At 30.0% G+C, this 288,358-nt stretch overlaps 18 protein-coding genes, 1 long non-coding RNA gene and 3 pseudogenes across 53 annotated transcripts in view; 10 read left to right on the forward strand and 12 right to left on the reverse strand.

Annotated features, from left to right (window-relative positions):
• Positions 1-317, forward strand: part of LOC149885703 (uncharacterized) — a 3,765-nt gene extending 3,448 nt beyond the window's left edge. For both annotated transcript variants that reach the window (XM_090094207.1, XM_090094206.1), the window contains exon 2: positions 1-317. This exon is cut by the window's left edge and continues 808 nt beyond it. In XM_090094207.1, the coding sequence (XP_089950333.1) occupies positions 1-157 (157 nt within the window). In that variant the 3' untranslated portion in view covers positions 158-317.
• Positions 318-14,050: 13,733 nt separating this feature from the next.
• LOC149885704 (TBC1 domain family member 16-like) lies at positions 14,051-17,500 on the forward strand. 4 transcript variants are annotated; one of them, XR_016454612.1, is made up of 8 exons: positions 14,051-14,939; positions 15,316-15,464; positions 15,668-15,802; positions 15,912-16,098; positions 16,314-16,511; positions 16,663-16,902; positions 17,058-17,175; positions 17,301-17,500. XR_016454612.1 is itself a non-coding variant. In XM_090094458.1 (8 exons), coding segments are annotated over exons 1-8 (1,920 nt in total). In that variant the 5' UTR covers positions 14,051-14,108; the 3' UTR covers positions 17,302-17,500. The 4 variants fall into 4 exon arrangements, 2 of the variants coding, with proteins under 2 accessions (XP_089950584.1, XP_089950583.1); XR_016454611.1 differs by having other exon boundaries at positions 17,308-17,500; XM_090094458.1 differs by having other exon boundaries at positions 16,663-16,963.
• Positions 17,501-18,101: 601 nt separating this feature from the next.
• Positions 18,102-26,090, forward strand: LOC145184104 (uncharacterized). Of its 4 annotated transcripts, none has more exons than XM_090094454.1 (17): positions 18,102-18,122; positions 18,730-19,024; positions 19,183-19,346; positions 19,645-19,815; positions 20,091-20,176; positions 20,287-20,512; positions 22,200-22,328; positions 22,505-22,623; positions 22,747-22,873; positions 23,307-23,441; positions 23,859-24,005; positions 24,254-24,349; positions 24,682-24,764; positions 25,011-25,065; positions 25,178-25,264; positions 25,394-25,622; positions 25,852-26,090. In XM_090094454.1, exons 2-17 carry the CDS (start codon positions 18,730-18,732, stop codon positions 25,866-25,868), a joined length of 2,166 nt encoding a protein of 721 aa, XP_089950580.1. In that variant the 5' UTR covers positions 18,102-18,122; the 3' UTR covers positions 25,869-26,090. The 4 variants fall into 4 exon arrangements, with proteins under 4 accessions (XP_089950580.1, XP_089950582.1, XP_089950579.1 ...); XM_090094453.1 differs by lacking the exon at positions 18,102-18,122 and adding an exon at positions 18,312-18,467; XM_090094456.1 differs by lacking the exon at positions 24,254-24,349 and having other exon boundaries at positions 18,103-18,122.
• Positions 26,091-29,903: 3,813 nt separating this feature from the next.
• On the reverse strand, positions 29,904-36,431 carry LOC145184101 (uncharacterized). Its single transcript, XM_090094059.1, has 10 exons — positions 36,285-36,431; positions 36,013-36,061; positions 34,672-35,148; positions 33,264-33,339; positions 32,980-33,145; positions 32,548-32,776; positions 32,136-32,211; positions 31,974-32,023; positions 31,630-31,866; positions 29,904-31,363 (listed from the first exon to the last, which is right to left on the reverse strand). Exons 1-10 carry the CDS (start codon positions 36,300-36,302, stop codon positions 31,290-31,292), a joined length of 1,452 nt encoding a protein of 483 aa, XP_089950185.1. The 5' UTR covers positions 36,303-36,431; the 3' UTR covers positions 29,904-31,289.
• A 432-nt stretch (positions 36,432-36,863) lies between these two features.
• LOC145184803 (uncharacterized) lies at positions 36,864-152,167 on the reverse strand. 4 transcript variants are annotated; one of them, XM_090092113.1, is made up of 12 exons: positions 152,130-152,167; positions 50,487-50,835; positions 48,443-48,557; positions 47,879-47,927; positions 47,227-47,700; positions 46,972-47,029; positions 46,650-46,812; positions 46,239-46,464; positions 46,045-46,120; positions 45,900-45,949; positions 45,083-45,319; positions 36,864-37,541 (listed from the first exon to the last, which is right to left on the reverse strand). In XM_090092113.1, exons 3-12 carry the CDS (start codon positions 48,470-48,472, stop codon positions 37,468-37,470), a joined length of 1,437 nt encoding a protein of 478 aa, XP_089948239.1. In that variant the 5' UTR covers positions 48,473-48,557; positions 50,487-50,835; positions 152,130-152,167; the 3' UTR covers positions 36,864-37,467. The 4 variants fall into 4 exon arrangements, with proteins under 4 accessions (XP_089948239.1, XP_089948238.1, XP_089948240.1 ...); XM_090092112.1 differs by lacking the exons at positions 50,487-50,835; positions 152,130-152,167 and adding an exon at positions 50,340-50,462; XM_090092114.1 differs by lacking the exons at positions 50,487-50,835; positions 152,130-152,167 and adding an exon at positions 49,365-50,449.
• Positions 52,367-53,633, forward strand: LOC149885705 (uncharacterized). Its single transcript, XM_090093861.1, has 2 exons — positions 52,367-52,694; positions 52,801-53,633. The coding sequence occupies exon 2, from the start codon at positions 53,033-53,035 to the stop codon at positions 53,546-53,548; it is 516 nt and encodes a 171-aa protein (XP_089949987.1). The 5' UTR covers positions 52,367-52,694; positions 52,801-53,032; the 3' UTR covers positions 53,549-53,633.
• Positions 61,993-75,264, reverse strand: LOC149885706 (glucose-induced degradation protein 4 homolog). The gene is made up of 7 exons (XM_090092116.1): positions 74,266-75,264; positions 73,628-73,687; positions 65,926-66,000; positions 65,285-65,317; positions 65,054-65,155; positions 62,931-63,061; positions 61,993-62,316 (listed from the first exon to the last, which is right to left on the reverse strand). Exons 1-7 carry the CDS (start codon positions 74,407-74,409, stop codon positions 62,253-62,255), a joined length of 609 nt encoding a protein of 202 aa, XP_089948242.1. The 5' UTR covers positions 74,410-75,264; the 3' UTR covers positions 61,993-62,252.
• LOC145184864 (uncharacterized) lies at positions 75,318-85,787 on the forward strand. 3 transcript variants are annotated; one of them, XM_090093272.1, is made up of 15 exons: positions 75,318-75,456; positions 78,185-78,375; positions 78,486-78,580; positions 79,931-79,968; positions 80,082-80,131; positions 80,244-80,263; positions 82,555-82,627; positions 82,700-82,754; positions 83,194-83,341; positions 83,898-84,027; positions 84,123-84,253; positions 84,397-84,496; positions 84,584-84,652; positions 84,765-84,902; positions 85,299-85,787. In XM_090093272.1, exons 2-15 carry the CDS (start codon positions 78,186-78,188, stop codon positions 85,550-85,552), a joined length of 1,491 nt encoding a protein of 496 aa, XP_089949398.1. In that variant the 5' UTR covers positions 75,318-75,456; position 78,185; the 3' UTR covers positions 85,553-85,787. The 3 variants fall into 3 exon arrangements, with proteins under 3 accessions (XP_089949398.1, XP_089949397.1, XP_089949396.1); XM_090093271.1 differs by lacking the exon at positions 75,318-75,456 and adding an exon at positions 77,127-77,278; XM_090093270.1 differs by lacking the exon at positions 75,318-75,456 and having other exon boundaries at positions 77,964-78,375.
• LOC149885707 (protein ZBED8L-like) lies at positions 86,395-86,853 on the reverse strand. Its single transcript, XM_090094242.1, has one exon. It carries the CDS (start codon positions 86,851-86,853, stop codon positions 86,395-86,397), a length of 459 nt encoding a protein of 152 aa, XP_089950368.1.
• LOC149885708 (protein ZBED11-like) lies at positions 86,946-91,112 on the reverse strand. The gene is made up of 4 exons (XM_090094244.1): positions 91,074-91,112; positions 88,955-89,045; positions 87,723-87,850; positions 86,946-87,635 (listed from the first exon to the last, which is right to left on the reverse strand). Exons 1-4 carry the CDS (start codon positions 91,110-91,112, stop codon positions 86,946-86,948), a joined length of 948 nt encoding a protein of 315 aa, XP_089950370.1.
• LOC145199529 (adhesion G protein-coupled receptor G4-like) lies at positions 91,606-124,825 on the forward strand. 8 transcript variants are annotated; one of them, XR_016454064.1, is made up of 19 exons: positions 91,606-91,804; positions 92,151-92,205; positions 107,609-107,980; positions 108,615-109,007; positions 111,058-111,414; positions 112,963-113,307; positions 115,727-115,797; positions 116,715-116,782; positions 117,962-118,104; positions 118,281-118,516; positions 119,007-119,180; positions 119,583-119,886; positions 120,333-120,504; positions 120,598-120,805; positions 123,313-123,581; positions 123,760-123,826; positions 123,941-124,182; positions 124,295-124,471; positions 124,623-124,825. XR_016454064.1 is itself a non-coding variant. In XM_090092828.1 (19 exons), exons 1-19 carry the CDS (start codon positions 91,799-91,801, stop codon positions 124,658-124,660), a joined length of 3,834 nt encoding a protein of 1,277 aa, XP_089948954.1. In that variant the 5' UTR covers positions 91,606-91,798; the 3' UTR covers positions 124,661-124,825. The 8 variants fall into 8 exon arrangements, 7 of the variants coding, with proteins under 7 accessions (XP_089948954.1, XP_089948956.1, XP_089948958.1 ...); XM_090092828.1 differs by having other exon boundaries at positions 120,196-120,504; XM_090092829.1 differs by lacking the exon at positions 91,606-91,804 and having other exon boundaries at positions 91,885-92,205; positions 108,615-108,815; positions 108,894-109,007; positions 120,196-120,504.
• LOC145184100 (uncharacterized) lies at positions 131,261-159,562 on the forward strand. 6 transcript variants are annotated; one of them, XM_090092107.1, is made up of 21 exons: positions 131,261-131,369; positions 131,490-131,593; positions 133,555-133,626; positions 133,707-133,769; positions 142,243-142,629; positions 143,176-143,568; positions 145,416-145,772; positions 147,501-147,845; positions 150,397-150,467; positions 152,198-152,265; positions 153,350-153,492; positions 153,664-153,899; positions 154,417-154,590; positions 155,634-155,937; positions 156,242-156,550; positions 156,640-156,847; positions 157,746-158,014; positions 158,154-158,220; positions 158,335-158,576; positions 158,849-159,025; positions 159,207-159,562. In XM_090092107.1, the coding sequence occupies exons 4-21, from the start codon at positions 133,715-133,717 to the stop codon at positions 159,242-159,244; spliced, it is 3,843 nt and encodes a 1,280-aa protein (XP_089948233.1). In that variant the 5' UTR covers positions 131,261-131,369; positions 131,490-131,593; positions 133,555-133,626; positions 133,707-133,714; the 3' UTR covers positions 159,245-159,562. The 6 variants fall into 6 exon arrangements, 5 of the variants coding, with proteins under 5 accessions (XP_089948233.1, XP_089948235.1, XP_089948232.1 ...); XM_090092109.1 differs by lacking the exons at positions 131,261-131,369; positions 133,555-133,626 and having other exon boundaries at positions 131,472-131,593; XR_016453878.1 differs by lacking the exons at positions 131,261-131,369; positions 131,490-131,593 and having other exon boundaries at positions 133,351-133,626; positions 158,335-158,647.
• Positions 159,563-185,764: 26,202 nt separating this feature from the next.
• LOC149885709 (uncharacterized) lies at positions 185,765-189,718 on the reverse strand. 8 transcript variants are annotated; one of them, XR_016454467.1, is made up of 5 exons: positions 186,842-189,718; positions 186,574-186,627; positions 186,303-186,361; positions 186,077-186,145; positions 185,765-185,986 (listed from the first exon to the last, which is right to left on the reverse strand). It is a non-coding gene; the product is annotated as an uncharacterized LOC149885709 (long non-coding RNA). The 8 variants fall into 8 exon arrangements; XR_016454466.1 differs by having other exon boundaries at positions 186,574-186,630; XR_016454465.1 differs by lacking the exon at positions 186,574-186,627.
• Positions 189,719-200,415: 10,697 nt separating this feature from the next.
• Positions 200,416-201,997, reverse strand: LOC149885710 (uncharacterized; annotated as a pseudogene).
• A 104-nt stretch (positions 201,998-202,101) lies between these two features.
• LOC149885711 (uncharacterized) lies at positions 202,102-214,671 on the reverse strand. The gene is made up of 3 exons (XM_090094245.1): positions 214,609-214,671; positions 213,757-214,394; positions 202,102-202,378 (listed from the first exon to the last, which is right to left on the reverse strand). Exons 1-3 carry the CDS (start codon positions 214,669-214,671, stop codon positions 202,102-202,104), a joined length of 978 nt encoding a protein of 325 aa, XP_089950371.1.
• A 342-nt stretch (positions 214,672-215,013) lies between these two features.
• On the reverse strand, positions 215,014-216,144 carry LOC149885712 (uncharacterized; annotated as a pseudogene).
• A 9,541-nt stretch (positions 216,145-225,685) lies between these two features.
• Positions 225,686-247,303, forward strand: LOC149885713 (MAM and LDL-receptor class A domain-containing protein 1-like). Of its 4 annotated transcripts, XM_090093396.1 has the most exons (12): positions 225,686-226,065; positions 226,153-226,418; positions 226,509-226,680; positions 227,929-228,054; positions 237,442-237,524; positions 237,667-237,734; positions 238,605-238,747; positions 238,834-239,069; positions 239,597-239,770; positions 246,538-246,846; positions 246,945-247,152; positions 247,250-247,303. In XM_090093396.1, exons 2-10 carry the CDS (start codon positions 226,275-226,277, stop codon positions 246,580-246,582), a joined length of 1,191 nt encoding a protein of 396 aa, XP_089949522.1. In that variant the 5' UTR covers positions 225,686-226,065; positions 226,153-226,274; the 3' UTR covers positions 246,583-246,846; positions 246,945-247,152; positions 247,250-247,303. The 4 variants fall into 4 exon arrangements, with proteins under 4 accessions (XP_089949522.1, XP_089949521.1, XP_089949523.1 ...); XM_090093395.1 differs by having other exon boundaries at positions 246,945-247,303; XM_090093397.1 differs by lacking the exons at positions 246,945-247,152; positions 247,250-247,303 and adding an exon at positions 239,404-239,435 and having other exon boundaries at positions 246,538-246,840.
• LOC149885714 (uncharacterized) lies at positions 242,055-246,184 on the reverse strand. Its single transcript, XM_090093394.1, has one exon. The coding sequence runs from the start codon at positions 245,221-245,223 to the stop codon at positions 242,233-242,235; it is 2,991 nt and encodes a 996-aa protein (XP_089949520.1). The 5' UTR covers positions 245,224-246,184; the 3' UTR covers positions 242,055-242,232.
• A 934-nt stretch (positions 247,304-248,237) lies between the features above and the next one.
• Positions 248,238-249,489, forward strand: LOC149885715 (adhesion G protein-coupled receptor G2-like). Its single transcript, XM_090093399.1, has 3 exons — positions 248,238-248,541; positions 248,764-248,940; positions 249,072-249,489. Exons 1-3 carry the CDS (start codon positions 248,391-248,393, stop codon positions 249,164-249,166), a joined length of 423 nt encoding a protein of 140 aa, XP_089949525.1. The 5' UTR covers positions 248,238-248,390; the 3' UTR covers positions 249,167-249,489.
• A 25,678-nt stretch (positions 249,490-275,167) lies between these two features.
• LOC149885716 (uncharacterized) lies at positions 275,168-277,120 on the forward strand. Its single transcript, XM_090093711.1, has 4 exons — positions 275,168-275,257; positions 275,767-275,948; positions 276,188-276,377; positions 276,849-277,120. The coding sequence occupies exons 2-4, from the start codon at positions 275,880-275,882 to the stop codon at positions 277,013-277,015; spliced, it is 426 nt and encodes a 141-aa protein (XP_089949837.1). The 5' UTR covers positions 275,168-275,257; positions 275,767-275,879; the 3' UTR covers positions 277,016-277,120.
• Positions 277,121-280,733: 3,613 nt separating this feature from the next.
• LOC149885717 (uncharacterized) lies at positions 280,734-283,389 on the reverse strand (annotated as a pseudogene).
• A 239-nt stretch (positions 283,390-283,628) lies between these two features.
• On the reverse strand, positions 283,629-284,084 carry LOC149885718 (uncharacterized). Its single transcript, XM_090094246.1, has one exon. The coding sequence runs from the start codon at positions 284,082-284,084 to the stop codon at positions 283,629-283,631; it is 456 nt and encodes a 151-aa protein (XP_089950372.1).
• Between the last annotated feature and the right edge of the window lie 4,274 nt (positions 284,085-288,358).

The following is a 288,358-nucleotide window of genomic DNA, read 5'->3' on the forward strand; positions in this document are numbered from 1 at the left end:
TTTATTGGCTCTAGCTTTTGATGCCGAACTAGATGAAGGATTTTTCAGTGCTATTGAAAGATCTGACCAGTTAATGAAGTTAATTAGGACTATTGCTAGAACAAATTTAACTACAGATTCTTTTCAATTACTAAAAAAATTATCTGTAGACTTATAGTTCGATTCTTTAAGTTTGTAAACGACATGTTCGCTTGGTGACACTGAATTTATTTTTCATTTTGTTTTTGTGATGTAAATTTTTCTACAAACGTTTACTAAGCGAACAAATTTTTTTATTAAATCTATTTTGCAAAATTGAATTTAAGGTTGACAGCGGTTTTTCAGTCTTTTTTTTTGGCTTTTCATACGCGTAAACTATAACGTCTGCAAGTATATTGAATAAGGGTGCCATACTTTTATGCACAAAGTAATCCTATTAACGTTGCTTAGACTAAGTTGTATTTAAGGTTTGATCCGCTAACGAAATGCGAAACAAGTGATAAAGACTAGATATAAATTATGTTACGTTTTGGTTTTATAGCGTGCTGAAAAATACTGACTTAATGGAAAATTCGAAATTTATAGCATTGCGCGATTTTTTCTTTTGCATTTTACAGGAATTGAAGCAAAAATTTTTCTTCGTTTAAACCATCACGAAGATACCAAGAACTCACGAAATTGGGGAACATCAATGATGAGAAACGTACGCCCAAGCTAGAAAACATGGATTAATAGTTTATTATCACTAGAGAATTTATAAGATTTTAGTTCATTTTATTAACAAATGAAAATCTGATGTGAAAAAAAAGGGGTACAAAATCAATGTTTACTTTTAAATAATTAAAACTTGTTTAAAACAAATTCAAAATATTTTTACAAATATATAAAACCATTATTACACATTATGACAATCTTTAAAATGTCTTTTCTTTAAACTGAACATATGTTTTTACTGCTGACATGTTTTTATACAAAACATTGAAATAACTTAAACGTTTTTAATTATTTAATTATTATTTTGTTAAACTTATTTCAATTTAATTTGCTTAATCGACCTTCTTCACAATAACTTCTATTACAGGCTTAAAGACCATAAATCCTTTAATGTGAATGCGATGATATATGTAAATGTCTTATACTTTAAACCATTCATCTATTATTATAATTTGGAAAAATGTGTTTTATTCAATGAAAATCAGAAAAAATAAAATTTTAAAACTAGAATAAAAGTTTGTTAAAGCAATACAAGAAAATACAAGAAAAATATAGTTATAGAACTACATTAATATAATTTTTATTTATACAATATATTTATATAATTTATATTCATCTATTTTATTTGCAATCAATAACTTTTACTTGCAAAAGTGAGAGCTGTTTTTTTGCCAAATTGTAAATACAAATGTAAATTTTCTGAATCTAAAGTTCTTTTTTTTTTAATTGATAAGGATAGTTAAAATTATTATGATGACCATTTTCTAAAACTTTCTTCAGTTTTTGAAGGTCATTACTTGTGCGGATTTTAGTTTTAAAACGACTGCAATGTACTTTGTTCAGATGCCTTTAACACATAATCTTGGTTGAATCTTTTCTCGCATAATAATTATTTCATTCGGAGCTGGCATTTATTACGCTTAAAGTGCTAACATCAATTACCTTAAGTATAAAGTTGTGCTTGTGGCTTCTGTATATCTATCCCCCCCCCCCCTACCCATTGTGCTGGGCACCTGCTGCTGGAAGTAACATCATTTTTTCAATCAAAATTTCTTCTGCTGGCATTTGCTGATAAACATGACATTGTTATACCGTTAAAACCTAACCATTAATTCGAATTTGATGGTCTTAAAATGCATCAGGGCAGTGAGACACTATAAAAAGTAAAAGTGAGACATTATAAAAAGTAAAAAGAGGTTAGTTTGATATATATAAAAACTGCAACCGAGATGTTTCTCAGCTTATCGATCACAATTATCATTTTACGGCCAATATTATTATACTTTTGTGTGTAGTAAATTTTCATACCTCTTTCCCAAGGCATTTCATCAAATTCAGCCATCAAAATAAGGTAAGATATGTTCTATTTTTATTATAAGACCTCTTTTAGTAGTCGACAAAGACGTCCTAGGATGTTGAACAAAGACGTCCTAGGATGTTTTCATTAATTTATTACTGTTATGAATAATGACTAGCCTAAATATAGAAGAAAAGATTATAAACGCTTGTATTTTTACATTCTGTTTGTCTTCCATACGAAAACAAATTGTTAAATTATTTACAAACAGTTTTAAAAATATTTTTAACGAAATATTTTCACTCTAAAATAACTTTGTGTAAAAACCATTTTTACAGGAAAAAGTAAACTCGAGCGCTTTACCTAAAAACTTAAAAATATTTTTTGACATGGTTGTATTCGCCCTTCAGAATGCAGAATAATAATGACCCGCAGGAATTTTAACAATTTTTCTTTTTTGTAATTTACTGACATAAATTTAAAAAATTCTGCTCCCATAATAGCATATTTTAAATAAATTAGACAAAGAAAAGTTATTACTTTTTTTTTTTTTTTTTTTTATGGAAACACGACTTATCATAAAAGCAAAATTAAATATATTTAGGTTTTATTTCAGTTTTACTAAAGCTACGGGAGTTAATATTTCTTTAATAGATCTTAGTCAAGTCTATCGTTTGAGCATATGCTCAAACCTGCCTTTTTAAGCCACTTTAGGGCTCTTGGGGTTCTACAGTAAGTGGTTGATGAATTCTTGCCTTAACATTTAGTTCCCATCCTTTTCTTTGATTATATTGGAAAATGAAAAGCCACGACCTTGTCATTCATAAGTTTTATAGTGGGTAGGAAAATGCTCATTTAGGCGTTTTCCTCACACTGCATACTGTCTAGGGATCTTTTCACCTGTATGCCATCATAAGCACTAAGCCATAATTGATACCTTTCCCCTACATTTGCATAATGGTGCTAACGTTCCGACAATTTTTTCAGCGGAAACTGTTATTTCAGATACTTTAGATAAAGCAAGTGAAAACCGTCCAACGGGTTTTTCTTGTGATCAGAATAAATGGAAAAAAGTAAACCAATTTTTAAAATGGATTCCATAACTTGTTTAATGAAAATTTTCAAGGTAAACCTTATTTAAAATGGTAAACTAAAATATTAAAAAGGTATTCATTTAAATACATATTGCTCAACCGAGGCACTTTTTAAGGTGGTGTCCAATATCTTCTACTCAGTAGCAATACTTTGCCACTTGGTAGAACGTTTGATAGACCCAAGACAAAACTACCACCAATATGCAAACATATAGGTGAAGTACCGTCCTTTCAAAAAATATTTGAGCGAATCCGTTAATCGAATATCTTTGCATTTAAATCCACCACCACCGTAAGTTGGATTTCTCATCATTTTGTTCTATCCTTATTCGTAAAAAATCTTTGGCCCTTTTTTTTTTTTTTTTATCTCAACTTCAGAAAATTCCATTTTGAGATTTAACCTAAGTTATTTTCGAAAAATAGATTTTAACTTCTTTAAAATAAAAAAAATATACAGCGGTGGCCAAAAATTAAAGACCACTCATTTTTTTTTCAAAATTTATTTTTAACCTTAGTATAATTTTATTTTGGAAAAAGGTATCAAAAAAAGAAAAACATTTTTAGAAAGAATTTTTATTGTATTTTATATTTATTATAAAAGAATTTATAATTTTTTTACAAAATAATGTTAAAAAATTAAAAAACTGACTAGTAAAAAATATAAATGGGAAAAAAAATTGGACAAAATTTTAAGACCATTTTCAAAAATATTACAAAAAGCAGTAAAAAAATAATTTAGAAACGTGTTGTTCCTCCATTTGTTTTCAAGCACTCTTGTACTCGTTCTGTCATTGAATTCATTAAAGTTTTGATTACTTCATCAGGCACATTTTTCAAATGATGAGAGATAGAAGATTTCAAATCTTCCAAATTGTAAAGTTGTTCTTTACCAAGCTTTTGATCAAGCCATGACCATAAATTCTCTATTGGATTCAAGTCTGGACTATTGGCAGGCCATGGAAGCACTTGAATTTTATTAGAATTGAACCAATCGCTAACAACATGCGCTTTATGACACGACGCATTATCTTGCTGGAAAATAAATCCATCTTGCAACTGCCATAAATCAATGCTAGGAATAAGCGAGTTTTCCAAAATTTCGATGTACCTTTCTTTGTTGAGTCTACCATCGAATAAATGAAAAACGCCAACTCCATAGGCACTCATACAGGCCCAAATGCCTATTGAACCACTGCCTTGTTTTGTTCGTTTCAAAATGCATGATTCATCGAACCGTTCGCTTGGAAGTCTACGCAACATTACGCGACCTTTTCTGTTGTCTACCTCAACGTTCATTTCATCACTAAAGACCACACGGCTCCACTGATCTGTTGACCAATTTTTATGTAGTTTGCACCACTCTTTCCTGGCAAATTTTTGTTTTTTATTTAAGCGTGGTTTTTTTGCAGCAGCACGCCATAAATAATTTAAATTGTGGAGGACCCTTCGCACAGTTCTAGGGCTTGCTTTCAGACCATTTGACAGTGTCCATTTCGTAGACAAGTCTGTAGATGATGCTCGTCTGTTTTCTTTCATTAATCTCACTAACGAGCGAACATCACGGTCATTTGAAATTTTATTGCGTCCAGTCCTATGACGATCATTAATTGACTGGGTCTCTTTGTATCGTTGAATTATGTTAATAATGCAAGAGTGAGACCTTCCGAGCTTTTCTGCTATTTGTCTGATGCTATAGCCTTCTTCTTTTAATACAAGAGCCGCGTATCTGTCTTTTTCTTCGATCTTTGCACGCATTTTTGCAATATTTTTATATCCTTATTGCAATTCAAAAAATAAATGTTTATTTGATATCGAAACTCAGGTTTCGACATTTTATTTTATAGCCAACGTAGTAAGCAATTAAGACAGTTAAAAAAAAATAATGGATTATTATTTTTAATAAGTGCAAATTAAAGATTTGAAAGTGGTCGTTAAATTTTGTCCAACTTATTTAAAGAAGATTTATAAGTACTCATCAGTTTTTTAATAAGTTAAACGCTATTTAATTAAAATTAGATTAAAAAAATTATACCACTTTAATCCGTATGTTTTAATTAACAAGATATTAAAAAAAAAAATTTAATATGTCAATTAGAATCTTCTTAATTTTAATTGAAAGATTAAGAAACCAACTAAAAAATGAGTGGTCTTTAACTTTTGGCCACTACTGTATAACACTTTTCCGGGTGCATTCCCGGGTTGATGATAGAACTGGTCAGATTGCGCAAAAGCAGGTAATATTACCAATTAATGACTAGTTTCTTAATTATTCTTGATGGTGCTATATACTATTTTTCTAAAGAGTTTTAAGCTGGTTATTCAGAGAGAAATAGATAAATAAATAAATAGGAATATTGTAACTTTTTTGGAGATTTTTGGAGTGAATTGCTATCATGGAGACATTTAATTCGATGGATATTTGGTATTTCAGGAAGTTAATGACTTAAAGATGTCTTCGAAGCTTTGCAGAAAATGATTATGTGAAAAAGAGAGAAGAAAGCTTGAAAACCACCTCAATCGAACTTGAAACTCATAGACATTTTGTGGGATCATCTAGTTCAAAAAATTTATTTCAATGTGTTAATGGAAATTTTATCTTTTTTTTTAAGATTTAGAGCAATGTTAGAATTGGACTCATTGAGAAACTGACGAAAGCACCTCCAAATTTTACAAATATTTTTGAAGATTTGCTTTTAATATATGTTTTAATATATATGTTTTAAAATATATGTTTTAAATTACGTATGATTAAGTTTCTCTGTAAAAACTGAGTGATTATATTTTTTTTTTTGTCTAAAAATCATCACGTTTCTAAGGAGTTAAATATCTATTTCTGAGCGTTTCGGGAAACTTAGATGAGTATCAACAGCCATTAATATGCATAACAGATTTTAAAAATCTCTTACTCATCATCTCCTATGAATCAAAGTATCAAATTATTAAAAATCAATATTGCCCTATAAAAACTCTCCCTAAATTTATCAGCTCTATCGTTTATTAAATGCATTGAAAACGAGTTACACAATAATACACAAGATAAACTTTGGCAAAAACTCTTTAACATGAAGTGCAAAAGTACTCATGGCTGTTAAAAGTAAAACCAATAACCCGATTTTAGGGTCGAAACCCTAAAACCTATCATATAACAATGTTGAAATAACGTCGTGTGCCTTCTGGGAATAAATTTGGATCCAGTACAAATTATCAAAAAAAAAACAGAAAAAATTCCGGTTGAAAAAGAATAAAAACCAATTTGAAACAAAACTTAAAAACATTGAATCATCTACAAAAACTAGCGCTAAAAACTGATTTAAAAATCCTTCAGTTGAAATGAAAGAAGCTTTCTGTGTTCCATTGACAAATCCATGAAAAAGATGCTCTTTAAGTTTTTGAAAGTTCTCAGGATGCGTTATCTTAGATGTGCTTTTGTAGAGAACAATTAACGTTATACTTTCCGTTTTTTCATCCGATTGGCATTTTAGGTGTTAAAATTTTTAATTAGGGATGCGCTCTTCATTGATCGTTCCACTTTTGGCTTTGACTTCACCACATTTTGAACAAATGTCTGTTTTAGGACAATCGATAAGCGTTCCTTTTTATATATTTTTATCACAGTTCCCAACTTTTTCCAGTGCTAATAGTGCATTTGTATCTTCTTCCAAAAACCTTTCATTTTGACCATAAAAAGCTGCCTTTGCGAATATTTACGAGCTTTTATTCAATTTTTGACCAGTATCTCAAAGTTATTTCATCTAAACTGTATTAGCATTTTTCGTTACACTGCCATTTGCAAACGGGAAACATTATTATAGCAGCAAGCAAACTAATAACTCTAAACTTTCTTCAGGGTTATTCTCGATTTTTTAAGAAATTTGCACCAATTGAGTCAATAAGTCAATTTTTACTTAAATTTTAAATAATAAAATTTTAAACAATAAAATAAATACTTTAATATTGTAGTTTGCATTTGGACTTTTCATATCAATTTTAAGAAGTAAATTTTAAAGTACCAAAATAATTTCGTACGAAGATTATCATATTCTTTATCTCACGCCTGTAACAAACAAGATGTTTCAAAATGGAGTTAAAATCAGTGTGGATTTTTTATAGTGAAAATTTTTGGTATAAGGTGCATTTTGTTCATCTAGAAAATAGTGTAACCATTTCCAGTAGGTAAAATGAACTCTAATAAACGTCTATTCAAAAACAAGTACACATACGATTTAAGTATCCATAAAAACAACAGCATTATAAGACTGGTATAAAAAAAAAAAACATCGATATTTTACCGTGGACATCTACAAGCTCAGATCTAAACTCTGCAAAGAAATCATTTAGATAACAAATGGTAATCAATAATAAATGAGCTTAAAGTTAAAAGTTCTGAATCTTGCAAAGGACTGGATTAAATAGCACTAAAAGAAATTGATGATCAGCTTTCGAATTTCATTTTCCAATTGAATCAAAGAAAAGGATGGGAACTGAATGTTAAATTAACAGAATTAACTGTTTTTTGAATTCTTTAACGTTTCCTAGATAAGCTTTTTGCAGTTATTTACTATTATTATGAAAGAACTTATCTTTTCTCGTTGTTATTTAAGTTTTCTAATAATTTTGTAAAACCTTTTTTATACAAAAGTAATTAATTACACAAAACTTGATTGTAGTTATAGAAATAAAACAGATTGTTTACACCTGCTATCTGCTACCTGCTACCTGCTACATGCTAGGATCAGCTGTGCGTTTTAATTAGTTTTTACTTATTTCAATTTTAAATAAGAATTTGTTTTTTAACATAATTTCATACAATCTACATTGAAAGTTGATAAAAATTTACATTTACGAGTTAAATTCTTTTTAAAAAATTTCCATTTACATGTAAACGTAAGTTAGTTTTAGAAAAACACAATTTTTGAGTACGATTTTTAAAGATGTCTTCCTAACTATGGTTTCAAGCAAACGCCTACTTCACTTGTCCTTTTTTGTATTATTGAAAGCAGTTTTATGACTTTTAACTTTATCGAAGGTCAACCTGAAGATGTTCTTTTGATATGCACGACCTTTTAACTCAAAGCAAATGGGTTTTTTTGGTTTCTAAAGTATTGCAAATAGCTTTACTGTATAAATAGTTCTCCTGATTCGTTACGAAGACCAGGAGCGCAACTCCAAAGACTATTGGTTTAATATCGTCGTTTCTATGGTAAATGGGAATGTAACAAATCAACAATATGCCTTCATACGTTTTGTTAAAAAACAAACACAAGTTTTGTTTATGAAAGCATTGAACTTAACTCATAAGCAACAAGAAACCAACATGAACTGAAAATTGTGAATCCGATAATCACTGATACGTTCTGGTAATCTTTTCGTAGTTTAAAATGCGGTAATACAACTGGAGTTAATTTAAAACAAATCCCATCCAAGTTTTAACAAACCAAACAGAATTTTGTTCTCGTTATATACATATACATATATATACAATTTATATACATATACATACATACATATACATACATATACATATATATACAATTTATAAACATGAGTATAACAATTTTCTCTTTGTTTTACAGATAATAAAGCTACATATTTTCTGTTTTGTTAGTAAATGGTTTATACGAAAGTCTCCGCACAATATATATTACATATGAATTACAATACAAACAATATGGATGTTCATTCTTGTTTATATGTAAACGATTGAAGGGAAAGATATAAATAAAAAACAACTGCTTTACGTTGAGTAAAACATATTTTGTTCAAAACCATGAGGACAGGTAATTTGAATTCAAATCTAATAATTTGTCAATAACCTAACGTCCAAGGCAAAAGCGTCAAGACAAAAACGCTAAGGCAAAAGCGCCATGCCAATAGCGCCAAGTAAAAAGCGTTAAGGCAAAAGCGTTAAAATTAACTTAGGAGGAGATTTTTGGTATTAATTGTTATCAGTGTTTTTTTCTGCTATAGATTTCAAGATAAAGGAAACATGGTCTTCATTGCAGTTTTTTTTTTTGGTACACAAACTCGTCTGTTTTTCTTTATAGCCTGGTTCACAAGTTATTGGAGTGTTTTCAGGAGCTAGAATTTTTCTAGTATCAACATCCGTAATTATAGCACTATAAGGGTTTTTATTATTAAGGGTGCCCATAAGTAATCAATTATTTATAGTGTGGAATATTTGTTTCAGGCTAGCTCAGAGCTTGAATGCATACAAACGTGTTTTATTGCGTAATGCAATACCTGAGATCTTGAATTTAGTGACTGAAGTGAATTTAAACGTTTTTATTTCTATGGTGTAAAAAAGCGGACAACCAACCAACTGAAGAATATTTAGGTCACTGCATGCTTTTTCATTTTCGATCAGGTGTTAGTGCCACAAAAAGAATTTGTGATGCGTATTGACCCGTATTGTAGGTCAATAAGTGCCAATGTTGCTTTAGAAAATTTTCCATTGGTGATTTTGACTTGTCTGATGGCGATCGAAGTGGGCGCCCAGTAAGTTTTGATAATGACGCTTTAAAAAAATTGGTAGAAACGAATCCCAAACTAAGTATCCAGAAAATAGCAAACACCATTTAAACTACTTGGTCAACAGTTCGAAGACATCTTAAGGTTTACAGGGAGGGTATATGGGTCCCACGTCTATTGTCTGAGATGAATAAAGATCAACGGCGTACAACTTGCACATCTCTTTTGTGCAAACAAAGAAGTGAGCCGTTTTTACGAAAGATTGTTAATGTTGACAAGAAATGGGTCTTGCACAACACTAACAAGCGCAACAAACAATGGCTTTCTCCAAATCAACGAGCTATACCCACTCCCAAACCACCCCTTACTTTAAAAAAAGTATTGTTGTGCATTTTGTAGGACTTTGGAGGCATAATCCATTTTGAATTATTGAAACCGGGAGAAACAATTACGAATGAATTGTATTGCCAATAATTGCATAGATTGCACAAGCAATTGTTGGTAAAACGAACAGGTTTGCTTAACCGAAAAAAGGAGTAATATTACAATATTATAATGCCCGGCCGCACACAGTAAAATTAACCCAAGAAAAAATAAGGCAGCTAAACTGGGAGGTTTTACCACATCCTCCATATTCTCTAGACATAGCACTATCTGATTTTCATTTATTCCGTTCCATGGAACATTACCTGAAGAATAAAAATTTCAAAAATGTCGCTGATGTTCGAACTCACCTAGAAGAACGTTTTCCTTTAAAAGAAACTAAATTTTATGAATGGGGAATTGAAACCCTACCAACAAGATGGCAAAAGGTCATTGATAGCCATAGAAATTATATAATTGATTAAAAATCAAATCAAATTAAATTCTTTTTTTTTTTTTTTTTATTGCCACTTAAATAATTAATTTTTATTTATGTATAACTTATGGGTACTCCTAACATTTTTATATGGGTACTCCTAACAATTTATGTATAACTTATGGGTACTCCTAACATTTTTAATATTAGCCTAACTAATTTTCATAACATTTTTTGTTCCTTCTGAAGTTTACAATAATCTCAGAAAGTTGTAAAATCGAGTATCAAGTGAATTATTTTAGGTGGAGCAGATATAAAAAGTAGAAATAGGTTCTTGATTACTTGTAAAACTGTCAAACGAAGAGAGAAAATATTTTCATATTATATCCTTAAGAAGAATAAACATTTTAAAAACACACGTGTTTTGATTTTAAGACTTTTGGTTTCACAAACATTTAAAAATTTTAATTTAAACTGTTATCAAAAACTTTTTTGAAAATTTAATTTTATCAATGTGTTGATGTTAATTCTGTTCAATATTTGACATTTACGATGTTTCTTGAAATCAACTCCGTGCTTCATAATACAAAAATCAGTATTATTAATTGCATTTGTAAAAACTTGTAATCTTCCTCCTCCACTGTAATTTTTAATATTGAGTATTTGAAGATGTAATGTGTTATGTTGTCCTATGATGTCATATATTAAATTATCTGGTCATAAATAATTGCAGGGTGACGTTGAGTTTAGTAAGATACGTTATTTCTATGAACGTCAAAATGTAATTTTTTCATAAGCAACGATTTTATCTGAAACTAAAGTTCTGTTATCAGATATCCGTTCCTTTTAAAGTCAGTGCGTTTTGATATAATCTTCTTTGAAATGTTTAGAGATAGTCTACTATAAATTATTATAATACTATGTCCCCTATGAAAAATATTACAGGTTCTTCAAAGTTTGTGAAGAAATTGAAAGTTGCAACAATTATGTTTCTAAAAACTAATTAGAATCTGAATCCTTAATGAAAATACGAACAATATCTTTTGAAGAAGAATATTTTAACCTCTTCGGAAGGAAATTGAATGCTAGAAATGATAACAAAACAGAACAAGAATAACGTAACTAGTAACTTTCAATAATCAAACAGAATGCTATTTAAGCGAAGGCGGAAGTGTTTAATCGAAATCATTTAATTAAATGATATATATTCAATTTGAAAAAAAATATGTTAAATATAACTTAATTTTTTTTCAATAAGAAACGTGAGTTTTTGATAAATAATTAATAAGTTATGCTGATTGTTCGGTTCCTTCTTAAAATTTACGTTTCAAAAAATGTTTAAGAATGATGCGCTAAGAAAAAAGCTCCTATTCAAAAAATAACTTAATACTTCTACTAAATCTGCAAGAACCAAGAAACGATGAAAAAGTTGACTAATCTACCTTGTCAAAGTGTTAACACTGAATAGTTAATCGAATAGGAAAAATAAACAAGAAATTAACACGAAGACCAACAATCTCAAAGCTTAAGAACATCCAAATATGTTTTTTGGCACGACAACAGTTCTGACTCAATGAGGGAAGATAAAATTATAGTTTGATATAACTAAAATAACTTAGAAAATAACAAAAGCAATTGAACAAGAAGCAGTTTTACATAAGTATACAAAATTTTTTATATCTGGGAGAAAGTGAAGAGAACCGAGACCGGAGACCTGGGACATCCATGTAGCTGCTCATTTTTTCAGCTAATCGAAATTAAACTATTTTCCATAGCTCTTGACTCTCTCTTTAACATATGTTATTGAAGACATGAGAGTGTCTAAGTTCTCCCTTGACCCATTTCTTCCCCCTTCCCTATTAATACTTAATCGTAAACCATTAACAACTTTCCTTGGACCGTTATTCATGTTATTACTTGATTATTGCCGAGACAACATTTTTGTATGCTAATGTCAACTTATGTGATATTAGCATACAAAAAGGGTAATCTATCATTTTTTAATGTCAGTTTCAGACAATGGTTTAAAACAATTGTATTCATGAATGGATTTGCAATCATACCATGTATTGGGTATTCTTGTTCTGGTATCTGGAAATATCTGATCACTGTTTTTCAACTCCGTTTTCTAATTTACATGGTTTAATAAAAAATATTTTACAAGTTTGAGTATTAAAAAAATATGATAAAAGCATTTTTGAAAAGATAAGATAAGATATTAGGCCTGGGTTGAAATTGAACTGAAATGAGAAATGAAAAAAAAGAAGCTTGTCAAAACCTAGAAATTATTTTAAAAGTAAAACCTATTCCAAAATGGTAATTATATTTAAAAAAATATTTTTATAGTGAATACCTATTCGATGACTATATATTATATCATAAAAAGGGTGATCATTATTTTAAGTGTCTTAACTGACCATTTTGATTTACGGTGAGATACCATTTTGATTACGGTAATATTTTTGGTGATATAACAGGAACATCCTGAGTCTATGGTATTCTAAAGATCACCATTGACCAAATATAAACTAAGAAAGCTTCATTCGCAAAAGGGAAAGGAACATCCCATGATAAACCATTAACTATCTAACTAAATACTAGTTTTATCTTATCCATCCATTCCACAATTGATTGTGTTCCCTCCACTCCAAATCCAAAGATCAATTTTAAATCCTTCTGTGCAATCATTTTACCCGAATTGCTTGTTGTTTTACATTCAAAGGAATCCTTATAATATGTGTACAAATACCGATAATTTTCTTAGTGTAAATGGTCACAAGATATTTACAGTGATAACTGTAACATAATCATTGATAAATAAAAAATATTAACAATTGATAAATTGCAATACAAAGTTTATATGCAATTTCCTATAACAAAACATCCTATTGTAAAACAGCGTTTATTTTGAGGTTGCTTACAAAAACGCCTATGTAAATAATCATCAATTTACCGCTTTCTTTGTGCTTTTAACCCTAAATAAACCATAGTTTAGTTTGCCAACCCATATTTTTATGTTCGCCAAACTTTTAAGCAGGCTAATAGTAGCATCTACGCAAGCGTAACAACTTAGAAACATTCATTGCAAGTTGTTAATTACGGATGGAGTATTTTACCGAATGAAAGAGGAATGGAAGTTTTGGTTGTTATCGAGAGTTAAGTGCGAAAAGACCTAAGAATTAACTTTTATCTTACGTCGGCATTAAATCTTTCTGGTAAGATAACGACATCTGCCGACGAATTTTTTAAGTTAAATAAAAACTTAACCACACGAAGACCAATTGTAAATAAATATTCTTACAATCACAATTTTACAAATGATATATGTGTGATACTTTAAAACTAAAAGTGAATCAGTCAAAAAGTATGACTGTTTAAAAAGTTTGTTATGATATTTTGTTATAAACAGAGTTAAATCTTACGATCATAAGGAGCAAGAGCCTTAAATGATTAAAATAGGAAATTACAAATTTAATAGTCTTCAAATTTCCTTATTGGTATTAAGATAACTTTAAAAATTGATAGTTAGATCAAGCAGCAGGCAAACATACCAAGAGAAGCTTTTTACTTAAGTATTAGCTATGCATGCTTATTTATTATGCAAATGTAGTGTATGTAATAATAACATTTATAGGCATGTTTGTGTATGTCTATGTAGTCCATATTATGTAAATAAAAATTATATAATTGTTTGAATGCAGTGCAAACTTAATTATATTTAATTTTTTATGCATTTTTTAGATTATGGAATTAAAAAATGGCTAGTAAAAAAAAGAGCATGTTAGGTTATATCATAAATACCATTGATAAAGCTTTTTATCATGTGTATGATGGTGAACCAATTAAATCAAAGCAAAGAATTTCCACTCAAGAAAATATTCTTGAAGAAGAAGCTTTGTTTTGCAAAAATAATGTTTGTGTACACTCAGTTTTGAATGATGAAAATTCTGATTATGAACACACTCCTGGATATATGTGTATTAAAAAAGTTTATAGAGCTGATAGTGAGATTTCTGATTTAATGCTTAATTGGACACCAAATACCTTGTTATCTACTTGTTGCACTGAGGTGGGAGAGGTTGTAACTGATGATAGTAAGGAAGGCAGCAAATATTCTAATCAAATAAAAGATAATAATTTTGTAGAAATTAGTCGTAGTGATGAAGATTGTTTAAATTTGTCTTCGAACTCATCAATGAGTTTTGAAACGCCACTGGGAGAAGTTTTTAGTATAAACATTTTAGATGTCAAAACTCTCAAGTTATTTTTTTCAAACAACTCCAAAGATTCTGGTCAATTTGTTATAGGTACTCATGAAAATGAGTATAAAGTTTTCCACTTCCACAATACTGGTTTGCTAAAGCTTTCAGATATATTTCAGTCATGGAATGGCTGCTCAGACGATAAAGATACAAACTCAGATGAAACTATGCAACAAGTATTTAATGTACTATCTAGTAGAGAAAATTTGCTTGTTGATTATCAACTTCACCCAGAGGAAGGCCGTTATAAAGCTCTGAATTCAGTTAAGTGGGGAAGTTTTATTAATCCAGCAGGTCAACTTGAGGATGCTTACAACTTCAGAAAAGTAATTCAATTCTTCAAGCTAATTTAAAAACCATATATATATATATATATATATATATATATATATATATATATATATATATATATATATATATATATATATATATATATATATATATATATATATATATATATATATAAATTGTTATTTAAATAAGTTTGAAGAAATTTATGTATGTATGTATATATTTATGTATGTATGTATGTATGTATGTATGTATGTATGTATGTATGTATGTATGTATGTATGTATGTATGTATGTATGTATGTATGTATGTATGTATCCATACTTACATACATATCCATGCATACACACACACAAAATAGTTCTCATTAAAAATTATAATGTCATAAAATTTTTAGTTCAAATTTTTAGCATGTGTTCTTTGGTGGTCTCAGCCAAGAGGTTCGGATTGAAGCTTGGAAATTTTTACTCTATTACTATCCAATGCACTCTACATATTCTGAAAGAGAATTTTTGAAAACAGAAAAACTGAAAGCATATGAAGCTATTCATGAAAAGCGGTAGTTTTTTAAATCATATCTATTTTCTGTTACCTTGTATTATTTGGCATAGTACATCTATTTAATTTTGAATAAATATTGGAGAACTAAGTTCTGATTTCACTCAATCTATTATCAAATTCTCATAAAAAGTAAAGCTAAATACATTTTTAAAATGTTCTAACTTAAATCTTATTTCTTAAATAAGCTTGTTTATTTAAAAGTTTGGCTTTATCTCCTGAAGACTTTCAAGTATTTTGGCGTAAAGTTCAATTTACAGTTGATAAAGATGTTGTTCGAACAGACCGCTCACACCCCTATTATGTAGGCCAGGATAATCCAAACATACAGAAAATGAGGTATTCTAGTAATGAGCTTGTTTTTTTTTTGACGGTAGCTTTTCTTACAGGTTGGATTAATATTTATAAGGTGTTCAGATTTTAAAAATTAATACAAAAAATACTTTAGAAATGTTCTTCTGAACTATGCAATCTATAACCCTGATATTAGCTACACACAAGGGATGAGCGATTTAGTAGCACCATTACTTGCAACTCTCCATAGTGAAGTAGATACATTTTGGTGTTTTGTTGGTCTTATGGAAGCAAGCATGTTTATTGCAACACCAACAGACAACTCTATGGAAGTTTCTTTAGTGAGTTTTATTACCTTTGAAATAGATAATACAAATACGTTTTTTAAATCATTAGCTATAATTGTGTTATTTAAAAATCCAATCAATAAAAGAAACTATGTTGTATATCATCACAAATGCTATTTAACACTTTGAATTTGTGAAGCAGTTTGTTATTGTAAAATTAGTTTTTAAGTGTTAAATCTTATGTTAATTATTTTTTACAATTTATATAGTGCTACCTACGTGAATTGCTTCGAGTAATGTTGCCTGAATTTTACATGCATTTCTTGTGCCAAGATTATGAAATGAATTTACTATTTGCTCACCGCTGGCTAGTTTTGTGTTTCAAACGGGAATTCCTTTTCCATGAGGTGCTAAAGTTATGGGAAGCTTGTTGGTCTAGATATCAAACTGACTATTTTCATATATTTGTGAGTAATGTTTTTTTTGTAAAAATGACTCATTGCAAATATCTATTTATAGTGTGTTCTTTCCCCTATACTTGCTGTTTTTTTATATAATTTCAAACTGTGATTTTATTTGTAATTTGAATTTATAAACATATCTCCTAATTCTGTCTAGATTTGTGTTGCAATAGTCAAGCTATATGGTGCCACTTGCATTGAGCGAAAGTTAAACTCTGATGAAATTTTGCAGTATTTTACTGAAATGGCTATGAAGTTTGATGGCACAGCCACATTGAAAGAAGCCCGATTTCTACTTTATAAGTTTCGGCAATTAGCTAAATTACCTTGCTCCTTAGTGGGGTTGCTGGCCGGAAAAGGAGTCTGGGATGGTGGAATTGCTCCTGAAATTGAATGTGTGAGTCATCATTACAAATGTTGTATAAAAATACAACAAAATTTAGAAGAAGAAAAAAAAGGTTTTTTTTATTTTGATAGAGTAATTGTCTGCCCTCATGTAATTTTTTTACATGTAAATGTTAGAGTTAAAAATATATTACATGTATAATTTAGCTAGTAAAGGTAATGAGAATGCAATCAATGAAAACATAACATCTGAACCATTCATTGGAGAAATTAATGATAAAGCTGCCATGCTGGAAGAAACTTTAGTGCTCAAGAATGAGACCTAGTAAATATTTAATTTTTACAATGACTAAGCTCTTACTTTCATCATAATGTTTGTTAAAGTTTTAAGGTTCTAATTAGTATTAACTTTTAGTTATGAATTTTTTAAAATTTCTTCTATTTAAATATACATTAGATGACAAAAAAAGATCAATGGTGGAAATAAATGTAAAAAATGATTCCACAAATAGCATAAAAAGATATTCGCCTTTGCCCATGGATCAGAAGATCATACTTCTCAATAAAAAGATGAATCTTGATAAAAAGATGTACTTCAACAATGTGCCAAAGTTGTTAATAAATTATTAAAGTTCTTTGTTTATAAAAAATCTTGAATGTCTCACAATGTTTGTATGAAGTCTTTACTGTAGCTTAATTACAAATAATTTATTTAACAGCTTAGTAGGTGTGAAGTTAAAAATGTTCAGACTATTATCTTAAAAGATAAAGTTTCAAGATATTGAAACAAAAATAGAACCTTTTATTTGAATAAAAAATTTACCATTTGCATTTTTGGTTTGTTTTTTTTTTTATTATTTATTTCTAATAAATTAAACTGTTATTATATTTTTCTATTATATAATTTATTTTTGTTTTTTATTATCATTATTCTGCTTGTATATAAAATTATTGTAACAGAACACAATTGACTGTAATAAATTCTAAACAAATTTACTTAAAAGTTTGTTTTTCTTACATCAAATTTTCCCCTTATTTTTTTAACATCCTTTTAAAACCAAAACTGAACCAAACACAAAATATGAAGCCAGAAAAAAGTTTACTATACTCTTTTGTGCACTGAATTTCACATAGTTTTGGATTTCTAATCAAAACTCTATAAAATAGTATTATTTTGAAGTTAATTGATAGGTGTTGATAACTGGTTTAGAATGTTCTGCAAGCATTCAGAAAATGGATTTTTTTTTAGGAATTAATACCACATGAAAACAAGTAAGTTTTTTATTTTTTATTTTTTTAAATGCTGTTTTAAATCTTAGAAACAAGAAATGTGACATAGCACAATATTGATAAATAATAAAAATTTATTCAAAAGAATTTTTTTAAAAGTTAATTATGCATTATTTGATAAATTATTAATGTTCCAAAGGTATTTAATTGATAATGAAGTTTTTTCATAGCAACACTGTTGCTAATTTGAAGTTAAAAAGGATTTTAGAAGTTTTAACGAAAGAAGTGTTAAGGAAATAGTATTCATTATTAAATTTTTTTTTGACAAGTCTTCTTCAAAAAGTGGTTTTACTTGTTATTATTTTACTTGTTATAAATAAACTCAAAGTAAGTTTAACTGTCATATTTCTATTGGAAAATGTTTTGTTTTTTTTTATGTCAGGAAAATTTTAATCAGCTGTCTGAAAAATGTCATAAACCATAAGTTTCTGTTGAAAATGCCCTGAATAGTACATTTATAAAACACCTGGTAAATTATAATGATAATGGGATGGCAAAGTTTACATTAAGTTCTTTTTTGTCTGCAGGTTTTCAAGCCATCAAAGCCCCTAACTTTTTTTTAAAACTTTAAGTGTTGTTGTATTTTCAGATGTCAAGTACTAGTCCTCCAGTTATTAATTCAAACACCAGTTATGTTGCTCGGGTCAATGGCCATACTAATGGTAAAGAAACAATGGGATTTCCCCAAAAAAACATGAACTCACAACTAATGCAAGCTGGAAACTTTCCTAGTAAAATGATTCTGGATGACTTAATGCTTTCACAGGGTTCACTTCGAAATGAAGTTTTACGTAATGATGAAACTCTCCAAGCTGTGCGGCAGGAAAATATCATGCTTGCTGAGAAAGTTCAGCATGCAACAAATCTTTACAGACAATTGCTAAGTATGCGTATTATTGATTTGCATATAGAATATACATTTTATTTTGATTTTTTAAATATTTTTTTCAAAAATTTGACATTCTGAAAATTTTCTTAAAAAACTTTGTAAAAAAGTTTTGTGTTCAATAAAAACTTTTATCTAAAAAAAATCTAAACATAGCAAGGGTATCAAAGACAGAAGAGCGTATGGCAATAGAATCAAATTCAGTATCATCAGTTGTAAACCAAGCTAAACAAGTGGAGATCATGTTAACAACTCAACATGAACAAATGATTACTCGTGAACAAAAGCTTGCTATGCAAGTACAAAGGTTACAAGAGGAGGTAAAATGTTTGTATATAAAAGTTCATAGAACTTCAATATACTGTATGTTGCTTAGTATTTTTAACTTAAAAGCTTCAGTTTAACAAAATATTTTGCTTTTTATATTTTGATAAGTTAAAAAAAAAGTTTTAAGTTTAAATAGGCTCATTTTTATGTAAAAGTTTTTCTAAATGTTTATTTTCATAAATAAATTTTAAATTTAACAACCTAAAACATTTATAATACTAGAAATACTATCTTATATATATAAAAAGAAATTCCGAAATAAAATAATGTAAATTTTTTTGCTGTATTCAGGTGTCAGTGTTAAAGATGGAGCGTGAAGCATCCCTTAAGTCAACTCAGCATATAAGCCAAGAAATTCGAATGCTGAATGAAAAACTTTCACGTCAAAGTGCTGCTTTAGGAACTGGTTTACAAGATCTTAAAGCACATTTAGACAACCAAGAAGTTGAAAGAAAACATGAGGTATTGTTATCAAATCTTTAAATCCTTATATAATGATATGAGGATAGTTATATATATTTGTAATCTGTAGCACATGGTGTGTTGTGTTATATATCAAGTAAACTGGTAATTTTTAAAATTTTTTAAAGATTATTAAGTATACTGTAAGATTTAGGCACCTGGCTGACCTCTTGATTTAATTGCAATATGTGTGCAGGTGCCTCTTACACAATTATTGGTAATGGTTGATTTCGTTTTAAAAAATATTGTCATTGAATCATTTTTCTTCTATGCAGATTGATGTTAAGCTAAATGAGTTAAATGAGCGGTTGAATGATGAGCAAAATAAAAGAACAATGTTTCAAACACAAACTGAGGGAAGGTTTGTAAAAGATTATTTCCCCAATCTGGTCACCAGCATTTGTTTGCTTATAAATTTATTATTGGTATTTTTATAGCAGTGGATTGCATGGATATTTTTTTTTTTTTAAGATTTGAAACTACTCATCTTCAAATGAATCATAATGAAAAATCACGTAATGAAGATGTTTATAAGCTGGCAACATTAGTTCGAGAAAAAGAAGCTCTGTCAAAATCTGATATGCGGTCTTTACAAGAGAAAATTAAAGAAATGATTGAAGATTTAGGAAAAAATCAGGCACATAAAGAAAATCAATTGCGTAGTGATGTTGAAATAAAGTTGGCAGAATTAGATAGGGTAATTTTATTTAAACATTTTTATTCTAACATAAAAAAAAAACTTTGTTCATTTTGTTAAACAAACTTTTTAATTTGTAACTCATTAGTAACTATTTTTTCTGTTATCATTAATTTATGTTAATTTACTTAAGTAAATAGGAAACTAAGTGCTTTTTGTACACAAAAAGTCTCTCCTATTGAATCTTTAGGTATTTTACTTAGCAATATATAGGTTTTCTTTTGAATTTAGTTTTTACGATTGTGTATTTATCTCAAAATAGGCTCAAAATAAAAACAAAAATACTTACAGAATTTTCTTTACATTTATTTTTGGAAATACATCTTGAGTAAACTTTTATAATATAAGTTACTAATATTTGCAAAGCAGCAACAATAGATATTGCTATATCTTTGTATAGAATGAAATTACCACCTGTGCCATAATATGATTGCCTTTTTGCTAATTAATTTTTAAGGGTAGAGGTAAATTTGTAAAAATTAATTTTTATTAATGCTTTGACATATTGGTTAAACACAATGAAATTCAGCACCCTTTAATTGTTAATTACATAAAAACTTTTAAATAGATTGTTGTAAGTTTTTACATTTTAATTGGATGCTTAGATAGAAACTGAGTATTTTTGCGAGTATTGATGTCATCTGAATCTTGCTTAGAGTTATTATTTTTTAAGCAGCTATCTACTTTTTCTTAAAATCTTCTGTATCTGAAGCTAATTTTATAATTGACCAATAACTTTAAATAACTCACTGCTCAAGATAATTTAAAAGATTAACTTCCTTAGGTACCAATCTAATCCTTTTTGTTCATATCATTCTAGAGACTTCTTGTAGTAGAGTATTGGATTTAATTCAGCCATAAATATTTTGGCTATTTCATGTTTTCTAATTAAAAGCATATAGTATTTCTTTAAGCATTTTTACTTGCCATACAAGGAACTTGGGATCAAATTTTTCATTTTGAATATACTTGAATTTGTTGGTGACATCTACCTTTTGACTGATATAAATATTGTTAGTATGGCAATTGTGAAAAGTCCTTATTGCAATAGGTTTTTTCAGTTTCAATTATGTACAAGTTTTCTTGGCTTAAAAGTTTGTATAGCTTTTTTGAACGATGAATTGCTTTTATTTCTTTATCAATGGATGTTTAGGAGTTTTCTTTTTCTGATATGTCTTACATTCTTCAAATTTGAGTACTTTACCTATCAAATCTTGGCTGCATTTAAATTTCCTTGCAAAATCTCTCTGCAACTGACATGGGTTTGCTTTTATGGAGTGAAGGATTTTGCTTTATATTTATCTTTAAATCCTTTCTTTTTTCTACTTCCTGTTTTTCTTTCAATTGATCTTTTTATTGCTGCAAATTAAATCAAACTGAAGATTGGCTAGTCAATTTGGAATTGTCAATTTGTGACAACGAAGGATTTTGAAGAAAAATTTTCAAAACTTTTTTCTTAATTTATTGTTTACTCATTTTACCCTGATAATAGTGATAACCAATACTAAACACCAGTACAATCAAACAGCACATAAGTTTCTCCTCTGCAAAAAAATTTAAAAAATCTTTTAAGTAGTTTTTAAGTAATTAGCAATCAAAGGGTGTTGAAATTTCATCGTGTTTAACTTATAAATTTTGTGTTTCATTTCTTTCATGTTTTTTTGTTTTTTGTTTTTTTTTTTATTAGAGAATAAAATCTGAAGCTAAGCAAATGATTGATCAATACCAAGACTACAATGTAGAAGCTTCAAAAAAAGTTCAAGAGATGAGAGATTTTGTAAAAGAAGAAACAGAAAGAGTTGCTGCACAACTTCTGGTAGCTAACATTCTTTGATTACTTTAAACTTTTGTAGCTTAAAAATTTTTGTGGAGTTTTTTTTAATTTCAAAATATGTCTGTTTACGAAGATACTATAAATCAATTTATATTTAGTTCCTAGAATATCTTATGATTACTAAAAACATTTTTTAATTGAAGTTTTTTTTTAATTAGAATAATGGAGCTATAGATCATATAAATGAATTGAAAGCATCAGTAAAGGAGCTGGAAAGAGAAGTCAATCAAAATAAAAAAGAAATTGAAAAAGTTGTTCGTGCTGAGATATCATCTAGGTTTAGATTTAGTTTATTTCTTTAATATTTGATGTTTTATATCTATGATTTCCTTTTATTATTATTATTACTTGTATATTATATTTTGATTGTCATTTGATTATGTTTCATTGTTGTCAAAAGGCTTTCACAAGGAGAAAAACTTACCCATATGGTGACACAGATTAGGAAAGATACAAATGATGGTTTGTCTTATATGCAGCAATCTCTGAGTGAAAACAGAAAGAAACAAGATCAATCTGATGAGATAGTATGGCAGATATTTTGCATTTACTGGAAATAATTCTCTTTTTATTTTGCATATATGTGTATAAAGATAAAAAAAGAAGGAGCGTATAGGATGTCCTACTTTTTTCTATTTACCTACAAAAGATTTACAAATAATACAGCACCTAGCTTCACATAATTTAACATCTTTGATATTAAAGTTTCCACTTTAACTTTCATTTCTAAAAACACAAAAAAAAGTCTTTTTAAAATAAAAACCACCATATTTTTTTGAAAGTTGTAAATAGAGATCAATATATGCCCTCACCTTAGTATCTGCTTAACTTTGTATACTGATGGTTTTAATAGCCTGTAATCAGTTTACAAGCTATTAAAGCCATACAATTTTTATTTAATATTTTTATAATTGGTGATTTGTTTTGATATAAAATAATATTGGACACTTTTTTTTTCAGATTAGGAAAGATGTTGCACGTCTGATTAATGATACAATATCAAGCATGAAATCAAAAGCCGAACTCCATCATGTTAGTGAAATTGAGAAGAAGATTGAAGATATTGAAGATGCTTTAGATGACATTGTTAAGCAGGTGATTTATTTTTTTCATTGCTTTCTCTTCCTCATACATGTAACATTAAACCAAACATAAAGCTATAGTTATAACTTTGGGGTCTTTCATAAGTTTGCAGATTTATTATTTTATGACAGTTTTGAATAGTTTTCAATTGTGACTTAGTAAAGCAGTTGTTTTGTGCATTGGAAAACTGATTTATGTTTTATTTAGTGGCAGAACACACCAATAGAGTTGCCAATTGATTTGATTTTTGTTTTGCTCTTTTTTTTTGAAATGTTTTTGTGTGGTGAATTGAAACTTTGCCAAATAAAAAAACAAAACTTTGAAAAGATAAACGGAAAAACCTTTTTTTTTTTAAAGAAGTTTAAATTTTTTTTAAAAAAAATTTTGTGTAAAAAATTTTGATCCCTAATAATAGTTTTAATTGCTTAGGAGGAACGTATTGAAATGAATAGCGAGCGTATCAAACAGATGGAGATGGAAAATATTCTGGCGCAAGGTGATATACACTCTGCTATTGATACGAATAAACAGCAAATTGAGAATGTTGTAAAGCAAAATAATGAAATACTGGAGCAGGTAAAGTTTCTAAGTATTTATTATTCAAATTTTTAGTATCAATTTTGGTTTTAAAAACTGCTATTATCATCATCGTATTTTTTCAAAGCTGTTGTTGTTATGGTGATTGATGCTTTTATTAGTATTACAGCTAATATTTTTTAAAGTTATTTAAAGAAAAACTACATTTAATATACACCTTATCACTGCAAGTTTTCCATTTGTGCTGTTCTGTTTGACACGCATACACATTTTACGCATTTACTTAGCTTAACCTACACATACAACGTTCAAAACTTGATAATTCTGAAGAAATAGAGATGAGAAGAAAATTTAAAGATAAATTTGAAATAATCCCATCACAGGTAACGTTTTCTTTTAAGCAATGTCAGGTTTTCACACGTTTTTCTTTTAAACAATGTCAGGTTTTCACACGAACACCAATTTATTTATAAGTTAGTTTTAGCCAATAGACACGCTCCTATATATATCTTGAGTCCCAAGTTTATTGTTTTGTATTCATAATTGGATATTGAATTAATTCTTTTTTTTGTAAGCTTTCAAGCTATCTTTCAAATAATGCATATCAACAATATGTAACAATATGTCATTTCTTAATTCTAATTTTCGTTTCAGATTCTTTCTTGCACGTGATGAATAATTTTTTTTTTTTTATTTATTTCGTACTTTTTTCCAGATACGAGTGGTCGAGAAGAAGTTGCTTTACCTCGCTGAGGCCTTCCAAGATTTTAAAGAAGAACAAGAAAGACAAGGGAAAAAGTAAAAATTGATCTTTCCTCTAAGTTTTATTACTGTGTTTATGTGTTTAAACGTGTTAAATTCTCTTTAGATATTTATTAAAATTATTATCAATTTTATTATATGAAAATCATCTCATATAACAGAGTATATCTTTATTACGACCGAATAATATTACATTGTTCCGCAGTTTTAACGTCGACTGCTTATATAAGACTGTGTAATAACAACTTTCTACACTTAAGTTTAAAAAGTTTTTTCCTCTAGCCATCCAAAAAGAGTTCTGACTCCGCGACCTCCTGCTAATCAAAAGAAAGTCAAGGTCTGCTTGTCAATCTCGTTTAGTTTCAAACGACTTTTTTTTATTCTTTAACTTATAGGTTTTTTCGTTTGTTTTGTATTTTGTGCTCTAATTCATAATGGCTATTGTTTAGTTAAATGAACAGATCGATGAAATCAATAAAACAGTGGAAATACTAACCGATGTACTTTCGCAGATTATTGACGCTGAATATGAAGAAGTACGTCTGACGCCTAAATACATTCACTAAAATGAATTTAACATGCAGCTCTAATTTTGCTAAACGCGTCTATTTGCATATGTTTTTTTGGTATGTTCTTGTTCTATTTTGATATAATTTTTTTTCAAGAATAAGGATGACAAACAGCTAAAAGAGCTAAAGCTAAAACTAGATCAACTGAAAGATGGCAATGAAAATAGCGAAAATGAGCAGCCAATAATCCACGTGTGGAAGCAAAGTGACGAAGAGGAAAGCAGCAGCGGATTAGAAGTCGATGAATTCGAATTGAAACAGCCTCCAAAAAAGAAAACGGTTTCCCGTAAAAAGACTAAACCCATAGATGAAACGAATGATGACGGTAAGTAATTTTTATGCCCTGCCTAATTTATTGTGGGAGATTTCTACTCATTCTAAATCCATGTTGAAAATCTTCGTAATTCTTGACTTGAAATTAAACTGTTAATTGAAAAACGATCAGAATACGGTTTTTTTTAGATAATATTTTATTTTTTATTATGGTTTTTCTTTTTTGTTTTGATTTGTTTGAAACGGGAATGAATATATTGTTATATATTCTTTTTTCATAGACTGGTCTGACAGCTAGTAATTATATTGAATGGTACTGTAGGTAACACCTACATTCAATTATGTTGAAGATTTTACCTTCGAAGCATATCGAAACCGAAACTGACGCGGTTAAACGTGGTTTGTGTGGTTTTAACTCAGGTCACTCAAATTTATCGTTGTTAACCCAGGGTCTTAAAATTATCGTTGTTTAAATTCTTCAAAAAAAGATTTAAAGATAAAATAAAATAAAACTAAATGACATCAGGTTTATTAATTTTTAAACTCTCCACAAGCAGTAACCTCTTTCGAATTTTAAGATGCGTTTAGATAACAATAGATAAATCAACGTGAAACAATAGATGAATCAACGTTTAGATAACAATAGATGACGTGAAACAGGTTTGATAGCAAGAATGGAGCTGTTGTATAAATCATTTCATAAAGTTCCTTTGTTAAACATTAAAGATACATTTCTAGTTTTACAATCAGCCTATTTTAATTATCTTAACACTGACAGTCATATAATTTATAACTTGCTGAAAAGATATTTCAATTGGTTTGTAATACCAAAATATTCTTTTAATTGTACGGGTCGCACTGATCCATACTTTAAACAATCTTTGTGCTTGTCGCCAAATTCTAAACCATTGGTAAGTATTTCGTGTCGATATTACACAATCTTTTAATGGAAATGGTAGCAAAAAGAGAATTACTGTGTTGCACAAGGTTAGAATATTTTGATGAGCTGTGTCAAGTTCGAAAATAAGCATTTCATCTATTAACACTATTGAAAGATTATACAAAATAAGTTCATTTCACACAGAAAAATCTCATAAAAAAAGTTCATTTCACTCAGAAAAATCTTATAAAAAAGTTCATTTCACACAGAAAAATCTCATAGAATATTTGTAAAAACTTTACAAAGATAAGTAGAGCTTAGCATGTCGACGTGATCCTCTCCATTCTGAAAGTACTGTAGGGTGTGGCAGCGATTCGCGAACTAATTTTTGGCTAGGTTTCGTGTTGTAAATAAAAAAAGTTCCGAAATTTTGTTTTCGTTAGTTAATGTTTAATGAACGTTTTAGATTTAAATAAAAACTGTGAATAACAAACATTTTAGTTAAAAGATTTACAATGGAAGCCAAAAGAACTGAAGTTTTGAATTTTGTATTTCTGGAGTGTCCAGAACTACATTTTACAAAGTGAAAAAACGTGATAGTGCTAAAAGAGCCCAAATGCTTTCTCCAGTGAAGAAAAAAGTTGATGAAAAGTTCACTAAGAAAGTTTCTTGAGAAAAAAAAAGAAAAAAACATTTGAAAAGAATCCTACTATGTCCATGTTACTTGTTTCTGCTTCCAGATATATATTGGCAATCAATCACTTAGTGTTGATTGCCAATTTATATCTGGATAGTGTTGTGGAACTTTCGAAAAATAACAAGTCGCTGCTCTATTTTGAAGAACTAGTTGTTACCGTCAAGCAAGACATCAAGGACATTTGAAAGAAATATTTAATGCCACATGCTAAGATGTTAATATGGGAAGGAATATTACAAGAGTCTGTTCAGGCAAAGAGAATGATTGTTCTTAAAGAAAATTATTCCTAAATTCATCAAACCAGTCTGCATCTCTTTCAGACTTGGATCCCTTGGATTATTTTAAATAGATTTTTACGTTCAATTAATCAACATATTAAATGGCAACATTAATTGCTTTTGATTAATATTTTGAAAAAATTCCCCAAGAGTTCGAGGGTTAATATTATTGCTGCCGATAAAAAATTTCCAAAAATAACGAGATGTTTAATTAAAGAAAGAGGAATTTGATTTTAGTTAAGGTGGTAGCAGGGTAAAAAACGCCTTTTTTTGATAAAACTTTGAAAAACACCAAAATTAATGTTTTGAATTCTTAATTCTATTTATTTCAATGTGCGTTTTGCAAAAAGTCAAAAATCTTAAATTTTAATCAAACTTACCATTTTTTTAAAGAGCAGTTTGGTTCTTGCTTCATAGCAACGACCTTAGCAACGCTTTTTCTCCAATAGACGATTCTTCATCTCATCACACTGCATTCAAATGTAACTTTATTATTAACAGTGAATTATTTGAAGAGGGAGAGACATACGGTTATGGCCATTATTAAATAGTTTATATTACCGTATAATTACAATATACTACTTTTAAAAAATTGTTTTAGATTTTCAGCAACTTTTTTTCTCTCGCTAAATTTCAATTTTTCAGAAAAAATAACTTTTCATAGAAAATAGATGGGCTGAAATTTTGCAGGTTTAAAGATAAACATATTAGGAATGTTGTCTATGAAGCATAATTTTTTTTATTTTTTAAAAAAAATTCATTTTTATCATGCTTTGGTCCCAAACTTCCCTTAATTTTTATATCTTAAAGTTCGAATGTCAACCTGGTAAAATTAAAAGTGTTTTAAAAAATTCTGTTTCATAGACAACATTCCTAATATGTTCATTTTTTGTTGTTCATTAATAGAAAAGAGCTAAAGTCTGTTTAATTGTTTTCACTTTTTTTGTTAAAAAGTTGTCTTTGCCCTGGTACCACCTTAAATTATATTTTTATAATCGTAGTTGTGTTAAGACTTATAAATGAAGTTTCATTGAAATATTCAATTGTCTATTATATATAATGCTAGTGTTTTGGTATCACCAAATCTGATTGGTGCTTTATATTTCTAACTTTTAATTAGATTTTTAGTTTTTAATGATTAGGAAATAGAAATAGTTGAAGAAGATCAATAGAGGCACCACTTCGTATGTGGGCTAATTTTCAATAAGGAGAGGAAATATATTATATTCTGTTAATAACGAATAAAAATGAAATCTGTAGCAGTTTTTTTTACAAGAATCGAGTTTTCAGAAGTTTATTGAAATGGAACGTTTATAGATGCAAAATGGGGAAATATATTTGATGCCATATTTGTTTGTATAAATATCAGACAAATAAATGAAATAATTTAAATAAATTAAATAAATAAATTTCAATGTCACATCAAGTAAATAAAATAATGTTGAAAATTTACTTTACAAAAAATAACAAATCAACTTGCATATCACTTATGAAAAACAAGTTCAACGGATTTTTACTACACAAATGTTTTTAAGGGTTTGAAATAAGTGATATTTATCTCAGTTCTGAGTTGAAGACTACACGGTGTTGTGCTAATCAAATCGTGTTAAACGTTTCGTGTTTGGATTGTTTAGAATTATGTAAACAATACTCTCCTTGGGAATAGGTATAAATATCATGATTGTGAGAACATCTTATAATATATAAGAATGTAAATAAACTGTAAATATGTAAATATACTGTATATGTAAATATACTGTATATGTATATGAATATGTAAATATACTGTAACTTTCTTAAAGTCAACTATCAAACAACAATAGACTCGAGCACTTCATCTACTACTAGCTGTGATCTACAATATCTTCTTTGTGTTAAACGATATTCTATATTAATATTTACAATAATTAATTGAACTCGTTTTACAAGTCCGTTCATAAGTAAAGCAACACACGAGAAAAACTAGAGATGTCTCATTTTATAAATTTTCGCATTTATATAAGCTAAAAATCACTTTTATCATGCTTTAATCACTTTTATTCGAGTCTAAAACTATTTAACATTAAAGATTTTTTAAGCCTTCAAACACAAAATTCCATTTTTCTCAAAAGTAGAAAAAGTAGACAACTGTGAGTCTTCCCCTGAAGTTTTTAGCTTATTCCCCTGAAGTCTTTATTTATCGTAAAATGTATTGATAATTTGGAATCTTACTTATTTGTTTACACCTTAAATGCAAAATGATTTATTTGATAATGTGAAAACCTTTTTTATTCAATAAAAATGAAGAAATTTTTTTTTATTAATTTGTATATTTTCAAATAATCAGATGCAGTCAAAATGACTATATATATACGTTGCACTCCTTCTCTCTTTAGTCCTTTAAGGCTGTGCACTAGGGTTACGTAGTGGTAATTCAAGGAACATTTTGATATGGATTTCGAAGAGTAAATTTTTAAATTCAATTCCAAAAAAATGTCCAACACCAATTAATAAAATTTCTGAGACTTTCTTACATCTATACAAACAGAATGTTATGACAGTTTTTATTAACAATTAAGTACATAAAAGAAAATCAAAAGGCATTAGTTGAAATAAACTTAAGAGTCAGATATTCTTCCGTTTTACAATTCTAGCGTAGTTCTTCCAATAATTTGGCTGCTCTTTCGGCACAATTGTTAATACTTGGAATATCTTAAATAGATTTTTTCAAATTCCGATACATTGTAAAGCACCTCATAGCTCCAGAGCATTTTAACTTAGAAATTCGGTAAATCTCCTACTTGAACATTTGGTTTGGATTTGAGATGAAAGAGAATTAGTTCCAGTTCCATTCTACATTTCAAAATGAGGTAAAAAAAGAGCATATGAGACCAAATAATATGCAACTAGCATTTTTTAGAAAGGAAAATTTTGTCATTTAATAAATGGTTATGTGCTACTTCCTTTAAAGAATTAAAATGTAACTCTACACAACTCAAAAAGAAATTTAAAATCATCTCCCTATCCTAGATTTTGATTAATTTTCATTTCAGTTTCTGGTTTTAAGGATTGCAGCTAGTCATTGTAACGTTTTACCTCGTAATCTACAAATTTGTAGTTGAGAGTGGGATAAGTAGGATTGAAAAAGTCCTGTACACTTTTTAGAATTCTTTTAAGAATATTCTATTGGCAACCAATATACTGTGATTTGTTAAAACCTCTGTTGGTGATTACATTTCGTAGTTTCACAACGACACCATTCAGTCATCCAATATTCACTGCTGTTGTGCCACGTGACCGTTTAAAAGTATTTTTTCTATGAATCAAATTTGATTGTATCAAATTGAAAATATCTTGATGATCCGCTCTTACATTTTAACATTACTACCCTAAAAGGATTTATTTACTCAAGCTGTGTTGATTTAATCCGCAGCATTAGATCAACATCTATTAGAACATCATTTAAAAGATGCTCTAATTTTGCGGATCAAACCCACAGATTTGATAAATCGATCAAATCCACATAACTCTCTCTGTTCTTTGCGGGTTAATGAACTCTTCAAGCATGAAAATTTTTATACCATCAAACACCTGATTCTGATGGTTGGAGCATTAACTCTATCTTCGTCTGGTAAATAAAAATACAATTTTGTTATTTTAAAGAGAGATTTATGTCACCAACTTAGCTGCTTGTGATGTAGAAAAAAGCAAAACTGAGTTGTATTTGGTAGTATCACTTTCTTCCGCGTCAGTAACTGCTAGCAATAAAGTCATCACTTTATGCATTTTGGTTAAATAGAACTCTGTAGATGATTTTCCAATCTATTTTTTGAGTACTTCTTTAGTATAAAATGCATAGAGATTTTCTGAAAATATATGATAATTTCATGAACTCCATTTTACTCTTTGAACCCAAGAATCGTTTTGAAACTTGCGATAGAATAACCCCTCGATATTACCTAAATAAAATGTAAAATAACGCAAAGAACTCTATGTATATTATATATTATATATATATATATATATATATATACACACACACACGATAAAATAAAGTCGTACTTTTTTTGTAACAGTTTGTTTAAACATTAAGGTTAAAATTTGTTTATCAAATTAATTAAACTCATTTATAAATTTACAATCATAAGTTAATAAATGCTACAAGTGAAATCTACTCATAGCCATTAACTGCAATAGTTTAGCAATTTACAAAAGAGAACCTTACCCATCCACTGATATGGACCAAGCGTATAAATTTGATCGCCTTCACCATCTAACTTTTTCCGCATATTTTGATCAATATAGTTATTTGCATATTTAGTAAAATCTTCATAAGTTAAAGCAAACCACTTTTTGTATGCGTTACGAAACATCAAGTAGGTCTTCTGATTACGATGTATTCCATAGAGTTCTGCGGTTAATGAGTGGTGCCCAAGTATTGAACCTACGCGGACATCTAAATCTGTTGTTTTTTTTTAATTTAATTAAAATGCAGCTCATTTTTTTATTCCTTTTCCATCCTATTCCCGTATATTACATAATTACATTAAAATAATGACTGAATGTTACCTGCCCATTGCTGTCCTCTATTATTGGAGTAAAAACAAGCAGATTCCGTGCTAAAAAAAATTAATTACTTTTTTTCAAATCTAATTAATTACTTTTTCTGACATGAAAATATTGATAATTTCATACCAAATCAACAAAAAAATAACCATATATGTCCACTACCTGGTGACGTGCTGGTTCATGCAAACATAAACGAGTAAATTGGTTGAATCCCAATATATGCCACGACCGTAGCTTTCTAAATGACGGCCGTTTAAGCTCAATAAAGTATTTATTTTTGGAATACTTTAGGGATTCGATTGTTTTATTTTTACTTTTAAAAAAATTTAAAATAAAACAATCGAATCGAATTTAACTTTATACATATATATATATATATATATATATATATATATATATATATATATATATATATATATATATATATAGCTTAACTTATATATATATATATATATATATATATATATATATATATATATATATATATATATATATATATATATATATATATAAGTTAAGCTTTTCTCGTTAATTCAGCCTAACCATTATAAAATCGGTTAAGATCCTGGGTTACCTGAGAGAACACGCGAAGAGTTTATTATCTTTAAACTGGAGTAATCACGAAGATTAACCTCTATTCGAATTGACTTATACTGAAGCCAAGTTTTTCCTGCAACATTTTTAAAGGAAACGTTGACAGGTATTGTCATATTAAATTTACGAGTATTTGGTACTTTTGAAACGTCAATCATGGCTTTAAGGCTGTAAAACACTGAACCATCGGCTGCAACCAAACCAACACACTGTAAGAACAACTTAATTTTTTGTGACCACTATTAAACATATAAATAAAACAAACTGTTAAAAGTAAGACAAATACTGCTAGTTTTAGAAGAATAATCTTTGCAACTATTTGCTGAACATTTATAATAGTGTAATAGTATCACTAACAATATCTCAAAGAGAAACTGTTGTCAAGCAGAAGAAGGACTAAAATTTTAATTACTTTGAGTTTTAGGTGCAAGCTATCAATCACTTCTTCAAATCTTGTCGTAGTGTTGTTAGAAATTCTCTTTATAAACGGCGGCAGCAAATAATCAAGGGTCAAATTAAACACAGTTTCGTTTGGCTTAGAAACAGATTGAATTGATAGATTGAGTGTTAACAACGTGCTAGTTTTCAAAAGAAGTATTTTTAAAAATTTATAAAGCATAATACCACCAGTCACAGGCTCTTGGAATTATTCTTTTTTGAATATTTCTGCTTTGAAACAAAAAATAAACATGTTACCTATCTAGAAAGCCGCTGTAGCTGACATATACTTGGGGTTTGTAGAAAATTGATTGCTCAGACAGACTATTCAAATCTATAAATAAATCCTAATCTTTTACATGCGAATATATTGCTATTTATACAAATAAACATTTATTATACAATTACACTCTCCTTCACCAACATAAGCAACTTTTTTATGAATCGTATTAAATAGAGTTTACTTATTTTTCATCATTTTTCATTTTTTCTTAAAGTAATTATAAACTTAACTTTTATTTGAATTGTGTAAACAAAAAACTACATTCATTTTTATAAAAAAAAAAAAAACAAAACTAACAAAACAGAAACTATTGAAGTAAAAAACATTAGCAACTTTTTTATAACTCCTAAAACAATGCAACAATCAATGTTTTAAGGAATATTTTGGATTATAGAGCATCTTTAGACTCGATGAGTTTATCGATTTTTTCCACCATCCAAGCTTGACCGTTTCTATTGTGTGTTAAAGATCCAAACCTTTGCCTTTAGATCTTTTAGTAATAGTCCAGTGTCTATGAACATTTGTAAATTAAATTCCACCTTTTCGATTTTTTGAAAAAAATGAATGTTAAATGAAAAAGTTTTTAAAATAAAACTCGAGTATCTATAAACATTTGCAAATTTAATTCCAGCTTTTCGATTTTTTGGAGAAATGAATGTTCCGTTTCTAAAGGACTGCCTAAAGTAAATTGCTTGATTATTCAACATGTAATTGATTTGTTAATGGACTACTTGGTGACATTTTTTTTATTTGACTCTTTTTGTATTTTTCTCGATAAATGGCAGGAAACAAGTACAACTTAGCTTTAATATCTAAGTTTACTTGTTTCCTGCCATTATAAAAGACTTATATTCAAAAAAGGTGAATGGAAGATAAAAATTCTTAGTATTACAAGGTTCTCTTACAAAAGCAGCGCAAAACCGTTATCTTAAGTCAATATCTCCTAATAATACGGCACCGACTGCAAAAATGGATAATTGTTTTTTTGCAATTAGAATAGAGTCGTTTACAAAGTTGCTGATGCTTTGGAGTGCAAATACAACCAAAACAATGCAAAAGCGTTGTTTTGGTTGTATTTGCACTTTTTATTAAATATTCTTTTTCAAGTAGTCGTATTGTGTACAAATCTTTTCTTTATATGTAATAGTAACAATTTGGTTCCTTTATTTGGTTCACTAATTAAAGTTGAAAAAGCAGTATTCTTAATTTGGTTGCTAATGTTTTGGAGGAGAGTGTATATACAACCAGTATATTTGCGTTTACCTGTCTCTTATTAAATTTATAATTCATTACCTTATTTATGTGGCCTAAGCCTTTTTTTTGTTGAATATCAAAATCAAATTTTGAACGAAGGAGGGTTCAACATTAATTGGTTGTATTTACCTCTAGTTAGTTGACTAATGGTAAGATAACGAATAGTCCCTGATAGTGGCTCGTACCAGTCATCACTCGCGTACAAAATCAAATTCGTAAAGTTTTGTGCATCATAATTTAAAGTTGTATAGAATGATGTTTCGTTCACAGATATGCTGTAAATGTAATTTTCACCGAATAACAACTGCGATATTTCAACTTTAGTCCATACGTTTAAAGAAAAGGATTTGATATAACTCGTTAGCGTTGATTCGTTTACCGGCGACATTACAACCAAAATACCTCTACTATCGAAGAAGATAGCTGGATTTCTCTCTGCATATCCAATATCATCACCTGGTGTTAAATGTATTACGCTTTGCCAATCTCCTGAGTACGACGTCGGCTTCACTTCAAACGAAATAATGTATTCTTCTGGAAAACTTGGCAAAGTTGTCAAATTATTTCCTTTTACTAAGGATATTTCTTCTTTCTTTTCAAACAGCGCTTTAAAAAAAAAAGTAAAAAAAAAAAAATGGATTCACTTATTCGTGTGAATACTTAAATATCAAAAAAAAGTACTAGTTTTAAATTTATGAATATATTTATAAAACATAAAAAACTTTAGAAATGGAATTTATATTGATAGACAGTCGGATCACTCGTAATTAAATTGTTTCCGGCGAATTTATCTATAAATTTTAAAAATGAACAACTAAACTTTTGAATTGCAGGATGAATCTGGTAAAAAGTATATTGCCGGGGGAACTAAATATGTTGATAGGAAGTGCTGTAGCTTTTTGGCTTTAGAACCACAACTGGTTGGGAGGCAAACGTCCAACCCTCTTCTTAAAAGTATTAGTTGCTGTTATCGTGCCATATTGGGACTTATAAAATCCATTCAGTGGAGCCCGGTCATTTTCTCTTACCTTAGTCACCACTTCCTCTGAGACTTGGCCTGGTTACTTTTGTTATTAGTGTTTTTCTATTTTGTTTTAACCTAGTTTTTATTTGGGTTTTGTAAATCGTTTTCAAAGATTTAAGTGAGCTATACAAACACCTTATATACGATTCCAGGTGATAACAATTTTGGTATGATGAACGCTCAAAGATCATTAATGCTTATGTACTACGATATGGCAATATGGCTGTTTATGTAGGAATCAACATGAATTGATCATTTGTTATGAGGCTCTTAATGGGTTAGAGTGGTTGTTTTTTAAAGTACAGTTCTTAAGTGGAACGTGACTATAATTCTTTTTTTATTCTTTTTTTTGTCAATTTTAAACTCTGAGTATTGCTATTTAAGTTTAAGAATTTTTAAAAATATCAATGAAAATAACTAAAATAATTGCAAACAAAGTATCTTACTAACTGTAGCAGGACTCACTGCAAAACTCGCTACCAAAATTAATAAAACCTATAAAAAAATTTTTAAAGAACCATTTATTACGCATAAGTAAAAAAGAAACCCCCTAAATGGCCTAAATCTAAAGTCTAATCAAATAATGACTTGAAAAGCCATCAACAATTTAAAATTTTTGTACTCATCAGCGAGTCCTTCCCGCGAAGTCAACTCTAGTTATACTTATTTTCAATAAATAAATCGAATAAATGCAATTGCAGTAAAAGAGAGATAATACCGATGTTAAACAGTTCATTCTTATTTCAATTTGTCCTCCTCTTGTATTAGTAGCAATATTTAAATCTGTGAGCTTTTTTTCTGAACCAAAGCTCCAACGAATAGAATTAATTTTATCTAAATGCTCCAACGAATGGAACTTTTGTCGTAAGTCATGGAATTTACAATTGGTGTCTTTATTGTATTATTTGATGAAAGATTTATTCAATACAAATAAATTTTTAAAATTAAGGAGGTTCTATACGCAAACTTCGATCCAAGCTTATTTGAATCGATAACTCGACAACTTATATAATTCGACAATTTGTATAACTAACAAAATCGTCATGTCGACAAGTATTCGATAACAAATAGCTGAATAATTTAAATAATTAACGGAAAGAAACTTAAAAATCTCTTTTCATCCCAATACAATTATTTGAAATAATATGGCAACTCTGTCAAGCGCCTTTTGCGATCGCATATATTTCCTAGTAACAGAAAGATTATATTTATGTAACAGTAATGTTGTTCAAGCTTTTTTAAACGCAATAGGTTCAGAGTAAAAAAAAAAAAAAATAGAGTTAAAAGTCAGTTAAAATTTAAAATAAATAACTTCTTTCATAATTCATTGAAAAATATTTCCAAAAACTTCAGTTTTATTTGTTCGACATTAAGTTGATCTTGCTCCGCATCGAAGATTTGCAAACTTTGATGCAAATCAGGATTTTGCATTGTAAATGAGAATCCTTATTCTACAAGTTTTTATTTGGTTTTATATTTTTCTTTCTTTATTTTCGTTCTTTTTCTTGACGTGATTCTTCTTGAGAATTTTGTATCAAAACGATTTTTTTTCCCACTGTTTGCTGTAAACAACCGTTGAACCTTTCAAATTGGTTAAAGTTAATTACTAACGTTAAAAAGAAAACCGAAAAAAATATTTTTGAAACATTTAAAAGAAAGTTTTTCATCTAATTCAGCTTAAATCATAGTAGGCTACTTGATTTTTTGTAATTTTGTCAAACTTTGTCAAATACAAAGAACTCCATTTCATTGTTTAATTGATCGTAATGAGAAGAATCCGTTCCTCATTAAGATTATTTTCATTAATATTTAAATCGAGCATATTAACATCATTTTCGAAGTTTGATGCTTCCATTTTGAAATCGAAATTCCGTGGATAAAAATGATGGATATCTTCACCGTCAAATATTCCATTTTATTCTTTGAACCCACGAATCGTTGGAAACCTTTCGATAAAATATTCCATCGGCGTTTCCTAAAAATATTTACATCAACGACACTTAAAGTAAATCGTAAAAAACAAGGTTCACACAGAAAAAATACTTGAAAAACCGCGCGATATTGCTCCAGATCAGCAGAAAAAATGGGAACTTCATAGGGGACTTAAGGTCCCAAATGAAGTTTGTGCAGAGCCTTATTTTGTGCCTGTTAAAATGGGAAGTAACTTTTAGAAGGTTTAAAACTTAATCACGTAGTTTTTCGTTCAAAACGAAAATTCAAGTTTAATCCTTTGTTGTTTGCACGATTTGTTTCTCGATTATTCTAATGTTTAATTTTAATGTGAAGCAAAATGTATTCAGTCATGCTTAAAATGAACTTATGGAAATTAAAAAAACACTGCGTGTAGTGGATAAAAGTACAATTGTTCATAAACAACTTTGAAGTGCTGAATTCAAAAATATAACTTATTTTTCATGAGGGTAAGTTTTAATACTTAGCGAGTTTTTAAATAAAATTACTATTTAAAAAAAAAAAAACACATTTTAATTTGCCAACATTTAAATATACTGACAATTTAACAATCAAAAGAAATTTATAACGGAATACATTTTAACAACATTCGATATTGTTTTTCTATTGAATTAGAAAAGTGCTTTAGTAAGTGTTATAAAAGATAAACTTCGACTACAAAGATATATTGGTTTAACAAGTCGGCTATATCAATAATCCGTTTTTCCTTTCCCTATGGAATAGTTAAAAAGAAACAAAATTATACATGTGACAGTCCGCCAAGAAAAAGTTTAGATCACTGTTCTATTCTTAAGAACAAGTTTTTTTCAGTCCACAGAAAACCTTCATTCTCTCATTGCAAATAAAAGCTGCTTCTATGATAAATTTTGTTAAAGTAATTTTACAAAATTTGCCAATGTTAACGAAGCCAAGTTTTCAAAAAAAAAAGATGGCTGCTGTCAAACAATCACCAGAAACATCGAGGGAAAAAGAACAACGAAAATAGGTGTAGCATTTTAAAATGTCTGCTATCAATTACTACCTTTGGGTGAGTTGGAGCAAAATTTCTATTTTCTTGCAAATATTTAATTTCTGTATTTGTTTTGGTATTAGTTTATTTATGTACAAGTTACAATGATGCAATACAGTCACATTTTAAAAAATGTCTATGTTATCTAAAATATAAAATAAATCTCTATTGAATTTTATCTTCTCACTAGTGCAAGAAAAAGTTTTTATATTTTCACTTGTGCTGTAAACGTTTTATGAAAATCTACGTACTAAATAAGACATGAGAAGCCAATAACTTGTTGTTTTTTTTTTTTTTACTTTAAAAAAAAAAGGTTGATTTTTAGTTATCTTATTACGATTTCCAATAGTAAATAGGGGAGAAGGGGGCAGCTTTAAACATTTTTTATACTTTTTTTTATTAACCAATATTTTAATCATAGTAACCACTTTTTTCTTCTAAATAGTCAAAACAAAGATTAAGGAATAAAATTGCAGTGTTTTAATAAATTCTGAGCTAAAAATTAAGCCAAAATTCTTATTTCTTCAACATTCATGAAAATGTTCAAAACTACCCCAACCAGAAGCAGCTTTGAATACATCCGGGACAGCTTTGAATACATCCGGGACAGCTTTGAATACATCCGGGACAGCTTTGAATACATCTGGGACAGCTTTGAATACAACTGGGTGAGCTTTGAATGCACCTGGGGGAGGTTTGAGTTGTCTCTGGCAAATGGAAATATCTAGTAATTAAACTTTTTTTTTTTTTAAAAAAACCGAGTATTGTTTTATTTTTAAATTTCATTAAATTTAAGTTTCTCATAGTAAAAATCACTCTAAATCTTATAATCGCTCAAAAGAGTTGATCAAACAAAAGTTATATAAAACCATTTAAGTTGTAAATAGAAGCAAGTTTGAAAAAAAAAACAAAAACTTACAAAACAAATTAAACCTTATTCTTCGAAAAAATCGATTATACTGGTAAATGGATTATACTGGTAAATATACCGATATAATCGGTTATACTGGTAGATGGTAAATTCGATTATACCGATAAATGGAAATGGATTAAGTTTAAGTTATGTATGTCAAGCCATAATTCGTTTTAGACCTTTTTATTAGGTAGTCTCTTAACATTATCTCCTCATCTTCATTAAATAATTCTGCGACAGTATATTTAGCTGTTAAGCCTAGCTTGGTCCTAGATATTAATTTTTTATACTTCTTTATTCTGTATAAAAAGTGTTACGTTTTATATTATAAGTTGCAGCAGCTTCTAAATAACGATTCAGAGGTGCCCCATTCAATTTATTCAAAGCTGCCCCAACAGCATAATAAATAATAAACAATGATTTTTCCGAACAAAATTATCTCAATTATTGACATTTTCTGCTTAACTGTAAATGTTATGAATTATTCTATCTTATAAATAGCATTGACTGAAACATGAAACATGGTCAGGAAAATCTTACAAGTTTATATCTAAATGTTTAGGATTTGTCCTCAAAAAACAAACCAACCATATATTTTGTCCAGTTTATGCCAAATGACAGCTGCGAGAGTAAATTTTCACAAAATATTTAGTTTTATTAAGATTAAATACAAAAACGCTTCAAAAATGCATTTTTTCAAAGTTGCCTCCGTTCAAAGCTGCCCTCCTCTCACCTATTTTTATTTTACTTCTAAAATAATGTTTACTTTATGTAATAGGGCTTTATTTGCAGCATTGTTTGCAGCTAAATAAAATTTAAAAATCCATTACTGCCACATTTAACAAAACCCAGTTTAATAATTTTGTTAACAATTTTGCTAACCCTTTAATCCGCATGCATGTATAACTAAACCTACTTTAAAATTCTTTACTACCATTTAGTGCATTATATTAACATAAGATGTATGTTTTAAAAAACTTATTTTTGCCTTTTTTTTATTGTTGTAAAATGCTATTGGGATATGTTTTTTGATCTGTTACAAGAATTCCTGACTTCTAGTCATTCATTTTAGCATGCAGCGCTTTCAAAATCCAACTCTCTTCATTTTTTGTTGCTTTGTTTTCAACTTTTGTGCTCTTCAGGAAGATAGTCGGAAAATATCTATATTATGATTCTTTAGAACAATTTTTTATAACAAAATCGGTACTATCCCTATTAAATTATTTACAGCTTTATTTTTTTTTTTAGGTTTATCACAAAGTCAAACTTTACCAATAGGATCATTAGTATGGCTATATTGAAATACTTGACTAGAACCAGCAATAAATCTACTGCCCCAGTTCAAGATATAGAATCAGACTCAGCTATAGCTGTATTGCATTCCATCGAGCAGCCAGCGTCACCAACGGCTTTTGCTTCCTCCGAAAAAGCTTAAGAACGCTCTGATTCAACTGAATGTTCTTTTAATGCACCTGCCAAGCAGGCTACTAAAAAATAAACTCGTAAATTTCTTAATTCCTGGCTGACCATGTACAAATGGCTTAATTATGAAAAAGAAAAAAATAAAAAGTTCTGTTCAATGTGCCAAAGAAACGAAACTAACAAGGTTGTTTATTCAAAGTTTACCACAGAAGGATTTATTAGTTGGAAAAAAGTCATTGAAAGATTTAATATGCATGAAAAATCAGCAAATCGCTGTATAAATATATCTTTACAAATTTCGTCCTCGCACCAAGAATGTATGAAGGAATCAAGAGAAGCTCTCGATAAAATTATTTCCACTGTTGCCTTACTGGCAAAACAAGACTCAAATTTGAGTCAGTTTTTAAAAGTTGGAGCTACAGATGTTTCTTAATTGAGTTCTAGGTTACAGAGAGCGAAATATGAATGGATTTTGCATGAAATAATAAACGAGTTGCTTCAAATGATAGCATGCGAAGTAATCAGAGTTATTACTGCTAAAATTAAGAAAGTTAAATATTTTTCAATAATGTTTAACGAGACTTCAGACATATCTGTAATCAATAAGGTTTTATTGTGTGTCCGATCGGTCCACCGTCACACATTTCAAATTGAAGAATACTTTTTAAGCTTTTACGGAACAGACAAAAACTGATTGTAAAACCCTTTTCAAAGTGTTTTATGATATATTAACCACATTAGATTTACCAATAAATAACTTAAGAGGGCAATGCTTTGATGTTGCGAGTATTGTTTTGGGAGTTTGTAATGGCTTACAAGCAAAAATAAGAGCCATCGAATCTAGAACATTATTTGTACATTTTAAAGGGCATTCACTAAATCTCGTAACCCAAGACTTTATGAAGAATGTTATCAAGGTAAGAGATATTCCTTATCTTGCTAGGGAGTCAATTACGTTCATTCGCGAATCACCAAGAGACTTGCTAAGTTCAAGACATTTCAGCAAGAAAGTGACAATATGTCCTTGAGACCATTTTGTTCTACACGATGGACGTTGCGATACACATTACTTGCATCAATACTGAACAAGTATGAGGAATTACGAAAATTCTTTTCAGAACTAATACTGAAAAAAATGAACTAATACTGAAAAAAATGACGCGGGACAAAAGCAAACGGGTTCATGAAGCAACTGGATAAGGCATTTATTATGTTGAAAATTACTAGTAGTATCCTAAAACATTTGGAAGGAGCTCATACCGTTATCCAGAGTAAAAGTCTACATTTAAAAACAGGCACTGATAATATTGATACATTTAAAGACACCATTTACAACATGAGAGAAAAGTTTAATTCTGTCATGTGGAAAGAATAATGGAAAATTCTCAGTTTAAATGAACCTAAAGAACCAAGGAAAAGAAAGCTACCAGTTCGATTTGACTGTGGATTGATATAGCCACAAATTTTCTCTGCAAAAGAACATTACAATAAATTTAATAAAAGAAGTTATTGATTCTGTTCTAGCCGAGCTATTATTATTATATTAGTGGTATTTCAATTAATTTGTCCAACTCTTGCAGATATTGTCAAAAGTCGTATGTATTAGATTAGCATAAAGGTTAACCTCTGACTCCTAATTGTTGATATTGAATGCAGAATGTAGAGTTTAACTAATTTAGAAGTTTCTCCAAAAGAAATTTGTGACTTTTACAAAAATGGTCTAAATGTAGATTGACTTAAATTGCATATGGACATTTTTCATGATATAATTGAAGCCAAACATTTAAAAGCAGTATCTTTTAAGGATATTTTTAATGGTTTAAAATGTAATGAAAATAGCATGATTCATCTAACAGAGCTAAAAAAGTTCGTGCACTTAATTATGGGTTCCAATTAGCATGTACTACAGAGCGATCTTTTTCTGTTAAGAAGAAGGAAAACATATTTTAAGAAATACAATAACCCAGAGGAGGTTAAATACTTGTCCATTATCCATTGTGAAAATGAAAAACCGGATATTCTAGAAATGGGGAAGATTGGTTATGAATTAGTAAAAAAAGACAACAATTCGAAGCAATACTTTTGCTGAAAAAATTATTAGTTCATAAGTTAATAAAAAATATATATTTTTAATTATTCATGTAAGAACGTCTTCTTTTAAGCTCAATTTTTTATCACTTATATTTTTAAATAAGTATATGTGTACTATACCAAGTAGCTTTCTCAATTATTTTCAACTTGTATGAAAAATAAAATCAATTTTGTCTCTTATTTTTTGCATTTCAAATAGATCATAGCCTTTTGTATTCTTATTGAATTAGGGGTCATCCATAAATGATGTTAGTAGATTAAGGAAGGGAGGAAAGGAGGAGATTTTTGCCTCCTAGCATTTCTGTTCACCCCCGTGTTCAAAATCAAAAGTCGGCACCTATGTATATACATACATACATACATACATACATACATACATACATACATACATACATACATACATACATACATACATACATACATACATACATACATACATACATACATACATACATACATACATACATACATACATACATACATACATACATACATACATACATACATACATACATACATACATACATACATACATACATACATACATACATACATACATACATACATACATACATACATACATACATACATACATACATACATACATACATACATACATACATACATACATACATACATACATACATACATACATACATACATACATACATACATACATACATACATACATACATACATACATACATACATACATACATACATACATACATACATACATACATACATACATACATACATACATACATACATACATACATACATACATACATACATACATACATACATTAGTACATTATTGACAAATATAAATTCAAGGGTAGGTTCAAAGAACAAAGACAGATATTTACTGAAAGTTAACTTTTTCGAAAAAGATGGCAAACTTGATTTAAAATTCAAGTTTTTATTAACAACTATGTTAAGTTAGGTATTTCGGACTTCCCATACCATTCCCTGGGACATTCCCTGGGAGTAAGCTATTAAACTTGTACGGAAGCAAAAACAGCGAGGTAAATGTGCATAGTAAGCTGTAAAAAATATTCTCGCAGTTGAATATAAAATATTCTTACCATCGAACTTTCTGATATATATATATATATATATATATATATATATATATATATATATATATATATATATATATATATATATATATATATATAATTGACTTTACCCAAGCAAGTTAAGCTACAATAGTTAAAGTTAGTTAAAATTCAAACAATTTCAGGAATTTTGAATGAAGAATCAATTGCGGATTTCACTTTAAAGTTCATTGTATATTTAAAAATCTTAAGTTTAAAGTTTATTGTAAATTTTTTGCTTTCAAATGTGCTATAAGTGGAAATTAGAAAATTCAATGGTCAGAATAATTTATATTCAACTGAGAGTATATTTTTTACAGCTTTCTTTGCATATTTCTATGTCTCATTGCACATATAAAATTGTCTTTTTTACATTTGCTTTTCAGAAAGTGACCTGATACTAGATTACCTTTTTAGTGAGTTATCTTTTCAAACTCAGCACCCTGAAATTGTGCAAGAATATCTCTTACCAATTTACCAGATTTTGAACACAGGCTAGTGATAATTATGTAAACTAATATATCTCTTGAATCCTTTATCGAAGTATGAAGTTTCTAATGAACCTTTAAAAAGCAGTTACTTTTTGAATTTACCATATTGTTGGTACAAGTCTTTGGAGGCAACTAATGTTTTACTTTGTGCTTCGAAAAAATTTTAGCAACGCTTACCAATCAAATTCAACGCAATTTACAACTATTTCGTAAAAAGTTAAGTTACAAACTTTTTGGTTTTAAAAATGGTATTAGGTGATATCCGTCAATGTTATTAAAACCGCTCACGATATTTTTTCTATTATTTTTTATCTGTAGTTGTAATCATTATCTAGAAAAATATTAATTTTTGAAGTCGTAAAAAAGCGCAGGACATTTTTATTTTTAATTTCCGCAGTCATAAGTTCGTTAAACGAATTTACTGTCAACTTTCTGTAAAAGAAAATGTAAAAATAGACAAAGTTATTGTGCATTGAGGTAATTTTTACTGAATAAAATAATATATTCTGAAAAGCTTACCTTTCCACTGATTTGGACCAAGTGTAAATATTTGATCATCGTCACCTTCCAATTTATTTCGCATACTTGCATCTATGTATTTAGCCGAATTCTCAGAAAAGTCTTTGTTGGTTAAAACGAACCACTCCTTGTATGAGTTCTTAAATATCAAGTAGGTTTTCTGGTTCCTGTGTATGGCATGTAATTCAGAGGTAATCGAGTGATGTCCAAGTATAGAACCTATGCGGATGTCTAAATCTAAAAGCATAAAAAATCATGTAAAGAAGATGTGCACAACCTCTTCCCTGTTTGTTCTAAAACCTTTTTAGTAGCTGTAGTAGCAAACCATAAACGTCAATGAAAATGTATTGTAACTTTGTCAACCTATTCCAGTAAAGAGTGGTTGGGATGTTTCGAAAAGAGTTACGAGAGAAACAGGGCAAAATAATAAGTTCATTTGGTGTTTTTGTGTCTCTCTTAATAATTCAAATACACGGAAAGGGTTTTTGTACTCTCAACTTTGCAAATATTTTGACAGTCTTATCGAAAGCATTGGCATTGTTTTGGTTGGTAGGTGATAAATCTCTATTTTTTGTTTCATTACGAGAGGATCTATCGGCAAATATGGTGTCAGCATATCAAATGAATTTGTATAAGGAAAAACCCTTTCTAGATATTGCTTAAAATTTGAAAAATTCTCATATCATGATGGGGTTCAAAATAAAAAAAAAATGCTCCTCAGACCACCACTCTTTATTTTCATGATTATAGTAAGTGCTTAGTAGTAGATCTCCTTTAACTTATATGATAAATATTTAGACATAAAGTAATTGAATACCTGCCCAAAACAGCCCCAAATTATTTGAATAGTAACAAGCAGACTTCGTACTAAAAACCATTTTCTCAATAATTTATTTGCATATTGAAACAAATCTGAAGAAAAATAAAAATTAAAAAAAATAAAGAAAAAAACTATTGAGTACTTCTTGACGTGTTGATTCATGCAAACGTAGATGTGACAATTTGTTTTATCCCAATATATTCCTCGACCGTAGCTCTCTAAGTAAAAGTATCAATAATTAATGAAATTAGTCAACAAAAAATATTCTTTGTAAATTAAAAACCCAAGTGATAATAAAATGGTTGTTATTGATGAAGGATAAATGGTGCCTGAAACCTGGAAGAGTGAGAGACTCTCTTAAAATGTTCTTGTCGTGGTATTCGTAGGAATTAATTTTCTTGTGAAATTTTTTGTATTGAGTCCATCTTTTGCCAGCAAAATTTTTATAAGAAATCTCCACTGGTATCTCCATGTACATGCCATTGATAGGAACTTTTGAGAAGTCGAGCGTTGCGTTTATGCCATGCGAAATCGAGTCATTAGCTGTAAGTAATCCAATCCACTGTTTATACGTAAAAAAAAAAAGAAAAGAAATGTAAGGATTTAGAAGTTCAATTAGGATATGATAACGAACAAAAACGTTTTCTCATAAATAGTTCAAATAAAATATTCGGACTATTTATGAGAAAATATTTTTGTTCGATGTGCAAATAAAACTCGAAAAAACGTCGTCGAAAGAATGAATACCATATATTTCGAACGCAAGGAATCAATCTTTAAGAAATTGGATTCTGCTTTTGCTGAAATATTCGTGAAGAAAAGAGGCAAAAAATATTCAATCGTCAAATTAAAAACATCCAAACTCTTCTTCGATTCAGGTTTCAATGATAAATTTAGTGTCAATATTTTACTGTCCAACATAAGATAAAAAAAAAGTAAACATGCAATATAAAAAAGAAAAATATAGTTTTCTAACCTAAAGATACTTTAGCGTTATCTTTTCGTTTGTTAAAAATGTTACAATTAGTACATATGCAATTCATAATATAAAAAAGTGCTAACACTTTACCTTTTTAAAATACCAGTGTAAGTTATGTTTAGTTGCGATTCGTAGACCAGCTGTGGTTCTAAAGTATAATGAAAACCATATATTCCAATGATATAAACTTACGTATACTTTGAAAATGCAGAACGGATTATTTTAAATGAACCTTGTTTTGACTTTCAAATTTTTATACTTCATCTTAAATTCTTTAACTTGATTTAAAAAAAAGAGAACGTTTATGTGGTATTTTATAAGTAAATTATTCTTTTAAAAATGTACCTATTGGTTGACTAATAGATAAATGTCGTATCATTCCGTCCTGCACAGTATACCATAAATCTGCCGCATACAAAATAACGTTTGAAAAATTTTGAGCATCAAAGTTAATGGTTGTAAAGATAACTGTTTTGTTAACTGAGATGGTATATATGAAATTTCCTCCGACTAATATCTGAGATACATTAACCTCAGTCCACGACATCAATGGCAGAAAGGTTGTTTCTGTCGATAGAGTTGTGCCATTAACGGGTGACATTACAACAAGTTTTCCTTGCGAGTCAATAAAAAAAGCAGAGTTTTTTTCGGCGAATGCCAAGTGTGCTACCGGGATCATGTGAATGACATTTTGCCATTCTGACTTAAACGATAGCGGTTTCACTTCAAATGTGAAAACGTATTCTTTAGGAACTATTGGTAAAACTGTTAAATTTTTTCCGATTTCTAAAAAAGTTTCTTCTTGCTTGGAAAACAGCGCTATAAAAAATTGATTTGCAAAATAAAGAGTTGACTATGAATTCTTTCATTTCACTGACTTTAAATTTATTTCTTTAAACGTAGAAACATGGGAGGCAGAAAACAAAAACGAAGAAACATGGAAGACAGAAAACAAAAATTCTTACTTTGAAATTGTAATCAAATAATGACAACTTACTTAGAGATGCCACAAATGTATGAACGCTGACCGTGGTCAGAAGTAAAAGCTGAAATAATATATCAAATATATCATAATTACATAATACGTTAACAGTAGCATAAAAGCATTACACATTAGCATAAGAATATACTGAAACAAAGATCGGTTTTACATTTTTGATATTTTCTTTGCCATATGCAAATGTCTATGCTCTTTTTCAAAAAACGTTTTGTTTACAAATCTTTTTCTTCATTCTTCATCTTTTTCTAATTGAAATTTTTAATGTGCAACCCTGAGTTGTAAAACGCAATACAAGAAATGTCATTTTAAATCGGAAAATATATCTTATAAATTCATTTTTGATTAACTAAACTCGAGTCAGGGAGACTCAGATTCAAATTTGCGGCTATAATTTTATTTTGCGAATGAGAGAATTATTTTTGTGTAAAAAAAGACCAAAGTTTTACCCACGACCCTTTTTACAAACTATTTCTTGAATGTTATCACGAAGTTGAACCATTTGTCTCATTTACTCTTAAATGATACAAAAATAATCGTAACTACTTGATTTAACATACTTACATTAACTAAACATATTGCTTTGATTTCCATTTCTTTGCCACTTATTTATACCAGGTTAGATGTTCTTATATTTTTGTAGTAAATCACGCAAGTTGAATGTGTCGAACCTCCATTGCTATAAAACAATTCAATTTTTTTTGGCAAATATATTTGTATAATCGGAGTTATTTGAGGCTAATATTGGTGCTATTCACTTGAATACAAGTTGAGTAAAAAATTTATGAAACTATTGGAAACTATTGATTTCATTTATTTTTCATTTTATTTTATTTTATTTATTTTTTATTTTATTTTATTTTTTTTTCATTATAGAAACGTGATTTTCTACGCGCAGTACTGTGTCTTATTATTAGACTCACAAAAAATTTTATTTTTGATTTTTTTGATTTTTTTGTTTTTAGTTATGGCTGTTTACTTTTCGTCATCAAGGTGCAATTTTTTGTTTTAGATTTGAATTCCACAGAACAAAGTTTTTTTTTAAATCAAAATTTTCTCCAAGTAATAACTTTTATGACTTTTTATCGAGTTGGGTCACCATTAGCTTTATTGACTTCTGCGAGTTGATTTTGATTCAACGAACTTCTTTTTCGTATCTTAATCAGTTTGAATCCAGGCTTCTTGGAGCAAGATCTTTAGCTCTTCTTTCTTTTTGAGACTTCGTGCGCCAATTTTTTCATTCAGAATACCCCAAAAGTTCAAATGGGTTGAGATATGAACTTTGAGCCGACCATTCAAGTAACTCAATTTGCTTCTGGATGAAAAACTCTTTTGCTTGCTTTTACCTATGCTTGGGGTCGTTATTTTATTGAAAGATAAAATGTGTTGCCGTTTACAATTTTTCAGCTGAGGCCAGAAGATTTTTATTGAGGATATTTACAAAAGCTTCAGAGTCCTTAATTCCATTAAAAAAACTCCAGCTTACTGTTTCCACTCCAAGTCATTGATCCCAAACAATAAGATTGCCCCACCAAATTTCACATCTCCTTGAATGCAACATAAGTTTGAATGCTTTATCTTCCTTGAGCTCCATCGGATATCACAATGGGTTATTTTGAAAGAAATGGTTTCTTGCGTGGAACTCTTTCTTAAAATCTACTCTTTCAATCAGTTTCGGATAGTCAACAAGCTTATTTGAATTCCAACTGCTGTTATTCAAGTAGGTTTGACGCTTTGCTGAAAAAAAATGGTTCTTAATGTTGTTTTGTACCTTGCTCCTGATCTTAGATGATTTTTCACACATCCAAACCTTTTGTACTCTTTTTAATCAAGTCGCTAATTTTTCCTAATGTCATTCCAGTTGTTTCTTGTATCAATCCGAACATTTTACGTTGCTTAAACAATAAGTTGCTGAGCTTGCGACCATTCTTTGCTTTAAAATTCCATTCTTGATGATATCAATGGCAAATCAAGCAGCTTTGAAAAATATCAGTCAATTACTAGCTGTTGCACATTACTTTATAATAAAGTACTTGAGTTATTGCTTAAAAATCTTTTTTTTTAATTTTCACTCCAAAGACTTTTTTTCAGATAATTATCTTCCGTCAAAATTTTAACTCCGCTTCAACAATCGTTAAATTTGGAGCAAATTAAGTTAACGTAGTTATATTTTTGTTATCTGATCTCTTGATTAAATTTGCTTTCAGAAAAATCACAAAAGTTTTCATCCAAAACTTTTTATTTCTGAAGTAACTCGCCAAAGTTTATTTTTTACATTATGTTTAAAGTATAAGATGAAGCAAGTCAATCAGAAATGCTTTTAAATTAATTTTAAAACTTCAATTAAATAGTAGAAAAAGTCATTAATTTGTATTACAAAGCAATTCCATTGAGCTTTAGTCGTAAATGATGTAATATATAATTGTAGCTGATACAAACTTTAACTGTAACTGACACAAACCTTAATCGTGAATTACAGAAACTTCAATTGTTAGCTGAATATACACAACCTTATAACCTTATAAAGCAAACTTAGAATTTGCACTTTTTACATCTAATAAAAAATGTAATGGAAAGAAAAATAAAGAGGGAATTAGAATCTTTTTACCGAACGTATCAACCATCGACAGATGTTGCCAATAATATGTACGTCTTAAAAAATATTTATATAAACAATAATGAATTTAGGCAATATAAACATTCCTAGAAGCTTTTGAATTTCGAAAAAAAAATATGACGTAGAGAGAACTATAAAAAATTAATTGATTTAGAAAAAAGAAAAGTAGCTCTGTAATATATTTCGATATTCTTTTGTAGGTTGAAGCGACTGTAGGTGTATCGAACAGCGAGACAAAGAAAAACAAGACCAATAACTCGACTTACAGCTGAAACAAAGCTGTTGAATAAAATATTTAAAGGAACATTACTTTTTATTTTAATTTTTCTATACTTTTTTTCTAAAAATTCATCAGAACCAAAGTAAATTTTCTATAGTAGAACCAAAGTAAATTTTCTATAGTAGAACCAAAGTAAATTTTCTATAGTAGAACCAAAGTAAATATTCTATAGTAGAACCAAAGTAAATTTTCTATAGTAGAACCAAAGTAAATTTTCTATAGTAGAACCAAAGTAAATTTTCTATAGTAGAACCAAAGTAAATATTCTATAGTAGAACCAAAGTAAATTTTCTATAGTAGAACCAAAGTAAATATTCTATAGTAGAACCAAAGTAAATTTTCTATAGTAGAACCAAAGTAAATATTCTATAGTAGAACCAAAGTAAATTTTCTATAGTAGAACCAAAGTAAATTTTCTATAGTAGAACCAAAGTAAATTTTCTATAGTAGAACCAAAGTAAATATTCTATAGTAGAACCAAAGTAAATTTTCTATAGTAGAACCAAAGTAAATTTTCTATAGTAGAACCAAAGTAAATTTTATATTTTTCTTAGTAAATTTTTTATTCAAGAACAAACATAAAAACAAAAAGAAAAAGCGATAAATAAGAAGCCATAAACGGCTGCTTTTAATCAAGGTAAAACTACTTGTAATTCTTAATTGAATTTATCGGCAAGCATTTTTAAATAACTATCAAAATTTTTTAGGCAGGACCTTGTATTGTAAATGAATATCTTTAAAGGGTTTTTAGACACCCCGTTTTTACGGAGAAGAGCGCAATACAGAGTTTTATATAAATTTAATGGCTGTTATGCCTTTCCTCCGAAAAAGCAGGATATAAGAACTCAGAGTTTTGCTGTAAATCCTCCAATCTTGTCTTACCGAGTCATTCGACTAAGTACGCACATCCCGGATAAAGATTAGAGGCTTTATAACACAGCACTGGGTAATTAGTTCTGGAAACTAGATTTATTCAACTTAACAAATTTAACTGCATTTCTTTTAAAAAAGAAAAAATTCAGCTGCTTCATAATTTATATATTTATTGTTAATATCCCTCTGTTAAATGAAGGTCGAACAAAGGCGTTTTTTAAAAAAAGGTATATTTTATTTAAAGCCGCCTCACCATGTTGTAACTTCTAAATGATCTTGTTAAAAGAATCACAGGAAAGTTTTCTTCTTCTGGATCAAATTCCATTTATTAAGTTTAATTCAGTTTTATTCGGTCTTATTTTTAGCACACATTTTTACAACTATAATTGTCAATTAAAAACATCCCTCAACTTGTTGTTCATTCATTTTTTACTAGTAGTTAGTATTTGCAGTAAAGAAGAATTCAGTAGGAAAGTGGCTTAAAACTACTTAATATTTGGTTTCTTTTATTATACATCATCTTACATAAAATTTTTCTTATTTAAATGATATTTATTATAAATCCAACTGAATTCTTATTGTGAACTTGATTTGAACATATTATTAATGTTAATACAAACATATCACATAACACAAAAGATGACAGCTGGTTTAAAATAGGTTTCTTACCGGGAAAAAACCTTTCCAAATTTTTTTCTTTACTTACAAACAAAAGCTTGTTAAAAACTAATGAAAAATAATTTTGTTGCCTGATTTAATTTTTGATAATGAAGGCCAAAAGAAGAAGAGATAACTGCTCTGCTCCATACGAAAACACTATTTCTGTAGATAGTGAAGGAAGTTGGAATTGATCCAAACAGCAAAAGGCGAACTAACGAATCATCATCCAAGAGTTCATCACCAAGAGGAAAGCCAAGCTTAACGATTACACTGGTCAACAATGAATTTGCACCAGCTTTAATTTTAGGCTTACTAGATGTAGTTTTTCATGCTGATTCCAAATCTGTGTTTAGTTTTTCTCCAGCACGTCTGAATCTTGAGATAATGTATGTGTGTTTTTTGCACTTATATATAGTTTAAGTGTGAAATATACTAATGTTTCTTTATTTTCAGGGTAATTATTTCAATAAAATTAACTTATATAATGCCTAGAAATTGCAAAAATTTGCCAGACGCTTTTTGCTACATTTGTGGGCAATTTACATTGTCAGGGCAGCGAAAGAAAATCACTCCAGAAATCTCGAAAATTTACAAGCTGTATTTTGGTTGTCCTTTGGGAGATCAAGATAAAACTTGGGCACCACATAAGGCTTGTTATAGTTGTTGCAGTTTATTACGAGATTGGATCAACAAACGAAGGTCTTCTTTTCGATTTGCTCTACCGATGATTTGGAGGGAACCAAAAGAACATTTCAATGACTATTTTTGCACTGTTAATACTGCTGGATTTTCGTCGAAAAATAAGCACCAAATTGTGTACCCGAATTTGGATTCGGCCATGAGACCTGTTCCTCATGACAGCACCCTGCTCATTCCAGTACCACCAGCTGATGGATTAGACTCTGTTGAAGAGGAATGTGTTGTTGATGTTGAACGTCAAGATGCGACTGATGTTGACTTTGATCCAGATATTGACGGCGAAGAGCCCAAAGTTTTCACACAAGGTGAACTGAATGATTTGGTTAGAGACTTGTATCTTTCCAAGGAAAAAGCTGAACTTTTAGCGTCAAGACTGAAAGAAAAGAATTTGTTAGCAGTTGGTGTCAAAGTATCCCACTTTCGAAAGCGCAACAACGGTTTATCTTGGTTTTTCACCATTGATGGACCCTTGTGCTACTGCAATAATATCCAGAGTTGTTATCTGTCCAATATGTCCAAGACAAATTTTCTGCCGTCATAAAATATGTCCGAAATATTTTTCTGCCTACCAACTTTGACATAATTTTATGTCTAAAACATTTTCTGCCGACATAAAATATATCCGAAATGTTTTTCTGCCTACCAACTTTGACATAATTTTATGTCTAAAACATTTTCTGCCGACATAAAATATGTCCGAAATATTTTTCTGCCTACCAACTATGACATAATATTATGTCTAAAACATTTTCTGCCGACATAAAATATTTCCGAAATATTTTTCTGCGAACTTACTTTGACATAATTTTATGTCTGAGACATTTTCTGTCGACATAAATTATGTCAGAAACATTTTTCTGTCCACATATTTTGACATAATTTTATGTCAGAGACATTTTCTGTCGACATAAATTATGTCAGAAACATTTTTCTGTCCACATATTTTGACATAACTTTATATCTGAGACATTTTCTGTCGACATAAATTATGTCAGAAACATTTTTCTGTCCACATATTTTGACATAACTTTATATCTGAGACATTTTCTGCCGACATAAATTATGTCAGAAACATTTTTCTGTCCACATATTTTGACATAATTTCATGTCTGAGACATTTGCTGTTTCTTATTTTAGAAGAAAAAATCGTACAACTTTATTGCTCATTTCAGATTAATTTAACGAGTAAAACAAGTCTCGATTTCCCCTTATTAGAATGTAAAAACTTAGTCTCAAACTTAGTTTTTATTACTGAATGTGGTTTTTATTATATGGCATCCTGTGCCACATTAGAAATTATGTTAAGTAGAAAGAAAAGTAGAACTTGTAAAGGATCGAACCATTTACAGCATAAATTCTGGCCAAAATTTATCTTTTAATTTAACCGAACCGTCAGAATCGTTTTTTGAAGAGTAGTGATCTTAACCGAAAATTTATTCCAAATAAAACAAATATCAATGATAATGTTTGGTTGTTAAAATTTTTTTTTCTCTTACACGTTTTTTAAAGAGAAAATATCCCTTTTCAGATTGTAAATGATACAACTCAAACAAATTAAATGGCAATTAAATGCCTTAGAATCAAATATTTATGTGTCTGCTCTCCTCAATCAAACCACATGGCATTATAGGTTGCTAATATTTGGAAAATTGGCATTTTTTTTTTATCCAATGGTACTTTATGGCCATTTACCTTTATTTTGGCATTTTGACACAGAAAAATTTAAGTTCTCGAAAAAGTATTTATTTTGGAAAAAAAGTTGAAATTAATTTTTGCCCCTCAAGAATTTTTAAGGATAATTAAAAACAACTTTTGACTTCCGATCCGAAGATTAACTAGTTGATTTCATTGATGAAATTTGTTCAAAATAAAGTGACGGAATCATTTTGAAACAGCCGCGATATGAAAAAGGGCATTATTATGGCATTTTACATTCGCGCTTCTGGCATTTCACATGTAAAAAATGTTGGCAACACTGAATTTAATTGTCAATTAAAACGACTAAAATATGACGACTTGGAATGCTCGCTTCTACGTTTGAGACATTAAAACGATTTTCCTAGCCGCATTAAAAAACGATTATTAATCTAATTATTCATTTTTCGCGGTTTAAACGATTGTCCTGTGGTATAAATAGATCTTGGAATAACTATTTTCTTGTCACTGTTTTTGTTTTCCTTAAGATTTAAAGACAAATATGGAGAATAATTTATTGCACAAACAAGTGAAAAGTCAATTTGAAATTAGTAAAGAAGGAGGAAAGTGTAAAATGTGCAAAAAATTTTACAAAGGCAAGTTAAGTAACCTCAAAGATCAGCTTCTTTGAAAACACAAAGAAAAAGCTGGCGAAATTGACTTAGTTGAAACTACTTCGGCTACAAGGAATCGAAATAACGATGAGATTCAATTAATTAAACGAATCAAGCTGGATGTTGATGTAAATCAATTAATTAGAGAAATGATTAAGTTAATGATGAACCGTAACTTGTCTTTCGCGTCAGCTGATGAAATCGGACAATTGTCTTTAGTGAAAAATGCACTCAAAGAATTCAAAATTGTTATAAATCGTCACAGCACGAAACGCTACATTCAACTTGCGTGTGAAAATATTTTTTCGCTCATAAGAGAAGAAACTGAAAATGTTCTTGTCTCGTTGATGTTTGATAGTGCGTCGCGATATGGAAGAAACGTGTTTGGAGTTAGCTGTAGATATGTGAAGGACGGGCAAATAGCTGACAGAACCTTAGGCATACTTACTCAAGAAAGTCGACAGTTTGGCGAAATTTTAGCTGCTCAGTTAGAAAATGTAATTGGAAAAATTGGAAAATGTGCTAATGATATCTACGCAACTTGCACAGATCAAGGAAAAAACATGACGAAGGCTTCAAAAATTCTTCAAAATGCACAAGTTCAAATGAAAGTGATCCTTGAAATTTATGGTGACGAATTTATAGATTTCGAAGACGAGGAAATCGATATTGGCGCTTTAGAGAATGAAGAAGGGAATTATAGTGAAGCCCAAACTGTTTGTGTTGAAAAATCAGTTGGATCGTTCTGTTCAGCCATGTTTTGTGGCGCACATGTGTGTCAGCTAGCTGCTAAGGACGTAACATCAATGTTTGAAGACGCATTAAATAACATCAGAAAAGTTGCTATCGAATCCAAGAAAGTAGCATATATTCAAACATTTAAAAATCTAAAAAAACCTCGTGTAGACATTGAACCACGCTGGGATTCCACGTTTTTGATGATAGAAGATTTCCATACCAACGCAGAAGCATATCAAAGGCTAAGACACGACCAATTAAAATTAAATGATGCTTCATGGAGTTTAATAGATGAATATTTCGATGCATTTTTACCAATACATTCGGCTATGATGGATTTTCAATCCGCAAAATTATCAATTAGTGAATTCTACGTTCGATGGATTCAAATGAAAATAGGAATTGAGGACGTTCCAGCAGGTGATTTGGGATTAAAAATGCTATTGACCAACGCAATCAATACACGAGAACAAGTTTTTTTTAAATGTGAAGCATTTATTGCTGCTTTAGTTATGGATCCTAGATTTTGCTTTACATCGGGTCATCAACTGTTTAATACAGAAATGTTGAATAGAGGAATTATACAGCTAATCAAAATTCATCAAAAACTTTGTACTCAACGAGAACAATCAAGTTTTTCATCAACAGAAGAATCCATACAATTAAATGCGTCATATTCCTCAAATACTTCTGAAGAGATGATTCCTATGAACTCAGAAGAAATTTATGCTGAAAAAGTACGCCGTTTCATTGAATATACTGGAGGAGGAACCAGACAAGATGTTGCTAATGCAGCTTTAGAGTCAGATCAAGATATTCGTCAATTAATTTTAAAATGGACTCTTAATGAACCGTGAGTGTCATTAGACGTTGAATTCAACATTCTTGCGTACTGGAAGAAAAACCAGAAAACAAAATGGAATCGGCTTTATGAAATCTCGCAAGTAGTTTACGGTGCAGCGTTCTCCAGCGTAAAAGTTGAACGTGATTTCTCTGGATTCGCTTTGGTTTATAGCCATCTACGTACTCGCATTTCAAATGATTTCTTAGACTCCATCATGGTTGTAAAAAATAATCTAGATTTGATTGATAAAATAAAATTTGTTTAAAAAACTAAACGTTTCACATTTTCTATTAGTCAATTTTTTATGGCGCCCCAGTGCAAGAATCGAGTTCTGAAAACCTTTTTAGAGTCGAAACAAAAAAAAAAATTTTTTATAACGTAATAAAGTTCTTTTAGATTTTGTGTTAGCAAAGTACTTGACAAAATTCTAGCACAAAAAGTCAAAGTTAATTTTGAGAATAGATTAAACGGCCGTGATATAAAAATCTACAACTGAATTGCATTTGGGTCAAAAGACTCCAGCATCAAGAGTTTTTTTAATGCGGCTAGGAAAATCGTTTTAATGTCTCAAACGTGGAAGCGAGCATTCCAAGTCGTCATATTTTAGTCGTTTTAATTGACAATTAAATTCAGTGTTGCCAACATTTTTTACATGTGAAATTCCAAAATCGTGAATGTAAAATGCCATAATAATGCCCTTTTTCATATCGCGGCTGTTTCAAAACGATTCTGTCACTTTATTTTGAACAAATTTCATCAATGAAATCAACTAGTTAATCTTCGGATCGGAAGTCAAAAGTTGTTTTTTATTATCCTTAAAAATTCTTGAGGGGCAAAAATTAATTTCAACTTTTTTTCCAAAATAAATACTTTTTCGAGAACTTAAATTTTTCTGTGTCAAAATGCCAAAATAAAGGTAAAAGGCCACAAAATACAACTGGATAAAAAAAAAGCCAATTTTCCAATTATTAGCAACCTGTAATGCCATGTGGATTGTTGAGGAGAGCAGAAAAATATTTGATTCTAAGGCATTTAATTGCCATTTTAATGGCTTGCGTTGTATCATTTACAATCTGAAAAGGGATGTTTTCTCTTTAGAAAAAGTGTAAGAGAAAAAAAAAAATTTTAACAACCAAACATTATCATTGATATTTGTTTTATTTGAAGTAAATTTTCGGTTAAGATCACTACTCTTCAAAAAACGATTCTGACGGTTCGATTAAATTAAAAGATAAACGTTGGCAAGATATTTTCTTACGGCTAAAATTGTATTCTAACCGCTGCTTTAAATTGTCGTTCGTCCTGTGGTTAATCTATTTTAACCTGAAACGCCGCGCTGGTGAAAAACTATATTTTTAATAAGGTTTGCTTCGACCATAAATTATTCGACCTATCATGGAACGGATATAAATATTCTGACAAAGAATTATTTTCTATTTTTATTATGTTGCAGACGATTAGATCGTAGAATTTATGCTATAAATGGTTCGACCCTTTAAAAGTTCTACTTTCCTTTCTACTTAACATAATTTCTAGTGCGGCACAGGACGCCATATAATAAAAACCACATTCAATAATAAAAACTAAGTTTGAGACTAAGTTTTTACATTCTAACAAGGGGAAATCGAAACTTTTGTTTTACTCGTCAAATTAATCTAAAATGAGCAATAAAGTTGTACGATTTTTTCTTCTAAAATAAGAAACAGCAAATGTCTCAGACATAAAATTATGTTAAAATATGTGGATAGAAAATATTTCTGACATAATTTGTCGGGCAGAAAATGTCTCTGACATAAAATTATGTCAAAGTAAGTGGACAGAAAAATGTTTCTGACATATTTTATGTCGGCAGAAAATGTTTCAGACATAAAGTTATGTCAAAGTAAGTGGACAGAAAAATATTTCGGACATATTTTATGTCGGCAGAAAATGTTTCAGACATAAAGTTATGTCAAAGTAAGAGGACAGAAAAATAATTCTGACATATTTTATGTCTATGTAAAATATGTCTAAAAATATGTCGACAGATCTGCCAGACATATTATGCCGTAACAACTCTGATAATATCAATGATCTTTTTGAAAAGTTATCTCAAGTGCATTCGCCTCGTGATTGGCGCCACTTTATTGATTCATCAAAGAGGAGTTTGAAGGCCGTGTTGTTGCATATTGGCAATCAGAAGCCATGTATTCCAATCGCTCATTCCGTACACTTGAATGAAACTCACGAAAATATGAAAATATTACTAGACGCTATTAATTACAAAACTCACCAGTGGAACATTTGTGGTGATTTGAAAGTGATTGGTATGTTAATGGGTATGCAAACAGGGTTTACCAAGTTCTGCTGCTTTCTTTGTTTATGGGATAGTCGTGCTGTGAACGAACATTACGTAAAACGTGATCGGATGTTAAGAAATGAATACAAACCCGGTGTAAGCAGCATTCACCATATTCCGCTGGTTGATCTAGACAAAATATTTTTGCCACCGCTTCACATCAAGCTTGGTTTGATGAAAAGCTTTGTAAAAGCATTGGGTAAAACTGAATCAGCGGGTTTTCAATACTTGGTTGAAAAATTTCCCAAAATTAGTGCAGCGAAACTCAAAGAAGGCGTTTTTGTCGGACCCCAAATTCGAGAGGTTTTGAAAGACCATGGATTTGAAGAGTCACTTACTTCCGACGAAAAAGAAGCGTGGAAAGCGTTTGTATGGGTTTGTAAGAACTTCTTGGGGAATCACAAATCGTGTAAATATGAAAATTGTATTCAAAAGCTACTCGATTCGTTCCAAAAAGTGGGCTGTCGTATGTCATTGAAAATGCATTTTCTGCATTCGCATTTGGCAATTTTTCCTGAAAATTTGGGCTCTGTGAGTGATGAACAAGGTGAACGATTCCACCAAGATATTCAAGTGATGGAAAAGCGTTACCAAGGATTCTGGAACGAAAGCATGTTAGCTGACTACTGTTGTATGCTTTATCGTGATGAACCAGAAAAAGTCTACAAAAGGAAGTCATACTCACAGAGGTTTTAAGTGATTTATATGCTTTAGTCAACAGTCTTTAAACTATTAAATGTGTATAAATGTTTACGAATAAACCTAGTCACAGAGACTTTGAATTATTTGTATAGAAACTTAAGTGGTGCTTGAAATATTGAATGTTTATCAATGTTTATGTATTGGGATAAAGTACAGAATGTCCGAAAATTAAAATTCCAAATATCTCAAGAACTAGACGTGCTGGAAGAAAACTGAAAACAGATTTGAAATCAGCGCAAAAAACTGGTTTAGAAAAAGCTATTTAGATTCATGGTGCATTTAAAAAGTATTTTTTTGTTGACCAGTGTTATTTATCTCAATTATGATTTGCTTCGCAACGTTTGTTTAACCAAAAGTTTGAGTACTCCATGCGTACCTTTTCTCGTTCATAAACATGTAACTAGAATTAACATTAGCAACTTAATTTTGCATCATTGAAGCTGTGAAGCAATTTACGGATTCAAATTAAAAACACATCCTGACTACTAAGACGTTAAAGCGAAGGAAAAGAAGAAAAGTTTCTAGGTAAATAACTTATTGTAATCAGTGAAGATAAGCTTTTATATGACCACACAGTGCCACACACTGTCAGCAGGTCTTTGTTTTAAAAAAGTATATCGAAATAAGATTTTATTTTGTTTTGACTTTTTAAAGCAAGATCCAATCTACAATCAACGGTTCAACACGCACGTTCAATAAAATTACAACTTATGTTCATACACGCATGTTCAATAATCTTATAACATGTTCTTACACGCATGTTCAATAATCTTACAACTTATGCTCTTAAACGTATATTCAATAAACTTACAACTTAGTTTTGAACAATTGAAGATCTTAATTGAAAATCAACTAAGAACTTCCAATTAAAGCTCATAATAGTTCCACACAAGGTTGTGTGTGCCAAGTTCAATTTAGCAAAATAAATAAACTTGATATCAGTAAAAAAAACTCGATAAAAAAGATTTAACTATAAGGTTTATCAGGTTTAGATTGTTGGATCCAGAAACTTGAGTATATATTCATATTGCTTATAACATTTTATTTAAAAAAAGTTTCTTTTACTCAGGGCCCCGCAGCTTTTGATGAAAAGATCTCTGCGAGTCTTCTGCGAACTTCTTGACTTAGCAAATTATCTCTTTTATAACTAAAAAACTTTGATTTTTAGATGAAAATAAGCCTCTACGATTGACGTTCCAACAGGACAATAATCCCTAAAATACATGGTTTGATAAAAAGTAAAACCGCTGTGGCGCAATGGCCCGCGCAATATCTTGATCTAAATCCTATTGACAATTTGAGAATAACTCGATGATAAAGTAAATAATGAAGAGTTGTATCACGAACTTCAAACTACTTGGTTACAAATAAAACAAGTTCATATTAACTAACTTATTGAGTCTTGATGTACTAAGTTTATGAAAAACAATATGCCATCAATTACTGATCTGATATGCTTTTGATGATATACTTTTAAAAGTTTTTTTTTAGTTTTGGAATTAAAAATAACGATATTGTTTTTCTTTCTTACCGTTATACTATACTTTGCCTAGATATTTTTTCCATTGAAATCAAAATAGGTAGCGTTCAATGTTTGTATAAATTTCAGTGTGTTCCCTCAATTTTGCTCATTAGCTAATTTGCGCTAACTGCTAGGATTTCAATATAAAGTAATATTTTGGTTTGGAGAGCAATATGTTATGGTTCAATGCTGTCGAATGATTTAAATATGTAAAAACTGCTCACTTTTTATATTCTGAAATCTCTTGAAATAATTGCACTATTAAAAAAAAAACATTTAAATATAACATGTTCAATTTATTTCCGTTATATACACAAATAGTCCTAAACTATTAGCATTAATAAATTAATAATAAATAAATTAAGGGACCAGCCTTTTATGTTATGCAGCAAGGTACCGAAATGCGAAAAAAAAAAACCCAACGCGCAAATGAACTTCTTTTTTTTTTTAAAAAAAAAAAAAAAAAAGTAAAGTTTTGCGTCCACTTTTTAAACTGTTTTTTAAAATATTAAGTCATGATGTTATTCCTACCATTTTATAAAACCGTAAAATATTTCGAGCCTATTTTTTGGTGTCCATAATATTGTTCTCATACTTAAATTGTACTTCGTCATTTGTATAAATAACATGCTTTTCACATTGAGCATAAAAACTCTCGACCAGTGGTATTCATATTAGTAAAAAAAAACTCAAATAATTGAATGTAAATGGATGCAAATAAAAACACTTTAAAAACACAAAGCAACAGTAAAATGTTGAAATTATTGCGAACACATTCGTTATCAACATCCGTCACCTAAACTCAAATGTTGAAGGCGCATTATCTGTGATATGAACAAGTGTAAGAGATTGAAACCTATTAAAATAAAAATTCAATAAATACCACAGAATATGAGTAATACACAGAATACCACTAATTCAATAAATACCACTGAATATAAACACTACAAATAATCTAAATACTAAGAAAGTTTAAAAAAAAATTCTTTCTTTTAGAGAGAGAAACTGACTACTATAAATAAACAATTTATTAGATATCTTGGTGATTATTTAAATAATTAAAAAAAGAATATTTGTAAAAAATTTCGAACTTAACTTCAGGTTAACCTAAAGTTAGTAATATAAAAGATCACTTTTTGAAAAATTAATCATATTAAAATACAAAAATCAAATAAAATATATCTTTTTTTAAAAAAAAAAACAAAAAAAACGCGGCTTTTTTTTTTTTTTAAGTCAAGAAGATTAAATGGAAAATTTTTAAATGTGCTTGGTTATAAAAATAAAACAAAAAATGTGAAAATTTAAATTTTGCCTGATAACTAAAATTTAAACTGCAGCTACTTTTTTATACATTTACCATCATAAATAATAATTTATATTGTCAAACAGGTTTTGTTTATCGCAGCTATTTTCCTATTTTTATACAAAAATATCAAGGGAAAAACTCTACATGGTGCTTTAACTACCTACATTTCAGAGTTTCTGTGGTAATAAAAACCTTCAATAGTTGCAGTTGATTTTTGAAAGCAAATGTAATAAAATCCAGCAAATGATGCACCATTGATATCTGTTATCCTGTGATCTGGTAAAAGAAATCGCTCCTAAAAATGACATTTACAATCCCAAAAGCTTAACAGTTTAAATATGATAAAAGCTATAAGATAAGAGCAAGATTATAATAAATTAGAGTAAGATTAGAAAGATTAAAGTAAGAAAATAACTAATATGTAATCTTCAATTTACACACATTTTCCTTAGTTAACAATTAACTTTTTAAACAGCAATAATTATCACTAGAAGCAATATTTTTTATCAATCAATTAAAGTTTATTAGTTCTGGTATTGTTGGTTTAATCTGCAAATCAGCCAACTCTGTTTTACACAATTTTAAAGGAAGGCCAAAAAACTCAATAAAAATAAAATATTTACAATATCCATATCCATATTTTGAGAGCTAGAAGTTTTTTAGTTTTGCATACAGTGAGGTAATGACCCTATGTATTTGACAAACATGATTTTGGGTCAATAATGGAGTTAGCCAATTTCTAGGCTGAGCCTTTGAAATGTTGGATTAAGATAAAATATAATAAGTAGACAAAATGTCTGGAGAGCACTGTGGATGAAGGTAGATTTCATATTCCTATTCTTTAACTTTTGAAAGGTAAATTGGGCAAAATATAAAGAACCTTTCTGATTAACCAGTGCAACCATCCATATTCACAACTTCTGCTGCATTTTATTGATGGTTTTAGTTCTTTCTCTTGTTCAAGAAATCTTTCCTTTGATCAAGAAATCAAGAAATGAATCATTAATGCTGCATAAATAAAGAATTAAAGAATGTAAACAAGGAAAAATGTGAATTTTTCTTTTTTCAGCAACTGTATAAACAAGTATTTAATTGTATTTGTAACATGCTATGGTTTCAAAAAAAAATTTTATTTTTCTTACTAAATCAGGATTAATTTTAAAAAAAGACATTAGAGAAAAAATTATGCACAAATATTTGGGAAATCCTTATAGAAGCAATAACTCAATAGCAACGGAGTTGAAAAGACATCCCTACAGTGTTAGCTGTGTTATTCAAGGTTTTTTCAAACAAAATCAATTAGTTGCATATCTCATAGTGGAATATAGAAGAGTTTTCAACAGGCCAGAAATCTTGTTAACTATATCAATATTAACCTGGGCCTCTTACTTAGTGAACATACAAAAAGATTGTTTCAAATCTTAAAAGGTGGCAAACTGTTCTGGAATTTAAGAAAAAAGCTGCAGAAAGTTAACTTCTAAAACTTCTGTATTATTGAATGCAATAAAACTTACATTAAATACAATCATCAAATAGCTATGATTGTAATGCTATGCACAAGCTTATGGGAACCACCAAAGCAAAAGTTCAAAATTTTATTGAATTTCTGCAGGAAGAAAATTAATTTCTTTGAAATATTTCATCATATATATTGATGTATTAGAAATATTATTTAGTTTTAAATAAAATTTATAATACTGTTTTTAGCAGTTTTTCTAACTTCATATTTATTTTGTTTACATGCTTTAAAGTTAATTGTTTTAGGCATTTATTACAGCAGCCCTTTATCAAGCATTTTTGGTTTTCCTACCTTATTTAATTGGTTGAAAGTGCTAGAGTAATAATGTCTAACTAGCCTCTAACTTGTGTGCAAGTTCTTGAATTAATTTATATGGTTTTGAATAAATTTAAACATCAGTTACTACTTAGCATATGCATGATGCCTATGAATCTTTAAGGTTTTGTTAAACCACACTAATTTAAAAGCACTCGCTGTACATAAAAAAATATGAAGAGTATAAAAAAAATAACTTTGCGTTTTTTCAAAAGCTAAATTAAATGCAAATTTGATATTTCCAAAATATCGACCAAAAAATGCACTTTACACAGTACAATTAAATTTTATCATTATTTAAAAATATTTAGAATCCAGAAAATCAAAACAACAAATATTCTTCTACCAACTTAGAAACAAACTTAAAAAGATCACAAAAACTTTAATGATCTTAGAAACATACAAAATAAACAAGATAATATGATAGTATCTAACAAAAGTCACAAATATTACCTTCCAGCGCATAAAAACAACATCTGATGTCCTTAAATATTCATAATCAAAACTGTCAGTATTAAACTTCTTTGCAAACTGATAAAATGGAACAAACTTTCCCTGGAAAACATATGGATGGTAAAGAAAATCCTTTTTAATGCTTTTATATGTAGACTTTAAAAAAAAGAGTAGGTATTATATCTATAAAGCAAATGAGATTTTTAAAGAACAATGCTATCAAGCACCTACCCAATGCTTTCGATCAACATCCTCATCTGCATCCTGGAAGAAAATACAAAGTCTTTTTAGATTGTTCACATTTTAGTTTTTAAAGTAATTGCACCATTTCTTAAGGTTAATTTCCAATAATTAAATATTTGAAAATCCCAAAAAATAAATTAAATTTAGGATATTACGTTAACAAAAAACCCAATTAAATATTTGATAAGTTTATAGAGAATTTAATGTACTTTTACAAGTACAGTTGCAAAATTAAATTTGACAAATTAAACTTATGTATAACACCATTCTACTTAATTTGACACACATGTCCACATATGAAAAAAATTTCATAATAATTTCAAGCATTGTAGTATTATATAACTAGCATTATGTTCAAAAACACGGAAAGAAGCTGATTGAAGAGGTAAAAGATGATTGAACTTAAATGACATAATTTTTGGTGAATGGAAAACAAGATAAAATCATTAAACTGATGAAATTTAAATGAGTTTGCCAATTTATTCTAAACGATTATTAAGTCTACTATATTTTTTTTAAAGTTATTTGTGATAAAATATTTGACGGATTTATCCACAACAGCTTATCAACTTCATTTTTTCTTTTTTTATCATAATTTTTTATTAAGCAGTATTATATAAATAACTTACCCATTTTCTTGTTAGGAATGGATACTTTTCACTAATTATTTCACCATCAAAATATGTAACTAAGGTAGGATACTCCTATTAAAAAAGACAATCCATGAGATTTTCAATATTACATATTTCTTATGGACAGTAGAATCCTACTTAATTTTTACCTCCTGATATGACATCAACTTTGATGCCTTTTTTATTTGAAAAAATTCCCTTACATAAAATCTTTTAAGATATGCAAAATGTGATAAATAAAAGGAACAGATTTACTTCTCACATTAAAACAGATCTTTGACTTTTGCAAAATAAGCACAAAGTGTAAATGTCCTAAAAACATTTCTGCTATTTAAAATCTTGATCATTGAGAACATAAGACACTAATCTTATGTTCTCAGTGTAAACAATGTAAGTTTATGTAAACATGATTTTTTGAAAACTCTCTTTAAAAGATATTTTTTTATTAAAATTAGGAAACTTACTTTAATGTTAAACAATTAAAATAAAGAAATTTTTAAAATAAACAGTTAACATTAAATGCTAATAATAATTTTATCATTTTATAAAATATTAAAATTAATATTAACATACTAAAATCATATCATGTTAAATTCCCCAAATTTTCTGAAAACTGAACTGTAATTTTATGAATTCTAAAAAACTTTGGGTATGGATTTTATTTATTTCCAATCAAAACATCAAACTGCTTGTGAGATACTTCGATTAGAATTTTGCCCTGATTTCCCAAAAAGATCCATGTACTTGATATCATTTAAAAATTCTTTGTAACCTAATTGCAAGAGAAATATTAAACTTAAAACTATAAAGAAATTTTATAATATTTAGGATAGGGAACTCAGATTTTACATTTGAAAAGAATTTATTTAAAAACAAGTAAATCTATTTTTATATTGTACAAACTGTGCTAATAAAACTGCTTGACATCATAAACATTCAAAAATTTACTTTTACAATCCAAAACATTACTTTTAAAACTATGAGCTTTTCAGGTATCTGATTGAAATAAAGAATTTCAAAAATCTTTTTTTAAAACAGTTTAAAAAGAGTTACACACAGTAGTTAAATATGGACAATATTATTTTATAATTTAAGGACAAATTTACTTAAAGTTTGGATTAGGATAAAGTTAAGATCTGACACTATTTTCATCCAGATCTATAAAACTGTTAAAACAACTCATCATATCTTTTACACTGCACTTCACATGCACTTGCAAAATTGAGCCTACACTGGTACTTAAATGCAATAATAAATTGTCAACAGAAAGATTGATATTAACAATAAACATTAAATTATTTCAATTTTTTCAGAATTATGGTAAAATGTTTTAAAATTTTTATATATGATGGGATTGATAGCAATGAGAAGCAGTGATTGTGATGTAAGTCCCAAATTCTGGCTATACTGTCTGTTGAAGGAAACATAGTTTCAAATATCAGGTAAAATTGTTAAAAACATATATTATAGAAATCTTTTTAACATCCTATTACACTGATCGACACACATCATGGTGCCAGAAATGTAAAAACCTTTTTTTTGGGACACTAAATCAGAAAATCATACTCCTTGATTAGCTCTACTTTTTTCTTTATGCAATGTCTTAATTGTAAAAAGTTAATTTATTTCTTTGTTCGTGGCTAAGCCTAAAGGTGTCTTTAGTTATGATATATATAAGTTTGCATGCACAAAGTGTTTACAAACTTTATACATGACTGTTAAGTAAAATACACTCCATTGGTATAAAGTAATGATACTTTAAATATAAGAAATATGTAAATATCATACATCAAGCTTTACAGATTCTTGTAAAAGAAAAAATTCCATGCTTTTTTTACTTATGTTGCTGATGTAAAAAGTTGAAAGAAGTGCAAAATAGAGAAGATAAATAAAATGCATATTAAAATATTCCAGGTTGTTGTTATACAGCCTTATTAGTTACTTTTGATACACACCAGTCTAATTTTACATGGTGCTTAATAATGAAAGTTTACTTGATAATTAATTAAAATTAAAACAATGTTTTACATATTTCTATTTTTAGTAAAAACATCTACTAGATTGTGTAAGAATTACCCTGACTCTTTTTGTTACATGTGGCGAATGCAAAATAGGAAACAACAGAAAACCAATTACAGATTTTGATAAAAAAAGTCTATTTCGTGTATGTTGAAGTTAAACATGGAGATCAAAACAAGTCATGCGTCTCTCTTGTAATTTGTAAAACATGTGTCAAATATTTGTGACAATGGAAACACTTTTCCAGAAATTTTCTCTATTGTAAAGATTTTTGTGTTGTCTTTGTAAAATAGGGTATTGGAGAGTATGTCCCTGATAACTGGAGGGTAATCATTGATAGCTCTAAATGAAGCTTAAAATGTATTCTGCAGCACAACACTAGTGTTTATGTGGTGGTACTCATCAGCCATTTCATAACTCTAAAAGAGAAGTATAATCCTATTAAATATATACTACAGTATATCTATAACGACCATTAGTGGGTTATATTTATGGATCTATTGATGGTAAACTTCTTGCTAGAACTACAAGGTGGCTTTTCCAAATATCCATGCTTCCTTTGTTACTGGAATAGTTAATTATTGGATTAGAAAAGATTGGCTGATGTGAACTGATTTGAAAGAAGGAGAACAGAGCATTTTAGCTACACAATTGGTCCAATGTGATTGGATAATATTCTCTCTTCTTAAAATTAGGTAACCAAATAAATGACTTCATCAAAGTTTTTTTTTTTCATTATTAGTATCATTGCTGGCCTGCTTTGAGCACATTTTGTCATGAAATTCAAATTACCTTTCTAGCTCAACATCTAGTCTATTTAAATTCTTTTCATAAACATCATGACCTTTGTTGATTGCAGTCATGCTGTTGCAAGGTTCTTCTTAGAAGCTTGCAAAAACAAAACTGCAATCAAATAATTTTTTAAATGCACTATGTCCTACAAATAGTTCATTTTAAAAATTATTTCAAAGTAACATTTTGTATGTCACTAATTTTTTGCAGCTGAGAATTTGTAAATCATGCAACAATTTTAGTAATTTAAAACAAAAACTTTCTAGAGGGGTATTTTGAAAGAACTGGTCTTGATGTTAAGTGATGTTAAAGAATATATTGTAATAATAGCTGATCGTTATGAAACTTTATTATTACGTTTATAAAATTCTTGTCATTAAAGTTAATTGATGTAAGTTATGAGTCAAGTCATACGCTATTTTTGTAGTTGTCGTATTTACATTTTATGACTTGACTAATAACTTAGTCAAGTCGTACGCTATTTTTGTACATAATTACGCCCTCGAGAATTTTTTGTTTCTGTATAAAAGTTGTAAAAGAATTGAATAAAAAACAGTAGAAAATAAAAGTAAACAAAGTTGTTGTATTTACAAGCTATTTCGGCAGTATGGCATCCATGGCAAAAATGATTGGAAAATTTGATGGATCTGGAGATGTTGTAGTGTGGTTGAAAAAGATCAAGCTGGTGGGAGAGCTGCAAAAGTTGGGCGATCTTTCATTGATCATTCCGTTGTTTCTTGAAGGCAGTGCGTTCGCATTATATGAGCAACTTGGGGAGAGCCAAAAAACTTCCGCTAAGGACATTGAAAAAGCCCTACTAGATGCATTTGCAGTTGATGGTTTCCAAGCTTACGAGCAGTTCAGAGATCGGAGATGGAATGACGGTGAATCTGTCGATGTGTATTTGGCCAGTTTGCGTCAACTTATGAATTTGGCCGATATTGAAAGCGAAGAATTATTGCTAAGAGCGTTCATAACTGGATTGCCGGGTGAAATTTCGAAGCAGCTACGAGCACAAGTGAAAATATTTGGGATCAGTTTACAGGATGCATTGAACCATGCAAGAGTACTCATGACGGAAAAAACAAAAGAAGAGTATGTTTCAACAACTATCTCTGAGTTCCATAAAAATGTTAAGAAACCATCCGCTACTGATGTTATCTGCTACAACTGTGGCAAATCTGGACATGTTGCTCGAATCTGTTTTTTGAAGAAACAAAATGTCAGTGATGGGATAAAATGTTTCAGGTGTGGAAAATCTGGACACATTGCAAGATTTTGTTTGTTGCATCAGGGAAACTCAAATGGGGAATCGCCAGCGCCAGCTGTTTCCCTAAACAACTAACGGCGCTTCCAATATGCACTGTGCAGGTGAACACCTTTGCTGGGAAAGCACTGGTCGACACTGGATGTACCCGAACTATTATCTCAAACAACATGGCTCGGAAAGCTGGTGTTCGTATTAGAAGACATGATATAATGGTGTTGGCTGTTAATGGAGAAGTTGTGAAAACGGAGGGAGAAGCTACAGTAACATTAATCATTGAAGGAAAAAAGCTCAAAGCATTAGTAATGATTCTAAAAAGTGTTGTCAACGGTATTGATGCTATTATTGGTATGGATGTCATTAATCGCTGTGGAGGAGTGCACTTGTACAATGGAAAAATTGAATTTGGTTTTGTTTCAATTTATACAGAGAAACAAATTGTTGGTATAAATGACAAGAATTTTGATGCTTACTTTGGTGGTACAAAGTGGACTGCTAAATATAAATGGAAACAAGGTCAACCACAAGTAAGAAATTCTGTCGCGCAGTACAAGGTAAAACCCCAGTTGATACCTCAATTTAATAATGTGATGGACTTATGGGTGAAAAATGGCTGGTTGAAACCATGCAACAAAGAAGAAAAAAGTACAGAAGGGATTGTCCCGTTAATGGCTGTTGAGCAGGAAAATAAAGGAAAGGTACGACCTGTTCTGGACTTTCGCGAATTGAATCAGTACATTAATTCGCATAATGCCACAAGTGATGCATGTGATGAAAAAGTTAGAAAATGGAGAACTCTTGGTGACAAATTTGCAACACTCGATCTTAGATGCGCGTATATGCAAGTACAAATCGATCCGAGTTTGTGGGAGCATCAGAGGGTAATCTACAAAGAAGAAAAATACTATCTTACACGTCTTGGTTTTGGGTTAAATTCTGCTCCAAAAATAATGTCTTCAATCTTAGGCAGCGTGTTGAATCTAGATGCAGATATTAGTGAAGCAACTGACCACTACATTGACGATATAATTGTTAATTTGGAAAAAACATCAGTTGAAAAGGTCGTAAATCATTTGGCGCGTTATGGATTGGTAACCAAAGAGCCAGAGCAATGTGATACTGCACGAGTATTGGGTTTGCAACTATTTAGAAATGAAAAAAAGGAGCTTTGTTGGAAACGAGGAAACACCATTCCAAAGTCACAAGATATCAAAACTGAAAAAGTAACACGACGGAAACTTTTTTCGATATGTGGACACTTGTTAGGTCACTATCCTGTTGGAGGTTGGCTCAGAATTGCCTGCAGTTTTATAAAACGACATAGTCAAGGAGATGCTTGGGATGATCTAATCGGAGATCAAGCTCAGTCATGGTTGATTGAAATATTGCGCCAATTGGAAGTTAGCGATTCTGTGAGAGGAAAATGGAATGCTGAAGGAATTCAAAATGGAGCGACATTGTGGTGTGATGCAAGCAGCATGGCAATGGGGGTTGCTATAGAATACAATGGCGTAATAATTGAGGATGCAGCCTGGCTTCGAAGTATAAATGATGTCATGCATATTAATATTGCTGAATTAGATGCTGTGGTGCGTGGGATAAACCTAGCTGCTAAGTGGCATATAAAGAATTTGTCAGTATTCACTGATTCAGTAACAGTTCATGGATGGTTAAAAAGTATGCTGACTGAAAGTCATAGGGTTCGATCAAATGGATTATCAGAAATGCTTATTAAAAGAAGACTTTCTCTATTGCAAGACTTAATAAAAGAATATAGTATAAACATCACATTGAAATGGGTTCCGTCCTCCAAAAACAAAGCTGACGTGTTGACAAGAGTTCCAAAAACTTGGATAAATGAACTTTCAAAAAAAAATACTAAAGAACTAGCTGGGGTAAGTATTGCTGAGGAAATTCGTAATTGTCACTCAAAGCATCATTTTGGCGTTAATCGGACAATGTTTACAGTGCAACGAAGACTTCCGCACGTATTAAGAAAAGACGTTGAAGAATGTGTTCGCAATTGTTGCCAATGTAATTCAATTGATCCAGCACCAGTAAAATGGGAAAATGGAGTGCTAGATGTACCAGACACATGGTATAGAATTGCTTGTGATGTGACTCACTATAAAGGGTCGCCATATTTAACAATGATTGACTGTGGACCAAGTCGGTTTGCAGTTTGGAGAAAGTTGCCGTGCGAAGATACCAAAAGTGTAGTAAATCAATTGGAATCCGTATTTAGGGAGCATGGCCCACCGCAAGAACTGTTGATGGATAATGGAGCGGTGTTTAAATCCAAAGTATTTTCAAACATATGTGAAAAATGGTGTGTAAAAAGGAAGTATAGATGCGCATATAGACCTTCAGGGAATGGGATAGTGGAGCATAACCACCGCACAGTAAAACGAACAGCTGCGAGGGCACAAATATGTCCGTTACTAGCGGTATTTTGGTACAATGCAACACCAACGGTGGGAACGAATGAGAAATCTGCACCTGCTTCTCAGAAAAATATGTACGTCTGGCGTCTACCAATTCAAGAGGAGAAAAACACTGAAACTCAGGAAAGATCACAACGAGTTATGGAAACTTATGGAATTGGAGAAAAAGTTTACGTTCGCCCTGCTGATGCAAAGTGCACTTCAGTTTGGAAAATTGGTACTGTAACTGACATACTCACAAACACAAATATTGAAATTGATGGTGTACCAAGACATGTGCGAGATGTGAGAATAGCTCCTGCCTCAAATGTTTCAAACGCTTCAAGAGAAACTATTATCAGTGAAAAGATCGACAGCGATGAAAGTGATTTTGAAGATTTAGACATTTTTGCTGCACAAGAGGAAGAAACCGAAGAAACAGTTGTTGACGATGAGGAGGAAGCTGGTGGCAGAGAAATCGTCGAAAATTTATTACCAGCGATCAGACGATCAACCAGAGAAAGGACAAAGCCGACATATTTAAATGACTATGTTACTTAAGAACTTTAGTTCTTGGGGTGATGTGATAATAGCTGATCGTTATGAAACTTTATTATTACGTTTATAAAATTCTTGTCATTAAAGTTAATTGATGTAAGTTATGAGTCAAGTCATACGCTATTTTTGTAGTTGTCGTATTTACATTTTATGACTTGACTAATAACTTAGTCAAGTCGTACGCTATTTTTGTACATAATTACGCCCTCAAGAATTTTTTGTTTCTGTATAAAAGTTGTAAAAGAATTGAATAAAAAACAGTAGAAAATAAAAGTAAACAAAGTTGTTGTATTTACATATATAAATTTATTTTTTCAGACTTTTCATCATTTTTAGATGTTTTTAACACAATTTCATAATTTTAAGTTACTTTAAGCCCAATTTCTGGAACCTATATTCTACAAATTTAAAATGATGTAAACATTGAGTTGTTTTCAGAAACCAGGTCAAAATTTAAACTTCAATGTTTTAATAACCATTTGATGTTTTGATCTGAAATTTCAAGTAATTTAGATTAAATTTTATTATAGAACAGATCAATAGCAGAAATTTCAAGAAAATCTGAAGAGCATAATTCAAATCTTCGGGTGATTTCATGTAGAATGATGAAAAATCTAATTGTAAACAAACAAATACATACAACTGTGAGCCCTCTGATTTTAAGATATCCACACAGAAATGAATTTGCTTGATCCACATGCTTAAAAAAGAGAATTAAACTAACTAAATTAAAATACATTAACATCTTTAAACATTGATTAGAATATATATTTACAAGTAAAGAACCAATTAATTGGATATATCAAATGAACTATTTATATGTTAAATATACTTTATGAGAAATAATACATACATACATACATACATACATACATACATACATACATACATACATACATACATACATACATACATACATACATACATACATACATACATACATATATACATACACACACATATGTATATAAACTTTTTACTCTCATTATTTACATGTCAAATAGATTACCAAAAAGTACTGAAAAAGACAATACTTTTAAGCTAGAAACTGATTCTGCATTCTAATAATAACTTTAAAATTATAGGTAAAGTATAGAAAAAATTACATGTTAAAGAAAAATTGTATCTAATGACTTATAAATTGGCTTAGAAATTTTCAGCTTAGAACTCACCTATGTCATTGAAAAAAACCAGTGAGTAATGGGCAAAATCTGTTGAAATATTTTGAAACAACAGAATAGGCATTTCAATAAAAAAATTGACAAAAAATTTACTAACCTGCAGTACTACTTCAACATCATAGCAATTTCCTTTACTTTTCTGATTACCTTGGAAACGACTGCCGCTATAGAGTAATGTATTAGGAATACCAACTTGTTTACTATATTTAGGAATTACAGGAACTAACAACTTGCCAGGCATCACTTTTATAATTACTGTATAAAAATATACTGTTTAAAATATAATAAATTATGTGTGTTAGGATGTTAGAGTATAATACCTATAAACTATAGGGATACAATAACTATGGCGAAAACTTTAATCAGCAGAATATTGTTGAACTATTTAGAAATAGATTAAACATCAACTTATTATTTTATATTCACCAAATTACTAATTGATTACTATTGTAATTGTGAGAAATATATGTAATTGCTGATGAAAACTGTTACTTGTTTAGTTGTTGTATCTTTAAATTGTATAGTAGCAAATTTTATGTCAAATTATTGATATAAAATTTTCTAACATACAACTTAAAGATATAACAATATTACAAGTAACTCAACTAACTAAATGTATTACTATTATCTCTAATTCAATTAGGAGTGTATTTCATAAAAATTATCAATGAGATATTTATCTGTGAATGGCATTAACCAGAAAGAAACAAAATACAAATAAAAAAAAGACAAATAAAAAAAAGGAATTGAGGGAGATCAACAAAGTGTAAGTCTTGAATCCGTGAAACTATGTAATTGAGCTAAAGGGGGATGCTATAATTGACAATAATCTATTCCCTTTAATATGTCATACTGATTTACTTTACAGAGAACTTCAAATTGAATTATACCGCTTAATTAAAAGCAGACAATTTAATTTAAAAAAAGCGTTTTGTTGAAGTGATAAGGACAAAGTTTAACCTAACAAGTCGAAATCTCTACCAAAATATATAGATCCATGCTTTCTTATCGACTTTCATTTCATTTAAAGTTTTCGTTTTTTTTAAACTTCGTCTTTTTTTTTGAACTTCCGTCTTCAAGAAAGACCTCTTCATTTGTGATGCACCGGATTTATAACTGGTGATGCACCGGATATGACTTGATAATTTTGTTTTTTCCGTTTATCATTCCTCGAATAGTAAATCAAAAAACCACCCGGAGCATCACAAGTCTTCCTGATAAGAATTCTGTTATAAGGCATGATTTAAATTGAATTTTTTTAGGTTATCAAAGTTTCAGGGTAAAAACGGTAAGAAAATAATAATCAAATATTTTGTCATGGTTTTATTAATAGTTTTCAGAAGAAATTTTTAGTCTAAATTTCTAGCTAAATGTTTTAAATTTTCTGTCAGAAAGAAAAAACTTCTTTTTTGATTTTACCTCTACGAGTACTTTAACCACCTAGTAGCAGCTTAAACTTTTTTCTAAGATGGTGTTAATAAAATAGTTTAACATTGGATATACTATTATCCTTATTTAAAATATGTTCTTCTTTACTCAAGACGGTTCCAAAGCTTATAACTTTAAAAGTGGACTGCTCCAGTAGAAGTGGAACCTAAAAGACTTTTCTTGATGGTTATGTGTTTTTTATGCAAATAGATAAACATGTATAACTTTATTAAAATAGTTAAGTGAATTTTTAAAAACATCGCATTTTTAAAAACATACGCAAAAAACAAAACAAACATACAAAAAATATGCCTAAAAACCGTTTCAAGAGGGTGGTCTTTTCAAAAAGTCAATATATATATATATATATATATATATATATATATATATATATATATATATATATATATATATATATATATATATATATATATATATATATATATATATATATATATATATATATATATATATATATATATATATGACTTGATTGTTGACATCTTGTATAAGTAATACTAGTTCTCTAAATACAAATAGTTTATTATAAGAAATTTTCTCTGGATCATGGTTACCAGCATCATCAGCTCGTAAATTAATTTAAGTTAAAATAAGTTTAAAATTAACTGACATCAGCAGTTGAACGACTTCTTTCTTTTTTATTTCTACGTAAATACGTGGAAAATGGTGTCCATAGGTTAGTTTTAACAAATTGGGCATTATTCAGATTAATACCTCCATTTAGAGGAGAACATTAGTGCCTCTGTACCTCAAGAGCCTCACGGACCTTCCGATCAAGTTTTTTTGTCTCTACTTTAAGAGTTTTAGTTTTCTTCCAGCTTATTTCTTCTGAACATGACTTACTATGTGTAGCTATTGCAGACTGATGATGTTTGCCCTCGTTTAAGCTTTTTTGAAGTTGTTGAGTTTGAGCTCTATTTTATAACTTCGTTTCGCTATCGCATTTTTTAAAGCAGTTACTTTCAATTAAATAAGTTCCAAGCTATTGCGTGGTAAATTAGATTTGTTTTTATATGTTAGCAGTGATCTTAAATTAGGATTTAATTTAAAAACTACTCTATATGAAACTTTTCTAAGTATTTTTCCTTATTTTGGAGACAGTGATGGTACCCACGGTAATGATACTGAATGGAGGGTGCCATACTCGGGATTGAGTTTTATTCTTCTTTATGGACCATTTTTTACTAATTTGGTTTGCAATACTTACCAGTTCACATTTACAAAATGAGATAACTTTTCTAATTAAAATATTCAATGAAAATGGATATAACTAAATCCAACACAATTTTTTTAATTTTTTTTTTTTTATTATTTATTTTTTTAAATCTCTTTTAATGTCGTTTAAGTGATATTCAAGTATCTCTAAGAAACAAAGTTTATTCGAAATTATAAATTTTAGAATCGACATAACATGACGATTCTAAAATTTATAATTTCGTTTACAGACCGTTGTTATAATATAACAACGGTCTGTGAACTTTTCTAACATTTTGCGGCAAGCAAAATTTTAATCTTTAAAACTTTAAAAGAAAATCGCTGAACTTTTACGGTGAAGCCTGATTTAAAAAGTGCGGAAAATGACTCAGAAATTCCTTGTTCTTGAACCTTGCACTACCAAATAACTGGGTCAACTTAGCAACTTAAATTAACATAAATATCTTGTAAATTTGCTTTTCATCTCTGCACTTTAATGTTTCATTTACAGTGTCGGTTATAGATTTTTATGATATACTATATAAGTTCTTAAAATTAATCAAGCTGCCAAACTCAGCAATAGTTAAAACTCAAATATTTAAAAAGAATCATTTAGCAAATTGAAAATATTTGTTTTTAAAATGTTATTCATTCATAAGGGAAATTAGTATAAATTGAACTAAATAACATATCAGAACTTTTTTTTTTTATTTGGTTCGATTTGTAGTTCCAACTTATCGATTTCAGGCAACTAAACCTTTTTCTAAAGAGCCAAAATATTTAAAACATTAAATATAAAATGAACATTAAATATAGAATGAAATGTAAAACGCCAAGAGTGATTTAGTTTTCCAACTTTAAAACTATTCCTGGAAACCATGGAAAAACCACATTCTCCTTCTTTGTTCCACCATTTATTCTATCACAATTTTCTTAGCTTATTTACATAGTGCCATTAGCATAATAAATAGCTTTAATAAAAAATTTATAGTTTGCAGGTATTGGATCAGGCAGTAAAGTAATTGTTATGATTTAAGATATTAAGTAATACTAATAACAGTAATGATAATAATTAACAACAAGAACAACAACAGTAGTAGTAGTAGTAGTAGTAGTAGTAATAATAATAATAATAATAATAATAATAATAATAATAATAATAATAATAACAATAATAATAATGATGATAATAATGATAATAATAATGATGATGATAGGACCTAATATAACAATAATACTGAAAAGAAAATATTGTTTTATTTACTGAATAATTTATTTATCCACTTAATTTAGCAAATCCAGGTTTATCTGATTTAAGTAAATATATAATTTTGTTGCAATAAATACTTATAAAAGTTCCAAATTAATCCTAGAATGGGTCGGCGGTCAACTAATACCACCAAAAGTGGTAAGTTTATGAATCCTACAGATCAAGCTCGAAAAGAAGCACGCAAACGTGAACTAAAAAAGAATAAAAAGCAAAGGAAGTTGGTTAGAGAAACAGTTTTAAAACTTAAAGATCCAACTCAAATCATTGATGAAATGCTTAGGCTGGATTTACTAGGTAACTTGAATTTTAGCTAATTACATTCAATGTTTTTTTATGTTCTTGTTCTTTTTTATTCTTACTGTTAAGCTTATTTAAATTTATACTGTTTTTAAATATTTGTTTAGAAATTGAACTTATGTCTGATGCAGTAAATGAAAAAGTGATTGCTGACAAAAAGAAGAAGCTTCAAGAGACACTGTCAAGAATAATGACTCTGTATGTAAGTTTATTTGGGTTTCTATTTTTTCTTTTGTTCATACTGCTTATTAAAACAATGGGAGTTTTCAAAGGTAAATATGTTTTTATGAGTTGCTCTGAATAGAACTCAAGAATAGACCTTCAAGAAAATAAATATAACTTATTTTTTTAGCTTTTAACATTAGGCTGATGATTTTGTTATGTCAAATATCTCCTGGTCAGAATAATTTTTTTGAAAATCAATTTAAAAGAAGTAAATTTAACTTCTAAAAGTCATTAATAAGTTGCAAAAATGAATTTTTTTATCAAGCAAAAAATAGAAAAAATTATGTCTATATATTTGTTTGTTTAAAAATATAAGCAATTGATTTCTTTTGTGAAGCTGATTTTTGAATTATTTTTAATTGTTAATAAGTGTTTATTTACAAGAAATTCATAAGTAAATATAAAGAAATATTTTTGAAAATTTCATCATCTTTCTTTCCAGTTTTATCAATAATGGTTTAAAACAGATTGAAGCTAATAAAGCAGCTTGTGATTTGCGATCTTCTTCTATAGTTAAATTGCCATGTTTAATACTTAAAATAAACATTTAAGTAACTGAAATACCAACATGGGCAATTAAACAGGAAGCTTTTAATATTTTACAACACCATTCTTAGTGATAGTTGGATTACAGAAAAGTAGTTGTATTATTATCAATGTTACCATTAAAAAGTGATAATAGTCTCAAAAAATGTGACAATGAGGGGAAAAAAAATTATAAGATTTTGCAATCTTATTACTGAAATTTTTAATGAGATTAACATTCAATCCCATAATCTCAGCTCTTGACTCCAGCTTAAAGAACCTACAAGCTGTGTTCCCCATTATTTGTATTCTTAAAACCAGGTTTTAGTTTGTCTATAATAAGCCCCAAATGGTTAATAATTTTTTGCTTGATTTCTCCTGAATAGTTTCAGATTCTTCTTTTAAAATGTTAATAAAAAATCTTTTGCTCACAGCTGAAAGTTTTTACAATTATTATGAGTTGAAATGTTTCAAAATATATAGATCCATGCTTTGTTTTTGACTTTGTTTCTTACTATCTGTACTAATTTGTCCAGTTATTTACAGCTGTAAGTCAATAGTGAATTTTCTTAAAAACCAGCATAATACAAAGTAATAATTATTTTTTGTAAAAGAGCTTTTTTTTGATTTAAATGCCATGAATTCAAATAATAAAATCAGATTTTATAATACTGATTTTATCAACATAGATAACATTTAAACGATTTGAGCTTTTCGCTTCCTTTCTTTGTTAACTTTTTGCAGCAAAAATTTAAGAGTTATTTTGTAATTTTATTTAAACTAATTTCTTTTGTTTTAATAGGAAAAAACAGACAAAGACAAATATGCAGAAATAAAAAAGTAATTTTTAAAACTTGTTGCTATGCTGATTTTTTTTACATATTCATTTTTCAATGTAAATTTTTATACCCACTGTATGCCTTGTTTGACAAAGATTTTTCTTATAAATTCAGATATCAAGTAGAATGTGACAGAAAAAGGCATAAAGCTTATCTTGCATATCGTGAGTTTAATAACATGTATTTTTTAAATTTTAAATTAGTTAAATTATAACTTTACATAATATAATTTATTTCTATAACACTATAGTTTTCACTATAATTTCTTAATTTTAGAATCACAAAAGATGAAAGAGGTATAGTTCATCATAGTTATGACATCGAAAAGTTTGACTGTTTTGAGAAAAGTTTAATATGAATTGAAAGATCTATTTTTCAAATTTTGTTTTTTTTCCAATTGTTTGTTATAAAATAATGTTTTTCACAAGAATGGATTCAATACCTACATAACAAAATGATTTAGGTTTCTCAAATTTCAGTGCAAGTGTTGTCATTTTTATTTAGTCTTCTAAACCTTTATTAGCCAAGCTGTTTAAAAATTATTGAACTTTGAGTTTTGATGAAAGACTTCAAGCAGGTTTTTTTCTTTTTTGGCATCAAAAAACTTAACAAGAAAAATGCCACCAGACTAAAATTTAGAAACCTTAAAGTTCTTCACCCAAATATGCCATTTTAACCAGCAGTTTTCATTGAAATTCATTAGTTTAAAAGTTAGAACTTCTCAATTATGGAAATAATAACTATTTAGGAGAACTGCTAGTAAATTTGGACGGATGATCATGTTATACTCTTCTTGATACTTTTTATAAATGATATTTTTTATCGATGATTTATCTTGATATAAATTATCAATGATAATTTTGTAAAAGATAGCTTGAATATTTTCTTTGATGATATTTCGCAAGTTTTGTAGAGCTTTCTAAACCCAAGTTTATTAACCAAATTTTGCAAACAACTTGAGTCTTATTTTATCAACCCAAATATATCATTTGAGTCTAATTGTGTAGAACTTTCTAAACTCAACTTTATCAACTAATATTCCTTTTGAACTCAGTTTAAAACTCTGTTAATGAGATGTCTTTACTCATAAATTTTTTTTGCAATTTGAAAATATGCCATCCCCATGAGAAAGTCACCATAAAATGCAGACTTTTATTGTTGATGGCATAATGTTCAAAATATTACATAATGTCCTTTTTTCCTAAAATTTACCTCTTCCCTGGTTGATCTCACTTAAGTTTAATAGTCCTTTTAATTTGCCATTAGTAGTTTAATTAAATATTTCTTCCAAGCATTCTCAGATATATAAATTTTCATGTGGAGTAATAATTGATTACAAACCAGTATGATAGTTAGCTACAGTAGTAAATTTCACTCATTTTGTATGTCACTTCTTTAGATCATAGCAGCTGTAAATGTGGTTTATTTAATTTCTTAGGTTACTATTTAACAATTTCATATAGGTCAAATACTCAGTCCTAAGAGTTGGGTTTTTTCTAATTTTTCTGAATAAATTTTTAGTTCACAATTTTAGTTTTAGTTCAAAAATTTTAGTTGATTACTATGAAAGCATGCTCTGCTCTTTTCCCCCATTAGTAGTTTATGAGTTTGAAAGCAATTTCAAATAACTATCCCTTAAATATATTAGATAAAATGAGGTATTCTCTTTAGAAGTGTTGCTATTTTTAATTAGGTATGTTTCTATACTGGTGTAATAACCCTAAAATGCCATCTATCTTACTATATATACAATATAAATCTATTATACTTACAAGTGTTTATATAGTGGCTTGAGGTTGTTTAGATTTTATTGAATCTTCCATCATGTCAAATTTAATGGAAGCATGGTAATATTATTTGCAATTTTTGAAAGTACTTTCACCCCTCAAATGGCTTCCATTTAATGTTTAAGAAGAATTAACATTAAGAAAACTTCAGATTTTCTTTAAAATGAAGTCAATTTAACCTCGACTATATCTGTTTTGTATTTTATAGTATACTTAAAACATTTATTTATTACATTTTTTAACTATAAATTATATTTTTCATTAGCAATAAAATTTGAGAAAGTTTGCTTTCAAAGTTTATTTCAGTAAACTGATGATAAGTGAACAAAGGTGCTGAAAAAGGTTTTTTAAAATAATTTCTTTAAGTTTTTGAAATTGATATTAAAAATATTTTTATCAAAAAAAAGTTGTAACATTCTTCTAAAATGCTTGTTGTATTACAAAACTGGAATTTCTTTCAAATTGCTGAAATATTTATGCTAAGGTAAAATGATTTTTATTTGGATAAAGTTATTTAGAAAAAAGATACATAACCATAAAACTAAATTTCTATCAATTAAAGTCAATTGTTAAAAATTTAACTCTTGATCAATTAATGTCATTTGTCAAAAATTTTTTACTTGATAAGATATGGTTTATAAAAATTAAAGTAGAAATTAAAAAAAAAATTAAACTCATTTTTTCTAACTTTTTAGAGAATGTGCTATTTGGTTGGAGAATACTTATTCTCCAATGAAGTAACACATTCTTTAAAAAGCTTTCTATAAGTAACACATTCTCTAAAAAGCTTTATATTTTAGCAAGATGAAGAAAATCGTAAAAAAGAAGCTGAAGAAGCAAAATTCTCACTTGCTGAAGTAACACTTCCACAAGGTAAAAATAAAAATAAATGTGATAGATCTTAAAACTTTCTGAATGGCTACTTTTTAACTTACTTCTTTTTAGGTGCTCTTGCTCCTCATGACATCCCGATGCCAGCCATGATGCCTTCTGTATCTAAGTAAAATTATTCCTAACTGTATTTTTTAAAACTTTGAAATTTGCTTTTATAATAACTGTTGAAGTGAATGAAGAAGTTACACTAATACTTTTTGCTGCTTAAGTCTGAGAATTGGCATTATGACCAAAAGAATTTAACTTGTTAAGAAAAGCACATGCTGTTTTACAGAATAAATGTGTAAGACTGTGAAGCTGTGGATATTATTTTTTCAATATAATTATTTTTTTAATCACTGTAAAAAATTTGTTTTCTGAACAGTCCTTGAAACAATTGAATAAATTTTACTTTAAAAATAATTTATAGGAAACTAACATTAACTGTTTAAAGTTTTCCACTTTAGAAATGATATGATTTTCTAGTTTTTTAAATATTTCATTTCTTTATTTTAGTTAAAATCTTTATTTTATGTTTAAATGGTCCATTTTTAAAAATTATTTAGCTTTCAACCACCAACCTATTCAACATCAAAATATGGCATAGCTCATATACCAGGTTTACCACCTGGACTCATACCACCAGGACCTCCTCCTGGTAATCCGCCTCCTCCTAGTCCAGAATATCAAGATAGTGATAATGAAGAAGAAATGGTAAATTCTTGGATAACTTTTTTTTATTTATTTATCAAGGAGCTATTGTTAAATTCGATTCTGTTTTAAATAAGTTTTTCTGTGCTCAAAGGAAACTGGGTTCACCTTTTCAAAATGTAATTCAGTTTATAACTCGATTTTGTAAGCCACACATAAACACGATTTTCTATCTTTTTTTTTCCTACTGTTTTCAATCTTAAACTAATAGTAACCAAAGATATTATAAAAGATGTTTAAAAAAGCTACTTTAGTTGTTAAGCTTTGTTTTGGTAAGAAAATGTGCTACAAAGAGTAATTCGGTGTAAAAAATAATCAGATGACACATATGACACCATTAATTTAATTTTGTAAATAACTTTAGTTAAAGTATTATCATACAATCAAGTTTTTTATTTTAAGATAATGCATTAAATATTACTTTTTTTCAATTGCTGAAAAAAAATATCTATGTTTAAATTTTTTATTTATGAATAAATTTCTATTTATATTTAAATTTTTATTTTTTGCTTTTTAAAAATATGTTTTATGTATTCAGTTTTGATTAAACTTATTTTAGACTCGACGCAAGGCACAAGTTGAAAGCGATGTTATTGCAGAGTTGGAGAAATTAGAACATGAATTTCAAGACATGGAACATGAAGTTCATGAGGATGAATATGAAGATGATGGGTCTGATTTTGATGAACGTTAGTACTTTGCTTCTAGAATATTTTTATATATTTTTTTTTTACTGCATATTTCATTTCTAATTCATTTTGATTCTTTTTACAATACATTTTAGATGAAGCTAGTGAATTTCGGAAACGAAAAGTCCGTTTTGAAGATGAAACTTTAGAAGAGGATGAAATGTATGTACGAGATGAGTCCTTATCAACAAGGCAACGGCTATTAAAAATGGCTGGTCATGATCCAGTGAGTGAAAAAAATTTTTTTCCACAATTATGGTTCAATTTCATTCACAAGGATTTTTCTGTTTTTCTTTTTAAACATCTTTCCACCGAGTTGCGTTTTATAGATTTCAAGCGTCACAACAGGTTTTATTGCTTTCATTATAGAATCAACTCCAAAACAATGTTCGGGCTCTTATGCCACCTGGACCACCTCCTGGGAATCCTAGAATGATGCCTCCTGGTCCACCACCAGGAAGGCCTCCAGGTAGATACTTTTGTTTGATCTTTACCTTTAACGAAATAAAAAAAAAATTAATCTTCAAGATTAAATTTAAAAATATTACTTGTATAGGTCCACCACCTGGGTTACCTAGACCTCCACCAGGTCTTCCCCCTATTGGTATTGGAAATCGTATGCCAGGTAAGTATATTGAGGGAAACTTTTACAATAATTTTAAACATGTTGTTGAACTTTGTTTTCTTTCAAAATAATACTAACCTTAGGCATATTTACATGATAATTTGTAACATAGGAATGCCCCCACCTCCTCCTGGAGTTCGTCCGCCGTTCATGGCTAACATGGCAACAAATGTTTACACAGCTCGATCTCAGATTGGTCCACAAACTGTATTTGAAAAAGGGCCGGAGATCAAAAGAGTCGAGAGAGAAGGTAAAATAATCGATTTCGATTTACAAAGCTTTATACTTTTGTTTCTTTTTTCTCGGCGTATTTTTATAACATAAAAATTTTTAAAAATTTTCTCTTTTTTGAAACTTTTTAGTCGTATTTTTGAGTTTTTGAAGTTATTCCCCCATGCATTGTTTTTTTAACGATTTGCTCTGAGACATTTTCTTAGTTTAAAAAATGATAACGTCACAAGAAAAAATGATTGAAAAAATTAATGTTTTTAAATAAAACTCATTAGCCGAAAATAATTGGTAAAAAAGGTTTTAAATATCAAACATTAAAAGTGAAAAATTTAAGTCTCGTTTATTCATCTTCTCGGATGGCACTTTACATAGTTGCAGTTTAAATATTGTACATAATTATGTATAATGTATTTAGAAACACAACGTACTATAATGGCTGCTCCAAAGTTGCGTAATATTCGAGCTGAAGTCACTAAGTTCGTTCCAACAGCAGTTAAACTTCGTAGAAACCCTGTGCCCAGTAAAAACAAAGCAAAATTAAAATCTCAAGCAGGAATAAATACCGATATTACCAACAGTATGGAAAGACAGGTGCATAAACACACTGATGGGCCAACGAAAGATGATGTTTATGCGCAGTTTATGGATGAAATGACGGGTTTCTTGTAAACTTTGTTTGATATGAGCATTTTATTCTGGTCACTATGGCAGTTTAAAAAAAGAGGACATAGTTTAGAACTACACTAGATAAAAACATCTTGAGATATTCTCATACATAAGCAAGTAATCCAGAACACGAAGTTAACATTAAACAGATATGGTTTATTTTCTTTCTTGTTGGTTGATGACATGAACACTGTATGCTACATGAAAAAAGTTTCAGCAAATAAATAAATTAGAATTTCTTTTTGTTTTAACTCTTTTTATCCCTATCGTTTGAGTCTTGATTTTTATTGTTATAGTTATTGTTGTTGATAATTTTGTTTTTACCGTTATTATTATCGTTTGTTGACGTTACATTATTTTACCTAAGTTCGGTTTTCTCCAATAAGATTAAAAATTGCGATAAATTTCTTACAAAAAAGTATTAACTTGATTATGGTGCTTTTTAAAGACTTTCTGTTAATGTAGTTAAAAGTAGAGACTTTTTAATAAGTTTACTCCTCATGATTAGAAAGGAGATCAGTTATTATCCTAGAGAACGCTGGGAAATTAGAACTTAAAATCCCACTTTTAACATGACTTTAGGACTTTACAATGTAAGTTTTCTCGGATATTAGTTCTTAAATTCATTTAAAGCAGTGGTTCCCAACCTTTTCTAACCCGTTCCCCAAATTATATATCATAAGATCTACATGGACCCCTTTACTTTTAAAAATTATTACAAGACGAACATTTTAATAATGTAATTTTTATTCATCAGGACAACATTTTATTCAAGGTATTTTTTAATAGAATAGACTATGACCCAAAAATATTTTATCTTAGTTGATATATGATACAAAAACTGGTCAATGTGAATTCTGGCACTGCTTACCAGCAATTAATATCTGAAAATCTGGTTTAGTTTTTGATAGAGCACATCTAATATCTGCATCAATTTCAAGTCTATTTCTTTTTTTGGTTTTTATAGATAACATGGCTGAAAACCCTGCTTCACACAAATATGATGTTGAAAAAGGAATGAGGGCTTTAAGTGCAATTGTTGAACACAATTGATATGAATTCCTCATTTTCAACCAGAAGTTATTTAATGGTGTTATTTTGAAGTGATCCTTAGCAGTGGTATCATTCTTTAACTCTATAAATTCTTCTTGTGCTTCCTCATTCACATTTTTCACATCACAAGAAAATGGTGATATAATTACTTCACTGCTCAAAAGGTTCACATCTGGAAAATAGTTACCAAATTCATTAATCAAATTGTCTAGGTGACTAAGTATTTCTATCTTTAGAACTTCGGGAAGCATGTTATTTCCAATTACGCTATTTAAATTTTGAAACATCAAATTTCCATTATTGATTCTAGTCTTATACAGTTTGAGCTTTTCAATAAATGCCTTCAGTTATCCGAGTGTGTAATGACATTAGCATTTTTGCCTTGAAGTTGCAAATTTAACTTGTTAAAATGACCCACAATGTCCACAAGATAAGCAGTTGTTATTTCAAATTTGTCAAATTCAAAATATTCTACCAGTCCACTTTTCATTTGACATAAAAATTCTTTCACTTCGTTTCTAAGCTTGAAAAATCTTTCCAAAAAATTTCCAGCAGAAAGCCATCGCACTGAAGTATAAAAAAATAACTTATTGTGTTCAGCATCTAGGTCAGAACAAAATTTTGTAAAAAGTCGAGTGTTAAAAGCAGAAGATTTTATATGATTCACTAATTTGACCAATTGATTAAATGCAGTTTTCAAACTACCTGGCAATGTTTTGGTTGCCAAAGCCTGTCTATGAATAAAACAGTGTACACCAACTACATTTGGAGCAATCTCTTTTACCCTAGTCTGCAATCCAGACTTACAACCCATCATGGCAGGAGCTCCATCAGTAGTAATTCCTAACAAATATTTCCATTGTAATTTATTGTCATTGAAAAACTGTTTCATAATTTCCATAATATCAGCTGCTTTTGTTGTTGTTTCAAGGAAAGAAGAGAACAAAAATTCTTCTTTGAATTTATTATTGTGAATATACCTACAAAATACAATTAATTGTGCCATTGAACTTACATCTGTGGACTCATCCAACTTAACAGAAAAATATGGTGATTCTTTAATTTCATTAATAACATTTTCTTTAATATTTGATGAAATGTCAGTTATCCTTCGTTTGACTGTAGTATTTGATAAAGGTATATTATCTATCTTCTTTACAGCTTCTTCTCCAAATAATAATCTAACAATTTCTTTTGTACATGGAAGTATAACTTCTTCAGCCAATGTGTGAGCTTTTTTCTTCTGTGCTATAATATATGAAACCTTATAAGATGCTTCTACTATATTCTGCTGAGTTTGGTGAATAATCCCAGTTTTATCCAACTTACACCTCTTCAGTGATTCAAATTTTGGCGCTACTGCAGTTTCTCCCCCCCCCCCCCCTTTTTTTTTATTTTTGATTATGATAGAGAATTTTATGCTGATTCAGAAAAATATAAAAACATGGACCTGAAAATCAACGGAAAGTACTCTAATTCGAAGTCAAAGTTGAAAAAAATCCCACTAAAAACCCTAATATTCGCCATTTTTTTTCAAAACGCTTTCATTTTTAACGAAAATTAGTTACCGTTACATTGCGCAATAAAAAGACCTGGTTACCATCAGCCTTTGCACTATTATTTTAAAGTATTATAACGAAAGTGTAATAAACGAAATGAAATTAATGGAAGAGTTCAAATAAAAGTTGAACGTAGAATGTGGAAATGTAGACAAATTGATGAATAATTATTATTGTATTGTACGCTGGTTTTTTTTATTAAAAAAACGGTTTTATGGTGACATTTTCTAAATTTTACATGTGATAAAACAACTATGAACTTAGTTTCAAAAGTTCTTCTTTTAGGAAACAAAACTGTTGAATTCTTTTTTAAAATTCATTACAAAAGTACATTACTTGCAATATAGTTTATTCCCTGATAAATCAAAAAACGGTTATTTTCATCGCCACAAAAAATTGCGCAAGATAAACATACTTTAACGACTTTTTTTAACGTAAAAACCATGCTATAAATTCATTGCTTTTGTCAGCTAAAAAATCATTAACTTAATATTCTCAAAATGGCGAATATTAGGGTTTTTAGTGGGATTTTTTTCAACTTTGACTTCGAATTAGAGTACTTTCCGTTAATTTTCAGGTCCATGTTTTTATATTTTTCTGAATCAGCATAAAATTCTCTATCATAATCAAAAATAAAAAAAGGGGGGGGGGGAGAAACTGCAGTAGCGCCCAAATTTTCTTTTGAAAAAATCAGAATCTTTTGTTTGAAGATCAGGATGGCACTTATTCAAGTGAATAGCAAGCTTTGAGGGTTTCATAGAGTCATTTCCTAGTACTTTATAACAAATAACACACTGTGGGTAACAAATGGTTTCTTTTAGCATGTAGGTAAAACCATATTTCATATATTCATCTGAATATGACCTTTTTTTACTTTTAGACATCTAAAGAATTTAAAAAATAATATAAAATAATGTAATATATTAATTCGAGATTTGTATAATTCATTTGAGAGAAGTATATTCTCGACTATTCAAAAAAAATAATACAAATTACTTTCTTTCAAGCCAATTAGTTAGGAAAAATATTTTTACCATAAGATAAGATAATTTAAAATTTACGGATGTAAGAATAATATAAAGTATTTATTGTTTCATAGTGGTCCGCAAGTCATTGACGGTTAACGTCGAATTGGCTTACACAGATTTTGTGTAACATGTTGCCTAGCATGAATTACATTTTGAATTTAAGAATTATTTTTTTCTTTAAGACAGAGAAAAATATCAAAATTAAAATTCAATAACTCAAATTTATTTTGAATTTACGTTTACCTTGTGGTCCGTTTCAAAAGTTCATATGGACCCCCAGGGGTCCATGGACCACCGGTTGGGAACCACTGATTTAAAGCTAAATATACCGGTATTTTGTGTGTTTTGCATTGTAAATGTCTTGATTAGCGTTTTTTCGTTATTGTCATGAAAATACAGGTAAGAGTATAATTTGGTTTGAAAGAGATTGTGGAGATTATCTTTTTACCAAAAACGAGTTGGCTTTTGGTTTGAGCCTGGTTCATTGTTAGTCTTATACGTGCCAAGGTAACGTTTTGTTTTTAAAGGAAAATCCTTAAACAACATTTAACTCCATAGTAATAGTTTTCTCAACGTTTTTTATACAATCTTAGATTTTTTTTTCAATTGATCAATTATTTGACTCCCAGCTGTTTTCATGGACTATTCTTTCATGGACATATAAGAGATGGACTTGCAACGATACTGTTTTTTTTTTTTTTGCGAACCTCGTAGCGCATTGTTACAAATCTTTTGTTTTAAACAATAGAAATTAAATTATATTAAAGTCTGTCGGATTCATCGAAAATTTTTGGACTCGACTAGATAGATAACAGCAATTTTAAGCTTAATTTTATATAGATAGACATTCTTAATATTTTAAGAAGTCCCGCGGACGATGAAAAGAAATGATATCATTTGCTTGACTACTTTAGTTCATGTATAACTTGAGATATAATAAATAATTCAAAAATCAACTAGTATTGTAGCTACCTAGAGCACAATGGTTTCATATCCAGGGAACTACTCCATCTTTTATATTGCTGTAGACTTCCAGTTTATGAATATTCTAGAATTTTCTATTTTTTATGTTTCACAACAGAAATATATACAATTAAGGATAAATAACTTACACATAAAATGAATGTAAATACAATAAAGAAAAAAATAATTTGTCACAGTTTTAAAGAATTTTGCGAAACCAATTTATGACAAACCGTAAGTATTTAATTTTAACATAACATGATTTACCAGCTAAAAACCAGATTTACCAGCCAAACTAATTTTTATTTGACAAAAACAAATGGGTCATTATGTGCCTTTTATGACAAATGAAATAATATATGAAATATGAAAAGCGAAAACTTGAAATATCTGTCCGCGTTTTGCAAGATAATTAAAAACTTGAATAACTTTTTAAAAGGTTTTGCTTTATCAAATGAATTATTAAAAAGCCTATAAGGAAATACACCTACTAAAAAAGTAATGCATAAAGGAATATATATTATGGAGTTTATAAAGTAGTCGAGGCAAAAAACGGCGACATGTAGGAAAAAATACTAAAAAAATACACAAAATTAAGGCTGGTGAATGAAGGACCAAGATGTTGAATGAAACCAGATCTTGATAAAAAATTTTATTTAAGCTATTTTATATTTCGCTATACTTTTTTTAGTCATTTTAAAGTTATTCTTACAGGTCAATTTTATCACTGACAGACTTTGTTTACACGAAAAAAGTTCCCAAATTTACAAATGTTTATCTTGAAAAAATGATGAAAATCTGTTCGTGCCGACAACTAATTTCCTTTACCTTGGTGTAATTTGTTTAGTAATTTGTCAACGCGTGAATTTGTTACTTTATCCAGTCTTTTTAAATAAATGCTATAAAACTTTTGATTTATACCACGTGATCAGAGTTTCTGTTTAAAACTGCGGCAGCCATTTTGATAGGTTTTTTTGGTGACGGGTGAAAATTTATAGTTTATTGGAGACTCGCATGGCTCGCTGATTTCTGCGGCCTCTTTGATGTAAAACAATGAGTTGCACGTCCATTTCTTTTACGTCCATGATACTACTTCAATAACGGATTGAGTCAAGTAAATGAGTCAAGTAAATGACGGTTGGCAAAAGAGAAAATATTAGGATGAAAACTGAGTATAAATCTTAGGAAAAGCAAAGGTGCACAATTTAGATTACTTTAAAAAGTCTCAGGTTCTACTTTAAGACATTTACGAATTAACGTTTATTTCTATTTGGTCTCTACTCATTCGTTAAAATCATAGAATAGTCACAGTATTGTCGCGAACCTTATGTTCAATTTGTAATCTTCGATTATCATTTTATCAGTGTAGATACAATTGAATATCTAGTCGTTTTTAAAAAAAAAATTTTAAACTTTTATGCATTTAAACATGTGTCCACCTTATGTTTTGACTATCTCTAACTTTTCCACAATCAACGAGTAAAGTATGAGCCAAGTGGAAATAAAAGTTTATGTTTCTTATTTCCTTCGTTTTCTTTCTTCACAAGTCAACAGTTTTTCAAAAAGAGTTGTTCTGATATAGAAGTTTGAGTTAACACCTGTTATAAAAAAATCTTCAACCTTCAATTGATTAGCTTTTTGTTGGAATGCAAGTCAGTAAAATACATTATATTACCATTCATTTAAGCTTCAAGTCATTCAAAAATATTCTTAACCTTTTTATAAGCAAATCAATTTAAACTTTTGTTCTATAGTATAAAAGTCATTCATAGAAAAAACAAAGATTTTATTTTGCTGTGATGAAGTCTTCGAATGTAGAAGTTTAAAAATTGTTTTCTCAAGTGATTTTAAGCGAGTAAAAGTTGATCAAGCCTGAACTATAATAATAAGCTAACTCTATTTTTTTATTAATTTTAACCTATTTGTTATGTTGAAAACTTAGTTTTTACTAATTGTGCAAACAATTATTGATTGTGTGAATGATATTTACAACTTCAGATGTGGAAACTTAAAATTTGCTGTATCTTGACCATGGTCAGCGCTTTAACAGCTGGTAAGTTACACTATTTTCTGTTACAAAAGTATATTTATCAAAAATCTTAAAAAAAATATTGACCCAATGTTGTGTCAGTATTCCTTGGTACTTAAGATGGTTTTCATTAATGACTTGACAGAAAAATGTTAACTTACTATTACTTAAAGTTGCCCAGAAAAATCAAATCTTTAATGCTTAAGATTGATAAGATTATTTAAAGTTTAGGCAGCTTACTTATAATTGGATGGTTTCTACGAACTTTGCCAAAAAAAAGTTCTCATTCAGACAAAGTTATAAAGGATGTACAGCGGTAGAAATCTTGAAAAATCTGGCTAAAAGTCAAAAAGTCAGTAAAATTAGGTAAAAGTTTATGCTTAATATTTTTTTTTAACCACGAAATCCGCAGTCCAAATATAACATGATTGAAGATTAACTGTTCAATAATATATTCATTCCATTCAACAAATTATAGTCCCTGGTTGGCGTAAACAAAAAAAAAATAAAACAAAACTTCCTCTTTTTTTTTTTTATAGATCTTCCTCTTTTTTAAAATGATTACAAGCTCCCTTTATTTGATCTATTTACAAGTTTAAATCACCGATAAATTTCCTTCCTTCAACCTTCAATGGTTTAAATTTACTGGTTTTCATGTATTTTTAAGATGTTCTTATGAGAGATAATTATTATCATTAAAAAGAGAAATTTTTAAAAATCTTTTTAGCCACAGCTTCATACATTGCTCACAGCCTTTGGACCAAATACTTTCGCAATAAATAAAAATGCAAATCCCAAATTACTTCTCATATCATTATGTTTTAATAACTGTAGTTGTACTCAAAGTTGTGGGAGATAAAAACTTTTGTATTTTTTTGTTATTATTGTATTTTTTGTCTTAAAATATGTCATCATCAAACATTTTCTTGCAATATTCATATGGAATATATTTATGTCATTTCATTGGTTAGATGTCATTTCAAAGTGTTAATTAAAAGATTTTTTTTAACTTAATACATAAGGGCTATTGCATAAATGCAGTTCTGCAGAATTTAAATTTTCTTCAATCAAATCAACAAGTTACATATTCAAAAAGTTTTTCTTCAAAATGTCAGTCAGAATTATGAAAACAAGAAGCCAACTAGTTCCTTTTTGGTATGTGTAAATCACGTGGGTATTTGTATTGGAGCACTCCTCAAGTTGGATGTTGTTTATAACTGAGTCTTGAAAAGTAAAAACTGGTATTTAGTAGGAACACAACTTTTATTTTATTGAAATATTGATCTACAATATTGAGCTACAAAACTTCGCAATAAAGCTAACTATTTCCAATACTGGAACAAAATGGAAATAGTTCAGTAATAACTATGTGAAATGAAAAGTTATGCAAATAGCATTATAAATATTAGCTAATAAAATTACTCACAAAATAACTAATAAGTAATCACCAAACTAAAAATAACTTTTTTGTTAAAAATACTTATGTATACGTCCTTCATGACTTGTCAAAGTGAATAAGTCGGTTATTCGTCTTTTATATAAATTAATATTTATAAAAGTTCTGACATCTTTTAAAGTAAAGATTTTGTAGATCGTCAATCATATAGAGCTATATACTTTAATATAAAGTTGATAAAAATTCCTTTTTTTTATGCAATAAGTCCTATTAAATTTGCATGGCAGTTTGGAGAAGTTACATAGGAATATCGAATACGGTGACATTAGGAGGTTACTTTCACCGAGCAATTGTATTTAATTAACTCTTTTAAGTAACTATGAAAGCTCTCATCAAGGTGTACGAGACTTATAATGCATATTTCAGCAAGTCTGCTGGGGATCAAAATATGACCTGGGTATTACATATTTCTCGTGTGAAATTTGAAATTGAACTGCTAAAGCTAAACTGATAAATGCAATTGTTAGGTGCAAGTATTTTACTTTATAAACTTAAGCACTGAATTTAAAATGGTTGGGTTTAGGAACGTTTTTGCAAGTTCCGAAGTTTTCAGAAAAGTTTTTTATGCTTTGTTAAAATACTGCATAATGTTTAAGAAAGCATCAGTATCAGAAACCTTGCTGTGACCAATACTGAGCTTCTAAAATCTAGATACAAACAGAAAAGTTTATTCAATGATTGATTGCAGATCGCTAATTAACTAAAGCGTTATCAAACTTGTTCAATCTTCTGCTGTCAGCAAGATGGGCTGTGCTTTTGGAACAGCTTTTTATAAACCAAATAAATTAAATTAAATAATTTACAAAATATGATAATATATAAAACATAATATATATATAAAATAAAAAAATGAGATTAAAAAAATAAAGAAAATTTTTCAAAGAGATTTTTAAAGTGCTGACCTCTTCGAAAAATTTTTGAAGTGTAATATATTATAGTGTTCAAAATTTAGAAGCTGTTGCTTTAAAAAATACTGGCTCCAATACAGGTGCACGCAGAGTTTGAAATCAGCCTTAAAAATAATATAAGATTAGGCTAATAAAGTGAAAGGAGTTAAAAGAAGTAACCCTTTGTTGAAGAGTGTAACTAATAGAAACGAGAATTTTGAAAGAAGCCGAGCTGAGCAGAATAAACTCGCGTAAATTCAATTATTCTTTATTTTCAAACACTTGTTTTTTGTGGGTTGGTTTTTTGTGGTGAACAAAGAAATGATAAGATCAAGTTAATAGATGAATTTCGAAGAAACTAATTCACAGATGACAGCTTCATATTTAAAAGGATTTTCCCATAAATATTAATCAAATATATTAAATATAAATAAAAATTGAATATAATGGAAAATGGTATTAACTGACAACTAACTCTTTACTTCTTATGAAGCTGTTTCACTCGAGTCTAAATGTCTTTAGGACAACATTGAAAATATTAACGATGAAATCAAACAAATTTTCTGCATCAAAATGAGTTTAAAAAACTACTACGTATTGTAAAAACTTTTGCATAGTTGTTTCGAAATGTTCATTTAGTTTTCAAACAATAGTTTATTCATATATATTGGAGTTTTCTATACATTTTCAAATGGCGATATGTACAAAATGTATAAACGTTTGATGTTTTTTAAATTTTGACCTCAATCACTGCATTTTCAAATGATTTAGAAATAAAACATTTATGTCAACAGGAGCAACATTTTTAAATACAGTTTTATATGTGTACGGCAGTTTTTTTTAACTTAGGAATAAGTTTGTATAGCAGTGTCTTCATAAGATATGTATTCTAGAAACGTTATACAAATGATGGCGTTTTAGATAACATTTAAATTCTTTACTTCGAGCATCTTGAGCTTCTTCACTTAGAAGATATGTAGACGCATACTTAGAAATTTCCGGAAAAAGTTTGCAATCATCAATTTCAAAGATTATATACAAAATAGGATTATACGTAATATTACAACTTGTTATATGTTTGTTCCTGTAACTTTTGTTTAATTCAAAAGAAAGTTTGAGTTAAAATCTAAAACAAGAAAAAATCTTAAAACTGCTAGAAAAAAACAAAGATCAAATAGTATACTCTTAGCCAAACAAAACCCCAAAATTATTGCTGTGAGAATAAGAGGGTGACATTTGATATAATCAAACCTGAAAGCTAAGACCCCTAAATTTACAGTTTCAGCAAATTCATCTTCATTTAAAAAGGCTTGTTGAAAACTATTATCGTCACATCGAATTTTTGCTGAAATAAATTTTTGCTGATTGTATCGCACGTTGTGTTTAACTGCAACTTATTTAGTGGCTCCTCTTGTTATTTATTTAATGACAATCAATCTTTTCTATTATAAATGATGCTCTCCAAAAGTAATATCCATGCTCAAATTGTAAATAATCAGAGAATACTAATCATCAGCTGATTGAGGAAGTTTTTTCGTTATGTCAATGTTGTTCATATCGTTTGATTAGGCTATTGTGCTCCTAATCATTTTTCGCAAAATAAGCACAACAACCTAGTCATTTAATCCCAAAGAATTGTTCTGTACATTTCTTGGATTATTATCTGGTAATATTCTTAAGGTGTCCTTTAAAATTAAATCAAATTTTGCAGCAAATTCCTAATGATTTCCATATTGGAAGTAGACACATGAAAATTATAAGCAACATCATTCATGGACACATGATGATGAAATAAAGTGACCAGCTGAATTAAGAAAGTTATTGACATTTATTGATCAAAAGCGATGTTAGGTGTGGAGAGAAGCTTTTTTGGAAGTTATCATGGAAATTATCACCATATCACCTTATTGTTAAGATAAAGTTTTAATTTGTGATGAATGATATTACCCTTCATTGAGTACCAAACTTAACTTGCCAGATCCAGAAGCTGTCTCAAATGGTCTTCCATATTCATTGATGAATCTTAACAATGCACAAATATTTTTTCTTTCATTAGCTGTATCCTTTTGGGAGTCAAATACAAAAATGTCGAACAAACAAGCTGTCAATGGTTTTCGACCTCTCATCTTTGTAGCAAATGCGCTGATAATAGCAACTTCTCTATTTAATTTTCTATAGTCTTGTTTTTAAACGATTTCATAGGTGAGATTTTTTTGTTGAAGTGTTTTTGTTTGCTTGGCCGAAACGATATACTGTTTTCAAAGTGTTTTATAACTGCTGATTTTGGAAGTCAGTTGTTATCATCTTGAATTCACATAGCATTTGATTTTAAAGTTACTATATTTCTCAATGAATATATTTTACAAATCATCTAGGCAATAAAAGAATGGCATGTTCATACTACTACTAAAAGGCTATAAATCAAAATGCAAATATAATGGATTATTTAAAATCACAAATGTGCATAGATGTCAAAATTGCAAAGCCAGAAAGTGGAACAACATATGAACAATTAACTTAATGTAACAAGAGCACAAAATAAAACACAAATTAAAATTTATTCTTTCTTGCTATCCTATTAATTTTTAAAATAAGTTTTCCGTTAAAAAAAAAAAATTCAATTGTTTAATTTTGAATGCATATCGGGATAGCTTCATATCAATTTATGATTTCTCTAAGTGATGGTTGTTAAAGACTGGCTACGTAAAATTTGAGCACTAAAATTTCGGTTTATGTGTTAAATTATGTGTGTCTTAGATATTGAAAAACTAGAACATCGTAAATGAAATTTTTTATAAATTTTTAAAATTTCGTCGAAACAAGAAAAACCTCATGAAAAAGTTCTGCACAAATTTATTTCGACTCCAAGCGCTTTACATTATTCAATCGCAAAGGCAGCCAAAATACCTCGATTAACAAGTACAACGTGTGATTTCCAGATTCCGGGAGTCTGGAACTATTCAACGGAAGAAAGGTGCAGGAAGAAAACAAAGATTCCTTGATAAGAAATTAGTTGAGAACATAAAGCGATTATTCAAGCAAAATATCAGCCTATTGGACAGATTTCGAGCTCAGCGATACGGAAATTCAAGATCATTCGTGATGAAAGTGCGTAAATTCTGTTATTTGAAGTCTTTTAAATTCATGAAAGTACCTAATTGCAATGAAAAACAGAATTTGGCTACCAAAAAGCGAGCTAGAAAACTATTTGATTTGTTGATAACAAATCAAATAGTTTTCTAGCTCGCTTATTGACGATGATACTTTCATCAAAACTGACTTAAAACAAATCACAAGTCGCCAATTTTATGTTTCAACAAGTGATTTGTTGTTCACAACAAGTTTAAGTTACAAAAATACGATAAGCTTTTTAAAAAGTTTATGATATGGTAAGCGATATGCAGTTAAGGCCGTAAATCAAAGGCTTTAACCACTTCTCAGACAATGACCGAGGAGCTTTACATCTCTGAGTGCTGGAAAAACCGTCTGCTAACTTTTATCAAGTTCCATAATGGTCTAACTACCTTCTGGCCAGATGTCATTACGCTAAACATTCAGTTGATTAGATGAATGCCAAATTATTAGCTTTCGTCCCGAAAGAGCTGAATCCTCCAAACTACCCCCAATGGCGACCGATTGAGAATTTCTGAGCGATTAGCCAGGGATACATGTCCAAAAAGTCACAGGTAATTGAAACTGCCTATGCTAAATTAAAATCATGGGACAAAGAGTGTGAAAAAGTTCCACAATCTGTTGTGCGCAAGATGATGAACAGTATCAAGGCAAAGATTCGTGCGTACCTCCGAGGAAACCTCCAATTGTAATTTTTTTGTTATATAGTTAACAAATGAGGTATCGGCCAGAATTAACTTTTAATGGACAAAATTTGTAACTAATTTAATATTAGAGCTATATTCACTAAAATTAGTATGAGTACAAATATGATGTCTGCGCTTTTTATGAAGGTAATATTTTTTTATTTCGGTGCTATGGATACCTATATTTTGCTTAGCAACAATCTATTTTTGTTATTTGCAGATATAAGTGCTATATTCACTAAATTTGGCATGAGTACCAATATGAGATCACACATCTACAAAAGTGATAATTGTTTAAATTAAGTTACTATGGATACTTATATTGCTTAGTTACCGGATACTTTCCTTAGTAACAAAGTGGTAAATTGATATTTGAATATTTTATCGGATTTCTGACCCACCTGTGTTGAATAACAATTGAGTATTTAGGTATATAATGTTTTAGGAATAAAAAAACAAAAAGTAGTGCAAGAAAACATTGTCAATTTTAAATTACATCAAAAAATTGTAAAACAATAATATCGTTTGAACCTTTAAATTATTGCAAGTTCAATAATACAACTTACTTCAATAGAAGATCCGCAAACCTCTAATAAAATCATACCCAAGCTTTCTATCTCACTTTTAATGTACTGATCTTCTTCAATCACAGATTCCTTGTATTCCATTTTGTATGCAAATCTTATGGGTATACAATAGGCTGTGGAGGACGACTTTTAAATTCTCCAAATAGGCACCTTTTCGTTGCTGTTGTTAAATCCAGTCAAATCCAATTGGACTAGACAAGTAATAAATAATGATTCTTCACGCTTTAAATCTCTGTTAATGTCAGGTTCTGATAAAACTTGTTTATAAATGCTTTGGCCAGTAGCACTATCAAAACCAGCCCTACACGTTAGTTTCATTGTTTTTATTGCTTTGTTGTTCAATATCAAGTGCCTTTGCACAGGTTCCTGAACTGCACAGATTATTTGCAAAGTATGAATCATTAAATCTTTTAAAGGAACTGAAGCTGAGCAGTCCTCCACTGTTATGTTAGCAGGATAATAATTCAATTTTGTGTATCTCTGACATCACTGTAAGCGGGATAGATGTTATATTCTTTCTCCAAGGCTTCGCTTCTAATCAATTGATAGGAAGCTTTTGTCAGATTTGCATCAATTATTAAAGCCAGTGCTTCGTCTGCTGAATATTTAGTTGCTTTATCTGTATTTGAAATATTTAAGGTTCTTGGCAGCAATAAGGTTCTTGGCAGCAATATAATAGATTCATCTCTAAATTTTTTATTAGAAGAAAAAAATAATTCATTGAATGAATGAGATTCAATTAAACAAGATGCACGCTGTTTTTTAGTTTTATTAGAACTATTATCAAATGCAACTGGTTTTCGACCACGTCTACTTGCAGTTGGTTCATTGTCTTTTTTTCTGACAATTAAATATTCATTAAGCCAGCCACAAATTTCTTTTCAAAACTTTTGACAGAATAGATTTCCACTTTTTTTTATACAAGTAAACAAATCATTGAACAGCATGTCTAAAATCAACGTCTTTAAAATCAGCAAATTTTGCCTGAATAAATTTCAATATATCTTCAGTAATATTTTGTTTTGAAATACTAAAATTGTTCTTTTGAAGATAATTATGCATAAAAATTTTTATTTACAACATTTCGCGGGTTTTTAAAAAATATATAACGGAGCATAAATCACAAACAGCAGCCGTTATATTTAATAACATTTAAAATGCCAAAGTCAGATGCTGAAAGATCGAAAGCTTATAGAGCAAGAAATAGAAAAGCTTTGTTAGAAAAAGAAAGAAAGAGAAGTTATCTAAGGCGGCAGTTATTGACATCAAGAAAAGAAAACAAACAAAAAAATCAAGCGAGGGTTCGCAACCAAAGGCTAAGAATGAAAAAAAAACTTGAATTCAATACTAAAGTCAGTCTAAATTCCACGCAAGACAACTCTTATAACTGCAAATCGTCAATGAGAAAGGCATTAAACAAGTATTTATTATACTAACATAACTTTTTTAATACAATTGCTTACTTATAATTTGGGTTCTTTTATATCAAATAACATTTTTAGGACAAAACAGGCTCTTCCAAAGTCTCCAAATAAGAGACGAACTATTGTAGAGCAGTTGGGCGCTGAATATGGCCTGTGCACTGCTAAAGAAATACATCGAGTTCACTTCACATCAGAAGAAATTGAAAAAGTAAAAGTATTTTATGAAAGAGAAGATATATCAGTTATGTCTCCTGGAAGAAAAGGTTGTATGAAAATCGACGGAGAAAAAGTTCAAAAGCGCTATTTAGTTATGAACTTAAAGGAGCTGCATCAACTGTATTGTGTGGAGAGTGCTGGCAAAACAATTAAGTTGAGTAAGTTTTGTGAATTAAGGCCTCCATACATTCTTACGTGCAAAAATACACCACTTGAAACATGTGGTTGTGTTTATCACAGTAATTTTACTTATTTGTGTGCTGCTTTGGCAAGTAAAATACCTTTTCCATTGTATTGCAATAAATGGTTAGAAAATTATGTATTGTGCAAGCCCCCAACGTACCAATGTTGGATAATGAAATATTCATCGTGTTGTGATAGTAAATTATTGAAAGTTTCTTTGCCCGAAAACGGAGACATGGATACCTTAATCACCTATAATTGGTGGATTAAAGAAGATCATCGCTGTGTACTCAGTCAACATAAAAAAAAACATAAAAGGTATTTTTAAGCATTTCCGCGACTATTTACTAGAGTTTACTGAGCATCATCTCACTAAAAAGCACCAGTCTGAGCAATACCGTAGTCAAAAAGAAAATCTCGAACCGGACCAAATTTTGATGCACTTTAATTATTCACAAAACTATACATGTGGTTATCAAGATGCTGTTCAAGCTGCTTATTGGTCACAGTCAACTATTACCTTGTTTACAGTTGTAATCTATCGTTACCAATTAGAGCCAAAATCAGTTGTAATAATATCCGACGATAATGATAAATCAAAACGCGCCACTAGTACATATTTAAGTGAAATATTTGACCTCTATTGCATTGATTATATAAAAAAAGTTGTTTTATGGAGTGATGGTCCATGCACTCAATTCAAAAATAGATACATGGCCAAATTCATACAACATTGCTCTGTGAAATATCATTTTTAAAGTATAGAATGGAACTTATTTGCTACCTCTCACGGTAAAGGAGCAGTTGATGGAGTTGGAGGGTCATTAAAGCGATTTGTTTGGAACAGCGTAAAATCTCGTGAAGTGGTCGTCTTAAACACTAAAGACTTTCTCTTAGCATCAAATGGGTGCAAAACATATGTTAGACTTATCAACACATATGATATTAATCTAAGGTGGGCCTTGATAGCTGATAAAATAGAAGAAGCGAAAGCCGTTAAAAATATTACCAAAATGCATTTCTGGCAAGTAAAAAATGGAAAGTTTTTAGTTTCAAAATTCTCCAATATTTTGTAATGGGGTTGTGGAACAATTTTAAAATTTATATATAAGTAAAAAAAATTTACTTATCTAAGATATTTTTTTCCTATATTGGATTCCTGGCTCCGCAAAACATTTGCCAAGCGTATGAAAGTACATACTCCTAGGTATTGAGTTGTATTAAATAGAGTTAATAAAACAAAAAAAAACAGGAAGCATAAATAGCATTAAGCATTTGTTGCCTACTCCAAATAAAACGATCCCAGTATTGAAGAAACATCATGGATAACCTTGATAATGTTATAAAATTCATATTTTTTAACATAATTTAATTGGTTTTTATAATCATTCATCTTTTATTATGTCATTCATTGCGTTATTTGTTGTTTTTCATTTTTGGCTTTTTCGTTACGACCGTCACAGTTACGACCGTCACGACATAAAACTTAACAAAATTTTCGGAAAACTTCAAGCAAAAGCTATGAAACTCACCATATAGTAAGTTCAATCTGTAGTTAAAGAACACAGCAAAGGATTTTTTTTTCACTGTGTAGATGGCTGCATAAAGATTGACAAAGTTTATTTGTTTAGATTTGTCAAAAAGTAAGCGTTACGACCGTCACGCTACGTTAAGTTGATTTTTCAAATAAGTTGAATGATTTAACTTTTGCATACTAAATTATATAATAGTATTTAACATTTCTGGAAATTTTCATGTAAGTACCATTCTTGGTTATTTTTTAATGGCTAAAAAAGCGTCAAATGATTACGACGCTTTTTTAGCCATTAAAAAAATTTTATTTTATTTACAAATATTTTTTGGGAATTTCTTGAAAAAGTAATAGATCATTGAAATTAAAGTTCCATATGTTTCAGTTGTTTTTCTAGTTAGATTTTTTGTGCCTAGTAAGATTATAAGCAGTTGAAAATATTAACAGCAAAAAGAAAAAAAATTTGACAGGGGTGTTTTGAGATATTGGGTTTATAGAAACTAGTTGTTTTATTAACTTTTAAGCATGTTCCTTTTATATTTGAGCATTTTAAGTACTTTTATTGAATCCAGCATCAAAAAAACATTATATATGTTTATTTTCATATTTTTGCCATTTTTATTTCTTATTTTTTTAAGAAAAATGTTTTTTCAGAATGTTATGAAAACCGGGTCATTTTGGGAAACCAGGTCAATATTAAAATTGCAGTATCTTGTCAACCGCTCAACATTTTTAGCTGAAATTTTGCATGTAATATTTTTTTATAATAAGGAATAATGTGTCAAAATATAACACAAAAGGAAGACACATGGTTCAATGGACTGGGTGATTTGATGTGGAATTACCCTTAGCCTTGTTGTTGTGACTAATAACTTTAGATCAAATTAAATTCTTGTTATGTTATGTTGCAATGCTGCTAAGTGGTCTTTATACGCAAGATCTGCATATAAATATATACAGGATGTCTGCCAAATCAGGGAAATGCCAGGGAATTCGGATATCTTCAAAAAAATTAGGGGAATATCAGAGAAATTAGGTTAAATTTTAGAAAAATCAGGAAAGATGAGTCTTTATCAAACTTATATAACTTAAATAAGTTGTATATAGTTCACGTAATCTAAAAGTTTATTTGGCAGATAGTTTTATGAACTTCTCTTTATATATTTAATGTGGGTTGTATTATTGTTTATATTTTTGCAGTTGAAGAGCATTTTTCTAAACGATAAATAGGTAAATATCAGGGAAAAACTAGGGAAATCCAACTTAAAATATTGGCAGACACCCTGTATATATATATATATATATATATATATATATATATATATATATATATATATATATATATATATATATATATATATATATATATATATAGTAACCTAGATCGTAACTAACAAAATTATTGTTATTAACCTATTTTTGTTCATTAAGCAATCAAACTATGTGGAGTTTTCTTTGTTGTCTACATAAAACCATTCTTTTTTGGAGATGCTACTTAACTGAACACAAACTAGTTAAAAACTCATGCATAAGTATTAAACATTATGGTTTCCAACTTTTCTTAAACTTGGTTTATCAATAATTAGGATCAAAATCAAACTGAGCCTAAGGTTCAGTTGGATTTGAGCTCTAAACCATTAAACATTGGTTTAATCAGATGTCACCTCAACTGAAGTGATGATCAAACAATTTTGGTCCAATTATATTTGATAATTTTTACATATCCAAGACTTTGGGATGTAATGATATATAAAAAAGGGTTGTAATTTTTTTACTATGATAGTAATAACTATGATACAATCGAAAATAGCTGTATTTTTTCTATAAAAGAATAATTACAAAATAACAAAAAACTGCTGTCTTAAATAAACATATCCTTAACTTGCACATTGATCTGAATATCAGGTTTTTATTACTTTTACAGTATACCCAATATAATAAATCATCACATTTGTAATAGACAATATTAATTACTTGAATTTAAATTATAGTCACATTTAGGTAACTTTTAACTTTAGAAATTATAATTTAACATACAAACACAACTTATCTAAAAACATCTATAATTTTGTAGTCCTAACATATTTTTAAGATCTAACATATTTTATTTGACAATAGCAATAAAACGCTTGAATTAATTGATTTTTGAAGCTAAACAAACCAACTTGTTATTTTCACATTTAACCAAAACATGACTGACTGCTATATGCTATATAGTATACCTATATAATATAGATAACACAGTAACACTACTTTTTTTTTTCTGTTGAAAATAGACAAACTTGAAAAACACCAAACAATGTTTCGAAAAAGCCTCGTAAAACTGTAAAACGTTTTCTTAATCCAGCAGCATTTTAATTTCAAAATAAATTTGAATACATAAAATTGGTTTTGCGATCAGCCACACTTTGACCAATTCATGATGTGTATACGCTTACTAAGTTCAGACTTGAGATTAAAGTAGATGCAGACTGTTCTTATTTTAGCTGCTAAAATGATGTTCTAAAAATATTGTAAATTTTTCATTTGCATTAACATACCATATGTCATATAACTATTTAAAATAATTACTTTTAAACAAAATCAAATGTGGCAAGTGAAACTTTGTGTTAAAACTTAAACAGATATATATCTCAGGAATAGATGGAAAATAATGCAATTACTGTCTTCTTATTAACAACTTTTATCATCAGATCTGCCATTTGTAGTGAAATCACATTTTGACAAGGCGCATAATTTCATGCAATAAAAACTTTGAACGCCCGGAGAATGCAGATATTTCAAAAATAAAGCTGGCGGAAAATGCAGATAGTCCAATTTTGTTTTACGCGGAGATTGCAGATATGCCAATTTTGTTTTTGGCGGAGATTGCAGATAGTCCGATTTTGCGCGGAGCCATCGTTTTACTCTTTATAAATAAATTACTCTTCTAGACTACTTTTCTTAACGTCTTTTTTTTTTTAAATAAAAAGTATATATCAGTATATATCAGCCAAGGCGAACCAAGCGAGATATATGTGTGTATATATGCACGGAGGAGGTAGACCTGGTCACACTGAATGCTGAGCCTGATAAAAATAAGAAAAATTTTTTTTAAGAAACTGGAGAAATCATTAATGAAAATTTATCCTAATTACTGAAAAGGTTTGCTTTCTCAGACAGAGACGCAGTTTGAATAATATCTGCTGCAATAGAATCTCTAGAAATGACCCTTAGCAACTTAATGTGAGTAGGAGTATCATCGGTTACGCCGGAAATTATTTAGAAAAGAAAGAATAAAACTCATTCAATAAAGATTTATAAATTCAGATTTAAAATGAGCTTTGGTACACTAAGTTAAGAAATTACCAATTAAATAAAGAAAATATTGAGAGAGTTGCAGTTGTAATTAGCTGTGGAGAAGAGCAGTTAATTCGAGTTAGTTAAAAAATAGTTCAGGGAGTACTGTATCAAAGTCTGTGTATTTTGTACTTGAACAGTGGTGTGCATTGGGCAAGGTTAAAGCGACATTCAACTGCTATAAATACTGGCTGCATTAAGGGGGTTTTTGTATTGTTGAAACAGTTGGTGGAGAAAAAGTTATTGGACCTTCCATGTCGTCACTACAATTTGGAGAGAGTGTAGAGATTAGATTTTGATGGTGCAATTGGAAAGACTACAGGCCCTCAACCGAATATTTTCAAAAAATTTCAAAATGTATGGGCCCAACATTGATAAAAAAAAATTTAAGCCAGAAATTAAAAATAAGGCTGCAGCAAGCAAGTTAATTAACCCAGATCCAATTTTTAGTTCTCATCTGGAGCAACTAACAATTCAGCATCCTTTGGATGACATCAAAGAATTGATAAATCTTTGTTTAGTAATTTTGGGATGCTTCCCTTTAGAAAACATCATGTTTGCAACTCCTGGTGCTTTTCATCACACAAGGTGGATTGTGAAGGCGGATATATTCATTGAAAATATACCTTTTTAAATGAGAATTTAAATGAACACATTTAGAGAAAAAGAGTTTCACCATATTTGTTTATTAATTAGAATTATTTGTGTGAAAGTTTGGTTGAATGCCCCGAAACCTGCAATTGCTCCAAAACAGGCAAAGATGAAGAACTTGATGATTACTGCAACATTAAGTCGAATTAAATGAAGTACCTAAATATTATAAAATGTTATCGGTCATTTTATTTCATCTCAATCAGTTAATTTTTTAAGAGATTCAAAACTAGTACAGAATTTTTCCATACTAATCCAGAGTTATGAAGTAACAAAGACAAATTAAAAAGTAAAAAAGAGTTGTAAATCATAGAGCTGAGAGACGTCTTAAATTAATAACCAATTATAATTCCTGTATAACAAAAGACAAAAAGCAGCAGCAATATCTTTTACAAGTTGTTTTTGAATGTTGGGCGAAATTTCTTGGTTGCTCAAAAGCCTCTGTATCCAAGCCTCTGCTTTCTCAACAATAATTTCAAGTGTAAATTAGCTTTGTTAAAATGTTTTTATGCATAAAAAACTATATGTAGTATAATATGATTAAAAAATCTGTTCATTTACAAAAAATAATATTGTATATTGTTTTATAATTTTTTCACCAACTAAAAACACGATACAAAGAGAATTTAAAAATGTTACTTAATTATTACTATTGTTATTCTTTATTGGTTGAAGACCTTATAAATAAGGATATAGCAAGTCAATAATTATAAACAGTTCAAGCAAATATTTAAGTAATTAGATAACTACTCATTAAAATTAGTTGATGAAATAAATTTAATAATAGCAGTCAAGTTGCTTAAGCTTACCTAATTTAATTACCTTGTCAACAATAATTTACAAAGAATACAATTAATTTTAATTTAAAGGTGCCTCTTCAATAGTATTTAAGTTGTTTATTTTTGCATGATAGGAGAATTCAACCTTTTTCTAATGTACATATGTAAAAACGTAACTATCTCAGAAACAATGTTGCAGCTAAATGATGGAGGTAACAAATTTTGAAGAGAACAACATAGTGAACAAATTAAGACCCAAATCATGTTTCTAATCTGAACCATTTTAAGTTTACAAACAGAAATCATGTTTTTTCTAAAATTCCCTAACTTTTTAAGACTTTAAACTCAATAAGGCACAGTTTAGCATTGTCCAATTTAGCTTAAACTTCACAAATCTTTTTATAGTCCAGTGGTACAATTAAAGGCTAACCATGTTAAGATTTTAAAGATTTCAATATATGTTTTAAACATTTCTTATATAGTTGTTTTAAAGGATTTCCTTTTTAACCAAAACCGTTTCTAAGCTGACTTAAGTAAAAATTTGTTTTCTCTTTAGTTTCATCAATTAAGGCTTCAGTAAGCAATAAGGATTTATATGAAGGGAATTCAGTATCGATAACTGGACATGTGACTCTTGGTAAACACTCCAATGATTTAATTGAAGATGTTATTTTCACACAAAATTCTGTTCAAAATGTTATTGCTCAGTTTATTGATGGAAGCTTTTCAGTTATATCAGAGGCTGCAATAAATTTCAATAACAGGTTACTTGCAAAAGAATTTACAGACAAATGGAATAGAAAAAGTTTCAGTATACATATTTTCAACTTAACAGTATATGATTCAATGAAAGTTACCATGCGTTTGCGTTATCAATCTAATTCTACATATTATGATGCAGTTACCTGTATATCTATCCTTATCAAAAGTAAATATATTTGTAATCCTTTTTTATAGTCTTTTTAAACATTCAATAGTCATTTATGTTGTACATAAAATAGCTAAAACTTGTTTTTAGCTATTTATGTACAACAAATGATTACTTTTTATTTATTTTTCAACAGAATTATAAAACAAATTGCTGCATTTTAAAAAAAGTTAACATAATTTTGTTTTTTTATGAACAGAACCTTTTTTTTTCTTCATAAAATTTAACATAATTTGATAAATATGGTTCAATATTTCTGTGAAGGCCAGTATTTTAAATTTTATATTAAAAAGTTTTTTTTTATGGACTTTAAAATGCAGCCACTGGCTTTTTCTTTAATAACAACAAAATTTAGTGTAAATTTAAGGTTAGACAATTAAATGCTACTGATGTGAAATCTTTGATTGTGTTTTATCTATTCCCAAGTTGTAAATCTCAAATCATATGAGGTTTTTGTATTACAAATAAGTTTAGAAACAAATAATTTGTTATGGCATATTTATGTAAGAAGGTTTGTGCTTAATACCAATTAATGGTTTAATATTTAATCATAAAAAGTGAAATAAGTAGACTATTAGTTGAATTTGGTCATTATCTTACGCTACAATATTATTTTTCTATATATTAATCATAGTGCATTCACTCCGAGCTTCTTCAAATCAAAACTATTACATTACTGGAAGTTCAGTTGAAGTGATTGGAGAAATAACTTTACATGAGTCAGAAAATTGCAAAATGTGTTCTGTTAGTATTTATAAAAATGGCTTTATTGGCTTTCCAGACCTTGCAGAGACAGTTGATGAAAATGAGTTGCTCTTTTATATTACTAAATTAGGTAAAAGAATGTTCAAAAACAGACTGTTAGTTATGTCTACAAAGCAAAGATTCATTATTACTATTTTGAATTTAACAGCATCTGACTCCATGGTTATTAACATGCAGTTGCGATACTCTTGTTATGATTGCAATGAGCATCATTTTGATGCAGTGGCAAGTATACCTGTCATTATGGAAAGCGAAAAGAAGGGTAAGTAGTATCAGCATTTTTTTTTGTAATTGAAATTAAACAGCAAAAGGAAATAAATTTGCAAGTTTGCTTTCAATATTTTTAATTCAATTATTCATGTTTTTTGGTTTGGCCATGAGATCTTCTGTAAGAGGTTTGGATGTGCTTACTCAATTTCAGATATTACAGAAGCATGATAAAACTATAGTAGTTTAAAGTTTTTAAAACTTTCATCATTAATGCTATCCTCAGGTACAAATCTCTCAGAAATCAAATTATAGTATTTCCTTGATATACACTTCCAGCCAAAATTTTGAAACTGCTTGAGAAATAAGCATAATTATGTGGTCATTTACAAGTATTGATAGTATTTTCATGAAAGCAAGTCTAATTTGGCATAACAATAATATTGTTTATGAGTAATAGTTGCTAATATGCTATTATATCTGGTTCAGGAGAAAACTTTAATCTGACCACTGGATGTTAACTCCACTTTATTGCTGCTTATTGCTGAATTAAACTACTTTCAAGCATATATCTAAATTTTTTTTTGTTCTTAAGTATCACATCTATAATTTAGTTATTGACACTTAAGAATGCGCATGTGAAAATAAGTAGAGATTGCTTAAAAGAGATGGCTTAAAAGTAAATGTATCATAAAATGGGGCATGGTTGTGAAAATATTGTCGAAAAATCTTTTTTGCTTTTTCTGCTATTTCTGCTATTTTGAAATTGTTTAATGAAATAATTAAAAAAAAACAAAAAAACAACTGAACCAGGTTATTACTGAAAATAGAATAAAATGAAAGTAAAGTAACTGAAAGAATTGTGTTGATCATGCAAAATAGAAAAAATAGAATACAGGAATACAGAAAAAGTGGAAATCATCAAGCTTTTCCTCAGTCAGGAAGGACAAATCTACAACAAATAAATAAGAGCAGTTTGTTGCTATAACCAGGAAAACAAAATAGACAACTAATAGCATCAAAAATTTGCAAAGTCACATAATATTTTGTGTTAAAAGAAGCATTCACCAAAGCGACTAAGTGGTTCCTCCAGTGAAACATGGTTGAGCTACAAAATGCCTTGGGATTGTTTCTCCAACTCTGGAGCAGAAGATTTGAATAATGTCTTCAACTCCAGACATGGTGTAATGAAAAAAAAAAAAAAAAAAAATGCAGTTCTATATTGATATTTCCACTTGATTTGCAAAATCAATGCTGCTGGATTCATTTTCCAGCAGCACAAGTACTCCAAAATGCAATTCCATACTATGAAGAGATTAATTAGAAAAAGAAGTTGGCGGAAATCTTTTGAAGAACATGACTTGGCCTCCATAAAAGTTTGATCTTAACCCTGTTAAACTGTTATGGTACATGTTAGTCAGAAAAGTTATTATCAAAGGATATATGAAATTAGATATTGCCATACTAAATTATTCAATAATTTTATTTTTATAATGGCCTTAAATATTTTGCCGGTACTTTTCTAAACAACCCTAGGAACAAAATTTTAATGTGTTTTTACAAAGGCTGAATGGTCTTTGCTCAGTGCTTTTCAATTCTTCCACTTTGTTCACTTCGCCAATTAAATGAATCATCTTTTTGAAGAAGCTAGGATGTTCAGTTTTCTTTTAATAAACTGATGCTAACTTGCTGAACTTATGTTTTTTCTATTATCAATATAAAACTGAATGAGCAATTTTCCAGCTTGCAAAAAAATATAAATTTGAAGTGTTATGATATTTCTTAAAAATGTTTAAAGTAAATGGAGGGTTTTCCTTGAATGGAGGTTTGCTAAACAATCAAATCTGAATTAGTACTTTTGGCCATGATATCAGCTATTAACCTTGAGGTTATCTCTGTAAGATAACACCATTTTTACTGCTGCATTTTGAGGAATAACATTAGTTGGGGTTGTCTTATTATATACTTATGAATGATGTAATAATATCATACTTGTTCATTTTAGGTAATTTTTTTTAGTAACAGGGTTAAATGTTGAAGAAGATTTTTATTTATAAAATTTCTTTATGAATGTTTTAAGTTTAACCAATAACTTTTTTTTTTAGTTTTTTCAATGAAGGCAACAATAAACAAAGACAAAATATACATTGGAGATTCAGTTAGTATAACAGTATATATCAGTCAATGTGATTCAATTAAACGGCTGTTATTTAGTGATTCATTACATACTAGCTTTTCAGGTTATGAATATTTTGCTATGCTTAACTCAACATTTTCGGATATTTCATATGATAGATCTCCTTTTGGAAAGAGAGTGTCCTTCAGGTCTGATAATAACAGTTTGTTTGTAATGTCTATTTCAAAGTTGAAGTTGTCAGATTCTATGACTTTATACATATGTCTCAGATGTAGCCACTTTCTAGATGGACAATTTTGCACCACTACGCCTATAAATGTTCAAGGTAAGCAGAGTGTTTTTGGTTGCCTTTTTTAAGTTGGTCATAAATCTTTTTTGTTATTGGATTATTTCTCATGAGCATGTTAGGTAGGGTTTAATTACATACTAGTGAAACTGAAATTTCAGCCAAAACTGAAAGTACTGAAATTTCGATTCAACAAAACTGAAATCCAAATTGAAATTTAAGTGAAACCAAAACAGGCCAAAACTTGAAAGCCAAATCAGTACCAAAACAACATGAAATGACTATTTCATATATGCAGTGTGTCCCATAACTCACTACAAATACTATACCTATGTAATATGCAAAAATATATATTTCTGAAAAACCAATCATATTTTATCTTCATTATTATTGATTATGGTTTTTATGTAAACTGCTAAATTTTGCATATCAATGTGCCATCAATTGAATCCAGACAATTACACAAAATGGAAGGAAAAAAGTTGGTTTTTGGAAAACTGGTTGAATAATCTAGACAGTGTTCTGTGGAAAAATGAGGTGTGTTTCCATTTAGATGGGACTGCTTACACCATGATGGAACTGTTTACCACCACTTTCATTTGGAGTGATGCAAGTCTTCTCTATTTTGCCAAAAAAAGACCTAACTCACCAAAGTTGTGCTTTTGGAAGGGTTATTTGGGAAAATTATAGTTCCACCATTTTCAATTAAAACCAGGACTATTGATGGTGACAGTTATCTGTCTATGTTACAGAACCACATGGTTCCATATTTGGAAGCATTGAAATGTGCATCAGCAATATTTGAACAAGATAGCAATCTGCTGTATATAAAGACTTTTACTTATCATTCAAATCTGTTTGATTAAATTTTTGGAAAAATGAAATAGATTTATTTTTGTAGTGACTTATGGCACATATGATCATTAAATGATCAGTAGGTAACATATTTGAATAAAAAGTGGAACATGTGAAGATGATTTGATAGTTGAAGTTTGCTTAAACATAGATTTGAGAATAAAAGTTGAACCAGTTATCAAATGTGGTTTTAATTAAAATTACTACAACTGTTTTGATTAAAAACTAATTATGCCCCAAAAAATTAAAACACCAATATAATTAGGAAATCATCATTATCCCACACTAAACTAAAAGTCATCTAACTTAAAAAAATCTTGTAATAAAAGTATTTATTCATTATGGTAATGGTTTGAACCAAAATTTTAGCTGAAACCAAATAATTAATAGGTTGATGAAATAGAAACTTCATTCTGGTTTAAGCCTAAACTAATACCAAAGCTAAAAGTTTCTGTTTCCAACAAACTTAATTCTGAAATAATTAAGTTAAATAACAAATTAATTTTTAGCTAAATACAACTTAGTAATTGGTACAGTACAACTTAGTAAGTGTTTAAATCTAAATTCAAGATACTCAAAACATGAAAAATTTGGGAATTTCTAGAAGTAAGGGAGAGCGTGGCTAGTTGGCTGCAGGGGTAAGTAGCCAGGAACATTTTTTAACAAAGCTTATTCAACGTAAGTTTTTTTTTCTAGATTTCAAAGTGTTTTTTATAAACTGTTTTTCTTTAGCACCTTGGATTAAAGTATCTTTAAGCAATTACAACTTGTTTGTTGGAGAGTCAGTTGAGATAATTGTTGATGTCTCAGATAATTCTGCTAAAACTATTACTTTCTTGCACAATGTTTTTAATGTGTCAGATAAGGTGTTTGCTCGGTTTGCCAATGGCTTATTTTCTGCTACATCATATGGAAAAATGCTGTTTGGAGAAAGGTTGACATTTATCTCAAAGGATTTGGGTTTTAGTCTTTTCATTTCAAATTTAACAGTAGCAGACTCTATGACTGTTATTACGCAATTGGAGAATGAAAATCAATATGGAGATGCTCTTGACAGTATATCTATAAATGTAAAAGGTAAATAGAAGCTAAGTTATTTAGGTTCTGTACATTTTCTTTTAATGAGCAAATTCAGGCTTGTGAAAGCTCTTGTCTAAAACAACTTCTTATGAGTTGATTAAAGAAAAAATGCATAGACTAATTGAATCGATGTATACAAAAACGTTCTAAGTCATTAAATAGTTTTTATGACTTAGAACGTTTTTGTATACATCGATTCAATTAGCTGCAAGTAAACTCCATTAGCAAATATCACTAAAAACATAAATGATTGTCATATTCAAAGTTGTAATGGGATTTGGGTGAAGCAACCCATTTAGGTGAAGTTTCACACCAGAAAACTGCTGCATAATGAAAGTTGTCATCTTTACCTCCTAATTCTTGAGGGATGGTAACTTCAAAACAATCTGTTAACCAATTGTTGGTAATAAATCACTTCTCTCATCTTATATTAATGTTCATAATATTTTTTTAAATGCAGCTTCAGTGGTTTGAATTATTTTTAATTTAATATTGTCTATTGTAGGATTTTTTGGTACTAGTTGTTGCAGCACTGCTTGTCCATTTTTCTCTATTCTTTTTCCTTTTTTTTACATTCTATTGATCCATGTTTTTGGGCTACTTAAGGTTTTTTTAGAGGGGTCTTTTTGAGTTATTGTTGTTTATGGTAGCAAACCATAAACATCTTCCATGGTAATAGGAAGTCAGTAAAATTGTGGAAAACTTGATTTGCATTCTCAGGTTTTTTTTCCTGTAATAATCACTTTGAAAAGATGAAACTATTGGAACTTTTTGTGAAGATTATCTTTTTGGGATCTCAGAAGATTAAATAGTTGCTATTCATATATCTGTTCAAATTTATTGTTTTGCATTGAGTTGACATTTAGACCAGACACTGCAATACAAACAACTTTGCTGTCCTCACTAAAACCTACTTTTGTTTTACATGAGGAGTAAATCTCTCTTGATATTTCCATAAACCACGAAGTATTAATTAGTCAACAAATTCTAAAATAAGAATGATTTAATTTGATAATGATAGTGTAAACTATAATTTAAAAATAAAATTGATCCAACAATTGTGATGCACCTGTTGCATCTGGCAGTCTGACAAAGAGAAAGTTTTATTTTTCACATAAAACCTTAAAGAGGCAGGCCTCTCAATATTCTGCTCATTAACTTAATATCAAAGAATTTATATAAATGGAGTAGAGAACTGTGATGTTTTACTCCATGTTTCTGTAGTTGATAGAAGCATACATGGGATCTTTTCCATGATTGAGTTTGGTGCCTTTTGTTGGTTGTTCCTTTTCCTGATCTTATGGCAATTAATACAATCTTTATTCTCGCAGATCAATTGATTACAGCTGTCACTCTTTCCAGCAAGCACCAACCTACTTGCAATTGTTTCTACTCAATATTTCAAGAACTGTGGAGTTTCATTGTGGTTAAACATGTGTTTAATACCTATTATTTCATACCTCACCCCTTCTGAAGATATTTCACAGTTCTTTGTTACATCTGTAAGTTGAAGTTCTTCAGCTAGTTCATCTATTTGACTTTCACCGATTTCTTTAGAACAGTTTAGAGCATGGTTCATAGAAACTTAAGATTTCTGTTTTTCTTTTTGTAACCAATATTGTCATAACATAAAGAAGTTCCCATAATAAGATTTCATGTCTATATCTTACTTTAAATAAGATTGTAAATTTTTAAAAATGTAAATGTTAATATAATTTTTATAAAAAGCAAATAATAAAACCCTTAGTTTACTTTAGCCTTTAAAAAGTGTATAAGTTTTCAATTCTTATACATATTTGTTTTAGAAATTATGGGGCTCTATTAGCTTTGGTGGGATATTTCCATCTTACCAAAGAATACCAAGTGTATAGTCAATAAAAATAGTAAACTAATGCAAAGTTCAAAAGGCCATAACTTTTGAAGTACTTTACTTTGATAAAAGATTAAGAAAAATGAGATATTGTAATTGGTTTAAAATGATATTATTTCGAGGGTTAAAACTTAAATGAGTTTGATAATTTGACATAGAATAACAAGATGCAAGTGAAACAAGGAATGGCTTTATAAGGGAATTGAATTTTTTACTTAAGTTAATACCTTTTTTATTTTACTTATGGTAATTAATTTTTACAATATAAGCCACAACAACAACATTGATATTCTCATAATGATAATCATGTAGTTTACTTTTACTCACAATAGTTTAGCTTTATCAAAACTTATTGAAAATTTTGATAAAGTTTTAAAAAAATTGGCATTTAAAACTTACAAATCAGTCAACAGATTCATATTTTACAAATTTTCTTGTATTCTATGAGTATTTTTTTTAATTGAACTATAACCAGTTTTATGTCATGCAGTTAATTTAAAAAGTCTTAGTTTTAATTGAAATTCTTTATTTTTTCACTTTTTCCAGCCTACTCAGAGTTAAAGCTACAGCTCACCATGAAGCAACCCTTTTTTATTCTGGAATCACTAAGCATTATGGTATGATTACTTTCATATAATTGTAGTTTTAACTTTTTTACTTAAAAACACTGATCTTACAAACAAATCAACCAAATTATGACAAGAAAACAGAATCTTATAAAATGTAATATGTTGTATTAATTTCATTAAATATTTTGTAAAATAGATATATAAAGTAGCTTGTAAATATAAAAGATGTATAAAATTTAACTACAATGTTTTTCACCATCAGAAGTTTTTTGGCTGCTAATCTGTATTATCTCTTTGCTGACACTTAATATTCTTGGTTTGTGTATTTTGATATTATTTATTGTGTGTAATTGTTTTTTTGAGACTTAGCTCTTAAGATGTTTTCTGAAAAGCTCATGGCTTTTAGCACATAATCCAGATGCTGGGTAATGTCTCACAAAATATGTATTTGTGGTGATGTCAGACACTGCCATTTTTATTAAGAGTGGAAAGCAATTGCCTTTGCAAAATAGTTTATCTGGTTTCAACATGAGTTGGCAAAGGTTCAAAATGAGTTAAACCATTAGTTTTGGATGTTTAAATGGCTGTTAAACAAGTATTTTTCCTATATATGCATTTAAATTTTTTTTGTGCAAATTTCTTTTTATTCTAAAATATGTTATAAATATGCAAAACTTGCATATTACGTGTTTGTTATTTTTTTTGCTATAATTTGTTACAATATGACAACAACATAAAGTTAATGTAACAGTAAAAACCCTATGTATATATATAATATATATATATAACAATAGTAACAATAGAAACCCTATATATATAATACTAATACAATGTATCCACCTTTTAGCTTCTTTTTATACATTACACATTTTTTAGCTTCTTTTTATATATTACACAAGTATATTTTCTGCAATTATGTAGTACATTAAGCTAAACCTATTGAGTGTGAATTTTGTATGTTTTAGGTTTCTGATTACTTAAATGATTCAAAAATGTTGCTAGATAATCCAAAGATTAATTTATCAAATATAAGGTAAGGCTATTCAATAGGGTTTTTTTGATTGATGATTGTATAGAGATTGCATATGCAACTAGTAGATTTGGTATGGGTGTTTGTTTAAATGAAAGAATGCATTTAAACTAGAGCAAAATCCAAAAAGAATAAAGTATCTTCAAATTATTCTGTATTTTTGATCTGAAAAAAATGCTAATATACTATGAGTACGGGTATTTATTTTTTGATTATTTTTTGAGTGTCATATTTGCTTTCATTGCTTCATTTGGATTTTTTTTCTTAAAGTAAGACTTTTTTTCTTAAAATGAAGCATATTTTTTTTTATATTTTCATTTCTTAATATGCTTTTAAGTTATAGCTGGTTTAGAGTTGCAGAGATAAACTTTAAAATTGTTAAGATTTTTGACTATTCAAAAAATTCATTCACAAACAAGTGTTTAAAACTTAAGCTTAACATTTATTTATGACAGATGTTAATAGGCAAGGTCAAAATAGATAAAACCAAATTATATTTAGGGAAAAAAGTATCTTTACAACAATCTGCATTTTGATCTGATAAAATGAAAATATAAAATGAGCATCAGTAATTTTTTGGAATTACACCATTTGCACCTCTTTTGCTTCTATTTTTTTGATAGTTATTTAAAATAACATGTAAATCCTTATTACAAAATTCATCATTCAACACATGAAGCATCTCTAGAAATTTTATTTGTAAAGAGTTCTTTATAATCTAATACCTACTTTTGTTAAATTTTTAGTTTTCTGTAAAAGAATTAAAATACCTTCCACAAAATCTTATTTTGAAATAATATTTCTCACTTCTCTCTTTGTGTAGATGTTTAAAATAAAATGCTATTCTTTTTTTAATTGCATAAATATTCTCTCTCAGTAAGAAAATATGTTTTTTGCAATTTTATGGAATATGTAAAAAAGATCAAAAATTTACTTACAGCTATTTTATATGTTTTCATATAAAGTGATATGAAGAAGACAGAGCATTTTTGTGCCAGCTTATTTTTATTTTCATTAAATTATCTTATCTTGAAATTATCTTATAATATGTAAAAATAAATAGAATATTAAACTTGTTAAATATTCTACCTTGTCTGTTTTTAATTTTTCTGAAAATTTAAAAGCACAAAGGTTTTTAACTTCATTCTTTCTTTCTTGATAATTTTGCTTGATGCTCTTTAGTGCTGGCATTACATATGCAACTATTAGATTCAGTAAGATGAGTGATGACAATCTGATAGAGTTCTGCAAATACATGGAAAACATTTATCCTGCAGCTCTTCATAAAAATATTAACATTACAAATGTGATGGTATTGAGTAACGGTATACATTTAGTTTGTTAAATAAAATGTTCTACACAAAAGAAGTGCTTATCTAAAGCCTGTATCTTCTCTAAATCTTTCAAAGCTGTACAATTACATGCCAAACAAAAAGAACTGCTTTTTTTTGTTATAAATGATCAGTAAAAAAATAACTTTGGTTGTGTTTTAAATATTTAGATTGCTGTATGACTGATGTAACTGGAGAAGAGGATTACAAAGGAAAGTACACATTTAACACAACAATAGTCAACAGAAAAACTTTAGTTTTATGCAGATATAATGGTGATCAAAACAAATATGTTACACGGGTTTGCAGTTGGAGTTCTTTAAAAGGGGCATATTGGGAAGATGCTGATTTTAGTGACTGTCTTCAAAGATCTAATGCCACTAAAAAGCTGATCACTTTAAGTGAAGTACGACATTTCATTCATGTTTCAGCTCCTAGAGCAGACATGTGTCTGCTCTAGGAGCTGAAACATGAATAAGAGTTACCTATTTTTTTTTTTTTTAATGTAGCTTTGTCACCAATATTCATACATTTTTAAAATATACTTCTGAAGAGTTAAGAGTAATCTTTTCCTGTAGATGTATTTTTTTAAATAATCCATTGATTTAGTTCATCCCATAATATCACTTTTATGTTAATATGTCAGAAACTATCAATCTTTCACTTTCCATACATGATTGCATTGTTTATTTTACTTTGGAGGTAGAGTAATGATCTCAACTTTTAAAAGTATTTCCTTATGCAAAAATGTTGACAAAATCTTTTAACTTTAAATGTTGTTTTAGTTTTAGAGAAATTCTAATGTTGTTAAATGTGGAGCCATATTACTTTGTATTTTTCTATATTTTTTTATTATTACATCTATAGGTAACATTTGCATTTTCATTTAAAATAAGGTTCCCATATGTATTGGTGCAGAAACAAATGAGAGCTGCTTATCACCTGAAGTTAAAATCCAAAAACTCAATGAGGTTAAGAATTCTCAATCTTTATTCACAACACATGAAGATATTGTTTTAGTATCAAATGTTCTTGAGGATGTTTTTATAAAGTCGTCTGCCAAATTAAATGTAAGTTTTTGCATATTTTACTAATGACTTTTTGAATATTTGTTTACAAAAGTTTTAATATTTTATGTTAGTTTTTTTTTTTTTTTTTTTTTTTTTTATAGAATAAGGGATAAGTGATAATATTAGTTATTGAAGGTTATCAGTACAAAAACGTCTTACTTTTCTTTTATCTTAAAAATTTTATTAAGATAAAAGAAAAGTAAACTTTTATCGAAACTGTAAAAAAGTGGGATGTTTGTTTTTCTTTAATTCACGATATTTCCTGATTTCTTATGTTTTAGGTTTTGATGCTTGTAATTTCTAGAAAACCCATAAATTTTCTGTTATTCTTTAGGAGAAATATTTGCAAATATTTGTTTTGATAAGAGCCTCTGTGCTTTATCTTTGTGTTATATTTAATAGGTTACAGCTGACATTTTTGATATGGTCAACATGATTTTATCAATAGATAATTCTTTGATTATCCAAGCTCAAAATTCTAATAACTGTTCTAGAAAAATCTTTGCAGTTCTACAGTTATTAGCTAATCAATCTGTTAAAGAACTTAAAGAATTGAATTTACTGTATAAATCATATTCATATAAACATTTTGCCCTTACTCTTTCTCCTGCAAAATCGACAGATACTTTAATTGAAACTTACAGCCAGACTGAGAAAGATGCTAATGTAATCATAATGGATGCAGCTGTAACATGCAAGCAAAAAAGTAAATTTCTTAAATAATTTCTATTATCCTTGTTTTATATTTTTTCTGTTCAAATTTTTATTGTAACTGTTATCTTCTTTACTGACTGATTTTATTTTTTGAAAAATAAGTAGCTATTATAGCTGTATGTTTTTTAATTTTATGTGCATTTAACTATAGATAATTGGACTATACTTTAAATGGCTTGTTTATCTATTATAATTTTTTTAAAACTTGCAATATTTTGTAATCCTGATGTTCATATAACTTAGAAAGGTTCTTGTTGTTCCTCAGATTTAGAATCCAAGTTTGTTTTCTTTACTTTGTTAGGAGTTGACTGGAATGCCTCTGTGCTCATTCCCAAAAGTGCACTAAGCCTTCAAGATAATATTCTTTTCTCATTTGTATTTGAGAGCCCTTCCTTTTTCTTATCAAGTAACAAATCTGTGTCTTTGCATTTTGATCAGGGAGAAAACAGACAGAATGGTACTGGAGTTATAGTGAGCTCAATTATTTCTGCAAGTGTTTTCAATCATTCAGTTAAAAGCCTCAAGAAACCTATCCAATTGAGCTTCAAAAACATTGATCGTAAGAACTTGAAAGGATATTTGGATTGCTATTTTTGGAACACGACTTTAGGTAAGATAGAAAATGTTCTTGATTTGCTTTTCAAGTTATTGACAACTTAGCATTATTTATTTATATAGTAACTTTCTTGGTTGAATAATTCAGATAGCTGGTCTAATGCTGGTTGTCGCAAAACCTTTGAAAATAGTTTTGAAGTAAGGTGTGAATGTGACCATCTCACAAATTTTGCACTTGTCCTTGATACATCACAGCGTGGTTATAATCCTTTAGCGCTGCAGATTGTGAGTTGGGTTGGAAGCACGATTTCTTTAGGATCATTGTTTTTATCAATATTGGCTTTGGTGTTGTTTAGGTCAGTATTTGTTTTTAATAGCTTTAGTTTTCATCAGTTGAAGAAGCTATTTCATTTTAAGTCTTTAAAGGACAATTTAGATAAGAAGTAGGAAAAAATTTCTCAAATTTTTTGCTGTTGTTTTTTGACTTTTTTTAAAAAATGAAGCAGTTTGCTGATTTGTTGTGTAAGGTTTCATTCAGCAATTGAAACTCAACAAATATACATTTGTATTCACCTACGTGCAAAATTTGTCACTAAAGTCTTCAAAATGTTTTTCAACTCTAGGCAGAGTTTTAAAAGATGTTTGTAACTCATGTTAGAAATGATGCTGAAGTTACAACAAAGTTAGAAACAAAAAGAATAAGGAAATAAAGCTTCTTAAATACTATTATTGATAGTAGAGCTAATAGTTCTCAATGTAAAAATCGTAAATGTAAAACGTTTCGCAGCTTTGAATGTCCTCATCTTTAAAAGGAAATCTGAAAATTCTATCTTTATATCCTTAATTTAAGTCCTTTTTTCTGGAGAAGTTAGTTTATTAAAAAAATTTATAAATTTTCTTACTAGTTTATTACGAACATGCTTCAAATTTTTTGTAAATTTTTTATAATTTATACATATTTGCATTGAGTTTCTGACATATTTACATTACATATTTTACAGATTTGCTATAAGTTTGTTTTAATTTTATCAAATTACTATAAATATATTGAAAATTTATGAACAAATTTATTGTAAACTTTTTAATAGTTTAATTTTAATTTTACTACGACTGTTATAAATTAAGAAAGCTGTTATAAATTTATTACGAAATCATTTATAAATTATTGCCAAATTTATTCCTTAATTTAAATTAACTACTTTTTATTATCATATATTAATTTTAGTTAAATTTTATTTTATTTATTATTATATTTAATTTTATTTATTTTATTTTAATTATATTTTGTTTTATAGTTTAATGAAATAAATTATGATTATGAGATCTTTTAATTTTTTAATTATATAAAATTTCTCTTAAGGATTTAGAACATATGGGCCGATTCATTATCCTAAAAAAAGCAAGAAAATGAGTTATTTCCTATCCACAAACCTATGGAATTAGACATTTAAGGGTTAAATTTTTAAATAGCTGAAAATTGGTTCTGGAATTTGAAACACCAGTATATTGGCTTGTAATACCATTTTGAAAATGTTGAATCTATTAAATTGCAACAGATGTCTAAACACATGTAAATAAACCGGTGGTTTTAGTACTGTTTACATTATATGCAGTTTTTGATTGACGAATAAAAAGGGCTTTCAACAAAAAGATCTGATAGTGAAATGTCACAAACGTTACGGGTGTTAATTAAGAATTTTCACAAAATAAAAAGGCGTAGTTCCTTTTGTATATAAGATAAAAATTAAAACTATGTATTTATATAGAGTATTAGGTCCTTCATTTCAATATTAATTGTCTTTATAAGTCAAGTTTATAAGTCGCTCTGGTGTTTTTTTGTTCTTGTGGCAAACGATGCTTGTTTTAGTTTTCAGCGTATAATTGATCTTTGCTGGACTGCATTTGAATTTCCGAGCCGTTAAATTTCCTGCCGTTGTGAAACTCCGTCATGGTAGTCGAACATGTCCTTAAGCCGCTTGATATTCTTTCCGTTCGTTTTTATTGCTTTACGGCTACTTCCTTTGACTCTTTCATCGTTTTCAGCACATTTGATTATGCTATAGATAGTCTGTCTTTGAATTTTTTCGGCTTCAAAATGATCTAGTGTGAATATTTTGCCACAAGATCGATTCGCTAGAGAATTCGTAAATTCTCTTTCGTAGGTCTTCTTGCTTCAATCTCATTTTTGAAATAAGTTCTGAAAATCATAAAAAGTGTCATAAATTTAAAAAAAATAAAACTTTTATAACAGAAAATATTGCAAATAAAACGTTTACTTTGTCTTAAAACGTTACGGAAACTTTTACTGAGTACGCGTTATTATGCAAGCACACGGTTTTCCTAAAGTGTGTAATTTACATCAAATAAAAATGAAGATTCTTTCTAGAGATTATCTAAATTCGAAGACGGCTTCTTTGCATATGATTTCAAAGATGAAGTAAAGTGGCTTTTAATTTTCTGTATTTGTGAAAATGCGTCAATCAATCACTTTATGAGTTAATCAAAGGTAAATGAAATTTTGCCATCAGATTTATGTTCTTATGAAGTGTTTGCTTCTGGAGAGCGCTTGAACATCGATATCAAAAGTTTTAGTTTTGAAAAGATTTAAAGGGCAATTAAGATATGCTGCCTTGAACAATTGTTAGACTCAAAGGTGTTAAATACGTTACTGACGACTTTAAATTTTGGATGTATTTAATGAGTGCAGTATTTTTACGCTGTGCACTTTTTTTTTCTTTTCTTTTTTTTAGCGATAGATAAAGCTGGTGATTAAAGATGAGTTTAAAATTTAAATTTTGAGAAAGATAAGTTGATGAAATATATCTTTTGAGTATATTAAGCGATGTTTAGAACTTTCTTTTAGAAAATGGTCTCAAAAACTTTCTCTAAAAATTCTTCTTCGACTGTGCATTTCATTAATGATGCTGGTTGCAATATTTCTTACTGGAGCAGAGCGTAGGTCGATGCATCTGATCAGCTGTCGTGTTATTGCTGGATTGCTGCAGTATTTTATCCTAACAACGTTTTTTTGGACTGCTATTGAAGCTGTGAACTTATATAAAAACTTTTTTACTGTGTTTAACAATGTGGATCCCGTTAAGTTCATGCGCATATCGTCATATCTTGTTTGGGGTTAGTTTTTGCTATTCAGTTCATTAAGCTAGTAATTCGAGTAGTAGAGTTTTTACAGCTTAAAAGAAAATGAATGCACAGGCAAAAATACACTCAAAAGTCTCTAATGCGTGTGTGCACTTTTCTGCTAATGTATCGAATGGCATATTATCTGATATTTAGTTTTCTATCACTCCAGGTGTTCCTCTATTCATTGTTGCACTTTCTGCTGTTACTGCAAGAGACTCGTTTGGCGATTGCAATTTGTATGTAAAGTCTGCGTCTTTGTTTTTCCTTATCTGCGTGTTTAGGGAATGCAAATTACAATTAGAACTCCTTTAAACTATAATTTTTAGCGTTAAATCATATTTCTCTTTTAGATGCATGCTACGTGGAAAAGCATTTTATTTTGGTGTGTTAACTCCAGTATCCGTAATACTTCTTTCAAATTTTATTGTTCTCGTTTTGGTTATGAAATCAATAAGTAATCGAAGAGTAGAAAGGTTGATTGCGAAAGAGGAAGAAACACAAATATTTCGGCGCATACTTAGGTCTTCCCGCATTGCTTTCGCATTTAGTACATTATTGGGTTTAACTTGGCTTTTTGGTATTGTTGCTATTGGTATGTTTTGGTTTGAAGTAGTTTTTGAAGCTCTAGTCATACTTAACAACATTTATGTGATAACGCATCAAGTAAGCAGTAAAGGAAAATATTAAAAGCATTGTTCTTTTAGGAGATGCAATTGAGTTTTTTCAATGGTTATTCTGTATTTTCAACAGCTTACAGGGTTTATCTTTGTTTGTTCTATACATTATACGTAATAAGGACCTGCAGGTACTGGTCCGTACTTTATGGAGATCAGTGCCGTTAAGACATTGGAAAAACGGAGCATATTTTGATTTAAAAACAGGTGAATTATAATTTTTTTGTATTTTTCTTTTTCATCATTGGAAAAAGATCAGTTTTTTTTTTAAATTTCTGAATCCTTCAATTAAAAAAGCATAAGTAGGTATTTTAAGAGATTGTTTGCTTTTTAAATTCGACTCGATTGTTTACTTTAGATTCTTCAAACATTTACCTTAATCGTTTGTCAAATTAACGAGCAATCTAAACTGTACTTGTTTTGGACCTAGCTTTATATCCAGCAGGTGCTTTTCAGAAACAATAAGCAAGTTAACTACAATTTTGTGACAACTATATTGTAAATATACAAATTAAAAAATGTTGTAAATATAGAGATTATGGTTAATTAGATAGCCAGTGAGTTCTTGTCTTCACTTATTACATAGGTAAAAAAATCAAACAACTTGAGAAATGAATAAAGAACCTTTAACGGAACAGTTTTGTTGATAACAAATGTTAAGTCATGGCGTTCACACTTTTTGAGTAGATTTGCCACTGTTCCAAAAGCTGACACAATTACTCTAACATAAATGCGAGGAAACTATCTAAAGTTTTCCCATCACCTAAATATATTACTTTCTTTTTAGTAACTTGACGAGTTTATTTTCTATTTTGTATATTATAATATTTTAAAATCGAGTTAGATGCTATTTTAAATTGCAAGTAATTATGTAATAGTAAGAAATCTTTTGTTAGATATTTTAAATCTTTCTTTGGTTTTAAAGTTTTAGTTTGCGGGAAAATTGTAGAAATATTTTCAAATTCTTTAAACGAACCAATTTACTTCGGCTGTTTTTTGCAAGTCTAGTTCAAGTTTTTTGGCTAACTCAAGCTAAAGAACAACTACGTTTCTTGCTCAGTTGATGTATGTCACAATAAAGTCTTAATTCAACACTATACCCATAACCGCCGAGAGAAATTTCGGGCCCTGGGTAAGTTTTCTTAACGGGCCCTCATTATGATCAATTATATACCCAAGACCACAAGAAGCGTGCTCTGGTCATTGAAAATTAAAAATGAAAATTAATTAAATCTTTTAAAATTCAAAGGTATTTAAATCATTTAAAAGTTATTTTTAAAAAATTATTGTACACACACGTGATACCGAGAATCTTCCCCGTCCATCCCCCCTCCTTCTCGGCGGCCATGACTATACCTGGAATAGTCATCAACCTCTTCTTTTACTTCGCTAGTTATGTGAAGAGCTCTAGTTTATTAAGATCATCTAAGCTGCAACTTCAACTTTTAAGTGCTCAACGTAAGTAAGATTGATCATGATAGTCACCAGATAATTAACAAAATTGTTTATGAGTAAAATCAACTATGATCTGATTGCTTGCACTATCAAAAAATCAAACTATTCTTTATGATCTGCATTTCGATATAACTTTTGTTACTTTTAAGTTACCAATATGAAATTTGTATTTTTTTAATTTTACTCTGAAGTAGTGCAAAAAAGTTTATGCTCACTCGTTAATTTTTAACGTTCGGTAGAGATAAAGTCGCATAAAATAATAGCTATAAAAGATTTTACAAAACTTTCATTTGAAATGTATACTAATCATATTAAGCTAAAATTTTAAAAGAAGTTATCAAAGAGCGATAACCGGAACAGAAAAAATATAGAGTTTTACGAAGTCATATAAAAAGTAATGCAAAAGAAAGTGACAAAAAAGTTTGAGCGCATGTATATTTGAACTTATTTCTAAATAAACTTCCGGTCAGTCTTTTTTTGAATTATCTTTATGCCTGTATTTGTTATAATCACTTAGCTATATAAAAAAAGCCTGGAAAAATTACGTTAAAATAAAATTGGTCAAATTTTGAACTGATCTCTCAATATTGTGGGAAAATGGAAAGAAAAAGCGTCAGTGAAGCCATCAAGTAGCAAATCATAGATAGAAACTTATGTAGCTGTTAGAAAACCTCTTTTCTTCTAATTAGTCGGTCTTTAACCAAACAGTTAAAGACCGACTAATTAGAAGAAAATGGTGCAAGGAACGCTTGTCTTGGTCAGTTGAAGATTAGGCTAGTGTCATTTTTAGCGATGAATTTAATTTTGAGGTCTTTATCATGAAAAGAAGAGTGTTCGTTATGAGCTTGAGGTCAGAAAAATACAACATTTACACAGGTTGATTTTGTCAGTTAACTTATATTAAGACCTTGATAGACTGTTTTTCTCATCAGCAGCAAAAGTTTATGAAGGTGGCAAATACATTTTTCAACAAGATGAATCTTCAGCGCACACTGCGACTTCTGTAAAAGAATGGCTCACAAAAAAAAGAAGATAAACGTGATGCCCTGGTGTGCCAAATCACTGGATCTTAATACAATCGAAAACATTTAAGCTTGGATGGATGCTCAAATGATCTAAAATAAAATAACCTCTGTGGAGCATTTAAAAGTGGTTTTATTGAAAGTCTGAAAGTCAGTACCAATGAACTTTTGCATGAAGTTAGTTGAGTCATTGGCCAAATAGAGTGAGATCATGTTTAAAAGGGAGGATATTTTGGCTACTAATTTACTTTTTTTAATCTTTGAAAATATAGCGCGCTTAAAATTATTTGTTGTTTGTAATTTCTTTTATTTGCGATATTGTACTAGTTTATTATTATTATAACCATTATTGTTGTATTCTAAATTTTTTTTTTTTTTTTGCGCCTTCAGTCTAAAACCATTTAAATAAACAATAACAATAAAAAAAAAAAATTAAAAAAAAAACTTATTTAGTTTTTATTTTAAACGACTTCATCTTCTACAAAAGAATGATGAATGTTGTGTAAGTATTATTTTCATAGCAAGTTTGTTGTTTTTTAATTTATTTATCATCAGAACATTTCACTCAAATGTGTTAAAATGGTATTTTACGAATATCGAAAATACAATGCAAAACTAGAAATACGATCCTTTATTGAGCTGAATGTTGACCATTTTTTCGGTTATGTGAGTGTTGATCAAAAAGAAACATGATTTTAAGAAAACAAGAAAGAAGAAAATTTTCAAAGTGATTCATTTTGGAGCTGTTAACATTAGTTGCAGCAGCAACATGATAAATGAGATTTGACTTAAATTAATTTCAAGAAAAAATGCCAATTTACTACGTGGGTTAAAGCTTAAAATAATTTGTCTCTAGTTGCTCGGCTGGGTTTAGTGTGTCAGGTAGTGATCCTTTTTTGATAATATTCACTGATACTGCAATATATTCAACTCCAAGAAAATCGTTTGTAACAAAACTTTGCAAGTTTCGATTTCTTATTTCAGCAGAGGATCTCTTGTTACAGAAGAGGATATCTTGTTACAGAAGAGGATATCAAAGCACTTTTGTTCCGTTTTTTGAATGGCAAATGCTCTTGAGTTTGATGATGAGAATGTAACTTTTCTTTCAGATCGATTTTCTATCTTACAAATTGGGGGGCTCAAAGAAAGTAAATTTTTTGTGATGCTTTCGGGGTATTTTTATATTGTTTTTAAAATATTTTTTAAGCGTCACACAAGGCTACGTTTGAAGCCGCACGGACAATATGTTCTGTTTTGGCAAAGTGTCTGAAATTACCCCAAAATCGACAAATCCACTGTTTTTTCATTATTTAACTAAAATTTATAAAACATATATTTGAACTGATATACACTTACGTACTATTATAAGAATTAAAAAATAAGTATATAAAATTAAAATTACGAAATTGGGTGTTTTGTAGGGTCTTTAGGTTTTTCACTGTCTCTTGTACCTAAATTCAGGCATGGCTTTTCTCAATTTTAGAGTGAAGCGAATAAATCCGTCTCGTTTGTTATTACCAGACACTTTCTTTAAGGCCTCCGTAACCAATTTTACTGTTCTTTCTCCAGCTTGTGTGTGCCATGGGAACTTTGTAAAAGTCTAGTCAATTGGTTCTTCCAGCATTTTTTTCCAATCTTCTGTAGTGTTATTATTTAGTATTGGTGGTGAAGTAACTTTGCTGGATGACCAGTTGATAAGATCGATGTAGTCGTTCGCTTTAAACTTTATTTTTGGAATATAGAACTTTTTAAATCCAACGTTTCCAACCATCTCATTTGATTCTCGTGGTTTTATGACTCTTCTAATGCCGAGGGCTCGGATATGTGTTCTCTTATCAGTTAGGATTGCGAGCAGAATGTTTTCTGAAGATGCAAAGTAAGCATTCTAAGAAATTACTAGCTCAATGACGTTGTGGTCAATTTGATCCTGACCCTGAGAACAAACTCTACTATGATACGTAAGTTATCTGATGGTTCTGTGGCGGAACATACAATCTTTATATCCTGTTGGGTATTGTCAATCACCAGGCCATGTTTAGGGGACCTGGACCTCGCTTAGCAAGACCTGGAGGACATATGCCTGAGCTAATAGCGAAACTCCTCAGATACCTCTGGTCCTCACTCAAATTTGATATATCAGCTGATGGTAAGGTGCAGTTAACTGGTTCATATGTTACCACTGGAAGTAGCTCACAGGCCTTCAAAGATTTTCTAATGCAACCAGTCTAGGAAGTAGGTCCGGAGGTAGGACCATCGAAGAACTCGAATAAGCGGAGAAGAGGCAATTTGTTGAAATGCAGTTGACAAATCGCCAATTGCACTGATCTCCCGATCTTCATTACAAGACAACGCAGTACCCCATTGTGAACTCCAGTATTTACAACCGTTCCATCACACTCTAGATTAAGAACATATATTAAACCCTCGGGCACTTCTGTTGTGATATAGTTGTAAATACTTTTAGCAATGGCTAGACTTATTCTTGAAGCTGGTGTAAAATGGCCAACGTAGCTAGATCCTGGTTCTTTCACCAAGGAATAGTGTTCCTCTACAATTTCTCTTTGGTAGTATTTATCCTCCTCTTTTTCTGTTGGCAATGCTTTGTCACGTCGGCCGTCGAAATGAAGACCTACTAAATGATCATTATCAATGTTCGAACTTTAACTATTCAGCTCTTGCATAGTTCGATAAGTCTCTCTTATCAATCTTATCAATCACAAAAGATGCATCCAATTTAGTGACTAGGCCTACGTTGTGTAATAATTTATTATTTGTAAATAATTAATGGAGTTAATTAATAATGATAATCTGGAAAATAATCTGCTAAAATAATAGTTAATACCGTATATGCTTGTGTATAAGTCGAGAAAATTTCAAATCAAAGTAGTAACTTTGACTTGTGCACGGATCATAAAAAATATAAGTTAGTTTTTAAACTTTAATTTTATAATGTTAACGTACTGCATATAGTCGCGTATAAGTCAAAAGTCACTGTCTCAAGAGATTAAAAATATTAGAATAAAAGAAATCGGAAAAAGAATAGAAACAGCTGCACTTAATCTAATCGTTTTTGGTTTTGAAATCACTTTAAAAGAGTTAACTTTAAAAAAGTCAAAAGAATAATAAAGAACAGTTTGACGTTTTTGGGGTAATTTTAGGCTCTTTTCCAGAACAAAACATATTGTCCTTGGGAAATCAAAGTTTGCACAGTAATTAACCATAAAAAAGTGCAACTTTTGTACGCTACCGCAAAATGCTGTGACGCTTAAAAATATTTCCAAAAAAATATAAAAATATGGCAATTTTACTAAATTTTTGAAATTTCAAGTCCTTTGCCAGAACAGAAGACATTATTCTGGGGTATTGAAATTTCGAACAGAAGTTACTTATCTATAGAGATAACTTTTCCGCTCTACCATAAAAGCATTAAAAAAAGTTTGCTTTTTTCGAGCCCCCCTATCATGCAAATCAAACATTCGGTGTTTTTTACTTGAAGTTTATGTTATCATAAAAGTTGGAAGCTCCAGATCGGCTGAATTCATCTAAAACTATGAAAATGGAAGAAATCGCAAATGATTTATAATTTCATCTAGTCGCAAAAATTAAAGAGAATATAAAATCATTAATTATTGTTTGCAAATATTTCTGCTATAAGAACAGTTGTGTTATCAGCCTTCTAGCACACAGCATTGGGTAATTGGTAACAAAAGGTTTAAAGTTACAAAAGTTATATATAACAATTAAGTAATTTTTTTTTACAGAAATAAATTAAATTACACCGTAAATTGCACTGAAGTAATGTCTACTCAGCTAATTTGATATGCAACGTTCAAATGAACAATCTACTTCATAAAAACCCTGCACCCAGTAAAAACAAAGCAAAATTAAAGTTTCAAGGAGGAATAAATACCGATATTACCAATAGTATTAAGACAGTAGTATTAAGACAGGTAACAATAGTATTAAGACAGGTGCGTAAACACACTGAGGGGCCTACGAAAGATGATGTTTATGCGCAGCTTATGGATGAAATGACGGGTTTCTTGTAAACTTTGTTTGATATGAGCACTTTGTTCTGGTCACTGAGGCAGTTTAAAAAAAGAGGACTTAGTTTAGTATTGCAGTAGATAAAAACATCTTGAGATATTCTCATACATAAGCAAGTAATCCAGAACACGAAGTTAACATTAAACAGATATGGTTTATTTTCTTGTTGGTTGGTGACATGAACACTTTATGCTACATTAAAAAAAGTTTTAGCAAATAAATAAATTCGAATTTCTTTTTGTTTTACCTCTTTTTATCCCCATCGTTTGAGTCTTGATTTTTATTGTTATAGCTGTGAATAACTTTGCTTTTACCGTTATTATCATCGTTTGTAGAAGTTACGTTATTTTAATGTGTTCATTTTTTTCAATAAGATTAAAAATTGCGATGAATTTCTTACAAAAAAGTTTTAACTTGATTATGGTGCTTTCTAAAGACTTTCTGTTAATGTAGTTAAACGTAGAGACTTTTTGATAAGTTTACTCCTCATGATTAGAAAGGAGATCAGTTATTATCCTAGAAAATGCTGGGAAATTAGAACTTAAAATTCCACTTTTAACATGACATTAATATTTTACAATGTAAGTTTTCTCGGATATTAGTTCTTAAATTTATTTAAAGCTAAATGTACCGTTATTTTGTGTGTTCTGCATTATAAATGTCTTGATTAGCGTTTCTTCGTTATTGTCATGAAAATACAGGTAAGAGCATAATTTGGTTTGAAACCATGGAGATTATCTTTTTACCCAAAACGAGTTGGCTTTTGGTTTGAGCATGGTTCATTGTTAGTCTTATACGTGTCAAGGTAAAGTTTTATTTTTAAAAAACTATCCTTGTCCAATATTTAACTCCATAGTATTAGTTTTCTCGATGTTTTTCATACAACTTTTGATTTTTTTATTTCTTTATTTCAATCGATCAATTATTTGTGATTCCCAGTTGCTTTCATGGACTAGTCCTTTCAAAATAGACTAACAATCTTCTATTGGACGAAGCTCTGCAGCGTGTGAATAAATATGGAATTTTATGATATTGTTATGAATTTAGGGGAGCTGTTTTTCACCAAAGTATGTAAAAAAAACAAACAAGCCTTTCACAATTTAAGATATCTTTGTAAAAAAGGTTAAGAAAACAAACCTATTTAAAAGTTTTTTTCAAAATATTTATACTTAACGAAAATTATACTTTTCATCCCTTGAATTTCTTCTTAACATGCTAAAAAATCCTAAATGTTTTAAACGTCAATTTTATTCAAGCTTGTAAGAGATAAGTCTTCAACCGCACCAAACCAAACTATTACTGTTAAAATTGTTGACAATATGGTAAGAAAAATGACATTGTTATTGACAATGAACTTTTTAAGGATAATCGCTATTTTATGGTTTGGGTGACTCGGCATTTACCCTTAGGACTAGTCTAATGGTTTTTGAAATTATAAAATAAGAAAGAGCATAATCATGTTTAGTAATTGAAGACTAAAATTATCATTTTCTAATTATCGTTGCGCCAAATTTATTGGAAAAATGAGGCTCTTTCTTTAACTCAACCCAATCCAACTGCGATGGCGATGAATCGCTTGAAGCTTTAAATCTTATCGGAAAATTTTAAAGACCGAGCACGTGAAGATTTGTTGGAAAAGAGTTTTGTTTTTTCATTTTCTAACCACGCAAAATCCTATTCGATAAAAAATTATCTATTCCAGAATAATTGGAATTGATGAAGAAACTAACAAATACGATTTGGAACGCGTTCGAGTGCTCAACAACCAATCTCCCATAACTAATTAAAGTAATTAAGAATTAAGAATCGAATAAAATTAGAATATATGATAGGAAAAGTTTGTTGCGAAAATTTCGTTTTACTAAATAGTTACCGTAAAATAAGAAACCTACTCAAATTGCATGATTATTCCAAAAGTGATTTATGTCTAACAGTAGATTAGTACAGTAAAAAATTGATTAAACAAGTTTGTTTTATCCGTGTAATTCTTGTACGCAATTTTAAAAATACTTTTTTTTTCTAAGTAGCCAAAGATGTTTCTTAAATCATGTTTTCTAGTACAGGCGATGATTTTAACTTCATATTTTTTTTTAGTGTTTTTAATTCGACCTCTGGATCATGGAACAAGTTTCGGCTGTAACCTTTTGATTAACGTTTATCTCTCTTAAGTCTCGACTTATTTAGTTAAAGTCATAGAATAGTTACAGAATTGTCGCGAACCTTATGTTCAATTTGTAATGTTCGATTATCATTTTATCTGTGTAGATGTAATTGAATTTCTAGTCGTTCTTGAGAAAACAATTTTAAATTTTAATTGTGTAGCTGTTTTATTTTTCATGTATTTAAAAATGTGTGTCCACCTTGTGTTTTAACCGTCTGTAACTCTTCATCAATCAATGACCAAAATATTTGAGTCGAGTGGAAATTAAAATTTCTGTATGTTATTCCCTTTGTTTCCTTTCTTTACAAGTCAACAATTTTTCAAAAACAGTAGTTCTGATATAGAGGTTTAAGTTAACAACTATTATAAAAATCTTCAAACTTTAAATTGATAGGCTTTTATTTGAATTTGAGCCAATAAAATACATTTAATTAACATTCATTTAAGTTTCAAATCATTCAAAAATGTTCTTAACATTTTTATAAACAAATCAATATAAACTTTGTTATATAATATAAAAAATCGTTTATAAAAATAACAAAGATTTATTTTCTGTTGTTATTGTGTGAGCCTTGGAACGTAGCAGTTTGGAAATTATTTTACAGGTGACTTTCAGCGTGCAAAAGTTGATCAAATCTGAACTATATTAATAAAGATAACTCCGTTTTTTTAGTTGTGTAAGCTTAATTATTATTTAGAAAACTTAGTTCTTACTTATTGTGTAAAACAAATTAATAATTGTGTGAATGATATTTAGAACTTCAGATGTGGAAACTTAAAATTTGGTGTATCTTGACCATGGTCAGCGCTTCAACAGCTGGTAAATTATACTATTTTCTAAATGGATCAATATTGTTTCAAGATATTCGATAAAGTATATTTATCGAATATCTTGAAACAATATTGATCCAATATTGAGTTATTATTCCTTACCACTTAAGATGGTTTGAATTTATGACTAGACAGAAAAATTTTTACTTCATATAATTTGAAATAATCCAGAAAAAAAAAACAATCTTTTGATGTTAAAATATTGGTTGCTATTGGGATGCAAAATGATAATAACTAAGTTTACCCTACAAAATTTTAAAATATGGCATAGTATTTCTTGCAGATAAGTTCTATTAATTTATTAATCATAATCAATACTTTCAAAATATTGGATCTGAAATTTATAAAGATTATGTCGATAAAATTAATTGAAGCTATTAAGAGTTCCCACACCACACTGGTTTGTACAGATTTCCTCTCTCATAATGTCTGCATCAGTTTCACTTGCATTGAAAGGCATGAAAATGTCTGTGCAAATCAAACCCTATCTGAAGCGGGTATGATCTTGTTGATTGTCTTCTCTTTGCTGAAGGACTTGTTTTTTTAACAGACAGACATACTCAAGCATGTTTGGTTAAATTACTGGCTAGTTTTCCAGCTTTACTCATACTGTTACCAATTTGTGATTAAAACTGATATTTTGTGAGAAAACTGATTTTTCTGTGCTTATATTTTGTTGCTCCATTGATAAATTAATCAACTTTTATTTATAGTTATGCAAATACAGTAATTAAACAAGCATTTTATGTTTTATTGTTCAGCCTGTATGACTCCTAAAGAATTTTGCGTAAATCCACCCGTCCCTAATGAGTATTAGAATTTTTAATAACATTTTGTTAACAAATTTTCAATTAAAGCAATTTGTTTTTATACCGCCTGCACCCGTTAGATTCATGTTCAAATTCAAAATGATTGGGGAATAATGCTAGTACCATTTCATTTAACAAAGTATAGTCCCTAGTTAGTGTAAACAAAAAGAAAAAAGAAAAAAACAAAACAAAACGCTATCTTTCTTATTTCAGATTTTCCCTATTTTTTTAAATGATTACAAGTTCCCCCTTTTTAATCTTTTTAGAAGTAGTTTAAATCACCAATAAATAATCTTCCTTTCAGCATTAAATTCACTGATGAAAAATAAAATTCACTAATCAAAAAGCAACCTGTGATTTACACTTCTCGGTAAATTTTGTGTAAGATTACACTTCGTTTAGTTAAAGTTATATTTCGTTTTCACTCAACAATATGCTAGGAATTTCATTGGTTTTTCACTTGTCGCCCTTAAGAATATTTCAAAACTATACACTATACCAAAAGTAGAAAGTATTGCACAAACGTTTTTCCCAGATTTATTTGGTTAGTTTAGGGGGTAATCTGCCTCAATAATGATCAACCTTTAATAGTTTAAATTTACTCATCAGTAGAATTATTTTCTATGTTTAAGATGCACTTAAAAAAGATAATTATTTCAACTAAAATCACAAGGGCCATAGAATAAGTACAACTCTGCAGAATTTAAACTTTTTTCTATCAAAATTGTAAGCCACATGTTCAAAAAACAATTCTTCAAAATGTCAGCCAGAGTTAAAAAAAACAAAAGGTAAATAATTCTTTTTGGTATTCGTAAATCACGTGGGTATTTTTAGATACGTACTCCTCGAGGTGTATGTTTATACCTGAACGATGACTAGTAAAAACGAACAAAATTAGGAATATGGTAAAACGTTAGAAAAAAAAAAAAAAAAGAAAAAGGAAATTGTAAAAAATAGAAATTGCATTTAAATTTACCTTTATCAGTAATTGATTTATTGCTTTCAAAGCATACAAAAATATCTTTTTAGTTTTTTAAATCCGTTTTAGCACTGTTTAACAATATAACCCTAACATCTCTTTGAGCCGCCAGCAACTCGTAATATTTTTGTTTTAATTTTTGCAAAAGATATACATTTAAATAAAATCTAATATAATTAGTTTTTAGTCATTTTTTTTTTTTTTGAAAAGTATTTTTTTTCCGAAACTTATATACCAACTTTTTAGCTGATAAATGCAGCTGATAAACTCAATACGTCCTTTTTGTTTCGTACAACAACATACTTTAAAAGTTATTTAAAGCATCATATATATTAGCAAATAAAATTACCCACCAATTAATTTTCAAAGTGAACAAAGTGGGCTATACGTCCTTTATAAAAAATCATTTTTATTAAAATTCTGAAATATTTCAAGTTAAGATTTTGCAGATTATTATTCTATATTCATATGCAACCGCTCGTTACCTTACAGCCGTGCAAATTTAAAAGGGCTTATAACAAGAAAAGTTAAATTTTTTACTTACAAGTCTTTTTTAGTTTGCACGGCAGTTTAGTGAGGAGCGATTGCATAAGACTACTGAATAAGATAGCATCTTTTTTCACCCAGCAAATTAGATGATACTTCGTCTGACTTTTTTTTCCCATGAACTTTGGGAAGTCAGACGAGAAAACTTTGGTTTTTGCGCTAATGCAATTTCTCATCTACCGGAACAAATATGTTCCTGCGGCTTTTCTTTGATCTTAATGAAATATTGTAAAGTTTCGGGGAGTTAATCGTAGGTTGCGCCGAAATTTAGTTAATTTAATTATCAGTGCTATTCAGAAGCAGTATAACAAAAGAAAAAGATAATTTTAACTATGCTTTTAAAATAGTTTGTGATTTATTTTTTTTTTAATTTTTGAAGGATTACGAAAAAGAAGCTTTAAAAGCTCTTAGCAATGGCATATTAGTCCCGTCATTAAACCTGCAAAACGTAATTATATTTCGCCATTATTCATTTTTTTAAATAACCAAAGTTTTCTCGTCTGACTTCCCAAAGTTCACGGGAAAAAATAGTCAGACAAATTATCGTCTACCAGCAAATGTACAAAGCTTATAAAATATAGTTCCCCAACTCTGCCGGGGATTAAAATATAACCTTGGCATAACATTTCTCGGGTGAAATTTGCAGTTTAACTGTTACAGCTGAGTTGATAAATGCGGTTGTTAGATGCCAGTTTTTACTTTGTAGAACTTGAGCACTGAATTTAAAATGGTTGGGTCTTAAGAAACATTTACAATTTCCGCAGTTTTTAGAAAAGTTTTTTATGCTTGGTTAAAATACTGCAAAATATTTAAAAATGCTTCAATATCAGAAACCTTCCTCTAAACACAAACAAAAAAGTTTATTTGATGATTGTTTGCTGTTCGCAGGCCAACTTAAGCCTAATCAAACTTGTTCAATCTTCTGCTGTCAGCAAGATGAGCTGTACTTTTGGAACAATGTGTTGTTATCCGGAAATAAATTGAATAAAATGATTAATAAAATATCATTACATATAAAATATAACGATTTATAAATAATAAAAATAAATGAATAAAATTAAAAAATATAAAGAAAAATTCGTAAAAAATTGTGAGAACATTTTTATATCAATGAGTTAATTAAATAGTAGCCTCGCTTAAAATTCTGCCAAAAAGAACACAAGAACTTGCCTAAAATTATTTTTAACGAATACTTTTTTCTTAATTACCGTATTGTTATATAACCCACTTTTTGGAACATAAAGTTCAATGAGTTTCTAGGAGAAAGGGCTGTTGCATACACTTGTAAACATGAAGCTAATGATCGACATCCATCACAATCTCTACATGTGTAAGTTTTATGGAAAAGTATTATGCGCCACTGCCTGGACTAACATTTTATGATACAAGATGTTCCAGGTTGACTGAGAGTCAACCCAGAACATTCTCTATCATAAAAATATGAAAATAAAAAAAATGGGAGAGGGTTCATTAACACTTTGGGGTTTTCGCTCTTCTACAAAATGGCTCTGATACCTCCGTGTAGCAATGTATTTTTAAATATTCAAAAACTGAATCAGAGAATCCATTCGATTAACTTAAAATCTAGCTCCAATATGGAGTGTAATCTCTGTTATTCTGTAGCAGAGATTTCTCTTACATTATGGAAACATTTTCTCTTACATCAATGTGTAATTGCAAAGAAGCATTATTTTTTACAACCAAATGATGAAGTTTTTATTTGATCAATCAGGTATGAAAATAAATTTTTTTTGTCTGAAATTTTATTGCAAAAGTAAAATGTTTGTTTTAATTTCAAAATAGATTCTGTCTCTATTTTCTGTTTACTTATCCTCATTTTCAAAACATTTTAATTTCTTTATGCATTTTTCATGTTGTAAAAAGGTAACTTATAACTTGGAAATCTTTAAAAAAGTGAAAAATAAAGTCGCTTTTTTTTTAAACAAAAACCATTTATTTACTAAATAAGTTACTAGAAAAGTTTTTCGAAGAGATTAACAAGGTGCCTACCTCTTCGAAAAATTTTTCAACTTAAATATGTAACAGTGTTCAAAATCTAGAAGCTGTTGTTTTAAATAATACTGGCTCCAGCACAGGTGCACGCAAGCAAAATTTGAAATCAGCCTTAAAAGTTATGTAAGAATTGGCTAATACAGTAAAAGGAGTTCAAAGAAGTAACCCTTTGTTAACGAGTGTAACTAATGGAAACGAGAATTTTGAAAGAAGCCGAGCTAAGCAGAATGAACTCGCGCAAGCTCAATTATTCTTTATTATCACGCACTTGTTTTTTGTGGATTGGTGATGGTGAAAAAAACAAAGAAATCATAGCAAAGATCCTTTAAAGAAAGATAAGATCATATTCGTAGATAAATTTCAAAGATATTTACAGATGGTAGTTATATATTTAAAAGAATTTTTCCAGCAATTTGCTTTACATGTTATAAAGATTTTTTTACAATGTATATTTTTACACAATAAAATATATCATAATACTGAGAACGATGATTTGTAGGGTTTTTAAAAGTTAAAAAAATGCTATAAACTGACAACTAACTCTTTACTTATTATGAAGTTGTTTCACTCGAATCTAAATGTCTTTAGGATATAATTTAAGTTATTAACGATGAAATCAAACAGATTTCTCGCATCAGAATGAGTTTAAGAAACTGCTGCGTATTGCAAAAACTTATGCATGAGCCATAGTTGTTTCCAAAATGTTCATTTAATTTTCAAACAATAGTTAAAACACACATATTGGAATTTTCTATACATTTTCAAATGGCGATAAGTACAAAAAGTACAAATGTTTAATGTTTTTTTAAATTTTGATCTCAATTGCAACGTTTTCAAATGATTGGAGTAGCGTCAAACAGTAAACTAATTCACTCAAAAAATTAGCTTAAAATGGCTACATAAATAAAGTGTTCATTTTAATGATGATAGTTGAAAATATCGAATTTATAGCTCTAATTACCTCCTATATTGAGGAACAGTGCAAAAAATTTTCTTTTTAAAAATCAATTTCTGAACATCATAAAAAAATTTGAAATATGTCCATATCAGCAAATAGCCGAATAGCTCACTGCCACATATTGAATCAAACACACACAATGCTTGATATCTTTCAAATTCAACTTCTCTATAATTTGCTTCAATTTACAATTAAATTCAGGAATATCTAAACAGACTGTTCAGATAATAATTATCAACTATTCTTTGCTTCACCAATAAAAAAATTGGTGTTTACTTTAAAGAATGAACCTTGAATTTCTAACAAAGTTTATAATCTTAACCACTTACCTTCCAAATCAAGTTATATAATCATCAAATGGTTTCGTTCAATACTCGGTGTTCATAGAACCAAAACTAATATAAAAACACACGATGCAGTGTTTTTTTGAATATTTACCTCTTGAATGGAAATAAAACGTTTATATCAATAGGAGGAATTTTTTTAATGCAGTTTTTCTTTTAGATGATATAAAAGAATTACATTTGTATAGCAGTCTCTTCATAAGATCTTCCATTTTTTAAATTCGGACGATGCTTAAGATAAAATTTATGCTCTTTACTTCGAGCATCTTGATCTTCTTCACTTAGAAAATAATTTGGTTAAGTTTCCTGACAAATTTCTTAAAGCTTGCAAACATCAATTTCAAAGATCAGATACGTAATTGGATTATGAGTAACTTTACAATTAGTTCAAAGTTTATTTAAGTAATTTTGGGAAATTCATCTTCATTTGAAAAAGCTCGTTGAAAACTATTGCCTTCATACGATGAACTTGATCCTTTTTGGGAAATGAATTTTTGCTTAAAGGCCGATTGTTTCGCAGTTTGTCTTTAATTGAAATTTTTTTGGTGACTCCAAAATAGTTTCAATTAAACACAAACTGAGATACAAATGCTTGCCATTTATTGATTGCAATCTGCTTGGAATTTACTGATTGGCAATCTGTATCCATTATGAATAATACACTCCAAAAGTAATATCCATGCTCAAATTGTAAATAACCACATAATGCAAATCATTAGTTAATTGAGGAAGTTTTTTCACTATACCAATTGTGTACGTGTCATTTGGTACACGTTTATTTTATTTTTATAAGAAACTTGTTTATAAGAAACTAGTGCTAGAAGCCCCAAAATCTTAAGAAGCTATTAGTAAAAAGTTACTTTTCGATAAGAAACCTATTTTATTTAGAATTCAAGGAATATTTCCTTATTTGTGTTCTGTTCACAAACCTGAGGATTATATTACATTGAATTATATTGACAGAATTCAAATAATTTAAATTGACAGTAAAACATTTTATCTTACTTGTTAACATGTTTTCAAATTGCATTTTATGTACTTTTTCTACTCTTCTGATACTTAAGAAACTAGGAAGAAACTTTTAGTACTAGATTTATAATAAAGTACTGTTAAAAGATCCTACAATATCTGAAATCCAAATTCATTTTTTTTTTTTATTTAATCGTAAAGGCGGGTAATAATTGTTGAGAGTAAAATATAAAGTGTACAAGAATATTTGACAAAAAATGTTATTAAACGATTCACGTTTTTTAAGATAATCTTAAATGAAAGCGCTAATTCTTATAACGAATTCTAAGTAATTAAATTTTGAGGGTCAACAATTTTCAATTTCGAATCAAATGACGAATCGAAACTACTTGTTTAGCAAATTAAATTGATTTTCGAATCCCAGAAAGTTTTTAGTGCTGCTGAAGCATGTTTCCCCAAACATTGTTGGTTTTAATTCAAAATTTCCTTGAACAATTTTATGCTCTTTAAGACTTGGTTGTCCTACTAATAGTGACTGAGAGAAATCCTATTTTATGAATTTTTATACTTTATGAATTTTCCGAAATGGAAGTAGATGCCTGGATGTCATTTATTAGTTCAAGATTTACAACTGGCTAGCAGCATCATTCTAAAACCCATAATGATGAAATAAAGTGACAGGCTGAACTAAAAAAATTATTGACATTTTCTGCCTTAATGTGATCGAAAGTGATGCTAGGTTTTAGAGAAGCTTCATTTCAATACTCATTTGGAAGTTATTGTGGAGATTACCTATTATATCACCTAATTTTTAAGATAAATTATTAAGGTGTAGTGGATGATATTGCCCTATATTGAGTACCAAACGCTATTTGCCAGATCTAGAAGTTGTTTTAAATAGTCATCCATCTTCAATGATCAATTTTAACAATGCACAATTTTTTTTAACTGTATCATTTTGGAAGTTGAATTATTTAAAATATAATACATATAAAAGCAAATGTTTTTGTCAAACTGTCATGGACTTTCAATCTCTCATTTTTGAAGCAAATGAGCAGTTAAGAACAGCTTCCCCATGTCATTTTCTATAGTCTTTTTTTAAACAATTTAATAGAGGAGATTAAGTTCTACTTATCTGAATTGAATGTTTTCTATTAAAATTTTTTCGTTTGTATTGCCAAAATGATTTACTATTTTCAAAGTATTTCATAACTGCTGACTTTGGAAGACAATTGTTATCATTTTGCATTCACATGGTATTTAATTTTTTCAGTTACTATATTTTTAATCAATATGTTGCAAAAATCATCAAGGTAATAAAAGAATAGCAAGTTCATACTACTATTAAAGAGCCATAATTCAACCTGAAAATATATTGGATAATTTAAGATTCAAACTGTAAAAATTGTGAGGCTGGAAGAAAAACAAATGAAAAATTAACTTAAGATATGCAATTCAAAAAATGAAAATATAATAATTATGTATAAATACACAAACTATAACTTAATCTTAAAAAAAGTATTAAAGTTTTGGGACTTCAATTTTTACATGCAATTCTATATTTAGCACATATAGGAGGTACCAATAATATTAGACCTATATATATATATAAATATATATGTATATATACATCTATCTATCTATCTATCTATCTATCTATCTATCTATCTATCTATCTATCTATCTATCTATCTATCTATCTATCTATATATATATATATATATATATATATATATATATATATATATATATATATATATATATATATATATATATATATATATATATATATATAGCCAAAACCATTCCTAAGCATGCTTATATAAAAATTGTTTTCTCTTTAGTGTCATCAATTAAGGCTTCAGTAAGCAATGAAGATTTATATGAAGGGAGTTCAGTATTAATAACTGGACAAGTGACTCTTAGTAATCATTCCAATGATTTAATTGAAGATGTTATTTTCACACAAAACTCTATTCAAAATGTTATTGCTCAGTTTGTTGATGGAAGCTTCTCAGTTACATCAGAGGCTGTGATAAATTTCAACAACAGGATACTTGCAAAAGAATTTACAGACCAATGGAATAGAATAAGTTTCAGTATATATATTTCCAATTTAACAGTATATGACTCAATGAAAGTTACCATGCATTTACGTTATCAATCTAAAGTGATAGAACCTTTTACTTCATACCATGATGCAGTTACCAGTATATCTATCCTTATCAAAAGTAAATTATTTTGTGATCTTTTTGAGCAATTTGTAGTCATTTAGATGACTACTAATTGCTCAAAAAGAAATTTTCTTCATATGCTATTACTTAATTCTTTTTATTTTTCATAAAAACAATAAAACATATTGTTACTTTTTAAAAATAGTTGTTGGTGTGGTTCTGATTCCAACAAATTATGGTAATTATGGTTAAATATTTTCCATGGCAACTAGTATTTAGGATTTTATATTAAAAAAAAATTCTTCAAAAATTTTAAAATACAACTAATGACTTTTTCCTTAATAAAAACAAAATTCAGTGTCAACTTTAAGTTAGGCTGGTAAATCCTATTACTGTAAAATCTAGAATATAATCTATTTCCAAGTAATCTTTAATCACATAATACATACTAATAATTAATTTACAAATACATACTAATAATTAATTTACAAATGAATGTTTTTGCCTATTATCAATTAATTTTTGATTATGTAAGTAGACCACTAGTTAGATTTGCTCATTTTATTATGCTACAACATTAATTTTCTAAACATTTAATCATAGGACATTCACTCCGAGCTTCATCAAATCAAAACTATTTAATTATCGGAAGTTCAATTGAAATGATTGGAGAAATAACTTTACATGAGTCAGAAAATTGCAAAATTTGCTCTATTGAGATTTACAAAAATGGTTTTAATCCCTTTCCAGCACTTGCAGAGACAACTAGAAAAAATGAGCTAGTCTTTTCTATTACAGATTTTGGTAAAAAAACTTTCAAAAACAGACTCTTAGTAAATTCTACAAAGCAAAGATTCATTATTACTATTTTGAATTTAACAGCATCTGACTCCATGGTTGTTAACATGCTTATGCAATACACTTGTTATGATTGCAATGATCATCATTTTGGTGCAGTGGCAAGTATACCTGTCATTATGGAAAGTGAAAAGAAAGGTAAATAGTTTCAGTATTTTTTTTTTGTAATTGAATGTAAGCAACAAAAGGAATTAAAATTACAAGTTTGCTTTCAATATTTTTAATTCAATCTATCATGTTTTTTGGTTTGGCCATGAAATCTGTAAGAGGTTTTGGATGTGATTTCAGATATTACAGAAGCATGATAAAACTATAGTAGTTTAAAGTTTTTAAAACTTTCATCATTAATGCTATCCTCAGGTACAAATCTCTCAGAAATCAAATTATAGTATTTCCTTGATATGCACTTCCAGCCAAAATTTTGAAACTGCTTGAGAGATAAGCTTGATTATGTGGTCATTTACAAGTATTGATAGTATTTTTATGAAAGCAAGTCTAATATGGCATGCCAGTACTATTGTTTTTGAGTAATAGTTGTTAATATGCTATTATATCTGGTTCAGGAGAAAACTTTAACAAAATATGCAAATGTGATTAGAGGCATCAATTTGACCACTGGATGTTAACTCCACTTTATTGCTGTTTATTGCTGAATTAAATAAACTACTTTCAAGTATAAATTTAAATTATTTTTTATTTCTATGCTAGATCTCTAATTTATTTATTTTTAATTTCTATACTCACATCTCTAATTTATTTATTAATGCTTAGGTATGCACATGTGAAAATAAGTAGTACTTTTAAAAGATAGCACTCTTTAATTGACTTGTGAAAATATTGTCAAGACCAACTATTTTAAGATTTAAGTAAAAAAAAAAAAAAAATCTGAACAAGGTATTATTTAAAATAAAATTAAGTGAAAATAATATAACTGAATAAATTGTGTTCATCATGCAATACAGCAAAACAGAAAAAGTGGAAGTCATCAAGCCCTTCCTCAGTCAGGAAGGACAAACCTTCATTTAAAGGGAGTAGAAGTTTATTGTTATAACTAGGAAAACAAAATAGACAATTCGTAGATCAGAAATTTGCAAAGTTGGATAGTATTTTGTTTAAAAAGAAGAGTACACCAAAGCAATTAAAAGAAAATGTTACCAAAATCTGTGGTGCCTGCATTGAAGCATGGTGGGTCTATATCATGGCTTGTGATTGTTTCTCTAACTCTGGAGATATAATAGATATATGGTATAATGCAAGTAGACAAATTCAAAAGAATTCTTAAACAAGTTGCAGATTCATTTTCCAGCAGCACAAATATCCCAAAAAAATTTATTAAATGCAATATTTTTCCATTGAAAACTATGTTTAAAAATTGGTGTTTAAATCTTAGATATTTGGTGTCCAATTCTATTTTGTGTTTTTATGTTTGAATGACTCATTACCATGCTAATTACCTTTTATTTTTTCAAAGGCCTCACACCTTTGGTTGGGATTGCATAAGCCACCTTTGTATTAAAATATTGTGTATTGATAAATGGTGGATTTATTATAATGGTGGATTATTTCTTTAGTGCTTTTCAATCCTTCCACTTTGTTAACTTAAGCACTTTGTTCTAATTTCAATATAAAAACAATAAAGCTAAAAATACTAAAACTGCCAATTGTATCAGCTATTAACCTTGAGATTAGTACTGTTAGATTGCACCATTTTTACTGCTGAAATTTGAAGAATGACATTATTTGAGTAACCTTATCAAATGAATCATATCATTATGTCATGTTAATCATATCTTATCATAATAATCATATTATGTTAATCATATCTTATCATAGTAATCATATCATTATGAATGATGTAGCAATACTTATTCCTCTTAGGTAAAGTATTTTCAAGTAATTAATCATGGTAAAATGTTGAAGAAGATATTAATATTTACAAAATTTCTTCCTGAATGTTTTAAATTTAGTCATTAACTTATTTTTAGTTTTTTCAATGAAGGCAACTATGAACAAAGACAAAATATACATTGGAGATTCAGTTAATATAACAGTATATATCAGTCAGTGTGATTCAATTAAACGGCTGTTATTTGGTGATTCATTTAGTAGTAGTCATTCAGGTTCTAAATATTTTGCTATGTTTAACTCAACATTTTCGGATATTTCATATGATAGATCTCCTTTTGGAAAGAGAATGTCCTTCAGGTCTGATAATAACAATTTGTTTGTAATGTCTATTTCAAATTTGAAGTTGTCAGATTCTATGACTTTATACATATGTCTCAGATGTAGCCACTTTCTAGATGGACAATTTTGCACCACTACACCTATTTATGTTCAAGGTGAGCAGAGTTTTTTTTGGTTGCCTTTTTTAAGTTGGTTATAAATTTTTTTTATTATAAGAATATTTTTCCTGAGTGTGATAAGTAGGATTTAACTATAAAACTCAACACCAAAATCAATAAGTCAAATGACAAATTATTTATAGCTTAATGCAACTTAGTAAGTGTTACTTAGTGTTAAAACCTTTATTCAAGATACTTAAAAAATGAAATGTTAAGGAAATTTTTGTGCTTTAATTGTTTGAAATGAAACAAACAAATTCTTTTATTTTCCTCAACATTTTTTTTTTTTTTTGCATAAAGTCATACTTTATTATTATTCCTTACTTTTAAACCATTATTACAAAGAATTTTTTTTTTTCTCAGGAAAAGTGTGAAGCACAATGTTTCTAACTGCGTAAAGTTAATCACAAAAATTATATCACAAAGAAAAGAATATTAAAAAAAATGTAATAAAGTTGTTACACACTAAATTATGCAGACCATAACATCCTTATGTGTCAAACATTTTTGACACATAAGGATGTTATGTGTAATATTGAATTGAAAATATGCAGTAGTTCTTAACATACTGGCAATTGAATTTTTGCTGATTTAGCATTTTTGCTTTTATTGAAATAGCCAGTAGAGCAGCTTTAATCTTTAGTATCTTGAGAAAGGCATAGATTAATATAATAATTCTAAAATTTCTTAGCTCTGCAGATTATTTCTCATGAGATTTAAAAATTTTATTTTTTTTAAAGCATAAATGAAGATTGTCAACCAAAAATCTTGAAGAAAAGGTTATTTGTAAAATTTTATACATCATTTCATTGATACATAATACAAAAAAGTCAAATTCCCCATGAACTTAAATATTTGATGAAAATATTTACATTAAACGTTTCTTTTGGAAAAAAAGAGAGGTAGTCAGTATAGGGTGCTCATTACTAAAGTTGTATGCTTCCATTCCACAAACATAACAGAATCAGGTTGCATCTGTGTATTTCTATTTTCTTTATGTAAGAATTGTTTTTTTTTATTTCATTGCTTTTCAATATCAATATTGTAAAGCATTAAAGTTATAAAATATTAATAACAATCAAGTTCTTGATACTGAGTTTTTATATTCCTTATAATAGCATTTTTCCACTCTTGATCAAGTATTAGACAAAGTATGAATGCAGTTTTTGTAAGTAGACATAAAATAATGATATAAAAATAAATATTTTTTCAAGGTTTTTGTGTAACAGCTTTCATTTTAGAATTCAAAAATCATAAGGTCAATATTTTTTAATATTTATATTTTAAAAAGAACATTTCTACTAACTGTTTAGTCTATTCTAAGTAGTCTTTAAATCCTGTAAGAAAAAAGTTTATTTGTGGGCCCATATTTTAGCAGGACACACCCTACACCTTTCCAAAGGTATTAAAATTCTAGGTTACATTATTGTTACAAAAATGATAAAAAAAAAGTGGTGAATCATAAATACAACTGCCAATACCTCAAGAACCATTGTGCACTTTTATTTAAAATTTTTTCAGCAAGGTTTTATTGAGAAATAAAGACATTTGAGGCATGAAGATGTCAAAAAATATTTTTATTTTAGAAGAAATATTCATATGGAATTACCTAACATTTAATAGATATAATACTTTATGTGCATGTTCTTTTTTATACATTAGTCAATGCAAAAGTTTTGTTTTTTTCAGATTTCAAAGTTTTACAAAAACAATGATTTTATTTAGCACCTTGGATAAAAGCATCTTTAAGCAATGACAACTTGTTTGTTGGAGATTCAGTTGAGATAATTGGTGATATCTCAGATGGTTCTGTGAAAACTATTACTTTCTTATGCAATGTTTTTAATGTGCCAAGTAATGTGTTTGCTCAGTTTGCCAATGGCTTGTTTACTACTACATCATATGGAAAAATGCTGTTTGGAGAAAGGTTGACATTTATTTCAAAAGATTTGGGTTTTAGTGTTTTCATTTCAAATTTAACAGTAGCAGACTCTATGACTGTTATTACGCAATTGGAGAATGAAAATCAAGATGGAGATGCTCTTGACAGTATATCTATAAATGTAAAAGGTAAATAGAAGCTAAGTTATTTAGGTTCTGTACATTTTCTTTTAATGAGCAAATTCAGGCTTGAATTTAGATTAGTATTAGGTATATAACTTCATAAACCTTGTGGATAAAATTTGTGAAAGCTCTTGTCAAAGAAATTTTAGTATTATATAAAGTTATATGTGTATTTGTAGCCTTACCCATCAACAATCTATTTAGGTGAAGCTTCACACTGGTAATATTGCATAATGAAAGTTTTCATCTTTACCTTCCAAGTCTTGAGGGATGGTAATGCCAAAACCATATATTAGGCAACTTGCTCCTACTGCTTGTTCCCTCTATTTCCTCTTTTTAGTTGCCTTTCCTATAAATACTTTGTCTTTAAAAACCTTTTACCATTTTTGGTAATTTAACTTCAATGTTGGGATGGCAATAAGATTTAGATGGATAACTGATTTGACTTTTTTCCTCTCATGCTACATGATATTCAGAATCAATATTGGGTTGAGAAAAATTCTGGAATCATTAATAAATCACTTCTCTCATCTTTTGTTTATTTCAGTCTACTGCAGGATTTTTTTCTTGGTACAAACCGACTTCAAAAAATCATTGCAAAAAGAGCACTGCTTTTAACCAGATACTGAACACTTTCCCTTACAATCTTAATGATTTTTACATTTGAGAAATTGTTCTTTTATCCTTGTCTGTATTTCTTTATTTCTTTCCCTTTTTTTAACATTCTATTGATCCATGTTTTTGGGCTACTTAAGGTTTTTTTAGAGGGGTCTTTTTGAGTTATTGTTGTTTATGGTAGCAAACCATAAACATCTTCCATGGTAATAGGAAGTCAGTAAAATTGTGGAAAACTTGATTTGCATTCTCAGGTTTTTTTTCCTGTAATAATCACTTTGAAAAGATGAAACTATTGGAACTTTTTGTGAAGATTATCTTTTTGGGATCTCAGAAGATTAAATAGTTGCTATTCATATATCTGTTCAAATTTATTGTTTTGCATTGAGTTGACATTTAGACCAGACACTGCAATACAAACAACTTTGCTGTCCTGACTAAAACCTACTTTTGTTTTACATGAGGAGTATATCTCTCTTGATATTTCCATAAACCATGAAGTATTAATTAGTCATCAAATTCAAAAATAAGTATGATTTAATTTGATAATGATAGTGTAAACTATAATTTAAAAATAAAATTGATCCAACAATTGTGATGCACCTGTTGCATCTGGCAGTCTGACAAAGAGAAAGTTTTATTTTTCACATAAAACCTTAAAGAGGCAGGCCTCTCAATATTCTGCTCATTAACTTAATATCAAAGAATTTATATAAATGGAGTAGAGAACTGTGATGTTTTACTCCATGTTTCTGTAGTTGATAGAAGCATACATGGGATCTTTTCCATGATTGAGTTTGGTGCCTTTTGTTGGTTGTTCCTTTTCCTGATCTTATGGCAATTAATACAATCTTTATTCTCGCAGATCAATTGATTACAGCTGTCACTCTTTCCAGCAAGCACCAACCCACTTGCAATCTTTTCTACTCAATATTTCAAGAACTGTGGAGTTTCATTGTGGTTAAACATGTGTTTAATACCTATTATTTCATACCTCACCCCTTCTGAAGATATTTCACAGTTCTTTGTTACATCTGTAAGTTGAAGTTCTTCAGCTAGTTCATCTATTTGACTTTCACCGATTTCTTTAGAACAGTTTAGAGCATGGTTCATAGATACTTTGCTATAAATCATGACCAAAAAGATTTTGAAAGTATATTTGTGTTAATTTTCTCACTGTATTAGTTGGCAGTTTTCAGTATAAACAATGGCTCCTAATTTTTTATTATCATGCAAATGAAAATTTACTTTTTACAGACAGTACTATTGAGTTCTTCTAATCCTTTGTCAAAATTTAGAGATGGATTTTATTTCAACCAATTTTCTCACCAAGGAGTGCCCAATGCGTAGTGCAATCTAATAGCAAATTTTAAAGGCCATTACCTTTAAGTACTTTACTTTGATGGTCCATATTTTCATAAAGATTGAGGAAAATGAAATATTTTAACTGTTTGAAAATGTTGTTATTCTGAGAACAAGTGTTAAATGTTTAAACGAATTTGATAATTTGACATTTGAAAGGCATGATGCAAGTATAATAGGGGATAAATGTAAAAACAAATTAAGTTTTTTTCTCTAAATTATTAACTTTTTTTAATACTGGTTATGTTAAGTGATTTTTACAATATTAGCATTAGCAACACCATTGCTGTGCTCATAATTATCTTCATGTAGTTTACTTTGAATCACAATAGTTTGAATTTTTAAAACTTCGTCAAAATATATTCAAAAAAACTTTCGATGAAAAAGTTTAAAAAAAATTAATTTAAAACTAATGCATTAGTTAGTAGATTCATATTTTACAAAAATGCATTATAAAGTATTCTAATAGCAGTTTTTATAACTGAACCATAGCCAGTTTTTTTGTCATTCAGTGAACATAAAAAGGCTTTGTTTTAATTGAAATTATTTTTTAATTGAAATATTTTTTCACTTTTATTAGCCTACTCGGAGTTAAAACTACAGCTCACCATGAAACAGTTGATTTTTATTCCGGAATCACTAAAGATTATGGTATGGTTCTCACATGTTTGCTATTAATTTTAACTTTTTTACTTGAAAAATGCTAATCTTACAACAAATCAATCAAATGATGACAAGAAAACAGAATCTTACAAATTATAAAATGTTGTATTAATGTTAGTAAATATTATATTAAATGAGAAATTAGAATCTTGTTTGTAATCCAAAGCTGCTAATATTTTTAATAGCTTGGGAATCACTATAATTTTGAGTAAATAAATGTATCAAGTAGCTAATACATATAAAAAGTATAAAAAAAAGTATATAAAAAAAGTATATAGAAAACCATATAAAAAAAAGTGTATAAAAAACTATATAAAAAGGAATATAAAAAAATAAACAAGGGGTGAACCATTAAGCTAAAATATATCTTTTGCAACAAGAAGTTTTTTTTTGTCTGAAAATATGTATTATCCTTTTATTGACACTTGATATGCTTAATTTGCATATTGTTCTTTTGAGATTCTAAACTGTTAAGATGTCTTCTTAAAAGCTCTTGGGTGTTTGCAAAAAATTCAGATGGTGGGTAAAGTTTCACAAAATATCTTTTAGTGGTGATGTCAGACACCACCATATTTGTTAAGAAATGAAAGCAATAATCTACATAAATTAGCTTCTCTGGTTTTAACAAGAGTTAACAAAGGTTCAATATAAGCTAGACCATTAGTTTTGGATTGCCTGTTTATATGGCAGTTTTACCAGTATGTTTATATACCTGTTAAAACTTTCTTTTAACTCAAAAATGTTTTACATATATGGTAAGAGTTGGATAATGCATATTTGTTATTTTATAATTTATTACAATATTATTACAATATATAATAAATGTAACAAAAAAAAATCCAATTAATATATGCAAAGTTGAGTTAAAATATAAACAATTTAATGCGTTTACTAAATTCTTTCTATTTGTTTAGTATTGATGCTTCATATTTAAGTTTGACAACTTTATTGCCATGTATTCCATATCATGAGGGTGAATCTGTAGCTTATTTACTTTTTAATTCATTTCTTTTTCTTCTGAGCTCGTAGTCTTATGTTCTTTCAGCTTCAGTCTTTTCAGGACATGTATATATCTTTTCAAAACCATTCTTCAAATTCATTGATGCAAATAAAAATGGATTTCTCAAAAAGTAATCTTTCAAGTCAACTAAAATAGAACCTGGTTTAAAAACTTTTTTGATCTTAACCTTGAAATATATGTGGAATCATTATCTGTATTTTCAAACTGCTCTCAACCAACTTTCAACTTTTTCCTAAACTATTTTCTTAGTTAGAGCTACTTTGCTTCATTCAGCTATCACATTTTTTTCTCTTTTTTTCTTTCATTTTGCTCATTAACAGCAGCATTGACCACTATCAATTTTTCTTGAATTTTTTTAATTTTTCTCTAAAATGGTGACCAAACTTTTAATGTTGCTGGAAGCTGAAACATTGTTTTTGTTATCACCCTAGAATTTTGCAAACTGACTTTACAACTATCAAATTTTTATTTTTCTTGATCATTGCTTTGATGTTTTCCAAACTTTAATTTTCTCAACCGTTTCTTTGACCATTTTGTTGTTCAGTTTTGTTCTAAGCCATCCAGTTTATCCTCTTTTTTAGGCAGTATTCTTTCAAGCAATTATTATATCAGTTTAATATCATATAAACCTTAATGCACAATGACTAAATTGTAGTATGTTTTTTTCTGTTTTAAGTGTAAGTTTTGCTTGCTTTAGATTTCTGATTACTTAAATAAATCTAAAATGTTTCAAGATAAACCAAGGATTAGTTTATCAAGTTTAAGGTAAAGCTTTTCAATTGAGTATTTTTATTAATGGTTTTATTAGGGTTTTATTCAAATGAAAGAATGTATTTTAAACTAGAGCAAAATCCAGAGAAAAAATCTTTTTAGTATTCTGTATTTTGAAATAAATGCAAATCACGAACATCAGTTTTTCTTTTTTTTTGAACACTATTGTTTTAACTACTTCAATTGAATTTTTTAAAATGTATTCAACGTTTGAATTACCTCTAGATATTTTATTTGTGAAAATTTAAAAAATTTAACAAAAAAAATTATTAGATCATATAAATTCTTTAACAAGAAAATAAAAAAAGTAATAAAATGAAGTTAAATAATAACAGTGTAACTAAACTAATAAATAGATCTAATACTAATTGATTATTTAATCAATTTAATTATCACACTTGTTTTTGTTAAAATTTTTAATTAACTAATAAAAGAATAAAAATACCTTTGTCAAAGTCTTAAAGATAATTGTTCACTAATTATAATCCTTGGCAAATAATAAATAATTAATACTTGCTCTTGTTAACTTTTAAGTTAAATTAAATTTAGTTAACTTTTGTTAAATTTTTGTTTATATTATTTTAGTTACCTTTTTCTTTAAGTAAGATTTTTATTCTTTAAGAATGTAAATTAAGTATTTAGTTGTTGATAAAGGAATAAAAATACCTTCATCAAATTTTTTTTTTGTAATAGTAAATCTCACTGCTCTCTCTGTGTGGGTGTTTAAAATAAAATGGTATTCTTTTTTTTAATTATGTAATATATTCTCAAGCAGTGAGAATATTTCTTTTTGTAATTCTATGGAAAACGTAAAACGATTATCAAATACTTACTTATAGCCATTTTTTATTTTTCCATATGAAGTGTAATGAAGGAGATAAATCATTTTTGTACTAGCTTATTTTTATCTTTGTTAAATTATTTTTATTTAAATTCTGAATTATATAAAAACAAATAGAATATTAAACTTGTTAAAAATTCTATTTGGTCAATTTTTCAATTTTTCTGAAAGTTTAAAACCACAAAAGTTTTTAACTTCATTCTTTCTTTCTTGATGATTTTGCTTGATGCTCTTTAGTGCTGGCATTACATATGCAACTATTAGATTTAATAAGATGAGTGATGACAATCTGATAGAGTTCTGCAGATACATGGAAAACATTTATCCTGCAGCTCTTCATAAAAATGGTAACATTGCAAATGTGATGGTACTGAGTAATGGTATACATTTTAGTTTATTTAGTAAAATGTTCTATTCAAGAAAAGAACTTATCTAAAACCTGTATTTTCTCTAAGCCTATTGAAGCTGTATAATTACATGCCAAACAAGAAGAACAGCTTTTTTTGGTATAAATGACCAGTTAAAAATTATTTTTGGTTTTAAATGTTTAGACTGCTGTATGACTGATGCTAATGGAGAAGATGCTTACAAAGGAAAGTACACATTTAACACAACAATAGTTAACAGAAAAACTTCTGTTTTATGTAGACATAGTACTGATCAAAATAAATATGTTACACGGTTTTGCAGTTGGAGTTCTTTAAAAGGGGCATATTGGCAAGATGCTGATTTTAGTGACTGTGATCCAAAATCTAATGCCACTAAAAAGCTGATCTCTTTAAGCAAAGTACGACTTAATGTGTAGAGCTGTAGTAGTGTGCTCAAAAAGGAATTGTCTAGTTTGTCATAACTGTAGTTTTATTGTAACTTTAAAAAAAAGTCCTATTTTCTTTAATTGTAAATAAAAGATTAAATAGTGACATTTAAATATTCATACATTTTTAAAAATATACTTCCAAAGAATTAAGAGTGATCATGTGCCTGTAGATGTACTTTTTTAAAAAATCCACTAATTTAGTAAATCTCATAATATCATTTTGATGTTATTATGTCAGAACCTGTCAGTCTTTCACAGCCATCGAATTTTCTCACCCTATACATTATTGCATTAATTTTTTTACTTTGTAAGTAGAGTAATGATCTCAACTTTCAAAAGTTGATATTAGCTCTTAATGTTGTTTTATTTTTGGAGTCTTCTAATGAAGATCTTAAATGTGGAACAAGTATTACTTTGTATTTTTATACATTTGTATTTATTTATTATTACATGTACAGTTAACAGTTGTATTTTCTTTTAAAATAAGGTTCCCACATGTATTGGTGCAGAAACAAGCAAGAGCTGTTTAACTCCTGAAGTAAAAATCCGAAAACTAAATGAGGTTAAGAATTGCGACTCTTTATTTGCAACACATGAAGATATTGTTTTAGTTTCAAATATTCTTGAGGATGTTTTTATAAAGTCGTCTGCCAAATTAAATGTAAGTTTTTGTATTTTTTTTTAATAAATTTCTTCACAAAATTTTTTTACAAAATTTCATTATTTTTGAATTTGGTGTAAAACTAGGTTTCATCCATTTTTACTATGCATCCACTTTAACAATCCAAAAAAATGCACTTTGAACTTTATATTTTATTAAACTGTTTTCATTCTGTTGTTGTTTTAACAGATTTATTTGAAGGAAACCATGTTCAAACTACATGAGTGTATGTTCAATTACTTCAAAACGAAATTTCATTTAAATTCCAGAAGATATTATCTCAGTATAAAGTTAAAGGCTGCTAGTAGCCTGTTTTATACGTTTTGGCTTTGTTACATCGAATAATTTTGCTCATATTTTTAAGCAGTTAATTCATCATGAAAAATTAGTAAATTGATTCTTGATATATTTAAATTTAGCGCTAACATCAGGATCCTATTTACATTGATTTATATTGATAAGTAGGATGTTCTTTTAACTAATAATGGGTTTTTGTGAATAATAACTGTTATCATTTTAAACTTTTAAATGATTTTTTAAGTTCAATTTCAAAATTGTAACATTATAAACTCAAGGTAGCAATATAAACTTTCTTTGAACTTCAGAGATCTAACTCCAAAATATGTGCAATTAATAAAATTAAAGTTTTTCCAATTTATATGTCAAATTTTTTTGTAACTCATTAAATTGCATTGAGAATTTGCAGTTTTATTATAAGTAGCATTCAAACTGTTAGACTACAGCTTCTTTTAAAGAAGACTTATTCACTGAATTAAATTAGATTTATTCACAGAATAAGTGATGATAAGTGGTTTTCAGCACAAAAAATTCTTACTTTTTTTTGTCTTCAAAATACATTGAATCTGTAAGGAAGTGGAATGTTTATTGTTGAACAGTTTTTCCTGCATTTTTATGTTCTAATATTTGTAATTTTTTGAAAACCCATAAAAAAGTTTCTGTTATCTGTAATGTGCCATACTTACAAACATTTGTTTTGATTATTAACCTCTGTGCTTTTATTTTGTGTGTGTTGAATTTACTAGGTTACAGCTGACATTTTTGATATGGTCAACATGGTTTTATCAATTGATAGCTCTTTGATCATTTTAGCCCAAAATTCTAACAACTCTTCTAGAAAAATCTTGGCAGTTCTACAGTTATTAGCTAATCAATCTGTTGAAGAACTTAAGGAATTGAATTTATTGTGTAAATCATATTCATACAAACATTTTGCTCTAGCTCTTTCTCCTGCAAAATTGACAGACACTTTAATTCAAACGTACAGCCGGACAAAGAAAGATGCCAACGTAATCATAATGGATGCAGCTGTAACATGCAAGCAAAAAAGTAAATTTCTTAAGCATTTTCTTTTGTTCTTGTTATTTTTAGTTAGTGTTCAAATTTTTACTGTAACTATGTGGTTGAGTATAATTTTTCAAAAATAAGTTGCTGTTTGTAATTTCTTTGATGAAGATGGATTTGTTATAAACACCTGTGTGTTTTTTAATGTTATGTGTATCAAGGAATGGCTTTTTTACTATATTTTTTGTAAGACTTGCCATATTTTATTATCCTGATCTTAATATAACTTAGAAAGGTTCTTATTGTTCCTCAGAATTAAAATTCAAGTATGTTTTCTTTACTTTGTTAGGAATTGACTGGAATGCCTCTGTGCTCATTCCCAAAAGTGCACTAAGCCTTCAAAATAATGTTCTGTTTTCATTTGTATTTGAGAGCCCTTCCTTTTTCTTATCAAATCACAAGTCTGTATCTTTGCATTTTGATCATGGAGAAAACAGACAGAATGGTACTGGAGTTATAGTGAGCTCAATTATTTCTGCAAGTGTTTTCAATCATTCAGTTAAAAGCCTCAAGAAACCTATCCAATTAAGCTTCAAGAACATTGATCATAAGAACTTGAAAGGATATTTGGATTGCTATTTTTGGAACGCAACTTTAGGTAAAGTAGGAACTGCTCTTGATATGCTTTTCAAGCTATTGACAAATTAGTGTTATTTAACGAATAACTTTCTTGGTTGAATAATTCAGATAGCTGGTCTAATGCTGGTTGTCGCAAAACCTTTGAAAATAGTTTTGAAGTAAGATGTGAATGTGACCATCTCACAAATTTTGCACTTGTCCTTGATACATCACAGCGTGGTTATAATCCTTTAGCGCTGCAGATTGTGAGTTGGGTTGGAAGCACGATTTCTTTAGGATCATTGTTTTTATCAATATTGGCTTTGGTGTTGTTTAGGTCAGTATTTATTTTTAATGAGTTTAGTTTTCATCAATTGAAGAAACTATTACATTTTACATTTGCATTTTATTTTCAATTTAGATAATTTTAGAAAATAAAAAAAAATTTTTAAGGACAACTTAAATAAGAAGTAGGAAAAAATATATCAAACTTTTTGCTGGTATTTTATGACTTTTTTAAAAACAAAGTTTAATGCTAGTTCGGTGTGTAAAGTTTCATTCAGCAGTTGAAACTCAACAAATATACATTCACCTGCGTGTAAAGGTTGTCACGAGTGTCTTTAAAATGTTTTTCAACTCTAGGCAAACTTTTAAAAGGTGTTTGTGCTTCATGTTAGAAATAATGTTGAAATAACAACGAAAGTAGAAATAAAAAAAATTTTTATAAATTTTTTTAGTTTACTATGGGCATGCTTCAAATTTCTTGCTGTAATATATTACATATTTGCAATAAATTTCTTTAATATTTGCCTCAACTTTTTTACAGTTTGGCTATAAATTTGTTCTAATTTTGTTACTTTACTATAAATATATTAAAAACTTATTTACAAATTTATTTAAAATTTTTTAACAACTTAATTTTATCACACACTTTATAATAAATCAACACAGCTGTTATAATTTGATTATTAGTTATTCTATAATTTACGGCCCAATTTTTTTTTTGACTTGAATTAACTACTTTACATTATCATATATTTTCTTCACAGCGTTTCAGTATTTAGATGTAGTTTTTAAGTGCAGTATTTTTATGCTGTGCACTTGTTTTTGTTTTTTTTTAGCGCTAGATGAAGCTGTTTGTTAAAGATGAATTTAAAATTTAAAGTTTGAGAAAAATAAGTTGAAGAAATATAGCTTTTGAGTATATTAAAGCGATGTTTAGAACTTTCTTTTAGAAAATGGTCTCAAAAACTTTCCCTAAAAATTCTTCTTCAGTTGTGCATTTCATTAATGATGCTGGTTGCAATATTTATTGCTGGAGCAGAGCGTAGGTCGATGCATCTGATCAGCTGTCGTGTTATTGCTGGATTGCTGCAGTATTTTATCCTAACAACGTTTCTTTGGACTGCTGTTGAAGCTGTGAACTTATACAAAAGCTTTTTTACTGTGTTTAAAAATGTGGATCCCGATAAGTTCATGCGCATATCGTCATATCTTGTTTGGGGTTAGTAGTTCAAGTAGTAAGGAATTTAAAGCTGTAAAGAAATATAAGTAATAACAAAAGTCTCTGATATGTTTGTGAACTTATTTGGAAATAGTATTCAATGGCATGTTATCTTAAGTTTAGTTTTCTATTATTCTAGGTGTTCCTCTGTTAATTGTAGCAATTTCTGCTGTTACTGCAAGAGACTCGTTTGGTGATTGCAATTTGTATGTAAAGTCTGCGTCTTTGTTTTTCTTTATCTGCGTGTTAAGTAATTGCAAGCTATAATTGCAACTTCTTTAAACTACAATTAATGTCGTTAAAATACATTTCTCTTTTAGATGCATTCTACGTGGAAAAGCATTTTATTTAGGTGTGTTAACTCCAGTATCCGTAATACTTTTTTCAAATTTTATCGTTCTTGTTTTGGTTATGATATCAATTAGTAATCGAAGATTAGAAAATATTGTTGCGAAAGAGGAAGAAACACAAATATTTCGGCGCATACTTAGGTCTTCCCGCATTGCTTTCGCATTTAGTACATTATTGGGTTTAACTTGGCTTTTTGGTATTGTTGCTATTGGTATGTTTTGGTTTGAAGTAGTTTTTGAAGCTCTAATCATACTTAACAACATTTATGTGATAGCTTATCAAGTAAGCAAGAAAGGAAAACGTATTCAGTACAAATATTGTGTTTAATGCGTTTTGTTTGTCATTATTTAGTAAGAAATATTTAGTAAGAAATATTAAATAACACTAATGCTGAACTAAGTTAGCCCCTATGACATAGCAGTTACTGATATCTTTATCGTGTTTTTAAATGTATGAGATTTGTTAAAAGTATTGTTCTTTTAGGAGATGCAATGGAACTCTTTCAATGGTTATTCTGCATTTTTAATAGCTTGCAGGGTTTGTTTTTGTTTGTTCAATACATTGTGCGTAATCAGGACCTGCAGGTGCTGATCCGTACTTTATGGAAATCTCTGTCATTAAAAGATCGGAAAAAAGGAGCATATCTAGGATTAAATAAGGGTGAATTTTTTATTAATTATGTGTTTTTTTCTTTTTCATCATTAAAAAAAATCAATTCATTTGTAATTTCTTTAAGAAGTTTTTTTAAAGTTTTCGAATCTTTTATTTAAAAAATGACCTTCGAACTTTTATTTAAAAAATGACCTTCTAACTTTGTAAATAACTCGATTGTTTACTTTAGATTCTTCAAACGTTTTGCTTAATCATTTGTCAAATTAAAGTATGTACTTGCTTAATATGCTTTGGAGCTTTATATCCAGCAGGTACTTTTCAGGAACCACGAGCAAGTTAACTACAGTTTCTTGTAACAATTATGTTCTAATAATTACGTTGTAACAATAATGTTGTAACAATAATGTTGTAATAATTATGTTGTAATAATTATGTTGTAATAATTATGTTGTAATAATTATGTTGTAATAATTATGTTGTAAAAATTATGTTTTAATAATTATGTTGTAAATATACAAACTATGCTGTATGTGAGCAAATTATCTAAATTTTACCATCTTTAATTTACGACGCTTTTTTTAGTAACCTGACGAGTTTATTTTCTATTTTATGTATAATTGTGTTGAAATAATTCTCTTTTCGATTTTTTAAAAAATATTGTTTGATGCTATTTTAAGTTGCAAATGATCATGTGATAATAAGATATCTTTTGTTAGATATTTTAAATCTTTCTTTGGTTTTAAATTTTTAAGTTGCTAGAAATTTAATGAAATATTTTCAAAAAACTAAACCAAACCAGCTTCAGCTGTTTTTTTGTAAATCTTGTATTATGTTGGTTATCACAAACTATTAGAAGAGCATTCCGTTTCTTGCTCAGTTGTTCTCATTTGATCTCATAATCTCATAATCTCATTCTTCATATATAATTTCATTCTTCATATGTAATCTCATTCTTCAATTGATCACATTATAAAGTCTTAATTCAGCACTACACTTGGAACAGCCATCAACCACTTCTTTTGCTTAGCTATTTATGTGATGTGCTCCAGTTTATCAAAGTTTATTAACAACTGTTATCTGATCGATGATTAACGTTAATTACCGACGGGTTTCTGATCATTATCAGCAATCGATCCAATACTCTTACCTGTGTTCAAAAAATTCAGCTCGACAGTGGCATCGCAAATTAAAAAGAGTTGTGATTATGGTTCTTAAATTCCATTTCTTTGTGCATTATCTACGTTTAATAACAGAACATGGTTCTTTATTTTTAGTGAGGTACGTGTTATTTGAAGCGCGTCATCTGCATCTAAAAGATGTGCGGGTAGTTTTAATATTAGTAATCACAGATTAGCAAAGAGGAGTTAAAATAAAGTATCGCTGAGAGATACTCAATTGCTCAAATCCTTTTTCAGTTGCTTGGATGAACGTGATCAACTTGTTTTATGAGCTCTAAGTACTAGGTTTAAAAATGTTAATGTGATTTTACATAGACATACCTGTTTTTGTAGAAATTAAGCACATTTATCTGCGGATAGCATTTGGTGCAAAGTAATGGGACAGTTTAAAGCTTCGTTTTAATAAGGTGTGTTATGATTACAGATATTACATCAGTGACTATTAATGGCAGGTTAAACTATGATGCTAGATTTCCTGCCTCAATCAATCCGCTAATGGATTCGTATTAAGATGTTCCCAGTTCATCCTCGAACGTAGTTGTTGAGCATTCTTCTAGCAGAATATCCAACTAATTATACAGCAATCTTATATCCGTAAGAGTGTATCGCTTTCTAGGCTGTTGATATTCGTAAGAATTTTGTTTGAGGATTTGCGGAAGAAAGTTCGCTGGTATGAATGTCAGCTAGACACTCATACCTAGACATTTGTTTAGTTACTTATCATCAGAACATTTCACTCACAGTGTGTTTAAATGGTATTTTACGAATATCGAAAATACACTGCAAAATTAAAAATACGATCATATATTCAGCTGAATGTTAACCATTTTTTCGGTCATGTGAGTGTTAATCAAAGAGATCCGTGATTTTACGTCCTAAAGAAAACAAAAAAAGAAGTAAATTTTCAAAGTGATTTATTTTGGAAAAGTAAACATGAGTTGCAGCAACAACATAATAAATTAGATTTGATTTAAATTAATTTCAAGAAAAAATGTTAATTTACTACGTGGGTTAAAACTCAAAATAATTTGCCTCCAGTTGCTTGGCTGAATTAAGTGTTTTAGGAGGTGATCCTTGTTTGATGATATTCACTGATGTTGCAATCTGTTCAACTCCGATTAAATCGTTTGAAACAAAGGTTTTCAAGTTTCAATTTCTTGTTTCAGCAGAAGAGGATGTTAAAGGACTTTTGTTCCATTTTCTGAATGGTGAATGCTCTTGAATTTTGATGATAAGGATGCACTTTTTGTTTTAGGTTTTCTTCAGATGGAGGATTTTTAGTAAGCTTTTGTTTCTCTATCTTGCTAATCAAACGTTCGGTGTTAAAACAGGTTCGAGTAAATGGAAATGCAATGGTATTAATAACTTGATCAAATTTTCGGAACTTCCCAAGATCACGATCACCGCTTCCCTTGGAACACTTCGATTGTTTAAAACGAAGTCTTTTACTTGCAGTTTGTTTTATCATACAAGCTGTAAGCTCCAGATTGACTGAGTTAGTCAAAGGTTAAGCAAATTGAAAGTATCGCAAATAGGTGATATAAAAAAGTTTCTATATTTAAGTAACAAAACAGATATAAGTTTTTGCCGTAGATTCTTTATAATAGTTAATTCTACACAATGGTTATACGTCTTCGTTTAAGTAATAGTTTTCAAAAGGTGTTTAGATAAACTAGCAACTAAAAGACCACGATTCTAAGAAATGAAAACTTTGCTTCTAAATAATGAGCACCTCTTTTTAACCCACTTCGATTTGTACTTTCATTTGTGCCGCGATTTGGCAAAGTAATAACGTAATATAAAATCGTGAAACACGTGCATATAATCCTAGAAGTTAACTCTGAGTTGCGTGTCTAAGCACTGAGTGCTCAATTAATAGATCATGGAGCTTTTGTACATTTTTGGTATCTATCTGCAAAAGTCAAAAAAAAAAAAAAGGAAAATCCTTAAATATTATTTGTAAACATTGCTGCTTGCAGAACTCTTATGTTATTGGCCTTCTAACCACTAGAAAATAAAAAACGATCAGGGTTAATAAAAAACGATCAGGTACAAAAGGTGCATAAAACAAGCAATGAATCTATACAGAAAGGTAGACCAAGATTTTAAAATTTCTTGCTACTATTTTTTTTACGCAAAACAGTCGAGTACATTACCAATTATAATATGAGATATGCGCAAAAAATTTTTCAAGATTTTGGTTGCAAAATCTGGTCTGAAATTTGGTTGCAAAATCTGGTAAACCTGATTGAGTTTAGGAATTTTTTTGCACTTATTTAAAAGTATAAGACTTGAATTCTTAAGTTACTATAATGATTAAAACGTTATTCAACCTACGTAATTATCACAAAAAGTGATTTCGTACTTTCTTGAAATTTATTTACTCATTCAACCCTGATTGAAACCAAATCAGAGTTTTACAACTGAATCAGCCCAACGCTTAGCCAGTATTGATTTTAGAAAATTAGAAGTTGGTCATTTTGGGGTTCCCTACGAAATTAATTTTATCCCGATAGAATAAAAAGGAATGCATGCTTCCACATGAAAGATCACAAATTTACCGATTAGAGTTCTTAAATACTGAAGTACTGATACGTAAAATCAGATTGAACTTAAAATTGGTATTAAGTAAAAATATCTGTTTCGAAAGAAAAAGTCGAGAATTTGTCTAACTCGTCTAATCGGAATTATCACAGTGGTTCTGCAAAGAGGAAAAAGCGTCCAATTCAAAAGAAAACGTGTCAAAAACTTCCTACATTGACATCATTTTTTGTTAGAACAAAAGTTAAAGCCTGTTTCATTTAGAGATTTAGTTCGACTACAAGTTTTATGTGATCATTGGTGCCTAATTGTGAAATAAATTTCTAGTAACTTAAGAGAGATCACTTCGAATGAAATTTTCCAAACATGGTAATTTCCTTTAATGATGTTCTCAAATTCTTGTGGCCAATGATCATTTTCATAACTAAAGCTTATCAGGAATGAGCTCCGCTGTAACATGCTAAAAGAAAGATTGTCTATCTTAAATGTCAGTTGAGTCTGATGTTTTTTTCAAAATTGATTTTGATTATTTTTATTATTAAAAATGTCTTCAATAAAATAAAGTACGAAAAACGTTTCATGTGAATTAAACAATTCTTTTAATAAATATTTACTATTTAACTTGTTTATTTCATTTTTAAAAACTTTGAAAATTAAGTCAAGCCTCGGTCTCCCGGTAGCTTTGTCATATTAACAAATAATAAGCAACTTCTTAACCAGCCTTGTTAAAATAAACTAAATTTTCCGAAGTTTGTTTAAATAGAACTCTTCGTGTGTTTAAAACATTAGGTAAAGTTTTTCATGTGACATGTATATATTGAAATATTAATTTGTTATTTAAAATTTGTTGTTATAATAATTTTAATGGTTTTAACTGAATCGTAATTCTGCGTAATGTCTTGAATAGCTGAAATAAAATAACATAAGGAACATGAGGTGTCGCTTTTTTTTTCCTTCTAGAATCTTAAAGCTCACTAAGTCTAAGTTTTATAATATTGTCGAACCCTGTATATACTATCGCTGGAAATTTTACCAAAATTTCGGATGTTAAAATGTTTTTGAATGATTGGTCTTTAATAACAAAAGAATACGTTGACCAAGAAGTCCTCAGTTTGGAATGACTTTACAAAATGTGGTCAAGAATCTGCCATGTGTAGTTTATGTAAAAATAAAATATTTGTGGAAATGAAAAAAGAAGTAGCTCACGATTTACAATCAATCAACATAATCAATATCAATACATATCCGTATAAATCAACATTAGTTATAGACACATCTTTATCATGCAGGTTAGATTCAGTTATCCCAATAACATCAGGTATATTATTAAAAGATGCTAATAGTATTTTAAAACCGTCAATATGATATCGTAGTGAAGATATATTTATATGGAGATAACTTACAGAATTTCGGGGTAACTCATTGTACCTAGGAATATCTACATATTTGAAGTTGATTTAAGTGTAGGATAGTCATTGAGGTCCCCAAAAAAGTTATTTTTAATTTGGGTTATCAGATTTTTAACGAGGTTAAATTTCAATAGCTTTCCTGTAAGTGTGGTAGATAACTCAAGATCAGAATTATTAGAGAAAGGAAGAAATGTTTTTGTACATATTAGGCAGTACCAGCTATTTAAAGTTTTGATTTTTTCATATCTCAGTTTGTCAACTCGATTACATTTTATGTGTATCCACTTGTCACATAGATCACTTTGGATAGCTGAGTGATTTTTAGCTACCGCTTTAAGGCACATGCTACAAGGTTGTTTCACTAGCATCATTAAAAAGTTAGAGAAAAAAGAGGGTAAAAAAAATCAAAACAAAAGTTTAAGAAGTGAAAAAACCTAAGTGAGTTGCATGAAAACGAAAATCATTACATGGAAAACACATCAGCTTGACTGCTGATGAATATACATGTGTGAATAATCAAAGGTTACTAAATGTTAATATCTATCTGGAAGGAAAATCTTATAATTTTGGTTGATAAAAGTAGATGTTAGTAACTTTTTAGCTCTTCCATTCGAAGAGCTAAAAAGTTACTTTTAGTGAAGGTAGATGAACTTTGTCTAAATTGGGAACAAGAGGCTGGTCTCACAACAAATGGGGCATCAAATTTGGGATGATGTTATCTTGTTGCCATTAACTTTATTTATGTTTTTTCTATGAGCCAATTGTTACCATCAATTGGCACATGGATTGCATTTGCCAGTTAATGATGTATTTTATATGAAACATGTAGATGAAACAATAGAAGGTGAAGAGAACAAGAAAATGGAGGTAGAAGTGGATATGGATATAGGGGAGGAAGAAGAAAATGATGTAGATTTAAATGTCCTAGAAGAGACTAAATTGAATCCTAGAATTTTGGCTCCTGATAATCAAGTTCTTATATCCAAAGTCATATATATTGTAAGAAAATTTAAAAAATCGCCTGTAAATAGCGAATTAGTTTTCTCACTATAGCTCATAAATCCTGGGGGTCAACTAAAGCTATCACTTGAAAAAGAAATAGAACAGACCATTAATCAGTCTCTTGCAGGAAAGGATAGCAGTAATTAAAATTCATGTCATTGTCCAAAGAGTTCAACCTATATAAAAATAATGGGGAAAGAGCAAAAACTTTAAAGACTTAAATGTCGTCACTTTAAACAATTCCTCTAACTTCTGTTGAAAGTGAAGGAGCATTTAGTGCTGCAGGTTGCTTTGCTACCAAGAGATTATCACGAATGAGTGCTAAATTAATTGATAGTCTTTGCTTTCTGAAAGTTTATTTCTTATATATGAATAAATAAAGAGATAAAAAAAAAAAAAAAGAAATAATCATTATAAAAAATAGTACAATTTCCACTTCTTTTGTTTAATTTTTAAGATGTAAAAAACCGTTAATTATGTAGAAAACCGGAAAGTTTTTACCGGTAATTTACCGGTTCCCAATTATTATTAGCATTCAGGACCCAATGATCACTCAATCAAGTTTCTCCATTGGGCACCAGTTTACATTACTGTCCACATTTACTTAATTTCTTTGTTTGTTTTTTTAATATTAAAGATTTAAAAAGCTACTTTCATTTTTACTAGAATAAGTTTAATTCATAACTTTTAATTCTCATATCGACTGTATAGAGCACAAACGTAGTATGTCCAAAAACCAAAATATGGAGAAAAACGGATTTCAATTTTCAAAACCATTTGTAAAATATAGCAAAGTATTATGTGGGGACATTTTATCAATGATTACATACTATCATATATCTAATGTAGGATAGTGAACATCTTAAGTGGTGTTGTTCATTCCAAATGACTTTAAACGTTGAAATTTGTTAAGAGGATGAACAAAAATGGACATGCAACATTTGTGCTCTATAAAAAAGTAAAGAAAAGTCTTATTACATTTGTGCAATATAAATAATTCGAACACAATTGTTGATCAATGTAATTTAATCCTTAATAAAAATACATTTGATAATCCTTAAATTATCATAGTAATAAATTTAATAATCATGGAACAGGGAAAATTATGAATACTGATTATAAATAATAAAAAAAAAAATAATTGAATTAAATGAAATCAATTTGATAATCTTGAATTTATCATGAAATAATCATAGAACAGATAACATTAAAATGTATGAATACTTTAGCACAATACTTCATGATTACTGTAACCCTAACCCTTATTAAACAAAATAATTTAGTTTTAACTTTTAAACGTCATCATCAGTCTCTTCAGTGCCATCTGGTTGTGGAAGGCGGTCTCTGCATATTGCATTGCTTGGCAGATCATGGTAGAAGGGTGCATGTTCCTGAGGGATGATGCCTGATTCTATTAGTGACATCAGGTCATTCTTTTTTGGCACCGAGATTGACAGGCGGCGATTGTAGGCAAGCGCCAATGACAGATTTGCAAGCAAAGTTGGTCGACCGCGTGCTATTAGAGTGTTAAGTTCCATAAATGAAACACTTTTTATGGAGTATTTGTATTGAATAATGTATGGGCGACTCTTTTCAAATCGCATCCATTTTATTTTCATACACTGCACTGCTTCATTAAGAGTATTTTTTGATCGATTTTTGACGAATCTTGATAAGGCTTTCAGATCATGTATATCATTATGGTACCTTCTTTTGACAATAAAAGTGGATTCTGCTTTCTAGCAAAACCAATTACGAGCTCCCACTCTCGGGTTGTGTAGACTTTTTTGTGCCGGAATGCTTTCTCAATAGTCGCATGCATGGAGTCTGCCTCCAGATAACTATGACCTGATTCCATAAACTTCAAGTCAATAATTTCAATATTTTTTAAGTTCTGGACAGCATACAGCATTGCTGATGCAACGTAGAGATTCCTGTTTTGACCGCTACAGGTATCTGAAAATGTAGTAACGTGTTTCACAGTAGAAGGAAGATTCCCTAAATAATTTAGAAGAGCAGATCCTATTTCATTGGCGCCTCTTCCACCTTCGGTTTCATCCCACAAGTAGCAGTACCCTTGGTGTGATGCTGTCTCAAACAATGTTAAATTGTACACAGCCAGCTTTCTTTTGTAGTATATCTGAGCATCCCCCACATGCGGTGTCAATAAAACAGCTTCCAGGTCAAAGGTAGCTACAAGAAAAGATTTGTAATCATGAGCACGTTGTTTATCAATGTATTTTTCTTCCATTGATTCCTTTTCTCTTTGTTTATGTTGATCCCATGCAACTTTCAATGTCAACTTCCTTGCTTCATCTGCATCACTGTAAGCATTGGAAACAGAGCACTGATCTTTTTTTGACTTGAAACATCTGAGATTGAAATCATTGGTAAAGATCTGTCTATATTTGTGCTATTTTACCGGTGGTAAGTTCAGGCGCACGCAGTAGTCATCTCTGTAAAGTCTGTACATTTGTTTTATGTTCAGGTCAGGTGACAAGTACTGTTTGTTAGAATTTTTTCTACAATAATGTGGGAGAACTTTTGAAATAGTGTTTATATGATTGTGGACGTGTTTAACAATGTCCTCCGAAATTTTGGTGTGTGCTGCTCCTCCTTTTCTTTTATCAGTTCCCACATATGCCCCAGAATCACCTTTTCCCGCTAATGCCGAATCAACACATCTGAAAGAAAATGAAAAGGTTTTGCAGAAAAAATCCTGACAAACTTTTTTCTTTAAACCATCATTTGAGAATAAGTAATATGCACGACTTTTTGTTTTCTTTTTCTTAGGATCTGGCGCCGCACACCTGGAACGCTGTCGATTGATAGGCTCTTCATTAACAAGGTGCACAAAAACTGTTTTTTAACATTATAATCTTGAAGACTATAATATTCCTGGCAATTGTTGACTCGATCTTCCTCAGATATTACAGAGTTGCATGTAAGTCTGCATTTGTTACAATCAACTGGTTTGGGATTTTTAGCAGGAACTGTTTTGCCTTTACTGGTAACATACAACAAACCATTATTGCGTGCCTTTTGCCTAATAATCTTTATCCATTTTTCAGGTTCTCTTTTTCTTTTTCTCCCTTGTTTGTCTTTTTTAAGATCAGGAACATGCACATGTTGGTCCAAGATTGGTGAAGAGAAATTAAAAGTATTCCCAATTTGATGATCATTATAGTCAAACTCATAGCCATCCGTATCACTATCAGAATTAAGCAAGTTGAGTTCATTAGAACTAGCGATAATATGTTGATTTGTACTAGTCGAAGTCACTTCAATTTGTTTTTCTACTTGATTATCCAAGCTAGCCACATGGAGGATTTGATTAGAGCTACTGGCAACAACATAAGATAAGCCTGTTGCTAAATCATATAAACTATTAGTCGCATTAACCTTTAAAAACACTTGGACAAGTTGATCCGAACTAACCGTTTCAACTAGTTGATCAGAGTCTGAGCTAACTGTTTGGACAAATTGATCAGAGCTAACTGTAGGCCTATCAATGAGTTGATCCAAAGTAAATGTTTCATTGAATTGATCTGGACTAACTGTTTGGATGAGTTGATCAGAGCTACCTAAAACACAAACAATAATGTGACAGTTAATAATTTTGGCTTTAATATTTAAATAATAAAATCAAAATATAAAATTGTCAAAAAGGAATAATAATATAATTATCTATAAAAATGGTTAGTTGGTTTTACTTTCTAAAGATGTAATTTATATTTCACAGTTTAACATCTAGATTATTATTATTACTATTATTATTATTATTATTATTTTTATTATTATTATTACTATTATTATTATTATTATTATTACTATTATTATTATTATTATTATTATTATTATTATTATTATTATTATTATTATTATTATTATTATTATTATTATTATTATTATTATTATATTATTATTATTATTATTATATAGACATTCTAGATTTAGTTAAATAATGCCTCCAAGTCCAAAGTGGCTAAAGTACATGCTATGTATACTTTAGACTAAGGGCCTAATTCAGCACCTGCCTTTTAATACTTTTAATTTCAATCATGGCCTGATAATAATCAATTATATAGAGGCTATGAGTATGACGCCTATGAGTCAAGTATGAGTATGATTATTGCAGTTTGGTACTACTAGTCTAGTAATGATGTGCCAGTACACTATTAATAAGTAGTAGTCCACTTACTACTAAGTCTACTAGATCTAGTACGTGTACTACTACTGTTAGTGAACAGTTATAACTGTAATAATAGAACTAGACTCTACTCCTCTAGTCTACTCTGACTCTACTAAAGTGCTATCTAGCCTCCTCACTAGACTAGGTCTAGGGAACTAGAACGGCTAGATTATGTTGTAGGACATATAATTTAATATTGTGATAATTATTAATCAAGTTGATATAATAATATTCTTCAACATACCTTCTTCAAAATCATCCTCTCCATCAAGGAGCTTTAATACTTCTTGAGCATTGCGAAAAAATTTAATGTTTTTTTTGGTGGCCATCTTGTTTCGTAATATGTCCGGCAAAAACGAAACAAACCAAATAGTTGTCAGGGAACAAATGTTGCATGTCCAATACTACATTTGTGCTTTGTTTATTTTGCTAAAATCAAGATATTACACTTGTGTTTTGTTTTATATCTAATGATGGATATCACTTGTGGACATATTACAAATGTCCTCTGCAAGCTTATGTTACTGCCAATAAGAATATAGTAAAACATTGATTTCATAAAAATGTGGACATACTACGTTTGTGCTCTATACAGTCGATATTATCACTTACAACGCGGCCACAATAAGTACTATTACACCATATCTTAGTAATTCAACGGTATCAATAATGCTGGCCTGCTATTTGAACATTACAATGAATAAATTTATTTCAAACTGCTTAGTAAAAACCAACAATCCATTATAAGTGTAAGTATTGAATAATAAACAAGAAGTGCAAAAGTCACATGCTAAAAATAGAATAAAAATCAAGAACTTGAAATCATGAAAAAATCACTAATACATAGAAAATATGCAACCATTATGCAGTTCATGTAAACAAAAATTTACAGTAGAACATCATAGACTAAACGAAAGGCTGTAAAAAGCAAAAGTCTCGTATACCACACAAACTAATATCACAAGACCATATGGGCCAGGAACCATCATAGTGAAATAAATCTTAACAAAAAATCATTACCAAACAATTACCTAATTATAAAAGTCCATGAACGCAACTTACTGAATGACCGTGGCAAAATTAGGTGATGGCTGTAAACGTTCCTGTTGCAGACACTGCAGTTGCAGTGTTTTTCTATTGCTGTTGCTCCTCCCTCATGCATAGTTGAACCAACTTTGAAGTTTTGACTCAAGTGCGTCTGATGTACAAAAATTTATTGCCACATTTAGCTTAGCTGAAGCTGAAAAATGTCACGCAACCTTAATACATTGTAGAACTTTAATGACTTCTACATGATATGGTAATTCATTAATAATTGTTTACCAACAGTAAATCAATTTACCTACAGTAAATAAGTTACGCACTAAATAGAGTCTGATATAATGTCTTTAAATCCATAAAACCATATTTTCATTTTGAAGACATCCCAGTAAGGTTATAAATTCTTGCTAAATTAGGATCAAACAATAGTTTTATGTTGCGTTTGACAAAATCTGAAAGATCGCTGCCTCCATTGCCAAGAAACACATGCATCTACAAGTAATATGAAAAAAGAAAAAAAGTAGAAAGACTATTTAACTGTGTTGCTAACAATAGCATTCATATATTTAATGTTTTCTTGAACAACAAAATATTACAATAAAATTTTATAGGCACAAGTGAGGATTTTGTAAAAGATGTAGCATACCATGGTACATCTGTTGACTTATCACAAAGATAAAAGTTCAATTTAATACAATTGACATTCATAAAAAAAAATCTATAATATATGCATGTGGAATTTAATACCAAAATAGCAAACACTAAAACACATTCAATCATTAAAGTGCAGGACTGCTGGCTTAAAAATAGTTTGTTTTATGTCAGCTTCTCTGGTCTAATCGAACACTAACACCACCAGTACTGCTATTACATCTTGGTGTTTCCTCTCTAATAAAGATTTTAATTTTGTACCATACAAATTTGTTTAGACAATTGATAAATGTTATTTAAATTTAATTAAACCAGTTTTACGTTGTTCTTGTTTATTTGTTACTAAAAACCTAAAGCAAATTAAATAAAAAAAATACATGGTACCTAATTTAGTAAATTACTAATGGATTTCTCGTAGTACTTAGCTTGAATCGAACCTAAACACAGATCCATCATGTAAGTTCAGTTTATAACAAGCGTCATTCATAAAAAATTCATAAAAAATGCTGCATAAAAACGTTCTTAACTTATCGTCAATAAGATAGAATATTTTACACTTGTAAACACTGCATATACCAAATAAAATCAAACATTTAAAATGAGTTATACTGTTTGATAACTAAGTTTGTTATCTATTACTTTTATTTTTAACAAAAAAGTTATTTTAGATTAAAAGTTGTTAAGTTGTAAAGTTCAAATAATGCACCAACAAGTAAAATATGCAGAAAGTATATAAATAGTCTAGCCAAAAGATACATGTAATGCATTGTAGTATAGTATTATGCTAATGTCTTGAGTTCAACAACATATTAGAGACATGTGCAAATCTATTCACTCGCTAATTAAAAAGTGTATTGTGTCCAACTATTAACCCTTTTGTTTTATTATAATAACTTTTTTTAGGTGCGTCTATCAGTGAAATGTGTTAATAATGCTATAATCATACAATCAATAGCTTCTGAAGCAGCAAGAGATGGTGGTTGCAGCTTTAACTTATTTGTACTAGACACACAGCTTTTCTTTTGTTTTTTTAAACTTTTAATGCTCTAAACTAATTTTCCAATTGGTTTAACAAGTTCCCACCATAGTCTTCATAATGCTGCACTAAAACTGGACTTAAAAGAAATGTCTGAACTTCGTAGCATTCCATTGTTAAAAATCTCTCAAAAGAAGTTTACAACAAAGTTCTCTCGGTGAGAACAGCTTCATGGCAACAAATTCTTCAGAAATTGCAGTTACAATCACTTGAGATAGTTTGCATAGTGGTGGCCGATATAACAAAAGATTAACTAAGTGTCTCACCACACCAAATAAGAGTAAATGTAGTCTAATGGGAGCCCACTGACTAGACCAAAATTAAATTTTGTTAATGGAGGAATACCAATCTGATGCTCTTCATCACTTCTATTTAAAAAACTCCTATCTGCTTTCATAGAAGCTAGCAAACCACTCACCATGCTAAAAGTAGCGCTTAAAACAATCATATCCATTGTGATATTTGATGCACTTTACAAAAGCTCGCACAGGAGCATCATAAATAGCTGCTCCTAACCTAGTCTTGTATGCATATTGGCTCTCCCTATCTACATGATCTCTTAATTAAAACTCTATCATTTCAGTTACAAAGTCATTTAGGCACTCTTCAATTGAACTTGGTTTATGATTGCAACAGTATTTAGCAATAGAAAAAAAGAACTGCAAAATACTGAAATGCAACTTAGGATTGGCTGCAGTAAATGTGTAATAGGCGTTTTAGATAGGGCTCGGGCATAAGGGGTTTGCCTCTGACGAAGCCCTAGCTCAGCACATAGCCCTCGGTCAGGCTTTTTAGACCATCTAAGGTATGTCCAGCCCTCATAGGTAAACCTCTGAGGTTGGTCCATTGCTCTGAGATAATAGATTTAAAACCCAAATTTTAGCTAAGCTAGGCTAGGCTGTTCTTAATAAACCCTGCTGAAATAGAGCTAGCCATAGTTCAGGATAGAGCCCTAATTAGGCTTTTTTAGACCTCTGAGGTAGGCCTATCGGTTAGGAGCTGAGACTTATGGCTTGGCAAATCTTCCACTATATCCTTAGGTCAACGCTGTGTCCTACAGTGTCTAGCGCGGCTTGCAACAGGGTATATGGTGAGTAGACTCTGGTTGTCGAAACCTTGGTAGCACTGAGAGAAAATCCGTTATAGTAAGCGGCAAGGCAGACGATGAGACGGCGACTGAGATTATCGAGGGTTATCCCCAATGACGGATGAGGCTAGATGTGCAGGAGTCTCTGAGACGGTGTTCAATAGCAGTGACTAAAGCAATTGCAATAGCGATACTGATACCTGCGTAACAGAACAAGTCAGCTCGATAATTATTTGAGAGAGCATCGTTATCTATCTATCGGGAGTTCGCCAAAGCACGTTTTTACCATACGAGCTCTGCGCACCTCCTTATTCTTGAGTATTGTAACCCCCATCGCCTTCTTCTAGTTGGAGCCTCACCTGGCTCATAGTATGCTATTAATGGATAAGAGACTATCTTCAGTATAGTATAGCCTAAAGGGGTACTGGCGCGGGATGCCTGCAATCAGGAAATTCGTAGCAGCCACGAAAGTTTCTGAGAAGGTTGCAGGCGAATTATTAAGGAAGATCTACTTGCAAGTTCCTCACTACATGCCTAAGCCTATGGTTGGTGAGAGTAAACCTAATGCGGTCCACTAAGCAAGCTTGCTGTACCTGCCACATTGCAGGGTGGGTCGACGCACGTATAAATATGCTCTGGTGGTTGTCTGATGGACCTGCCAAACGCTCGGTCCGTGAAGAGCTATACATAGTTCCAAATTGGATTAAGTTACCACCGGATAAGATTGTTCGACGCACAACGGGTGGCCGTAGAAATGGGTTATGATCCGGTTTGACTCCATCTATCTTTTTGTGCCGTTTTAGTTAAGAGAGGTCTTCACTTGCTCGTAGACGCCAATCTGGTGCCGAATTTACCGGATTATGACTTGCGTGTATCTCATCACCTTTTGGTCTTCTTGGCACTGTTTATAGGCCTCATGCCGCAGTTTCTTGACAACCACAGTCCGGCTAATCTCTTAAAGTTTTCTTTAATTTTCAATCCGATTCTACTCTCATAGAGGTTCAAGTACATCTTACGTCTCAGCCCGAAGAACTCATGGATGTGGCGGCCGTTACACTTTTCTTTGAACTTGCCCACAGCCTTTTTTTTTTCTCGTTGAAGCATGGATGCTTATCCGGGTACTTACTTAAGTTATACAGATTGGATTTCTCCCACATATCTTTATAGAGATCGTTAGTCTTAACCTCAAATATTAAGCTATCAGTATCTTTGTACAGAAGCTGTGCCTTTAGACCATACTTGGCCTTGATCTTACCATACCAGAAGTCATACATCAAGTGTTTCGACAACTCAAATACAGCTTGCCCAACATAAATTGGCCTGTTTAACATCAGGCTTGTTTTAGTACTGTTGACGGCCATCAGGTCATCATCAAATACCCTGTGCAACAGGTATGCAGGGTTGGCAACGAGCTTTTGCAAAAGGTCCGTCTATCTCATTTGAACAAGATTGACGCGTATCCTCTTTTGCAGATTTTCAATCGTGTTGTCAAAGACGCTGCTATTTATCAGCTTAAAGACTTCTATTTCAAATTTTCTCGTGGATTTTTTCCTCAGTTCTAAATTCATCTGTATGTTGGGTTTTATCAACGGTTCTTGCGTGAATTTTACGGCCCTATGGAATCTTATCACCACCATCCTAAGCAATAGGTAGAGCTTGAGGTTGCAATAGTGCACGACATGCCGCCTCTTACGCTGAAGTTTAGGGACAATATGGGGACACCCCTTGTATCCGCACTGAAACCTCTCAAGCTGATTTTTCTGTATATCGTTGAGCCAGTCTTTGGGGACTATCAGGGCCTCGAGGACTAAAGGATACTCATCATGTATATCGTGTAGCTTTTCGGGGAACTCGATAATACCTTGAGGACATAGCTTTCTGGAGCATCATCAGGCGTTCCTAAAACATCGACCAACTCCGACTGGGTCCACTCGAACCCGCCAACAAACAGTAGCTGCATAATAGCCCAGCCATTGAGGTTATTAGCGTCCAGATACAATTTGTAGGTATTGAGCTTAGTGGCATCGTAGTTGGGACACTCTGGGTTGTTTGCCTCGGCGTTGTTTGCCTTCCTGCTTGTTTAGGTAGATTGTGTACTACTCTTTTCTCCCATGCGAAGACACTCACCGAGGGTTCCGCGTTCAGACGATCAAATTTTCTGACGTCCGTAGCCTTCACCGAGAAATTGATCTCCGTTAAGTTTAGCTCGTCTGGATGTTGTCGGTACATAACTATTTGGTAAGTGTTATGTTCGGCCGGATATTTCGCAGATAGGATGGCTAACTCGAAACATCTATTTGTCCTATTCTTCACCTTGATGATAGAGCGTTTGGGGATGTAAAGAGCTGTCTTTACGTAGCAAGAACCGCGAATGGGTGATACCCGACAGTACTAATGTCCAGCAATTCACAGTGGATGAGTCTCCAGCCAGATCCCTCATTCACAAACTCTTCAAACCGTTTTATGATCCTTTCCCTCGATCTCACGAGCATATCCTCGATATCATTTTTATTTATGATTAACATCGTGTTTCTCCTCAAGTAAACGATTTTCCTAACAGTTTCTGCCCCATCATCACCATAGACACCGTTGACATTAAAGCAATGATAGGGCTGCAGGCTGTGTGGCTTGTTGAGGTATGAGAGACTTGGCGATTTTCTCAAACTCATCGACAGTTATTGCTTTCTCTCTAAGCAAACCGATGAGGTCCTGCTTAGTGATTGCCTCTATGATTGTTGGTTGATATATACGCATTTATTCCCTAAATGGAAAAAAGCATATAGCGAGTCTTGACCACCAACCAACCGTCAACCCTGTCATAACCCGCGCGAGACGCTATAGGACACAGAGGGTTGACTTAAGGATATAGCGGAAAGTTTGCCAAGCCGCAGGTCTCAGCCCCTAACCAATAGGGTTACCTCAGACGGTCTAAAAAAGCCTAACCAGGGCTCTATGCTGAACTATGGCTACCCCTATTTCTGTGAGGTTTATTAAGACCAGCCTAGCGTAGTCTAGCTAAAACTAAGGTTTTACATCTACTATCTCAGTGGGCTGGACCTACCTCAAATGGTCAAAAAACCCTTACTAAGGGCTCTCTACTGAGCTAGGGCTACGTCAGAGGCTAACCCCTTAAGTTCGAGCCCAATCTGAAACGCCTATTATACATCTACTGCTTAAATAATGGTGTACCATCTATATTGATACATAGTGTTAATTGAGTGGTTCATAATTTAGGTTTTGATTTTAAAGATATAATAGGCAGCCAATAGCTTAAGCCAAAACAATGTTCACCACCTGCTGCAGTCTTAGTCTCAATTTATTTCTTTGAATACAACAGCGTTCTAGCATCGTTTGGTACGTTTAAGTCATTCATTTTGTGGTAAGGAAACTATAAGCAAACGTGGTGAATTAAGGTAGGAATGTAAAAACTGGAAGATGTCAGCTTGGTAATATAAGATGGAAATGATGTTGTTGTACTAAAAAGGTGTTGCAGTAAACTTTAAATGAGTTTCATTATTCATCATCATGATAAGATATACTATTTTTAGATAACACATAATCCTGATTTTTAAAAAACATTTAGCATTTTTGTAAAAATTAAAGTTTTAAAAATTTTAGAAACTTTAGAAATTTTGACAACCACGTTAGATTTTTTATGTTGTATTTTATCTATTTATGTCAAGTAAATCTTATTACTTATCTATGAATTGAAGGAACCAGGGTAACCAACCCATTTTTTAAAGATATCGTTTTTATTTTCTACAAAATTTCTTTTATTTTAAAAAAAAACCTTGTTCTGTCTTTTACATTTCTATTTCGCAAAAGGTTCCAGCTATTTCTTCAACATTATAATCTTTAGTCTTATACGTAACTGCAGTTGTATATTGTATTATATATACTTCTTCAGTCCATCTAGTTGTTTCGCCCTTTTCAAATATTGACTTTTTCTTGCTTATTCTTATCTTATCACTAACTGTAAACTTTGATTTAGATTTGGTTTTGGTATTTCGAATATAGATTTCTTCACACCGTGTTTTCCCTTTTCTTAATAATAGCTTCAACTGGTATTATTTTTATCGAAGATTAAATAGTATTAATTTATTCTTTGACTAAGTCATTTAAAACGTTTATAAACAAATTAGTTAAATTGGAAATAAAGTATTTCCAAATTATTTCTTTCATTGTACGGATCCAACTTTCTACCACACTCGACTTTCTTCATCTTCTATAGAAAATAGTTCTACCAAATTTTTTACATCTTTAATATAAAATTCTTTACATTAATGAAACAAAATTTTAGTTGGCTTTCTTTTATTAAAATTTTAAATGTTTTTCCTACATTCTCACCAGTTTTATCTTTTAGAGGAATTAACTAGCCACAATTGGAAAAATATCGATAACGGCTTGAAGGCATTTTATACTAGTGTTAAATTTGGAGAACCCGTACATGTCAATTAGATATTTCATCTCCACCATTAGCAACGACTTTTCTTTTAACATATTTTCTTTTCATTTGCCTATGAAATCCATTTGCTAAATGAGAATGCATTAAATGGTTGACATTTTTTTTTGTTGTTGTTTTTTTTATGATGAAATATAATGACCTAAACGGTCATTATATTTCATCATAAAAAAAAAAAGATTTCATCTTTGTTACGATAATCTTTTTAATGATAGATTTATCCAATTTTTCTCTAAACGTAGGGTTATCAATACCATCCATTACTTCCAACGTTTGTTTATCGCATAAGTTATTGAGAATTGATGTATCCTTGTTCAATATATATCATACATCATGATGTAATGCAGCATTGTCAACTTTATTTACAGGTTCGTTCTATTCTTCTGTTCTAAGATCTTCATTTAATCTTCATTTTAATTTGTACCAGGACCAATTAAATTATGAACAATTAAGTGCAACTCAAACAGTAACTTATTAATGATAGTAGAGTTCAATATTGAGCCATCTTCCGATCTTGGACCCTCAACTCATTTTGCAAATTGAGTTTTTATAGCACCTCACACTTAGCAATTTTTTTCGTTCAATGTTACAACCATTTTCAGAAAGAGTTAGCTCTTTACCATCAGATTCTGTAACTTTTTTGCATATATGAGGAAAAGGAAGAAAAAATGGAGTACTCCGCTGAACGCTCAAGCATTCCTTTTTTTCATTTCTTCAGTGTAGTTATAATGGTCTTTTACTTTTTCATCCTTTTTTGTGAACTCACTCTGATAAATCCAACACTTTTTCACACTTTATGTCTTTTTCTTCTGCACTGTTTATAATTTTTTACAAATTGGTCAAACATATTAACAAACTTCATCTTTATTAGTCATTGCAGCTCGTAATCTTTATCACTTATATGTAAAAGGTTTGCTAAAGTATGCACTATCATCAAAGCACTTTATGTAATAACAAAAGCTAGATGGTACATGCATTTGATATTGTTTTGTATAACTTTTTTCTGGATTTGGCAGACATAAATCAACAGATTTTATAACGGATTCAAAACCAGCTCATACAATATAAGGTACCAAAGCATCATTTTAAAATGTTTAAAGTGTAACATAAATCATGCAAAACTTGTGATCAATTCAATATTAAAATAGAATCAGCAGGAATAGTTGCCAACAATCAAGAGTTGATTGCAAAATAAACTAAAGTTACATAATGCAAAGGCCCTTATAATGCAAAGGCCCTTATATTGCAAGAAAATTTAAAATTAGAAAGCTTCAAAAAACAACAATATGAAATTAATTATAACTTTCGATTTACAAAGGGTTTCGTCATTCCCGAAATTTACAACTGGTCTAGCATAGTAGAAAAATATGGATGTATAACTTGGGCATACATGATTGCAGCAGGGGGAAAGGTTCGCATATTTTTTTGGACAGAAAATATAGCAAAATAAGGAAGTGATGAAGTAGTATCCATTCTTTCAATGATTTTAAGCGTATTAACTGAAGTAGATGATATAATAATCTTTGCTGATAATTGTCCCAGACAAAACAAAAAATGGCTACTAATGGCTCTCTGGTTGCAGTTGGTAAAAGAGAAAAAATATAAAAGTATAACTCACAATTCTATTTTAAGTGGCCAAACTCATCTCCTTTGGACGGAGACTTTGCTCTTATAGAATAGCGCCTTGAAAATTTGTTATGCATGTATAAAAAATATAATGAATAATAAAAAATATAAAATAATAAAAAATATAAAAATAAATCGCAAATTTATTCTCCAGGAGAATAGCACGATATCATCACGATATATCATCGTTTAAAGTAACAGATTTAAGACAAATAGAATTTTTGAATTTTGCCCCTATTCTTTTAAATTTTAAATGGACCACACATACAAATGATGGTAAAGGATTAGATATCGCTAACTCAGTTTCCTATCACTTTAACCCAAAAGTTTAAAAAAAAATTAAAATTTAACAAAAAAATTCTAAGGTATTCTGTATCAAATACTACGTTGATGAAGATGAGTACAAACGAGTAAATATTGCAAAGGAAGGAAGACTGCTACAGACATCACGAACTGAATTAGAGCAAAAATGTGTAACATTATTAAAAATGTGTAAGATTTGACAGTATTTAAACTCTATTACCTTATATACCGCCAATACATCACCAACTTTTCATCAGTTTACGAGCCATAATAAGAGAGACTGAAAAAGAACCTGAAATCCTTTTAGATCAAAGTGTTTTTTATTGTTATATAGATTTTTGTAATAGTATTACCAGTAGTGTTGTTACGACTAAATCGATTAATTTCAAAGTCGACCAAAATCGACTGACACATTTTTAAAATCGACAAAGTGGACTTAAAGTCGATTTTGTCGAAATATTTAAATAAAAATTTTATTATATCATATACTTTAATCCTGCTTGACAATTTTTTTTTTAGATGATAAGAAACAAATAGAACATTAGGATAGTAAACAAAAAAACTAGGTGGTATGTAATACTGTTATAATAACACATGAAGACTTCACTGGAAGAAACGGCAGGGTCACATTTTTTCATTTTGAGATTTCATTTTGAAATTCATTAATAAACTTTTAAACCTATTTAAGTTTTTCATTTTTAGGAAAAAGGCGTACATTTTTAAAATATATTACAAAAAGAACCATTTTTGTATGCAATTAAAATTATATTTTTAATTTAAATGCAACAATTTTTATCTTTTTTAAGTGAAGTTTTTTTTGGACTCTGCCGCTTTTTCCCCGGTATTACGTCTTTTTTAGTTTTTAGATCATGTAAAAAGTTAAATTTTTATTTACCTTATACTAGCTTATAAATAAAATCAGGCAGGAGCCTGATTTTATCTATAAGCTAATACAAGATAATTTTATCTTATATTATCTTTATCTTATATTTCTTTTATCAACCGACTTCCCCACTGAAATCTAATATAGACCTTAAAACAGTTTTGGGGCCGGTATAAATTAAAAGTACTTTTTTGTTGTTGATGACAAAATGCAATTTTTCTTTTTAATTCTAAGGTTTAAAACTTTGCCCATACAGATGTCACAAAACTGCATGTACAAACAGGTATTTATTGCATGGAGTCTTTCCTAATTATAAAGGACCTTTATACTTTTATGGGTAAATACAATGTAACTAAAAAGTTAGTATTTATGTGTATTCTCAATATTTATCTTAATATCAATATTTCAATATCTTGTGATTGTTAATTCTACAACTTGAAATGGAGTTGGTCTTTTACAAGCATTTCTGAATATTTTAATCCAATCTGATGGAATACATGTGGGTGCTTTGCAATTATTAGCCCCATATTTTTATCACATTCCATGTAAGAATGTCCGCGTTCTGGAAACATAACTTTGATGAAGTCAAGCCTTTTTTTTTCATGTATAAGAAAATCCATAAAAGTAGCTAATGTATAGTTTTTGTTTTAGACAGCACATGAATCACAAAATAGTTCTACAGATCGAATTTGTTTGTCTAAATGTTTTTTTAAAAAAATCATATAACATTGAAGTTAACTCATCAGCTCCTTTTCTAGCTATAGTTTCATCATAACAATACAAAAAAACTTCATTGCTTGAAAGCACCTGAATATTAAATGCTAAATGCCAATTTTTTTGTAGTAAAAGACATTGGCTGATAGATTTTGTAAATTGAGATTTTTTCAAGCCGAAAGCAATTTGCTTAAATCTTTGTTTCGTTTATGCTTTAAACCGTGCATTTCAATTTCTAACATAAAATGTTTCTGCAACTTTGTAGTGTTGTTCTTTCTGTAATTCTATCTCATCTAATTGTTGTTTAAGCGTTTTGCATTCTGAATTAAAAGATTGTTCAATTTTTATTGCTTCAATTTTAATTTTAAACTAATCACATTTTGAACAAATGTCAGTCCTAGTACCCAAAAGAAATGTTAAAATTAGTTTTAAATATGTTGTGAAAAGATTCATATGACAGTTTATCAATACTTGATTTTAATACTTGATTTTAAACAGGTTAAACATCTTAGTTATATTCAGGTATTTAGGAAGATATAGTCGCCCAGTTTTTTTTGAGAATAGTCGGACTCTCGACCACTGAAAGAAGAAATGTGATCACATATCTTATTCTTTAGTTCAGGAGTAAAATTTTCATAATGATTTTTGTGTTTTCATCTTCGATCGTGAGGTGAGTGACATATTTAATGAAAAAAAACGTAATATTTATACATGATTAATGTTATTGAAATCTTGCATTAAGAATAAAGATTTTATAACTATTAATGCATTCAATAAAAAATTATAATTTGCCTATGGTTTAAAGACTTCTTTTTATTGTCTCCAATCTTCCTTTCTTTATCCCAAAGATTTAAGTAAATGCAAAAAAGCAAACAAGAACAAACGAACTCTTACTCGTAATTACCTCTTGATTTGTAATAAAAAGTTTACATTTGTAACTGCTATTATAACCTTTTGAATCGATATTTCGTGGTCTTCTTCCTGAAACATTATTTAAAGTTATTAAACTAGCAAGATACGAAACTTGCATCCTTGCTGGCTAGAGAGTTAAGAAAACTGAATAAAAAAATTCTATCTTCTCTTTTAACTATTTCGAAGCATCCCAGCTAGCACACATACGTTGGGCCAACGTCGGGCCGACGTCGAAAAAGTGGTTGGCCGATGGTCGGTAACTGACGTTGGCTTAACGTCGATTTAGTAGTCGGCGCGACGTCCAAATCAACCGTTGGCCCAACGTCGGATTTCGACGTTGGGCGAGCGTCGCATGCTGACGTTGGCCCAACGTAATATTTTAATAATAATAATTATTAAAATATTACGTTAAATATTACTATTAATAGTTTTAATTTGTTTGCAAAATCATTGCTTTTGATTCAAAAGATGCGCATACCTTTTGAATCAATACGATGGCTCCGCGCAAAATCGGACTATCTGCAATCTCCGCCAAAAACAAAATTGGCATATCTGCAATCTCCGCGTAAAACAAAATTGGACTATCTGCATTTTCCGCCAGCTTTATTTTTGAACTATCTGCATTCTCCGGGCGTTCAAAGTTTTTATTGCATGAAATTATGCGCCTTGTCAAAATGTGATTTCACTACAAATGGCAGATCTCATGAAATAAGTTGTTAATAAGAAGACAGTAATTGCATTATTTTCCATCTATTCCTGAGATATAAACCTGTTTAAGTTTTAACACAAAGTTTCACTTGCCACATTTGATTTTGTTTAGAAGTAATTATTTTAAATAGTTATATGACATATGGTATGTTAATGCAAATGAAAAATTTACAATATTTTTAGAACATCATTTTAGCGGCTAAAATAAGAACAGTCTGCATCTACTTTAATCTCAAGTCTGAACTTAGTAAGCGTATACACATCATGAATTGATCAAAGTGTAGCTGATCGCAAAACCAATTTTATGTATTCAAATTTAATTTGAAATTAAAATGCTGCTGGATTAAGAAAACGTTTTACAGTTTTACGAGGCTTATTCGAAACATTGTTTGGTGTTTTTCAAGTTTGTCTATTTTCAACAGAAAAAAAAAAAGTAGTGTTACTGTGTTATCTATACTATATAGGTATACTATATAGCATATAGCAGTCAGTCATGTTTTGGTTAAATGTGAAAATAACAAGTTGGTTTGTTTAGCTTACAAAATTAATTAATTCAAGTGTATAATTGCTATCGTCAAATAAAATATGTTAGATCTTAAAAATATGTTAGGACTACAAAATTATAGATGTTTTTAGATAAGTTGTGTTTGTATGTTAAATTATAATTTCTAAAGTTAAAAGTTACCTAAATGTGACTATAATTTAAATTCAAGTAATTAATATTGTCTATTACAAATGTGATAATTTATTATATTTATTATAATTTATTATATATAATTTATTATATTTAATTTATTATACTGTAAAAGTAATAAAAGCCTGATATTCAGATCAATGTACAAGTTAAGGATATGTTTATTTAAAACAGCAGTTTTTTGTTATTTTGTAATTATTCTTTTATAGAAAAAATACAGCTATTTTTGATTGTATCATAGTTATTACTATCATAGTAAAAAAATTACAACCCTTTTTTATATATCATTACATCCCAAAGTCTTGGATATAAAAAAATTATCAAATATAATTGGACCAAAATTGTTTGATCATCACTGCAGTTGAGGTGACATCTGATTAAACCAATGTTTAATGGTTTAGAGCTCAAATCCAACTGAACCTTAGGTTCAGTTTGATTTTGATCCTAATTATTGATAAACCAAGTTTAAGAAAAGTTGGAAACCATTATGTTTAATACTCATGCATGAGTTTTTAACTAGTTTGTGTTCAGTTAAGTGGCATCTCCAAAAAAGAATGGTTTTAAGTAGACAACAAAGAAAACTCCACATAGTTTGATTGCTTAATGAACAAAAATAGGTTAATAACAATAATTTTGTTAGTTACGATCTAGGTTACAATATATATATATATATATATATATATATATATATATATATATATATATATATATATATATATATATATATATATATATATATATATATATATATATATATATATTTATAAATGCGTGTGTGTATATATATGTGTATATATAAATATATGTATGTATATATATATATATATAATTTATATATATATATATATATATAATATATATATATATATATATATATATATATATATATATATATATATATATATATATATATATATATATATATATATATATATAAATGAGCAAAAATACTTATCTAATTTTTTCTTTGACAGCTTGTTTTACCATCAGTAGGTTCATCAGGAAGTCTGATGAACCTAGTGATGGTGAAAGATAAGTTTATAAATATATAAGGTTAATATATAACATGTTAACTAATGATTAATTTGTTAACCTTCCTGATAACTTATTGATGGTGAAACAAGTTGTGGAAGAAAAAATTAGATTATTATATATATATATATATATATATATACACACACACAGGGTGTCTGCCAATATTATAAGTTGGATTTCCCTAGCTTTTCCCTGATATTTACCTATTTCTCGTTTAGAAAAATGCTCTTCAACTGCAAAAATATAAACAATAATACAACCCACATTAAATATATCAAGAGAAGTTCATAAAACTATCTGCCAAGTAAACTTTTAGATTACGTGAACTATATACAACTTATTTAAGTTATATAAGTTTGATAAAGACTCATCTTTCCTGATTTTTCTAAAATTTAACCTAATTTCTCTGATAATCCCCTGATTATTTTGAAGATATCCGAATTCCCTGGCATTTCCCTGATTTCGCAGACATCCTGTATATATTTATATGCAGATCTTGTGTATAAAGACCACTTAACAACATTGCAACATAACATAACAAGAATTTAGTTTGATCTAAAGTTATTAGTCACAACAACAAGGCTAAATAAAATTGACAAAGTATGTATGATGAATTTAGCAATTAGTATGTAACATAACAATGTTTTGTTACTATGTTATTATTAACAATAACTTAAGTTATTTTTAACATATTTATCTTAACTAAAACTACTTGATTACTCACAAACTTAATCAAGTTATGATCAAGGTTTTGTGTTTAAATAATCGCTATTAATAAATGTTTAAATAATCGCTATTATTTAAAAAATTGTAGAATTTTATAAAAAACTTCAAATATTTAAAGAAACACCACCAAAAATTTATGCACCCGAAAAACGCAGATAGTCCAAAAATGTATCTGGCAAAAATGCAGATAGTCCAATTTTGTTTTACGCGGAGATTGCAGATATGCCAATTTTGTTTTTGGCGGAGATTGCAGATATGCCAAATTTGTTTTCCGCGGAGATTGCAGATAGTCCGATTTTGCGCGGAGCCATCGAATAGTAAAGTTTTTGGAAACAAATAAAAACTAATTCTTTAATTAGTAAACTATTTCTTTAACTAAGGTGGAACTATTTCTTTAGAGAAAACGCAGCTATTTCTTTAAATAAAGTGCAACTATTAATTTAAATAAACCGCAAATATTTCTTTGTAATGTTTATTAAAATGTCCAAATAAGTTAAAATAAAATTTGGCGCTAAGAAACAAAAGTAAACATTGATGCTGATTAATGAACCAACTTTAATTTAATAATTACACAGAGAAAATCAAAATTTCTTATAATAATCATTATAATTAAGTTAAAATAATCGTATAAATTATACACATATCTAAACATAATAATGTTCTTTCTAACTGCTTGGCATCCTAACGAATCTTGCATCTTTACTTCGCTTGAGAGCAACTACAACATTCGAATGCTCTTTAAATCTTTAATTTGATAATTGTTGATTTTGTATCTTTCATTTGATGAGCTTTAGGCATTGCCATAACTACTGTTAAAATTATAAGTATTATGTTATATATATTTTTGTGAGTGCAAAATGCACATAAATCAAAGCATAATAATTTTTTTTATGTATTACCTGCACAAAAATGGTGAAAAAATGATAAGTTCATTTGTTGATATTGCATTAATTTTTTCAAGTCATGGTCTATATAGAAAATTTTCGAATAATAGTATCAGTATTTCACTGCAATAATTAGAGGCAACAAGCTTCAAAACTCTACTATAAAATTACTAAAAGAATTCCAATTACCATTAAAATGCCACAAATATATATAATTAATACACTCCCAAATAATTGTTACCTTCTTCCTCTTTAACAGCTGCCAAATGAATTAAAAAATAAACGCCCCTTTAAACATAACTGAAAAAAAAGAACAATTTAAACAAAAGCTTCATTCAGTAAATTATTATAAATGTCAATAAATAATATGGAAACAATAAATAATAAAAACATACAATACAAAAACTATAGAGTTATATAATATATTATAACTTTAGGACATTTTAACAATATACAATTATAATGCAGATAAGAATTATAATACAGGAATGAGGTACACGTATATTTACTACCGATATCTTATCTTTGTAAAACACATGCATTTAATCTTTGTAAAACAAAACCATCTACTAAAAATATGTTATCTTTGTTAAACACATGGATTTACTAATAAATAAATATTTAGCATTAATGCTGATCAAAGAAGCATCTTTAACTTTGTAACACAGAGAAAAATCAAAATTTGTTGTAACAATAATTATAATTATATTAAAATATTTGTACAAATTATACACATATTCAAACATAATAATGCTCTTTCTAACAGCTTAGCATTCTTACAAATCTTGCATATTGATTTCGCTTGAGAGCAACTTTAACGTTTGAATGCTCCTCATTATACAACTTTATATGAACATTTGAACTTGCATCTTTCATTTGATGAGCTTTAGACATAACTACTGTTAGAATTATAGGTAATAGGTTATATATATTTGTGTTTGTAGATAACAGTAACATAATTTACATATTTTTATATTCAATAAATGATCTATATCAAAATAAAAATCTATATTTGAAGTAAAAAAATAGTTAATGACAAACAAATGCAAAAAATATTTAGTTTACACAAATAAAATGCATATAAAACATAATAAAATAATTATTTCGATCTACCTGCATAAACATGGCAAAAAAATATGATTTAAAAAAATACTAATCAGTACATTTGTTGGCATTGCATTCATTTTGTAGAATACCACAAATGCATATAACAAAATGCAACACTAAATTGGTAATACCTATTAAGTATTCCCAAATGATGAACTACTAAAGACTTAAGTGGTTAATAACTATTTAGACTGTATAGTTATTAACTACTTAAGTCTTTAGTAATTAATAACTTTTTAATTGTATGTATCATACTATATGATACTGACTGTATCATACTATATGATACTGACTGTATCATATTTTATGATTCAGACTGTATCATACAGTGTTTGACATGCAGTGGTTGTCTAAATAGTATAGACAGTATTATGCTTTTTATACATTATGTTTATGTACTATATACACTATTATTTATGTGTGTACTACATGCATTAGTACTGTATGTGGTACATACATTATTAATTAGATATTGTTTAACTAGATAAATTAACTAGATAAAACTGAGGGATGATACAATTAATTACATTGTAGTTGATTGTATCATACATCAGTTATAAAAATCCTACAGTTTGTATCAATAACATTATGTCATAATGTTATTGATACAAACTACATGATTTTTAAAACTAATGCATGATATCATGCAAATTAATCGTATATACGATTAATTTATGTGTATGTACATACATACATTATTAATGTATGTAGTACATAAAAGAGTAAAACAAGAGTTTATTAAACTTTAGTTTATAATGTCATTAAAAACTAAAAACATTATAAATACCATAATTTATGTAGTATGACATTATAAACATTATAATTATACATAATGACATTAAAAACATTATAATTTAAATAAACAAACTCTTGTTTTAAAGAAAAATTAAAAACTGCATCTTAATAGATATAAAAGTTAGCATGTTTGTATTTATTTTTTTAATGATTTGATATTAAATTCGAAATTACTCAATACTCAATTACTACGAAACTATTATAAAATCATGAAATTCAAAGCAATAAAATACTCTAATAAAAAGTTGCGCCACAACAGATTTTAAAAATGGACGTAAACTTTTTTAACGCTAAACCCAATGATATATTAAAAATAACTAGATGTCTAACTTCCGCGTATTTTTTGAAGCAAAAATCGGCCATTATGGGGGGCAAAATTAACAAATCATAAGCTTCGTATTTGTTTTGTTTTGATAAATAGCGTAAAGATTTTGCCCCCCATAATGGCCGATTTTTGCTTCACTTTTTCTTATGCCGATTTACGGCAGTTAGACCACTGATCTCAAAATATAACTGGATAGCGTATACGAAAAAATTTTTTTGAAGCCAGTTTTGGCCTCCCAAGATGGCGGCGGAATTAAGGAATGGTGATATGAAAATTAAGAAACTGATGATAATTAAGTTTTATATCTTGAGTTCAAATATTGATAAATATATAAATTTCTAATAAAAATCTAGTTTTTTTGTTTAACATAAGATTTTTTTCATAAAAATAACGGAATATTACATATTTACATAAATTTCAAATATAAATAATTTTTTATTTAACAAAACATATTCTTACAATAAGTTGCTCTATATTAACTTTCTGTTTTTCGTTTTTTAGAATAAATATGTGTTGTTTTCTCGCAGCGAACACAACGTTTCAGCTCTACATTTTCTCTTCTCCTTAAAATTCCCTTTACAAAAAGTTTTCCTTCAATTTATACTATACAAAGAATCTCAAATATGCTCATAAAATAAACCGCTTAAACTATATTTACAACATATCAAATAAACTACGTCAATCAAATCCGCCGTAAATAGTTTCTTCACGCAATTCAATTACACTCCTCCTTGATCCTTCGGGATCACATTTAATTCAAAGCAACTCTTGCTTTGCGGAACATCACATCAATTGTTTCTTTTGCGGATCCAAATCTCAAATACCGCTTCTGGCAATCCAACTGCAACGCCAGTCGCATCCTCTCGTCAGGCTACTCTGCCAAACACGAGAAACGTTTTAGATCAGCAAAAGAGACATCCATTTGTTCCTCATCTCTCATCTTCTGCTTCGTACACAAATCATGCCACGTAGGCATCCGAAGGAAAAACTCGATAAATAAAGACATCTTCGATTCTCTTCACATCCTTCTTATCTTCTACTCACAAACAATCGAAGACTAAGTATTACTTCGCAACAAAACTGGAAAGAGCACTGTCAACTCAACGCGTTGCTTCTCTGCAACAACTTTGGTTCGCTGCGACCAAATTGCGGCATCGGATATACCATCGTATTTTTCAAAGATGTTCTAATTATTCGAAGATGGCTCCATCATGTGCCCGGTTAGCTTGTTGTTTTCTCGCAGCGAACACAACGTTTCAGCTCTACATTTTCTCTTCTCCTTAAAATTCCCTTTACAAAAAGTTTTCCTTCAATTTATACTATACAAAGAATCTCAAATATGCTCATAAAATAAACCGCTTAAACTATATTTACAACATATCAAATAAACTACGTCAATCAAATCCGCCGTAAATAGTTTCTTCACGCAATTCAATTACAATATGATAAAATAAAAATTCTCAGTAAAACTAAGTACAAATTTTATTTTTAATTTGCTTAAATTTGGTTTGTTTAATAAAAGTAAAGAAAAAGTATTTGTTTGCTTGTGCAGAAATCTCAAGTTTCAAATAGTTAGCATTTGTTATATAATTTATGTACCTTTTAGTTCTTAACTACCCAATGCTGTGTGCTAGAAGGTTAATAACACAACAGCATGGTAGGCAGCTGATTTTATTTTTAAGATAAAATGTTTTCTAGGCATTAGTTCATCAGATAGGCACTAAAAAATTATAAATGCTGCATGAACTATTAACTTAGCGCTGTGATTACACACAACTCAGAGGTTCCTTCTAGAGTTATTATATATATATATATATATATATATATATATATATATATATATATATATATATATATATATATATATCATATATCATAAAAATATTTTGGATTGGTTTTTGAATAGGATAAGTTTTGTTAATTGCTTCCTAAGCTTTTTTCCAGTTATTTTGGCAGTTTGCTTTTTACCCAGGTGATAAAGATATATTTTTGCATAGTTTTCTGAAATATGTTTAATCAGTGCAAATAAATGGTTATTAGTTATAGCTGAGTCAAACATATGAGAAGTTTGTTCATTAAATAGTTTTGAGTAATCAACTGATCTCAAAACAGCACTAGAAATGGCATTTTGAATTCCTATTTCATTTGGAAGGTTGCCATTTATTGAGGCAAGCAACCTATGGAAACATCTTTCAGTTTCTTCGCATATGATAGCAACACTTTTGGTTGGTTTAATTAAACCTCCTCTGTCTTTGAATTTTAAAAAACTGGTTTGTTCGAAATGATAAGAAAGCACTAATGCATTTCAACATTTAATGCAGATGGTTTATTGTAAATTTACATAGCATAAGTTTTTTGATAAGATACATAATGTTGATAATGTTTGATAACATACAAAACATATGTTATCAAAACATTCCCTTAATGATTTGTTTTGAATAATAAGTTAAAAACAATTGACTCAATTATTGAGAGCTGAAATATTACAAAGAATAATATAAAAGTAAAATAATATATATTAAAAAATAACATTTTGTACTTAATATTTTTATTAAATACTATATCCATTAATTACATATATGTATTAAATAATCCTAGAAGGAACCCCTGAGTTGTGTGTACTCACAGCCTCAGCTAATAGTTCATGCAGCATGTACATATCTGGTATCTTGCTACAAAAATTGAAAATATAAAATTTGTCAAAATTGTAAATAGACACCACTGCCGCTTACCATACAGTCATGTTATCAACCTTCTTGCACACTGCATTGGGTAACTAAGAACTAAAAGGTACATAGATTATGCATAAATATTATTTAATTGTAAAGTAAATATTTAATCGAAAGTATTGAATATTTTGTACCTTAGTATCAAAATAATTACTTTAATTGTCTGATTTTTTTTAGAAATCATTTCATTTCTTTAAAGTCATTAAAACTTTGTTTCATAGTCTAATTTTTCTTTCAAAACTCTATTTATTTTCTTTAATATTTCTGTAAAAAGCCTTATAAAATGTACATCGATCATCGCTAGGAGCTCCGATCGCCGCCATCTTGGAAGGCCAATTTTGGCTTCAATTTTTTTTGAAAAAGGCAATTTAATACGCTATCCAGTTATATTTTGAGATCAGTGAGTTAGACATCTAGTTATTCTTAATATATCATTGGCTAAACCCGATATCACACTGTACGCATTTAAAAATGGTCGTATTTCGACGATGGCCAGACGTTGGTTCAACGTCAGCGCAAAGTTAATAAAATTGGCCAACGCTTCTGACGTTGGTCCGACGTCGGCCCAACGTATGTGTGCTAGCTGGGATTTCAACCTTTTACAGTTACATTCAGGTCCTGTTTTATGCGATGCTTGTCTTTGTTTGTTTTTTTATTTTCACGCAAACTTTCTTCAATTTTTCTTTTTTTGAATATTTTTTTGGCATTTTTAATGGTTTTATGTGCCTCAATTTTTATTAAATTTACATCAACCAATTCATCTGTGACTATTTAGAAAAACAAGGACTTAGAGCTATCAATATAAGTCTTCGTAACTAAAAAAATAAGGAAAATAAACTCGGTTGATGTCTATTAGTAAGTCCCGAACATTAGGGGAAGGTGCCTATGATGGCATAGCGCCCTTGATGGCATACTAGTCATATTTCCAAAAATATTACCTTTGGTGCATAAGTGATTAGACCAACATGTGTATAATAGTAATTCATTTCTTTTGGTAAAAATTTATCCCTCCGTCATAAATAATGATTTTGTAATCAACAAACATAAATTTTCGCATGTGGTTTTGTAGTTTTAATGTCCTCATATATTTAGGATTACAATTTTATTATACATCATACAGAAGTGAAACTTTCATGCATTTCATCTGAAAGCTTTGTACATTTATTAGAATACTTATTTTAATGCTATGTGTAGAATAAGGTAGACACAGCTTGTTTTAATAAATATGGTGGCTCTTTCCTATGATGGCATACCGAGGAGTTGCCATCATAGGAAAGTCTGCAAAATGAATTGTAAAATATGCCTGAAATAAATTTTAATGCTCATAAAAAGGTGATCAGGCTAAGAACAAAGATAAAATACAAGAGTTTGAGTAACCAACACATTTGGAAATGAGATCTCCACTATCAGAAGCTTCCATATGCATTGGATCTTCTGTTTCTACGAAAGGATAAGATCTAGTATACAAAACTTGTGTCCGGTGCCTTTAGCACCCTCTAAAATTGAATTAAAAACGTGGAAAAACTGAACCTCTGCATACCACACCAGATATCCAAGTATTAAAGGATAAGGCAAAAGAAGAAGATAACAAAGAAAAAGGAAAAATTTGTTAGAAAAACAAAAAGAAAGACAACTGTTGAAGAAAAATGCTGCAGTGAGGAGATTAAAAGAAGTGGTAATGAAATGGATTTCGAACCTGATGCAGCATTTTTGATTTGTTATGAACTTTATTCGCTGTCTTGCTCTAAAGAACCATGGATTTGTTGTCAAAAATGCGGATCTTAGTGTCATTGTTTATCTGCAAGCATAAAGAGAAGTAGAAAAAAATTTATATGTGAACTATGCTTATAGAACAAATAAGGTAAGTATGGGTATTAAGGCCCGGCGGGTAATAAGGCCCACTAATCCAAAGTTAGGGAAAAAATAAATTGTGAAGCTTTTTTTCGACATTAAAATATTAGAGTTATCTGGTTTTATCACTGGCAGCAAAAAAAAATCAGCATTTCTTTACCGCGCATTCGACAAAGGTGGGCCTTAATACCCATACTTACCTTATTTATTTTTAATTTTGTTTTTTTGATAAGTTGTGTTTCCATTAATGAAAAAAAAAAAAACAACTCTTGTTTGTCTCTTTTCTTTAAAGTGTGCCATCATAGGAGCAGTTAGTTGCCTATGATGACATACTTGTATTTTTTTTTTAGTGGTATAAACTTATAAAAATGCAAAATAGTAAAAATTCTGAGGTTCATTATTATTCTGCATGCTAGAGGGAATACACCCATGTCAAAAATTATTTTTTAAGTTTTCAGGTAATGACTGAGAGAAACATTAAAGTTAAGTATGCCATCACAGGCACCTTTCCCCTATTTACACTGTTAAAGACTTGTTTTTCTTGTTTTTTTTATTTTTGTTTCCTCTTTTTTTAGTTTTGGATATTAATTCCTATATTAGGATGACATATGCAGTGTCATTGTTACTTTTATTTTTCTTTTGAGATTAACGACGTTTACCCTTTACCAAAAGTTTACCCTTACAAATGTAATTATAGATTATTGGTTAAGGACATATATTGGAAATAGTTAAACTGTTAGATAAGGATTGTTCGGTCATGATGATGGAGGATTTGATAACTTTGTTTGTTTTAGTTCACATGAAGATTTGGTAATTTCAGGAACTACTGGTAACTCAGAAAGTCGTCCTGGATTTAATACTATACCTATAGTTAGATTTAAAACTAAAGCAGACGCATTAAATAAATGGATATGTTTGTGGATAAGGTGTAATGGAAAATAGTTAGCAAGCTCTACTGCTAATTCATCTACTTGTAGTGCTCAATTGAGATTTGGAGATTTAAACCTAACAGTTCTTGCACTATAAGACGTAGATGTGCCATTATTTTAACTTCAAGAGAGATTTGCTACTGCCGCAAGTAAAATATAAGCACATTGTAAATCGTTTTGTGCAGGCATTTAGTGGATTGTGATCCAATTATTAAATAGCGATAAGTGCGCCGTTGTGTAAAGGAATAAAAATATCAATAATATGTTATATTTATTACGGAATATATCAGTTTTATACCTCTTTAATCTTCACTAAGTTCACTTAGAGTTCTAAAGGAAAAATAAGTAAGGCATTTAATAAGTAAGGCAGCTTCTAAGACATTTGGAAGTAAGGTAAAGCTTTTAGAAAAGAACCGTTGGGCATTAACACCTATTGTGGACGGAATCATTGAACTGTAGCTCTCAAAAATGCAGCAGAATCTTGAAAGTTCAGTGTCTACCAAAAAGCATCAAAATTGGAGGAATGGAAAAATATCAACGTCACTGATGAATTGTCCTTTACATTATTTTCACAGCCTCATGACCTAAACATAATTGAACAATTATGGTGAATTTTAGAAAAAACAAGAAGACGATTTCTATACTCAACTTATTCAATACTAATCGCTGACCAACCCCCTTTTAAAATTGATTTATTGAAAACTTTCAGCCGCTCCAATTACTTTGTACCGCCCCTGTGAATATTTTTAAACCGTTTTTTTCAAACGATTAAAAAGTGTGCATTTATTCGTTTAAAACCTTAGAAACCAAACTTTGCACTAAAAATAAAAATGAGGTGCATCGCACTGGAAAAAAAAAAGGGAATAGCTTGATAACCAGAGAACTGCTCAACATTTTGAAGTAGATTTTTTACAAGACATTAAATATAAGATATTGTTCGTATATATATATATATATATATATATATATATATATATATATATATATATATATATATATATATATATATATAATAGTGAATTAAAGAGACTTACGCCAGTATAAAAGAATTTATTCTGAAAATTAAATATATATAAACCAAAATACAGTCATATTAACTAACACAAGAAATACTTAACAGTAACAGTACAAAGCAGCAGTTATTAGAAATAGAAATCAGCAAAAAATATGTAAAGATTTATATTTAAGTTACTTTAATTAAAGCATTTTGTTTATTTAAACGGATTTTTAAATCTTGAAAAATCTTTCTTTATATATCAGAGAAAGTATGTATATAAAAATTATTTAAAAAATTATTAACATTAAATCTGAAAAACAATTTTAAGTTCAGAATTACAAGGAAAATAATGTTAAATGAAGTTTTATCTTTTTCTGCACCTTTATCGGGTCATTAAAACGAGTTTCAGCATAAAGTGGTTGAATAATAGAAACAACCTTTGTATGCAGACTATATATACTTGTGACTATGATCCAATGATATATATTTACTAGATATCTAATTTCACAAAAATGTCGTAAGAAAAAGTGAAGCAAATTTTTAGAGCTTTAAATGCCGGTGGCCTTTTTATTTAAACTGACAATACTTCATTTTTGTTTTGCTTTTAGTTATAATCGCGTCATTTCAGGCTGGCAAAAATTTCAGCTTGGCAAAAAATTTGCTTCACTGCGTAGGCGCAAGTTAGATATCTAATAAATATAGATAATTGGTACGTTCTTTATAGACGTTCCCTTTAAAAATTATCAAAATGGTAATTTCACTCTCCTTCAACTTTTAATTAAGGTATATTTTCTTAAGAGTGTTTGAGTATATTTTGAAGGTTAAAGATAATTTTATTAAATGTTTAGTACAACAGGAACGTGATAATATACATATTATTTTTAAGATGCAAGGTGATGGTCAAAGTAATCATTCTAAGTTTCAGAATGCATCTACTATTAAGAGAGCTCTGAATGATCAAATTGTGTATATTATAGTGTTTGTGCTGTTGAAGATTCGAAGTGGAAAATAAATATTATGGAAAACTGTAATACAAACAGTGCAAATGCAACCCGTTATCTTTTGTTTTGCAAAAGAGACTCCTTTTATTCTAAGAGAACTTTAAACATTTACAAAAGAAGAACAAAGTGTGTGAAGTATAGAACCCACAAAATGATAATTAAGCTGATAACTGATCTTAAGGTAAATATTGCAGAAGACTGTGTACCTTTAAATTTTGATATTTAATGGTAGTGTTTAACTCTGTTAGTAATACATTTTAGGAAAAACGCTGGTGTTGGCTGATCTGATATTTCGAGATCTTTTCACATAATCAATACGGTATGTTTTTTTTTGTTTTTTTTTTGCAAAAATAAAAAAATAATCTATTGTCAGAAAATTTGAAAGCATAGGATCTCAAACTTTTATGTTTGAAAAAGAATTGCATCAATTAGCCTCAAATTGTCTCCATTTTGCCTCAGGTTTTTGTTAGCCTCAAAAATGTGTCTAAAATCCTTTTTCTGCTTAGTAATGCATGGTATAATGTCTTGAAGGCCTTTTCTAAATATAAAATGTTGTTCTACATAAAGAAGGCTGAGACTGTTTAGAAAATTAATTTTAATTCCATTTCAATTATATCTATCTATTACAGTGAATACAGTTCTTTCTTGGATGCGTAATTATCAGCAATAGTATTTTTATATTAGGTTTCTAAAATATATAGTTTGTCTTAATCTAAACTATTTTTTGTAATAATCAAACTTTTTAACTTTTTTAATTTTAACGTTTGTTATTAAATATATTAGGAAGTCAAAGAGTAATGGTTCATATTAAGAAAAAAAGTCAAGAAAGTATCATTAAATAATGTTGACCAGCTCTTAGTGATACGAAAATTTTGACAAACGGTTATTTTTTAGCCATATATTGTTAAAAATGTTTTTTAGAATAAAAACCTTCATTCTGCAATCAAAGGGCATGGAACTCCAAGAGTTCTTTTACATTTATAATTCAAATTCTTACAATTTTATATTTAAAAAAATAGGAAATAACATGCGTAGAAGAATAAAATATCTGCAACCCCAAAGATATATTAGATCATAGCAATGATATATATTTATTAGATATCTAATTCGCGCTTCCACAGTGAAGCAAATTTTATGCCAGCCTGAAATTTTTGCAAGCCTGAAATGACGCGAAACAAAAATGAAGTATTGTCAGTTTAAATAAAACGGCCACTGGCATTTAAGGCTTTAAAAGCTTGCTTCACTATTTCTTACAAAATATTTGTGAAGTTAGACATCTAGTAAATATATATCATTGGTACGTACGCAGTAAACCAATGATTTTGGAACCCCCCTCCTCCCTTCTACGACTTGTACGCTTTTAGCCACCCCTTCCCCCTCCGCGGACGTAAGCGTTATTAATAAAAAAAGTATGACCTCCCCCCCCCACCAAAAAAAAAAATTTTCAAAACATTAAATACAAAAAAAAAATCAACATTTTTAGTTAGAAATTTTTCTGTACTTAACTAAAAAAACGGGCAGTTATTAACAAAAGGAAAGAAAAATAATTTAGAAAGGATTCGTGCAGCGAGTATTTTATAGTTAGCCTTTTATATTTCTACAAATAGTGACAAATAAATTGAATATATTATGGAAAACAGGCAAGAACTCTGCTTCTTATCTTTCATTGGTAATCTCCTCACTGACTTCTTCACTTTCACTTAAATCACTCTCTATTTCAATCTTTATCTTTTGTTATTTGTGTGCTTTCTTGTGTCGTTTGATTGCAGCCTCGCTCGGCCAGTATTTATTGCATTTGTTGCAAATTCCGTTTAAAAGCTTTTTTTCCAATGAAGGGCAATACAGATCAAATGGTATAATTTTGTACTTTAAGCCTCCTGTAGGTATATCTTGTAGCAAAAGCCTATGCGCCAGAGGTGCAAAGTTTGAATGGTTTGATACGTTATTAAAATATTAAGACGGTTCCATCGCTTTGTAACAATTCTTGCAGTACTCGTAAATGGCCGGAAATGGAATGAAACGTTGGAGGATGGTATTAAGCTAGTATGTTTCAAACGATGAACAACATAACTTGTCCTGGCATTTCACAATTTGTAGAGAGTATTGCGATTGCTGGCAATGTTTCTCTGGATCAGGATTCTGTGGTTTTTTTGCTTTCCCAACTGGTACAGCCCGGCAATTAACAAGATAACCGTCGATCACGGTTTTCTCCCAAGCTTGGGATAAACCGTCAGTCGCTTTTTGGAATTTTTCTACCTCCAGTTCTTGGTTGATTGTCTTCCCAAAAGAATCAAGGTGATTGCCAAAATAGTCAAGGGAAAAAACTGTTCCAGCCGAATCACGAGAAAGAGGTGCCATTCTTCTTTCAATGGGGTTGGAGGTTGAAAGCCACGCTGCATTCACACCATGAAGCAAGATATCTAAATCCAGCAAGCGGAAGAGATCAACAGCAGTTGCTAACATCTCAAGAGAGCGTGGTGCCTCATCTTGAGCTCCATCAGTCTCCATTAACATAATTGGTTTACGTCTAAGCAACTTGGTTTCAAAAAGCTCCTAAAATCAAAAGCATGTGTAAAAGCAATCGATGTATCGTGATTCCCACTTCTTATGCGTATGAAAGTGTCTCAAATGTAGGGTACACTTTCATCATTGTTAACTTTGCATATGCCATACAATGATGAGATTAACTTATGCTGTGGACCAACAACAAAGTTATGATCCGTAAATTTGACCTTGTATTCCATATACATCACCAGCGGCGCTTGAAGGCTTGCAGCAGTAAGACCCAACGGTACCTGGCTTTATCATAATTAGACATGAAAAGCACAGCTTTTGATCCAAACAACTTTCAAACTTCTAACATGTCATCAATAAAAGATTTGGCAAACATTCTATCATCATTTCTTTTTCGTAGTCGATTTTCTGGACGCAGTAGCTTCACTGGAACTGTGCTGACATTCTTTTTTCCTTCAGAAGTGTTTCCACGTCGTGATAAAAGACAAAGGTACAAACCACTTCTACAGAAGTTGAAGTCTATCTTCGTCAGCTCTTTCTGAAGAGCATCCAAAGTGGAGACACTACGAAAACATTCTATATCTCGACGCTAGTCTACTGCTGATGAATTTGGCACATTTTTTATGGTTGTTGATAAAAGCTCTAGTTGATCAATTTCGAGGCGCGGTTTTCCGGGATGGTTTTGCATAAACTGTTTCAAAGCACTTGATACTTCAGGGTTCTCTTGACAAACTGTTTTGATGCTCTCTTTAAGTTTTTGTCTCCATTTTCTTTGCCGTGCCGATTCACGAATCAATCTGAAATTAAAATATTACACAAATCTTAGATTTCGTTATAAAACCTTCTATACTTAAGGTTTTCTGTATTCTGTGAACTTTGGAAATCCTCACTTCAAATTAGAAAATCTTATTGCAAATAGCATTTTGAAAGTTTCTGCCTGTTTAAAAGTTTGGTTTTTATCACCAAGACGTCTTTCTATACTCTTAAATAAGCTCTATTTGATATATATATCTTAACAATTACCTGTCCAACTTTGTTTTTTCTTTTCTTATGCTTTCTTTCACAGTGTTTCCTCGTTACAGTAGACAAACCAAAATCGCATGCGATTATCAAGGATGAACGCTGTGATTCAAGATCTGAGATTTTCTTTGACTTTTAACTGGTGCTGGATTTTGCTCTTTCCTTCTCGTTTCATGTTAAATCTGAATTTAGGAAACACCCAAAAATGAACTATTATAAATTCTCGACAGTTATAGAGATTGGATATAGTTGTCCAATTATGATGAATAAAACTATGCGATTGTACTATAGTCGTAGAATGTAGTATGATTACCAATTCGGTTGAATTCAATATATGGAAAATTACGAGAGAAAAAGTTTGTAAACTATTTCAAAATATTGCTTACAAAGTTCAATCCTTTCAGGCTCTGTCGTAGTTGCGTTCGGAAAACTTTGTTTATTATTTGACGAAGACGGTGTCACAAGAAACTTTGCTGCTAGGAAATTTTGCGGCAGCGACATTATTTCCTAGGAAAATCTGCTGCTCAGCTGCATTATTTCCTGGGAAAAATTGCCGCTCGCAGGAAAATTTGCTGCTGAAAAAAGCTAATTAATTAGTTTCAATCTTTCCTCAGATTATTTCTTCGAAATTTCAATTTTTTTGCCTGAACGAACAAGCTAAATTGAAGGAGCACACTATAATGTTCAAATTAAAATTAACTTAAAGTTATTAGTCATTGTTCTTTTCCATCTTTTTAAATCAATTTACTTTTTATGTACGCTACATAATAAAAACCTTTGCCTTAGTAAAAGTAACCTTTAAAAGTAATCGTCCTTAACCAATTAAAGTAATTATAAAAAAAAAATCTTTTTAATTGATAATTTTACTTTTATTAACATTAAATATAAAATATCTGGTTTTGCTAATATTTTTATAAATTTAATTTATGTCAATATTTCTAGCTTTCAATGAACTTTTTCGAAGTATTTTATTGATTGCCACACAATATATTAAGCTGAATTGAATAATTATAACAAAGTAAAACTCTAAGACAAGAGTTGATAATATATTTAAAAAAATACAGAAATATTTTATAGAAAAAATATTTATGGCATATTTCGTATGCATATTTCACATATCCACTCCTGCACTGAATTGTCTTTTTTATATTGGACACTTGTAATATGGAACCAATTTAGGCAATTGCTGCAAGTAACCATAAAATCATAAATGTAAGGCATTAAGCAAGTGCAATGCAGTTGAACATTTATAGTTGAGGGATTGTTACGTGTAATACTCAATTTACTTCGCTTATTAAGTAATGGGAAGGGTTTAAACTGTCCAGCATGAAACATTTTTTCAAGATGTTGTCTCATAAACTTTTGATTATATGATATAGTTTCGGGTTGTTTACTGAAAGCCAAATGCACAGCATTAGCTATAGCAAATAATCCATAATCCAAACTTCCAGTCTATTAATTGGACACTTAATATTTACAACAATACTTGGTGGAAATTCACAATTATAATCGGCAAAATTCTTGTAACATCTGGCTAACTAATTAATTAGATGTGAATCTAGTTTGTAATACATACTGTCATAAAGTGAAATTGATCAATTTATTGAACTGAAAGTGACCCAATGAAAATTAATAAAGTGGATCTGAACAGAAATTTTATCTGTACTTACTGCCTTAAATGCATCAGTCTGTGACAACAAGGTATCCTGTAAACCAATAATATCTGGAAACTGTTTCTTTATTATCAACTGAGCTAAATTTATATGTTTGCCTGTCAAATCTTTGCCGTCTAGCATAACTTTTTTCATTGTCAGTGTAAAAATAGAAAGTTCCTTAGATATAGGTTTTGACTTTTCTTCAGAATTATTTAGGACTTTTTCAACAATATTATTTAGAACCATATTTTCAGAAATAGGATAATAAATCTTTAAACGAGTCATATTGTATACTTGTTTTAATTTCTTATTGTAATCATTTACATTACATAAACGAAAAGTATTCTTTTTCAAAATTTGACAAACTTTGTAAGGACCAGTCCAATTTGGCTCCATCTTTGAACCTTTTCTGGAAAGTTTTTTACTATTTCTTATTAACACTTGAATGCCAACTTTAAACAATTGGTTTTCTGAACAATGTTTGGCATCATATGCTTTTTTTTAGCGTTCCTGAGCTTTCTGAATATTTTGCAGTGCATTTTTTTGCATTTCTATTACATTTTCTAATAGACTTTTTCTATTTTTTAAGCTGTCATCAATCGTAGGTTTATTTTCAAAATCGTTTTTTATAGATTTTATTTGTAAATCAACAGGAAGCCTAGCTTGTATTCTGTAAACTAGATAAAATGGGGTTTGTTTTGTAGAGTCTTGAACAGAGGCACGGTATGAAAACAATATACTTTCAATGTATTGATCCCATGTGTTTTGCTTTTCATTAAGATATTTTAAAAGTTGACGCTGAAGAGTTTGATTGAACCTTTCGTCTTGACCGTTACTCTGTGGGTGGTAGGCACTTGTTATGTTGCACTTTGTTCCCACCATTTTATTTAATTCATGGTTTACCTAAACAAAACAAAACAAAAAAAATTCTTTATCTGAGTAGAAATATTATAAGGAAATAGGTCTATTATAAAATGGCCTGTAAAAAATGCCTGTATAGGGTTTGTATTAAATAATAAACAAGTTTATCATAACCAAATAAATAAAAATTAATTTATAAAAGAAAAAAAAAAGTTTTTGCAAGTTTTGGCATAAAACATTATAGTTATGCAAAATATTAACAAAGAAACTCTCTTCCTTGGTCACTTATCTGAACTTCACAACAACCATGTCTTGTAAAGCATGTATACAAGAACTCTGTTGCACTTGTAGCTGTTTTATCAGATAAGGAAGCAGCTTCAGGCCACTTGGAGAATAAACAGGTGGCTGTTCTGATATATTTATTTCCCCTTTCTGTTAAAGGAAGAGGTCCAATTAAATCAATTCTAACAGTACTTCTTATTTCATCTTTAACTTTAATAGGATATAGTTCAGCTGAGTATTTCTCAAATGCTCTATAAAGTATATTATGAAGGAAATAATATAAATTATGCATTTTTAAAGACTTTATATTATTTAAAAAAAAAAATACAATTGTGTTTAATTTTTGTTATAAGTTAAGATAACAATACCTGCAGTATTATAAATTAAAATTGTCATTGTTATTATTGTTTTAAATAAACAATAAAAAATAAACTTTAGTGTATAAACCTGTTTGCTATTTGACACTTATCACAATATTTACAAATATTACTTACATTATCTACCATCCCTTTCCAGTAATACCTCTCGGAGAGTTTTTCTAACGTTTTACCTCGACCAAAGTATCCACCACAAAGAATTGCATTGAATGACAGCCTTTGAGAATCATAGTTTTTTGACTTGTTAGAACTACAAGCAGATCCATGTTTCTTTTTTTATCGTAGTAAAAAAGTGAGCCATCCTTTACGAAAAATCATTTAGGCTTTCTTCTTAATCCATCTTTTCTAATCTTATCCATGCCATGAGGGTATAATCCTCTGACAATTAAATCAACAAGATTGTTGAATTCTTTGTCGTTCATATTTTAAATATGGACGCATGATTAATTTCTGTTTATCACGCATTCAACAGCAAATTTTCTTGCAAGCGGCAATTTTTCCTAGCGAATAATGCAGCTGAGCAGCAAATTTTCCTAAGAAATTATGCCGCAGCCGCAAAATTTCCTAGCAGCAAAATTTCCTGTGACAACCGCACTGAATGGATATCTTTTTTCTTTTTGCTAGGCAGTGACAAAGCATTTCCCCAGAATGACAGAATTGATCCATTTGACTTAGTTGCTTTCACTTTTAATTTGTTTACTTTTTTTTCATACAAAGACTGATCATATTTTACTATTTTCCACAACTCCTGTGCGTGCTGATACTGCTTTTGTTTTTCAAGTGTTGAATATGCTTTCTTATATAACTCAAGAAGTTGACGATACTTGTCCTCGTTTTAATTGAATAGATAAAAACCAGATTGCGTAATTAAAAAAAAAAAAAAAAATTCGTAAAAAATTTGCTTTTAACGTCCAATTAAACGACATAACTGAAGATAAGGAATAATTTGAACAACGATCGCTCGCTTTCTACTTTCTTTCAGTGACCGAAGTCAGAAAAAAACAAGATATAGATTTTTTATATTCGAGAAGTTCATTGCTTTTTGTTAATACAGATCAAGTTTTAGGAATAATTCTTGAGAAAGATAGTAAAACCGCGTACGTACTCGCTGTTTTGAATATGACCTCCCCTTGTACGCATTTGTACGTTTTTTGGTAACCCTCTCTCTCCCCGTACCTGTGTACGAACTTTATGGATGCCCCCAAAGTCCTTTGCAAGGTGAAACTTGGTCAATTGCAAGCTTAAAGCAGAGAGTCCAGAGATCGAATCTTCATATAAGTATTTTATTGAGCTGCGGAATTTCCTTTCACTACACAGAATTTTGCCAGTTTTTAAATTAAACTAACAGAAGTAAATAAATGATTCTAAAACAGGCGGTCACAGAAGTCGCCCGAATATTTTTGCATGGCAATAAAGGCAATTCAAATTTGCAAAATTTTATTTAAAAATACGAGGTGATCTCTGTTACCACATGCTCAAATCTATCAATGATTAAGAAATCAAATAAGCAAGAAAAAAATACTATGCATAAACTATTTTTTTGTATTTCTAGTTTTACATTCATTTAAATATATGATTATTTTAATTTCGCATAAAAGTATTATAGAAATTTAATACTTATTATATACTTTGAAAAGATTTTAACGAAAATGTGATTTTTTATAAACCTTGAAAAACCCTTTAAATATCAAGTTTAAAAAAAAAGATTTATTTTTCATAGTGAATTAAAAACTGAATGTCGAAAGAAAAAAAAAAACTTAAAAAGTTTAAATCTGAAAAGTCAATTAAAAAAATGTACAAATCTTATTTCCGCATAACAATGCATGGAGCAGTGATGTGAAAAATATAAGTGCCACTTTAAAATTTTATTTATTTCTTAGGTGGGGCCATTGACTTCTTAGTTTTTCATCTAAAATGAGTAATATTTTTTATTTTGCAACATTTCATATATTGAAATATGAGAAGTGTGTCAACCTAAGTTGTTTTTTTCTATAGAAAGCTTAGCCATTCCTTAACTCAGAATTGATATGCCTTTTGAAAAGATTCAATTAAAAAGCTGTTATTGAGCTCTTTCAAGGATTTTTTAAAGAGATTCAGCTGATTTAGGAGGTTTGATTGGCTTTTGGTTCAGTACTCGAATGTTGAGAGTAATAAACGCTTCAATACATGAAGAGCCTTAAGGAAATGTTTTATTTCTGACTAATGGGGCAACCTTCTTAGTAAAATAAGGGATAATGTGTGAATAGTAATAAAAAGACCCAATGTTCGTTTTAGGGATTTTGTATCTACAGGTACAAGTAGTTCCCAGAGTGGGCAAAGTCGCTTAGTGATTGCCTGATATTTTAGTGAACATTTTTGTAACCAAGAAGGTTCGGAAATGTTGTAGAGAAAGCACATTTTTTGTTTTTGCAGGTTTAATTCTTCATTTTAGCAGCTAAAAAGAGGCTTTAGTAATGTTTCACTTGTGTCATACCACAGATTGTCAAATTGTTAAAAAAAAAAGCAAAGTGTCCGTTATATTCTCTTTGGCACTTTTTCTATCATTCGTTTATTATTTCAATAACTTGATATCTATTGGGTGATGTTGAAGGTTCAATAATTACTTCTTCGTATAAACGTTGTACTTAGGAGCTAATAAACATTGTCTTTACCACTGTAAAGGCGGGATTTTGAAGCTATGAGTTTTCAGTCGGGAGTAAAGTTTTCGAACAAGTTCAGAGATTCTACACTTAATGTAGCAAATCCAACTACAAAAAGATCTCTCACACCACCAAAATTAGGTGTTTCAGTTTGGTGCTGAAGCCGAAAGCTATTGCCAAGAATAATATCAGCGCAGTAATTGCCTATAACTTGGAGTCTTACGTCAAGTACAACTTCTGACCTCATGTCTCTATTTTTAAGCAAACATTGACGGATTGAAGCTATACCACTGATAAAGGAGTCGCAAATTGCTTCTTTTTGGTATTATAATGCAATGGCTGCTTTAATATTAAAATCTTGACAAGTATTTTAAGTGCTGAGATGTATTTATCAAATGATTTACCTGGTTTTTTTGTCCACATGTTGCTAAACAATGTCGATCGAACATTGTATTAGATGATTTAATGTAGAGGTTACTCAATGTTTCTATAGCCAAACTCATATTTGTTAGATTCACTCATGTATTCGAAAATCTGAGGAAAAAGAAATATAATGTTTTAAGTTTTTGATACTTTCTTGGGGTTATACGTTTAGAATGCTTTCAAAAATTCTAAACAGTTGGTAGGGCTTGGTCCATTATTGTAATATAACACAATGATTATTAAGTATATAATAAAACTGTTATAAACTCGAAACGTAGATAAAATAGGACAGTGCTTTTTAACTTTTTATTTACTAAGTAATATCCAAGCTCAAATTGTAAATAATCACATAATGCAAATCTTCAGTTGATTAAGGAAGGTTTATCACTGTCAAAGTTGTTCATGTTGTTTAGTGTAATAACAACTTATTGTGCACAAATGACTAAATATTGTCACATATGATATTGCAGCATGGACCTTCCCACCTATCTTTTTACTTAGAAATATTTAGCCTCATATATATGCTATACATTTTTGCTCATTAGATCCAATAATAAAGATAAACATGTAAACTTCAACTTTGGTTAACGTGGAATGTCAAACAAATCTTTATTATCTACCCATGAGTTAAATGAGCCTGGATAACCAACCCATTTTACTAAAGACTTTATTTTGGTTTTTCTTAACATCTTTTCAATTCTAATACATATTGTTTCGTCTTTTGCAGTTGTTCTTCATAAAATGTTTCTGCTATGTCTCCACCATTATAATTTTTAATCTTATATGTGACTGGAATAGTATTTTGCACTACAGGTACCGTAAAAACTTCTTCAGCCCCTATGGTTGTTTAATCCTTTTTGAAGATTATTTTTACTTTATCACCAACTAAAAAACTTTGGCTTCGGTTTTGGGTCTGTTATTTCAAATTTTTCTTGATAAAAATTTTTCCACACTATACATTCAATCTTCTTTAAGCATAGCTTTAACTAGAGTCATTTTGATCGAAGAGTGAAGTCTATTACTATTGTTTGGACTTTGTCATCCAAACCGTATTTCCTTTGAGGCATGAAGATTTACTTTCTCAAAGATGGCAGAATTTTGCTGTTGATCAGTATCTTTAGCAGTTTAAAATTCAACCAAAGTAAATCTAGATATCTCAGGTGATGGTTTTACAGAGAGTTTCCAAAGTTAGTTGAAGCAGGTGCATTCAACTGGTTACACAGTCTCATTCAATAAGCGGTAGCAATTTTAGCGCCACGGAGTGGAGCTCTAAAAATGTCAATCATTGTATCTCCTATATATAAATTGCCATCTCTGTATATATATCACCATCCCCTTTATACAAATTATCATCATTAAGTTATATCAATATCACTTGTTGCAATTTTTCTAAAGTATTCTCTTACTAAATTACTGATTCGATCAGTTTTTTGAAGTTTTTTAACGTATTCCTGTCGAGCTCGATTATTGTACTCTTTCATGGTCCCGTTGAAGCAACTCTGGCTATAAATTAAAGTTTATACTGTTTGGTGAAAAAGTCTAGAGCATTCTGTTGACCAAGTTTTTTATCCATAAATATATTTTTAACATATCGCTTTACTTTAAGATATTCTGAGACAAAATGAGCTCTTTTTTCAACATTGTTAATCAATTTTGCCTCTCACACTTGACAAGAATCTATTCACTAATCAAGTCACTATTGATTCACATAATGTCATTTTAACTGCTCATAGTTTCTTCTTTTCCTTTATTAATGAGTGAACTTTTCTCATCTTCATCTATCGTATTACGTGCATTATGTCTTATCTCTTCCCTCCTCTCTATACTTTGTCAATTCACTTAGAAAAGTAGTAAACTCTTCTTGTGAAATAAAGTTTTCAATTAGTGTGTTTAAAACAATATCACTAATCGTACTTCAAGTAAAGTCTTACATTGTAAAGTTGCTTTTCATTTTAAAACATATTTCAAAGAATTTATCATCATTCCTTTTTGTAATGGACACATCAAAACAAAACAAAAAGTCCTTTGTTTTTACAGCTAGTATTGTAATTTATTCTTGAGTATATAACTCCTTAGAAATGATGATGTCTTAAAGCAGGTTTTCGAAAATAATTTGAGTATTTTGCTAAATTGACAGAAGTGTCTGTGTATTTGATGTTGGTCGTAGGATTTCCAGAAGTTTTACTATCAAGATGATGGGCCCGATTAATATTATATTGCTCAAAGAAAGAGCTGCTTTGAACCGTGCAGATGTGATTTACAATGAATCCGATGACGCTGTGTCTCGACACCATAATGAAAAATTTTGTAGTGTGTTACAATTACAAATGTTTAAACGAATTTGTAAAGAACTGTTCAGTTGTTAAGAATTTGTCTCCGAAGACAATTTCCAACAGGATAGAAGACAGCCTCACCAGAAAGAGTACAATGAACCAAATAAGGAGGAACTTTCACGCCGAACAATATTGAATTTTCATCCTCTTTCTGCTTAAGTTGCCCAGGTCTCATAATGGCGAGCCCAATTTGTGAATCTGGTACTAACGGAACGTTTTATGATAAAATGGATCCTTGTTGGCAAAAGAAAAGATACAAGTCCGGCTAGCAAACCTTAAAATCTACCTTTATTCTTCGTATTACAAGCTAATTTTGCTCATTTTAGTAGTAATTTCTTTACTATTTTCAAATAATATCACAATCTTTTTAATTTGTGTATCTGTAAAGGCAAGCACAACTATTCTCTCATCTGGATTCTTATCTTCATAATTTAAACAAATAGTTACAGATCTATTTTATTTGAGTGTATAATTTTTGCTTTTATGCTTCAGATACTCTAACATTTACATTTATTTGTATACCACATTTTATTATGATATAAAAATACTGTTATAAATTGTAATAAAATATTTAATAAAATAAAATAAAATAAAATTGTTGTAATAAAAAGTTAATTTGTCTATTTCAGAGCCTGCCAATAATATAAATCTTCACTAATATAGCTTAAATTTATAGTTTGAGCATCAGACTTAGCTATATCATTAACATTTTAGTTTTTTATTTTAATTTTATATATTTTATGTTTATATTCCAAAAAAAGCCTATTCGAGACTCAATTCATCTAAAAAAAAAATTTTAATACCGTTCTATATAATTGGAGACTTTAAAACACAAAAACTCACAACTAAATGAAACTCATTATTGAATATTTCAATATTTTTAGTATAAAGGTACTAAAAGTTATCAGCTAAAAAAAATTTAAAGTTTTTTTTTCTTCAAAATAAAGAACTGAACTTTTTTCTTTTTTCTTTCACTAGATGGCAGCAAAAGTATTTAATATGATTGATATCATGTTATCAACTAAAAGATCTTCGGTTACCCAATTTCAAATTGGTAACAACGCTTCTGACAAAATTCTAAATTTTCTTGCTTTAGTAGCTTACACAAATATTGAGGAACTTAAAATATCAAATGAATCGTATGTAAATTATTCATTCAAAAATTTGGGGCTAACTCTTACTTATGTAAATACGGTAGATACTCAAGCTATAAATCACATGGAGATAAATGCAAGCGTAGATATAATGGATGCAGTTTCAGCATGCTATCAAAACCGTATAACTTTAAAATATACGACTTTTTGATAATGATTTATATTTTGATAATAGCTATAATTTGTATTTAATTTTGTGAGTCTTTCATTTACTCAGCTTGTTCTTTAAAAATGTGTTACAAATAAAAGTTGTAATAAAAGTGGACGGTTAAAATTTGCATTCTTTCATGAAAGTTGCTCTCTTTTAGAATCCCAATATCAGTTGAAGAAATAGTTTGAACTTAAAGAGGTTCAATAAGTTCCGGAGAGAACTCAATTGCTTTTCTTTGCTTTTTTGTTGACTTTAACGCCTCCATTTTAATTCCTGGTGCTATACTTAATTCAAGCGAAATTTTGTTCTCAATGGTATTTAAGAACCCTGCACTTTTTTTGTCTATTAACGATAGTGTTACTTTACAAATTAATCAAGAAGGCAATAGAACGAATGGTTCCTGGGTTATTGTCTCCTCCATTATTTCTGCTGTTTTACAACATCCGATTAAAGACCTCAAAACTCCTATTACACAATAAGCTACAAGAATCTTAAATACCGTTCTATATAATTGGAGACTTTAAAACAACAAAACTCACAACTAAATGAAACTAATTATTCAATATTGCAATATTTTCACAGTAATTTTCCTCAGAACATTTGATGTTTTAGCCAGCGAATGAGTTGGAGCATTAAAAATTTTAACCCTACTTACCGAAAATTTTCTCACTTCTACTTTTTATGCCTAAATATATCAATTATATTAAATTCGATTTTTTTGAATTCGAAGTTTGCACTTTATTTATCATTTTTGGTCAGCGAAAAACAAAAGGACTATCTTCTTTGCAAATATTCACAATACCTCTCCTTCTGCGATTTATCTAAAAAGGGTGTAATTCCAGCATAATTATTTTATATTCCAAGCTGACAGTATCTGAAAATGAATGTTATTAATATAGCAACATCAACTTCTTGGTAAATTATTTGAGCAAATTGGTGGAGAGTTTCAAATGATATTTTAAGGTTATTTCCTCGAACTAACTTGCGGCTAAGAATTAAGTTTGTGGCTAAAAAGACTTGCTGCAGCAAGTATTCTTAGCTACAAAATTAGCTTCGTCTGAAAATACGTTACAAGAAAATCATTGCTTTTCAATAATGAACAAATTTATGTAACAAAGAAAAGTGGTTTGTTTGATATTACTTTGGATGATTTGAACTGCGCAGAGGCTTGTGAACTCTTATATTACTAGGTGAGCAACTTGTGCTACAAATGAACCCGAATGGAACACCATTGGCAGCAGTACATTTTGCATTAAAATTTTGTTTATAAACAGTTGAAAGTTTCCCGGTATTGAAGAACACTTTAATTGTACTTAAAACTAGTTTTTATAAATGTCAGAGGCATTTAAATAAATAAATATTTTTCTATTTTTCTAAGTAGATAAAATTTGTTTTAAAATTAAATTCTCTTCTACTTATAAAGAAATACTAGTAGAAATAATACTTTCTTTGTTATGAGGATGTTGTTGTGAAAATTTTAAATAAACTACGTATTGAGAAGCGTTATTTATTTATTTATATGTTGAAAAAATGCTCTATCATAATAACTGTTCGTTGAGCGCCATGGGCCATGAATATCATGTTGTAACAGGCTTAAGGTAATAGAATACTTCTTTGGCCACAAACTGAAAAACTCTGCAATGGGGCAACCGTTAAATTTACTTTTGAATTTACGAACAAGTGGTGTTCCACACATATAAAATGTTCTTTAGAAGACCATCTCCTATGTGTAGACCACCTCATTTAGATAAAAACCTTTTATCTTTTGTGTTTCTTGATCTTGATGTGCTTTAAATGCAGGGCTCGAACATCGTGAAAGCACATGGCATGGCATTAATACTTACCGGTCAGGATACGTAACCCAATACAGTCATGGTTTGTTGCAGGCATTCCTTTGCATTAACTCTCATTCTTGATAATATCAATAACAAATCACATTGCTTTGAAAAATATATGGGGCTTGTAATGAAAAAAATATCTGCCGATTATTAGCGATTACTCATTATTTGATAATAATTTATCTTAAACTATTGCTTAAATTATTTTTTTTAAACAACCTCTCTAAAAAGTTTCTTAATGTTCGGATAATTATTTTTCGTCGAGATTATAACACGCCTTTATGAATCATTAAATTTTGGGCAAAGAAAGTTAATTAACATAATTTTGTTTCCACTATTTGAAATTATCATTAAATTTGCTTTCAGAATAATCATAAACGTTTCCATCAAAAACTTTACTTTTCTGAAAAAACTCGCCCTAGTTTACTTTTTGAAATAAAATTATTAATTCGAAACTCTCTCTTTAAAATCAACTGAAAATATTCCGAAAGCTGTAGATTAAATTAACCTGTCAAAATGATAAGAATAGCTTAAAGTTTAGTGTTGCGTTAATCGTAGAGCTAGTGAAAAACAATTCAGTGTCAATAATTTCTTTGATTGAAAATTGGGAGCCAAAATTGAATACAAAACAGCTTATCTGCGAACTAAAACAATGTGTATAGGAAACGCTGATTTGAAGAGATGTTGTATGATGCGAGAGTATCTTTAATTTAATAGAAGAGCTCACACCAAAGTCAAGTTAGTTTTTAAACCGCTGTGAATTGCTTGATATATGGACCGCATAATATCAACCCATCCGCGGAAACTCATATAAAAGATACTGTCCGATACCGAGGGTTTATGAAATTAAAAAAATTAGGGCAAACTGTTTTCAGAATCGGCGATACCATGTCCGATATATTCAGTAATATACTAGTAACATCCAAGACGCCTAATGAATTATCGGGAATATTTAGGTAAGCTTAGTTTTAAAATGTTGAACTTTAAGCAAAAGTTACTGTGCTTCAAAGTTCGAAGAGCATAATGCAGAGCTCTCATTTAAGGTCCTTTGTTAGAGTTAGGGGACAAATCCGTTTTATATCTGGAATCAAATTGACCGCGTAATAGATCTACTAGCCATAACATACCAAAATGATCCTTGAAAGACATTATTTGTGGAACAAGTACCTGGCACGTATAATAAACAAAAAGAGGCATCTACAGAGATAAAAACATCCGAGCCGACAAGATCTGCATATGTTCTCAAATCAAAGCTTGCTAGATGGCCACTTGGTAGACTGTCAACGTATAAGCAAAAAGCTGTAAAGCACTTAAATACCTTAAGTGCGCAAAAACATTTTAATGTTTGTGAATCATTACAAGCCCCAGATAGCACATAGACATTGGATCACCGTCAAAAAATTTGTTGGCCTATGGTCGGCAACCGACATCGAGCCAACGTGGATTTGATAGCCTGCGCGAAGTCGCAACCAACCTTTGCACAGTGGAATATTTGTATGACAAAACCGCTCAAAAAAATTTTATGGATTTTTTTTCACTTTATTAGTTTAAAACACAGAATTTTATTAAAATTCAATGTTTTTTTAAAAATATATATATTTTTAAAGAGTAATTTATTATTAATAAAAAGACATATTCGCTTATCAAAGCATCATGCTGAGATCATCATACTGACTGCTTATTTGGAAAAAGGCAACGATTTTTTGTACCGTTTTGATCTAGAAATGCTTATGTATGGGTCTGAACTCAATAGCAGCCTATTTAATACGTCTGTATTGCAGTTGATACGAGAAAACTTTCGAATAAAATGTTGTCTGTACTACCGAAAGTGTTTATTTCGGGGTTGAGCTGTCTTCTCGGATAACTGTGAAGATAATTCCGGGTTTGAAAAAAATCTTCTTGACGTATTGCCATCATTGGTATTTCCAAACCCTGCTTTGGTATACCTAATTTTTTTTTCCTCGTTTGATCGAACTTTCTACTTTTTTAAAGGTATTTTACAAGCTAAATGAAGAAGCGATTCAAAAAAGCGGATCCTTGCATGAAGAATTGAGAGCCCAAATGAGATGGTTTCCGTATTGATTGGCTCTTTTTTAATCAATTTATAAAAATCTTTCAATGTTTGTCCAGAAATGTAGCACTTCATAGTTGATGTAGTATCAGTTACAGTGTTGCACACTTTACCATCTACCATTGTAAAAAGGTATGCTTTATTTTTCCAATTTCATTGGGCAACCTCGTTTCCCTGAGATTCCATATGTGGTTTTTTACGTGCTTTATCTCGTCCATTGTAATGTCTTTAGATTCACTAATGAAACGTATTCGAATGGGCATGCAGAGCCTTGGAGATGAGGTTACTGGGTTTTCCCATATAATTTTTTCCTGCTGGCCATCAACTTTAAAAATCATTCTCAGAGGTACTAAAGAACTTTGAAAAATATTTGCTTAAATTTTGCTTGTTGCGATCCATTGCAACCCCAATTTGATATTAAAACCATATTTTTCTGTTCTTCAATTGAACACTTTTCTACAACCTCTGAGACATATTTATATAAGGGTAATGTGGTGTGGTCAAGAAATGCTTTTAGTTGAATTTCAGCTGTTGTTTCGGTTACTTGTATCAATTCCTTATTAGGGTAACATTCTTTTTTTCTTGTTGTATTATTGAGTAGCAGGGGTAGACATTTTTGTTTCTACTTTGAATAAGTTCTCACTGTTTTCTGGGGTAATCGCCTTCAACAAACAGTCCCAGTGCCTCTTGAGGTGTTAATTTATTGACAGTTACTTTTTTAAAAGAAGAGCTAAATGCTTTTCGGTATTTCTTTGCTCTGATAGGCGTGGCAGTAATTTCTTTAATAAGTTTTGAAACATTAGTATTTCCTGAAGTGTGCTGGCTCATTCTGGCTGCATACGTCAACTCATCAACAGAGACCTGTTTGCGCAAATCCATAGTTTTTCGACGCTTGCTGCAATCACTTAGTTCTATAAATGATTTTGATGGTCGTCCAGGTTTCTGTCGAATGTTTATTGACCAATAAGGTAGCTCGATGTTTGATTTGAGCCATTGTTTATTGTTTTTTATAAAACTTTCTTGTTTATAACTTGCAGCTATCCATCTTTTCTTGAAATCACTCTTAAAGAATTTTAAAATTCTTGTTATGGTACTTTTTTGATCTATTGGATATTTCATGACTGTTATAAGGTGTTCTTCTAACAACGAAAACTTTTCATCAAATTTTTTACCTTTACAATCTTTCATTATTTCATATAACTCTCTTCTAGTGAACAACTTTTTGACTTCTGTCGAATCTACATGATAAATAATAAAATAAGTAATACATAGTGGTGTGTCCTTAATGAACGACAAATAAAATATACTTTTCCCCACGAAATTTCAAATACAAACGCCACGTTGTGAACAAAAATGCGACAAAGGGAAAATTCGAGAAGAATTTTCTGTTAGATAATCTAATGAAACAAATATCTAGCTTGAAAATAATAAAGTTAATAAGATTTTTATGCAAACTTGATTTTTTGACTTTAGAGCGATTTTGTCATACAAATACTCCACTGTGCGTTGGGCAAGCGTTGGCCCAACGTCGAATTTCGACTTTGGGTGAGCGTGGCATTCTGACGTTGGTCCAACGTATAATTCATATAATATTAGTTTTACTTGTTTGTAAAAACTTTGATTTTGATTCAAAAGGTGTGCTTATCTTTTCAATCAAAAACAAAGCTTTTGCAATCGAATTAAAACTATTTATTTGACTAAACTGTAACTTTTTCCAACTAAAGGGTAACTATTTCTTTAAATAAAGCGCAACTATTTCTGTTGAATAATATGTAATGTCCAAATATGTTTGAATAAAATTTGACGCTGATGAATGAAAATAAAACATTGATTAATGAACCAACTTAAATTAAACATTCACTCAGAGAAAATCAACATTTGCTGTAATAAACATAATTATGTTAAAATATTTGTACACATGTTCAAACAAAATAATGTTCTTCTCGACTGCTAAGCATCCTGACGAATCTTGCATCTTTACTTCACTTGAGACTAGCAACAACGTTCGAATGCTCCTCGTTATACAATTTGATAGAAATCTTTGAACTAGCATCATTCTTTTGATGAGCTTTAGTCATTGCCATAACTATTGCTAAAGTTATAAGTATTCATATACTTTTGTGTTTATATATACTATTAGCAAGCACTTATCAGTTTCAATTTTTTTACACAAAGTTTCGTCAATAAAGACTATTCAAAAGTCTGGAGAGGAGGGGAGGACTAATCGCTAATCGGATTTTTGAAAAGTCTTTATTGACAAAACAATGTATAAAAAAATTGACATTGATAAGTGATTTCTAATAATTTATCGTTGCTTTGATTTTGAAGGAATAGAGGGGGTGCAATCACTTCAAGTTATCCTTTTTTTTTTCATTCAAGTTTTAAAATTATATTTTCAAACAGTATTAGTATTTTACTGCAAAAACTAAAAGTAATATGCTTCAAAATACTCTTATACAAATAATATATGAATTTTAATCACCATTAAAATGCTGCAAATGCATATAAAATACATTACCACATACCTCTTTAACAGCTGTTAATAAGGGATATGGTAACAAATGACGCATTACAATACAAATGTTTCAATAACTGAAAAAAAAAATAACTGAAAAAAAAAAAATTTAAACAAAAGTTTCATTCAGGAAATAATGACATGTGCTTATAAATAAGAATGAAATAAAAAAATTTTAAAATTAACACACCACTCAGCTAAAAATGTGATAATACCTTTTTCATCAGGATTGCAATCCAGATCATTTTCATTTACTGGGTCTGATGTGAAATGGCATTCACCCTGATCATCGTCATATTGATTATTAAAAATTTGAAAAAGAAAATTATCTTCATCATTGTCAATATCAATCTCACATTTATTGTCATCATAACAAACATTTTCACAATCATTAGAAATACTGCAGGTAGACACATTACTTTTCTCATAGTAACTTTCACCATAAATTTCTTCCATATCTTTATCAACTTGCTCTCTCACTGTTCTTCTTCTACTTGTTGCATATGAAGCAACCATCCAAACTATTAGTATCAGTTAAATTATAACGTATAATATAAGTAGCCTAATATTATTAATCATTATTCATACAAAAAAACAAAATTTTAAAAAGATTTAACTTGAATACATTAAATATAAGAAGAGCAAGAGGTGTTTTGATTCAATTTTATGAAATTAGTAAAAATACGGGTAAAGTTAAATGGAATCATCCTCCTCAAATAATTAAATATGCAATAACAAGAGGTCAAACTCGGAAAATGCAAAAGCAGTTCACACATTCTACCACAAGATTTAAGTTCTTCACAAACAGAACAGTTAACAATTGAAATAATTATACAGGAGAGATAATCAACTCTAATAATGTGAATGTCTTTAAAAACAAGTTTGATTGTTTTGAAAATAATCCTATCATAAATATATATAAACAGTAAATAACTTAACACTTGTGTGCACAACTGGGTACCCGGGTGCCCACTACAGCACATTTTTTACTGTAAATAAATTTGTAGATAATATTTTACTTTGGGCATTTAGATATGCATTATATGACTCAAATTTAACATAGTTGTGCATAAAAAATACCAGAAACAAAAAAGTTTTTTAAAATAATTAAGTTTGAAGTGAACATGCTTTGTGGACGCAACCGAGTACCCTAGTACCCGCAATAAGAAATCTCAAGTCAAAATAAGAAATCAAAACTCAGTTATCAATTTGCTACATTTTTCTAAATAAAATATAAAGTTTATAAAAAAAGTTAACAAAAAAACACTCATATATTACATTAACACATTTAACAAACCCAAATGAATGTTCGTCACACACAGGATTATTGCATTGAGAGCAACTCTTTCTTGTTTTTCTTCTCTTCTTCGTTGGCTGTTGGTAACAAATATGGCAAGCACCAGTAATTTTTTTTCTTCCAGATGAATCTCTTTCAAATGATGGAATTAAAACTTGATCCACTAAAACACTTTGCTGTCCAATCACACTTTCAATAGCAATCTTAGTATTGTAATGCCTTCTTACCTGCAAGTTTTGATACCGAATATTTACCATAGGTTTAGCAAGCTCTTCACTTAATCAGCGCATAAACAACCTTCGCTGATTATTTTTTTTTTTAAATCATCTTATTATTTTCTTAATAAATCAAATGCGATGCAAGTGTACTGATGTCTAACATGTTAAAGAACATTACCAGTGGCCATCTCAAAGTGCGACGTTAAGTAGTGTACCTACTTATCATTTGGTCCATGGTATCAACTCCTGTTTTGCATTTGTTATAATAAGTAATAGTGTGTGGCTTTTTTTTTAGATCCTCATTTACAGCAATATCAGAGTGAATTGTTGATAAAAGAGTTACTGATTTATTTTTTTTTGGTACGTAAGAGCACATTGTTATGTTTTCATGGAAGGCAAATATAGATGAGTATAATTCTCTTGATTTATTTGGACCCATTATCGGTGGAATATATGGTTTGTTTTTCTTTAATGTGCCAACTATAGTCAAGTTCCATGAGAGCAATTGTTGAGCAAGAGATAAACTAGTAAAAAAATTATCCATGCAAATGTGTCTCCCACTGCCTTTGTACGCAACTGCGAGTTCTTTAACAACTCTTTCACCTTGGTTTTTTTCTCGTATCTGACCAGTTTTCCCAGTGTAAATGATACCTTAAGAGGAAAAGCATTTTCAGCATCACAAACCCACCATATTTTAATGCCATATTTGGCTGGTTTTGAGGGAATGTACTGAGTAAACTTTGTGTGACCACGAAAAGGATAAAGTTGTTCAAAAGGATAAAGTTGTTCCATTTCATTTTGACTATCGGTTTCAATTTCACACTGACTTTTTAAATGACGTTCTATACTGCTTTTAAGCACATTCCAGTCAGCTGTTTCCATTTGTTTATAAACTAGACATTTACAGATGGTTGTTAGTTTAGTAGTTTGTTAATAGATGTTGTTTGTTATCTTTGTTTTGAATATATTCACTTACACACTTCACACGGTATTTTGCTATACCGTATGAAGTGTGAACTCGTTTGAATATTTTTGTTTTCAGTGCCAGATTGTCAATAAAATGTCTTATAGAAATTCCAGCAACAGTGTAAAGTCAAACAGGTTTATTTGGGTGAAGAATCTACCCTCTTTTTCTAAACCGAAAAAAGATCCAAGTATTCCATCTGTTGAAAAGCTAACCAATCTCACACGGATGCCGACAAACCGTCAAATTCTTGGAAACTTCACTTTTCTGTTCAACAGCAAAAACGGCGACTGAATCGAATCAAAATTATGGATATAGAATTGCTCTGGAGGGATGTTCTAGACTTTCCACTATTATCCAGCGCACTCATCAGAAAGAAGCTCAATAGTCTGATTGATCTATATGACAAAAACAAAAAGAAACCGTCTGATAAATTCACTGCAACACTTTCTCAGTTATTAGATGTCACTAACGTTAATGGAGAATGGAAAAGCACGGAGGATAAAGAGCTCTATCAGAGGCAAGTTGAGAGTGGAGGAAAGGTTGGTTATTCAATGATCAAACAAGCCCCTTTGGAGTCAATCCACCCAAGAAAACGAATCCGACTATCAACAACTCAACCTCAAGCCAGCTCTTCTCAATCCCAACCCACACAAACACATGAAAGTGACTCAGAATCTTCGGATTCTGAAACCTCTAATTCTTCACCCGAGTCGCCAACCTCTTCTTCCACGTCATCTTCTCCTGAATGCAAACCAAAATACCAAAGATCAAGCACTACAGCAGCGGGTTTACTAGTACTGAAAAACAACATTTCTACACATAAAGCACATGACGTTCTTGCAACCATTGCTGAACATGGTCATGATGTGTCGGTTCCAAGTCAGGCGGGTGTCTGGAAACGAGTAATCTCTGAAGGACAGAAAATGAAAACCAAAATTGTTCAAAAACTTCAAAGCTATGATCCCTATTGTCTCCAGTTTGATGGTAAAAGAATGCAAGGGGAAGAGTATCAAGTTGTTCTGCTGAAAAATTTGACAACCGAAATCAAACTCGGTATTCTTAAATGTGAGAGTGGTTCTGCCGCGGCCATTCACAAGGAACTTCATCAGCTAATTGATGAAAACGATACATGGGAAAATATTCGCATGATAATCTGCGACACGACCGCAGTAAATACTGGTCGTTTGCACGGGATTGTAAAGCTCATGCAGGATGATGTCTTGAGCAAGGGGTTTCAGAAGCCACAATATATTGGCTGTCAGCACCATGTGCTCGACCTCCTTCTGAAGCATGTCATGGATTTTCTTATTCAAGAGCCAACAACCAAACCAGAACTCAGCTATTCCTTCATTAACAAAATTAACAGAAAACTATGTCTCTCTTCAGGCTGAATACCACCTCGTTGCTACAGATGATGTTAACACAGGCGAGAACCCTGGATGGCGAGATGATTTTAAGTTCTTATTTGAACTATGTCAGGCATATCGTCATTACAAAACAACTTCACGTTGGCCTATAATCAGCTGGAAGAAACTCCCAAATTTACACCAGGCAAGGTGGAACTCACGTGCGATATATAGCATTATTTCTGATACCACGTGTTATAGCATTATTTCTGATACCAGAGTGGCGCGATATCCTCACTCCAGCATGCGACTTCATCTGCTACGAATGGGAAAATGCTTGGTTCCATTCGCAACACTACAATGAAGCGTCCTTCAATGAACTATTTACCTCACTCATGAAGATAAAATGCAAGAAAGCAGTTAAGTGTTTGGAGACGCATTGGTCAGTCGAAGAGTCATTAATTGACATTCCCAGATCTAACCAAATTGCTGAACGTGCTGTAAAACAGATGGAGGAACTTCATGCGAAATCAAGAAAAATTGAATTTTTTGTACATTTTGGACAAATTGCTAGCTGTTCTGTATTTTATTTGTTAATAAAAGTTGCTTAGTTATTACTAATACTCTTTTGAATAAAGCAAAAAACACATGTCGTTTTTTTAAAAAAAAATTATTTAGTCACTTTTTTCTTCCGAAGAGGGGGGGGGGGGGAACTTTTTTAAAAAAAATCAAAAATGAAATTTATATTCTTTAATTACCCATAAACTTTCCTCGATTGCAAGTGGTTTCATAAAAAAAGTTTTTTTGTTATCACAGTAATGCCCATGCATTTGCTGTCATTGATTTATAATGTATTTCGAATAATAATATTTTACTACAAAAGAATTTAATAAATCGATTTCTATTTCTTCCAAACAAGTCGGTTAAATTCGTTGTGTCAACAGTCTACTAAAGACTACTGCTGATTTTATTAATTTATATATTTTAAACCTAAATCTTTTTCTTTCTCGCAATATTTTCATTCTTGTTAAATAAATATTTTCTTTTTCTTTATTTTCTCCAGTTTTATTTATCTTTACTATACAAATTAAACATGCTATCAGTCAAATTTCAATGTGATGTATTTAAGCAGGATCCATCCTCCTATAGTAAAATAAATCACATTTCTATGTAATTATAAAATATACTTGTAAATAATTTTTTTTTAGTTATATAGTAAGAATTGTAAAATAGTAATTGATTTCTTTGACCAGGAAGTTCCATCAACTACATTAAAAAAATTTAAAAAAATCATGAAAAGTACCCAAAAGAGACTATGCTGTCAAAATATATTTGGCAACTAAAAGAAAAAAATATTAACTTTAAATTAAACTGGTCTATTCTAAAACTGCGCCTAGCTATAATAACATATCTCAAAAATGTATATTTTGTTAACAAAAAATGTTTTAAATTATTACTTATTTAGATCAAGAAAATTTACTAATTAAAAAAAACTGAACTTATTTCTAAATGCAAACATGAAAATAAGTACCTTTTAAAAAATTATAAAAACAAATGACCAAACTTGTTAATCAAATTTATTTAATTCTAATTACCAATTAACAATAATAAATATATATATATATATATATATATATATATATATATATATATATATATATATATATATATATATATATATATATATATATATATACCAAAACCAAAAGCCATTCAAAACTATTTTTCGCTAAGTATTACCGAGTTCTCGACACTTTAGTGTGCGTTGTTGAAAGAAATAATTAAACGTCAGATTTTCTACCCTACCTTCTGAATCAAAGTATGAAAAAACAACATAATTCAATATCGATGTCTTTTATCTTGTAGATGACTAGAAAAGTTGTGCTTAACATTTTAAACTCTTATTATTTGAAACATTCATCTTTAAGTTTAAGGACAAAATGCGTCATCCGCCAAATTTTTGTCAATAATATTTTTTTCAACTTAGCCCAACTTTTGCTAAGTATTATTCAGCTTAGACAATAAATTTTCAAAAACAGTTTTTTTTAAAAAAGAAGTTATAGAAGCTAGGACGAATTACCATAAAAATTTAGACTGGCTTTAAATCACCTGAGTCGTATTCCGACGATGGCCTGACTTTGATTCGACCTTATTACTTGAGTGATAAAATAAATTAACGCTTCCGACGTTATGCCAACGTCGGCCCAATGCATTTTAAATTAGAAGTATTATTTCTGTAAAATCCTTCAATTGAATCGTTTTGAATGATTAAAATTACTTTATTCAAATTTACTGTATTAATATAATTTGTTTTAATAATTTCAAATATTTAGAGTTTTATTATAATTAATAATTTTGATCTAAAATGAATAAAATCATTAATTATTTTAATAAAAACTATCGGATAGTAGTCTTACTACAATCCGATAGCTTTACCGAAGTCACGATCCCGTCCTGATCGTTTTTTTAAACCCAAGTTTCTAGAAGAACGTGAAAAGAAAAGATTACTTTAGGAAGAAGAGTAAAAATCAAAACTTCATATCTTTACTGACGGTCTGATTTCATCAGAATATTAGATTACTGAAAAAGTATTTCAACTGTATATTTTTTTTTGCTGAAATAATGTTTCGACAAGTGTGTTTGGATTCCGTCTAAAAAAAGTTAGTTCGTAACTCTGACGACGCTTCATGTTTTTTATTAAGTTTGTATTTACTTAAGGAGTTACAAATAAGTTTCGGTGACGAAACTGTATGAAAATTTAAATCAGTATTTGAAATATTTCATTAAAAGCCAATCGATTTATTTCATAAAATTCCAATCGATTCTATGGTAATTTTAACATTTTCCCATTGATAGTTAGAAAATTTAGCTACAGACTTGGTCATATTTCATCGCACAAAACTCTCTGAAATTAACAAATTTACAAACAAACAGCTTAATACTAAACCAGATGATGCCATCAGTAATTCTAAACAAAAGAAATTCTATGGTAAAGCTATACAACAGAGATATACATTGACCTAGCAATATAACAAAAAGAGTTACAGAAAGAAAAAAATTTTAATGAAATATTTAAAATATTCTTTGATTGGGTGGGCTGTATGAGCTGAAGCCCCGTCTTGTTAAAAGATGAACTGCTTGCTTCTGCCATACAAGTGTCTGATTGATGGAACTAAACACGTTTCCAATGTGTTCTTGTAGGTCTATTGATTAATTCGGCCTTCATGCAGCTCACAGAAGCCTATACCATTGTGAGAAAAACATCCCCAGATGCCAACCGAACCTCCACCGCCTTGTCGACGATGTTGCAAAAACCTGTCTGAATACTTCTTAGTTGCAAATCTTTTGACATAGATTCTTCCCTTGCGGTTTACAACTTGAAAGTTAGCTTCATCACTCCAAATAACTTTTGCCCTCTGTTCTACATACCAGTCCAGCCTTTTTTTGGACCACACTGGTTGTTTACGTTTTTCCGTGATTGAAAGAATAGGTTTTTTAGCAGCTATGTACGTTCCAATACCTTTGTCCGACAATGTTCGTCTCACGAGCTCTCTGCTAACTTTTTGATTATTTTTTGATTCATAGAAGATTTTTGCTAGCTTTTTGTAGCTGAGTCTGGGGTTTTCTCTGCTCATTCTGAATATACCATTTTTGTCACGGTTGCTGAGTTTGGATCGTCTCCCAGTACGCGGCATGTCGGAGACGTCCTTGGTAAGTTCCCAGGTTTTGATGGTTTTTCTAGCGCAATATTCAGAAATGTTAAGTATTTTGCCTATTTGAACGTTTGTGTGATTTTTTGTCCGCGCCATACCAATAACTTGCCATTTGATGTCACTAGAAACTGATTTTCGACCCATTTGCTCGCAATTGAAATTAATTTGAAATTCACAATATTTTAAGTTGATTTTTAATGAATTAAAAGCTGCCTGATGATGTTGTGATGAATTTTTTGATTGAAAAACTACTCAATTATTTGCTAATTAATTGATAAATTTGCTGCGAAAAAAAATTTCGCAGCGGATTTATCAATTAATTAGCAATTAATTGATTCTAAATAAAATCGTTTAAACTTTTGTGAAATCTCTTAATTTGTATCACCTACCTTTTAATGAAATTTCTGAGTAAACGGTAATGAGTCAAAACCTACTTTATTTTTATTCTATTAACAAATAACCTATTTACCAACTTGGAAAAATATCTATTTTGATATCTAATTCCGTTAGATTTTTATTCAAGAAAAACCGAAGATTAGATTTGAAAATTCTGCAATCGTTTAAACTTTCGTGAATGGCTGTATTTATGTCACAGATTAGAATCAAGACATGTAAATCAGACATTTGAAGATTTTAACAGATATAATTGTAAAACTAATATGTTCATTTTCCATTTGCAAAGATTTTGATAAAACTTCTAACACATAAGTGTATTTCAATAGTTTTAAATATTCTCCAGCTTTAAATTGACCACAGTGCAGCTTAGGCCTCAGAAAATCTAAATTTTTTTTCCAAAAGTTTGCAGATAAATTTGTAACAATAAGCATTAAATAATTTTCAATGCTATTTTAAGTTATATCTGTGTTTCCATTAAGTAGATGAAGTTCCTATTGAGCAAAAATTTAACAACTTCTGTGTAAACAGGCAAATCAATTTGCGGAAGATTTTCACAATTAAGATAAGGTGCAGCTGAAGGATTTGATTTTTTAAATTTTTTACAGATCGTTTTGTCAGCTTTTGCAGCTGACACTTCCAAATACTGAACTCTCAGTGAATATAAAATTGTTGCATTTCAGTATAAATAAAAAAAAGGTATTCATCATCTTAAAATTTCTTTCAGCACCTAAAACCCTGGACCCGTTTGTTTAAAACCATTTTGTTTTTTAGGACGTCAACAAGGGTTTTTTTTAGGGATTCGAATCCGGTATCCGTTAAATGTATCCGATATCCGTTAATTAATTTTTTAAAACTTTAAATTTCTTGAGTATTCAAAATTTAAATTTCTAATCATATATTCGGAAAATGTAAATGATATTGTAGTTTTAAAAAAAGATTCTCCCTAATTATGCGTAAACTCCGGCATCTCTAAGTGAAAATAAAGAATTTATATACAAAATATATTCCCAAGATATTTACACTTGTCTCTATTCATATATACAATTATTTACCCGTAAATACATCGTGACACTAATTGGTCATTTGTTATAAAAATGTCATGAGTAACTACTCACAATCACCTTCTATGTAAACAAAGTTTAAGCATGAAACAAAATGATTTATACAGTGATGATAATAATCATGTAATATTGAATGAAGATGATATTGATTGAGAAGATAGTTTTGAAGATAAAGATGAAGCCAATAATGTTGGTCCGTCAAAAATGGAACTTGAGAAAATATTAAATATTCAAGAAAACATCAAAAACATGCGTAAAGTTGTTTGTTTTTTTAGAAAATCAACAGTTAAAAATCATATTTTGCAAGACAAGATTAAACATGGGAGAGGAGAAGGACATTATTTAGAGCTCAAATTAGACGTAAAAGCTAGATAGAACTCATTAATTGGTTTGGTTGAGCGTTTTATAAAAGTTTGGGAATATATTATTGAATTTCTTCTTGACTTAAACAAAATGGATATGCTAGCAGAAGTAAATTTCAACCTTATATGTGATTTGATTAATACTCAGAAACCAATGAAATTAGCTGTAGAATCTTTTAGTAGGCAAAATGCTTCTTTGTCATCAGCGGATGCCATATTTGACTTTATGATGAATAAATTTCGGAATGCTGACATTGAAATAAGTAAAACATTTATAGAAAACTTGCAAAGAAGAGTTCCTGAACGCAAAAGTAAGAATTTAATGAATCTAATGAAATCATTGAACCATTCATGGCATGTTCCATCAAAACATGAATTTCATAGGGCAATCAAAATAATGCAAGTGATGTTTTACAATAATATTTATGAAACAAAAAATAACAGTAAAACTGTTTCTGTTGAAGAAAAAGAAATGACTACGGACGAAGAACTAGAAAAAAATATACAAAGCGCAGTATCAAGAGAATCACAAATCAGGGAAAACTAATTCAGTATTAAGAAACAAGAATTTACATTATTTCTCAATACTGGAAAAGGAACCGCAAATTCGGAAAAACCGTTTGGTGCCATTTGTACTATCAACATCTACCGATTCTTTAGCGAGTGTTTTCAATATCAGCTAATTTCTACAACAAAATCGGATTACGGTTATCTGATAAATAGTTTAATGCGCTTGTATTTCTAAAATCTTTTTCTTTTTAAATTGAATAAAGATTTACAAAAATTAAATTAAACATTATTTGCGATATGGTTTTTGGATTTTTGAAAACCGATTCCGGCAGATTTCTATTTCAGAAGTCTAGCTTTACTTTCTATTTCAAATTGTTCCACAGTACGTTTTCAATCATAAGTTATCAATTAAAATTTAGAATTCTGTGGCTTTGAAAAAAGGTTTTTGTACATGGTATAATATTCAAGATGCTGAATTGACAGATGACTTTGATTGGATCATTGCTTCAGGATTAAATTCAAGTTCATTTACTGGACCCACTGCTGATTATAAAGGAAATGTTGCAGGTTTCCTTTTCTTACAACTTTCAATTTTCGCTAAGTGTTAATTGCTAAAAAAACTAGTTTTTTAAATTGTTAAACAACTTTTTGTAGGAAAGTTTATTTTAATCAAATCATCATTTCCAAATAAACCCAACCAAAATGCTCGTTTGGCTAGCCAGCTTTTTAATCATAGCTCAAGCAATGTTAGTCAGTGCTTTCTGTTTCGTTATCATATGTATGGTACATCAGTTGGTAAGTTAAACATTTATGTGAACTCAAGTAACTCTGAAAAACTTGTCTGGATGCAGTCTGGAAACAAGGGAAATGATTGGTTGAAAGGTCGAGTAAATGTTGGTATAGCAACAACAGCATATAGGGTAAAAGTTCTAAAATGAAATGCTGTAAAAGTTTATGTAAAACTTATTAAAAACCTGCCATCAGTACTTTAAAGTTAATGATTTTTTAAGATCATTGTTGAAGAAGTTGTTGGAGATGGTTCTCAAGGAGGTATTGCTGTTGATAACATTTTCATCGAATCTCTGTACAATTGTGCTACTTATCCTGTTGATGCTGATCCTGCAGTTAGCCAATCAGTAACTGTAATACCAACAACAACAAGGGTGACTAAACCTACATCAGGTGCATAAAAGTTACTTTGTAATAACTAATCTTAAATAATCAGCTTCCGTGCGTATGTGTATAAATGTATGGATAGTTTTATTTTCTCTTGCCTATGCTTTTTCAAAGTAAATTTATTTCACAAAAATTTTTTCAAAGCAGCAATTTTACATATTAGAATGCATTTTCTATCATTAAAACCCAGAATACCATCATGGAAAGCATTCTTGATCAAAGTTTTAGCTTGCTGTGGATCGAACATTAAAACTGATTGCATAAGTTTTTGCCCAGTTGGCGTGAAGCATAATGCAATAGTTGGGCAATAATATTGCATCCGATTATATATTTTAGTAAATATATATCATTGATTGCATCAGTTTAGCTGTGGCATATGTACTTTCAGTTTACAGTTTTATTAGCATATTTACAGTTAAATTATCTTACTTTGGAAATTAAAATAACACATTTTCAAAGTTAAGTTTGCTTATTGACAATTAACAATATTAAGTTTTAAACTTATAAAGTTACGTCAGTATATATATAAACTTAAATAAGAATATTTGTAAAGTTAATTCAGTATATTATACAAGAACTGATATTGCTTCTTTATGTACTTAATAATTTTTTTACAAAAAATTATCAAGTGCATAAAGAAGCAATATCAGTTCTTCAATATCAGTTTTTTCTCCAATTCTCCTGTTAAGACATTGACGAATGTACCCAGCGGGCACACGACGTTGAAATAACGTTGATCGACGTTGATCAACGTTAGTTCCACGTTGTTTCAATGTAGTGTGCCTACTGAGTAGTTCTGGAGAATCCAGTTGTGATTTGAAAACTACTTCTTGTGAAAACAAACTGGGTACCTTTGTGTGTAGCTGCAAAACTGGATAGATGCCTTGAATCAAAACTTCATGCACAGGTTAATAGAAATTTAGAAATTCATTTTAAGTTGTAAAACTACTCTGTTTTAAAGCATATTAGGTTTAATGGTGTTCAGATTATATTTTTGTTTTGATTTTTTCCTTTTTTTTAGTTATATTTATGTTTCTTTTTACATACAAACATAACTTTCATTTGTCTATCTTTAATTTTTAGTTATAAATGAGTTACCTTTGGGCTTAAAACTTGTAAAACACAAATAAAATGTATGATGGTAATGTAACTTACCTAATGTTATTAAAAAAACACTAACAATTAAAAAATGTTATTTGTTATTTGTTTACTCATCACATTTACATCTCATTATTTTTATTTTAACCTTTTTAGACGTTGCTGCGTGTAGTGATCCGAAGTTAAATAATTGTGTGCGAAATTGCTATGAAACATATGGTAGCTACTATTGTGGATGTAAGAAAGAGTTCTACTTGAATAGTGACCAAAAATCATGCCAAGGTTCATTTGATGTTCTTTTAATTAAACTTTTGTGCTAAATATACCAGATATTCTTTAACTTATATGTGTATTGTAACTTATAATTCAGCTAGTACTGGATTTATTTTAACTTATGATCTAGCAAGTAGTGGATTTCCACAAAGAAATAATTTTATTTAAAATTTTTTAATTAATTAACTTTTTGGCTTTTTACGTAAAAAAAAAGCTTTATGTGCTTCATCATATCATGTGGTCTAAATAGTTGATAAGATATTTGGCATTTGTATTTATTACATAAAAAGTATTTTTGACAGAACAACACTTTAAAATTTAAAAAATTCCACTTTATGAGGGTGTGGGGAAAATTTTATAAAGATATTCATGCAAAAAACTGTTTTCTAAACTCATGGTTTTGAATAATATTCATTAATATATGAATAGTAAATTTTGAATCAATTTAACAAGTTTTGAATCTATATGAACAAAGCATATTAGTGTCAGAGGATAAATTAATATTCTTTCTCAAATTGTAGAAACTATCACTAGTTTCACTGTTAAAACTTGTCTTCAATCGTTTGTACATTTAGTGATAAATTTTAAACTATAAGTTATAATCACCAAGTTCTTCATTAAAAAATAAAATATTTTCTTAAGGAAGTTTGATAAGCTATTGATAAATTGCCAAAAATGATCTTTTAATGAATTTGGAGTTGCATCTTAAAATATTTTAATGGTGTATTTTCACATTTTTGCTTAAAAAGATAATATCTAACAACCTGACTTTAAAATATCGCTTATTTTAGCAAATGTGCTAATTTTTGTAAAAAAGCAACATAAATTGTTGTTTGAAAATGCAATTGGAAAAAATTAGATATTTTTCCAGATATTTTAAAAAAAAGATTTAATGATAGGTAATTACAAAACTGTGACTCTTTTTACTTCATTATTTATAAAATACCTTTTTGCATTATGAATTACTGTATATATTCAAAAAGTTTTTTGTTTTCATTTTACATTACTAAATAAATATTATTGATTTCACAAAAGTTTTTCTTATTTTCTTAAATTAAAAAATGATTTTCCCAAATAAATAAACTTTTTATATAAAAATTCTAAATGCAGATAATATATTTAAAAATGGATTTCTCATTATTTTCTATTTTCTTTAAAGTTAATCCAACTATCTTCAGTTGCAACTTTGAGATGGATTTTTCTTACTTGTTAAAGATTCCCTTCAATTGCACAGGGAAGCAAAACTGATACCCTAGATACTGACTATTTATGTTTTAAACCAATAAATTAAGAGTTTTCTTTCAGCCATCAATTCTAAAAACTCAACTATTTTTACATTTTTTTGACAAATGATTAAATTCAAGTATTTAAGGTATAATATTTGCTTTAAAGTAGTCTCTGAACGTTGTATTGTTTGTGTACGTTAAACTTTCAGCATTTCAAAGTTTCCAATTTCAGGTCACTTTTCTTTATTTAGTTATTTTTCTCCAAAGAACCAATTCTCCTTTGATTGCTTTTATTTATTATCAATGCTCCTTTGTTTATTATTAATGCTCCTTAAATTATGGCCCGGGGCTGGCTAGCCATTGTAGGCTCTGGCGTTTCAACGGGCCACCACTGGCTAAAAGGTCCTATGCAAGCTCATAGATTCACCAGAGCCGAAACGGTGACGGGCCAAAAACAGTAAATCGCTATTATTATAACGTTCCTCTTCATAAGTTTTAAATATTGCATGTACATATCACTCAAATGTGAAAACAAAGTTTTAAATTATTAACTTATTTTAATTAAATTATTAAAGCCTGCTATTTAAATGTTCCTCATTAATGGAATAGAGAAAATAACATAAAGTTAAATCACTCTTTTCGATTTGTAAATTCAAAACAAAATGAATATAAATTGCTTCATCAAAATAAAACCAAATTCAACAATCAAGTTCTATTTTAAATCTTATAAAGAAGAATTTGTTAACAAAATCAAACTATTTTTGACTTAGTTATTATATTATATATAGAGTAAATTGTTAACAATATATATATGATATTAAATATGATATTTCTATAATATATAATATAAATTATTATATAAAAATATCAAAAAGATGTGAATTATATACATTTAAATTTCTTCAGAAATGTTTTATAAGGGGTTACCTATTTTACAATTTTTTTTATTATCATTGATAAATTATTTGTGCCATCATCATAATCCCTTTAAGAAACATTTAGAACTAAAATGTAAAATCAATCCTTGTATATAATTTATGCCAGGTTGCAATTATAGCAACCATACCCCCAACGATTGGTATTTAACAATGATTAAAGCTATTTATGTCAGCAGATTTTCTTATAGCTCTTTGTTTTCTGCCACCGTTATGATCAGTAGCTCCTGCCAAATAGTGAACAACGGCTTTTTGGATGTCACTTTTGGATGAATCTTTGGTTGGACCATTTTTTCTTTATGCTCCTGTGAATATACATCATTCTTTGTAGTTGAATACAACATATTACTTGTTACTAAACATAATATTAAGAATAAAATATATATTACGTATGTTATCAAAAAATGTATGATACATATAAGTTTATATCTTTAAATGTTAATAATTTTCCCTTAAAGTTTAGGAATAATCCCTTTTAATTTAAGATATAAATGCATAAAAGAAGACCTTAAATTTTTTCATAATGTGTTATATAATAAATTTTTGAATAAAGAAATATTTAAATCATCTACTATACTTTTTTATTAATAATACTGTTATACTTACTATTATTTGAAATTTAAGATTTCTGCACAAGCATATAATAAATTACTATGTTGGCAGCTTCCAACAGTTGTAAGTTGGTTAGCAATTATCATTTTAGACCTATATAATAACTAGGTTTCTTTGGTCTAAATTTAAAACTTAGATACTTTTTTTTCACTACTATTTAACAAAATAATTTTAAACAAACTAAAAATAAAAGATATACTTAGTCTTATTGAGAACTTGTACCTTATTTTATCATATTTATTCTACAAAACAAAAAAAAGAAAAGGTAACATGCAACAAATTATTGTAGGAATATGTTTTGTTAACCAAAAAATATATATTCATATTTGAAATTTATGTAAATATTTTTGCAAAAAAAATGTTATGTTAAACAAACAAAAAAGTTTTTTTATTTGAAACTTATATATTTATCAATATTTGAACTCAAGATGTAAAACTTCATTATAATCAGTTTTACAATTTTTACATAAGCGTTTGTCGATTCCGTCGCAATCTTGAGAATACAAAACTTGCTTCCAAAAAATTGTCGTAAACGCAATTCAGTTATGTTTTAGAGCAGTGGTCCAGTTCTGTCTAGCCAGCTCTGGCATGCTATCTGTGTAAATATATCTGCTCGTTATTGGATAACCAGCACTGGCATGCCTCAAACGGACCACATGGCAGTTGCTATCTGGCAAACCAGCTCTGGTGAATCTTTCACGGTACAACATTGGTTCATATCGGCTCCGGCATCCTATTCATAGAACTTTAATAACCCATAAATGGATCGCGTACCCAGCACTGGCCCATACGAGCGCTGCTCCTTGGATCTACTGTTGCTACTAGAAACTTTGCCTCTTCAATACTGATTTTTTGAAGTGCTTCAACTTTTTCATTTATTCATTTTTCATATACCTAATGAGTGTAATGTATTAAAATCGTTTTTGGAACCATATTTCAATTAACCGCAAAAAAAAAACAAAAACAAATTGAAATACCAACGCCATTGTTAAAATGTATCTTTTTTTGGATGAAAAAATTAAACCAATTCAAAATACTCCATCGCTTGTGCAATAGCATTGCAAAATGAATTTGTGACATGCTAACTTGTTACTTTAAAAAATTTGAATATTTTTTTAGAGCTCTTTTGAACCAAATTTAATGATGTACTGACAGTAATTAGCTCAGGAACAAGTTAAATGTATAATTAACTAAACGTTTCATGTAAAAAAGCAAAAATGATATATTGTGAGAAAAAATTTTGATACTAATTGTTTGAGAAAAGATTGTATCAATGAGCCTCAAATAGGCTCAATTCTACCTCAAGTTTTGTGTCTCTTAAAAATGTGTCTAAGGCTCTTTTTCTGCTTAGCAATGCAGCCTAATATTTCTTGAAGACTTGTTAATAATAATTATTGCTCCAAATAAGAATTTCTGAAACGCTTTTAAAGCGTTTAAAATTGTATTTTTCATGGCCTACTTTGAAAAGTATAAAGTAGGCCATGTATCTATTTAGAAAGAAATTGAATCCATTTTTTACTATGCGATGTAATATGATAAGAATGATATAATTTCATTAGAACTGCCAGAAGTAGTTACAACATCAATTAAATGAAAAAGGGAAAGTTTAGACATCTTTCAAAAAAAAAATCTTGAATAATTTCCCGGAGAATTTTTTCAGAATCACTTGAGACTGTTTCTCTGGAAATTCAATGAGAAAGTGGATTACTCTTGGAGTTGTCAAATTGATGTCTGCGTGTAAAAATGATAAAAAGTTGAGTTTTTAACATTCATGTGTTCATATCTCTTTTGTTTTAACATGAGTCTTTCTTTTTCTTTTTTCTTTTTTTAGTTTTTTAACCTTTGTTGAAAGCTGCAGAATCAGCTGAGTGAATAACTTTTGCAGCATTTGTTGATTTAAAGTTTTTTCAAAACAAAATTCAGTTTCACATATCGAAACGTCAACTAAACACTTTTAAAGTGATTTAAAAATATAAAGCTGGAAGAATTTACTTTCAAGGAAAACTGACTTTAAATTCAACTTCATAAACAACGTGATTATATTATTATAGTTCTTTGTTAGGTATAAACCCAGCAAGCACACAACGTTGAAACAACATTGTTTGCTTGCTGGGTCAGGGGTGAAAATAATATTTACTAACCTCATACCAAAGACAAATTTACTTACCAAGTATACTTTTACATAATTGAATTGCTTATGTTACTTCTTCATAGTTGTAGTTCTCTTGACTTCTTTCCTCCTAGGAAATAATTTTTTATCTTTTGTTCCTCACAGTTAGTATATATAAATACACTTTTTTAAAATCACAATCCTCCTCAACAAATGCATTAGTTAAAATATTCTTGTAGTGTAATTAATTCAGTAGTCTATTAAAAATTCTAAGCCAAAATAGAGGGCTTTATTCTTCATATAATAATATGTAACTAAAATATACAAACAGGTTAGTTTTAGTATACACATAATTAAACTCAACTAGAATAATGATAATAAGAATCAGCATATTCTACCGTACTAAGTAAACAACATAAGTAAATAAGTTCAAATAGTTCAAATATCGTCATTTAAATATTTAGGAGGATTCCGGGATCTTCATGAACAACGAGGGATTGATTCTTCAATAGAAATTCCTTTAAGATTTGTTGGAGAGGAAGTAGAAAAGTTCTGAGATCTTTTCGGATGGTGAGGCTCAGATGAAGGGATTATATCAGATTCATTGGAGTTATCTTTGTAGTTTTGAGATCTTTTGGAATGGAGAGGCTTTGGTGAAGGGATTTTATCAGATTTATTGGAGTTATCTTTGTAGTTATTATTTCCATCATTTTCACTGATTTCCTCAGCCATTGGTGCGAGATGTCTTGTAGCAACAGTGGTCTCACGCCCATCAGGCATTCTTACATAAGAATATTTACTATTAGCCTCTTAGAGCTCAATCTTTTCAACAAGAGGTTCATATTTGCAGTGTCGAGCATGCCTTTTAAGCAATGCAGGACCCGAGTTAGTTAACCATGTAGGAACAGAGTGCCCAATAGAAGAACGTTGACTGAATCTGAATAATCGTTCGTGAGGTGTAGCATTAGTAGAAGTGCAAAGGAAGGAACGCATTGAATGAAGGACATCGGGTAAAACATGTTCCAGTTCATGGTAGGTAAATTCTTTGATTTGAGAGCAAGTGAAATTCCTTTCCAAATTATGCCATTGTATCTTTCACACTGACTATTGCCCTAAGGATTATAAGGAGTAGTTCTACTTAGGTTGACACCTCGAGAGTTAAGAAAATTGCGGAGCTCTGTAGACATGAAGCAAGTGCCTCAATCTAAATGTATGTAAGCTGGCATACCAAATAAAGTGAAAAATTGAGTTAAACATTTAATTACAGTTAAAATAGAGATATCATGACAAGGTAATACAAAGGGAAATCTTAAATACTCATCAACAACTGTTAAAAAATATTTATTGCTAGATGAAGACGGAATAGGTCCTTTAAAATCCATACTTAGTCGCTCAAAAGGTTGAGTAGCTTTTATTAAAGTGTGGTTAGAATTGCTTACATAGTATTTAGGTTTTATTTCAGCACAAGTTTGACAAGAAGAAATGGTTTTTTTTACATTATCAATTGAAAAAGGCAGATTTTTAGATTTTATAAAATGATAACTGGTCTTACAGCCTGATTAAGGGAAGCAGCTATGGCAAAATTGGAGGCATCTGTTTCCACCTCAAATGGTATACTTTCATCAATAGCTTGTAGAGCTGATTGAGAGATTAATTCTTTCATTTCATTGAAACATTTAATAGCTTCAGAAGACAGTGGAAAGGGAGACGCTAGAGATAAAGGATGAATCTTGTCAGAAAAATGTTTGATATATTGAGAGTTGTATGAGAACATACCAAGGACTCGACGGAGAGAAGCACCATCAGTGGGAGCAGACATATCAATTAATGGCTTTGAGCGATATGGATCAGGAGAAAAAGAGCCATTTTTTATAATAAAACCTAGGAAGGTTATACTTGAAGTAGACAATAGAGACTTTTCTTAATTGAAGGTAAACATTGCTTTCTTAGAAACTTCAAGAAATTTTTCTAAATTGGAATCATGTTTGTTTTTAGGTGTACCACATACGAGCAAGTTATCTAGATATACAAAGGTGTCTTCTAACTTGTTTTCTTAAATAAACTTATCCATGATTCTTTGAAATTGTGCAACAGCATTAGTGAGGCCAAAAGGAATTCTCTTAAATTGGAAAAGATGTCCATTGGACTCAAAGGCAGTATAATACATGCCACTTTCTAGGAGAAGTATTTGGTGATAAGCACTTTTTTAGTCGAATGTGCTAAACAATGTATATTTTTCAACAGAGTTAACTAATTCATTGATGTTAGGTAAAGGATAAGCCTCAAGTAGTGTAAAGCGATTTATTGTTTGTGAGTAATCAATGACCATGCGTTTTTTGTCTCTCATTCCTGGTAACAACTTTTTGTGATCGCCAAGGAGAGTTACTGGGTTCAAATATATCTAGTTCCAAAAATGTTTTAGTTTCTTGCTCAATGAATGCTTTGTCCTCTGAGTTATATTGTCTAGAAGGTAAAGCAATCGGTTTACATTCTGGAGATAGAAAAGGGAAAAGAGTGCTAGCTTTCATTGTAATACTATTCAGAGAACAGATTTTTAAAGAATCTTTTTTTCCACCATAATTGATATTAAGACTTTTGTGTAACTGCAGGAAATCTCTACCAAGTATGATTTGTTTACAAGAGTTGAGTATAACCAAAAAAGTTAATATTAGAGTACTTCATACCAAATAAAGTAAAGTTAGTTGAAACTTTACCTATAACTTAACAAGATAAGGAAGAATCAGCCATGGAAACTCTTTTATTAGAAGGGAGTATATTAAGTTTTAAACGGTCACATAATGATTTGCTTATAAATGTGTCAGAGCTTCCAGTGTTAAGATGAGCTCTTACCTTGACCCTAGCAATAAAGATATGAGCAATAGAGTTGAGTGAGTTGATAGAAGAGCAAGTAATAGAGGCTAAATTTGGTGCATGGAAGTTAGCAGCAGCAGATGTGACAAAGTTCTTTGATGATTTGCATACTTTCTTGAAATGTCTTTTCTTACCACATTTGTTACATTCTGCGTCATTGGCAGGACATGATTGTCGAGGGTGACGTTTACTTCCACAGAAATAAAAAAGTCCACTAGGCTTAGTAGAAACTGAAGCAAGCTCAGTAATACATTCAGAATGTTTATTAATTGTAGCAATATTACTACACTCTGTATGTGAATATATTTTGTTATTTCTTTGGGGATTTTCCAATGATCGAGCTACATTACAAGCCTCAGTAAGCTTAAGAGTAGAGTTTTCTAGTAGTCGTTGGCGAATATGATGAGAGCTTAGACCATTTATAAATGAATCACGAATGTATTCTTCACAATGTTCTGAAGCAGAAACCTGTTGCAATCTTTACTGGGTGTACGTAAGGCCTGCAAAAACTCATCAATAGATTCTCCAGATAATTATTTTTGTGAAGCTAACTGATGTCTAGAAAATAATTCATTTTTAGGTTTTACGAATAAGTTTTTCAAGATTTCTATAGCGTCATCAAACGATTCAATGTCAGCAATATAGTCAAACACAGTAGGAGATAAATAGTTAATGAGGACATCTAATTTATATTTTGTTTGTATAGTTTTCATGAAGTTTGTAAAAGTTCTAAACCAGTGTAACCATTCTTTGGAAGCTGATGCAGAATTTGGATTGCTGTCAAATCGTTCGGGTCTTAGATATTTATCCATAAAAATATGAAGAATAAATTGTAGTGTAATTAATTCAATAGTCTATTAATAATTCTAAACCAACGTTGAGGGCTTTACTCTTCATATAATAATATCTAACTAAAATACACAAACAGATTAGTTTTAGTATACACGTAATAAAACTCAACAAGAATAATGATAATAATAAGAAGAAGAATAAGCCTAGTTCTCTTATGAATGATAGCTTAAAACAGTTCAGAATTAGTTTACTTTAGTTTACATTTAAGTTTACTAAAGCTATTTAATGCTTATGACTTGATTAATGAAATGCTGTAACATCTAATTTTGGTTTCTTGAACTTAAATATAAATATTTTTTTTTGTTGTATATGAACAAATGTTGCTTTTGGATTTAAAATATTTTAATGTCAAAATAACACTTTCAGCTCTCATACATAGCTCTCATTTATAACTCTCAAAACATTCCAAATTATCCTTAAAATACATTATTAAGCATATCCTGTTTGTTAAATATAGAGCTGTATGTTAAATTCCTCAAAATGGAAACGTGGAGTGAGAAAAATCACAAAAGTTACTAAAAATTCCATATTTTTGAACTATTTGATTTTGATCACTTTACTTTAATCTATGATTAAAATCATTATTTTGTTTTTGAAAGTTTTGTTTGTCTTCATATTAATCATTTCAATGCAAAAGTTTGTAAAGTTTACATTTTAAATAGTGAAAACCTTCCTACAAAATTATTTTTAAAAGTAATTGGAGAATATTTTGTAACTGAGCCTTTTATGTTAACTTAATAGGTTTGTGTTTATTGGATTTTGAGTTAACTGAAATTATTTATTTTTTTAGTTTTATCAAGCTATTATTCAGAGTTAAAACTGCAAATTATCATGAACTCCCCAAATTTTAACTCAGAACTGCTACACATTATGGTATGGGTTTTTTATGCAGTCTTCTGCTCAAAATTAGTTATCATAAATGCAAAAAAAACTACATGCTATGTATTTCTTTTCGGTTTCTGTTCATTTTTTTTTCTTGTTTTTTCTACATTTTAATATATTTATTTTGTTTTAGATTTCTGGTTACTTAAATGATTCTAAAATGTTGCTAGATTATCCAAACATTAGTATATCAAATATACGGTAAAGATTTTGTAATTAACGTTTTGTAATTGATAATTCTATAAAGCTTTTGCTTAAATGAAAAACAAATAATGTTTGTTTTAATTAGAACATAAACCTAATAAAAAAAACAAAACAAAACAAGTAATTTTACAAACTTCTGTATTCTAATCTGAAAATAATAAAAACAGACCATTAGCACTAGTTCTATTTTCATTACGCTGGTTACATAGCATTATCAACTAATATTTACTAGCTAATAATTTAAAAGATAGTTAGATAATAATTTATAAATAATTAGTTAATGAATTAATAATAAATATATATAATAATCATTAAATGCAACAGTAATATATGCAGTAATATTTGTATTTTATAACTTTGTGAATAATATTTTATAATGTATTAATGATATTTTATAAAATGATATATATAATAACTAATATGCAATAATCATGTAATAGTTGATATGTAATAGTTTGGAATAGCAAAACACTTTTTAAATAAAATATTACTTTTTTTTTATATTAAAAACAAATTAAAAAGTCTGTAAATGGGGCATTCAAAGAGGTTCTCAATTGTTTTATGGTCTGTAGATGAATAAGATAGCAATTTTATGTTGATCTTTAGTTAAGCCTTTTGTTTAGAGACTTTAGTAAGTTAGCCTTTTTTTAAAGAGGTTTTGTTTTAGTTTTTAAAACTCTCATGTTTTATAAAATCATTTATGAGTGATGATTTTTAATCAATTTTTAATTTTAACTTTTATATGTTTATAGGGTAACTCTATGTTACATAAAAATAAACTAGAACATTTTTGATTTTTAGTGAATTAAAAACCATAAGTCTTCAAGCTTCATTCTTTTTATGTTTGATATGATTGATCTACTTTAGTGCTGGAGTTGTAAATGTTACTGTTAGGTATGCAAAGATGAGTGATGACAACCATTTGAAGTTTTATCAATACATGGAAAATATTTATTGCCCAGCCCTTTGTAAAAATGCTAGCATTAAAAAAGTGTTGCTCTTATGTAATGGTAAATATATCAATTTATTAAAAGTTACTTATTCAAACCTGTTAAATTTTTTAATTCACATAATTGCTTATGTTTTTAAAAATTAGACTGCTGCATGACTGAATCAACTGAAGAAGATACTTACAAAGAGAAATACACATTTAACACAACACTAGTCAACTCAACATCTTTTGTCTTATGTAAATATAATGCTGCCCTAAATAAATTTGCTACACGTTTTTGTAGCTGGAATTCTTTAAATGGAGCTTATTGGGAAGATGCTAATTTTAGTGACTGCAATCCGAAATTTAATGCCACTATAGAGTTGATTTCTCTAAGTGAAGTATGATTTTTTGTGCAGAGTATTAGTTCTTTACTCTGACTGTTTCAATGTTTTAGAAAGGAGAAATGGAATCAATCGATACATAAGATATCATTATGTCTAATTGTATCAATATCCATCTTGATAAAAAAAACCTTTTTTTTTTTTTGATTGTGAATAAGACTTTATGCAGTGCTCCTTGAATACTCACACAATAATAAGATATGTAATAATTTGTAACTAAATTCTTATCTGGAGGCGCTCCATTTTTATACAATCAGCATATTCATTTTACAATATTCATTAAGTGTTGAATAGAATCTATCATTTCATTACATTTCTGGAACATTTTTAGGCTGGGCAAGGTTTGATTGATTCTTTGACATTGTAAGGAAAGTTATGATCCTCATGTTTTTTAAATTTTGTTTTATCTCTTACCTTAGTTACAGACAGTTATCTTAGAGAAGTTTATTGAGCTGTATATTATCTTAGACTTTGTAGTTATGCTTTTTAGGTATAAAAGTCTGTGTATTTTCCTTTAAATTAAGATTCCTACATGTTTTGGTGCAGAAACAAATATTAGCTGCTTATCTCCAGAAGTCAAAATTCAAAAACTTAACAAGATTAAGACTTCCAAATCAATATTCTCTACTCATGAAGATATAGTTTTAGCATCAAATATTCTTGAAGATGTTTTTATGAAATCGTCAGCCAAGTTAAATGTAAGTAGGTTTTTTTTTTTTTTTTTTAATAATACTTTTTTAAGTTGGATTGTGGTTTAAAAGAGTTTCATCAATAAAAATTTTCTTTTGATCTTTTTAACTTTAATTTTGAATTTGTTTTAACAATAAATCTGAAATAAAAATGATTTTTGACCTTATGATCTTGTTGATTTGCTTAATTATCATAAAATTTAATAGTTCATTTAAATAGATCACAAGATGAAAATACATGTGCTTGATTTTTTAGAATGGAAAACTTAAATTACAGAAAAAATTTCTTTGTTTAAACTGCACTCTATATTAGTTTATTTGGTACTAACTGATTTCCGTAAACTTTTTAAAATTTTTTAAAGTTTGAGATTAAGATTTACTAAAGAGGTCCAAAATATGCATTGTGATTTTTAACAGTACATAGAGTTTTTAAGGGATTTGCAACAGGTGGCATAACTGTCATTAAAAAGTATTAGATCATCTTGAAACTATACTTATGTTTAGGCTACATCATTTCCCACCAAAAATTATTCATTATTTTGCTGAAAAGCTAGCAACGTACTTTCTTTCAGCTCTAAAGAGCTAAAAGCTAGCAACGTACTTTCTTTCAGCTCTCCATATGCTTCACAGAGCAATTTTGCTGAAAAGCTAGCAACGTACTTTCTTTCAGCTCTCCATATGCTTCACAGAGCAATTGATAGTGACAGCTGGTCACTATCAATTGCTCTGTGAAGCATATGGAGAATATGCTCTAAAAATTAAAGCAGTTTAGAAATATTTTTGGAGTTGTAAAAGTTACAATTTTGACACCAAAAATTAAAAATACAAATGGAGGTCAGTAAAGTTTGAATGCATTGAGTTGGAGGTGTTATTGGACCAAGATTCATTTCAAACCTAAAAGAAGCTTGCTGAAACCTGGGAAGTGACTCCATAAGCAGTTTCAAACCATCTCAAAATCATGTGTACGATGCATATGTAGGAAATTAAGTTCTGTATGAACTCAAGTCAAGAAACTAAAAAACCCTGTTTTTTCATATGCAAACATTTACCCCAAAAGCAAAATTAGACAAGTTTTTTAGTTAAATCATGACGATGAATAAAAAATGGATCCAATTTGTAACTAAAATACAAAAATTTTAGATAAAACCTATTCATGCTTTACTTTTAATGGAAAAACAACATAGTCATGACAAGAAGCTTACAATGTTCATCTATCATGAGTGAATCCATTCTAACAAACTATAATTGTTTAATTTAACAAATAGCAATTAATGTAATTGAGTTGAATATTGAAGCTCAAACACTCCCCATATACCAAATAACAAGACAAAGTGATTTGTCAGCATAATTTTTATGCTCAGTCACATGTCTTGCTATTTCAGCATTAATGCTCAGTCACATGTTGAAAAGTTGTCAAAGTCATTTTTGAGGTACTTTAATGGGATATTCTCTTCAACTTGCTGCATTTCCCAGATGATGTTCCATCTGACTACTGGTCAATTATTTCAATAACTAATCTTTGATGCCTGAATGACAGGGATACGTTGTAGTCAACAATTGACAATCATTTGAATAAAACACTTTGTACCAATTTCTCTGAATAAAGGTTCAAAGTTACAAAAAAGAAAAAATGCAAAATACGATCGTACACTCAACATAACTTTTTTCTTGCTTTTTAAGTGAGATGTTCATAAGAGTAAGTTATTTTACTATTAGCTTAAATCTTTAACTTTTTCTTTAAAATAAACTGAAAGAAGTAAACTCATTGTAAATTTTTTTTTTAATTAGTTTTTTTTTTTCTTTCAGATTTTTATGATGATTATTTTGATATTTTTAAAAGAATACCTGAAAGTATTCTGTTATTTCTTTTGTGCAAACATATGTGTTAACAAAAACACAAGTGTTAACAAAAAGGCTGTTGCTTTTTTCTTCTATTAGGTTACAGCTGACATTTTTGATATGGTTAACATGATTTTATCAACTGATAGCTCTTTGGTTGTTTTAGCCCAAAACACTTACAACTCTTCTAGAAAAATCTTAGAGGTTCTTCGTGTATTAGCCAATGAAAGCACTGAGGAATTTAAAGAATTTAAATTACCTTTTAAAAAATACTCATATAAATATATTTTGCCTTAACTCTTGCTCCTGCAAAATATACTGAATTTTTCATTCAAGTTAACAGCCAGGGACAGCAAGATCCCAGTGTAAATATAATGGATGCATGTAGTTTTTTCTCGCAATCAACAAGTCACTAAATAGCAATAATTTTCTCTTCTAACTAACTCTGCCTTTTTACAAATTTTCTCCTTTATATATACCCCATGCTTTTCCCAAAATATCCTTCCACAAACCGTCATAAATCACCACAAACACATATTTACAATTCTTATTGGTAAATCTATTAAAGCTATTAAATCCCTAACGTCATCAAATGTTCTAGAACTTTCCGAAATTACACTCCTCCTTGATCCTTACGGATCATCCAAATAGTAATCAAGGTATTTCGAAGGCATGCGCCGTTCCCGACCACTCCGTCGCAAAAGCATGTCGATTTCTTGGGGTCTATCTTCAGCGTCGATATTTTCCTCGTTCGTCTCTAATACATCTTTAATTGGATCTCCTTGGTTTTCAGCGTCCACTTGATCAGTTTCAACATTCATCTCTACTTCCTCATCAGGGATAATGTAGGGCTGAGTATCAGTTCGAGGTCTAACATGTTTCACATGACGCGGAATGCCGTTCACTTCTACGGTTTGGTTTAACGCATTCCGAGTTACCGTAGCTGGTTGCCACTTTGTATGGCACCTCGCATTTGGTGGTTTCAGCCAGACTTTATCGCCAATTCGAAATCTCTCGTTCAGGACATTTCGTGCAGGAAGATTCTCTTTTTTCAATCCTTTCACACCAATGGGGTAGCTGTATATTTTGCCCATCGGGCTTGCACCATTTTTGTCGGCTGAGACATTGTACCAATATAGTGCTTCCGGTATCGACATTTTTGATCGTTCTGCTATTCTCTTGATCGTACGGTGGTTTCTTTCCACAATTCCATTTCCTTCAGGATAATAAGCGGCTCTATATCTAATTTGCACTCCCCAACTATCAAGGAAACTCCTTATCTCTTTAGTCTTAAATGTTGGCTCATTGTCAGTTAATATCTCAGACGGTGCTCCACGTTCACAAAAAACAAGACGGAGTATTCGGACTATGGCAACACTTCCGTATGAGCTCGATAATTGTCGCCACAACGCGTATTTTGAAGGTCCACAATCAATTAGACTCAAAAACTTGTCAGTGCCATAATGCGTGATATCCATGGCCAATCTCTCCCAGTTTCCTTTAACATCCAATTTTCCTTTTTCCCACCGTATTGGCGCTGGATCTATTGACTGACATGGTTCGCAATTTTTTATCACACTTCGAACATCGTTTTCAGTAGCAGTCGGAATTGTTTTACGAACAAAGTTTAACGTTCGATTCACTCCAAAATGTCCAGTTCTTTTGTGTATATTGGAAATAGCTTCAGCCTTCGTAGCTGCGACTCCCATGCAACTATTCCGACACTCTGGCACAGTCAGTTTGTTGAGCCATCTGCTGCGAACTCTAGTTAATGCGTCGGCCAAATTATCTTTAGAAGGAATGAGTTTCACCTCGACGCTAACATCGTATTCTTCAATTAGTTGTTGCAACACGCTCAGTCTTCTTCGAATCAGCATTTCCCCCGTCGCTTTTGATCTCAACCTTGATTTTCCCGTAAGGGCGTCAGAAACCCAGTGGTACACAGTCACGGAATCGGTAAAAACAGTCACTTTCTTCAGCTTCCACATCAGAGCCATATTCATTCCCCGTATCACAGCGTCTAGTTCTGCCATGTTTATATGAACATCAGACGTTTCTTTTCGCAGCCATGTTGCATCCTCCACAGTAGTCTCCCCAACTTGAATAAGAGCACCAATCGCTAAAGAACTGGCATCAACCCACACTTTTCCCTCATCACCACGCACAGCCCAATCACCACAAGCAGGCTCGCAGCGTTCCACCTCAGCAAATACTTCCTGAAGCACCCACTTAACGTTCTCATCACAAACATTATCGTCCCAACCCGTCGTCAGACTGACAGCTTTCCTCTTCAAGAGACTACAAATCACTCGCAACCAACCACACACGGGTAAATGTCCTACCAACTGTCCACAGATTGAAAACACAACTCTCCTGGTTAACTTTTGCGAGATAGCATCAACTCGATTCCCTCTGGACCACATCAGTTTGTTACCAACCTTGCGCACACACAATCCTAACACACGAACTCCATTATCATCAATCTGCTCACCATCTTTACTCTCTAAACCATATTTCAAAAAATGCCTCTTGACATAATCAAGACTCACCACACTTTCGTCTACGAAAATGTCGTCTACATAAGCGGACGTTCCCCTCTTCACTAATTCGTCTTGATCAATGACGGCACTCACAACGGATTTCATGATCATTGGCGCAATATTCAATCCGAAACCAAGTCGTGTCAAGCAATACCTTTTATTTCGAAACACCACTGTTTGGAACGGCCAAAGAGATTTATCAGTTTTTAGTTGAAGATAAGCCTTGCGTAAATCGATGATTGCTGGTTTGTTACCCATCCTTCTCCATTCTCTAAGCTTTTCGACACACACATCTGCATCTCTCGTGTATGCCTCAATTAAATCGTTAGCTTCTCTCCAGTCTAGAACAGGTCGGATTTTGTTGTCTTTGTTTCTCTGAATGACAGCCATTAACGGAATCTGCCCTTTGGGCGGCCCCAATTTATTTTCGTTGTACTCTAACAGCCATTTCCGATCAATCCATTCCTGTAGTTCGTTTTCATAGTCTGCTCTAGCGTATTGTGGAATTCCGTACTGTGCCACTTTATTATACAATCGGTTGGGGCCTTCTCCATCTCTCCATTTCCATTTGACTCTCCATTCAGCACCATTAAAAACTGCTTCATGATCTTTCTTTTTTATTTCGATTTTCTTGACTTTGTTCTTGTTCAAAGCCGTTGCTCCACAGTAACTTAATCCGAACTTCGCTTTTCCCAAAGGAGAGATGGATACTCCTCCTAGTAACTTAATGGAACTCATTCCAAGCATCATATCGACTCCAAACGGTTGGAAATCCACTAAAATAACCTGATCACGTGCTTTAATGCCATCAACCTCAAGAATCACGACCGCTGACCCAGTGCACTGATGAACCTTTCCTTCAAACGTTACTACCTTTTGAGAGTTTGAGTACCTACATTGACTTCTGGGCAGGAATTTTTTATTCAAAATTGTCTTCGAACACCCTGTGTCTACTAACGCTGTCGCAACCATACCGTTAACTTTCAAACGAATAACAGATAATGCGCTCATTCCACCGATGTTCAGGAGCGAGGTAGCGCAGATACCTCGCTCCTGCAATCGTTTCCCTGCAGCTTCCAGCATTTCGATGCAATGTGTCCTTCCTCACCACATTTAAAACATCTAACAGTCTTCGGAGACAAGCTCTTCGCAAGCGAACAGTTCTTTGCAATGTGATTCAAACCTTTACAGTTGTAACACACTAACGCAGTTTTTGTAGCATGGCGTCTAGACACAGCGCCAACAGCATCACTGTCAATCACATTTGCACAGTTCATAGCAGCTCTCACTCTGGGTAACATTTTATCAATCGGGTCCATTACGGCTCGAAATCTTGATGATAAGACTTCTGGCAAACCCACAACAAACGCCAAACGCACAGACTCCTCTGGTAATTTAGCTAGATAGGCTAATCGTCTTAAATCAGCTAAAAACACGTCAACTTTTTCTTCGTCACATAATTTTCGTTTTGTGAATAGTTCATATGCAGTGTAGGCATCTATAGAAAACGCCGCTAATAACACACGCTCGACTTCCACTACATCTTTTTTGACTTCCGCGGTTAAAGCATCGTACACTGCATAAGCAGCTTCTCTGAGAAGAATCGGAAAAAGTAGTTCAAGCTTTAAGTTCTGAATTTCAGCAATCACTTTTGTTCGTTGAATCCAAACAGCAGCATCCGAAGTGCCATCATACGTTTCAAACATATCAAACAATCTCATACTTGGTTCCATGGCCCGGTTAGCTTGTAGTTTTTTCTCGCAATCAACAAGTCACTAAATAGCAATAATTTTCTCTTCTAACTAACTCTGCCTTTTTACAAATTTTCTCCTTTATATATACCCCATGCTTTTCCCAAAATATCCTTCCACAAACCGTCATAAATCACCACAAACACATATTTACAATTCTTATTGGTAAATCTATTAAAGCTATTAAATCCCTAACGTCATCAAATGTTCTAGAACTTTCCAAAATTACAATGCAGTTTCAACATGCAATCAAAAAAGTAAAATGTTTTAATGTATTTCTTTTTCCCTGATGAATATTTCTGATTATTGGTCTAAGTTTAATTATAATATAACTTGAGATTAATTTACTCTAATTTGTTCCAAAATAAATAGCAAATACTGTTTCTTCTTATGAAAGTGCATTCTCTAATAAATATTTATTTTTTCAGATTTATTTTAATCTTTTATTTGAAGTATATTTGTGGTTTTTCACATTTCTTATTTTTCCTTTTTATAAAATCTTTTGAATTCCAATCAAAATATAAGTTTGATTTATTAAGGCTTTTAGTATTTATCACAAACTTTTTTACTATTTTGTTAAATTTTATTATTTATAAAGGATTTTTCCAGTGTTTTCGCATCTAGTTTGCTGACTTTACTTTGTTAGGAATTGACTGGGATGCATCTGTACTTATTCCCAGAAGTGCACTAAGCCTTCAAGATAATATTCTGATCTCATTTGTATTTGAGAAACCTTCCTTTTTCTTATTGAGTAACAACTCTGCCTCTTTACATTTTAATCAAGGAGAAAAAAGGCAGAATGGTACTGGAGTTATTGTGAGCTCCATCATATCTGCAAGTGTTTTTAATCATTCAGTTAAAAGCCTCAAGAAACCTATAAAATTAAGCTTCAAGAAAGTTGATCACAAGAACCTAAATGGATATTTGGATTGCTATTTTTGGAACACAACTTTAGGTAAGATAGGAAATGCTTTTGGTATATTTTCCAAGTTGTCAACAACTTAATATAAAAAGATTTATTTTTATAGTAAGTTTATTGGTTATATATTTTAGAAAGCTGGTCTAATGCTGGTTGTCGAAAAGTTTTTGAGAATAGTTTCAAAGTAATGTGTGAATGCAACCATCTCACAAATTATGCACTAATCCTTGATACATCACAGCGTGGTTATAATCCTTTAGCACTGCAAATCGTGAGTTGGATTGGAAACGTCATTTCTATAGGAGCATTGTTAATATCAATATTGGCTTTGTTGTTGCTTAGGTCAGCATTAGTTTTTAACGCTTTTAACTTTCATCAAGTGAAGAAGTTTTTATATTTTATATTATAGCTTGCATTACCCTCTTAATATATGTTTTAGGCAATAAATGTTTAATGAGCTATTTAAAGTGGTATTTAAAAAGAAAGAAAGAAAGAAGACAAAGATTTTGAGCCAATGGTGAAATTAAACAAAGTTTTATGAAGTTTTTTCATGGCTGCATCAAAACGCACAAAAAAATCTAAATGTTCCGCAGTTTCATTTTTCAAAATCTGGTATGAACCATCGGGTGGCGAAATAGAAATATTTTACTCAACAGTATATTTAATTAGCCTGGTGTTGTTCTAAGCACCATTCCAGAATTAACAATTTTGAAGTTAATTGTACTTTTGACGGTAAATCTATAAATGGAGGCGAAGTAGTTAATTGGTGGAACTAGTTATGCAAACGAATTTGGGCGTATTTCTATATAAAGAAATAAAATTTTTTTTTTACTTTAAAAAATGATCTTTCGTATAACGTTAAGACGTTCATCCCAACATTAGAATTTTTTTTTTTTTTTCTTTATAGAAAACGGTGTCGACAACTTTCCCTAAAAATTCATCTTCAACTGTGCATTTCATTAGTGGCACTGATTGTGATATTTCTTGCTGGAGCAGAGCGTAGGTCGAAGCACCTAATTAGCTGTCGTGTTATTGCTGGATTACTGCAGTATTTTATCCTAACAACGTTTCTTTGGACTGCAGTTGAAGCTGTGAGCTTATATAAAAACTTTGTAGCAGCGTTTCACACGGTAGATCCTATTGAGTTCTTGCGCATAGCGTCACTACTTGCTTGGGGTTAGTTTTTGTTTTTCATTTGTAAGATTTTGTGTAAAGGAAGTAGTTGAACAAACAAAAATAAACCCAACAGTTGTCCTAATCATGATCCCTTTTCCGTAGCCCAATTCGGTTAATTTTCTCTTACTTTCCAGGTGTTCCATTATTGATCGTTGCAATTTCTGCAGGTGTTGCAAGTGGCTCATTTGGCGATTGTGATTTGTATGCGAAACCTTTTTTTTTTGTTTTTATCTCTGCGTTTACTGATTGAAAGCAGTAACAGTAATTCATTTTAATGATGGTCTATAACATTAAAAGTATATTTCGCATATAAATGCCTTTTACGTGGAAACGCGTTCTATTTTGGTGTGTTAACTCCAGTATCAGTAATACTAGTTTCAAACTTTATTGTTCTCGTTTTGGTTATGGTATCATTAAGTACTCGAAGAGTAGAAAAGTTGGTAGTGAATCAGGAAAAAATAGGACTTTACAGGCGCATACTTAGGTCTTCTCGCAACGCCTTTGCATTTAGCACTTTGCTGGGTTTAAGCTGGTTTTTTGCCATGTTCGCTGTAGGTATGTTTTGGATAAAAATAGTTTTTGCAGCTTTATTCATGCTTACTTGCTAACATTTATAGGAGATAGCGTGTCATGCATACAAAAGCGGAAAACGTTTTTTTTTTTGTTTGCTGTTTTATTGTAAGTTAGCATCTCCAAAATGTCAGGTGATAACTGATATTTTATATTGTGTTTATAAATTTATAAACTTTTTTAGTATATTGTAGTTTTTTCACTTAGGAGATGTGATGGAATTGTTTCAATGGCTATTCTGTATATTCAACAGCTTGCAGGGTTTGTTTTTGTTTGCTCAATACATTCTACGTAATGGTGACCTGCAGGAACAGGTGCTTACTTTATGGAGATTACTGTTTTTAAGTTCTCGAAATAAAAGTTCATCTTCTACTTTTAACAATGGTAAGTTTTTTTTGTTTTTCTTTTGTTTTTTTTTCACCATTAGAAGAAAATTTGTTTTTCTAAACTATGTTGTAGATGCTATTTCCAAATCTTGTGTTTTTTTTTTGTTTTTTTTTTTACTCATAATATAGAAGCATTCACTGACTCATCAAATGACGCAAGTGTTCGGGCTATCAAGTCTTCAAACGTTGAGCTGAAGAATTTCTCAAACTCTAAGTCAACTTAAGTATCATATATTCAACTGTCACATTTTCAACTTTCACAACTTTTTTTATATCCGAGATAACTATTGTTGATGTTTTGTAAGATTCATGTTATAAATATTATGCAAATTGTAGTACAGCATGTTGATTATGTAATTTACAGTGTAGCGTACTATGTATATAATAGTATAGTGCGTTAAATATTTGATCATAAATGTTACCTTTTAATTTCTTTTTAATTAGCTTATTCTTTTTTTTTTTTGTAACTTGACGAGTTTACTACTTTTTTTATTTTGTTTAATATAATTTCAATGTAACTCTCTCTTTTTTCAAATTTCAAGTTTTAAAATCTGGTCAATGTTTTTTTATGTTGTAGTTTACAATATAATAAGAAAATTTATAACAGGAAATTTTTTTAATTTTTTGCCGTTCTTACCTTAGTTAAAGTAACAAAAAAATTTATGAAGCATCTTCAAACTACGAAAAAAAGTCTTTTTTCTTTTATTTCGTTTTCAGAGCCACGAGAAAATCTTTCCGTTTTATGCTCTCTTGTTGTGTGTCGCAGAAAATTCTTGGTTCAGTAGAACCAAATAAATAACCAACTGTAGTAGAATGAAAATATCACTCTTCGCTATCAGTTTCAAACAAGCTTATTAAAGATTAACAGCCAATACCTTGTAACCCACGAAAATATTGAAAATTAGTTCAGCGTGTAGGAACTTAGAGAGTTCGAATCTTTGTCAGCCACTGATATCGATGGATGGGTCAAATTGAAAAAAACGAACATCACAATGAGATAAGTAGTGCTGCTTGACAATCAAAAAAAGTTTTCCTTATGTTTGTGATTAAAAGATTCTTGTCCATTTTATGGTTTCTAGAAATTATTATCAGCAAATATATACCATTATTCCTTAATCGTTCGTGACCAGTATTTATCAGATAATAATTTGACCTGCTCGGTATAAACCGTTGCCAGTTATCTGGTCATTAGAATTACCGCGAATGAGCCTAAACAATTAGCTCTTGATTAACAAATTAATGATTTACTGTCTAACTAAAGTCTGAAAACTAAAACACTCTAATTTTGAACTAGATTAGTCAGCTTTGAATATTATGCTGTGACTGGCGTTTCCACTTTGACTTACAAAAATTCCATAAGATGTTTGTGTGCCATGAACTTTCTAAGTATAATTTTTAAGTGAAAACTTAAAACATATTTCATGTTAAAATTTTCAATGACTCATTGTCTTGTCGAAAAAATCTAGATACGTTCCCTTTTTTCAAATTCACTCAAACTATATTACAGCTTGGATTTAAGCGTGGCAGTGTGAAACTTGATATCAACTCTGCATCTTGTACTTGAAGCACTTATATTTATTCATGGAGACTTAGTTCAAAATGATCCTTGAACTTTCTTTTAGACAACCTAGTCATCATAAAATGAAACTGTAATTTTGTCCTGTTTATTTTAGACCTATTCCAGCCATGTGACCAATTAATTTTTTAGTTTAGCGAACGCTAACTTACACTTTAACTTTCAAGATTTTTTTTCAATACACTGAAACCATTTTTTTATATTTTCAACTAATTATCAAACTTATCCCAAAGACTCTCAAGGAAATATTCTAACGTAAAAACAGCTCCAATGTAAAGTTGCAGCATTCATAAGATATTCTGTAACTAAAATATTATGGAATTCTTCATAGATCGAAGATCATATTTGTTCAGAAACAAAGGGCATATTTGCTAATTCGCGGGGCTTCAAATCATGTCAGCACTGGGGAATTCAGAATCGGCGGGCGAAAAAATAAGCGGTATCCCAAACAACATATTAATTAGATTATCATTGGAAGCTCTAGATCCTTGATAGTTAGCAATTTATGAACTTTTTACTTGTCCGGTTTGCAGTACACGAGCAGCTGGATAATTTAACTATAACTTGTGATGATCTCACGGATGATAAGTTGAAAATTGTTGCATCAAAAATGTGCACATCCCTATGAGTACGTCAACAGCCATGAACACTTAAAAGAGACAAGAGTTAAACGAGAATGCAGTGAATAAATTAGTTTGGCATTTCATCGAATGAATGAAGCTAGTCCCTGATTTGAGGGTGAAGACAACTGAAAAAATTTAAGAGGAATTTTTAAAGCTAATAAGCATCTCAGATTTTGGGAAAATCTCCGCAAGCGCATTAGGGTTGATTTGTTCTGCAGCTTTAAAAAAGATAGAATACAACGCCTGGTACTACTAGAGATTACCGATTCTAGACCATTGACCTACCACGAATTTTTTTTTTTGGTTTTTGAACCATAATATGAGAACGACTTTTTTTTGTGTGTGCATCGTGTGCATTTCGTGTGTGTAAGATCTTCGTGCAGTTTTTCGCAATTGAAATTACTTCCCAGATCATGTCTTCATTAATCGGTAATTCCATCTTTAAATATAAAAAAAAAATTTATTCAAGTCTTTTTTTTTATTTTTGCTAACTGATTAGTTCTATATTATCAACCCACGAGTTGAATGAATCCGGATAGCCATACCACTTAACTAATGATTTGTTCTTTTGTTTGCGAATCACTTTTTCAATTCTAAATATGTCTTGATGAGTTTTTTGCATTTCCTGTTCGTAAAAAGTACCCTGTATTTCTTCATTATTATTGTCTGTTATTTTATACATGGGAGAGTTTGTGTATTGAATTTTTGACACAGTGAAAACCTCTTCAGTCCATCTCGGCGTGTATCATTTTTCAAAATTGGACTTTTTTTTAGTGATCCTCACTTAATCACCCATGGAAAATTTTGGTTCTGGTCTTTCTCTTTGCACCTTTCCATTGAGATTTAGCCATGTTTTTATTCTTTTTATCGCTAGCTTCAACAGGAGTCATTTTAATGGAAGAGTGTTAATTGTAGTTGTTTACCATTTCATCTAAAACGTCAATGTATTTTTTAGTATTTTTAGCTGAAAAGTATTTGAACATATTTTCTTTAATCGTTCTATTCCAGCGTTCGACAACGCAGCTATATTCTTTATTTTCAGTGAAGTATAACTGCACGCCCAACACTTTCACATGCTTGTTTTAAAATTCTTTTCCTTTATCCACCCACATTTTAGTGCACCTTCATTCTTTAGATCCTTTGGATCCGTGATGGGTTGATGAGTTTTGGGTCCATGATGGGTCCGATGATGGGTTTGATGAGTTTTCTTTCGTTTATTTCTTTTTGTGTTGGTTTTGGTATGGAGTCCATTTCTTTAAGCATCATTTGATCAGCTAAATTTCTATTTTGCCGGTTGCTAAAATATTAGTAGGCGAGATCGTAATGGTAATCGGCGTTATCTACCCTGTCAACGGGTTTGCTCTAATCTTTATAGGCGTTTGTGGAAGTGAGTCTTTCATCCAAGTTTGTACCGGGACCGGCAAAATTTATGCCAGGAATGTGCATTTCTCCAGGTAACTTTGCGCACGGAAGTTTGATTTTGCTGGATAGTTTGTTGATGGAGTTGACCAAGTCGCGTCCTCTTTTAGATCCGTGCGAAGAAACAAATTTGTTTTTTATTGTTCCGCAAACGGCGAAGCTCCATTAAGCATATTTCTGTTGTTTTTGCTTATATCATTTCTCAAGTTGAGCGTGTCTGTTTCTCTTTTGCATTTGATACAGTACATTTTATTTAGAATATTTAAAAAAAACTTTCCAGAGATAGGCAAGCGAATTTAAAAAAAAATTGTTTTAAATTTAAAAAAATGGAAGTTACCGATTTGTCGTGGAATATTGGTAGGAGCAAAAGGAATAATAACAAGTTGTTGCCAAAAAGTTACGGGAAATAATTGTTGGAAAGTCTGGTTGTTGAAAAACGACTTTGTTGCTGAATCTGTTGTTAAGACCAGGATGGTTGGATTACAACAACTTGCATGTTTTTGGAAAATCTCTTTTCCAGCCAGAGTATAAAATACTGAAAAGTTCTTAAGAGAGGATATTGCCAAAAGATGTCATTCTTAAACTGTTCAATACTCAAAGTGAGATAGAGAGAATAAACGCAAGCCCTGAAATAGTTACTGAGGACATTTAAAAACTGGAGCGACGAAACAGACATGGAGTGTAAGTTTTTTGAAACAGCCGACGACGTGCCAGTTCCTGAAGAACTTGATGCAGCTAAAAATAATTTGATGATATTTGATGATTTGCAGCTAACAAAGCAAAATAAGTGTGAGAAATATTATATCAGAGGAAGACATTCTAACATGAATTGTTTCTATTTAGCGCAAAATTATTTTACGTTTCCGAGACAGGCGATCAGAGAAAATACAAACTTCATTTGCTTGTTTCCGCAGGATGACAAAAATGTAGATCATATTTATAGACAATGTTTCTAGCGATATGAAAAAAGAAGAGTTTAAAAAGTTTTGCAGGCATTGTTGGTTTTAGCCTCATGGGTTTGCAGTGATTGTTTTATCGTCTAAAAAGAATTATGGCAAATCTAGAAGTCGGTTTGATGATTTTCATTTTCCATACTTGTAAAATTTTTTTTTTCTTACGCTATAAAAGTGTTGGGATTTTATTTCATAGTAAAGTCGAAAAAAGAAAATCCAACTGTAAAAAACAGTATAATCAAAACATACTTTGAAAAGCAAATCGAGTTTGATATGGACAAAAAGTATGAGATGGCGTTAGTGGGGCTGGATACCCATCATGGCTATACAAACGTCAACTCTAAAAATAATGTTTTTAGGAATAGCCCAAACGGTGGTTCAAATAGTTATACCATTTACATACCAGAAGGGGCTTATGAATTGAGTGAGATTAATGATTACCTTTAAATTGAAATGAAATAGCAAGTTGGATAATTGTACAGAGCAGACGGAGTGGTTATTGGAGTAAGCCTAACTACGTTGAGATCCACATTGAAATTTGGAAAGCCAGGAGCTACAACAAGATATTGGGTGGATTTTACCGTGAATAACAGTTTAGCGTCAGTTCTTAGATTTTATAAAAAAGAATATACATACGTGGAGAAAAAAAGAAGATCCAGCAAATCCTGATAAAGTGACGAGTTTTATCGACTACTACTAGTCTGAGAATATTGTGAGAATAGACGACGTGTCAACGATCAGAGTGACGAAAGACATTATCGGTTCGTCTTATTCGGATGGAAAAATACAAACGACATTTATTCTTTTCATCCAGATGATCCTCCAGGGTACAAAGTTAGTGAAAAACCTTTTCACTTGATATACTTGCCCGTAATTGTGAGTAAAATTTCAAGAATGTAGTCACAAATTGTGGATCAAAATGGACATTTGATAGACTTTAGAGGGGAAAATATTCGCATAAGATTTCACGTCAGAGAAAGAATATCCGCAGTGTTGTACGACGTTTATACGAGTAGTGCTGTTTCGCGATAAGTTTTTTTTCTTTTGTTTAAAATAATGAGCAATTATTAAAATGTAAGATTGAAGATTTCACAGGGTCAATCTGATAAATAACAAAAGGGATTCAAGAAGGGAGCAACACCAGTATAAGGCCGTCTCATCAACATCTAGATGGCAATCACGTCATAGCATTGACAAAGTCTCAATTGAATAAATTTGCAAAAGCGTACAATAATTGCACAGGTGTCACACTTAAGCTGAGCCAAAGACAGTTAGCACACAACTCAAAAATAGAAGGAGGATTTATAGGAGCTCTTTTGCCTTTATTAGGAATGCTTGGAAGTACACTTGCAACAAGAGTCGTCCCAGCTCTGGCATCAGAATTTTTGGCAGGAGTTGGTTCGTCCGCCGGTTCTGCGATGGTTGATATAATTGCCGGTAGAGGAGTTGTTTATTTGAAAAAGAATGGAAGAGGAATGAAATTGATGGCAGCAGGATCAGGATTGTTTTTAAGACCTTAGGTGAAAAGTGATTTTTTAGGTGCAGATGGATTGTTCGTTAGAAGCGGAAGAGGATGTAAATCAGTTGGGTCCGCTTTGTTGGTAGGGCTAAACTCACCATTTTCTAGCATTCCGTTTTTGAATTTAATACTTTAATTCTAAAGACCCATGAAATATCATCATGATTTATTAAAATTTTTTATTTATAAAAAGATGAGCAGCGAGCCACAGCGAGTGAAAAATATGATTCATTTTGATAGAAAGTCATATGGGTCTTGCAGACCTAATAAATGGAATAAATCTACCATTTTTTTATGATAAAAATTTAGGGCACCCTCCAGTGAAAGTAAATTGCAGATATGAGATATTCGCACAAAACGACATTAAACTAAATCGTCTAGCTCATCAGAAAATAACTTTAATGTTTGGAATTAACCTTAAAAGTGGATTAGCATTGGTGAATTTAAGGGAAAGTATAAAATTCATACTGGATTATTACAAATCAAAACCTGGTGATTTCAGAGTCTGTTGATAGTGTCATCATGGAAATTCACAATATCAGCAAGTCACACGTGATTATCAAAAAAGGAGAAAGTTTATGCTTTGTGAAGTTCATGATGATTTTAATGTTTCTTTACTGAATAAAACGGAATATAAATGCAATTCATCTAATCTGCATTTTATTTTGCAAAACGCTCCAGTAGATGAAGGGCATAATTACCGCCTTCAAAAAATAAGCGATATACAAAAGAGATTGAGAACGAGAACGAGAATAGGATGATGCTGAGCAAAAAGTATCACCGGGCTGTAAAATTATCTCTCACGCGGATAGCTCGATGCAGATATTGTGCATAGCTCTTGGAATTGTAGGAATTGCACTTTTAACCACCATTATTGCAGCTCCAGCGGCGATTACGTGCGAGAGTGTTGCTATCGGAGCAGGGTTTTTGTCGGTTGTTGGAGGACACGTAAACAAAAAGCTGAGCTTAAAAGCGGAAAAGCACGAGAAAGTGAAAATTTTTGCTGAGTCTACATTGAACACCATAAGTGATTATATTTCAAAGGGCGCTAAAAGACGGAAACATAAGCGACAGCGAGTATGAGCTGATTCTTGGCGAGCTTCAAAAGTTTAAATCCATAATGAATGAAATAAGAACGAAAACTAAAATCAGCATTGATGAAATGACTAAAGAATTTTTAATACAAAAGGGCAGGGAGGATGCGATAAATGCATTTAAAAACATGTTTAAAAAATCATCATGATTTTTCAGGGAATCGCTAGCGAATCTAAAATAAAATTAATATTTTTTCCATGGATCCAAAGGATATAAAAAAAATTAACATGAAAGCAATCTCATTGTGTTAAGTCCAGGGATCAATTTTTATCTGCATTATAAAAAAATGTCTTTTTTTAAAATACAAGACCCGAACAAGAGGGATGAGATTGTTAGAGAAATGATTGAGAAAAGAAATAGAATTTATCAGGAAAACCTAAATAACAATATTTCAGATGAAATTTTCAGACTGATTTGAATAAGCTATACAAACCTCTTATTGAAAGCAATGAAAAGGTTAAAAACGAGATAAAGAGCTTGGCGGACAGAGTTGCTGATGGCAATCAAATTTACAATGAAAATCCTGTAAAGGAGTCTACCATGAATTTAGGTGATATTTCATCCTACTATTAAAACAAGTAAAAGGCGCGTTGTTAATTCAATACGGAAAGAAATTTTGAAATGATTAAAAAAAAAAGTAAAATGTATTTTGGAAAAATTGAGATGTCTGTAGACGAAAATGATACTATTATTGATGAAGACAGGTACGATGGAACAAAAGGTCTTTGGGAGCTTGTGTCAAAATCTACACCTCCTGATAGAAACGACTTTACAGAGGAAGATTATCAAATTTATGGAAAAATGCTTATAGACACTGACGCTATATTTTCTGAAGCTAATCCAAACAGATCTAAAGCCTCAAAGAGTGAAAAATATAGAAAAATTATAAAACCAATTTGGGATAAATTTAAAAGTGAAACTATGGGTAAAAAAGGCAATGGATACATTGTGCTTCTAATTGATCCTAATGCTCTTGTGCAAAGGCTTAACTTGAGCTTAACTGCTTGGCATGCTGGAAAAACAGAGTCGAGAAATGAAGCTGTGACTATATGCCACGAGTTGTTGAGGCAAAATGTTGTTAATAAAGATGAGTATAAATCGATTTTGAAATATATCGATACAAAATTAAAAAAAAGTTGCTTTACAAAAAATGATCATTTACAGAAATAGATATGATAAGAAACATGTTGTCAGTGGAAGTGGAGCAATTGATACGTTGAAGAATTTCTTAAGGAGAGCAGCAACGTCGAGTGCCTCTAAAGCAACATCAACTTTGGCCGATAAAATCGCAGTTAGCGATTTGGGTAAAGAGGCTATTACTGCAGCAAAATCAGCAGGAAAAGAGCAGGCTTCTTCCGCCATATCCACCGTCAAAGACGTAGCCATTGATAAGGGTAAAAAGACCATAGAAAAATTGTACGCAAAGACTGGAACGCCAAATCCAAAAGATTTTTCCACGGGTCCAAAAGACCTAGCTCAGAAAAGTAAAGACCATTTCATGAATGGTTAACACGCCTAGCGTTAATAACCTTAGATTATATGAGTCAATGTTTGGAGAGTCGTTGAAAAAGTTGTCAAAGAAAAATGCAATTAGAATACAAGATCTTGTAAAAATGGGAAATGGGATGATGATTATATGAACCGTGGAAAATTATTTTTCTTTTGTATATAAAAAAATGGCAAATTCCGATGTTTTAAATTTTACAGAAGAACCGATTGTTGATAAGGGAATCGAGAGATTTGAATTTCACGAATACGAGCCAGTTAGTATAAATTTAAATACTCCTAGAAAAATAAGAATCAACATCGAGCAGCAAGACTTGTTCAAGCTTCCATCTGAAGCGTACATTTTGGTCGAAGAAAGACTTTTAAAAGCGGGTGGAACATCCTGCCCAGATACGGATGTCGTTACTTTAGTAAATAATGGCGTCATGCACTTGTTCAGCCAGATATCCTATCAATTTTCGAATCAAGAAGTGGAAACAATATATAGCCCAGGGCAAGCCACCACAATGCTTGGTTATCTTAAATATCCAGTGGAGTTCCAATTATCAGAAGGTATGAATCAGCTGTGGCAAAGAGATACATTAGATGATGCAGATATTGTTAACACTACTGGATATCAGGCAAGACATAGATATATCATCAAGCAGCCTACCGATAAAGGTACATTTTCATTCTGCATTGCGTTAAAGCACATTTTTGGATTCTGCGATGATTACGATAAAGTTATTTACGGATTTAAATACTCGTTAACTTTTGCTAGAAAGAACGATGTTGATGCAATTTTTAGAGCAGCTGCAACAGCCGCAAGAAGAGTGGATCTTAGCAAATTGTCCTTGTTTATGCCGCATGTCATTCTATCTATTTAGGCAGATAACAAAATTTTCAAGATCATTAGATGTAAAGTGTGACAGTGTGATACTGCCGTTGTACCTGTATCCAATACATTCAGTTGGAGACTAACTGCTAGATCCACAAGTGAAAGACCGAGGTACATCATTGTTGGATTCCAAAGAAAAAAAGATGGTAATCAAGAGCTGAATCCTTCAGTATTTAACCACTGCGACTTGAAAAACATATACGTCTCTTTAAACAGTGAAAGATATCCTGCAATCGATTACAACTTGTCCTTCCCAAACAACAAATATTCAAAAGCCAACAGAGATGCTTCTAAGTTTGATAAAAGGCTTTATGTAGTTATTGAGATAATGGCACAACTTAGCTTGATGCATTAAACTACAGATATATTTGTCCACTTATGGTGTTTAATGTGAGCAAGCAGTCGGAGAGATTAAAATCTTCAATAGTAGATGTGCAAATTAGAGCCACATTTAATGCAAACGTTCCTGCAGACACTCATGCCTTTGCCATTGTCATCTCTGATAAATCGATGGAGTTTCAATCGACGGAAGTAGAATGACCATCAGACGGAAGTAGAATGACCATCGTAACAAAATAACTCTTCGAATCCGTGAAAATTCTTCAAATTTTTATAATTTAATTCACGTTAAAAAAAATGAATTAAGCAAAATTTTTTTCCTTACATAATAAAAATGAGATAAACGAAAAAGGATTGAAAAAAATTGCTGAAAAAGAATGGAATTTCTAAAACGTCAAACAGTTTAGTGACGCTGTTAACGATTGCGATTGAAAATAATTTGATTGAAAAAATAAGTTGTTGGCGGATAGGAAAGAAGAGAGACCTGTTGGAAGACCAAAAAAAGATAACGTAAAACAAGAAAAATCGATTGAACCAAATTATGATAGGTTAAAGTTTATTAGAAAAAAGCCTGTGACTGTGAGACTGACCAATATTGAAACTGACACGGTTGGCAGTACTTTGAGAGTAGAAATGGAAAGGTGGATAAGAAAAAGCATCTTGAGCTTCTTGCGTTTAGAGAAGGAGGTGATTTTATTAATAATTCTGTTTACGCCGCCGAAAACGGAAGTTTTCAAACCCCAAAAAAAACTCACTGAGGATGACAATGACTAGCTTTAAAAACTCGTATGGAATGATTAGACTGAACTTTCACGAACTGAGAAAGAGATTAAAGTGCATATCAAAGATTGGAACAACTTGAAGAAAAGAGATAAACTAAGAGCAATTGAGAAGTATGTGCTTCATTTTGATTGCGATTTTAAAAAAATCAAAGGTTTTTAAATTTTTTAACAAGAAAATTTAAAAAATTAAAAATGATATATAAAAAAAAATCTTTCCTAATAAAAAATGGAAAACAAAACTATGATGCGAAAGGATGATCTTTTTAGAGCGTTAAACACCACGCGTCCGAATAAATCAAGTCCGCAACCCGCTCCGAGTCCGGTTCCGCAAATGACACGATACATCCTTGACGAGCTTGTTTCGTCGTCAGTTTCATCGCCTGTGTTGTCTCCAGGTTTATTTTCAAGAATAACATTTTTTGTGAAAAATGCTGTTTCGGAATAATTTAACGAGAATTCGTCCAGAAGAATTCGTCCATGATGTTCTGCCATAAAGATAGATCGATGAGAGTTGGTGGTGTATGCTGATTTTGAGAACTTTATTACTCCAGTCTTACACCAAGTAGTACCAAAAGCACACGCCAAGTTCTTTCTGTTACTTCATCAAATGCTTTGACGAAAAAATTCATGAAAGAAAGCCAGATGAATGAAGATGAGCTCTCCCATAGAAAATCTATGTCGTGTATATTAGAAGTGGATTTGGATTACCCTGAAAGTCTTCATGACGAACACAAAGATTACCCGATGGTGCCTGAAAGAATGACGATTAACAAAGTGGAAAAACTCGTTCCAAACTTGAACGACAAGAAAAATTTTGTCGTTCATTATGAGATTCTCAAATTGTATGAGAGATTGGGATTAAAAATTGAAAAGGTACACAGAGGCATAAAATTTGAGGAGCGAGATCGGCCGAAAGAGTACATCGATCTCAACACAAATTTAAAAACTCAAGCCACGAACGACTTTGAGAAGGATTTTTTCAAGCTGATAAACAAATCGGTGTTTGGAAAAACCATGAAAAACATTGAAAATTGTGCGGACGTGAGACTGGTCACAAAAAGGGCAGAAGCCATGAATTTGTTTTCTGACCAAATTACGACAGTCACACAATATTTGATGAAAACTTGATCGCCGTGCACATGAAAAGCTGGTTTACAACAAACCGATCTATATGGAAATGTGCATCTTGGATTAAAGCAAAACTTTGATGTTTGAATTTCACTACGATTACATTAGGAAAATGTGCTCTGATCGGGCGAAGTTAATGATGACTGAGACGGACTCATTGATTTAGGAAATCAAGACGTACGATTTTTACAAAGACATTTCGAAAGATGTTGAAGGTAAATTTGACTTGAGCGAATTTGATAAAGACCATCCAGCCATTAAGAGCGTCGGGCTCAAGGTAGGTTTAAACAAAAAGGTCATTGGAATGTTTAAGGACGAAACTTCAGGTAAGCAGATTCAGGAACTTGTCGGACTCTGGTCCAAATTGTATTCATACAAACTGCATGAAAAAGGTTACAAAAAATGCAAAGGGCTAAAGAAAAATGTGGTTAAAAAATACATCACACACGACGATTACAAAAACTGTCTGGTAAGTAAAAAAGAATAGGTAAGGAGCATCAGCGTCATCAGATCCAATTTACACGAAGTTTACACAGAAGAAATAAACAAAGTAGCACTCAGCGCCGATGACGATAAAAGAGTCATATTGGAAGATTGAATACACACGTTGGATTACGGCCATTGCAAATTGAGAATTTAAAAAATTCACAAGTGAAATTTAAAAAAACAACAAAATAAAAAATGATCAATGTCGAAGGAAATGTCTAGCCGAACGAGCCTCTTACAAACTTTCAGCTGGTAGAGTCAGCAAAAAAACTAAAAATAAAAAACTTTGGAGGTGTTTTTTGTCAGAGATGAATTGCCAATGATTGGAATAGCTAATACAGGAGACTCTAGCACGAATGGGTTTCATTGGGTCTGTTAATATAAGGACAGGGATAAAAAAACACAGCTTTGACTCTTACGCCCAACCACCTCTCGTTGAGCTCGTAAACTACTTGAAAAGTCCAGTTTACAACAACAGCGAAAGGGTTTAGCTTGGTGACACTTCCTATTGCGGCCACTTGTGCCTCTACGTCTTGAAAAAATTAGATGAGGGAAATGACTTTCAAAACGTCCTCAACACGCTTTGGTGGAAATAAAATCGAGCGCACATAAAAAATGATTGACTAATTCGGTAGAACAGAATTAGAGAGGTATTTTTATAATCCTCTTTCAACAGACCTTACCAAAAACGCTTTTATAAGAGCGGATGGATCCAGTACGATCACCTCAGACCTGGATTTCAACTATCACAAAATAATAAATTTGGCAAAGCCGACAAACTCGCATGACGCTGCCACAAAAAACTATGTGGACACTCATTCGTCAGGAGGAACTGGAGCGGGAACTGTAGATCTCGATTAAACTTTTACAAATTGATTTTAAACTTTTACAAATTGATCAATGTGAACGAACCTTCAGGCTTGCACGACGCTGCCACAAACAATTAAGTAGACGTAAGCTCAATCATGCGCATAAAAACAGACGGATTAAGCACAATCACGGGAGAATGAGATTTAAAATTCCCATAAATTGCTCAACGTCTCTGAGCCAACCACTTCTTACGACGCCGCCACAAAAGGGTATGTGGACACTCGAGTGGCGTACTCAAACATCATTTACTCAGACATTACCATGACATTGCACAAACTCACAAATCTTGTCGAACCAACATTACCCATAGACTCTGCCACAAAAAACTACGTGGATACCCATTCGTCAGGTGGAACCATCACGTCCAATTTAGACTTGAACAGTCACAAACTCGTCAATGTGGTGGATCCTACAAACGCGCAAAACGCTGAAACAAAAATCTATTCTAATTTTTCGTCACAAAAAACCAAACTTTAAGGACTCGTTCCAAATTCAAGATTTTCATCCTTAGGACTAGAGTCTCAAATTGTAGCATCTGGGTTACCTAATGCAGTTACAGTTTACAACTAAGCAGACGGTCCTGGAGTTCTAAGAAGGTTATGGTTAGCTTTTTATGGGACAGTCACATTCGAATAAAAACATTTCCAGGACTAATCGTTCCTGGAAATGTTTTTATTCGAATATTTGCCGGTAGAGAGATTGGTGTTGGAAATTAGAAGGAGCCGGAACAGACAGCACTGCTCTTGCTTGTGATTTATTATTCTCCCCTCTCGGAGGACCGTTTTATGTAAACTCTTTGAAAGGGTGCAAGGTATATAGCACTACTTCCTTGGGATGATATCTTACACTCGACTTGTTGTTTAGAACAAGCTTGGCCATACAATTGTACAACAAAACAGCTTCACCAATAACCGACTGGATTTAGCCCTTCATTTCCATATTTACCACAATCCCACCCTCCTTGGCATTTTTTAAGCTTTACTCAAGGATGTTCAGGTATTTAAACACGACTTACGGAAACGAATATGTGCATCTAAACTCTGCAGGTAGAGGAAATGGCGTTTTTCTAAAATATATCAGGGTGCACTTCATCGGTGCCTCTGGAAACTGGTGGGAATCCAGAGTAAGAATTTACAACGGAAATTTACCTCCTGGTAATGGAACTGTACTCAGTCCTTAGACACCCTATAACACAAACAACTACACTTAACTTCCTGAGTACGATAACGACAGCAAACGCATCTTCTCCTCGTCTGGATCGGAAGATTTTTACTTGTCCTCGTGGAGCGGATCAAACATAACCTCTTTCAACAACAAGTCGACTGGATTGTTGTACCAATCCACCGCCTCCATCGGCTCAACCACCACGATCTCGTTTTACAGAAATTTTACAGAAGCTGACTCCGTGCCCAGCGTTTCTACTGGCAGAAGGCTAGTTGTCACACTCAACTCCGGAGGCGCGCAAGTCAGTTCAGAAGCTTTTATGTACTTCTTGGACAGATGTACTTTTACGCGTAGGCTCTCCGAACCCACATAAATTAGGCCTAGCGCTAAAAGCACACGCATGATCGTAAATAAATTTTTTTTCTTGCTAAATAAAAAATGAGTTATTCCCCCCTTCGAAAAACATTCTCCATTGAAAAGTTTAACAAAGAAACAGGAAGAATGGAAATACATGTCTTCCGCACTAAAGAAAATAAAATTTTAAGTGAACTGAAATGGAGAGAAAAAAAAATATATTAAAGCTTGCTCGAAAAACGAAAAGAAGACGAAGAATAAAAGGCCAAAAGAAATCCAAGATTAAACAGACAGCACGCATGATGAAAATTAAACATTTAAAAATTCAAAAATTTTATAAAGGATCTTAAAAATATATGATGGCGCCAAAAATTAAAAAAAAAATCTTTTTTTAATTTTGTTTGCGAAATACTGCACAAAGATCATGCACACACGAAATGCACACGATGCACACGCACACAAAAAAAAGTCGTACTCATATTATGGTTCAAAAACCAAAAAAAAATTCGTGGTTGGCGAATGGTCAATGGTCTAGAATCGGTAATATCTATAGTCCTGGTTGCTGACTCAACTTAAATATCACACATTTGACGATAATTTAGTAGTAATACTACCTTAAAGCAAACTCAAGCTGACAAGACCAATATATCGCGAAAATAGAAACATTTTTATTTAATTATCACCCATATTTAAACGTTGAGAGAATGTTTTTGATACCTTTCTACAAGTAAAAATTGTTTAAAATATTAGCTTTAATTTTTAAAAAGATAATAAAGATGCTTTAAATAATTTCTGCTTAAACAAATTATTAAAAAAAAGGTTAATAAATAATTATGCTTCAATGGGACAAAATTTCTGCTGTAAAGCCATCGATGTTTGTTTCTGAACAAAAATGTCCATTATTAATACGCGAGGTTAGATTTATTTTGTTCTATATCTACTTTTAAACTTTGGAAGAAAGTTTTTGATTTTTTTCTAAAAGTAAAAATTGCTTAAAGTTTTAGCTTTAATTTTTAAAGAAATAATATTTTATGGTTTAAATAACCTGTTTAAAGAAATAATAACAACGAAGAGGGAGAACTAGGTTAAAAACAATGATCGGATAAGACGCACAAAAGATGACTCGTCCACTCTTTATATAAATAAATGATAAAGCAAAAAGAATTAAATTAAAAACAACAATTGAGAAAAGACACAGAGACTTATTCAAGCTGTCATTTCAACAAACGATAAAGCGGTAAGAAGAAAAGTTAATAAAAAAAAAAATGGGAAAAGACGTAAACGCGCAGACATGTAAATGATAAAGCGAAAAGAAGACAAGTTAAAAACAACGACCGGGAAAAAACTTACACACGATGACTCATCTATCTATCACGTAAGTAAACGATAAAACGGAAAAAAAAAAGTTAAAAATAAATGAGAAAAGACTTAAACACGAAGACTCATCAATCTGCCATATAAATAAATGAAAAGGAATCGCAACTGAAAAATAAACAAAAACTATAAAAGCTCAAAAAAAAAAAAAAAAAAAGAGTCTGACGGTTTGGAGAAGAAGATTTTAATATTGATTAAAGGAGACCAGAAGATTCAAATAAAGAAGAGATTTTTGTAATAAAAAGAAAATATAAAAAAAAAGGGAGTAATTGATATAAGCAGCATTGAACACTACAAGAAGCGTAAGAGAATATTATTTGTATTATATAAAAGTCATGAAGATAAGGGTGCTAACCATTATACACTAATAAAACATTTGTTGAGTTTTATTACATTAAAGAATATACTGAGGACGGCAAACCTTGCCCTTTTCTAACCAAATAAGTCACGCGCCATCAACCTTGTTCTCATCCTCCATATACCTTTCCACACAACTCTACAACCCATACCTCCCCTTAACCCTTGCATTAAACAACTAACAAAAAATATAAATAATAAAAAAAACCGCCGCCCTCACATAACTTATGGCTAAAATAATGTTTAAAGAAGTTATTTAAAAAAAAAAATTAAAAAATTAAAGTATATTTTAAAAGTAATTATTACTTACTAATGTTATAACCCATTTTCTCAAACATTAAAAGTGGGAGATGGAACAAAATAGTTCTAGCCCATCATAGCCTTAAAGGATGTAGAAGCCCGCCGGTAACTTATCTTTATAAGATTAGATGCGTAGCTGAAGATTGCATCAAAGCTCTGCGGCCTATTTGTATTTTCTGATGCTGTGGCAATTTAAAATGGATTTTAAGAATGGTTCTTGCAACAAGCTCCTCAACATATGAAATAGTTTATTTCATTATGAAATGCTTTTATTTGATGCTTAGTTTATTGCATTATCAAACGCTTCTCGGCCTAATAGCTAAGATCAAGTGTTGCGAGCAGGCTAGGCCGGCGTGCTTGTATTAAACTGATACTTTTATTTTTTTTTCGCCCATTCCTTAAAGGGGAGGCAAGCTCAGGGTCGACCTGCTACTGGGTCTTCCCAGGAGAGTTTTGGGCAGTCCACAAGGCAGTTGCTGGTGGACTCAAAACACACAATATCTCAAATGCTTTTTTTTAGCTCCATGTCCAGCTTACATGGCTGTCAACGAATCTCTCTAAGTCATACTTAATTGGCTGTGATACACAGCGTCTTCGCCACTGCAAAATGTTGGTTTTTTACCTTACCATCAGTGCGGATAAGTACTGCATAAAACCCAGTTTAGGATCTGCGATTGATCTCGAAGAAGTTTTGGTTACTGTTGATTTAACGTTTAAAGTCAGCATAGATTATGTTGGGAATTAGCATCTGCTTGTAATGATTAACAAACTTTATGATGTTTTTAAACCCTTTAGGTATTTTAGTGCTTTACGGTTTTTCACTTATACACCGAAAGTCTACTGATTAGCCATCTAGCAAGCTTTGACCTCGTCGGCAGTGATGTTTTTATCTCTGTGAGTAACTTTTTTGTTTTTTATACGTGCCCGGTACTTGTTCTGCATGTAATGTCTTTCAAAGATCGGTTTGGTATGTAGTGGGTAGTAGATCTATTGCGAGGTCAATTTGGTTCCAGATATAAAACGGATTTGACCCCTAACTCTAACAAAGGATCTTAAATGAGAGCTCTGCATTATGCTCTTCGAACTTTGAAGCACAGTAACTTTTGCGTAAAGTTCAACATTTTAAAACTAAGCTTACCTAAATATTCCCGATAATTCATTAGGCGTCTTGGATGTTACTAGTATATTACTGAATATATCGGACATGGTATCGCCGATTCTGAAAACAGTTTGTCCTAATTTTTTTAATTTCATAAACCCTCGGTATCGGACAGTATCTTTTATATGAGTTTCCGCGGATGGGTTGATATTATGCGGTCCATATATCAAGCGATTCACAGCGGTTTAAAAACTAACTTGACTTTGGTGTGAGCTCTTCCATCAAATTAAAGATACTCTCGCATCATACAACATCTCTTCAAATCAGCGTCTCCTATACACATTGTTTTAGTTCGCAGATAAGCTGTTTTGTATTCAATTTTGGTTCCCAATTTTTAATCAAAGAAATTATTGACACTGAAAGTGTTTTTCACAAGCTCTACGACTAACACAACACTAAACTTTAAGCTATCCTTATCATTTTGTTTTGAAAGGTTGATTTAATCTACAGCTTTCGGAATCATTTAAGTTAAAGAGATTTCGAAAAAAGAATTTTAATTTAAAAAGTAAACTTTTTCGAGTTTTCAGAAAAGAAAAGTTTTTGATAAAAAATTTTTATGATTATTCTGAAAGCAAACTTAATGCTTCAGATAACAAAAGCTAACTTTCGTTAATTATCTTTCTTTTGTCTAAAATTTAACGATTTCTATAGGCGTGTTAAAATCTCGACGAAAAATTATCCGTGCATAAAAATAATTTTCAGTGATAATTGAAAAAAGATTTTTAAGCAATAACTTAAGGTATTTTGTTATCAAACAATGAGTAACCGCTAATAATCGGCTGATATTTTTAAAAGCTATTTGATTTGTCAATAATGGGAGTTATTGCAAAGGAATGCTTGCAAACTTAACGCAACTTAGTTTTTGACTTACTCAAACAAAATAAAACATTCAGGCTAATAGAAAAAGCAACTTAAATGGTGTTAGGATCCATCAGCGTCTTGATTAAAAAGTAAAAAGGTTTGCATATGTGAAAAATCATTGAATATCAAGGGTAAAACGAAACGCATAAACCTCATGATGGCGCAAGAAAACCCAAAATTGAACTGTTTCGACATATTGTCTAGATGCTGTACACTCTAAAAACAATTCATTAGAAAAAGAAACGGATTGCGTGTCTCTGTTAAATTAACGAAGTAATTCGTTTCCAAAAACAACAAAATTAATAGAATTAAGTTAACTAATTACGGAATCTTCAAAATTTCTTTAATTGTCTTTACCATCATCTTTAATTTACGACGTTTTTCTTAGTAACCTAACGAGTTTGTTTTCTATTTTATGTATAACTGTGTTAAAATAATTCTATTTTTGATTTTTTAAAAAATATTGTTTGATGCTCTTTTAAGTTGCAAATGATCATGTGATAATAAGATATCTTTTGTTAGATATTTTAAATCTTTCATTGGTTTTAAATCTTTAAGTTGCTGGAAATTTAATAAAATATTTTCAAAATACTAAAGCGAACCAGCTTACTTCAGCTGTTTTTTTTTGTAAATCTTGTATTAAGTTGGTTATCACAAACTATTAGAACAGCATTCCGTTTCTTGTTCAGTTGTTCTCATTTGATTTCATAATCTCATTCTTCATATATAATTTCATTCTTATATATATAATCTCATTCTTCAATTGATCTAATTATAATGTCTTAACTTAGAACTGCATTTGGAACAGCCATCAATCACTTCTTTTGCTTAGCTAATTATGTAATGTGTTCCAGTTTATCAAAGTTTACTAACAACTTTTTTCTGATCGATGATTAACGTTAATTACCAACGGATTTCTGATCGTTTGCATTATCAGCAATCGATCCAATACTCTTACCTGTGTTCAAAAAATTCAGCTCGAAAGTGGTATCACAAATTAAAAAGAGTTGTGATTATGGTTCTTAAATTCCATTTCTTGGTGCATTATCTACGTTTAATAACAGAATATGGTTCTTTATTTTTAGTGAAGTACATGTTGTTTGATGCGCGTCATCTGCATCTAAAAGGTGTGCGGGTAGTTTTATTGTTAGTAATAACAGATTAGCAAAGAGGAGTTAAAATAAAGTATCACTGAGAGATACTCAATTTCTCAAATCCTTTTTCAGTGGCTTGGATGAACGTGATCAACTTGTTTTATAAGCGCTAAGTACTAAATTTAAAAGTGTTGATGTAATTTGGCAGACATACCTGTTTTTGTAGAAATTAAGCACATTTATCTGCGGATAGCATTTGGTGCAAAGTAATGGGACAGTTAAAAGCTTTGTTTTAACAAGGTGTGTTATGATTACAGATATAACATCAGTGACTATTAATGACAGGTTAAGCGATGGTGCTAGATTTCCTTCCCCAATCAATCCGCTAATGGATTCGTATTAAGATGTTCCCAGTTCATCCTCAAACGTAGTTATTGAGCATTCTTCTAGCAAAATATCCGACTAATTATACAGCAATCTTATATCCGTAAGAGTGTATCGCTTTCCTAAATTTGCCCCTGGCATTCAGCATAAACTGGTCAACAAGGACCCTGATCTTTTACATTCAAGATCTTGACTGTTAATAACCGTAAGAATTCTGTTTGAGGATTTGCGGGAGAAAGTTCGCTGGTATGAATGTCAGCTAGACATACAATATTGTTTACGATGTGCATGCCATTATAACTTTTGTTACTTTTGAGTTAGAAATATGAAATAGTATTTTTTATTTTCTCTAAAATTGACTTTTTTCTTAAATACTTGATAACGAATTCATTTCTGAGCATTTTAGATAAATAGGTTTCAAGACCACAATGAATGTGGCAGTTTACGGAGCAAATTTTTATGTTTGATTTTATTCATTTCTAGAATACTGATTTAAGTTTTATCAAAAGAATGATAAATGTTGCATAAGTAAATATTATTTTTATAACTAATTAAGTTAGTTGTTTGTTTAGTTATTTATTATCAGAACATTTCGTTTAAATGTGTTTAAATAGAATTTTAAGAATATCAAAAATACAATGCAAAATTAGAAATACGATCATATATTGAGCTGAATGTTGACCATTTTTTCGGTTATGTGAGTGTTAATCAAAGAGATCAGTGATTTTAATATTCCTAAAGAAAATGAAAAAGAAGAAAATTTTCAAAGTGATTTATTTTGGAAAATTTAACATGATTTGCAGCAGCAACATGATAAATAAGATTTGACATAAATCAATTTCAAGAAGAAATGCCAATTTACTACGTGGGTTAAAGCTCATAATAATTTGCCTCCAGTTATTTTGCTGAGTCAAGTGTCTCAGATGATGATCCTTGTTTGATGATATTCACTGATGTTGCAATCTGTTCAACTCCAATCAAATCGTTTGTAACAAAACTTTGCAAGTTTCGATTTCTTGTTTCAGCTATACAGAGGAGGATGTTAAAGAACTTTTGTTCCGTTTTCTGAATGGTGAATGCTCTTGAGTTTGATGAAAAGGATGCACTTTTTGTCTTCGTTAGGTTTTCTTCAAATGGAGGATTTTCAATAAGCTTTTATTTCTCTATCTTGCTAATCAAACGTTCGGTGTTAAAACAGGATCAATAAATGGAAATGAAACTGTGTTGATAACTTCATCTAATTTTCGGAATTTCCTAAGACTACAATCACAGCTCCCCTTAGAACACTTTGATTTTTGAAAACGAAGTCTTTTACTTCCAGTTTGTTTTATCATACAAGCTATTATCTCTAGATCGGCTGAGTTAGTCAAAGGTTAAGGAAATTGAAAGTATCGCAAATAAGTGGTGTAAAAAAAGTTTCTACATTTAAGTAACAAAACAGATATCAGTTTTTGCCGTAGATTCTTTATAATTGTTAATTCAATACAATTGTTATACGTTTTCGTTTAAGTAATAGTTTTAAAAGGTGTTTAGATAAATTAGCAACTAAAGAACACGATTCTATGAAATGAAAACCTTGCTTCTAAATAATGAGCACCACTTTTTAACCCACTTCGATTTGTACATCCATTTGTGCCGCGATTTGGCAAAGTAATAACGTAATGTAAAATCGTGAAACACATGCATATAATCCTAAAAGTTAACTCTGAGTTGCGTGTCTAAGCTTTAAGAGCTTATTTAATAGTTCATGGAGCTTTAGTACCTTTTTGTTATCTATCTGCAAAAGTCAAAAAAAAAAATTAAAAATTCTTAATTATTATTTTTTTATATTTAAGTTTCTCATTTGGGAACAAGTTTATATTGCTGTCCACATTTACTTATTTTCTTTTTTTTTTTTTTTTTTAATATTAAAGATTAAAAAGCTACTGTCATTTTTACTAGAATAAGTTTAATTCATAACTTTTAATTTTCATATTATTGTGAGGCAGGTCTTTTTTTGAGTAAATTTATTATTTATCGTGTAAATATTGTGAGTCGGGGTTTCTTTACGAGGAATGGGGTTTAATGGTTTTTATTTATGGAGGATAGGGGTATGGATGTTGGGATGCCTCTTTTGGTTCTGTGTAATGGTAGCACTCTGACTTGTGTTATAATGCGCGCGTACTTCTCTTGGCGCGCGATATATTTCTTCTCTATTTTCTTTATGAATAACAAATCTTTTTTTCGTTATTAACAAATAATATATTCTCCACTTTAAACTATATAAAAAATTGTTTCTTACTAATTCTTCTGTTCCTTCTTTTATCGTTTATCATGTAACCAACTATAAATTTCCCTACCCTAAATGCCCACCCGTATATCCCTTATGACTATAACTTGTCTTCCCTTATTTAAACAATTTTCGTAACTTTCTCAAAACCTTCTCGTAACCTATCTCTTAGGTTCTTTCTCCACTTCTCTCTACTTATTTCCGTTCCTTGCCAACTCTCTTGCCCTCCTTGCCAACTCCCCTTCACTCTTTTCGGGTTTCTCGTTTTTATATTTGTTGCTTTGTTTTTGGGCGTTGGCGTCTTTTCATTTTCGTTAGATAGCGTGTAAAATATTAATGGTTGATTTTGGGTGTTTTGATTGTTATGAATAGCATCTTGGTTAATTAGGTTTAGCTTCCTCACATTATCACATACAACGCGGCAACAATAAGTACTATTACACCATATCTTAGTAATTCAACGGTATCAATAATGCTGGCCTGCTATTTGAACATTACAATGAATAAATTTATTTCAAACTGCTTAGTAAAAACCAACAATCCATTATAAGTGTAAGTATTGAATAATAAACAAGAAGTGCAAAAGTCACATGCTAAAAATAGAATAAAAATCAAGAATTTGAAATCATGAAAAAATCACCAATACATAGAAAATATGCAACCAACATGCAGTTAATGTAAACAAAAATTTACAGTAGAACATCATTGGCTAAACTAAAGGCTTTAACAAGCAAAAGTCTAGTTTTCCACACAATCTAATACCAGAAGACCATATTGGCCAGGAACCATCATTATGTAATAAATCTTAACAAAAAATCATTAGCAAACAATTACCTAATTAAAAAAGTGGCTGAACGCAACTTACTGAATGACCGTGGCAAAATCAGGTGATGGCTGTAAACATTCCTGTTGCAGACACTGCAGTTGCAGTGTTTTTCTATTACTGTTGCTCCTGCCTCATGCATAGTTGAACCAACTTTAAAGTTTTGACTCAAGTGCGTCTAATGATCAAAAATTTATTGTTACATTTAGCCCAGCTGAAGCTGAAAAATGTCACGTAACCTTATTACATTGTAAAGCTTTAATGACTTCTTCATAATATGTTAATTCATTAATAACTGTTTACCTACAGTAAATCAATTTACCTACAGTAAATAAGTTACGCACTAAATAGAGTCTTATATAATGTCTTTAAGTCCATAAAACCATATTTTCCTTTTGAAGACATCCCAGTAAGGTTATAAATTCTTGCTAAATTAGGATCAAACAATAGTTTTTTGTTGCGTTTGACAAAATCTGAAAGATCGCTGCCTCCATTGCCAAGAAACACATGCATCTACAAGTAATATGAAAAAGAAAAAAAGTAGAAAGACTATTTAACTTTGTTGCTGACAATAACATTCATATATTTAATGTTTTCTTGAACAAAAAAATATTACAATAAAATTATATAGACACAAGTGAGGATTTTATAAAAGATGTAACATACCATGGTGCATCTGTTGACTTATCACAAAGATGTACATTATAAAAGCTCAATTTAATAAAATTGACACTCATAAAAAAAAACTATAATATATGCCTGTGGAATTTAATACCAAAAGAGCAAACACAAAAACATATTTAATAATTAAAGTGCAGAACTGCTGGCTCAAAAATAACTTGCATTATGTCAGCTTCTCTGGTCTAATCGAACACTGACTACTGCTATTGCATCTTGGTGTCTCCTCTCCAATAAAGATTTTAATTTTGTACCATACAATTTTGTTTAGAAAATTGATAAATGTTATTTAAATTTAATTAAACCAGTTTTACTTTGTTTTTGTACCAGTTTTACGTTGTTCTTGTCTATTTGTGACTGAAAACCTAAAGCAAATGAAATAAAAATCTACATGGTATCTAATTATTAATGGATTTCTCGTAGTACTTAGTTTAAATCGAACCTAAACACAGATCCATCATGTAAGTTCAGTTTAAAACAAGCATCATTCATAAAAAATTCATAAAGTATGCTGCATAAAAACGTTGTTAACTTATCTTCAAAAAGATAGAATATTTTACACTTGTAAACACTGCATATATCAAATAAAATCAAACATTTAAAATAGCTTATATTTCATATAAAAAGTTATTTAGTTGTAAAGTTCTAATCATGCTCCAAAAAGTAAAATATGCAGAAAGTATATAAACAGTTTAGACAAAAGATGCATGTAATGCATTGTAGTATAAAATTATGCTAATCTCTTGAGTTCAACAACATATTAGAGACATGTACAAATCTATTTACTCGCTAATTAAAAAGTGCATTGTGTCCAACTATAAACCCTTATATTTTATTGTAATAACTTTTTTCAGGTGCGTCTGTCAGTGAAATGTAATGGAGGAATACCAATATGATGCTCTTCATCACTTCTATTTAAAAAACTCCTATTTGTTTTCATAGGAGCTAGCAAACTACTCACCATACTGTAAGTAGCGCTTAAAACAATCATATCCATTGTGATATTTGATGCTCTTTAGAAAAGCTCGCACAGAAGCATCATAAATAACTGCTCCTAACCTAGTCTTGTATGCATATTGGCTCTCCCTATCTACATAATCTCTTAATTAAAGCTCTATCATTTCAGTTACAAAGTCATTTAGGCACTCTTCAATTGAACTTGGTTTATGATTACTACAGTATAAAGCAATAGAAAAAACAGAACAGTAAAATAATGAAATGCAACCTAGAATTGCCTGCAGTAGATGTGTAATAAGCGCTTTAGATTGAGCTCTAGCATAAAGGGTTAGCCTCTGACGAAGCCCTAGCTCTGCACATAGCCCTCGGTCTGGCTTTTTAGACCATCTAAGGTATGTCCAGCCCTCATAGGTAAACCTCTGAGAAAGGTCCATTGCTCTGAGATAGTAGATTTAAAACCCCATTTTAGCTAAGCTAGGCTAGGCTGTTCTTAATAAACCCCGCTAAAGTAGGGCTAGCCATAGTTCAGGAGAGAGCCCTAATTAGGCTTTTTTAGACCTTTAAGGTAGGCCTAGCGGTTTGGGGCTAAGACCTATGGCTTGGCAAATCTTCCGCTATATCCTTAGGTCAACATTCTGTGTTCTAAAGTTTCTTGCGCGGCTTGCAACAGGGTATATGTTGAATAGATCCTGGTTGTTGTATTATTGTTTACATTTTTGCAGTTGAAGAGCATTTTTCTAAATGAATCTAGGTCAATTTTTGTGAAGTTGAATTTGGGTAACTTTAAATTAAATCAAGGAAAACAGGTAGAAGATCAGAAAAATATCAGGGAAAAGTCAGAGAAATCCACCTTAAAATATTGGCAGACATCCTTTACATAACATGCATGCATAAAAGTTGTTATATTCTAATATAAATGTTGTATATAATAATTTATATGTATGTATTTTGTATATATTGCATATAATATATGCCATATATACAATATTGACATAATATATGCAGTATATAAATAAATGGTATATGCAATTGCATATACAGTATGACATATACATTTCATATTAAGCATATATGACATTTATATTATATTATATGTGTGTGTATGTGTGTGTGTGTGTGTATATATATATGTGTGTGTGTGTGTGTGTGTGTGTGTATATATATATATATTTACATAAATATATACATATATATATATATATATATATATATATATATATATATATATATATATATATATATATATATGTATGTATGTATATATATATATATATTCATATACTGCATATAATTATAGCATTTTATTAAAAGGAACATCAACTTCTAAAAACTATAAGAAAACTATTCAAAATTTTGGCGATCAGGAAAGTAAGGTTTTGGATAAACTATTTGTTTGTTGTTTTTTTTTGTTTTACTACTTGTTATACATTGTATATGTGTTACACATACATACATTGATTATGATGCTGACATATATTGACAAAAGAAAACTAATTTTCTTTTTTGGTAAAAAAAAAAATTTGTGTTTTAATTAAAGTCATAAATGGATGAAGGCTTTAAAAAAATACATATTTCATGTTACAAAATTACACATTTCTATTTTTTTATGCAGATAAATGTTTTAATTAACGCTCTTTTCCGTGACCTTAATAACACAGCACAAAAATGTGCTAGAATACCATTTTTACAGCAATCAATTCACCTAGAGGGATAAATAACATGAATGTTTAAAACTTTAACTCCAAATATTTGAGTTCCATAACACCTTCATCCGTGTATGTCTTCAATTTAATAATTAGATTGTGTTTTTGAAACCAGTTTTCCAATAAGATTCAAATGCAATGAAATATTATTTGATTATTTATGTATGTTTATAGAGAAGTTGGCAGCTTTGGAGTTAAGATTAACAGAACTGGAGCAAAAAAATAATTTTTTAGAAGTTCAAAGTTTTTTGGATAATGAAGACATTGTTGTTCCCTCTGGCCTTCCAATGGAAAGTAAGGAAGATTTGGAGAGGCTTAACCTTATGCTACAGGTGAAATCTGAGATGGCTCTCTATGTATTTTGAAATTATTTTTTATATTATAATGTTTCTAGCAGTCTACAGGTTGCGTTTAAACTAGTAACTATTATTTTATAAGATCAAAGATAAGTTTTTTTATAAGTCTTATAATTGTAATTTATCAAAGGTAATTTATTAATACCTTAGTTATATTACACCGCATTACATTTTCATTTACCTTTGAAAAAATAATTTAAATGAAAAAAGTTGTAATATGTAGCATTATTTGTTTTTAGGTCGAATATCTGTGTTCTATTGGCAGTAAAGTTGAGCGTCCAAAATACATACGATGTGTGTTGGGAGCCATGTTTTCCAAAAATTTTAGCGTTTTATGTCATCTAAACGGATCTTCAAGTAAGATGATAGCTACTGGAGTGGGCAAGATTAAGTTGCGATGTTATCATTTTGTGTTAAAGTGCTTACTATGTAAGTATTACTAGTTATGTAAATTTTTAGTCTATTAAAGTCAACCATATTTTTGTATTTACAAAAATATGTTTACAACACTAAGAAAGAATACAATATGTTAGTACTTATGACAATTACCAGTGTTGTCATTAGTTGTGAATTTGTAAGATATTATGTTCTCCCTTGGTGACTTGAACTTATTAATGCCATATTTTATTGTTAACTAGAGACATTAATTGCCAATGTAAACCATGATTTATTAGTATTCAACTGTATGATTCTTAAAGAGCATATAGAAGTTTGTCTTGAACCGATAAGCTAATTGCTCTCGGTTATCATATGCACATATTTTTAAAACTGCTAACCAGTTAATGTAATTCTTAATTTGCAAAGTATATGTATAAGAGCTTAAAAATAACTTAAAAATAATTTATATTTAAACAAAAAATAAATTGAGTTTTTAAATTTATTTTCATTTTATTCTTTTAGCAACAGTAAGAATTCAGTATCTTAATTCCAAGGATAAAGATATTTACCCGATCGTTTCAAGATGGTTTCAGGGCGCAATTGATCAAGGAGATGGGCGAATAAATAGACAGATGAAAAGCAACTTTATAAAAAATCAGTTGCAGTTAATCAATGAAAAGAATATTTAGTTATTATTTTATTTTGCAAATTTATAAAAGCTTATTTATCTTGATTTTATATATAATTCTAATTTTTCTTAATTATTATTGATAATTATCTAATAAATCGCCACGTTTTTAAATACTAGCGTTTTAAAATATTGTTTTTAATTAAAGCTGCCAATATTAATTTCAAACCTTTAATAATATTAACTACAATAATAGAATATTTTTAGTTCTTTATTTGTAAATATTTTTCTTTAATGGTCTGGAAATAAAAGTGTAATGAAAAAAAATTTTTTTTTTTTTTTTGTATTCAACTAAGTTATCTATAAATAATACAATATTTTGTGTGGACAATAGTACTGTTTGGTAAAATCTGATATACAAACAGTCACTATTAGAAAATTAAATATTAAAAAGCAAAGCTATACTTTGTTATTAAGCAATATTCAAAACATGATTTATAACTTTTGCACTTTCAATTTAAGCGCAAAAGTGAATTTAAAAAATCGCGAAAAAAAATCATATAGTTGGGCCGGTAATGGTACCAACTGTTAGCCAACTGTTTTATTACTGTTGGGCCGTTAATGGCAAACAATTGTTTAAAAACAGTTGGCTAAGTGTTGGTAAAAGCGTTACGTTTTTTTCACGGTACCAACTAAATAGCCGACTGTTGGCCCAACTGTAGCTAATAGTTGGTTATTAGGATCGGGCCAACTACTTACCAACTGTTCGATGTTTACTGGGAAGCTGCTTACTTATTTGTGAAATATGTATTATAACACTATTATGTAAAATAAATTTAAGAAAAAGAATTTTTTATTAAATTGTGTCACTTAGGCGATACTGCCTTATCTTTATATCACATAGGTGTTTCTGCCTTGAATCAAATTTCTATGTAAATTACTTTTCTTGATTAGTTGCTGGTACCAATAACAAAATAAACTATTTCCTACGAACCTCAAGGAAAAGTAGGCCTATTTTCTGTCAAAACTGTAATATTTGCAAGTAGTAAAAGACTCAGCAAGAAATAAATGTGTTGATAAGCGTTTAAATTTATTCTTCGAAAAAAAACAAGATAAATCAATTTGTTAATCAATCGTTCAGTTCCTCATTTTTATATTCTTTAAAGCAAAATTATAAAAAAGTTTTTACCATTAAAAGCAAATTTGTTTTATTGGCATGTCAGTACGCTTTGTGAATGGAAAATGCCAGTTCTTAACGGAACTTCCTAGCTTACCTTTTATAACACTATTATGCTAAAATAAGAACTAAAAGTATTTTGGCTTTTGAAAAAACGCTATCACAAACAATTCACATTACAATATCATGTTAAAAAGAAAGCTCCTATACAATTGAAATACGTTTATAGAGACTCAGTGAGGTAAGTTATCATAGAAAGCGTGACAGTCACTCGATAGAACGACTTTGAGCTCTTGAAGTTGCTGATATAACTTTTGCTTTGTTTTTAGTCTTTTCTTTAGTCTTCTTAGTATTAGTTTCCAATCTTTATCAAAGCACAGTTTGTAGAACATTTTTCCATCGGGCTTGTGCCATAGACATCGAAGGTCTGTCACCGTTGGATCGCCGGCAGAAAGTCCAGGACGTGTTGATGAGTATACCATTGTCGATATTACAGAATACTTCTTTACAAAAGTGTGATCCACTTCAAGAACATTGCATGGTGAAGATTTTTTTCGGGCATCCCTAGTGCACTTAATGTAATCAGTCGGAAGATAAATTTCTTTCTTTTTTAAGCTCTGTTCAATTGTGCTATGCACTGAATCGCACTTCATTTGGGTGTGCTCCTTTTCCATGATAGTCTGGTAGATGTCAATATTTAGCTGTATACTTAAATGAATCAGGGCATTTGACATAATGCTATTGCGGTTCTGATACGTACATCCATCTGAGTATAAAATCATCCATCTGAGTATAAAATCATCCATCTGAGTATAAAATCCTTTTTTCTTACTTCTCTTGTTGCGTGAACGGCGCAACTCGCAAACGTGTCAGCAGACAAATCATCTTCCGATTCTTTAAACCAGTAACAAGTGCCATCATGAGTGGAAAGATTGTTAACAGTGAAACTGTGGCAGTTCAACTTGGTTTTGTAGTATAGGGCACTGGCGTAAAGACAAGGGCTGACTTTAACCACTTGAACGTCCATAGTAAACACATGATGTCAATTCTTTATTTAGATTGTCTTTGTCGTTATTTTTTCTTCTCAAGCTCGGTTCTTTTTTACAATGTGCCTGTCATAAGTTTTTTTGTCAATTTGATTAACCTCAAACGAGCAACAGACATCGCATTTGTCCTTTTCAGGTGCATACAAAGCAAGATTCAGTTCCTGAAAAATTTTCATGAATAGTTTTCTTCCTACTGGTTTGATATTATTTTCATTACTAAACTCCTTATATACCTGGAACAGCCCAGAATGAGAAGTGTGATATTGTTCTAAGTACGTTTTAGTCGATGAACTTCAGCAACAGTGAGAGGGGAGAGTTGGCAAGGGCTGCAAGAACTCGTATCCAAAGTCTTTTGAAGATTTCCTCCTTTGAGGATTTTTTTTCACCTGCTTCTATTTTGAGCCTCCTTGCATTTGTGGATACCACTTCCACTAGAATTATACTTCTTCACTGTCCAAGCTTTGATTCTATATATATTTGGATTCTATATAAAGGATATATATATAATACACACACATAATTTATATGTAGTGGCCATGGGGAATGCTTCCCTTAACTTTTAGTAAAAAATGAACTACTAAAAATCAAAAGGAAAAATTCCTAAATTTTGGGTTTATACAGCTGCACTATTATTTATTTAAAAAGATGAGATTATGTATATATATTAAAATATTTATGTATATATATTAAAATATCATTTATTTAAAACATTATTGTAACATTTTGTTACAACAATTTTTTGTATAAAAACCCACAATATAAAATTCAATAAACTCTATTTTCTCAAGACACATGTTCTTTTGTAGAGTATTTCTATGATCTAATATTCGATCAATTCTATAGACAAAGTTTCTAGTATCCAGGACAAAAAGTTCTATAAATTTTCTATAAAACTGTTTCATTTCTATGGGGGTTCAATTTCTTGAAGTCTATAGAATATTGAAGTCTGAAGACCATATCTTGAAGTCTATAGAATAGTTACTTAATTTATTAAGATGGTACTTCAATAAACTTTTTGTTGTAAATTTCATAGTAAATTCAGGGTTATGATCAATTGCGTACATATATATATATATATATATATATATATATATATATATATATATATATATATATATATATATATATATATATATATATATATATATATATATATATATGCATCACACTGATTTAGAGATAGATGAGGGTACATGCATAGACTGGTTTAGGAAGAACCTGGAAGTAAGTTGATAACACATTGAAAAGTTTGGGTTAGGGCAGGGATCAGCATTTTTTCATTATACTTCCTTTTCCTAAAAAAACACACTTAAAGTTTAACTTAGTTATACTTGATGGATGCCCGCCTATTTATTTTATTAAAATGCGCCAATTGTATTTTGTTTAGAAATATTTTTTGAAGAAAAACGATGCCTTTATGCTGATTCATTTATAGATACTCTTAACATTGTAAATGACAAATATTGCTTTTAAAACTTTGTTGTAATGAAATAACCTTTTTTTTTTCAATTAATAAATGTGAAAAAGCAGAACTTAATGTTGGTTTTTAATTTGAATTAACATTGAACTATTTTTTTTCTTTTCGAAAATTGTGACTTGATTGTATTGTCATTGTAGCCAAAATCTTTGATAGATGGATTATCTTTTCTGCGACAAATTGCACATTGTCTTACAAAATAGTTTTCAAAGTCATCTTGGCAGAATCTTTCAGAAAATACAAATGGAACACCATTTTCAAGTAAAAAATTAACAACTTCTTTGAATAAATGCTCTTCTTGTTGTTAAATGCTCAACATTGTTCTTTACATTCAAACAATCAAAAAACCTATCCATCATTAAACAAATTTCTGCAGTTCCAGCAACTTCTGGTGGTCCAAACTTCTTTAAAACATTTCCTACCGTTTCACTCAATACTTGGGAGCCAAGACTTACCCTTATCACAGAATATAGTGTTCAGTTTACATGATTGCTTGTTAGTTTAGGAACAAGTTTTAAACTTCTTTCTAAATCAGAATTGTAAAATGTTGAAATATGATTCCAAAGAAGAAAAAATCCACTATTCCACATGTAGCGTGATTTACATCCAGAGCCAGAATTACATAGGCAGTTTCGAGAAGTTTTTGATTAGATGAGGAACATTTTTGCAAAGAAAAAGATGAACCTATTATCATCACTAAATAAGTTTTTAGTGCGATACATGTTTTTGCTCTGAGCCACCATCTAATTTCTTATGCATTTTAAAAAACTTCCTATTTGGAGATGCACCATCTGCAGTTGCAGCTATGACTTTCAAATTTATACTCTCCAGATAACGCACTGCTTTCCAAAATATTGACATAAGTTGTGTTGATATTACTCCAGTTGTAGCAAATGTTGCTAGACTATAGGAAAGTGAGTTTGCTAGACTATAGGAAAGTGAGTTTGCTAGACTATAGGAAAGTGAGTTTGCTAGACTATAGGAAAGTGAGTTTGCTAGACTATAGGAAAGTGAGTTTGCTAGACTATAGGAAAGTGAGTTTGCTAGACTATAGGAAAGTGAGTTTGCTAGACTATAGGAAAGTGAGTTTGCTAGACTATAGGAAAGTGAGTTTGCTAGACTATAGGAAAGTGAGTTTATTATACTTTTAACATGAAAAACTAAAACAAAAGAGGCTAGCTCTCTCGCATTTTTAAGTGTTGCATAGCTAGTTTGAATATCTCCTAAATCTACAAATCTAATTAACTCACCAGAGTATTTATCCCAAACCAAATTTTCATGAACTTTCATTTCATCAAATAGAATTGTAACAAATCGTTCAGAACTAGAGAAGTTAGACGTTTTATTTGCAAGATCATTAATGACTTGAGGATTAAAACCTCTTGAAGGATGTATATAATTTTTGTAGTCTCTCAACGTGCGTAAACTTGGAAGAACTAAAAATCCTGAACCAGTCTTACTATCAAAGCGCAAATCAGAAAATGCTGACGAAGATTTAGGTGTTAAATTGAGACAAAATTTTATTATCGTTGGATGATATTTAACACTTCAGGGACAAGAAGTTTTAATATAATTTTGCTGCTCATTCCAAAATATTTTCATGAAGTCTGGAATATTTTTTTGACTAAAACCAGAGTACAAGGTTTTAAGGTCTTGATCAAGTTCTAAATTAACTTTTTCACTTTCCATATTCAAAACTGTTTTTATATGTTCAATCTGATTTTCCAACTGTTTGCATTTTAAACGATGTTGTTGCAAACTTAATTTAATTCGTTCGGTAGAGGTAAATTTAAGTGGAGCATTCAGCTTTGCAGGTTGGTTTAAAGTGCTTTCTTTTTATTATCTACTTCATAATTAGTTTTAAGTTGCAAAGAATGGTATGAATAACAACAATTCTGGGATTTTATTAAAATATTACAGTTAAGTGAACGATAAAACTCATCCTGATTTAATCTAGGTTTAAGAGGAAGTTGCTTAAAAAGTAAGTAGCGAAATTTTTTAGTTATAACATGTTTTTCAAATTTAAAGTTTTGGTTGATTAATTCTAAACTTTTTACTTCAACACCAAGACAAAGAACAAGAGTTTCAATATGACTTATAAACTTTGATAAAGAAACATTTAAAAAAGATCCTTTATATTGAAGGTACAAAAGATGATCTATTGGTAACATCCAACCAAAAATTCTTATACAAAAGTCTAGCAACTCGTCGACATAAATTTCATACTTTGGTAAAATATGTTCTGGAGAATTACAAGTAATTACTGGAAATTTATCATCCAAAGAAATTTTCCAACAATCACCAAGAGAGAGCATTAAAATACGTTTTGTAAAATATCAAAAGACTTGTAACGTGACGTTGTAGTTCGAGAAATTAACTCTTGCGTCACTAAAAACTCCTCACGTTTTGTAATGGATATTGAACTTCGCTTTGGTTGATTTACTTTTCTTGGGGAGATTTAGAGTTGGTAATTCTCCATCCTTTAAAATTTTTCGAGATGAGTAAGCCCAAAATTGATCTTCAGTAAAGTGAAGCTCACAAATATAAAGGTTGAAGGAAACAATTCATTTTTTCAAAGAATCATCGATGAGTCTGTCTCTAGTAATAACGTTAATAAGCTCATTACTCCATTTCTTATTTGCATCATTAGTTGGAGTAGAAACTTTGAAAATGCTGATACCTTTGTGTCTTCTTGAAGTTGAACAAACAAATATTGCACAATTTTCACCAGGCATATCAAAAAAATCAATTTCCATAAAAACAGAAAGACATCTTAAAAAAATAACAGGCAATCGCAAACAACAACAATCTTTTTGTGCAGGTTCGGAAGTCCGGAAACGAGAAAAAGCAGTATGAAAGAGTTAAAACAATGCGCTTTTATTCGCTTCCAAACTATATCTTTTTTATAACTATGCATTAACGAAGGTGATATCCTAAAATGTTCTAACAAAGCGAAGTTTTTATCTTCGCTTTGTTAGAACATTTTAGGATATTGCTTATTATTAGGTCGACTAACGAAACACGATTTCACGCTTTCTTGTATGTAATTAACTTTAGTAATTCGAACGACCCCATCGTTAGAATATATTAATTCTTCAACTCGTGCTAACTTCCACATGTGTCTTTTGCAATTATCGTTTTCAATTAATACAATGTCATTAACACTAACACCATTACTACCATTATTTCGATTTGATTTATGATATTCACGCAACTCTGTCAAGTATTCACATTTGAATCTGCTTCTGAAATGATTCAACGTATTAGTTAACATACTGTTTCTTATATACACATCTTGTTCTATCTTATCACTTGAACTTAAACTTGATTCAAAACGGAGCTTATGACCAAAAACTAAGTGATTGGGAGTGAGTGCTTTATCGCCCTGGTCGTTATACAAATAAGTTAATGGTCGGTTGTTTAATACCATTTCGATTTCAGAAAGGAATGTTCGTACTTCTTCATATGAAGATTTCGAGGATTTTAACGCCTTTTTTAAACATCTTTTTGTCATTCAAACCAATCGCTCAAACATCCCTCCCCACCAAGGTGCAGAAGGCGCATTAAATTTCCATTTTATAGAATGGTTAGCAGCAAAGGATTGAGTTTCAGATGACACAAACTGAGAACCATTGTCAGAATAAATTACATCAGGAACTCCCCGTCTCCCAATAAATTTACGAATACCCATAATGCATCCATTTGATGAGCAGTCAGCTACTTAGCCTAACAAAATCGAACGACCACTGCAACATATATGCCTTATTTGATGTACTACCATCGTAAACATACTTAACATAAAGTGGACCTGCATAATCTAAAGCAACAGACTTGAAAGCGAAATCAGAGTTTAAACAACTTTCAGGTAGAGGAGGAGCAGGTGGGTAACAATAAGGTCGAATTATTCCATCTTCAGTGAATAAACGAAGATCTTTTCGTAACTGTTTGAAATTATTTTCATCAGTTAGACTTAATTGTGAAAACTTAATCCACAATCGCTTTGAGCTATCTATTTCTTCAGCTGTAATCGGACCGATCTTCATACTGTTCTTTGTTTTACCTTTTAGATTATTGAGAAATCACAGAATCCATGACGTTACTCTAAGTAAGCACCTGTAATCACTAAATTTAGTAATATTAATAAAGTCAAGATTAAGATTACCTACAGAATGTGTAACATTACATAAAACTTCCAGTGATTCATCTGAATGATTGACATGTTCATAATATGGCCATTTGATATTAACATCATTTAAAAAATTGGGTCAAGAAACCCAGAGCTCATTCCTATATAACTTCTTAAGTGATGATCCTCGAGAAATTATATCTGCAGGATTTCTATTGCATTCAATGTAGTTCCAATTACAAACTAAAGTTAATTCTCTTATTTTAGTTAGTCAGTTTTGTATGAATTGTTCATAGGTATTGTTCGTTTTAAAAATCCAATGCAAGCAAATGTTTGAGTCAATCCAATATACTACATTTGAAATGTTATAAATTGGTACCAATTGATAGTAAATAGATTCTAACAATTTTGCTAAAAGTAAAGCCCCAGGAAGTTCCAATCGAGGCATTGTGTTTTTGCCTAATGGGGCAACCCTAGATATCGAGGCTATCAAAAAGGCGCGACTAAAACCAACATTAAAAAATCTAAGATAAACACAACACCTAAAAGACTTAACACTTGCATCAGAAAACCCATGTAATTCGAACTTTACATCATCATTTATAGAACCAAACCCAGGGTTCATATACCATCGCGGCATTGCTATTTGGGAAACAGACTTAAAATCATTTAAAATAAGATTCTAATCTTACAATAAATCTCCAAATAACTTTTCATTCCAACCTAATTTAGCAATACAAATTCTTTGAAATAAATTCTGGCAATGAAACTCATTACTTCTCTTTTAGTTGGAATTATTACGGCTAAATTCAACAACTCCTCAAATGAATAAGTTATGGAATCTTCTTCCTTATTCCATCTAAGACCTAAAACCTTTGTATTTAATTTTCTTTCAAAAATGTGACCGTTAACTTGTTTTTCAAATTCGGAAGAGTTAGACTCAAATTTTCTTAGGTAGAAACCACCTTCTTTTAACATGTCCTTACATTTATTAAAAAATAAGCAACCTTCTTCGATTGTTCTACAGCTTGAGTTTAAATCATCTATATGTAAAGATTGTAAATATTTTGAGACAAAGTTGACATCAGAGAGGTAATACTTCTCTGCATGATAAATCAATGTGGCGTTAAGAAGAAATGGTGATGAAGTAACACCAAAGGGAACTCGACATAAACGATAAGTAGCTAATTTAGATATAAACAAGTTTTTATTACTAACATAATTAATATCATCAAACCATATTAAACGTAAATAATTTCTGTCATTTTTATCAACAGCAATTTGCAAAAAGGCTTTCTCTATATCTGCTATAAAGGCATATTTATTTGCACGAAAACCTAATAATATATTAATTAAAAATGTTGCTAAACTTGGTCCAGTATGCAAAAATTTCATAAATAAATTCAGCTTCGACTTTTAAAGTATGTGTGGAAAAAACATTACAATTCTTTTCAGATGTGGTATTGACACAACCACTAAATACATAACCAACTGCTAATTGTAAAGCAACTGGACCTCTATTACCACGAATTACTTTACCATTAAAAAATGACCAGTAATAATCAGCACCAATAAATACATCCACTTCTAAGGAACTACAATCAGCGTTACTATCACTTAAAGTGAGACCTTTAAGATGCTCAAAAGAATCGACAGCGTCTTCTATAAATTGACCACTAAGACGAGCACATATGGGCTAAACAAAACATGTTACAGGTATTAAAGAATTGTTTATGGCTACTATTGAAAACTGAATCATATCTAAAGTTTGTGTTTGGGTTTGATTACCAAAGGTTTTAATACTTATTTGCTTAACTTTACCTTCTCTGTCTGACTAAGCTTTCTCCCTAGCTTGTAGTTCACATTATAAAGCTTTTAAAACACTCTTTATATCCCAATTATCATAAGAATCAAACTGCCTAGTAATAATTAAATTTAACTCTTCTGGAATGTTTTGCATTATGACAGGAATTAACAAAGGTCCATACATAGTGGAGTCTATACCGAAATTTTCTAAACTTCTAATTTGAACTTTAAGATTGTCATGCATTGGACGTAACGAAGAAATATTGTTTATGCTTTGCACTCTCTCTAAAGCAAGGAGTGACTTCATGTGTGATGATATTAAAAGTTGTTTATTATTAAACCTTTCTTTAAGCAGTTCTTATGAGGTGTTATAATTATCATTCGTTAAAGCTAAACCCGAAATTTTTTTTAATGCTTTTCCTTCAAGTAAATTGCGTAAATAGTTAAGTTTCTGTATTGGGGAAAGATCTTCATTATTATGAATGACACAGTCAAAATTTTCATAAAACGTCTGCCATTCCTCAGGCTTTCCATCAAAGGTACATAATTTTAAAGGTGGAAGTCTAATATTATTCTTTCCAAAAGTTGATGTAGAACCTTGTACTCTCCCAAATTGTGACTGATTATTATTCTTACAATAATTATCATTAAATTTTTCAATTATTTAGATTTTTTTCTTAAAAAAATAAAGAGAATTAATTGGCTAAATTCTCTTGATTTTGTCAATCCTCATCAACTTCAATTAAATTTATTCATTCATCATCAATGGTTTTAACCTTATTATATTTTTCAATTAAAGCTTCCTTGAGACTAGATAGTTCCTCTACTGAGTCACTACCTTGACTGAAATTAGTCATGTAATTATTAGCCTTTTCAAGTATGTTTTTTATAGCTATGATGGTAAGCGCTACAACACTTCCCTCCCCCCCCCCACCCCCAATCTTATGATTGATTCTAAAAGAGAATTTTATGCTGATTAAGAATCGTATAAAAACATAGGTCTCAAAATCAATGGAAAGTGCTCTAATCTGAAGTTGAAAGTACAAAAATATTCCACAAATCGCTAATATTCGCCGACTTGAATTCACTAACTTCACAGTGGATTTTGTTTTCAATTGCAAAACATTGCTAGCTTGGTTTCTACCATGAAAAATGATTTTTGGTTTATTATTGATGCGATAGTTTTTTCGAGGGTCATCAGACCGACAAACGAACTGTAAAACATGCTATTCTTGTGAAACATGTCATTCCTTCTTGTGAATTTTAATTTATAACAAAGTATTTGACTTTGTTTTAAACATAATTTTTATTAATATTAAAGAAAAAAAAGTATATGAAAAAAAGAACTTTTATCGAATAATACAAATGGAATTCCTTAATGTTCTTTGCAAGAATAAACTATCTGCATGAAAAATTCTCATTCAGCTTTTACATTGAAACATTCTTTTATACATAAAAGATATAATAAAAATAATTTTTCACGGGAGGTTATCTAGTAGTATGAAAATAATGTCAACAGCTCACGCTTTAAAGTAGCGTGATAATATCTTGCTAGTTTGAAGCGTGTTAATTGTTTTAAAGTTATTCGCAGTCCACAATCAATAAAAGAACTTTTCAACTTATTCCATAAAAATTTCAAAGGTATTTTATTCAACAGAGTAAGAGTCCAGCTAAAACAAACTAGCGTGATAATAGTTACGACAGATGGATTCCCTCAACGTTTTATTATTCAAAATCTTTATTATCAAAGTAAAAAATAGGTTATTAATACT

Source organism: Hydra viridissima, unplaced genomic scaffold (assembly GCF_058129835.1).
Source record: "Hydra viridissima isolate aposymbiotic clone 2 unplaced genomic scaffold, HvirCarnegie_v1 scaffold_7, whole genome shotgun sequence".
Lineage (NCBI taxonomy): Eukaryota > Metazoa > Cnidaria > Hydrozoa > Anthoathecata > Hydridae > Hydra > Hydra viridissima.

What these genes read in the sequence shown, in the direction of transcription:
- LOC145184803 (XM_090092113.1), bottom strand. Translation starts at nt 48,472, where the DNA reads ATGGAAATCAAAGCAATATGTTTAGTTAAT. An exon ending in TACACTGGTATTTTAAAAAG is followed by an intron (nt 46,813 to 46,971) that starts GTAAAGTGTTAG and finishes TATGTTGGACAG; the next exon opens with TAAAATATTGACACTAAATT. An exon ending in ATGAATCAACACGTCAAGAA is followed by an intron (nt 45,950 to 46,044) that starts GTACTCAATAGT and finishes AATGGTTTTTAG; the next exon opens with TACGAAGTCTGCTTGTTACT.
- LOC149885708 (XM_090094244.1), bottom strand. Translation starts at nt 91,112, where the DNA reads ATGGCTGCCGCAGTTTTAAACAGAAACTCTGATCACGTG. An exon ending in ACAGAAACTCTGATCACGTG is followed by an intron (nt 89,046 to 91,073) that starts GTATAAATCAAA and finishes TAAATTCTTTAG; the next exon opens with ATGTCTAAAAGTAAAAAAAG. An exon ending in AACCATTTGTTACCCACAGT is followed by an intron (nt 87,851 to 88,954) that starts GTGTTATTTGTT and finishes CATATATTATAG; the next exon opens with CACAGAAGAAAAAAGCTCAC.
- LOC149885714 (XM_090093394.1), bottom strand. Translation starts at nt 245,223, where the DNA reads ATGCTGGAAGCTGCAGGGAAACGATTGCAGGAGCGAGGTATCTGCGCT.
- LOC149885716 (XM_090093711.1), top strand. Translation starts at nt 275,880, where the DNA reads ATGGAAAGTAAGGAAGATTTGGAGAGGCTTAACCTTATGCTACAGGTG. An exon ending in AATCTGAGATGGCTCTCTAT is followed by an intron (nt 275,949 to 276,187) that starts GTATTTTGAAAT and finishes ATTTGTTTTTAG; the next exon opens with GTCGAATATCTGTGTTCTAT. An exon ending in TGTGTTAAAGTGCTTACTAT is followed by an intron (nt 276,378 to 276,848) that starts GTAAGTATTACT and finishes TTATTCTTTTAG; the next exon opens with CAACAGTAAGAATTCAGTAT.
- LOC145184101 (XM_090094059.1), bottom strand. An exon ending in AGTGAGTCCTGCTACAGTTA is followed by an intron (nt 35,149 to 36,012) that starts GTAAGATACTTT and finishes TTTTTTTTAAAG; the next exon opens with CGCTGTTTGAAAAGAAAGAA. An exon ending in CATTAGTCAACTAACTAGAG is followed by an intron (nt 33,340 to 34,671) that starts GTAAATACAACC and finishes ATTTATTTATAG; the next exon opens with ATTTGAATAGTCTGTCTGAG.
- LOC149885705 (XM_090093861.1), top strand. Translation starts at nt 53,033, where the DNA reads ATGATTTGGAGGGAACCAAAAGAACATTTCAATGACTATTTTTGCACT.
- LOC149885706 (XM_090092116.1), bottom strand. Translation starts at nt 74,409, where the DNA reads ATGCCTGGCAAGTTGTTAGTTCCTGTAATTCCTAAATATAGTAAACAA. An exon ending in ATGTTGAAGTAGTACTGCAG is followed by an intron (nt 73,688 to 74,265) that starts GTTAGTAAATTT and finishes CTCTTTTTTAAG; the next exon opens with CATGTGGATCAAGCAAATTC. An exon ending in TACCACAGAAACTCTGAAAT is followed by an intron (nt 62,317 to 62,930) that starts GTAGGTAGTTAA and finishes TTATTTTAATAG; the next exon opens with GTTTCAATCTCTTACACTTG.
- LOC149885713 (XM_090093395.1), top strand. Translation starts at nt 226,275, where the DNA reads ATGTATGGTACATCAGTTGGTAAGTTAAACATTTATGTGAACTCAAGT. An exon ending in TGACCAAAAATCATGCCAAG is followed by an intron (nt 228,055 to 237,441) that starts GTTCATTTGATG and finishes TTATTTTTTTAG; the next exon opens with TTTTATCAAGCTATTATTCA. An exon ending in AGTTGATTTCTCTAAGTGAA is followed by an intron (nt 239,070 to 239,596) that starts GTATGATTTTTT and finishes CTTTAAATTAAG; the next exon opens with ATTCCTACATGTTTTGGTGC.
- LOC149885715 (XM_090093399.1), top strand. Translation starts at nt 248,391, where the DNA reads ATGGTATCATTAAGTACTCGAAGAGTAGAAAAGTTGGTAGTGAATCAG. An exon ending in TTTTGCCATGTTCGCTGTAG is followed by an intron (nt 248,542 to 248,763) that starts GTATGTTTTGGA and finishes TTTTTCACTTAG; the next exon opens with GAGATGTGATGGAATTGTTT. An exon ending in ATCTTCTACTTTTAACAATG is followed by an intron (nt 248,941 to 249,071) that starts GTAAGTTTTTTT and finishes CTCATAATATAG; the next exon opens with AAGCATTCACTGACTCATCA.
- LOC145184864 (XM_090093272.1), top strand. Translation starts at nt 78,186, where the DNA reads ATGGGTCGGCGGTCAACTAATACCACCAAAAGTGGTAAGTTTATGAAT. An exon ending in GTGATAATGAAGAAGAAATG is followed by an intron (nt 83,342 to 83,897) that starts GTAAATTCTTGG and finishes AACTTATTTTAG; the next exon opens with ACTCGACGCAAGGCACAAGT. An exon ending in TATTGGAAATCGTATGCCAG is followed by an intron (nt 84,653 to 84,764) that starts GTAAGTATATTG and finishes TTTGTAACATAG; the next exon opens with GAATGCCCCCACCTCCTCCT.
- LOC149885704 (XM_090094458.1), top strand. Translation starts at nt 14,109, where the DNA reads ATGGCTAGTAAAAAAAAGAGCATGTTAGGTTATATCATAAATACCATT. An exon ending in ATGCTTACAACTTCAGAAAA is followed by an intron (nt 14,940 to 15,315) that starts GTAATTCAATTC and finishes TCAAATTTTTAG; the next exon opens with CATGTGTTCTTTGGTGGTCT. An exon ending in ACTCTATGGAAGTTTCTTTA is followed by an intron (nt 16,099 to 16,313) that starts GTGAGTTTTATT and finishes CAATTTATATAG; the next exon opens with TGCTACCTACGTGAATTGCT.
- LOC145184104 (XM_090094454.1), top strand. Translation starts at nt 18,730, where the DNA reads ATGTCAAGTACTAGTCCTCCAGTTATTAATTCAAACACCAGTTATGTT. An exon ending in TACAAAGGTTACAAGAGGAG is followed by an intron (nt 19,347 to 19,644) that starts GTAAAATGTTTG and finishes TGCTGTATTCAG; the next exon opens with GTGTCAGTGTTAAAGATGGA. An exon ending in CAAGAAAGACAAGGGAAAAA is followed by an intron (nt 24,765 to 25,010) that starts GTAAAAATTGAT and finishes TTTTTCCTCTAG; the next exon opens with CCATCCAAAAAGAGTTCTGA.
- LOC149885707 (XM_090094242.1), bottom strand. Translation starts at nt 86,853, where the DNA reads ATGCTTCCCGAAGTTCTAAAGATAGAAATACTTAGTCACCTAGACAAT.
- LOC149885718 (XM_090094246.1), bottom strand. Translation starts at nt 284,084, where the DNA reads ATGGTATTAAACAACCGACCATTAACTTATTTGTATAACGACCAGGGC.
- LOC149885711 (XM_090094245.1), bottom strand. Translation starts at nt 214,671, where the DNA reads ATGCCACGCTCACCCAAAGTCGAAATTCGACGTTGGGCCAACGCTTGC. An exon ending in CTTGCCCAACGCACAGTGGA is followed by an intron (nt 214,395 to 214,608) that starts GTATTTGTATGA and finishes TCGTTCATTAAG; the next exon opens with GACACACCACTATGTATTAC. An exon ending in GGCGATTACCCCAGAAAACA is followed by an intron (nt 202,379 to 213,756) that starts GTGAGAACTTAT and finishes TATACTTTATAG; the next exon opens with AGCATTTGAGAAATACTCAG.
- LOC145184100 (XM_090092107.1), top strand. Translation starts at nt 133,715, where the DNA reads ATGTGGAAACTTAAAATTTGGTGTATCTTGACCATGGTCAGCGCTTCA. An exon ending in AGTCGTCTGCCAAATTAAAT is followed by an intron (nt 154,591 to 155,633) that starts GTAAGTTTTTGT and finishes TGAATTTACTAG; the next exon opens with GTTACAGCTGACATTTTTGA. An exon ending in TTGGCTTTGGTGTTGTTTAG is followed by an intron (nt 156,848 to 157,745) that starts GTCAGTATTTAT and finishes ACTTTCTTTTAG; the next exon opens with AAAATGGTCTCAAAAACTTT.
- LOC145199529 (XM_090092828.1), top strand. An exon ending in TATATCTATCCTTATCAAAA is followed by an intron (nt 107,981 to 108,614) that starts GTAAATATATTT and finishes TATTAATCATAG; the next exon opens with TGCATTCACTCCGAGCTTCT. An exon ending in TTGGCTTTGGTGTTGTTTAG is followed by an intron (nt 120,806 to 123,312) that starts GTCAGTATTTGT and finishes ACTTTCTTTTAG; the next exon opens with AAAATGGTCTCAAAAACTTT.